General features: G+C 39.7%; 1 protein-coding gene across 1 annotated transcript; it reads right to left on the bottom strand.

The window, feature by feature from the left end:
- Positions 1–1940: 1940 nt before the first annotated feature.
- PAG1 (phosphoprotein membrane anchor with glycosphingolipid microdomains 1) lies at positions 1941–149070 on the bottom strand. The gene is made up of 9 exons (XM_061171837.1): positions 148948–149070; positions 104306–104375; positions 54971–55066; positions 18644–18849; positions 16933–16984; positions 13232–13328; positions 10268–10872; positions 6182–6241; positions 1941–2312 (listed from the first exon to the last, which is right to left on the bottom strand). The coding sequence occupies exons 4-9, from the start codon at positions 18766–18768 to the stop codon at positions 1941–1943; spliced, it is 1311 nt and encodes a 436-aa protein (XP_061027820.1). The 5' UTR covers positions 18769–18849; positions 54971–55066; positions 104306–104375; positions 148948–149070.
- Between the last annotated feature and the right edge of the window lie 139288 nt (positions 149071–288358).

Genomic DNA, 288358 nt, shown 5'->3' on the forward strand with positions numbered 1-288358 from the left:
ACCGAGCTGCTTTACAATTTCAGAAACATATTACAGAGCAGTCACAAAAATCAAGCCATGAATGCAAGGAATGGAAAAAACATGCCCGGGAGCTGGTCCCTACAATTTTCAAGATGCTTCATCCTCCCAATTGCATTCTTTATCATAATGAGTGAAAACAGCAAGATTATTCAATCTGGAAAGTCACAGATGTCACAGCAGTACAGAATAATTGCCTCTTTTTATTTTTCTTTAGCAGTGTAGGAAAAGCTCCTTTTCTGTAGCCCACACTGCATAATAGCACTTCAACCAGGTTCATTTTAAAATGAAAAGTGAACAAGCTTCCCAATGTTGGCCTTATAAAATCTAGAGAGATGATTAAATTCAAACCAGGCTGAGCTCTCAATCTGAGTAATTTCAGCAACTGATTTTTGTAAAATGAAGGGAAAAAAAAGTCCCAATAGGCAATTTACATTTGCAAGCACCAGGCTGCAGAATTCATCACCTTTTTCTTAAAAAAGTAGCTAAAACTTAATGAAATTATAATACCTTCTTGAGGTTAATTGTTCACAGTCATCCCTAGTCATATCTTGTTCCTCCTTCCATTTTTACCATGTCAAATATTTCAGTACTTCCCACCACAAACCATTGAAAATGATCATTTATGTTTATTCCACTTGTTTCTCCAGTGAGCCAGATGATTTGACCAGGAGCTCCAAGTACCATTTGAAAAGTCAAGTCTTTAAAAGCCTTCAGTGTTTTCAACACTTGGTTAGAAAAAAGGTAACAACTACTCATAATTATCCAGTTTATGTGCTTTATGGTGTCTTTTCAAAATGAGAATACAAATCATTGTACATCAAATCAAAATAGTTAATATACATTTTATCTGGCACTTTCTAGAAATTAGGCGTTAAACATAAAATACCTTATAAATTTATATAACAAAAATAAATGTTTATATTTTAATCTCCGATAGATTACCTTAGGGGAGCAGTTCGTGTATGAAATCCCGCATGGCCGGTGTGGCAGCGGGGATCATCAGAAATACACATTCAAGTTCACAGCCCTTGGGAAATGGAAGCCGTGGCTGCCATCCAAACATGTGGTCTGTGTCCCAACATAGAGATTAAGGCTCTCTGTTTTAGAGGAATGAGCTCTGGGCTAAAAGAAGTATGGAAGTACCACGATATTCATTGAAAATACTGAAAAGGCTCTGAAGAGTTTCAAATACTGGGGAAAAAACCATTTTGACTATAAAAATAAAATAAAGCATCTAACAATGACTTCAAGTACTTTGGGAGAGGCTGCTGACATGGACTGCCCAAATCGGAAGGAATAAAGAGCTAAGAAGCTCAAGGGGCATCTCCAATCCTACCCACCGGCCGGGCCCGGTTCCCAGGGGCAGCTGCTGGAAGGGGACTGGGGAGCGGTAGGAAAGCAGCAACCACAATTTCTTACCATAGAAAAACACCCACGTTGAAGGCAAAGGCCAGGCTGGTGGGAGAATATCCTTGGAATGAACCATGATAAATCGGAAGATTTCAAGGGGAAGAAAGCCATTCATTTTACCATTAGTAGCAGGCAGCAGAAAGGGGAGAGAGGGAGAGAAAGCCGGCTTCTGTGAGTGGCAGTGTTTCCGGCAGGTCAGCTGTGATTTTTGATGAGTGCTGTTCTTCCTTGCTGGGTGGCTTTCTTCACAAAGAGGGTGAGACCACTGACAGCTGGGATCCTTCCAGAGGGTGTGGGCATATGAGGGAAGTGTGCTTGGGTGTGCCAGTGCCCTGGCAGTAGGATGTGTACCTCACTGTTCCCCAAACTGAGAAGCAGTTTCGGCATCTCCAGTCATCTTCCATTTCCGAAAGCAGCATATGAAGCGTGGTTGACACCGCTTCTTGTGTTCTGCAGCAGCACTGGCCCTGCCGGCTGGTCCTATGCTGGCTGGGCTGTCTTCCGGGCTGCTAGAGCCTGGTGATGTCTCGGCATTGCTGCAGGTCCCCGATGCTCTCGTAGTCATTCTCCTTTGGGAAAAGGCCGTGGTGGCTGTTGGTCTCCGGGGCAGCCTTCTCTTCCTCTCTGTTTAGAGTCTGTATTGCTTCGTAATCTGGCTCGGGCTCCTCGCCGCTGGGCCTCCCTGCTGCTGGAAGAGTGCTGACACTGTTGGGAATTTTCTCAAAGTCTTTAAGAGTAGCATAGAGATCGTTACAGGAAGAGGGCGACCTCGGAGCGGCTCCTTGGATGGAGGTATAGGTGGACTCTGGCGCTTTAAGTGACTGTCCTGATTTGTTCCCTGGCTGTCCTTTTTTATGTACTGATGAATACATTGCCGAGATCTAGAAAACAAAGGGTGAAATGAATAAACAAGCTTCAAGCTTGATTTCTCCCTCCCCCTTTTTAGTGATAAGCTAGATTTTTAGGACTATGGGTTTGTGTGTGTGTCCCTTTAAGACTTTATTGAGATATTATTGACACACAACACATATAAGTTTAAGGTGCGCAATAGGATGATTTGATACACATATTGTGAAATGATTACCACAATAAGGTTAGTTAACAACTCCATTACCGTAATTGCCGTTTTTTTGGTGTGTAGTGATAACATTTAAGTACTATTCTCTTAACAACTTTCAAGTATATAATACAGTATTGTTAATTCTAGTCACCATGCTGTACATTATGTTCCCAGAACTTATTATAGATGGAAGTTTGACCCTTTGACTAACATCTCCCCATTTCCCCCAGTCCCCAGGCTGTGGCAACCACCATTCTACTCTATGTCTATGAGTTTGGCTTTTTTAGATTCCACATATATGTGAGAACATACAGTATTTGTCTTTCTCTGTCAGACTTATTTGACTTAGCATAATGCCCTCCAAGTCCATCTATGTTGCTGCAAATGGCAGGATTTTCTTCTTCTTTACGGCTGAATACTATTCCATTACGTACGTATATGTGTGTGTATAAAACTACATTTTCTTTATCCATTCATCCATTGATGGACACGTGGGTTGTTTCCATGACTTGGCTATCGTGAATAATGCTGCAATGAGCATGGGTGTACAGATATCTCTTCAAGACAGTGGTTTCACTTCCTTTGACTACATACCCAAAAATGGGTTCTTCATTATCTGTGCTAATCCTGGAGTACGTAACTACAGGACAATTACATGTGTTATCTACAACTTTGTAAGTAGCATAATTCTATGAAAACCAGGTCCTCTCTGGGTCTCCTGAGGGGTTTGAGGAGAGCAGGGGGAGTGGGCAGCTCAAGACCCCCAGGACCTGACCACAGAGACAATCAACTTATGGGATGCTCTTTCCTATGGGAAAAGCGGGCTATTTTCCAAGCACACCTACTCAGTCTCACTAATGTACCTCATGTAGCCACAAATATCAGGAGAGATTTCATTTTCTTTGATAGAAAAATGGATGATAGAGTAAATGGACTGATTAAGGGATTTGGGAGGTATTGTTTTATTGTTAGAAATCATGTTTGGAAATAGGTAAGCATATCCTTCATTACCTGTATTTATCTTTGCCACAGCGATTGATTTATTCAAACACCCAGGAAATAAATGAACATACTTCCTGACAGATGCTTGGCTTTGCAAGTACAGGGAGAGATGTCCTGTTCTCACACATCTCACATACTGTGCAGGAAGCTTCCAGCTGGCCTCCAAAGCTTCTTAAGACACGCCTGCCGCATGTTAACTGGTCATTTGCATGAGGACTTTTCACTACAGGCTGGTGGCTCAGATTTGCCAGGCCTTGACAAGCCAAAGGTTTTGAGTCAGAGAAATAATCTTTGGGAAACTCTTGCCCTGTTGATCTGACCATTTTCAGGACTGTTAAATTAACATTCTCACCTTAGAGGTTTTAGGGAAAATATTACTCTCAAAATGAAGAATTAGAATTTCTTTCCATTTAGGAAGAATTAAAAAAAATCCTCTGCTTTTCATAGGGAGGTGCAAACATATGGAACTTTTTATTTATAAGGTGTTCCAAGCCAAAAATGTGGACAGATTATAAAGGGGTAAGTCATGGATGACAGTGATGAAGGGAACCAGCATCCTAGATATTTATTCCTCACCTTCAGGGGTAACATCAGGAGGACAAACACACCTTTACCTGTGAGAGTAATGAGAGCTGACCCCTCACCACCATTTCTGTTTCTCTTCCCTACTTTCTTCCCCATGGTCCCTGCCATTAATGCCCCCCACTCTTTGTAAGTACTTGGGTCTTCTTGGTCTTTATAGTCTTTTTTTTTTTTTTTTTAATTATAGGCTCTTTCATTAACTTACAACTTAATACTATCTCTGAGCATGAACCAAATGTGCAGAAGATGTCATTTGAAATTTGAACTCTTATCAACGTTTCTCAAGTCTTCTAATATTCCTTTTGAATATCTGTCTCCTATGACTATTATTTTTATTTTGTATAAATAAAAGGTTTCTCTTCAAGCCCCCTTGCTATTTAGCTTTGCAATTTTTCTCTTTAAAATCTTTCATCATTATTATTTGGTCTGTAAATTGTTATTATGTTCTCATAAATTACTCCATTTTCCCCATTTCTCTCCTTTTTATATTCAACCCTTCCCCCATCATTCTGTTAAATTGGGATAATAGTACTTAAAATTCAGGTCTCAGTTTCAGTCTGGACTGTCTAACATTATATTACATGAATATAAAAATAAATGATTTCCATATTTATTTTTTCTAAATCTTCTTCCTAAAATGAATATACAGGAATCATAGTTCTTTATTCTATGTTAAACATTCATCAGTATAACAAGGTCCTATTTTCAAAAGCCACAAACAAATGTAAGATAAGAAGAAAAGTAACTTAAAATTTTACTGTCTTAATTTATTTTAAAGGATTAGTTTCCAGATCTTTTATATTCTATTTTCTCCCCCCCCCCCCTTTTTTCTTGGCTGCACGGCTTGTGGGATCTTAGTTCCCTGATCAGGGATTGAACCTGCGCCTTCGGCAGTGAAAGCACAGAGTCCTAACCACTGGACCACCAGGGAATTCCCATATTTCTTATACCAAATGCGATGGCTCCGGGACAGTGAAAAACGCTGGAGGAGGCAAAGGAGCTGCCACAGGTCCTGGGAGGAGGGTCCTGCCTTAGTCTCATGAGGGGAGGAGGGCCCAGTGGAGATGGAGAGGGGTCGGGGGGTGCATGAAAGTTACTTTGGAGGTGGAACTGAAGGGACTTGCTACTGACTGCATCTGAGGACAGTGAGGAAAATGGGGTGTTAAGGATGACCCCAGGGTTTTGGCTTGTGCAACCAGGTGGATAGATGGCAGGTCCATTCCGTGGAGCAGGAAACATGGAGGGGGTTGGGCAACATCACCTAAGGAAAGCACTTCTGCTCCTTCAACTTTCAATGTGGGATTGTAGTCTAGCTTCATATTTTAATACTCAGAGTCCTATATGGGAAGTGATGTACCAGCATATGTACATTGCTTTTGTACATGTACAAAATTTACTGAGCTAGGCATTCCAGAAAGAGGCTATATGTAGCTAGATAAATTAAGGTGTTCAGCTCTCTCTGAGTCTAGCTTGACATAATAACACAATAAATACTGGCTTTTACAATTTTAATGCTCACTGAAAGTTTAACCAGTGAATCTTTAGCCCTGGTGCTTGGGAGAATATATCATCCTTTCTTGCTGGTGGCCATGTCTGACTCTACTTCCAAGCTGGACGTGTACTTCCTGAAGTTCCCTGCTCTCAGCCTCCCAAATTCCTAAGCCCTTCTCCCTCTGTCTCCCAGCCTGGAGCAAATTCTCTACACCCACCTGCTCCAATTTCCTGTATTTTCCAACCCACTATTAACTTCCTTCTAAAGGGGACTTCCTGACTGATTAAAGCTCCCACACTTAACATTTCTCTCTTCTCATTCCTCTTTTCTCCCCTCCCCTTTCTATTTTTGTCTGCTCCTTCTTCCCTACTGAGTTTTCTTTACTTAGCTGACCTGTTCATCGTGTCCTCTTTCTTGTCTTACCATCTGCCGGTCACTCTCTCTGAGCCATTATAAAGCCAACATCCCCAAACCCTGATCTCCAACCATATGCTTAAGAGTGTCCTTTAGCTTTCTCAGACAAAGGGTAACATGACAGTGCATTTACTCAAGGAAGGAGGTGCTATTCTCTATTACATGAGCTTTCTGGTTATTTAAAAACTAACAAAACTCACCTCTTCTTCTGTGAGAGTTGGGTCTTCTTCCCGGGACTTGTATGACAACGAACTAAATCTCTGTTAGAAGAAACATAAACCAAGAGAAGGGAGTTTGAAGTCAATAATCTAACCTTTCTTGTGCATACGCTTTGATCCATCTATCTACAAAAATGTTTTCAAATGATTTTTAGAGAAGAAATTATTTTCTACCAAGAAATTATATAAAGCACCTGAGGAATAAACACGTAAAAAGTATGTTTTTGCATACCCAGTAGTATTACACTTAGAGAAACTTCTTCTGATTTTTTATTTGAATCTGTAGGTACAAATAAAGCAAACAGTTATGCAGACTACTGTTTCAATTCCTAATTGTCACTGAAGGATTGATCATCAATGAAAGATGGAAAGACTGATTAAGAAAAAAACATGGTTCCTTTATCAAATGCCTGAATTTTATATTTCTACAGTTTGCCTGAGTCATCAGGAAGATTCTTAAGTCATCTGGAAACTTTTCACAGCTAGTGGAGAAATCAGCTCACATTTTGTGGCTTGCTCCCTGCCTCATTTCTCAATGATTTTGGTTCCTGGTTCACTGATTCTGTCTCTAACGCATCTCCTGCCTGAATTCTTGCTGACTGCAACAAACACAGATCCTTCCAAGCCTGCCCCAGCTCCCTGACCTCCCTGCCCCGACCGTGTCCTCCCCCCCCACCTCACTGCTCACTCTCCCAGCTACATCTCAGACTTCTCTTACCCTAAACAGCCACCCCACCATCCCATCTCCTTGCAATCCCCTTCAGACCAGCACGCCTCGATCAAGCTCACTCCTCCCATAACCCAGTTCCTACAATCCTGCAAAACTTTTTTCCGTGTGTCGCTTCTCCTTGGCGTCCTTCCTTTCTGCCCTGTCAAACTCCACTGTCATACTTTAAATACTCCACTCCCTTCCTGGTCACTGGTGAACTCAGCCCTCAAGTGAGTCCTTAATGCTGCTCTGAACCCTTCTGTCACCTGGTCCCTGGTCTCCTAGCTCCCTACTTCACATCTTCCCCTCTCTTCCCAAACTCCCAACACCTCCTCACCCATCCTCATCCTTAGCTGAGGACCTTGAGAAAACTGAACGAAACAAGAGAAATTTCTATAAACTTTTACCTCCCCCACCTGCCCCCAGTCTCTGCATTCATGTATCTTCCTTCCTGTCAGTTGCCACAGATGAACTTTCCATGCTTCTCCTTATAAGGTGATCCCTTCCTCCTGTGCACTAGATTCTGACCCCTCACACCCACTCATGGATGTAAGCTCCAGCATCTCTCCCATTTTGTCTACATCATCAGCTTTCCCCTCTCTGTGGAGTCATCCCCAGCCATGTAAAAACAGGCTATTTATTCTAAAAACAAAACCAATCCACCTTCTTCCAGTTCTATTACTCCTTCCTTTATAGTAAAACCTCTTAAGAGAGCTGTCTAAAAAAGTCACTCAAATAATTTTTCTCTTCCTATTCTCTCTCTAAACCCATTTCAGTCTAGTTTCTGCCTCTTCACTTCAGTGAAGCAGCTCTCGTCAAGGACACTGATGTCTACCGTGTAACTGATCTCTCCTGACCCACCTGCTGCATCTGATGCAGGGGTCACTCCTTCCTCCCTGAAAGTTTGCCCTTGGCTTCTAGGACACTGTACTTTCCTGTTTTTCTCTCCTATTTTGCTCTCTTCTGCTGGTTCCTTTTCTTTCCTGGACCTGTGTCCTTGGAGCTCTTCTAGGTCCCATTCACACGTACTCATGCAGTGATCTCATCTGATGTCAGCTTTGAAAACAAATGTCTGCTGCTGACTTCTAAATGTACAAACCCAGCCCAGGCCCTTCCTCATAAACCTGTCCCTCCATCCAGCTGTTCTCTGACATCTCTACTTTGATGACCAATATCTATCTCAAACCAATATGTCCAGCCCTGAACACCCAAGTTTCCTCCCAAATCTGCTCTGCCTACGGTCCTTCTTACTTCAGTTAATGGCAATTCCATCCTTCCAGTGGCTCAGGCCAAACCCCGGACTCGTTGCTTCCTCTTTCTTTCATCCACATCTGGTCTATCAACAAATCTCCTGGCGCTAGTTTCGTGTCTCTCGTTACTTCTGCTGCGCTTGCCCTGATCCGAGCCACCTTGTCTCTTGTCTTGCTTATTAGAATGGCTACCCAATTGGTCTCCTTGCTTCCATTCTTCATAGGTGAATTTCAGCTCCATCAGAGGGATCCTTTCCAGACCCAGACTAAGCCATTCTTCTGCTCAAGGCTTTCGAGTGACCCCACTGTATTCAGATTATAAGCCGAGGCCATACAGGGTTGGGGCCCTGCTTACCTTTCTTCCTACTCCTCTTAGCGTTGCTCTCCCCTCTCCAGCCACGCCCACCCCTTCCTCTTTCCTGGAGAGGCCGGGCCTGCTCTGGCCTCAGGACCTTCACACTGGCCATTCCCTCTACTTCATTTGCTCTGCCCCCCCCAAAATGTGTACCAACTCACTCTCTCACCTCCTTTAACATTTTGTTCAAATGACCCTTCACAGCCAGGCATACCCTGACCACTCTATTCACAACTGTGCTCCCACCCAACTTTCCCAATGCCCCGGATTCTGTTCTAATTCTTTCCTTTAAACTTTAAAGCCTTCTAAGATACCACATACTTTACTTACATACGTATTTATGTCTCTATCTCCTCACTAAAATGTAAGCTCCATGGGGGCAGAGATTTTTGTTCATTTATATGTTTTGTTCACTAGTGTATTCCCAGCACCTATATCATGTGGCTTATAGTAGGTGCTCATTAAAATCTTTTTGCAAATAAATGCATGAATATTAAACATTTCAAGTTCTCCCAATCACTTAAAATTAGGATGGTTTATATGGAGATGATGGATTATTCATTCCTGTATTACTCTAGAAAGGTAATCTGCTTCCCAGATGGATATTTCCAGTTTCTAATGTGATATCTGGAGAATTGCTTACTTAGCAGTGGTTAGACAGTCAACTCTCTTACCTTTCAAATGCTTGTAAGTAAAGAAGTTTTAACTGCTTTAGGCAGCATAAATGTCACATTGGTTTTATTACCTTTAGTTATACAAAGGGCAAAAAATTAGGCTGCATTTTTGCATTTTACAAATATATTCATAAATACTTTACTGAGGCTCTCAATGGCTGACTTTACAGGTAAAACGAAAAGCTGAAATGCATTCAGAGAACACTACACAGAATGACTCCTTGGTATAAGCTATATAACCCTAGCCAGGCCTCCCCTTTTGATCATGAATGCCACAAGTTTTTCAAGGCTACTATTGACTGACTAGTCCCTACTTGGCCTTCCTACCAAAATTTGAGAAGAGAACGCTACTTTTTTCTCTGCAGAGAATGGAAATTAGATATCAGTTGCCTAAAGAAGGTAGGGCCCAGTTTAAATCCCAAGGAAATGCTGACAGCTGGAGATGTGAATCCCAAGCTATTGTGGCTCAGACATCAGCTTATGAGACACCCACGGAGAAGGCTCGGGGATTGTTAGTACATTTTAGAGCTCCGTTGAATAGCTACACTTAAGAGCTACAGGTTATTATTTAGAAATTGTCACAAAATAAAATCTCTTACTTGATTCATATAAAAGTCTATACATAATCAGATACGCCCAGTGGCACCTGTGAACTGGTCCCCTCTGTCTGTTCCTGTGCTCTGATTTCTGGGACCCGGGGAGCGGGGAGATCACCCCACTGCCTGGGGTGGTAACAAGTGGAAGAGGCTAAATGGGTGGCAAAGAGTCTCGTCTTTCCAGTTTTTGGTCTTCAAGATGAAGAAAATAATACTTGCCCCAATTAGACATGATGCAAAAACTGGAAAATATCCAAGGAAGGTGCCAAGAGAGAAGTAGTTTGTAAACATGAGCTTTCAGTATTTTATTACTTGGAGGGGGAAAAAAAAGTCAAACACAGCTTACACGAAAACAGCATCCACCATTCAACGCACGTGAAGGTGGTAGCATGTATTCCTTAGAACAACGTGCAAGCAAAAGCCCCAAGATCAGCTAGACGCCCAATTGTGACACAAGCTCTGAAACCAATGTGCCGGAGCCCACCTTGTTGGTTTCACTGGTCCCCTCGGCAGCGCCTTCTTCTCCTGCTTTACTCTCTGCCTGCTCCTGAAGGTTTTCATTCTCATCCAGAAGTTTAATGGGGACAGGGGGTGGCGCCTCCTCTTCTGGATCACATGGATTTCCAAGAGTACTCTCTGCATTAGCACTTTGTCGACACTTTTTGTTTCTGTCCACAGAGGCGTATTCGGCAAAGTCTGTTTTGCCACTGGTCTGGGGCCCCAGAAGCTCCTTCACAGTGGAAGTTGACTTCGACCTGCTGCTGTGGCCCCGAGCCGAGTGGGTGGCGGCTGTCACCTCCTTAATTTCTTTCACGGTTTCATACAAGCAGTCCTCCACCATATTTTCTTGTGAGGCACTGTCCTTGAGCACTTCATACGGCCCCTCCATCCCCAGACCCTGGTCCCCGTCCGTGCTTTCTCCATTGAGCGTCGTGTCCACTTCACTCTCAGGAGGAATTCTGGGCAACTCCCGGCTCTGATGACACTTTGGCTTCCCTGTGCTGTCCTGGGAGTCCAGCAGATCTGAAGCTGAGGTCTGGACTTCCTCGTAATGCTGCATGCAGGTCATGGTGCTGTCTTCTGAAAGAACTAAAGCAGTGGGAGTATTAAAAGTGGAGGAAGACAATTTCTGACATAATTATTACAGTGAATCAGATGATGTCAAGTTAGGTGAAATCAAGGTGCTGGCTTTTTATTTGACTTGAGGCTGTAAATTACAGATGTTTTGACTGTTAGTGGATATTCTTATTTCAATCACAGTGTAAACTAAAGCCATCCATTACATCTTTCCAATACAGTATTTAATAAATTGTCTTGGCTATCAATTTGGGTCACAGTTATACAGTATTTGTTGTTACTCCTGATGGGCTTCTTGTAGGCAGTGTCCAAAGTGACCAGAGGATGAAAGTGACACTGCATAGGGCCAAACTGTGGGAGGCTGGGCTCCAAAGGGGTGGCATGTGTGGCAGCCACTCTCCTGGCCCTACTGGCCTCCTCTTGTGTGGAGGGAATACCTGGGAGCCATCCATCCCCCTTCACAGGTCACTTTGTTTGACAGACAATGGAAACAATGGGGCAAAAATGTGCCCAAAGCAGTATCCCAAAGGGTCCGCCTACCCTGTGCCTCTTTCAAGCTCTTCCTTCCATCTTACTGGCTCCCAGCGCCAACATTTTTACCTCAAATTAGACAATTCGTATTTGAAATTCTTAGATTGCTACAGAAATGTTACTGCGTGGAACCATTCAGTCATCCCTTTGTCAAATGTTTTTTGAGTGCCTCCTAGGTGCCAGGGATGGTTGAAGTGCTGGGGATACATCATTCATCAATGAGGTCCAATGAGTACCCTTTGGGTACTTACACTGCAGTGAGCCAGTTATTAAATTACTGTCTCGCCACTGTATGTTCTTTATATACTATATATTCTTTATATATGTAAGTGTATGTAAGTGTAAATATATACTTAAACATGTATTTGTACTGGTATATTCATATATATTTACTTTTTTCCTTATATATCATATATATTCTTTACATCTGTGTGTGTGGGTTTATAACTTACAGTTTTTAACCCACTTGTTTTTACTGACTAGACTGGGATTCTCTAAGACCCATGTCTAATGCATGGTTGACCCCACTATGCTTTTACATGAAAAACTAAATGAGTGAAAGAAGAAATAAAGTGCTCACCTCTTGTCCTGAAAAAAAAAAAAAGACTACTTCCTTTTAGGGGGACTAGAAATAGTGTCCCTGAAGAGTATCTGGGGAAAATGATAATGGATCCCTCGTCGGAAGTTACCATCACTACCCACTGTGTTCTAAATACTTGATCATCAAGGAGGGGGTGAACTTTTGCCCTCTGGACTTAGATGTCTGTGTCACGGCGGACAGAGAACGGGCACTGGAGTCTGAAGCCTCCGGTGTCAATCCTGACTGTCCCACAGTTCCCTTGTCTGTAAATGGAGGTAAGAGGAGGATTTGCTACCCCAGGTGAAAGCGCTCTGTAAACTGGGGAGTGGAAATGTAGCTGTGACTTGTCAGCAAGCACATCCTGGGCGTGAAACAGGCAGCGTGCAGAGTGGTCCTAAGGGTGTACCCAGGAGTCAGATCGAGGGTTCAAATTATAGATCCCCAGAGCACTGACCATAACATCTTAGGCAAGTTATTAACCTCTCTGTGTCAGACAGAATAATGCTCCCCCCTCCCCACCAGGCATCCACGTCCTAATCCCTGGATTCTGTGAGTGTGTTTCATTCCACGGCAAGGGAGGAATTAAGGATACTGATGAACTATTAGCTGATCTTGAGATGGGGAGGAGCCTGGGGCATCCAGGTGGGCCCAGTGTAATTATGAGGGTCCTTATAAGTGAAAGACGGAGGCAGGAGAGTAGGAGAGAGACTTGAAGATGGAGGGAAGTCCAGGACCAAGGAATGCAAGAGGCTTCTAGCAGCGGAAGCAGGCAAGGAACTAGATTCTTCCCTAGAGCCTTGGGGAAGAAGCGCAGCCCTGCTGATACTTTGATTTTAGCCCAGGGAGACCCGGTTCAGACTCTGACCTCCAGAGCTCCAAGTTAATAAACCTGTGTTCTTCTAAGGCACTAAGTTTGTGGTAATTTGTTGCAGCAGCAATGTTTCAGTTGCCTCATCTGTAAATTGTGACGAGTAATAATCCCTACCTTACAGGGTAGTAATATTAGTCATAGTAATCTTATAGTTGTTAGCATAAATGAGTTAGTACACATACAAATCTTAGAGCAATGGCACACAGAAGCCAATTCATAGATATTAACTTTTCATCCAAATGAGATTTTTTTTGGCTAAAACTGGTAGTAATACAAAAGGTGAGCAAGAACAAACACATTTCCTAGTTTTTGAGCTACATTTTCTGAAACCTAGCCCTTTCTCAGGTGATGAGGCCTGCATGGAAAGCTGGTATTTCTGCAGAACTTACTGTCACCATTGGTGAGTGCCCCATTCTGTTCGCTGCTGGCAGGCGCGTCCGTGGCCAGGCTGGTAACTGAACGGCTGAACATCTCCTTGTCGGAAGGCTGCAAAAACAAAGGCACCAAAAGAATCAGACTGCGTGGCAGAGGGGAATATCCACGGCTTTTTTTTGGGGTGGGGGGGTTATTTTTTTAAATTAATTAATTAATTAATTAATTTTTTTTGCCAAACCGCACAGCTTGTGGGATCTTAGTTCCCCAACCAGGGATTGAACCCTGGCCCTCGGCAGTGAGAGTGCAGAGTCCTAACCACTGGACCGCCGGGGAATTCCCTCCATGGCTTCTTCTAAAAATTAAAACAACAACAACAAAACCCAAATCTGCTGCTTAGATTTAAATTGAGCGAAACGAAATAAAATCGAGTTCCTCAGTTGTACTAGTCACATTTCAAGGGCTCAATGGCCACACGTGGATAGTGGTTACCCTATCAGGGCAGTTACAGAACACTTCCATCTTGGTGGAAGGTTCTATTGGACAGGGCCGTCCTGGGAATCTTCCGAGGCCGCCATCCACAGAGCTTCCCATCTGGTAATCACAAATAGGCTATGGTAGGTTGTGGGGTATCAGGTCCCTTAGCTCAAGGTGAGGGGGACCAGAAGCCCCAGGGCTGATCAGAATCAGCTCCAGCAGAGAGAGACCTCATCCTTCTCCCAGGGGTGCCAGAAACGTTACCCTTTTTAAGGGTGTGTCATGCCGAGGAAAACATCACCTTTGTCATCTGAAGGGAAGGGACTTAAATCTGATCAAAGATAATGTCACTGATGTCTGAGACTCATAATCAGCCAAGTCTCTGCTTCAAGGTTCACCAAAACCATCATATGCTAAAAAGTAGGTTTGCAAACCTTTCCTATTCTCACAAACAAATTCAGGACACTTGGAGGGAAGAATGGCATTGATTGTTTTCTACTGGGCTAGCATGGGTGGACAGTACATGGCATGATATGCCAGGCTGAGCTACAGCTATGACTAGTCTGAAGGTAAGTTGGTAGCTCACATATTTCTTGAAATATGCAGCTGGTCCCACGTAGCAGCTGAATCACTGCTGATGTGATCTGTACCCCCATCCCGCTCATGGAATGCACGGCCTACGGGACCCAGGAAGCCACACCGGACCATGTTTCAGGAGTCCACCTGGGAAGTTCTGATGTAAATAGCACCACAACATTGGCTAGCTGGCTTCACAAATTCTCTGACTCGGGAACCAAGTAATAATAACAGAGAGCAAACAGTTCATGCTGCGTCATGATCCAAATGTTTACTGGGAGTCAGCTATTTCAATCCCGTGCAGCCCATGAGATGCGTCGTTGTGTTAGGTTGCAGGGCGGCTGCAGACGCAGGTGCCCATGCACAGAAATGACGTCACCCCTGGGCAGGAGTCAGCTGTGGGGGAGGACGGCTCCCAGGTGGGCCCATAACAGCACAATCAATCTGTCACAGCTGAATTATCATACTCTAAGCTCTCACCACCATTTCTTCTCTTAGCTTCTACGAGAAAACGCCTGCTGGAGCTCCAAACACAGAAGCCAGGAGGGAGCCTCCCTCTCACTGCAGCTTCAGATGCAGCCATGGGACACCCCCCGCCGGCCTTTTTCACCTTAGGATTTAAAGGCAGCTCCTCTGGGGCTGTGGAGCGATCGGTGTGTGTCGGGGTGTGTGTCAGAGCCGGGATCAGGGGTGGGGAAGGCTGGCTGACTACAGGGACTTCTCAGGCCTGGGCTGGAGATTCTGCAAGTTGTAGAAAATTGAGAAGCTAGGATAGAAGCTTGTAAAGAGAGCCATGTGATGTGTGTGTGCAAACGTGCTCTAGCGTGCACTTCCTTGCTCACACATTCATATGAGAGAGGCTATGGGGGGCTATTAATGAAGGACACTGCACATGGAGAGTCAGATCTTCCTTTTATCCACCCGCCACTCTCTTCCCGTCTCACCCAGGGCTGCTGCTGGGCGTTAGCAGGAGAGCAGGAACCGAAGGTCTAGAATAGAGGTTCTGACACCTGAGCAAACATCAGGATCACCCGGAGGGCTTGCTCCCAGCACCCCCCCCCCACCCCCCGAGTCTTCTAACAAACGCCAGGTGGTGCTGTTGGCCCAGGCCATGCTTGAGAACCGCTGCTCTAGAAGGACAACAGGAGGGGAGGATGATGGAGATGGAAGCCTCTCCCCCAGTCCCGCCTCTCCTGCCGACGGGCACCAAGGAGAGTGAGAAGGGGAAGAAAGCTGGGGCCTGGGACCTGCACGTGGGAGAAGCCACAGTGGAGGCACCACCTCCTCTCCCACCTGCCCTCTGGGTGCCTGCACAGCGGCAATCCAACAGAGGCGCTGGGGGCAGGTGAGAAGTGGGGACATAGACAACCAGAGACTGCAGTGTGGGCGGGGGGGGGGTGAGCCGCCTGCATACAGAGATGAAAGGAAGGAACTCCCCAGGGGCTCCCAGGAGAGGAGGGCTGACCACTTCGCTGCCTGGCCTGGAAGAATCCCGCCATCATAGGGCAGGGCGCCGGGGACGCCTCCTGGGTGAGCTTGGAACCTGGCTGCTGGCTGCGTGTTTCATACCAGACCTCACATGACATACTTCACTCATCCATCTTTCCTTTTTGCCCCTTTTCCTCCAACCAGTTTATGCCTGATCTTGAGAAATTATGTCTGGGACAGGAAGCATCTTCACCATTTCAGCCTTGCGAATATGAGGGCGGCCCCAACCCCAGCTGCTGGAATTGTTCAGTCAGTTAAGGGCATGGGCCTGACGGGAGAGAATGAGGTGGGACCAGGATGCCCAGGCTGCTCCCTATCTGGGTGGATACAAGAGGCCCGCGGGGCTCGATCAGGACCCTTTAGGACATAGAGCAAGAAAACCCAGCAAGGCCAGGCCACATCTAGGATGCTGGGGGTCCCAGGCTCCAGTAAGCTTAATGATCAGCTGTTACAGGTTGAATTTTATCCTCTCCAAATTCCTATATTGAAGTCCTAACTCTACCTTAGACTTGACCTCATTTGGAAACAGGATCGCTGCAGATGAAACAGGTTAAGATGAGGTCATTATCAGAGGCCTTAAAAAAGGGGAACTTGGACAGAGACAGACACACATAGAGGGAAGACGGTGTAAAGAGTCACAGGGAGAACACGATGTAAGGGCAGAGATCTTCAAACCAAGCATCACTAAAGGCTGCCAACCGACCACGGGAAGCTAGGAGAGCGGCCTGTGACAGATGCGCTCTCACAGCTCTCGGAAGGAACCAACCCTGCTGCCACCTTAATCTCGAATTTCTAGCCTCTAGAACTGTGAGATGATAAATTTATTATTTAAGCCACTCAGTTTATGGTCCTTTGTTATGACTGTTCTAGCCAACTAATACACCGGCTGGAGCCCAGCAGAGGCAAAACAGAAACATCCCTGCAGTAGGTTGGAACTATCTGAGGATCTTTCCAGCGGTGGCACAATTGCATCCGTTTCAGAAGCTCTCTCAACAACCTGGCTAATTGCACAGGCCTCTAGCCACGGTGAATATAAACCTGCAGCAAGAGGACACAGCCCAGGCAGCCAGTGAACTCTGGCTGAATTGCTTCCCTGGGTTTCCTTCAGGTTGTAAGCTTGTAGGGACCTGCTTTAGATAAGCGGCTGATGCTTTAAAGCTCGTGCACGCGTGCTCACCACGTTCATCAGGTTCTCATGGTCTCCGCTGTGCTGTCTCGGCTTCTTTTCTCTGAAACAGAAAAGGAAACATGGCTGTAACATCCAACGTGCCATCTAAAATCAAACATACACTCCCCTTTCCTATTCAAACTTTGATCAACATTTAAATAATCTCTCTTTTAAAAACCAAGTTTATTTTTCCAAGGAAGCAGAAGCCGGACAATTCACTCTACCCCTCCTCTGCAGGCAGCAGAGTCTGAGGGAGTCAAGTCCTAGCAAGGGGCTGGTCACCTCTCTGGACCTCCCCTTCCTCCGGGAGTAGAAAATACAAGTTAACAAGAGGACTGGGGCAGTTTCCTGAGTAGAAACTGTTTATATCTAGAATATTGGAATGAGTTTTATGTTTTTGTTTTTTTTTAAGGAAATCAACAATTCTCATCTCTTCATCTTTCTTAATTCAGTCTTTGCAAAGTCACACACTGCCATGGGATTGAGAAAATAAAGAAAATACAACTTTTGGCTTGTCGGAGAGGTTACATGCTCTCAGGATGAGTCATATGTACTTGCAGTCTATGGAAAAGTCCATCGAGTAAAAATAGAATTTATTTTTACTCGGGACAGGCTCAAGAAAGCCATCATACTAGAGGCTCCCTTTCCCATAGATGTATAAGGCAACAGTGACACCTAGTGGGAGCATAAATAATTGCAAGGCAGGCCCTCCCAGGCCCAGGAAAACAAACACTCCTCTAAGCTTTTCTTCTATTTCTTCATCTTTCTGGCCATTTAGTCCCTCTCCCAGCCCTGGAGTCCTGGATCCAAACCGGGCAGGGATTTGGAGGCTACTTGTGTTCAGGGAGTCTGGATTTTCCCCTCTTGACAGAGACTTTAGGGCACGAAGCCACATCCAGACTTTTAAGTGACACTTGTCCAGTCTCTTCCAAGGTTATTGAGAAGAGTTTGGAAGAGGGCTGGCTGTCAGCTGGTCTTCACTGGCTCCCAGCAGCAGCCCTCACCAGAGAGCTGCATATGTTGTAATAATGTCTGAACACCTGGAAAATCACTCTTTGTTAGAAAGGACTTTGCTTCTCTCCAAGCAAGGATCTCCTTTTTTTTTTTTGGTGGAGGGGTTACACATTTTATTGTATATGAGAGAGACAAAGAGGGAGGAAGGGGGGAGGGGAAAGAGAGAGAGAGAAGTATAATTCTAAAATAAGACAAGATGGTTATTTCATACACAGAATGTTTCTCTTGTAGAAAAAATGAATCTGTTTCTTAACAAACTGCAGTTCTAGATAACAAATCCTTAATAAAATGACCCCCTGAAAGCTACAGAGCAGCAAAAATTCTCAGTAACTCTCAAATTGCAGCAAAAAAGAGTATCTTTAATGCACATGATACTTAGATTTCCAAATGTCCACAGATGGAAAAAGACAATACACATTTTGACAAGGGTGTGCTCATAAGAATAGCAAAAATTTCTTTCTGGGAAGTTTCATACATAAGGGCTCTTCCAGGTGCTCCCCAGGAAAATCAGATGTGGCTTTTCACTGAACTAATGAAAAGTGTCCTGGGCTCCTTTGCGGCAGAGAAGTCAGTTAATCTAACATACGAGTTTCTGGGAACGTCTATGCAGTGAGATGCCATTCATCCCAGGCTTTTTATATAGAAAGTCTTCTGGGTCCAGGGAACATGTTATTTTAAGGCTCTAGTAGACATGCACTGCTCTCACCTGTCACAACTGGAGCACAGAAAGATGAGGAAGGTGATGAGGAAGAAGGTGGCCACAGCTGCCAGGCTTCCCCACAGGGTGATCTGCATTTGTCCCCCACTCAGCAAGCTTCCCTCGGGTCCCATGGTGGGTGGGAAGTGGCACAGGCTGCTGGATTTGGTCAGTCCTTCCAAGGTGGCGACATGGGGGCAGAGGGCTGCGTGCTCCTGCAGAGAGAACAACGTGTGTTTTGACAACTTCTCGCGTGAAATGCCAGAATCTGGGAGTAAGTTCCTGGTGGGGCGTGGGGTGGAGGGGGCGTTTGAGCAGAGCAGGGAGGGGTGTGCAGAATGCACCGGACTCGACTTGGAACTCCCTCTGGGCAAGTTCCCCTCTGTGGTCCAGGCCTTTGTTTTCTCACCCAAAACGCAAAGCAGGAGCGTGCAGTGCCTAGCGCAGTGTTTGAGGCAACGGATGTCTTGTTATTTGGATATGTTTGGGGATAGATTCTTAATGTCTTCAAATAAATTTAAGACTCCAAGTACTCCACAGCAAATGAATAAGTGCTTATTTGGTTTCTTTTTTTTTTTTTTTTTTTGCCAGAACAGTGTAAAGCATTTATTACAGCTTTCACAAAAATGTAGTTTGCATCTTTCCCACCTGAATCCCCAACTCCCCAAACCTGATTCTCTTCGAGAAGGTTTAAGGTCAATACAATTAATGAAATAGATTGTCTTTACATTCACCTTCATAAACAGTTAACTATTCTGAGTATGTGACTTTATTTTCAGGGCTGGCTTTCACTAAACTTTGTAAGCACTCAATAAGTCCACTTTCAAAGGGATAGCTGAAAGTCTACGCAAAGAATGCATCACCGGCAGCAAATAAGACCTATTTATAAACAACTACAAACTGAGTATAAAAGCTAGGACGTATTAGTACCCTGCATGTGCCTGGGACTCGAGTGCTTTCCTCATTTGATCACTGCCACCAGGCTGTGAAGAAGGCACGGCTAATCCCCATTTTTCAGAGACACTAAGTTCCCCAACGGTGTCACCGCGCTCAGTGGCAGCGGAGGATATGAGACCAGCCAGCTCTGACTCCAGTGCCAGTGGTCTCAGCCCCTAGAGGGCGCTCCTTCTCACTGGGGGCTACCGCTCCCCGGTCCAGCTACAGCGCTTCTAAATGAAAATGGCCAGTGAGTTCTGTGAAATATTTTAAGACTTTTAGATTTTGAAAAACAGAGTGCTATATCAAATTAACGACGATCTCTCGTCAGAGATGCCGTGTTTAAAGAACATTTGCTTTGCTCAATTCTAGAACATTCTCACTTAAACAGCATTTAACTTCATCTCAAGATTCATGAATAAAGTCAGCAAATAAATATTTTTGTCATGATAATTCATCAAAACTCAAAACATTGTTTTTTCTTGAAAAAGACAGTTGATGTTTGCATTTCCATTTGCTTCCCTAACAGACCTGGGACTCTATGTAGCCATTACTGAGCATCTACATCAAGCCAGAACCTGGGGAGCTTACGGAGTCACTGTGGTTCAATGAGGCCAGATTTTCTCCAGGTGAAACATTTCACATTTATTTCAATATTTAAAGGTGACAAATAATAAAAAGCTGGAGAAAAAGAAATTTTATCTGCAGGCATGCAGAGAGATTTCTAGATGAAGTCGATTGCTTTCTATATGGCCTTGAACCAACATGAACACTTCTTAATGCTCTATAAATAAATAAATTACAACTTCCTGGGTAATACAGAACTTCTTTCTTCCTGTGTTGGTTATATATTATACCTATAAACACTACATGCATACAGTAATGGATGGTCAAATTGCCTTTGCCTGTTTGCCCCTGGACAGCTATAACTGAGTGAGAATCACCAGCACTTCTCTTATGATTTGTTGAAACAATGAATAATTCACTTTAAACTTAGACTACAAATTGGCACCACAAGTTATTAAAATACATTCAAGCACATGAATGACGGGGACCTATGAATATATATGAAATAAATTTTTATATCCAGATCCAGGTTCATGCATAACACATTTTAGGAGGTTCAAACAAAAGATGTCTGTTGTGCAGGCGTTTGTGTGTTCCTTCTTTCCTTCGCTCATTCATTCATACAATGATTTAATCAATGTCTATTTATAAAGTTCCCGGTTCTTAGAAAATAGTTTGCTGAGTGAATTATTCAAAAGGCACATATCTATCCAGCAGGCCCCTCTCTCCACCTCTGGTACACGTTTCTCTTTTCTCTTTCTCTCTCTCAACAGGGGTAGGTGATAGAATATAATGAATTATGTGGTGCTCCAACTAGGAGAACAGTGTGGGGAGAAAAAGGGTGAAAGCAGATTATTACCAGCTACTGAATAAAGGATGTAACTCAGAGAAAATGTGTCAAAACTCCTGGATCACTCCCCTTCAACCAGAATTTGCAGAAAAGCTACTGACAGAAATGCTTTTTTACAAAAGTTCTCATCGTGGACAAAAAAAATCTCACAGGGAAAAGCAAGATCATCATCTGGTACTGATTCTGAGTCAGATTATCAATACATTGTACCCCTAAGGACAAGGGCTCCAATTGTGTGGGCAGCTTCCACCTCTCAGAAACCTCTATGTGCAACTCGACGGCAGGGCCGGGAGCCACACAGGTCACAGCTGTGATGGCAGTGCAGCAGGAGCACCTACCCTTGCAGGGGCCAGTGGTGTGCAGGGGTCTACACACACATGACCTCCCTCCCAGTGCGACTGTTCCAGTTTTAGAGAAGGTCTGCACCACCGGTACTCTCCTCTCCTGGTCTTTCTATTTTTGGTCTTCTGTTTCCATAATTCTCCTGCCCATTTCTTCTCTAGTCATCTCCTTCTTAAATTTTAGTGGCTTATCTACTGTTGAGACGTGACTGCCTCCCCCCACAAACCCCGTGTGTGTAGACGGACTGTCCCCACCATGTGTGTAGACAGACTACCCCTCCCGTGTGTGTTGATGAATTGCGCCCCCCAGTGTGTGTAAATGGCCTACTTCCCCCTCTTTCCCCACCATGTGTGTAGATAGACTACCCCCTTCCCCCCCGCCCCATTTGTGTAGATGGACTACTCCCTCCCCCCACCGCGTATGTAGATTACCCCCTCACCGCGTGTAGACGGACTGCCCCTCCCCCGTGTGTGTAGATGTACACGTATGACTTCCACATTCCTCCCTCTTCGTGGGGATGAGAGTGGAAGCCCTGTGTGGATGGTCCAGGACTTTCCAAGAAGTGGAATGGAGTTTCCCCCCAAGGCTGGTTTCACTGAACTTAAATGCAGTGCTCAGGGTTCCTTCGTGGAGTTCATTTTGAGCAGGGCGGGGCATCGGTGTCCTTCCCTGAGACTCAAGGCTTCTCTCAGGATTAGCGACAGAGAGAGAGAATGAGGACAGCGAGGCACAGGGTCCAGGAAGTAAGAAGTCACCCTGAAAAGGAAGGGCCCCCGAAGGAGCGAGGGTTTTCTATATCATACACTGTGCGCCTTTACCAACCAGGTCCACGTGGAAAAGATAATCCAAGGCTGCGGAGTCCCTGATGTTGCTACTGGCCTTGGGGACCAGCTAATTTTCTGCTAATTCCTATATCAAGTAAGATGTTTCCTGAGCATCCAGAATCAATCCACACCAGCAGAAATACATGAACAATTTGGGGCGATCTCTCATGATTTTTTCAAGGAGATATTTAAGCCTATTTCTCTCCATCCTGTTCCTACCTGTCTCAATAAAATTGCATTCAATTATAGAATACTGTTTCTTCAAAGTTAAAAAATATCCCGTTGTCAGACCACATGTGTAAATATCCTATGAGTTATTCAACATAGAGCAAAGGACGACCATTCACCGTGCCTCAACAAACATTTATTACAGCACCTGAATGCCTCACTAAGATGTGTTGCAAAAGATCATAATACTAATGAAATAGCAGATTTAGTTTAATAGTTGTACATCAATTTTTTTGTTTCAGAATAGGTTTCACCATTGGCTGCACTGATGTACAATCATGACCAGTGACTGTAATTTAATGCATGATATTGACAAGAGGCAGTGGCATTTCGCCCACCCCGCAATTTTATATCATTTCAGACTACTGTGGGAAATTGTCATTTGGCCCTGAGAAAGGTCGATGCCTGAGTTTATAGGACTGCTTTTGGGGATTCTTTTAGAAGTAGGGTTGGATAACTACTTTGGACTAAAAGCTCCATAATCACTCATGCTTTTGTATCCATTCCTTTTATGATTTTAATCAATAAGTGATTCAATCTTGAGAAAAACCGAGGGCCTTTTACTTTAAAAGCAGGTGCCATTTTTAACCACAAGGGGACAGTATAATTCTATTCTCAGCCCTAATCAGCAGGCTCCTCCAGGACAGACCTCAGTTATTCTTGCTGTTGGTGCCTCTGCTGAGCCTTTTAATTGTCTTCATTAGCCTGGACTATCCGCCACCACAATCAATTTCAACAAAAAAGAAAGCAAAAACCGGAGGAAATGAATGAAAGTTGCAGCCCAACTACCAGCTATTTATTTCTTTAGCCAAACACATTTAACGGGTAGGTGCTCTGATCGCTGCAAATTCTGTATGATTTGGTAGAGCTGGGACGGCCGGTGAGATTAGCTATAGAAGCAGAAGCTTAGTTGCTCTGAAGCCGGTTGAGGTCAGTAATGATGGTCATTACCATTTTACAGCTGTCCTAGTTGACTCATAATTAAGCATGTTGGAAACCACCTCCACATGACTCCTTACCAACGGCCGAAATAAGGAGGTCAAGGACCCATCGCCATGGGAACGCCTCCTTCCCGGGTCATCACCAGGTGTGGGAACCATGCGGTAAAATGACACTTGACGAGCAACAGATTAACCAAACACCTAAATTCTCTGCTGGGCTTCTGTCCTGTGAAGCACGTGGGCAGATGCACAGGCTATGGAAGCATGAACCTCTCCACTGAAGTCTCCGGTCTCCTGAAAGAGTTTTAAGCTCAAGTATTCAAATTCGGGTCAATTTCTCTTCCGACCAAAGGGGCTCTGCTATAGGTAAGCTTTGTACACTGAACTCTGCGTGAGAGTCAAGCGGGTCTGCTGTAAACACGGAGCCACCTCAGAGAACGCCTACTGTCCACCAGGGCCCTGCTAAGGCCCAAGGGTCTCTGCCATACCAGTTGTTACAAAGATATCCCCGCTTCTCTCTTTCCCTGAGTCGGGGGGAAACACACCCAAAGAGCAGAAGGTGGTAAAGGACTCCAAGGTAAGATTTTCTTTATGGTTTCCCGAATCATTTTACATCACTATGGAGCAGTATCTTGACATGTCTGCCTGCAGCAGCTTGAAGCACGAGAGAAAGGAACCTGGGAAGCCTTGACATCACCAAACTGGCCCTGTTGCCATCAAGGCTTGCTGCTGCTGTGGAAAGAGCCAGGCATTCATCCCAAGAGCGGGTTATAAATCCTTCAGGCCATCTGTCAGCGTAACCTGATTTCTTCTTGTGCATATTAAACCTGTTGATCCCCATGGGAAATGGGAAATCTGACCCTTTGGGAGTGTGTGTGTGGCTGTCACTTGTCTTCAAAAATACATTAAACTTACATTACAGAAGTAATATAGTTTATTGCTTATCAAAGCTCTGCCGCCGTTTTGGTTTTTGCCTTCAGAAAAGCCAAGAGGCGAGTGACTTTGGTGGGTAAGGAATGCCTTCTAAGGTTGTTGTTCCTCCTATCCTGACTTGAAAACCAATTCCCAAGGTTCATTTTTTATTTTTAATGGTAAATCTCATGAGAGAACAGGAGAGGGGTCGGGGAGAGAGAGAGAGAGAGAGGGAGAAAATGATTCTGACAGACATGGGTGAGGAGTCCAGGTAAAGGGTCTTCAATTTGCATAAGCAAGTCTTAATGGGCTGTTTCACAAAGTGTGCAGTTTGAATTTTAGGCTCTGTTTCTTCCTGCCTTGCATGTTTGCTCATCTGATCTGAATTAAAAGTTCCTTGAGGGCAGGGATATATCCATCTTGTATCCCACCACATTCTCAGCATCTCCATGAGCTGGCAAATAGGAACCAGTCAAGAAATTTTTACTGAATACATGTTTCTGCGAAAGGAGGATTCCCAAGCTGACTCTCAAAATGCAAGTTTAATGAATAATTTATTAGGTAAGGGAGAGAAGGAGAATAAAAGAGAAGAGCACATCAGGCAAACAATTAAAAATTAAGCCAAGTATGTCTTAAGGCAAAAACTTAGCTCTGGAACAAACACAGCCACCTGCGTTTTTTGTACTGTCACCAAAGCAGCCTGAGGTCTCTTGAAAAAGGTCCCAGCACTGGAATTACTTGCTTCTCTGTACGTGAATCCTCACCACCCTTACCAGGTCTCCACACTGGCGATCTCAATGTGTCCCCAAGCTTGGCGTTCCTCTGGCCCCTTCTCAGCAATGACACGTCACGCCTTCCTCCTCTCCTAGGAATCTGATACACACCTCTCTCTTCCCTCCCTCACAGTCCTAGGCTTTACATTTCTCAAAGGAAAGGGGAGCCTTAACTATTCTTGGCCGTCTTCGCACATTTTCATCTGATGGAAGCCTAACCATCCCTCAGGTCTCAGCTTAAATGTCACTTCCTTGGAGCAGCTTTTCTGATGCTGTTTCCCCCTCCCCAGTTTAGTTTAAGACCCCTGCCTTTTTTTTTACAAGCTTTTCCCTTCATAGCATCACTCAAGAGTAGAGTGATGAAGCCCTGTGTATGTCTCTTCCACTGGTCCAAGCTCCAAGAGGGAGGCTGTGGAGAGACGTTATCTTGTTCACAGCTGTAGTCCTAGTGTGTGGCACACAGTAGGCACTTAATACATAAGTTGAATGAATTAATAATGAGTAAATAATTCCGAGGATCCAAGAGGAGGTGGATACTGACTTGGACTTCAGAGACGGTAAGAATTAGAAGAAGAAGTTCTTTTTCTCAGTCTTCTCAAACAAGGCTGAAATTTCTCGGGGATGTGAGGGGTTCCAGAAGCTGGCTTGCCTGCTTGACTAGCTGGTGGGGAAATCTCCATGGTGCTGCCTCCATCCTACACATGATCGACTGGCCTCTCCCCACGTTCCCCTCAGGGTCCTGAAGGGGCCCAGTGTATATCAGTTTTGACTCATAGGCTTGAAATAAAAAAAAAACACGGCCATCCCCACCATGTTCATAACCCCCAGGTGTCCGCCCATCTGGGACAAGAGCAGACAGGTGAGGACATGGGAGCCACGCCATCTTTCTGGCAGGCTCAACTTCACGCGGTCGTGACTTGTTTCCGGCACCAGAGAGGAGAAGGCTCACTCTCCTCCGATTCGCTCACTGCTCACTCCCAGCCATGGCATCATGGGTCTCCCATCCAAGGGAACTAGCCCACTTTGCAGCCCTGGCACCATCTTCTTCGCTGGAGTCCGGTGGGGATGCGGTGTTTACACACAGGCCAGTTTACTGAGATGAGACTTTTATTTATTTTTATTTAAAAAATTTATTTTCTTGAAGTATAGTTGATTTACAGTGTTGTGTTAATTTCTACTGGACAGCAAAGTGATTCAGTTATACATATATATACATTCCTTTTCATATTCTTTTCCATTATGGTTTATCACTGGATACTGAATATAGTTCCCTGTGCTATACAGTAGGACCTTGTTGTTTATCCATTCTATATATAATAGTTTGCATCTGCTAACCCCAAACTCCCAACCCCCCCCCAGCCCCCTCCCCCTTGGCAACCACAAGTCTGTTCTCCATGTGAGGTCAGGACTTCTACTGTACATCTCACTCTGTTAAGCACTGCTTTGCCCTGTTTTTATTTGGCTTCTGATGCACGGGTGATTCAGACACTTTTTAAAAAAATAGTAGTAAAAGACTTAAGCAAAAAAAAAAACAAAACAAAAAAACCCCAAAAACCCTTCAGTGTCTTTGCTGAGAGGTTCAGAAATTTACCATGTGACATAAATGCCTCTCAAATCCTCCACTCACGGACCATGATATTTAAAAGATCAGATTCATTTTAACACTTGAACTGTGGTTGGACACTAATTACAAATGCTCCAGTATCTGTCACATCCCAATTAGCTTTTACCAAGCCCTCACCTAACAATGCTACCTCATGGAGATTGTACATCGAAGGATGCTTATTCTGGGAAAAGGAAACCTTCAGGATGGAAGAAGTGGAATTTCAGAGTTAGATAGCAATTTAAGCCACATCCCAGAGGAATCCCAGTTCGTAGGGATTCACTGGTTTCATTGTGAGTTAGATCAGCCACACCTTCTGATGTCCCCGGATGTAAGGACTCTGAGGTAAGAGTTAACATTCTACCCAGGCACTAGCAAGAAGGTAGCGTGACTTATTACCCAGTGCTCAACACTTCAAGGCCATCTTTAATTCTCATCTTTCCTACATTTAAAAAACATTAAGAATTCTTTACATTACAAAACTGGCCGACAAAATGCTTTTCACTGACTTCTAGAAAGCAAAATCTTCAAAAACCATCCCTGCAAGTTACTTGCCGGTGTTCCCAGAAACTACTTAGGGAGACAGTGACAGCTTGATTACAATGAGTCAGAACTTGTGTTTGAAAATGTAGGTACTCGGGGCTCACCCTCAAGGCTTTCTGCCAGGAGGGTGGGGGGAGCAGATGACTCAAGGAGTGTGACTCCCAAGCTCCTTCTAGAGGAAGCGACAGGGCCACGGACCTTGTAGGGCAGAGCTCCACCAGAGGTGGTTCTGGAGCAGAAGCCTCACCATCGTCTGGGAACTTGTTAAAAATGCAGAATTCTGGGCCTTCTCTGAGGCTTATGAATCAGAAAGTCTGGGGTGAGGTCTGGCAATCTCTGTTTTAACAAGCCCTCCAGGTGATTGTGATGCATGCCGAAACTGGAGAAGGCTGTTCTAGAATAGCACCTTACTGCCTCTCCAGATCACCTGGGGATCTTGTTAAGCGGCAGATTCTGAATCCTGCGTTTCTTTTTTTTTTTTTTTTTCAGTTTTAATATTTTTTTTAACTGAAGTATAGTTGATTTACAATGTTGTGTTAATTTCTGCTGTACAGCAAAGTGATTCAGTTATACATATATTTGCATTCTTTTTTTCATATTCTTTTCCATTCTGGTTTATCATAGGATATTGAATATAGTTCTCTGTGCTATACAGTAGGACCTTGTTGTTTATCCATCCTATATATAAAAGCTTACATCTGCTGACCTCAACCTCCCACTCCATCCCTCCCTCAACCCCCTTCCCCTTGGTAACTATCAGTCTGTTCTCTATGCTCCTGTGAATCCTGCATTTCTATTCGGCCCTCAGGGAGGTCTAGGCTGCTGGTCTGAGGGCCATGTATGAATAATACTAGTGTAGATGTTCATCTTCCTTCAACTAGGGTTGAAGGGTCATTGAGCCAGATCCCTGGGGCTGAAACTTGGCCTTCATCTTCCTTAAACTTAGGTGAGATGAGGTCAGAGCTCCTGTGTCCTTGGAGCCTTCTTGATTCCCATAGAAGCACACAAATAAAAGGCTGCCCTTTACAGAGTCTAAAGAGATGGCAGCTAGCGGACAAATCACTGATGTGTGGAGGCACAGACCCAGCTTCTGCTCCATTCCTTCCCACTACATTGCTTCATGGCCTGGAATGAGCCCGAACCTCCTGTGCCTCAGTTCATCCTTCTGAAAAGTGAGGTCATTTATAAAGTTTCTTTCCAGCTCTGAGATTCTATTATAAAAGTAGCTGGTGATTCCTAAGTTCTATGACCCAAATCCAGAACTTTCCACACAAAGGGAAGTATTGACCCAGCAAGAACCGGAAATTCTCAGTGTGATCAATAGTTTCAACTCCCCAGGAAACACAGTCTTAATAATTCATGGGAAAACCTGATAAGGCCACACCAGTCACACAGATGTCAGGAGGGGACACCATGGGCAGTCTTTACGGTCAGGGTCCAGGGCCGGAGGTCAATCCCGACACCCCCAGAAAATCAACAGCACATCTGGCAGCGACACCAGGCACAATGGCTGCAGAGCTGACAATGATTCTCTTTATTTTCTCATTCACGTGTAGTTGATACATTTACACATTTAAAAAAAATTTTTTTTTAAACTTTATTCTATAAATTTATTTATTTATGGCTGCATTGGGTCTTCGTTGCTGTGCACAGGCTTTCTCTAGTTGTGGTGAATGGGGGCTACTCTTCGCTGCAGTGCGTGGGCTTCTCATTGCGGTGGCTTCTCTTGCTGTGGAGCACAGGCTCTAGGCACACGGGCTACAGTAGTTGTGGCACACAGGCTCAGTAGTTGTGGCTCATGGGCTTAGTTGCTCCGCGGCATGTGGGATCTTCCCGGACCAGGGCTCGAACCCGTGTCCCCTGCATTGGCAGGCGGATTCTTAACCACTGCGTCACCAGGGAAGTCCCTATATTTACACATTTACGATTCATATTTATAAAAGCCTTTCAACAAAGTGTGAAGATCAAACCAAAGTATGCAGATGGGTGTGCACAGGTAACTTAGAGAGAAGATGCGGCTGCTGGAAGCTTCTGAGGCTTTTTAAAGGCATATGCCCCAATTTAGGAAAATCTTACAAAGACAGCAAGTCTGAAAGGGATCCATCTAATTTCCAATCTCAATACTTGACAAGCCTGAGGAGATTCCAAATGTGACAGAACATTCTGGAGACTTTCTCTGTCTTTATTATTAAAGATGCTCAGCTCTTTGGGGGTGGCTTCATTCGTTTCTTGACTAATACCTCCAATGTTTCTTACTCTTTGACACTAAGGCACAAATTGTATTTTACTCTTTGACACTCAGTAATTCACTGAACAAATAATTGTTAAATACCTACTCTGTGCCAAGGACTGTTTCATCTTCTAATCACACCTTGAATATGAGATGACACTGGTCTGCTGCAATTCAGTTGCAAAATTCAACTGGCAAGAGGTGAAAAATCTTTAGAATTAAGTTCCTAATACAGAGATATATTTTGATCACAGATGAAAAACAATTTATTGTTGAATTCCAAGCATGGGAAGTCAGGGAAAAAAAACAGCCAGAAGTCCTTTCATTTCCACCATATTGCATGAGAAACAACATCTAGTCACAGTAATTGTAGCGTGATTCCGTTCAGCTTGACAGCAGAGGTGCCGTGGCATTGACGCAGCTGCAGTGCCCTTGGACTGATGTTGTTTCAAGCTGAGAACTGTCCTCATTGTGTCTGGTGGATTCCAAAGGCAGCCTTTGCATGAGTACGGGGTGGACAGGACCACCACCAGGGACCCACGCACCCACCCATCACAGTCAGGGTCAGCCAACTGCTGAGGATGCATCAGATTTCAAGGACCTGGGAGGGTACCTGTAGAGAGTACCCCCTCGTCCCCCCACCCCCGAATGGAAGAAAACTGCTTTCACTTTACAGTTAAAGCAAAGCTTAAAAAAACAAATATTCATGCAAGAAGTGGCACAAGCATTTAAAATCCCATTAAGGCATAAATGATGGAACAGAGCAAGTCACCTAGTGAGGAAAAGGGAGGGAAGGAGAAGGTGAGAGGGCTGAGGCCAGAGCGCAGACACACGGTGCGTGGAGGGAGGCAAGGGGAACAGACTCGGAGGACTTTTCTGGTAATTTTTTTCTGCTGTACCACTTTTTCTACAGCTGGCTTTACTCCATGGGGTACTTTGGGAGTTTAAGAATGACATGTGTATGTACATGTCTACGTACTTCAGCACATTTATTTTCTTCTTCTCCTTTGCCCACTTTAGGGAAGATAACACTCTGTTGACAGAGATGGGGAGATGGGTATAACAGAATGGCAACCCCTGTGGAGATTCTGTTCTTACAAGGTGTGACATGACTAAACATGAAACTCAACAATCAGAACCTCTCACATTCTTTGTAAGAGGTCTGTGTTCATTACAATGGCCATTAATATCATGGACAGCCAAAAACACCTTGAACTAGATACAGAAGGCAATATGGAGTATGTAAGAAGATGTGGTAAGAAGATGTGGTGTATATACATGTATGTATATTATATATACACACACACACTGAAATATTACTTAGTCATAAAAAAGAATGAAATATTGCCACCTGCAGCAACATGGATGGACCCAGAGAATATCATACCAAGTGAAGTAAGTCAGACAGAGAAAGACAAATATTACATAATACCTCTTATATGCAGAATCTAAAAAATGATGCAAATGAATCTATATACAGAACAGAAACGGACTTACAGACCTAGAAAACAAACTTACGGTTACCAAAGGGGAAAGCAGGAGTTGGGGGGAGGGATAAATTAGCAGTTTGGGATTAACAGATACACACCACTATACGTAACATAGATAAGCGGCAAGGATTTACTGTATAGCAGAGAGAAGTGGAAAATAATCTGAAAAAATATATATATAACTGAATCCCTTTGCTGTACACTTGAAACTAACACAATACTGTAAATCAACTATATTTAAATTAAAAAAAGTTGTTTCCAAAAATAAAGGCGGACTATTACTTAGCCATAAAAAGAAACAAAATTGAGTTATTTGTACTGAGGTGGATGGACCTAGAGTCTGTCATACAGAGTGAAGTAAGTCAGAAAGAGAAAAACAAATACTGTATGCTAACACATATATATGGAATCTAAAAAAAAAAAAAAAAGTGGTTCTGACGAACCTAGGGGCAGGACAGGAATAAAGACGCAGACATAGAGAATGGACTTGAGGACACGGGGAGGGGGGAGGGTAAGCTGGGACAAAGTGAGAGAGTAGCATTGACATATATACACTACCAAATGTAAAATAGATAGTTAGTGGGAAGCAGCTGCATCACACAGGGAGATCAGCTCCGTACTTTGTGACCACCTAGAGGGGTGGGATAGGGAGGGTGGGAGGGAGATGCAAGAGGGAGGGGACATGGGGATATATGTATACATATAGCTGATTCACTTTGTTATACAGCAGAAACTAACACAACATTGTAAAGCAATTATACTCCTATAAAGATGTTAAAAAAAATTTAAAAAAAAATAAAGGCAATACGGAATAAACTGTAGGGTCTTGAGTAGAGACATGACAGGATAGAAGAGTATCTCATTTGTGAGCAGAATATTTTCTCAACTTCAGTGGATGAGTGTTTTGACTGTGGCCCTACCGAATAACTAGCCTTGACTGGTATCAAAGGGCACGGCCTCCAGGTCCCTCCATCTATCAGCCCCATTGGTTTCATTTGGCTTCCTTCCCAGGCCACATGAGAACATCAGCCATTGCAGAGATGCCCCCCAAACCCCCTCAGTCCTGCTCACAACCCCTGGGGCACTTGTTACACTGCTGATGCCCAGGCCTGACCCTCAGATATTCTGATATAATAGAGCTGGAGTGGAGTCCAAGAATCTGTATTTTTAACATGTGTCCTAAGTGATCCTAAAGTAAGTAGTTCGCTGAAAACCCCAGGCTCTGAATTTGTTACGAGTCCTACAGGAATCCCAGTGAGGTGGAAGTTACTCATCTTAAAGTCTTTAGAGGATCAGAATTACTCAGAACTGACATATCATTTGGCCAGGGGAATCACTGTAGCAGGAATTAGGAAAGTGTGAGAGGAAACGTCTGTGTAAACGTGGTTCCTACAAGCTGTATCATTTTCATTGGTTCATCCTATGAAAGGAAAAATCTAATCCCATGTTGAGTCCCAGGGGGCAGGGGTAGTGAAACTCTGGGGAAATCCACTGGCAGATCTCTGCAGGGCATTTCTTCCCTTACAATGCCACGTAGCTAATGTGATTATAAGACCTAATGAACTGAGACTAATGCAGTTTTGAAAATCTTCATAGCTAATGAAAAATCACATCTTCTCCCTCAAGATTTCCCATTTTTTTTTCTTTTTCTGTTTGTAAATCATGAATGAAATGAAGTCATGGGTGAAGGCTGTGTTTATGAAGTCTTTATAATTTGGAGAGTTTGATATTTTGAATGTCACAGTGGTTTCCAAGTGGAAGGGTCACATTTGGAATTTACATTATATGCCACAGTATTAAGAACTTTTTGGAGAGACCTAGAATATGGATTTATAACACTGATATTTAAAAGAGAGTCTTTCCCCCCTGCTGAGTTCAAAGCATTTTGTACGTCAGGTCAGGTTGTCAAGGTAGCCACTCTGGCCCAATTTCCTTTTTTTTTTTTGGAAAGTAGAGAGCAAGAAAATGAGAGCTAATATCAGGATATGGCTTTGACACCCCCCCCACTCAGCACTTCTCTATCCTATGTTTTCACACCTTTTGGGGAAGGAACACTCCAAAGGCATTAAATTGAGATAGGAGAATGGCCTATGGTGAAGTAGCATATTGGGGGAGGCACATCTTAGAGGCATGCTGTGGTAAATTCAGGAAGAGGTGCCAGCCACCTCTACCTGACTATCCAAGTTACTCAATTTTTATTTATTTATTTATTTATTTATTTATTTATTTATTTATTTATTTATTTATTTATTTATTTATTTATTTATTTATTTATTTATTTATTTATTTATTTATTTATTTATTTATTTATTTATTTATTTATTTATTTATTTATTTATTTATTTATTTATTTATTTATTTATTTATTTATTTATTTATTTATTTATGGCTGTGTTGGGTCTTCGTTTCTGTGCGAGGGCTTTCTCTAGTTGCGGCAAGCGTGGGCCACTCTTCATCGCGGTGCGCGGGCCTCTCACTATCGCGGCCTCTCCTGTTGCGGAGCACAGGCTCCAGACGCGCAGGCTCAGTAGTTGTGGCTCACGGGCCTAGTTGCTCCGCAGCATGTGGCATCTTCCCAGACCAGGGCTCGAACCCCTGTCCCCTGCACTGGCAGGCAGATTCTCAACAACTGTGCCACCAGGGAAGCCCCAAGTTACCAATTTTAACTTTCACTTGTTAATAAAAGAAACGCAGGTATTTATGGAGTATGATGTAAATCTAGTAAGAACTTAAAAAAAGGAATATGGGAACTCAAAGAAATTTTGCACATGGAATCAAAAATTTGAGTTCACTCTTCTCTGCCACTGAGGCTTTGAGAGGCTCTGGTTGTGCTATGAGCATAAACTAGAGCATATGAGTGATACCTCCTAGAGGTGTGGGGTAGGCACTGCATAGCCATCATAGCAGCTCTGTAGATGCATACTATGGAAGTAGCACAGTGGAATTTGATCCTGAGAAGGTCACTGTTGAATTATTTCTCATGCCTCTCTTACAGGAAAACTTCAAGGAAAATATACTTACAAAATGGAACAAGAAGGTGTGTTTTCAGGACAAAAAAACCCATTTAGAAAAATCAGAGTAGTCACTGACACCTAGTTATTGCTATTCAGTTATTGCTGAATTTAGTTATTTAGTTATTGCTATTATATATTGCTATATTAATCAGTATTATCATTTTAATTTATTGGATTAGATAATCTAAGCCAAGTGGCTTCATTTCAGTTTTTTTTGTAAGCAATTATTTCTAATGCTTATGTGATTTCTCAACACTAATTATAAAACAATACATTATTATATTTTAAATTTAAGAGAAAGAGTCAGTCTTTTTTACATTACTTTTTTTTAAGCCTTTCTCCAAACCCTTTGAAATCCTACTTTATTTTACTTCCTAATGCATTGTCATATTATAATACATCAGGAACAAGCAAATTTTAGGGACAACTGGTCTACCAGCAGTCACTGACGTGCTGTGTTTCATCTTACTGAGAACATGATTAAGAACAATCTTAGATGTCCTGCAACATTCACTAATCTACCACAAGTCTCTGATTCTGTAACACCAAGGGGAAGGATTTCAGCATAGTCCCCAAACTAGTATTGATAATACTCTCCCAGACTGTGTCATAGTACTACCATTGTAAGATCAGACAGGGTAGGGAGAGGCTGAAAAATCAAATTCCAATCTTTCACATTGTTAACCAAGTTGTAATCTGATGCCATTTCCTCTAATTTATTATTGGATATGGCTTTTTGATGAATTGAAGGATACCCTCTTGCCAGTGTTAACTGGAATATGAATATCCTCCATATTGTAGCTGACACTATTCTATTGTCATGAGCTGGGGGGTAGACTGGATAGCAGCTGAACCCACTGACTAATTAATGTCATAAAAAGGTAGCTATTATAAAATATTAACATAAGGAACTGTCATGATTTATTTTTCTGTATTTTTTGGTAAAACTACTAATGACATTGTTCTATTGTGTACTGCATAAAGCTTTGTGTGATAAACTCAGAGATTTTAGTGCTTGGAAGGTGGTTTTGTTTTTATCCTGATAAGTTAGTTTGCTTTTTTTTTTATAGTGACTAAACTATATATACAAAAATCGTACTTCCTTTTCTCTGGCTGGAAGCTGAATGCTGTAATTATCCTTCAATTATAGCAATTACCTTAGTCTAGCTGTTTCTTCCCTCTCTCTACACCAACCCCAATTACAAGTTTTTGATTTCACATATTTTGAAGAGTCTTATGTAAGTGTCTTTATTGTAACAACCTCAATATTTCTTAGAAACAGATCTTAATTTCTAAATATTGTATATATGAAGCTTTAAATTTAACTGCCATTTACTATTCCTTTATAGATTTTAAAAGCTCTCAATGTCCAGATACATTTTTAAAAAGCAGAGGATGAAAGAAGGAAGAAGGAAGGAAGGAAAAGAAGACCTTCCCACTAAACTAGTCTTTGGGATCATAAGTTCTGATCTCTACTCTAAGGAAATAATGAAAGAAGTATTCAGATGATGTATGAGATGCAAAGACTAAGGTAATTAAAATCAAACCAACTTTATCCTAAAGGCTACAGAGAATTATTAAATTCCTTTGAATTAGATTAGAATTTTCAACCCTGGCTATACATAGAATTACTTGGTAAACTTTTTACAATATACCAATGCACAGGCCTAACCCCAGAAATTGGCTTAATTGAGCAGGGATTAGGTATAGACATTTATTGTTGTAAATGTGTCCCCAGAGCATTTGAATGTATAGTTTGGCTGAGAATCACTTAGCTAGACTATTCATTCATATTTCTAAGCTTTCAACTGACAAATGCTACTTCATTTTATTTCTTACATTATTGGAACATAGCATAGTCAGGATATGACAATATAAGACAGATACAGTTCACTGTTCCTCTTCCCATACAAGTCCACACTGGGCACCATGCAAACCAAGCTTTTTGCAGCACATGTATAACCTCAGAGTGCAGACCCAAACAGAGCATGTATAGTCTATTCCAGAAGGTAGTATCTAACCTTGCAACATAAAGACACAGACTCAGAAGATATGGACATTGAGCCATGTTCTTTGACTGTCTGCTAGATTAGGTCTATATATTTATCCCTGCATCCCTCAAAATACTAATCTAAAAGTTGTATGGCTAAATATAATTCATTAGATAAGTTAAAATAGTATTATTTTGAAGTATTTTCTTTTTATTTTCTTTCTTTTTTTATTTTATATTAGAGTATAGTTGATTTACAATGTTGTGTTAGTTTCGGGTGTACAGCAAAGTGATTCAGTTATACATATACATATATCCATTCTTTTTCAGATTCTTTTCCCATATAGGTTATTACAGAATATTGAGTAGAGTTCCCTGTACTATACAGTAGATCCTTGTTGATTACCTATTTTATATATAGTAGTGTGTATTTGTTAATCCCAAACTCCTAATTTATCCCTCCCCTCCAGGTGTCCACTTTGGTAACCATAAGTTTGTTTTCAAAGTCTGTGAGTCTGTTTCTGTTTTGTAAATAAATCCATTTGTATCATTTGTTTAAGATTCCACATATAAGTGATATCATATATTTGTCTTTCTATGTCTGACTTACTTCACTTAGTATGATTAAAGTATTTTCTAAGTAAACATTTCAACAAGAAATACAAAAAATCTCCTGGTCTAATGTCACTAGTTCTCACATACTGTTTTTAGGTTGCATGTCAAAGCTGATGTAAACACTCATCATGTCTCCACTTACAAAATGATCCATAATTCTTAGAGGTAAAGAATGTACTAGAAATCAATACATTATTATGACAATACCTTTCCTTATGCTTTAGGCTACTTGAACTTTTCTCCTGATCTTCATTGCTTCAATGGACACGATACCCTGTTCAGGTCAGTTTGACAAACAATTAACTGAAGGACTACCATGGGCGAGGCGGGCCCAACCCCTTCAGCCTCAGCTGCTTCCTTAGCCTCCTTGGCCATGACCTTCCAAACCCACAGGCTATTTCTTTCTAGCTCTTGGACATATTGAGTTTGTCCTCACCCTTTTGTACTAGCTGTTTACCTACTGGAACGATCATTTTTCAGGTCATCACACAGCTGGTTCCCCTTCCTTTTTTTCATCCTGTTCAAACATCATGTTCTCAGAGAAGCCTTCTCTGCCAACCTTTCTGTAGCCCTCTCGTGCACCCCCAACTCAGCCTTATCCCATTGCCCCCTCTTCCTTTCCTGTTACCCCATCTCAAAGCATCTTATGGATTGGCCTTTGTGTTCATAGTCGGAGGATGCTCTCTAGAACATAACCTCCATGAGCACAGGCCCTTTGTCCGGGCAGCTGTAACTCCAGCACCTACAATGGTGGTGTGCACTAAGTATCTATGGAGTGAATGAACACACGCCTTTGCGGTTTTATCAAGAGTAGTTCCAAAAATAGTCCTGTACTCCTTAAGGTTGAAACTACTGAACAGATAATAAATGAGTGTACAGTTGCAATTTTAACATATAGTTCCCCACACAATATGCATGTGTTGGGATTTTAATTGGACCCACAGTGCCAGCCACTTTCGCACAGAAGGCGATTTGTACCCTGTGCCTTCACTGGCTCTCAGTTTCTGCCAGAGAGAGCTTCTCTTTTTTGCAGTCTTGGCTGTTCCTTTCAATTCCCGGCAGAAAGCAGCTAGACATTAATGTCTGAAACTGCACTTCTAATGGTCTGTGGAGGTTTCTTGAGATCACTTTATTGGGGGTAACACCATGTTTATTTAGTGTAGGGTTCTCAGTCTACCATGGAAAAGTTTTTGGGTCTCTTGCTCTTGCTATTGTTCATTTCCATGCATGTTTGGCTTGGGATGGGAGTTACACTGCAAAAAGCATCCACTTACTGTTAGTGGGTTTCTCACAGCCTGGGATATTTTGTCGGTAGTAATCTTACCCTTCCATTATTACCACGTGATACTAACAGGACTGGCCAGGAAATCAGCTGTAATGTCTTCAGGACAAATCCTCCTGACACATGGAATCGACAGTTGGACACTACCTCTATTTCGAGGCGCTTCTGTTTGGTCTAGGCTAGCACTTCAAGCCATATTAATACTGCACTCTGCCAGCCTTCCAAACATGTGCCTGTGTTTGCATGTCAGCTCTGTTCAGCATCTTTAGCATTTCAGTTTTCCATTCAGTATAGAAAAGTATATCTGATATCATTAACAAAATCAGCTACATTTGTATCTTGTGAAACATGCACAGTTTGGTGCCCTTGCTCAGAAAAGTCACCCAATAAATAAATATTAGTTCCTTCTGCTGCTTTCCTTGCTAACAACTTACTTTATTCAAAAATATAAAGAAGAATCTGCATCTTTTAAAAAGTCAGTGTACCTAAAGTATTCAAATGTACTTCTAGTATCTGTTTATTTCTCTCCGATAGCTAATTAGAGTTATGTTAAATTCAAACAATAAATTGTAATCATTATCAACATCTGAATCAGCTGCTTCAAATGCAGGAGGTCCAATGACAGGATAAAGTTCTAAGAGATGGTGGATCTTGCTTTAACCAAATCGAATATATATAAATTTGTATTCATAAAAGAGTGGCATTATGAAATAATATGAATATTTTCCAAAAATACTAATTTAAATAATGATCAATTCGAAATTCTTTAAAATATAATTCAATTTCAAATAGACTTTCACAGAAATTTACAGGAGCCTATGTAATGCCATACAGTAGGCCATAAACAGACACAAAGCCAACTCAGAACTAATGATTATTTCCCAGCACTGATACAAGGCTGTTCAACTATAGGGCTGAGGCTGATGGAAAACTGTAGTGGGTGAGTCAGGATGACCACACGTGAACACACTGATGAATCAACACAGTGCAAAGAGGCACAACCGGACACTGGGTTGTGTGATGTAAGACGAAGCATGAACTATGAAGCCTTCTTGCCAAAAATGTGAACCCGAGATGATTAAGCCTCCAGATGTCACCACCAGGCTTTTAGTTATTTATTTTCTTTTACTTCTATCACTTAACTAATCAAATAACAATCAAGGGTTTTGTCTACCCCTGTCAGTTAACTCACATTCACAAGATTGTGAGGTTTGTGCATAAGTTTCTGTATGTGACTATCTGTGTTAAAAAAAATCATTACAAATTTTGTACGTGCAGCTTGTGTAACTACCCATAATGACTGTCATCAATGTGTCCATTAAAATGCCAGTGTATCGAATGGCAGGAAATGAGAATGACAAAGTCTGGTGGTAACTACACATTTGAGACGACACTCCCAGAGCTTCCCTCCTCTCCCTGGTTGTGAAATACATGATCCTTGTTCTTTGAGGTTCAGTCTTAGGCCTTTTTCCTTATTTTGCCTCATATTTTCTTCCTGGTGTCTTATCCACATCCATGAGTTCAATTCTCTTCGGGCTGCCTTGATTCCCCATTTGTATCTCCAGACGAAGCCTCTATTCTGAGCCCTAGATCCCATATCCAGCTGCCAAGGGACCTCCCCCCGCCCCAGCACCTGGCTGTCTCCAGGCCCTCGGTCTCAGCACGTGTGCATGCCGGAATGGACTCTCCATCTTCCCTGCACACGGGTCGTCCTCCAGGACGCCCTATCTCTGTGAATGGTGCTACCTTCAGCTCTCTGAGCAAGCTCGCATCCCAGGGTCCTCCCCTTTACCACCCCCTCAGTTTCTCCGCATATCCAATCCAACACACCAAGCCCTCTTGGTCTCATCTCTGAGATGACTTTCAAATCCGTCTCTTCAATTAGTCCTTGTCTCTGCTTCACCAAGGTCAACCCCCTAGTCAAGTTACCAGCATCTTTTGTCTTGGCTACTGCATTCACCCTGCCGCCTTCCAATTTCTTCTTCAAACCCCAGCCAGAGGGATCTTTCCAAAAAGAAAATCTGATCATACCAAGCCCTCTGCTTAAAATCATTTAACGGTTTCCCACTGATCAAAGGATAAAGAAAATAAAATCATATAAAGTAGGCTGCCACTTCCTGCAAATCCAGGCTTTGGCCCCCGTCCCTCCCTCTTCTCATTCTACTCTCTCACTGTCTCCATCCCGCTCACTTGCTCCTTACCTGGAACCTCTTCAACTGCCCCAGCCCCTCCCTTAGTTAAGTTCTACCCCCCATCAGATGCCAGGGAGGCCTTCTCATGCACAAGGCCATTGCTCATTGCTATACGTGTTTCTCTTTCAGAACACCTCTTTTTCCTATGTCCACGTATTTGTGCCATAGGTTTGACTAATGTCTGCCATACCTTCTAGACTGTATGGAAACCCTATTATGAAATCACCCCTGAACTAATAGTCAGTAGACACTGCAGTCTGTCATCTGGTAGTACATGGCAATCTCTCCTCCAGTCATGCTTGAGTAATCTTGCTGAATCTGGTGACTCTGGTTTGTATTGGTTTTTGTTTGTTTTTGTTTCCATAGTTAGTTGTGAAGTATGAGGTCAGATTTAAAAGAGGGCCCATTTGCACAGGGCCTGGGAGGTAATGCAAACACTGAGGCAGGCCAGGTTAACCATGGGGAAATATTTTCTGCTTCTCAAAGAAACATGTTTCTCATTTTTCTTTGAAGATATGATCTGCTCATTCTATCTTTTGTTTTTTCTTTACCTTAAGAAAACCACAGCACAAAAATAATGAGAAATGGTGATTGACCCTCAACTTGATGGTTGGGGAATGACAGAGCAGGGTGGGGACAAGGGCAAATTATTATTTCACACCCTCCAAGTTGGGTATTGGCTGCCATTCTTTTAAAAGACAAAAGGGACAAGTTCTATAGTCTTAAAATTTAGATGTATATAGATGTGTGAAATAGAACTAATATTTAGGTTTTACTAATCATCTTCTAAAATCTGAAGGATGAAATAGATTATGCTTGCTAAATATTTGGATGGTGTTCATTGGAATAGGGTTTCCAACAGCTCTCAAGACATGTGCTTAAGATAAAATGTTTAATATACTGTAAATCCTTTACAGTAACAATATTAAAAACCTTAGACTGTCCAGGGATCTTTGAGATCAAGTTCAACATATTTGCATTTAATTTTTATTTAAAAAAAATAATTGCAGTAATTTAAGATATTTGCAAGGGTAAATTTTTATCATCTTGGATGCAGAAACCTTTATACAACTTCTAGTTTGGCAAACAAATATCAAAAATATGGATTCCCCTTAAAGATATTATGTATAAATAAAGCCATCAAATTTAGAAGAGCAAGCCCCAGATGGTCTAGTAGCATCAACAAAAATCACTTTCCTTGCCAATGTGAATTTCATAAAGCAGAAATCATTCTCAGGCACACAGAGACAGACACATCAAGTCCACGAATACTTATGGCCATACGCTAGGTACCAGGTTAGGTACTTTATTATGTGGCCCATAAAACAGGACTTTAAAAACAAACACTGTGTGTTCAAAATGAACTGTTTACTCTTTATGGAAAGAGTGACCGTACTCTTGTGTTTTAGAGGGAGACAGGGTGGTGAGTACACACGGGACCGGTGGGATTTAAAAGCACAAGCAAGGCCATCAGCAAACCTGTTTGGATTGGGCTGCTTTGAACATCTTAACTTATATTGCCTTTTTCTTTCTGATAATCTATTTAACCTAAATATCTGGGATTCAGTATTTGGGACTACGAATGTGACAGAACTGCTTTGTAAGCATAAGTGTCTTTGTATGATCAGGATTAATGGAATAGGAACTGAGGCTTATAGAGTTTCAGTAGGTACCCATCCCCACTGCCACCCTTGACTCCCCATCACTCAGAGAGGAAGTGAGAGAAATGAGGATGAGAGCCACAGGTCTCAATCACTCCACCATCAGGACTTTCTAAAATCATAAAAGGAACTGCAGTATAATTGAAACTCAGTGCTTGAAAGCTAAGTGTAAGCAGGTGGATGGCCTTTTGAGGGCCTTGGGGCTCCTGGAGTTGGGGCGCTGGGTGATACAGGCTGGAGTCAGGACGCAGGGCCCAGTGATCACATGACATATCTTTAAGGAACTTCAAGTCCCACAGTTATAAAAAGCAGATGCCATCCTCAATGAACATTTGCCATATTTCTATACTGCACATTCCTGAAAAACTTTTGATGCCCTATTTATTTCAAAGAAGATAGATTTTTTTTTTTTTCTTAATTTTGGCTGCACTGGGTCTTAGTTGCGGCATGCATGTGAGATCTAGTTCTCTGACCAGGGATCGAACCCGGGCCCCCTGCATCGGGAGTGCGGAGTCTTACCCACTGGACCACCAGGGAAGTCCCCAAGATAGACTTTTTTTTGACCCAGTTCACATCACTGATTAGAGATATTCTAGCTGCCAGATAAATAAATCTCCATTGGATCCAATGTGTGGGATCCAAGAGCAATTTATGGATCCATCTGGAATTATATGGGGCTTGGCTGGTTTTGTGAAAATAGTTATAAAGCAACAGTGAAAGAAATCAATAAAGATTTATTAAGGTTTTTCGTTCTTTGCATAGGTTTAAAAATGGGTTCTGACCTATTAAAAATGCCTTTAATATTTTTGGAGTTGAAATATTACACTTTACTGTCTCTGGTTCTTTTCTTGAGTTGACCCTTCACATAGATTAAGTATGTCTTTCTCATGCATGGCTGTGAGGATGTCTGGCTGCTGCTGCCAGGCTTTGTCAGCTTCATCAGGTGACGACACCTGAATTCTGGGCCAAGATACACATGCCCTCATAGGCAATCGCTTTCCTCTACTTATATTATCTTTCTGTAGTAGAGAAAAAATGCATAACATTTAAACTTCTTGAACACCATTTGGAGGTTCATCTGATACTCTTTAAAAGTAGGCAATTAAAGAATTTGGTTGAAAATCTGATTTTTAATATATGTAAGAAAAAGTTAATAGGTTTCACTTATTGAACATCCACTATTTGCAAGATACTTTTTAACTTGGAGCCTCACCTAGAAAGATCAAGTTACATTTCACTTACTCTTCATAGGATTGTTGTGAGCTACAGGTAGGTGAAGGAGATTGTATCAGTGGTCACAAGGCTTCCCCTCCCTGTATCCTCACTCCTTGTACTGTGACTTTGTAGGTCCTTCCAGCAAGAAATGGTGTCTATTTCTATACCCTTAATTCTTGGCTGGTTTTGGACTCACTTTGTCCCATGTAATGCAGTGCAAGGAACAGTGTCAGACCTGAACCAAGACCATAGCTTTGCATGTTTCTGCTCTCACTTTTGGGACCCTGCTGGTCCTGTGAATAAGTCCAGACTAGCCTGCTGGATAAGAGACATGTGATCCAGGTGTCCTCATTGTCCCCCAATAGTCAGCCAATTGCCAGAAGCAGAGATACTTAACTGACTGCAAGCTGACTGTAGACATATACATGAGCCCAACTGAAACCAGAAGAATTGAGCCAGCCCAAACTACAAACCCACAGAATCAGGAGCTAAGTAAATGGCTGTTGTTTTAAGCTGTTAAACTGTGGGGTGCTTTGTTATGCAGCCAAAGCTAACTGATACAAAAGGCATATTCTCATCACTGTACTAAAGAGAGGTACAGAAAGGTTAGTAACTTGTCCAAGGTCACTAAACTAGTAAGTGGTAAAGCTATCAGGTATGACCTCTGTCTTATGGGCCCACACTCTTAGTTGCTCCACTGTGCTGACTCTTTTTGATGCAAATGGTAAGTGCCTCCGACCTGCTCTGTGTTGGGCTACACATATTTCCTACATTTAGGAAACTTACAATCTCCATTTTGTTTTTCTCTAAGGAACTTGCAATGCGATAGTTTTGTTCATTCTGTTGCTTTCACCTGAAATACATTTTTAATTTATTTTTCACCTTTGAAACCTGCTCAAATGTAACTACCTCTCAGAAACCTTTCTAGTTTCCCAAGACAGAATTAGAGTTTCCCACCTGTGGTTGACTGCAAAAGTAACCACAGTTACTCCTTCCTTAATCCTCATCCTTTGTAATGTGACTTTTCAGTACCATCCATTAAGAGATGAAAGCTATTTCTCTACCCCTTGAATCTAGACTGGACTTGTGACTTGCTTTGGCCAAGAAATGTGGCAGACATGATGGGGTGCCAGTTCTGAGATTAGGCCTAAGGGGCCTTGCATACTTGCACTCATTCTATAGGTAACCATAACTCCACCATGTGAACAAGACTAGGCTAGCCCTGCTGAAGCGTGAGAAACCATTTGGACCAGTGTTCCATCAGCTAGGTTGTCCCAGCTGAAGCCCCCAGACATGTGAGGACCCAGCCAAGATCAGCAAAGCCAAACCACAGTGAACATTGCTGTATGTGGGTGGCGAGTTGAGACCAGAGGACTTGCTCAGCTGAGTCCAGCCTAAATTGCCAATTGCAGAATCAAAAGCTAAATAAGTGGTCATATTAAGTCACTAAATTTGTTACGAAGCAAAGATAACAGATACAGATCCCTTTGTACTCTTCCGGCATTTTTAAACTTATTTTTGGAAGAGCACATATATTTGATAAATGTTCAATCAGTGAATGAATAAATGATTAAATATGCAATTATACTGAGATAAGATTTTTCTAACAAAACAGAACTCTCTTTATTTTTATTTTGAAGTGAATAATTTCTGTCTTTCTTGGCTGTGAGAAAGAGCCATATTTACAGGGCTTGATACTTAGCAGGGGTGCTCAATAAATGTTAGCTCTCATGGATCCTGTATATGAACTGAAATACCAAATAAAACAAAAGCCGAAGCAAACACTGTAGCACTGAGGCATGCAGGGGATTTTTTCCTAAAACCTTTCAAAATCAGGACGAACTCTCCTGGTATTTGTGAGGTGGAGATCTAGGGCAAGGGACATGATTTTTTCCCCTTAATATTGGCAAGCTTCTTTCTCTTTGAAAGGATACATTCTTTAAATGATCCATCGCTACTCAAGTCACCCAATTTCAAAGAGTGGGAGAATTCTGCTATAGAAAGACCATCACAGGAGGCATTTCCCACTCCTTTAAGGCTAGTGGTTCTTAGCTTTGGCTGCATAGTGGAAATACCAGGGAAGTTTTAAAAAAATGCCTCTAGAGAATAGTTTAATTAGTTTGGGGTACATCTTGCACATAGGGACTTTTAAAAGCCCCTGGATTGACTTTACTGAATTAGTCAAAGTTGAGAACCACTATTCAACCCCTCTGCAGAGTGCTTCCACCGGTCAAGTGATTATTATTGGATTTAACTTTTAAGGCAGACTTAAGTAAGCTTTCTTTTTTATATGCCTCTAATGAAAACCCAGCACTGGAAACCTATAGCTAGAAAATAATAATTTCTTATGATGGACAATGACTGACTCAAAAGGAATTAAGAAATAATTATCAGATGAGAATCTTCCTGATGATTAACTCAACAAGCATAACATGAACACTTGGCAGGGTCTTAAATGTCTTCAAGGCCTTAACTATAATTAGGTATTCAAAATTTTATTGCCTTAAATTAAAGCAGCACATAACACTATAAATTATATTAAACAATAAATTCAAAGTAAATTGCATTGAAGCACATTAATCTAAAATCTTTGTTTGAAAATGTACCTTATATGAAAATAAAAATGTATCACAAATTAAGGTATAATTTAATATTTAATATGATTTTGAGTTCAGATTCAATGTGGGCATTTCAGAAAACTGTGGTCTTATCTTCTGAATGTATAAGTGGGTCTCACATGGCAACAGTATTACTTTTTTTTTTTTTACTTAATTAATTAATTAATTTATTTTTGGCTGTGTTGGGTCTTAGTTTCTGTGCAAGGGCTTTCTCCAGTTGCGGCGAGCGGGCGCCACTCTTCATCGCTGTGCGCGGGCCTCTCACTGTCGCGGCCTCTCTTGTTGCGGAGCACAGGCTCCAGACGCGCAGGCTCAGTAGTTGTGGCTCACGGGCCCAATTGCTCCGCGGCATGTGGGATCTTCCCGGACCAGGGCTCGAACCCGCGTCCCCTGCATCGGCAGGCAGACTCTCAACCACTGCGCCACCAGGGAAGCCCCTTACTTTTAAGGACTATTTTTGGGGGGGGGGATGTAGAGTACAAAAATGTTAGAAAATGATAAATAGTAATCCTATGCTATAAACTATGTAATGCATGCAAATTGCTTTAGTACCAAAATTTCATCATCAGTGAATTCCATTCACAAAGAGACCTCTAGCACATATTCAGAGAGTCAGAATTTTTCTAAGCCACAGTTTTTGGGAGAGAAAAATCTGGTGTGACCCTCTCTGATTTCAGAGAAATGGAAAATGAGGTCCAGAGAGGTTAACACATCAAGCAAAGCCCCCAATACCCAATGACTGGGAATTGAGCCCGGGACGTTTGAGCTTGCACCCTCTCATGTCTCCGGAGATGGGTACAAGGAAGATAGCAGCACAGTGTGTTCAAGCCCCACAGTCACCGTGGCTGGCTGGGATTGGCCTCGGATTTTGCCCATCTCTGCTGCAGGTGGCTATGCCCCTAGAAGACCTTGGCAACGGGAGAACTAGTTATCACTTCCTACTCCATTTCCTCTTATGACAAAACAGGCTGGAGTCAACTCTAGCCCTTTACTACATTAGGTATGAATACAGTTACTTTATTTTTTTCTAGTCTATTATTAACCTTTTACATTAACATGGTACATTTGTTATAATTAATGAACCAATGTTGGTACATTATTATTAACTAAAGTCCATATTTAATTCAGAGTTCTTTAGTTTTTATCTAATGTCCTTTTTTTGTCTGTTTCAGGACCCCATCCAGGATCCCACGTTACATTTAGTTTGCTCTGATTTTTCATTAGTTCAACTGTGTGTGTGTGTGGGGGGGTGGGGAATGACTATCTCTCTTCTTCTATGTAGCCAGTTAAGGGCAAAATCCTACAAATTACTGTTCTCAGGTGCTCTAATGTAAAAGAAAAGGGTATATGTTAATGAAGTAATCTGGAGTTTTAATTATGAGAAAAACACTGTAGATAAGAGGAAGCTTAGGTTAAAAAGAATTTGACATTTGGAGGGACCTAGTATCATGGTCTCTGACTTCAACATGGATTAACGGAATCTAAAAAGCAAGGAATGGGGCAGAGGAGTGTGAGAGTTCAGAGTAATAAAAGGCACTTCACATAGAACTATAGTAATGCAGAAGAAAGAAGTAATATTGTGCAATTTATCATCATTTAATTTAGGGGAGTCTGCATTTTTAAAATCCACAGAAATGCGGTCACAGTTTCCTTGCCAATATTTGTATAAAACATTTTCCAAACAAGACTCATTCATCTTACTCTGAAATGAATTGTTAGATCACAACAGAGAATGTTAAAGACTTTTCATCCCTTATAGAAATGCCAAACATTTTACTCTGCCTGATGCTGTACTATAAATAGGGAAATCCAAGTGCTAAAAATGTTCTTCAAGTTGCCAAACATAGTTCTTTAGCATCAACTTCCTCCTACAAATGACTCATTCTTCCAAAGTTTGAAAATGAAAGCTAGTTACAATTCAGAGAAATGTTGTAGCGTACATCGATTAAATGGCAAAGATATTTCATTTATGTATATTTATTTTTCCTTAGATCATATCCACTGAAATTCTTCTTCAGAATTTTATTGAAGTTTTATTAAAGAATAGTTACTCTAATGAGAAGTGGATTTTTAAATTAACAGAACAGCCAAGCAACATGAATATTGTTGGAGAATAATGATGATTTAAATCATTTTGAAATTCGTTAACTTCATTTGGATATAATAGATGTAAAATGTATTTACTGTAATAAAAATAAGTTAATAGTGAAGTCATAACATGAAAACTAATAAGCTCACCAAATAAGATGGTACAAATAATGCCTCAATGTCCAAGAATACAGGGAAATTAAACTCTAAGAAATTTTACCTGATTAAGAAAAATAGGACTCTTGGGAAGAAAGCATCCTTTGTTGTAAAAAGAATAATAAATAGGGAAAATGCCATTATTTATGGTTAATATTTCAAAATAGTATATGTATCTATATATATCTTGCAATAAGTAAAGAGAACATAAATAGTATAGGGATTTGTACAGCACATTTGAGGTTAGTACTCATTTGAAGAGGTAATTGCTGCTTTTCACTGAGAGCTGGGCAAGAAACTACAGGAGATGCTCATTTGATGTGGATGGAGCAAGGCAGGCGGCCAAGAGTGGATTCACATTTTCTTCTAAACAACTGACGATACCACTGGATTTTCATCTTCTTTCTGCAAATCACTAGATCTCATATTACCCGTCGTTTACTGGAGAATGGCTAGAATCTCTTTAAACTGACTACAAATAATTATTGCAACCTCTTTTCCTGGCTTCATTAAAGGCTTTTTCACCTGTTTTGACTTGAATAGTGACAATTTTGCAAAACTCTATGGGAGATATTTTAATTATTTAAACATTTTATGGTATATAAGAAAGAAGTGACTTAAGTAAAATTAAAAGATTTTTTTTTGAGGTGGACCATTTTTTGTAAAGTCTTTCTTGAATTTGTTACAATATTGCTTCTGTTTTATGTTTTGGTTTTTTGGCAGCGAGGCATGTGGGATCTTAGCTCTCCCACAAGGGATTGAACTCGCACCCCCTGCATTGGAAGGTCAAGTCTTAACCACTGGACTGCCAGGGAAGTCCCAAATTACTTGATTTTAGGTAACTTATTATTAAAGATTATAATATCATAGTCATTTAAATATAAATTTTAATAATCCTATTTTGACTTTTTCCTATTTAATAAGTGATGTGCTATTTAATTAACTTTACATTCATTACCTCATAAAACACATGACTTGCAGACAAATTTTTGAAAAGGCACACTGGTGTATGATTGATTTGGGAACCAAATATATAAGTTTTAAACTATATTGAATATATTCTGATATCAAAATAGAAAATAATTGTTTTCATTAATATATGTCTGGGTATCATACATTTTGAACAAAAATAATCAAGCTATGATAATTTTGTGTTTACTTACAAAACAATAAGACAAAAAGTTTTAGGTGGCAGTTTGTAAGCATTTCTCTGCAATTAATATATATTTGATTTGATTTGACTGTTTTGGTAGCTTATCAGGAGGAGTGTGAGGACATATATATTAAGGGTATGAATGACGTTTATTTCTGATAAATAAAAAGACAAACTGTATATAATTGTCACTACTTTTTCATTTTTTAACATTGAATTTTATACCAGACAGATATCCTAATAGGCTAATATAAAACCTACCAAATATATTAAGATATTTAAGATTTACAGAAAGTATAATTCAATAAACACCCATGTAACCACTACCCAGTTTAGGAAATAAAACATGGCCAACATTATGAAAAGTATATAAGAATTTTGACCAGATGACTGCAGCTTATAACATCATATCAATGCTTCTTAAGCTTATTGTCTCACAAATCAGCTATCCATGATACGTATAAGGTAACAATCTATGACTAATTAAAACTAAAACCTCCACGGGAGCTTGCAGTGTTCACATGTGTCGTAAGCGTGCTTACTCACCTGACTGTCACTGATGGTTTTGTATACTCTTGAGGGGTCCTCAAACAGTATTATGTTCTTTAAAAATATTTATGTAATCACTTTATTTACTAATACTTTCTTTTTTATTTTTTTAATTTTAACTTTTATTGAAATATAGTTGATTTACAGTGTTGTGTCAGTTTCAGGTGTACATCAAAGTGATTTAGTTATACATGTACATATATTTTCTTTTCTCAGATTCTTTTTCATTATAGGTTATTACAAGATATTGAATATAGTTCCCTGTGCCATACAGTAGGTCCTTGCTGGTTATCTATTTTATATATACTAGTGTGTATATGTTAATCCCAAACTCCTAACCCATTCCCCCCTCCGCTTTCCCCTTTGGTAACCATAAGTTTGGTTTCTGTCTGTGATATTTACTAATACTTTAAAAATAGGACTTGGATTTGAACCTTCACCACCCTGGACAATGTGAAACCCCTGGGACACCTTTGACTCCCAGTGATTTTGTCAAGTGGCTATTGGGAAACCCTGATCCAGGCTATGACAAATGGTAAAAAGTTAGAGATGGATGAGGAAGACGGATGAGGATCCTGGAAATGCAGAGTGAATGTGATGACCATGTACAAAGATCACACAAACGAGTCCATCCCAGAAGTGCGACTCAAACCTTGGGCCTCCATCACACAGCTCTCTGGGTTCTGGAAAAGACTCCAGAGTCCAGGGAGTCAGAACTCAGACATCCCCATGTACACCAAAGCAGAGTTGGTCTCTGCAAAGTGTAATGTTTAATAAATGAGGCGAGGTACCCATGGCTACCTCTGAAGCATGTCTATGGAGGTTCCAAATCTCTTTGGTACCAGCCTGTCACAGAGACAAAATTTCTACCTAAAAGACCAAAAGGCCACAGTTTTAAAAAAACATGGGAAAATTTTGATCTCAAAACTGGGAATAGCTGTTTCTCCGGCGAAAATCTGTTTGTTCCTCGCTTAGGACCCTGTTAATCATGAATCTATGATCATAGTTCTTTTAAAACTGTTCATTAGAAAACATAGAACAACGTTCCGTTCTTTGAGATCAACCATGAAGGCTTCCACAGAATTCATTCTGCACACTAATCTCCCTCCTTCCCCCATCTTTCCTACCTTCTATTCCTTGTGCCTCATTTTACCCCTACCTTTTTAAAACGTACTCTGTCTTGATGTGCTGTATATTGTGTCTAACTCTTGAAAACCCTTTTGGAGAATATAAACAAAGTTTCCAGCTGATAAAGATGAAAAGAACTTAGAGATAACCCCATTCTATCCTCCATATTTAAATGTGGGCTAGAATTTAGGAATCCCAAATGTAGCGTATTGGTCTTTCCTTAATACCTGATTACCTCCTGTGACATTGGGTTTTCTTGTCTCTCCTCCACCCAAGGGATGTCACTAGACGTTTCTCCCTACCTGAGAGAAAAAGAAATTTAGGAAATTCTGCCTTCTACATCTTGCTTTGGAGGGACAGAAGAAGATTCTGAGAGACCCGCAGTAAGTAGATCAATTTTTGTTTAAACCACATCTGTCAAATATATCTGATCATAAATAAAAACTTTTCTTTCTTTTCTTTTCTAGAAGCACTGTGGAGAGCTGCACCCATGAACACGCCTCGGAACACGCTTTGGGAAGGTCAGGGTTAAGGCAAGGCAAGGCAGCTATCTAACTCCCCATGGCAGGTGACAGAGAGGAACGGTCAAACGTCCAACTCATTGACACATCAGCCTGAAGAGTGGCTTCTCTCAATGTTGTCAAGTCCAGCAACACTGCTGCCCTCAGAGCCACCATCCGTCAAGGTACAGGACCTAGTGAAAAAGTGCAGAGGAAGAGGGATGGCAACCACCCTTGGCCTTTCTCCCAGTGCTGTTGGGTGATGCTGTGCAGTACAGCTCACCCGACAGCCCCGGGGGGGCGGGGCCTGGAAGCCTGGGTTTCCCACGCAGCATTAATCCGTACCCACTTTGAATTCTGGAAGGACAGTGTTACAAATCCTTCTTCCACTGACATAAACACCAAGAGACAGAGGGTGTACAGTTCCAGAACCAACAATGTCACACATCGTGTGTACCTCTGCAGACTGGCAGGTGTGTTTATAGACCCCCAAAGGGACGTGACAGTTCAGCAAGATCTGCTGTGGCACAGTCACCACCTTGGGGGCGGGCACACGGAGCCCTAAGGCCAAGACTCCGGCACAGGAGGCCCTGCTGCTGTGCTCTCTGCCCTTACCGCCTGTGGGACTTTGGACAAGTTACTCACCCTCTCTGAGCTTCAGCTGCCTTTTCAGTAAAATGGGAATAATCATAATAGTAGTAGTAGTAGAGCAGTCTGGTGGATTAAGTGATTTAATATTTGGAAAGGGCTGAGACCAGTGCTTGCCTCACTGTACATGCAATATGTGTTGGTTAAGTAGAATAGTATCGTTAAGCGTTTACTCCAATTTCCCTCTATTGGTATATGTCTCCTTTCGTAATAGACAAAGATGACACACAACATTGGTGAAAACAAGACCCTCGTGCTCCTCGTTTTGAGACAGCCAGGCCTGACTAATTACAAGGATACAAATGAGGCCAGGCTTGGTGGTGCTGCTTCCAGAGGTGCACAGGCTGACTTTCTGGCGGGCTGAGGTAGCCTGTGATGGAGAGCCTAGCTGTTACTTGCACACACTAATGATTAGGCCTCGTGCACAGTTACCAGAGATTCCAGCAGAATGGGAATAAGGAGGCAGAACAAGAGGCAGGGCTGCCAGAATCACAGGTGGGCCAGCAATTGCCCTGCAAACTGCGTCTCTCAGGGCTCTCCCCTCCTGCTCCACGGGCAGCGCCTCCCAGGAGCCGCTGGTACTGCCTCTGCCTCACCTCCCTTCATAGTCCTTACCTCAGTTGTTAAAAATAATAAAATAAAACTAGTTTTAAAACAGACAAAATACATGTGCCCAAAAGATTGGCACAATAGAGGGAAACAGTTCGGTAACATCTTGATTAATTTTTCTGGATGTCTTTGGTACTTACTTGAAAATAGCATCATATAAATATATTTTATATATTTTTAAAAGGTTAATAAATATATATTTATAAAGATTGTTAAATATGTCTTAAGGAAATGTACATTTCTTTAAAAAAAAAAACAAAGCAGGTAATGTACATGAATGATGCCCTAAGTGGTAGAATAAAAGATCTTCATTAGGTGTGTAAGACTAATCCTTATATAAGTTACATAAAAAGCTGAGACTGGTTTGCTATCATCTAATAGCTGACTGTACACTGATGTCATCATAACTGTAATTTTAGAAATGTCAGAATTTATATCGTATAGTTCTTGTAAAAAAAATATGCAGGGAGATCTTACAGATACCAGCCAAGATTGGGGAATATGACAAATCTCTGTCTGAGCCTAAGGACAAGGGGCTGGTGAACTTGGCTTGGGGTGGCTGGGCACACTTGCTCTCAGGGCTCCCCTGGACCAGCTCACGGGCTGTGTCTGTGAACATGGCAGCCTGCAGCCTGGCAACACCTTTATCTGCTCTGGTGAGAAACACAAATGCACACACACACACACACCACCCCCCCGAGTCCCAGACACCTGGCGCTGTGCTCAGGGAGGTGGCAGAGTGGGGTAAACGCAGAGCTAAACCCCAGGCCTCCGTCTGGGTTTACATTTCCGCCAGCTCAGTTTCCAGTGCAGGGTTTGCATACTGCTTTGAACTTTGGCTTTTACAGTTGTTGCCTTTAAAGTTCTGGAACATTCTGAGCATGGCGTCCTCTCACACTGTCTCTGGCGGGGCACTTCTTACCCCAAGGCACATCTTTTAATGTGTCTTTTTTTCTCTTATCTCAGGCAGCTCCCACTTGCTTCTGTGAATCATCTGATGACATGCACGGGTTATTTTTTGTTGATACCGACACCTGAATGCTAATATGTAGGGAGCAATCTCAAAGCAGGTCTAGTGCGTTTGGAACGTATTTCTCACCTTTCATGATTTTAATTTTTGTTACTACAGTATTGCGATAGGCAGGCTGCTATCTTAACGACTTTTTCCATGTGAGACATGCCTAATGCAATTGTGAAGCAAACGATCACTTCAAGGAAAACTATCTCCCCAAATTATGACTTGCATCTACAGTCATGGAGGCTATTACAATATATTTTTTTAAAAAGCTCTAAGCTGATCCATTGCTTAGGATTTTGAGATTCCCCACTGCTCTGCGATGTTTCCATTCTGTATGCACAGCACAGATTCCTGCCAAGCCAATTACAGTGAATAAACAATGTCTTCTCTGTCAGAACAGAGAATGAATAGTATCACAAAATTCTCCTCTAATGTACCGCCTCCACTTCCCCGACCCAACCCCTTCAGAAGAGAGCAGGCAGGATGAGGACTGGGGAGGAGAACATTCTTCCCCCCCTGCCAATCTGGAATTGCATTCTGGCCAGCTCAGGACTAAGTACTGTCAACGCTATATCAACTGCTAAACAGAGAAAGTTGACAAGTTTATTTTCTTTGAAACTGGATGGTAGATTTTTGCATTTCTGTGTGTGAGTGCACACAAATATCTTTCTCGAAGGAAGGAGGCAGTTCATCCGCTATAATTTCAGGGCCTGGCGAAAACAGCTTTTAGCTACAGACTGAGCAGCAAAGGGGAACTTCATAGAAATGACACAGCAATTTGTGTTAAAATATTGACAGCTAATTCATGAGTGATGGAGTTGACTAGGAATTCAGCTGCTTCTGTGAAGATCTTTACTCTCTCGCTAAGCTCATGATTCATAAAGAAAATGCCTGGAGTTACTTCTCTGAAACATACAGTATGATGCTGACAGATTTCTCTTTGGTGTCTCTGTCTCATATTTATTCTGTCTCTGTCTCTCTGTCTCTGTCTCTCTCTCTCATACACACACACACACACACACACACACACACACACCCCTTCCCCTCCCCCCAAAAGAGGCATTGCGAATATAACGTTCCAAACAAGACCATAATTCATGAAGCATTTATCACCAGCCAATGAAAGATATACTTAGTAGGTATTTTCATAAAAGAAGAACACAGATTTCTTTTAAACTCTCCCATATTCGTAAGTCTTAGTTGGTGTAAAATACTATGATTCAGGTTTTTTCCGCCTTGCGATGTGAATACAACATATATCTTATTTTAACCCCTGAAAGGAATTACCCAACTCTTTCCTCATAAAAGAAGAAATGCTATTTTTACAATTAGACCACACTGCCTTTTGTTTTCATGAATATCTGAGAGACACTGACACGAAGAAAAAAATACAGATTCCCCTTTCTCCCCTTTTTCCCACACATTTTGAGTCCAGCTCAGTGGGCTCCCAGATTCTGACGGCACTCTCCTGGTAACACATTTAGAAGAGACTGCAGGATATCCCAACAGCGCTATTTTCTTCCCTCCGGCTCCCTCTCCTTCTTTCTCTCCTATCATTCTAGGTTTGTACCAGACTAAACAATTAAGCCTTTGTGTGCTACCACTGCAATCTGCAAATTCTAATGATGTGCCCCCATCATCAGTACAATCGTAATATTTACCTTGAAGAAATGTTTGTCCAAATAAGTATTCAAAATGCTGGCAATGTATTCCCTTTGAAACGTTGTGGTGGTGAATGTTCTCCCGTCCTTCTTGGCCTATAACCAAAGAGAAAAAAAGTTAGGGAAAAAGAAAAAAAGACAGATGGATAGAGACTGTGTCAGATACTGGTCCAGTTCAGTGTAAAATGCTGGCACATTTATGCCAAACACTGAGCTTTATATTCCTTCCTGAACAAAGCAAACTACAAAGTAGAGGAAAAACTACACACAGTAGTGAATGAATAAAAAAATTTCTCCAAAATAGCAGCCAAGTCAATGTCTAATCAAATACACATCAATCTACTCGCTCTTTCCCTAGTTTTCCTAGTTTTATGACAAAGAAATCTATGTGTTATTGTAGTGATACTAAAATTCAAATAGGGGGGAGGGGCAAGATGGCGGAAGAGTAAGACGCGGAGATCACCTTCCTCCCCACAGATACATGAGAAATATATCTACACGTGGAACTGCTCCTACAGAACACCTACTGAACGCTGGCAGAAGACGTCAGACCTCCCAAAAGGCAAGAAAATCCCCACGTACTTGGGTAGGGCAAAAGAAAAAAGAAATAACAGAGACAAAAGAATAGGGACGGGACCTGCACCAGTGGGAGGGAGCTGTGAAGGAGGAAAGGTTTCCACACACTAGGAAGCCCCTTCGTGGGCAAAGACTGCGGGTAGCAGAGGGGGGAAGCTTCGGAGCCACGGAGGAGAGCGCAGCCACATTGGTGCGGAGGGCAAAGCGGAGATTCCCGCACAGAGGAGCGGTGCCGACCAGCACTCACCAGCCCGAGAGGCTCGTCTGCTCAGCCGCCGGGGCGGGCGGGGCCTGGGAGCTGGGGCTCGGGCTTCGGTGCTAGCCGGGAGGGAGTCCGGGAAAAAGACTGCAGCTGCCGAAGAGGCAAGAGACTTTTTCTTGCCTCTTTGTTTCGCGGCGCGCAAGGAGAGGGGATTCAGAGCGCCGCCTAAACGAGCTCCAGAGACGGGCGCGAGCCGCGGCTATCAGCGCGGATCCCACAGCAACAGGGACGCAGAGGGAAAAATGGAGAGATTCCCGCACAGAGGCTCGGCGCCGAGCAGCACTCACCAGCCCGAGAGGCTTGTCTGCTCACCCGCCGGGGCGGGCGGGGGCTGGGAGCTGAGGCGCGGGCTTCGGTCGGATCCCAGGGAGAGGACTGGGGTTGGCTGCGTGAACACAGTCTGAAGGGGCTAGCGCACCACAACTAGCCGGGAGGGTGCCCGAGAAAAAGTCTGCAGCTGCCGAAGAGGCAGGAGACTTTTTCTTGCCTCTTTGTTTCGCGGCGTGCAAGGAGAGGGGATTCAGAGCGCCACTTAAACGAACTCCAGAGATGGGCGCGAGCCGCGGCTATCAGCGTGGACCCCAGAGACGGGCATGAGACGCTAAGGCTGCTGCTGCCGCCACCAAAAAGCCTGTGGGTGAGCACAGGTTATCCTCCACGCCGCCCCTCCCGGGAGCCTGTGCAGCCCGCCACGGCTAGGCTCCCGTAACCTGGGGACAACTTCCCCGGGAGAGCGCACGGCGCGCCTCAGGCTGCTGCAACGTCACTCCGGCTTCTGCCGCCGCAGGCTCGCCCCGCCTCCTCCATACCGCTCCCTCCCCCCGGCCTGACTGAGCCAGAGCCCCCGAATCAGCTGCTCCTTTAACCCCGTTTTGTCTGGGCGGGGAACAGACGCCCTCAGGGGACCTACATGCAGAGGCGGGTCCAAATCCAAAGCTGAACCCCGGGAGCTGTACGAACAAAGAAGAGAAAGGGAAATCTCTCCCAGCAGCCTCAGAAGCAGCGGATTAAAGCTCCACAAACAACTTGATGTGCCTGCATCTGTTGAATACCTGAATAGACAACGAATCATCCCAAATTTAGGAGGTGGACTTTGGGAGCAGGATATATTAACTTTTCCCCTTTTCCTTTTTTTGTGAGTGTATATGTGTATGCTTCTGGGTGAGATTTTGTCTGTATAGCTTTGCTCTCACCGTTAGTCCTAGGGTTAGGTCCGTCCGTTTTTGTTTTTTTTTCTTTTTTTCCCTAATAAATGTTTTCTTAATAATTTTTTCCTTATTTTCTATTTTTAAAAAATTAAAAAAAAATTTTTAATAAGTTTTTTCATATTTTTTATTTTAAAAAATTAAAAAAAAATTTTTTCTTAATAAATTTTTTCTTAATAATTTTTTTCTTATTTTTAGTATAAAAAATTAATAAATCTTTTTAAAAATTAAAAAAAATTTTTTTCTTAATAAATTTATTCTTAATAATTTTTTTCTTATTTTTTATTATAATTGCTTTATTTTATTTTATTTTATCCTCTTTTTTTCTTTCTTTCCATTTTTTCTCCCTTTTATTCTGAGCCGTGTGGATGAAAGGCTCTTGGTGCTCCAGCCAGGCATCAGGGCTGTGCCTCTGAGGTGGGAGAGCCAACTTCAGGACACTGGTCCACAAGAGACCTCCCAGCTCCACGTAATACCAAACAGCGAAAATCTCTCAGAGATCTCCATCTCAACATCAAGACCCAGCTTCACTCAACAACCAGCAAGATACAGTGCTGGACACCCTATGCCAAACAACTAGCAAGACAGGAACACAGCCCCATCCATTAACAGAGAGGCTGCCTAAAATCATAATAAGGCCACAGACACCCCAAAACACACCACCAGACGTGGACGAGCCTACCAGAAAGACAACATCCAGCCTCATCCACCAGAACACAGGCACTAGTTCCCTCCACCAGGAAACCTACACAACCCACTGAACCAACCTTAGCCACTGGGGACAGATACCAAAAACAACGGGAACTACGAACATGCAGCCTGTGAAAAGGAGACCCCAAACACAGTAAGATAAGCAAAATGAGAAGACAGTAAAACACACAGCAGATGAAGGAGCAGGGTCAAAACACACCAGACCTAACAAATGAAGAGGAAATAGGTAGTCTACCAGAAAAATAATTCAGAATAATGATAGTAAGGATGATCCAAAATCTTGGAAATAGAATAGACAAAATGCAAGAAACATTTAACAAGGACGTAGAAGAACTAAAGAGGAACCAAGCAACGATGAAAAGCACAATAAATGAAATTAAAAATACTCTAGATGGGATCAATAGCAGAATAACTGAGGCAGAAGAACGGATAAGTGACCTGGAAGATAAAATGGTGGAAATAACTACTGCAGAGCAGAATAAAGAAAAAAGAATGAAAAGAACTGAGGACAGTCTCAGAGACCTCTGGGACAACATTAAACGCACCAACATTCGAATTATAGGGGTCCCAGAAGAAGAAGAGAAAAAGAAAGGGACTGAGAAAATATTTGAAGAGATTATAGTTGAAAACTTCCCTAATATGGGAAAGGAAATAGCTAATCAAGTCCTGGAAGCACAGAGAGTCCCATACAGGATAAATCCAAGGAGAAACACACCAAGACACATATTAATCAAACTATCAAAAATTAAATATAAAGAAAACATATTAAAAGCAGCAAGGGAAAAACAACAAATAACACACAAGGGCATCCCCATAAGGTTAACAGCTGATCTTTCAGCAGAAACTCTGCAAGCCAGAAGGGAGTGGCAGGATATACTTAAAGTGATGAAGGAGAAAAACCTACAACCAAGATTACTCTACCCAGCAAGGATCTCATTCAGATTTGATGGAGAAATTAGAACCTTTACAGACAAGCAAAAGCTGAGAGAGTTCAGCACCACCAAACCAGCTTTACAACAAATGCTAAAGGAACTTCTCTAGGCAAGAAACACAAGAGAAGGAAAACACCTACAATAACAAACCCAAAACATTTAAGAAAATGGGAATAGGAACATACATATCGATAATTACCTTAAATGTAAATGGATTAAATGCTCCCACCAAAAGACACAGACTGGCTGAATGGATACAAAAACAAGACCCATATATATGCTGTCTACAAGAGACCCACTTCAGACCTAGAGACACATACAGACTGAAAGTGAGGGGATGGAAAAAGATATTCCATGCAAATGGAAATCAAAAGAAAGCTGGAGTAGCAATTCTCATATCAGACAAAATAGACTTTAAAATAAAGACTATTACAAGAGACAAAGAAGGACACTATATAATGATCAAGGGATCGATCCAAGAGGAAGGTATAACAATTGTAAATATTTATGCACCCAACATAGGAGCACCTCAATACATAAGGCAAATGCTAACAGCCATAAAAGGGGAAATCGACAGTAACACAATCATAGTAGGGGACTATAATACCCCACTTTCACCAATGGACAGATCATCCAAAATGAAAATAAATAAGGAAACACAAGCTTTAAATGATACATTAAACAAGATGGACTTAATTGATATTTATAGGACATTCCACCCAAAAACAACAGAATACACATTTTTCTCAAGTGTTCATGGAACATTCTCCACGATAGATCATATCTTGGGTCACAAATCAAGCCTTGATAAATTTAAGAAAATTGAAATCATATCAAGTATCTTTTCCGACCACAACACTATGACACTAGATATCAATTACAGGAAAAGATCTGTAAAAAATACAAATACGTGGAGGCTACACAATACACTACTTAATAACGAAGTGATCACTGAAGAAATCAAAGGGAAATCAAAAAATACCTAGAAACAAATGACAATGGAGACACGACGATCCAAAACCTATGGGATGCAGCAAAAGCAGTTCTAAGAGGGAAGTTTATAGCAATACAAGCCTACCTCAAGAAACAGGAAACATCTCGAAGGAACACCCTAACCTTGCACCTTAAGCAATTAGAGAAAGAAGAACAAAAAAACCCCAAAGCTAGCAGAAGGAAAGAAATCATAAAGATCAGATCAGAAATAAATGAAAAAGAAATGAAGGAAACAATAGCAAAAATCATTGAAACTAAAAGCTGGTTCTTTGAGAAGATAAACAAAATTGATAAACCATTAGCCAGACTCATCAAGAGAAAAAGGGAGAAGACTCAAATTAATAGAATTAGAAATGAAAAAGGAGAAGTAACCACTGACACTGCAGAAATACAAACGATCATGAGAGATTACTACAAGCAACTCTATGCCAATAAAATGGACAACCTGGAAGAAATGGACAGATTCTTAGAAATGCACAACCTGCCAAGACTGAACCAGGAAGAAATAGAAAATATGAACAGACCAATCACAAGCACTGAAATTGAAACTGTGATTAAAAATCTTCCAACACACAAAAGCCCAGGACCAGATGGCTTCACAGGCGAATTCTATCAAACATTTAGAGAAGAGCTAACACCTATCCTTCTCAAACTCTTCCAAAATATTGCAGAGGGAGGAACACTCCCCAACTCATTCTACGAGGTCACCATCACCCTGATACCAAAACCAGACAAAGATGTCACAAAGAAAGAAAACTACAGGCCAATATCACTGATGAACATAGCTGCAAAAATCCTCAACAAAATACTAGCAAACAGAATCCAACAACACATTAAAAGGATTATACACCATGATCAAGTGGGGTTTATTCCAGGAATGCAAGGATTCTTCAATATACGCAAATCAATCAACGTGATACATCATATTAACAAATTGAAGGAGAAAAACCATATGATCATCTCAATAGATGCAGAGAAAGCTTTCGACAAAATTCAACACCCATTTATGATAAAAGTCCTGCAGAAAGTAGGCATAGAGGGAACTTTCCTCAACATAATAAAGGCCGTATATGACAAACCCACAGCCAACATTGTCCTCAATGGTGAAAAACTGAAACCATTCCCACTAAGATCAGGAACAAGACAAGGTTGTCCACTCTCACCACTATTATTCAACATAGTTTTGGAAGTGTTAGCCACAGCAATCAGAGAAGAAAAAGAAATAAAAGGAATCCAAATCGGAAAAGAAGAAGTAAAGCTGTCACTGTTTGCAGATGACATGATACTATACATAGAGAATCCTAAAGATGCTACCAGAAAACTACTAGAGCTAATCAATGAATTTGGTAAAGTAGCAGGATACAAAATTAATGCACAGAAATCTCTTGCATTCCTGTATACTAATGATGAAAAATCTGAAAGTGAAATTAAGAAAACACTCCCATTTACCATTGCAACAAAAAGAATAAAATATCTAGGAATAAACCTACCTAGGGAGACAAAAGACCTGTATGCAGAAAATTATAGGACACTGATGAAAGAAATTAAAGATGATACAAATGGATGGAGAGATATACCATGTTCTTGGATTGGAAGAATCAACATTGTGAAAATGACTCTGCTACCCAAAGCAATCTACAGATTCAATGCAATCCCTATCAAACTACCACTGGCATTTTTCACAGAACTAGAACAAAAAATTTCACAATTTGTATGGAAACACAAAAGACCCCGAATAGCCAAAGCAATCTTGAGAACGAAAAATGGAGCTGGAGGAATCAGGCTCCCCTGACTTCAGACTATATTACAAAGCTACAGTAATCAAGACAGTTTGGTACTGGCACAAAAACAGAAATATAAATCAATGGAACAGGATAGAAAGCCCAGAGATAAGCCCACGCACATATGGTCACCTTATCTTTGATAAAGGAGGCAAGCATATACAGTGGAGAAAAGACAGCCTCTTCAATAAGTGGTGCTGGGAAAATTGGACAGGTACATGTAAAAGTATGAAATTAGAACACTCCCTGACACCATACACAAAAATAAACTCAAAATGGATTAAAGACCTAAGTGTAAGCCCAGACACTATCAAACTCTTAGAGGAAAACATAGGCAGAACACTCTATGACATAAATCACAGCAAGATCCTTTTTGACCCAGCTCCTAGAGAAATGGAAATAAAAACACAAATAAACAAATGGGACCTAATGAAACTGAAAAGCTTTTGCACAGCAAAGGAAACCATAATCAAGACCAAAAGACAACCCTCAGAATGGGAGAAAATATTTGCAAATGAAGCAACTGACAAAGGATTAATCTCCAAGATTTACAAGCAGCTCATGCAGCTCAATAACAAAAAAACAAACAACCCAATCCAAAAATGGGCAGAAGACCTAAATAGACATTTCTCCAAAGAAGATACACAGATTGGCAACAGACACATGAAAGAATGCTCAACATCATTAATCGTTAGAGAAATGCAAATCAAAACTACAATGAGGTATCATCTCACACCGGTCAGAATGGCCATCATCAAAAAATCTAGAAACAATAAATGCTGGAGAGGGTGTGGAGAAAAGGGAACACTCTTGCACTGTTGGTGGGAATGTAAATTGATACAGCCACTATGGAGAACAGTATGGAGGTTCCTTAAAAAACTGAAAATACAACTACCATACGACCCAGCAATCCCACTACTGGGCATATACCCTGAGAAAACCATAATTCAGAAAGAGTCATGTACCAAAATATTCATTGCAGCTCTGTTTACGATAGCCAGGACATGGAAGCAACCTAGGTGTCCATCATCGGATGAATGGATAAAGAAGATGTGGCACATATATACAATGGAATATTACTCAGCCATAAAAAGAAATGAAATGGAGGTGTTTGTAATGAGGTGGATGGAGTTAGAGTCTGTCATACAGAGTGAAGTAAGTCAGAAAGAGAAAAACAAATACAGTATGCTAACACATATATATGGAATCTAAGGAAAAAAAAAAAAAAGGTCATGAAGAACCTAGTGGCAAGATGGGAATAAAGACACAGACCTACTAGAGAATGGACTTGAGGATATGGGGAGGGGGAAGGGTGAGATGTGACAGGGTGAGAGAGTGTCATGGACATATATACACTACCAAATGTAAAATAGATAGCTAGTGGGAAGCAGCCGCATAGCACAGGGAGATAGCTCGGTGCTTTGTGACCACCTAGAGGGGTGGGATGGGGAGGGTGGGAGGGAGGGAGATGCAAGAGGGAAGAGATATGGGAACATATGTATATGTATAACTGATTCACTTTGTTATAAAGCAGAAGCTAACACACCATTGTAAAGCAATTATACTTCAATAAAGATGTTTAAAAAAAAATTCAAATAACTGTTGTCTGAATTTGAGATAAAACAAGTGATTTATTTGAAAAGAGTATGCTTCGAGGTAAGGTAAGCTGTGATTTAATTGTGAAAATGTCTTACGAACAACAGTATCTTTGATGCAGTATGAACAGTGTGGCCCAAATGGCACACCGATCTAATCCTGAGCGGTTCCTTCATCCGTTCCACTGTGGAAATGGGGAAGATGTGCGGGAATGGAGGAGACCACAGGAATGACTTCAGTTGATCTCCCATCTGTTTTTCTGCTCTGTGTCTGGTGCCCTGCCTTTTCTCCATCCCGCTTTCCTCTCCAATTCTCTTCCCATCCTCTAATAAACATCTCCTGTACTGAACCTCTCTTGTACATAAGATACCATGAAAAGTACAGTGACAAAGGGAGGAGGGCAGAAGGATGAAATGAATAAATAAATGAATCTCCAAGGAGAATATCCTGGATGTTGTCTAAGACTCAGAACCACGCATTGTTTTACAGACTGAGATATAATTCCTGATTTACAATATAAAAAACTGAATAGAACACCAGCCTTCTAGATTTTCATCTAGTGATGTTCTTTTATTAGGACCACGTATGATCTCTTAGACTGAGTGTTGCTTTCTTCCATAGCAGAATCAGCAGATTATTTATATTGTCTTTAGGTACATCAATTGTTTCCCTGACAGTTACCAAGTGAGACATGGCCACCTTTTGTTTCCCACTGCATTCAGCTACATTATTATTTTCTTTTTTAAAAATAAGTCTAAAAAGATTAGAACAAGACACATAGTCACGGGCGGTCTTTCTCCAACTCGACTCCAGGTCTTTGTCAATCATGCAAACTAAGAGGGCAGGGCTTCTCTGGGTGAAGGGCTTGACAGACAAGAGCCTTTCTCAAGCCATCTTTCTGTCTTTCATTAGATTTCAAATCAAACCTCCTCCTGAACTCCTGCCATACAGATATATTTAGATGTGGATTCCAAACCTCTCCACTTCCCCATGTTGTCACTGTCAATCCCAGAGAACTCTCTTGAATTCGTTAGAGATATGAGAAAGATTGACTATCTAAAGCAAATTTCTACAGGAAAAAAATAAAATGAAAAGAATAAACATTTTTCTTAAAATGCCAAATCTTATTAATAGGTATGGGAAATAATATGTTTGCATATACTATCTGTATTACTAGACAGGAGTAAAGAGTCTGATTTTAAAACTGAACATATTATTTGACAGCTAAGTTAATAACATAAAAATGGTGCATAATTTTGCATTTTCAGAACATGAATTTCACGAGTTATGTTTTTATTCCAAGGAAACAAAGTAATCAAGACAGTGTGGTACCAGCATAGGGTAGACATCTAGATCAGTGGAACAGAATTCAGCACCCAAAAATAAACCCATATATCTATGGCCAATTGATTTTTTGACAAAGGTGCCAAGACTATTCAATGGGGAAAGAACAGTCTCTTCAGCAAAAGATTATGGGGCAACTGATAGCCCCATGCCAAAGAATGGAGTTGGATCCTCAACTCAGACTGTATAAAAAAGTTAACTCAAAATGAATCAAATGCCTAAATTTAAGAACTAAAACTACAAAACTCTTAGAAGAAGACATAGGGGTAAATCTTCATAAGTTCAGATTTGGCACTGGTATTTTAGATGTAATACCAAAAGCACAAGTAACAAAAGAAAAATAGGTAATTTAAGTTTCATCAAAATTAAAAACATTTTTATGTTTTAAAGGATACTATCAAGAACGTGAAAAGACAACCCAAGGAATGAAAAAATGTATGTGTAAATCATATCTGATACAGGACTTTTATCTAGAATATGCAAAGAACTCTTATAACTCAATAATGAAAAGACAACCCAACCAACCAAAAACAGGCAAAAGATTTGAATAGACATTTCGTCAAATAAATATGGCCAAATAAGCACATGAAAAGATGCCTCATCAAGGAAATGCAAATCAAAACCACAATGAGATATCACTTCATACCCACTAGGATGACTATAATTGAAAAATCTAAGATAGTAGCAAGTGTTGGCGAGGATGCGGAGAAATCAGAACACTCATACCTGGCTGATGGGGATGTAAAATGGTACAGCCACTTTGAAAACAGCCTGTTTGTTCCTCAAAAAGTGAAACATTGAGTGATTTTACCCAGTAATTCCACTCCTAGGTATATACCAAGAGAAATGAAAACGTTAAGTCCACACAAAACTTGTATGTGGATGTTCATAGCAGCATTATCCATAATAGCCCCAGAATAGAAACAGTAGAAATGTCCATCAACTGGTGAATGAATAAACACAATATAGTATATCCATATGAAAGAATATTGTTTGACCATAAAATGAAATGAAGTACCGATACATGCTAAAACACGGACGAACCTTGAAAACATGCTAAATGAAATGTCAGTCACAAAAAACCCCACATATTATCTGATTCCATTTACATGAAATGTCCAAAATGAGCAAATATATAGGTTGCTTAGGGCTGGGGGATGATCATCATGCAGATGATAGCTAAGAGTTGTGTGGTTCCTCTTTGAGGTAACTCGAATGTTCTAAAATTGATTGTGGTGATAGCTGCACAGCTCTTTGAATATACTAAAAACAATTAAATTGCACACTTTAAATGGGATGTGAATTATATCCCAATAAAGGTGTTACCAAAACAACATTCTAAGGAATGTGGACATTACACATTACAATGTCAGTCATTTTCTAGATCAATCTGAAATAAATATGGCAAACCCAAGTATAATTGTAGCTGGAATCACTGGAGTTGCTGTACTGAGGAAGGGTCTCCTGGCTCCACTGAAAACTATCATAGTCTGACTGAGACAACCTGAGTATAATTCTGCATGGACCAAATATTCCTTCAGGTCCTCTCTCATCCTGAGTGTGGACAGCAGTTAATTACTGCAAACAATGATTGATCCAATCAAACAGCAATCCTATGCTTTCAATGCTGATTTCTTTTCCCACTGAATGGAATTTTGGACTTCTGAAACCAGGTATCTAATCAAATATGAGTGGCCCCCTGCCCTGCATACACTAAGTCAGTAGAAGGCCAATCTTAGCACTGCTTCTTCTATACCGATTTCACTGACAGTTCTCATGAGGACTCTTACCAGCTTCTTAACATGGATGATGTCATTCATAAGAGGCTCCAACAAACGGACTCCAGTAATTCATGATGCTTCTTGCCTACTAACCTGAAGGCTTGTTCTGGCTAAAGCCTCTCAGAGGATCTGAAATAGAATTCTATTTCTGGGCCACTGGGACTATGCACCTGACAGATGGCCTGGCCCAAGCCCCAGCTGCCATTGCTGAGGAGAAGTTTAGGGAGAGGAGCATTTCTTCAAAACTATGCCCTACAGTCCCTCCTAAGGAAGTAGTGATGACACTGACAGCAAACCTCCCTGCTACCTGTGTAGATAAATACTGGGATCTGGTAGCACAGACTTAAGAATCATGAATCCAAATTCAAGTTTGAGAGGCTAGACATCTACTCAGTATGGGACTAGACTCAAGGAGCTCAATGAGTAATTCTTAAATTTAAAAGAAATTTAAAGGTGAGCTATAAATCAACATCACTTGATACTTGAACCCTTTCTACAATGTCTGTAACATCCAGTTCATGAGTGCAATGTCAAAAATACTTGGCTAAATGTAGCAGTTAAAAGTACTGAGCACTGAATGAATCACAGTGCCTAAGATATAATAATCACTCAATATTTATTCGCTGATTGAGTAAATTTTAAAAAATCAGAGCAGGCTCGAGGATATTGCTATAATAAAGCCACCCTCAGTTGCAGCCCCTGAAGACAGAGAAGGCAGAAGGATTGCAGGTCGCTCATGATGGACATATTACCATGGCAATATATCATGCGTGCAAATGCCAGCCAAGTAAATACTATCCTTATCCATGCTGTAGTGGAAATAAACCAATAAACGAAACTTAGACCTGCTATTCCAGCCTATGTCAGATTCCCTCCCATAAGGAAAGGCTTCCAGAAGGAATCCCTTTCTACCTCTTGGAAGCACTGCTAGGTTTGAGCTAGCCGTAAGGAAGGCTTAGTGGCTGCAACCCAGTTGGAGTCCTGGTTCTGATATCCAGGGCTATGAAGAACAAGTCCAGTAGTTTCCCTACATGGCAACCTTTGAAATACTTGAAGATACGTGTTTAAAGAGGTCTCTCCTCTGCTGCCTTTTAGTGTCCCCTTCTCCATTTCAAAGAGTATAGTTCTGAGTACCACCTACTATGACTCAAAAGAGCACAAAGGCTATATGGAGAAGGGAGCTGAGTCCTGGCCAGGCCTGCTCATGAGAGCAGAGCATGCTGAGAGCCCAATCCAGCTACAAAGCCCAATCTAGGAGCCAAACACAACATCCAATGGACAAGGTAACCTTGATCTGATTTAGGAAATAGTCCTTATCTGGGTTTTGGTGACGGTTGGTAGGGGAATTCTCAGGGCCCAGCTATCATAGGGAGGGCAGAGCTATCAGCAGGGAGCAATAAGCTGGTCAAGTCAGGAAGGTGGTCCACTACTGTCCTGGAGGTCCAGTCACAGCTACAGAATCTGGCCACTGGGCAGGATCCCTGGGTAAGAGGCACACTTCTCTAGAAGACCTCCTGGCGAGACCAAGATAGACCATGGTACCCAAAGTAGACACTGAGTGCCAGACACTTAATACACAGGAAGATAAAGAGCTGAAACTTGGAAGGTCAAGGAGTGAGTCTCAGGGGAAGTGACTCAGGAAGTCATCCCTGGGATACCAGATCCTACATCCAAGGATGGCCACTTGGAATGCAGTGATGATCATCCCAATGGTCAGCACTGAGGCAATACCATTCTCAGCATGGGAGATCAAAATTCAACAAACACACTCAGCCAGCATTGAGCAAGATGACTATGGGCGAGGCACAGAGAGAACAAGATGAGTGGTATGCCCTGCTGCACTGCGGGTTTAAGGATTAAACATCTTAGTATTTCCTGCTTTAGTGAGAACGAATTCAGATCTGGGGAGGGCGAGACAGTGCATGCAAGCGGACCAAGTGGGGAGGAAACAGGGAAGGTAGAAGGAGACATGCTGGGGGCTGACACTTTCATTTGCTGGTGTTCTCTTCTAAATGACTAAGCTCGAAGGCAGTTCTCCAGATGAAGTAACACTGCATCCGGGAAGAGGAGCTCAGGACTCTTACTTGAGTCAGTTCAGATGCTACACTTTTATTTAGAAAGCCTAAGATCACTAGAGCTTTTCTCACCAGCTACATTATACTGTGGGCATCTATGAATCTTTTACTGGATTAACACAAAATCTAAATTTGTTTCATCTATGATGCTGCTAAGCCACATCTCTCTTTACTGCCTTTTTGCAATTTAATTGGTGTTGGTGGTGGTGGTGAGGTGCTCTCGTCATCCCTGTTCCACGTCTGCGTCTTAGATGTGGGTCACTGCATTAAATGTCAAGTTGTTATCGAATTCTGTTTCCTTCATTTGTTATTACATTAGCCATTTCTCCCAGTTTGCGGCCACGCATTTATAGTGTTTTACCCAAATGAGTCCTCATGTTGACTAGAATAGGATTAGGTTCAAATACCAGAAACCTTTTTCCAGGAAGAAAGCAATTTATTAATCAGTTCCCTCTGGATATACTTACCAAACCAGTTATTAATCGAGCTCATTACACACACACCCTATTTGTCCAAATGTTAAATGTTAGCAATGTGATAACCTCTGGTTAAAAAAAATCAAATATATCTCTAAACAAGTATATGCTATTTGTTATTAATCCTTCTGAATTCTATGATGGGTTTCATAAATTGTCAGTATAACAGAGATCAACCTCAAAGCAAAGACATATACTTCCATTAAAATTTCAATATTCAGCCTTTGACAGTAATCATCCAAGAAAACTACAACCTAAATATGCATAATGGTACAGTAATGAAAGGAGTAGCTAAGGACAATGTATATGGGCTAAGGTATACTGTGCAGCATTGGAAAACATAACTTATGACGCTTCCTTCTCCTGCATTCTTATTTCCCTTGGGCTGCACTTCTCCTCTTGCTAAGCTCCCCCATGTTTTCTGGCCATTTTTTCTTGCTGGTTCTCCCAGCTGTGTCTCTCATCTTTTCCACCCATCCCCCCACCCCCCAGCTGCTTTAGCTCACACTTCCAGCCTTCCTGGTATTTACTGTGTTAACAGTTTTAGTCGTCACACCATCTGATGTCTCCTGCTTCATTTTTCACACAATCTAACAGCTGAAATCCCTGATGTATGCAAAGCAACAGTCCATTAAGAAAAGAGTTTTCCTTATTGAGAACAAAAAAAATGGAAAAGGCAGGAAAGGGTAGTTCACAGAGGTGCCAAAGAGAGGCCACTATGTAGATAAGATGAAGGAAGAAAAAGACTTTTTTAAGCCTCAAAAAGATTATGACACTGGGAAATCTAAAAATCCCCTTCAACGGTGTGGTTTAATGAAAATAATCCCCTTTCCAAGAAGAATATATTCTAGGGAACGGATGATAAAAATCCTTAAACACGTATCCTTATACTATCTACAATATACAGAACCCAGGTAAGCATTGATACAGTTATAATACATATACTAAGTTATTAAATGACATTTTCTTAGCAAAGCCTTCTTTTTGTTAGTCTGTTACATGGAAAGAGGCTTAAAATGACACCTTCTACTCTAAGCCTTATCTGTAAGCCTGCATCCCAAGTGGACAAGGCTTGGGCATGAATTCCTTGCAGTTTCAATATTCACAGAGAAAAAATCAAAATGACCAAAGCGCTCAACAGGAAAAAAATCCTTTCTTAATGGCAAAAAATAGAATAGCTTACAGTATGCAAATGTAATGTATTTAAGGAAAATTGCATGCTTTTCGGGTATCTGAACAAAAAGCAAGGTAGCATAAACACTAACATTAAAAAGATTAGCTTCGGAACTTAAATGTTGCTGTAATGAACGGAAAATAAAATGACTCCTCTAATTACTAGTTTATGAATTGGAAGTAAAAAAAAGTATTTAAAACATCCTCCTTTAGGCAAGGTAAATAAACAGGGAATAATAACCAGGGCAACCAAAGAGGTCACTCATTCATTCATTCATTTCCTTATTCACCTTTCAATGATATTTCCTTGCTTAAAAAAACCAAAAAGTAAATATTACTCCATTCCCTTCCACTCTGTGTATCTGAAAAGCTGTCTTTTGGACTGGGACTTAGGCTGCCACATATATATATATATATATATATATATATATATATATATATATATATATATATATATATATATATATATATTTTTAAAAGGGATTCCTTTTTTAAATTTTTATTATTTATTTATTTATTTATCTTTAGCTGTGTTGGGTCTTTTTTTCTGTTCAAGGGCTTTCTCTAGTTGCGGCAAGCGGGGGTCACTCTTCATCGCGGTGTGCGGGCCTCTCACTATCGCGGCCTCTCTTGTTGCGGAGCACAGGCTCCAGACGCGCAGGCTCAGTAGTTGTGGCTCACGGGCCCAGTTGCTCCGCGGCATGTGGGATCGTCCCAGACCAGGGCTCGAACCCGCGTCCCCTGCATTGGCAGGCAGACTCTCAACAACTGCGCCACCAGGGAAGCCCAAGGCTGGCATATATTGAGTCTACAGCTTTGGCTTGTTTCTGCGTAAAGACAGATACTTAACTGGGTAGCCACCAGGCCCACTGCCTTTGTTTATCACAGAGCCTCAGATTAGCCTTCAGGCATTTCCCGGTGAGCAGTAACTACTAGTTTCGGGACCACCCAAGGGGTAGTGAAGTTAGAGGGTTGCTGATCACTGATCTTTTCCAGAAGAAGTTGTGCAAATGGGTATATATGTGTGTGATGGTGGGCAGACAAGGGGATGCAAGGAAACTTCCTCTTGCATAGGAGGCTGAGGAAGGAAACTTGAAGTTTGTCCATGTACACTTTCAAGATCCAAAATTCATAGAAAGATACTTACTGTTAGGAGTCCCAGCCACAGAGTAATTCAAGACAGAAAGGGCCCTTCCCTCTGTTCTTAAGATTCTGGAGAACTGGCTGTGTTGCTTGTGTTGACCTGAGGCAATGGCTCTGCTGGTGAGTTAAGAGAACGGGTTGCACTTCGGCTCTGGTTATTTTCCCCATTATTTAAAAATTGTCTATAAAGTCTCTGAGTTTCAGAGGGATGTGTAAGGATGTGGTGGGGTAGGTTGGCATTTTGTAGATGGACCATATGGGACAAAGTAACTTTATGGTGACCCCTTCCTTTCCATATATGTATATATAGAGATTATATGTCTATATCCATCTCTTTCTCTCTCTCTGCATATACATGTGTGTGCATACAGAGAATATATATTTAATATGTAAGTAGTGAGAGAATACACACACACACACATACACACACACATTTGACTACTTCAATCTTAGACTTTCAACACTGCCTGCAGACACCACACCAGAACTGTACCATTGATAGGATACCTATGTGGCCATTCTCTTATGACCCAGGGTTAGTTTTACGAGATGCTATCATATGTGTGACATTTCAATCGTTTATTTGATGGAAAATAACTATTAGATGACCTAAGTTGAGCTTTAGAGAAATTCTGAGCCACTTAGTGAAATGTAATGCTCAGTATCCCAGAGAAAGTCAAGGAGATTCAATGGAATGGAAATAATGCATAAACTAATGTATGCACGCTAGCAAGAGCCTCGAGATAGTCAATGCTCCGCAAATGTCAGCTCTATTATGACCTGTAAGCAATGGTATATTCAACAGAACTGAAGGTATCGTGATGGACTCTAGTCTACTAAGCTCATCTCTGCAGGGAGGCTACACTTAGATACTGTACTATAGGTGTGTGTATAAGTTGCCTGTATGTGACCATTTCGTGTCTGTTATAGGTTGAATTGTATCCTCCCCAAATTCATATGTTAAAGTTCTAATCCCCAGTACCTCAGAATGTGACCTTCTTTGGAAACAGGGTCATTACAGATATGATTAGTTGAGATGAAGTCTTACTGGAGTAGGGTGGGCCCCTGATCTAATATGATTGGGTTCTTATAAAAAGGGGAAATTTGAGAGGTGCACCCAGGAAGAATGCCCTGGGAAGATAGGAGTTACACTGCCACAAGCCAAGGATGTACCAACAGCTAGGAGAGAGGTCTGCAACAGGTCCTGTCCTAGTACCTTCAGAAGGGGAAATGGCCCTACTGACACCTTGATCGTGGACTTCTAGCTTGTGGCACTTAAATTTCTGATGTTTAACCTACCCAGTCTGTGGTACTTTATTACGGCAATCCTAGGAAATTAATACAGAGCCAGTATGTGAAAAAATGGTCGTTTCCTAATATTGCAGTCCTGAGTTAAAGGAATAGAGGTGATATAAAATAGATAATCAACAAGAACCTACCGTATAGCACAGGGAACTACATTCAGTATTTTATAGTAACCTATAAGGGAAAAGAATCTGAAAAAGAATATATATATATATATACATATATGTGAAACTGAATCACTTTGCTGTGATTACACTTTGCTGCGTTTACACAACGTTGTAAATCAATTATACTTCAATAAAAATTTTAAAAAAATTTTAAAAAAGGAATAGAGATGAGGGTGAGCAAGGTAGCACTCATCACTTTACACATCTCATATCAAGAAAGTTTACATATCAACCCAGCTGTTACAATGGAGTTATTTCTTAATTATATGAATTCAAGTAAACATTGAAATAACAGGTTCACATAATTCATAATACAACTTCAAAGAAGGAATTTGTATTTTTAAACATTCTTGTCAATAAGACTGAGGGACTAATTACCTAAACATCATGAAGCAGAATTAAAGAGAAAACCTTCAATCATTTCTTTAATCTTGAGGAAAGTTTTGAGAGGATTCCCTAAGAATTTGACCAAAATTTCTAGGGAATTTTTTTTTGCTTTATTGGGACAACTATTTAGATTGAATTATTTATATATTTATATAATTATTTATATATTTATTTTCTTTGACTGCTCCTCTTGGATAATTCATGTTTTTCCTTGAATTCATCCTTAAAAGTCTGCTCTGCTCTACTGTTTAGCACTTGCGCATATTTCAGAGTTGGATTAATGTAATTTTAGAGTTAAAAGAAACTCCGCAATATTTCAGCTCATTAATTTTAGCAACAAGGAAGCCAATGCCCAGCTGTGATCACACAGCTCGTCAAGGTAGAGGCTGGAACAGAACGTGGCCACTTTTCATTACTTCCAGATCTATGGCCCTGGCTTCACCATGTTTCACGGATGCTACCTGTGTGTGCTTCCCTAATCAGATAATCTGGCTTCAGGGTTGGTGCCTTTTATTTTTTTTTAATCTCATCCAAAGATTCTCCTGCAATGCCACATCCAGAGCAGGCATACCAAAATGCCTGTTTAAATATGGATTATTGATGATATAGCTAAGTTTCTGTACGAAGATACTAGCAACTGATCATACATGACTGCTCTTCAGTATACTGTTATTATTTAAGAAGTCTCTTCAATTTATTTACTATCTAGAATATATTATCTTTAACCTGACCATAGAACTAATCGGCATTATATATAACCCAGGTTTTATCTTCTTAGCTGTTTTGATATCCAGGCCAATGGCATTTTAAGTGAGATGTGAAATCTGGCCTTTATTACTGTGGCCCTTTGTCTGGGTGTCTGGTCAAAGAAGTCAGTCCATCTACTTGGTTAAGTAAGGTGGGAAGAGGAAAGAGAAGAAGGAAAGAAAAGAAAAGCAGAAATGACAAACAAGCTTTAAAGATTCTGAACTCCCTTAGACAAAAACATGATTTCTAATATGACAGTTGGTAAAAATCACCAGACAACAAAGGCTTCAGGAGGTAACATGGCTGTATCGTCACATACAAAATGGAAACAGCTGAGAGCAGTTTCCATATCAGTCTGCCCAAATGGAGATAACTGGTTTCATCCACAAGCCTAGATAAAAGAAGAAACAAAAACACCCCCTAAATCTAACTGTGAGAGAGAAACGAGAACTATAGTAGCAGCTTCCTCACTGCAGAAGTACATTTTTTTAGTCTGCCATCAACAGGTGTTGCCATGGTAACTATCCTGTAGTTAAGAAGTAGTAGAGGTATAAAAAACCACAATAAAGGGGAAAATAAGAAAAGTGTGCTGTAGTAAAACTAACCTCAGACCTCACAGAATGAGGAGAGACTCACTCTCCCATTCGCCAGGTCTCTGTGTCGCTGGAAAAGGGCTCAGCCCAAGAGCATGGTCCTTGGAAGACCCAGGGAGCTCTCAGGGGAGCTGCTGTGGCCCTCAATGTATCTTAGGTGCTAATTTACATCCCCACTCCCACGGGTACATTTTAGCTTTTTGATGTCTTTGTGGGAAAGGTTACAGTTTGGTAACGTTGTGTCTGGAAACCTCTGGAAAGGGAACATATATCAGTGAACAACTTCCTTATTGTCATTCTACTTCTCACAGGTAGTGTGTTTAGTAACGATTTCTCTGTGTTCTCTCTCCATATGGAGAAGCCAGGGTTTGCATGCAATGAATTAGTGCGATAATAACAGCTATTTCTTGCTTTGAACAATTATAGCCAGTATTTGTAGCCCTGGTACCAGGAAATACCTCAGAGCCTGGCTAGGATTAGGAGACCATTTCCATGGTCCTTCCTTCATTATTCACAGCTAGTGACAGTATCCCATACTTTTTTCATCCCGAATATATTAGCATCACGAATGATGAAATAATAATCATTCTGCATTTTTATTTTGTAAGCTATTGTTGATGACCCCATGAAAAGGCACAACCTATCCCCTTTATTTACCCAGCTTTTTGTTGTTGCTCAAATGACCACTCCATTTTATAAACAAATAACATGGATACATACAGTTTGCTAACTTCTGTGATGCTTTAAAGTTAGGACAGCTGATGAAACAAGTTTTTGAAGGCTAACATCTGAAAGGTTTAGCCTGAGAGACACATCTGTGTGGTACCAAGGATACTCTGTTGAGACCAAGCAGGCGTCAGAGTGCTGTGGAAAGTAAAACAGCTGAGGTGTGAGCAGAGATGGCTCTGGGACCTGACTTTACTTCCCTTGTCCATTTCTGGAACTCAGGGTCCCATTCCCTAAAGAGATGGAAGCTCCACCTCCTTCAAAGGGTTCATGTGAGACTCAAATGAAATAATGCCTATGAAAGCATTACTTTGTTCATAAACATTAAACACCAGGCCAATGAAAGCTGATGTTGGAAATATGACTGTCACTTGTTTTTCAAACTTTCTGCTATGTTGGTGTTACCTGATTCACATTTTTGAGGATAAGTAGGCCACGAAATTTTCACACGATGTTTCTGGCAGAAAATCTTTTGCCTTGTTATCAGTTGGAGGCACTTATCTGATCTGGATGTCATTGCACTCTATTAGTTCCTGTTCTTTCGACTTTTTGTTCTCAGGCTGGCAGATTTGTATCAGGGGGTGCATGTGTGTGTGTGTGTGTGTGAATGTGCGTGTGTAAATGAGGACAAGGAGTAAGGGAGGGAGGAGAGAAAGGAAGGGAAAACGAGAGGAATAAATGAGTTAACAAAGTGGGAAAGAGCTTTCTTTCCCATTCCGCAGATATGTAGCCATCCCTGATGGTGTTTGTTATTGTATTTGCAATCTGTAGATCACTAGGCATACGTTCTTGGTGGCCTTACACACTCTTCAGTAGAAGCAGTTCTGGGGACGTCACTGATGTCTGCCACCGACTCTCCTCTCACGATGCTCTGTTTCTCCATTTTCAGGCCAAAGGGCTTTGCCAATTGTAGTTCAAGATGCATAAATCCTTCTGTTTCTCAAACTAAAACCCCTCGATCTCTTTTACAATAAGATACACACCTTCTGTCTTCCTTGTGTGCTTGTTTTATTAAAGAACAGCTCCCGCTTTAAAATGTTGTCCTCTTACTTCTGAGTATTTTGAATTCATGGTCCCCACTTTACCCCTTCCATTCTGTCTCCCACTTTCCCCCTTAAAGCCTGCTGTTCATCACATTCAACTGCTGGCCAAGTCCCATGGATTCTACCTCCTTACATTTTTTTGTTATAGTAAGTCTCCAGCCCATTGTAACACATGCTTATTGAAAAGGTTCACAGAATACAGAAAAATACATCATACAAAATGAAAGTTCCTTTTCACCTTACCGCCCCAACCCCACTTCCTTCCCTATAGGTTAGCACTGTTCGAGGTGAGTAAAAAACGCTTCAAAAAGGTCTCAAAAAAAGATACAAAAATCTAAAGGTATTTTTTTCTTTCTTTGTTACATATATGGTATTCTACACAAGGCATTGTTCAACTGTTTCCTTGTGTTCATTTACTGTATTTTAGAGAACTTTCCATGAGAGTAAATATTGAGTTAGCTCATTTCTCTTAATTATAGAGCATTCAATGGTATTATAAATATACTATATTTAGACATTTCCATGCCAATGTATATTTAGGTTGTTTTTGGCTTTCCTCAGTTAGAAGCAATGTTACAAAGACTACTGTTGCATATATATCTCACTACAAGAGTGAGTACATCGATGGGACAGATTCCCAGACATGGAATTGATGGGTCACAGAGCATGTGCACTTTTTGTTTCATTCTCTCTCTCCTTATCGACCTAAAACCAAAGTTGTATTAATACACAGTCTGTGTAACTGTAAAAGAGAGTATACTTCTCAGTTCTGTTGGGTTTCACCACCACTTAAGATTCATTTCTCTTAACACCTTCTGGGATTCTTGGATATCCTTGTCTGTTGATGGCATTTCTTCCTGGCTTTTCAGTGCTGCTGTGGATTTGTGAATTTCTTCATTTCTTCTTCTTTTGTTTACTTTGGTGAGTGAAGGATAAAGCAGCACCCCACATTCTTGGTCAGCTATCTAAGAGCCATAAGACCTCTTGCCCGACTACTCTTGTCTCCTTTGTATTCCTCCTCCACAGCTGTCCAACTAACCTTCTGAAATGCAAAAATAATCACTTGACTCCCCTTAAACTCTTTCAATAACACCCTGATGCTTGGTGGATGTTATGGGTTGGATTTTGTCCCCTAAAAACATATATGTTGAAATCCTGGCCCCAGTATCTCAGAATGTGACCTCATGTGGAAACAGGATCGTTACAGAGGTAATCTACTTAAGATGAGGTCATGAGGGTGGACCTTAATCCAATATGACTGATGTCCTTATAAAAAGGGGGAAGTTGGACCCAGAGACAGACATGCACGGAGGGAAGGTGATGGGAAGAAACACAGGGAGAATACCATGCAAAGATGGAGGCAGAGGTTGGAATCATGCTGCCTCAAGCCAAGGAACATCTGGGGCTACCAGAAGCTGGAGGAGGCAAGGAACAATCCGACCCCACAGGTTTCAGAGGAAGCATGGCCCTGCAGACACTTTGATTTGGAATTCTAGCCTCCAGAACTGTGAGACAATGAATCTCAGTTGTTCAAGGTCACCCTGTGCTTTTCAGTACTTTGTTACAGCAGCCACGGAAAACTAATGCAGTGGGTAAAGTCCAACCTCTTAAGCATCTCACATAGTACCTTTCATGCAGTGGCTTGCTGCCCTCAGCATCCTCCCTCACTACCTTTCCTACCAATACCCTACTTCCTTATCTGCTCATGTCCACAAGTTCTAGGATGCTTCCTATAGCCATGCTTTTGAACACCCTGCTCCCTCTACCTAAATTCCCTTCTCCACTCCCCAAGCATTACTAATGTGTCTTAGCTAATTTCCAGGGTCATCTCCGTTACGAGCTGTTTCTGACATCCCTTTCTCTACCAGTGTCCCAGACACAACTACCTGTCCTCGTGAGTCCCCTCTGTGCTGGCCCTAGAGTATTTTGACATTATTTTGCGCTTACTTGTTTATGCACATCCATCCCCCTCTGCCATGCTGCGAGCTCCTTGATGGAAGAGCCATTTGACGTATTCTAGCAAAATCCCTGCATATAGCATGTCTAAATGGGATTTTGCTCAGTGAACAATGTTATGAAAATATAAAAACTGTAAGCAATTTAATGTTTGTTTTAAAAAAATTTTTATTTTATATTGGAGTATAGTTGACTTACAATGTTGTGTTAGTTTCAGGTGTAAGGCAAAGTGATTCAATTATACATATACATTTGTCTATTCTTTTTTTCAGATTCTTTTCCCACATAGGTTATTACAGAGTATTGAGTAGAGTTCCCTGTGCTATACAGTAGGTCCTTGTTGATTATCTATTTTATATATAGTAGTGTGTATATGTTGACTTTATTCTGTTAAACGTCTCTCATGTAAAGAGTTGGAGGATAGTAGGTCAGGGCTGACTACAAATGGTTGATGTGCACAGGTGACATTGGCTGAAAAGTACTTTTCCACACACTGAATTTGTGGCTATTTTCAGCTTGTTTTTATTTTTGATGAGACTCATTCTTCTAACCAGTCAGACTTTTCCTTCAGATACTGTAAACTCTAACAGCTCCAATCATCAAAGATAAGTCCATCATCTGGACCTTGATGTCCACTGACTGCTTCCTTCATTAGAGTGGTTTATTAGAGGCTGAAAGTAGACCAGTGGTTGCCTAGGGCTCGGGGCAGTGCAGGAGATGGGGAAATTGAAGGGGGTGATGACAGCTAAGGGGTGAGGGATTTCCTTTTAGATTTGTAAGAATGTTCTAAAACTGATTGTGATGATGGTTGCAAAACTCTGTGAATATACTGAAACTGTACACTTTAAATGAGTGAATTGTATCATATGAGAATTATAATTTGATAAAGCTGTTTTAAAAATAAAAGGCATGATTCATTTAATCCAATCTAGTCCACAAGAATCGCTGCTAAAACAAGTCAACTCTTTAGTAGCCAAACAGCCACACAGATAAAATAAAATAAACCCACTGCAGTAACAAAAAAGATAACAAACAAACAAACATAAAACCACAGCCTGGAATGTATACGGCATCCTACAGAAAACATGATGGACCCCGGGGCATTTCCCGTCAGGCCCATTCACTCGGATCATCCTATTGCATAGTTGTAGCAGCATAACTAAGCCTCAGAACTTTCCTTTTGTCATAAAGTGTTCAATTCTCTCTTCTTTCTATGTCACTAGAGATACACGTAGTTCAATAAACATGACAGGTAGGAGGGAAGTAAGATAAAAGGATAAGTGATAGCCAAAAAACAAACTCTTAAAAACTACCAAGCTTTAGCTAGTGGAAGGAATATTAGTCATATGGTGAACCAATGACCTCTGTGCTAAGTCAAGACAGTAGCATTTGTCAGGGTGTCAGGCAAAGGAACACAACATCTTTAACATTTGTCCAACTGTTCAGTAAGTCTTCTGAATAGACCAGGCAATGAATGACTAAAAGCAGACATCCTGGTGCTTATTCATACACTGTTTTGTATTTATCACCTGTCATACAAATGCTTGTCACATGTCCCCAGTGAAATTCCAAACTCCTTGAAGACAGGGTAAGTATCTAATGGGTTTTCTCTCCTCCCACCATTCCATACCCAAAGCAATCAGCAAAGAGTTAAAACTGCTTTACGGGGTACAGGATACACCCATCTTAGAGTCTTACAGCACTAAAGAGATTTTTTTCCTTTTTAGTAATGTTGTTTTGGAGCATACATAATTTAATGCACGGAATAACAAAATCTATGTAATAAACAATTTTGTAATTGATTGTTACTTTTCTTTGAAGCCCCATTTCTAAGGACGTTATTTTGGAGAAATGTATACTACAATCACGTAAACAACAGAAAAAGCCTTCAAAAATCAATGGGCTGCTGGCTCCTGAATGTATCAGAGCATGGCTCCGTGAGCCAGGATTCCACTGGGTCCACCCAGATTCACAAACTTTGGTTTTGAAAACTATTTCAGAACTAAGTCATTTTTTTAAATAAATTTTATTTATTTATTTATTTATTTTTACTTTTGGCTGTGTTGGGTCTTCGTTGAGGTGCACAGGCTTCTCACTGCAGTGGCTTCTCTTGTTGTGGAGCACAGGCTCTAGGCGCGTGGGCTTCAGCAGTTGCAGCACGCGGGCTCAGTAGTTGTGGCGCACGGGCTTAGTTGCTCCGCAGCATGTGGGATCTTCCTGGACCAGGGCTCGAACCCGTGTCCCCTGCCTTGGCAGGCGGATTCTTAACCACTGCGCCACCAGGGAAGCCCCTAAATCTTTTTTAAAGGTAGCTTTTTAAAAAAAAAAATTTTATTGGAGTATAGTTGATTTACAATGTTGTGTTAGTTTCAGGTGTACAGCACAGTGATTCAATTATATAGATATATTCATTCTTTTTCAGATTCTTTTCCTATATAGGTTATTACAGAATATTGAGTAGGGTTCCCTGTGCTACAAAGTAAATCTTTGTTGGTTATTATTTTAACTATATTAGTATGTGTTAAAGGCAGCTTTTACTGTAACCAGAGATAAGATTTTTATCACGGAAAGGGAGGGAATAATTTCTCTCTGCATCATGTCCTTACATAGGTCACACAACTGCAAAAAATTACAGACTCTGTGCTATTGAAATCTAATGATTAGTCACCAAGTTCAATATATTCTTAAAAACCTATAGTTAAATGTAATCAGCCAAGGTAAATTATAGAGAGAACCATGCAAATACATGGAAACATTCTCAGAGTTCAATGCGCTAGGATGCAATAAAGAAAAAAAACACCTCTTTTCCACACATTCAGAAAGAAATACTCAAGCATCCCACTTCTGAAAGCTCCTTGGGTAAGCAGGGAGCTCCCTAGTTCCTGGGGTTGGAACTTCCCAGACCTCTGTAATCTGACCAGCCAGCCTAGTTCCTTTCCAAAACAAACTCACCTTCCCCTGCCTTTGCGGATACTATTCTTGCCTGGAATGTTCCACCCTCTTCTCCCCTTATCTCTAAGTCCTGCCCATCCTTCTTAGTAAGACTTGCTCTTTTCCTTCTGTCTTTTCTGCCCAGTTCATTTGACATCAAATATTACCTTACCTGTCCTGTATTGGGGGTTAAATCCCTTTTTCTCTGATCAAGCAATTCAAGCAGATAACACTTCTGGCTCTTTCTACCTGTTCATTTAAGGGGAGGGAGGTGGAGTGACTCACTTAATGAGTGATTTGGGGAAGGGTAAACTAGGTACCCTGGGTGTAGTTCCTCCCTTCTTCCTTTAGGGACGGAGCAGCCCTCTGGGAATTTTCCTCTGACCCTCCATGCCATAATCTGATCCTTTTGGCCCACAGGTCTGTCCCAGCTACTGTGGCTCGTGCTTAACTCTGGGGTTCTGCATCAGTACAGCAAATAAACCCCACCCTCCAACCTGGCTTATACTAGTAATAATGATGATAGTTGAACCTTATCTGCCAATTATTTTATCCTCTCTCTTAATTTTTTTCAGAACTTGGTAGGGTCAGAGGGGTGTCGTGATTGCAGTTTTCATCAAAGATTCCAGCATCATTCATGTATGTAAGTTTACATATATTGATTCGATGGCTTTCAAAATTGATGTGAGATTGTGTCCCATCTCCCTGCCTGGACATAATTTTGGGTCATGTCACATAAATCTTTGCTACCCAGTGCTTCACCACAATGCCCAATGTATAGCAGAAATAAACTCAGAAAGGTTCAATTATGAATACATCATCTAATTAAAGATATATAGAGAGAAGATTATAGAACAAAACTCAGGACTACAATACTTGTGATTCCAGCTAATAGTTATGACGTTATTAACGCATTTTTGTTGTCACTTATCAGCAGTGTTAGCATAAAGTTAATATAGGCAGGCTGAGTATAAAATTGATATATGTGACACACTGTGATCCTGCAGAGTCAATTTAATTGCACATTGAGCAGCAAGAAGAGAGAATAAAAGATAAGGCATATACTGATTGATTTTCTTCATCAAAACCCACAAGATCTCATTTCAACAAAACCCTGTCATTAAATGTCCAGCATATCTAACAGTGAATTTTATGTGATATATATCTGAATCTAATTTGCAAAGCAGTGATGGCAATCTACCATAAGCCAAGTTTTCATTTACCCACACCTTAAACCTTCATCTTATAGGTTCCATTATCCTTTGCTCACTCTTATATAAAAAGCTTCACATGTATTTAAAAAGCTGTTGGGGAGAGAAGAAGATGGCGGAAGAGTAAGACGCGGAGATCACCTTCCTTCCCACAGATACATTAGAAATACATCTACACGTGGAACTGCTCCTACAGAACACCCACTGAACGCTGGCAGAAAACGTCAGACCTCCCAAAAGGCAAGAAACTCCCCACGTACTTGGGTAGGGCAAAAGAAAAAAGAAATAACAGAGACAAAAGAATAGGGACGGGACCTGCACCAGTGGGAGGGAGCTGTGAAGGAGGAAAGGTTTCCACACACTAGAAGCTCCTTCACGGGCAGAGACTGTGGGTGGCAGAGGGGGGAAGCTTCGTAGCCACGGAGGAGAGCGCAGCCACAGGGGTGCGGAGGGCAAAGCGGAGAGATTCCCGCACAGAGGCTCGGCGCCGACCAGCACTCACCAGCCCGAGAGGCTTGTCTGCTCACCCGCCGGGGCGGGCGGGGGCTGGGAGCTGAGGCTCGGGCTTCGGTCGGATCGCAGGGAGAGGACTGGGGTTGGCTGCGTGAACACAGCCTGAAGGGGGCTAGTGCACCACGGATAGCCGGGAGGGAATCCGGGAAAAAGTCTGCAGCTGCCGAAGAGGCAAGAGACTTTTTCTTGCCTCTTTGTTTCGCGGCGCGCAAGGAGAGGGGATTCAGAGCGCCGCCTAAACGAGCTCCAGAGACGGGCGCGAGCCGCGGTGATCAGCGCAGACCCCAGAGACGGGCAGGAGACGCTAAGGCTGCTGCTGCTGCCACCAAGAAGCCTGTGTGCGAGCACAGGTCACTCTCCACACCTCCCCTCCCGGGAGCCGGTGCAGCCCGCCACGGCCAGGCTCCCGTGATCCGGGGACAACTTCCCCGGGAGAGCACATGGAGCGCCTCGGGCTGGTGCAACGTCACGCCGGCCTCTGCCGCCGCAGGCTCACCCCGCATCCGTATCCTTCCCTCCTCCCTGCCTGAGTGAGCCAGAGCCCCCGAAGCAGCTGCTCCTTTAACCCCGTTCTGTCTGGGCGGGGAACAGACGCCCTCAGGCGACCTACACGCAGAGGCGGGTCCAAATCCAAAGCTGAACCCCGGGAGCTGTGTGAACAAAGAAGAGAAAGGGAAATCTCTCCCAGCAGCCTCAGAAGCAGCGGATTAAAACTCCACAAACAACTTGATGTGCCTGTATCTGTTGAATACCTGAATAGACAACGAATCATCCCAAATTCAGGAGGTGGACTTTGGGAGCAGGATATATTAATTTTTCCCCTTTTCCTTTTTTTGTAAGTGTATATATATATATATATATATATATATATATATATATATATATGCGCTTCTGGGTGAGATTTTGTCTGTATAGCTTTGCTTTATAATAGCTTTATTTTACTTCACTATATTTTATCCTCTTTCTTTCTTTCTTTCTATTTTTTCTCCCTTTTACTCTGAGCCGTGTGGATGAAAGGCGCTTGGTGCTCCAGCCAGGCATCAGGGCTGTGCCTCTGAGGTGGGAGAGCCAACTTCAGGACACTGGTCCACAAGAGACCTCCCAGCTCCACGTAATACCAAACAGCAAAAATCTCTCAGAGATCTCCATCTCAACATCAAGACCCAGCTTCACGCAACAACCAGCAAGCTACAGTGCTGGACACCCTATGCCAAACAACTAGCAAGACAGGAACACAGCCCCATCCATTAGCAGAGAGGCTGCCTAAAATCATAATAAGGCCACAGACACCCCAAAATACACCACCAGACGTGGACATGCCCACCAGAAAGACAAGATCCAGCCTCATCCACCAGAACACAGGCACTAGTTCCCTCCAACAGGAAGCCTACACAACCCTCTGAACCAACCTTAGCCACTGGGGACAGATACCAAAAACAACGGGAACTACGAAACTGCAGCCTGTGAAAAGGAGACCCCAAACACAGTAAGATAAGCAAAATGAGAAGACAGTAAAACACACAGCAGATGAAGGAGCAGGGTCAAAACACACCAGACCTAACAAATGAAGAGGAAATAGGTAGTCTACCTGAAAAAGAATTCAGAATAATGATAGTAAAGATGATCCAAAATCTTGGAAATAGAATAGACAAAATGCAAGAAACATTTAACAAGGACGTAGAAGAACTAAAGAGGAACCAAGCAACGATGAAAAGCACAATAAATGAAATTAAAAATACTCTAGATGGGATCAATAGCAGAATAACTGAGGCAGAAGAACGGATAAGTGACCTGGAAGATAAAATGGTGGAAATAACTACTGCAGAGCAGGATAAAGAAAAAATAATGAAAAGAACTGAGGACAGTCTCAGAGACCTCTGGGACAACATTAAACGCACCAACATTCGAACTATAGGGGTCCCAGAAGAAGAAGAGAAAAAGAAAGGGACTGAGAAAATATTTGAAGAGATTATAGTTGAAAACTTCCCTAATATGGGAAAGGAAATAGTTAATCAAGTCCTGGAAGCACAGAGAGTCCCATACAGGGTAAATCCAAGGAGAAACACGCCAAGACACATATTAATCAAACTGTCAAAAATTAAATATAAAGAAAACATATTAAAAGCAGCAAGGGAAAAACAACAAATAACACACAAGGGAATGCCCATAAGGTTAACAGCTGATCTTTCAGCAGAAACTCTGCAAGCCAGAAGGGAGTGGCAGGATATACTTAAAGTGATGAAGGAGAAAAACCTACAACCAAGATTAATCTACCCAGCAAGGAACTCATTCAGATTTGATGGAGAAATTAAAACCTTTACAAGCAAAAGCTGAGAGAGTTCAGCACCACCAAACCAGCTTTACAACAAATGCTAAAGGAACTTCTCTAGGCAAGAAACACAAGAGAAGGAAAACACCTACAATAACAAACCCAAAACATTTAAGAAAATGGGAATAGGAACATACATATCGATAATTACCTTAAATGTAAATGGATTAAATGCTCCCACCAAAAGACACAGACTGGCTGAATGGATACAAAAACAAGACCTATATATATGCTGTCTACAAGAGACCCACTTCAGACTTAGGGACACATACAGACTGAAAGTGAGGGGATGGAAAAAGATATTCCATGCAAATGGAAATCAAAAGAAAACTGGAGTAGCAATTCTCATATCAGACAAAATAGACTTTAAAATAAAGACTATTACAAGAGACAAAGAAGGACACTATATAATGATCAAGGGATTGATCCAAGAGGAAGGTATAACAATTGTAAATATTTATGCACCCAACATAGGAGCACCTCAATACATAAGGCAAATACTAACAGCCATAAAAGGGGAAATCGACAGTAACACAATCATAGTAGGGGACTTTAACAGCCCACTTTCACCAATGGACAGATCATCCAAAATGAAAATAAATAAGGAAACACAAGCTTTAAATGATACATTAAACAATATGGACTTAATTGATATTTATAGGACATTCCACCCAAAAACAACAGAATACACATTTTTCTCAAGTGCTCATGGAACATTCTCCAGGATAGATCATATCTTGGGTCACAAATCAAGCCTTGGTAAATTTAAGAAAATTGAAATCGTATCAAGTATCTTTTCCGACCACAATGCTATGAGACTAGATATCAATTACAGGAAAAGATCTGTAAAAAATACAAACACATGGAGGCTACACAATACACTACTTAATAACGAAGTGATCACTGAAGAAATCAAAGGGAAATCAAAAAATACCTAGAAACAAATGACAATGGAGACACGACGACCCAAAACCTATGGGACGCAGCAAAAGCAGTGCTAAGAGGGAAGTTTATAGCAATACAAGCCTACCTCAAGAAACAGGAAACATCTCGAATAAACAACCTAACCTTGCACATGAAGCAATTAGAGAAAGAAGAACAAAAAAACCCCAAAGCTAGCAGAAGGAAAGAAATCATAAAGATCAGATCAGAAATAAATGAAAAAGAAATGAATGAAACAATAGCAAAAATCAATGAAACTAAAAGCTGGTTCTTTGAGAAGATAAACAAAATTGATAAACCATTAGCCAGACTCATCAAGAGAAAAAGGGAGAAGACTCAAATCAATAGAATTAGAAATGAAAAAGGAGAAGTAACCACTGACACTGCAGAAATACAAACGATCATGAGAGATTACTACAAGCAACTCTATGCCAATAAAATGGACAACCTGGAAGAAATGGACAGATTCTTAGAAATGCACAACGTGCCGAGACTGAACCAGGAAGAAATAGAAAATATGAACAGACCAATCACAAGCACTGAAATTGAAACCGTGATTAAAAATCTTCCAACAAACAAAAACCCAGGACCAGATGGCTTCACAGGCGAATTCTATCAAACATTTAGAGAAGAGCTAACACCTATCCTTCTCAAACTCTTCCAAAATATTGCAGAGGGAGGAACACTCCCAAACTCATTCTACGAGGCCACCATCACCCTGATACCAAAACCAGACAAAGATGTCACAAAGAAAGAAAACTACAGGCCAATATCACTGATGAACATAGATGCAAAAATCCTCAACAAAATACTAGCAAACAGAATCCAACAGCACATTAAAAGGATCATACACCATGATCAAGTAGGGTTTATCCCAGGAATGCAAGGATTCTTCAATATACGCAAATCAATCAACGTGATACACCATATTAACAAATTGAAGGAGAAAAACCATATGATCATCTCAATAGATGCAGAGAAAGCTTTCGACAAAATTCAACACCCATTTATGATAAAAGCCCTGCAGAAAGTAGGCATAGAGGGAACTTTCCTCAACATAATAAAGGCCATATATGACAAACCCACAGCCAACATTGTCCTTAATGGTGAAAAACTGAAACCATTTCCACTAAGATCAGGAACAAGACAAGGTTGTCCACTCTCACCACTATTATTCAACATAGTTTTGGAAGTGTTAGCCACAGCAATCAGAGAAGAAAAAGAAATAAAAGGAATCCAAATCGGAAAAGAAGAAGTAAAGCTGTCACTGTTTGCAGATGACATGATACTATACATAGAGAATCCTAAAGATGCTACCAGAAAACTACTAGAGCTAATCAATGAATTTGGTAAAGTAGCAGGTACAAAATTAATGCACACAAATCTCTTGCATTTCTATACACTAATGATGAAAAATCTGAAAGTGAAATTAAGAAAACACTCCCGTTTACCATTGCAACAAAAAGAATAAAATATCTAGGAATAAACCTACCTAAGGAGACAAAAGACCTGTATGCAGAAAATTATAAGACACTGATGAAAGAAATTAAAGATGATACAAACAGATGGAGAGATATACCATGTTCTTGGATTGGAAATATCAACATTGTGAAAATGACTCTACTACGCAAAGCAATCTACAGATTCAATGCAATCCCTATCAAACTACCACTGGCATTTTTCACAGAACTAGAACAAAAAATTTCACAATTTGTATGGAAACACAAAAGACCCCGAATAGCCAAAGCAATCTTGAGAACGAAAAATGGAGCTGGAGGAATCAGGCTCCCTGACTTCAGACTTTATTACAAAGCTACAGTAATCAAGACAGTTTGGTACTGGCACAAAAACAGAAATATAGATCAATGGAACAGGATAGAAAGCCCAGAGATAAACCCACGCACATATGGTCACCTTATCTTTGATAAAGGAGGCAAGCATATACAGTGGAGAAAAGACAGCCTCTTCAATAAGTGGTGCTGGGAAAATTGGACAGGTACATGTAAAAGTATGAAATTAGAACACTCCCTGACACCATACACAAAAATAAACTCAAAATGGATTAAAGACCTAAGTGTAAGGCCAGACACTATCAAACTCTTAGAGGAAAACATAGGCAGAACACTCTATGACATAAATCACAGCAAGATTCTTTTTGACCCAGCTCCTAGAGAAATGGAAATAAAAACACAAATAAACAAATGGGACCTAATGAAACTGAAAAGCTTTTGCACAGCAAAGGAAACCATAAACAAGACCAAAAGACAACCCTCAGAATGGGAGAAAATATTTGCAAATGAAGCAACTGATAAAGGATTAATCTCCAAGATTTACAAGCAGCTCATGCAGCTCAATAACAAAAAAACAAACAACCCAATCCAAAAATGGGCAGAAGACCTAAATAGACATTTCTCCAAAGAAGATACACAGATTGCCAACAGACACATGAAAGAATGCTCAACATCATTGATCATTAGAGAAATGCAAATCAAAACTACAATGAGGTATCATCTCACACCGGTCAGAATGGCCATCATCAAAAAATCTAGACACAATAAATGCTGGAGAGGGTGTGGAGGAAAGGGAACCCTCTTGCACTGTTGGTGGGAATGTAAATTGATACAGCCACTATGGAGAACAGTATGGAGGTTCCTTAAAAAACTAAAAATTGAACTACCATATGACCCAGCAATCCCACTACTGGGCATATACCCTGAGAAAACCATAGTTCAAAAAGAGTCATGTACCAAAATGTTCATTGCAGCTCTATTTACAATAGCCAGGACATGGAAGCAACCTAAGTGTCCATCATCGGATGAATGGATAAAGAAGATGTGGCACATATATACAATGGAATATTACTCAGCCATAAAAAGAAATGAAATGGAGGTGTTTGTAATGAGGTGGATGGAGTTAGAGTCTGTCATACAGAGTGAAGTAAGTCAGAAAGAGAAAAACAAATACAGTATGCTAACACATATATATGGAATCTAAGGAAGAAAAGAAAAAAGGCCATGAAGAACCTAGTGGCAAGACGGGAATAAAGGCACAGACCTACTAGAGAATGGACTTGAGGATATGGGGAGGGGGAGGGGTGAGATGTGACAGGGTGAGAGAGTGTCATGGACATATATACACTACCAAATGTAAAATAGATAGCTAGTGGGAAGCAGCCGCATAGCACAGGGAGATCAGCTCGGTGCTTTGTGACCACCTAGAGGGGTGGGATGGGGAGGGTGGGAGGGAGGGAGATGCAAGAAGGAAGAGATATGGGAACATATGTATATGTATAACTGATTCACTTTGTTATAAAGCAGAAACTAACACACCATTGTAAAGCAATTATACTTCAATAAAGATGTTTAAAAAAAAAAAAAAGCTGTTAATGTGCAATGTTGCTGAGAAATAGTGGTTCAGTTGTCTAGTGTATGGTTTTGAGTGTCCCCCCCGCCAAGAAACAACAAAAGTAGATTAAATACATAAAGGATTTACAATTATGTCAAAATAAAGACAGTGTTTCACAAAACTTTAGAGGTCAACTAATGTGATTAAACCACTAATTTCAATTTTAGTTTTAGCACTTTTTTTGAGTTTCCAAGTCTTTTTATTTATTTATTTTTAATTGAGTACAGTCGACAATATTATAATAGTTTTAGATGTACAACAGTGATTCGATATTTTTATAGATTATACTCCAACAGTATTATAAAATATTGGCTATATTTGCTGTGCTGTACATTACATCCTTGTATCTTATTTATTTTATACCTAGTAGTTTAAACACAATCTTTTTTTTTTTTTTACTTAAGTATGAATTTATCGAATGCTAACTGGACGCAAGTACTAACTAGTGTATGGTATCAATAAGCAGTACGTAGCCAGACGATAATAATTCTAGAAATGATTACTTATATAGAGCCCTTTCCAGTTTTCAAAGATGTCACACATTTTTCCTTTGACTCTCACAGTCTCCTGTTAAAACAGCAGAGCAAACATTGTCATGCCCATTTTACAAATGGGGAAACTAAGGCTTAGAGAGGTCTTGAGCACTGGCAGGGCTGGTACTACCGTCCAGACTGCTGACTCCCAGGAATTAATCAGTCATTTGGAGATTCAATAAATGGTTATTCAGCACCTACTATGAAGCAAACCCCATGTTGCTGCTGGGGATGGAGATGGTCCCTGCCCTCCTGGTCTCTCCCTACGTTATCCTATTTGACATAGGACCAGCCATCAACATGCACATGATACGTTCAACACAGGATTTTTATTTTATACCTCGATAAAAGCAAAAATAAATTTGCGAATATTCTTCCTGTAAAAACAAAACTATGGAAGACTTCCTTAAAATTAATATAGCTTAATCATTTACTTTAGAAATTAAGAACGTGTTTCGTTGTTACTCCTCAAAGCTCCAACTAGAATGATAGTGTTTCCATTCAAATTGAGACTCCAAATAAAAAATACCCTTTGGCATTTTTCAATGAAGCATTTAATCTTCTATCAAATGAATGAGAATTTAATCACATAAATTAGTCTACCTCATTCCTCTACCAAAATGTTAGAATTTATCTAAGGAGACAAACTTAGATGTAAACATTCACAGGAACAGTGATGAGAATATTGCTGGAGAAGAAGACCCTTTTTGAAATTCAGTTTTGGGATTCACATATCCCAAATCACAGGCATCTGAGTTCCCAGTACCACCTTGCAGTTCTCAAGACACGATTTTAATATGAGGTGGCCCTTTCATAAGTGCAGTTGTCATAAAATGTCATAAAACGTGAGAGAGAAGATCCATGTTGAGTCCTGAAATGAAAAGGCATGGCACCAACATGGCTTTTTCTCATCTTTGCCCATAAATTAATTAATCAGTAGTAAAGACATTTGCATTTAAGGCAGGCTACCTTCCAGGCAGGAAGACAGATAGACAAGACAGATAGACAGATATGACACAGAGAAACCAGCAATCCTCACGTAGAGAAACCCAATGAGGAAATGAAAGGAGAAAAGTAGGTGACTGAGTCAATCAGCCAGTGAGTTAATTTCACAATCGTGGCCTCACACTCTTGTTGATAAGCGGGTGAAACACAGTAGAACATGGGCTCACTACAAACGAAACACAAACCCACCCTTTCACGCCTCCAAGAGTTATCAGTCTTTGGAATTCAGCAAATAGAGAAGAGTGTCAAAGTGCATTTTAGTTGTCCGCCTCCTTCCTCCACTCTTTCTTTCTCTAAAGGATTGTAACTTATTTGTCTCACATTTTTCTTTTTTTTTTTTTTTAAAAAACATAGTATTAACTGTAGTACTTTATTTTTTTATTTCTTTTTTTTTTTTTAATTTATTTTTATATTTATTTTTGGCTGTGTTGGGTCTTCGTTTCTGTGCGAGGGCTTTCTCTAGTTGCGGCAAGCGGGGGCCACTCTTCATCGCGGTGCGCGGGCCTCTCACTATCGCGGCCTCTCTTGTTGCGGAGCACAGGCTCCAGACGTGCAGGCTCAGTAGTTGTGGCTCACGGGCCCAGTTGCTCCGCGGCATGTGGGATCCTCCCAGACCAGGGCTCGAACCCGTGTCCCCTGCATTGGCAGGCAGACTCTCAACCACTGCGCCACCAGGGAAGCCCTCACATTTTTCTTTTTTTGAGATAAAGTCTATATACTTTTTAAAGTATATAGACTTAATGCAGCATTATTTCTTATGTAGCACATATTTCTGTGTCGATCCGTCAGCTGTCTCTGGGTAAAGAACTGTGATGCCAACTGTATCACATGCCCAAGTTCAGTATCATCCACAGCGCCTGGAGGCACCGCTCTCATGTAAAACGAGCCCTGCCTTATTAGAGTCCTGTTAGATGCGATAAGAGGAAATAGAAAAATGAGACACAGAGAGGCCCTAATTTATATAAATCACTGCCAGATGCTCTTTAAAAATGACTTAAGCTTTTTTAAAACATCAGGTCCCAAAGTGCCACATAAATTTCTATAGAATGATACACTGACTTATACATTTCTCTATTGGCGTGGGATTAATTAAAAATCTAAATCTTTTGTTCAAACTTCCCACCTTCTCTGGCTTATCATACATACAGAAGATTTTGGCAACCTCGGAAGAAAATAAAAACAGCTCAAGAGGCCAAATTTACAAAAAGAATTAAATTCCAAAAGCTCACCTTCAAGCTTGTCATTAGGAAGACTGAATGCACTGTCACATTAGAATGAGTAAATGAAAGTTATTACATTTTTAAGACAAATAGGTCATAACATTTTTTATCAAGTTAAACAATTTTGTGGAAAGCAAAGAAACCAATGAACATTAAAACCCTATTTATTATATTCTGAAGTTTCCTTGATCTTTAATTTTATAGAAACATTTACCAAGTTGCCACCAGTGAAGAAATACTGTTATGTACCATTTTCAGTTATTATGTCAAATATGCATTTCCATGTTCCAAAACAGCCTGCATGTGTCATTTAAAAATTATAAAATATTGTATACTTTTATATCCTTAGTCACTTCCTCATTGTTAAAGGCAAGTAGCTTCCAAATTTTCATTGTTTAAAAAACATGCCGTTATGAATGGCTGCACAGTGACTTTTGCACATTATTCTCCATGACACAAAGTCATGATCTCATATGCTAGACACATAGTATCGGAGAAGAGCCATTTACTTATCAAGATTGAGATTACACTTCTTTCACTCGGCTAACTGGAGCACCTGTGAGTGACAAGGACGACATCAGAAAACTGAATGGAGACGTTGAATAATGACGAGCATAATGCCTCAAATACGGCGCTGATTATTATTATTATTATAACATCAACAACAACCACGCACGACACCACAGTTTCCTAAGCATCTACCACCTGCCAGGTGCTTTGCAAGCATCATTCTTAACCTTTACAACTTTTACAAAGTAGGGATTATTATTCCCAGTTTAAATATGGAGAGGGGTTAATGGACTCATCTAAGGTTACAGAACCTCCATTAGAGCTACACTTCTAACAGAAGTCTCTCTTTGTTCTGCCCCAAACTGTCTAGTTCTTAGAAAAAGGTCACTGGATGGGACAATCAACCTGCTAAAACCTATTCACTAAAGACTTGAAAGTGATTTTTATGTGAGGCTGTGTAGTGAGACTTTATGTGCCAGCCTCCAGCTTAGGTGGGAGGGCACCAGTGCTGAGGGCACCAGTACCACCAACAGATGGACCAGTGACATAGTAACAGTAGCAGCAGCAGCTATCTCCGTTGCAAGAGGTGACATGGCCAACAGGGCACTGGGACAATATTTTAGCTTGACGTCCTTAACCACTTACTTTTTTTCTCTAAGTATTTCAGCTACTTTGAAGTCTGATGTGGATGGCATTTTTTTCCAGATGATAATGTAAAATCATCCTTAATTTGGCAGTAATTGAGCTACATCATTTCTTTACATGTCTGATCAAAATACAGCTTTGAAAGTCTACAGACAATTAAAATTTTAGGAAGCATTTAGAGAAGCTTATTAATGTATTCCATAATCATTAACCAAAGAAAAATATTAATCTTTAAGATCCCTGTTGAGCATGGGGAACTAATATTCTTGGGATTATTTTGTATAAACAAGCCCAAATCCTTATGCTACACAAAGGCTAATGTCTTTGCTCAGAAGATCTGAATTAATTTATGACCTCTGTTTTTGACTTAAATGCTATAAACATCTCTGTTGACCTTGAAAACAAAGGCTGCTCCTGCATAATTTTTCAAAGAGAGAAACTTACATTAAAGTACTATGAAAATATTTACTGGATAAAACAAATGCCAAGATCAAAAATGTTAAGACACTGAGTGGATATTTATTATCCCCACTAATCCTTTTGTATTTCAAGGTTTATTTACTTTTACTCTGCTTTTCGTCAGTTATTATAGCATAACTTTAAATTCATAAAAGATGATGCAGAGTTAATAATATCATGAGCTTTACAATAATATTCACGTAATACTGAAAAAGATGGAAATCCATTTGTTATCTGAACATGTTCTTTGGCTGAACCAGAAGAAATGATAATCTAATGTTGGTGTTTTAGCACCTCGTGCCCTGGCCAATGAGGCCCTGCATACAGAACAGAGATTTAATTTTAAAACATCGATGATGAATAGTTTTAAAATGACAACTCAATAAATCAAATAGTCATGCTCTTTCAGTGTATTTTAATAAAAAAGCACAAATTTTACAGTATTCTGACTTCCTAGCATTCCTAAGTTCTTACTTGTGAGGCAGTATCTGAAGTTAAGACGTGGACCAATGTCTCCATGGCTTATTTGATGAAGACATACTAATAGTTATTTCTCATTGAATATACGTTATGGCAACTTCTAAGGGACTGTTAAAAGGAATTTCTGATCGGATGCAGTTGGGGCTTGAGGATACAAGAAATGATAAAGTACTGGTTACTTAAAAGCCTACCTAGATCACTGTCTTCAAGGCATTCATGTATTTTTGGATGGTTGATGGACGGGCCTTGGTGATAGATCAGGCATGAGAAATATAAAGGAGGGAAGCACCTTGGGCATATGGTGGTGCCATTAACTGGGATAGGAAACTAGAAGGAGGAATTGATGAGGGTGGAAAATAAACACAGAAAGAACTTAGTTTGGTAAATGTCAATTTTAAGGTGGATGTGGGGCATGGAGGTAAGGAAATCTGGTGGGCAGTTACACTTAGGAATTAAGATCTTAGGAGAAAGGCTGAAAGTAGTGAGCAAGATCAGGATATGCAAACATTTTCTGTAATGGGCCAGAGAATAAATATTTTAGGCTTTGCAGGCCTGACAATCTATCCCAGCTACTCACTTCTGCCATTGCAGCAGAAAAGCAGCCACAAGATAGCATAGAATGAGTGTGCCTATGTTCCAATAAAACTATTCATAAAAACAGGTGCCAGAATGTATTTGGCTGCAGGTCATAGTTTGCCAAGCCCTGGGTTCGACGACAAAGTCCTCGGAATGGATGAGCTCACCCAGGAAGAACATATGTAAGGCAAAGTAGTATGACATGAAATTTGAAAACATGGAACTCTGAAAAAAATAGAAATTCAGAATTCCATGGACTTTATCTTCAAAATAATCTGTAGAGCTAACTCTATTTAATAGGTCAAAGGACACAGCAGTATCAGAATGTTTTTCTTACAGGTTGATTTTTTTTTTTTTTTAGGTAAATCACAGCAAGTTGATGGCAAAATTAAAGTAAGAATTGAGAATTCCCACTATTCCATTCATAGGCTATAATCCATCTCTTATAAATGAATGTTCTTTTAGCATCTCTTGGGAGAGAAACCTATTCTTTCCAGAACAAAAAAAATTTCTCTCAAGGATTAGATTTTGAGAGACTCTATAGCATTACAAAAGGCTTTTTGCTATATCCTCCTGCTAATTTAATTTTCTGCCTTTTTCCTTGTTGATAGCCAGAACCAATTTGGAATACTTTTTCCATATTATTGAAAATCAGTGGTCAGTAATGTCATTAATGCTTTCAGGCCACTAATGTACAAGAGGTTATTACTTCAAGGTATAAAAGACAGTCGAAAATGAGTTGACCTTCCTAAATTAGGAAGTAAGTAGCAAAGGCCTGGAATTCAAAAGCTGTTTTCTGTTTCCCTGAAACTGTCCAATAAACTTATCTTTGATGACCACAGAACCAACATTTCTTTGGTTAACTTGACATGAGGGCCCATAAAATTGTATTCAGGCTCTACAGCAGCTTCTCTGCTCCCTGAAAGAATAGTATGATTCATACCCGTTTCAATTTATATCTGTTTTGCATAAATGAAGCAGACTTGTAGAAAAGACTGATTCATTATCATGTAAAATATAGCCATTAGTAGAAAATCTAGTAACCATATTCCCAGACATAACAAGATCAGACTCTCAGGCCTCTGGGCTGGAGTTGGGAAATGAGAGGTGCAGTGTTTCTGAAAAAAGAAAGTCTTCCTTCTGAAAGAGGTATTCACAGTGGTAAATTGAAGGAATTTTATAGCTCCTTAAAAAACGGAAGCCACAACAGGACATTCCTTGAGTCTACCATCAAAGCAGAACATTCTATCCAATTGACCCTTAGTGTTAATACCAGTGTATAGGTAAGTCTTAAAACTTGTATCTGTTTCTCTTTCAGAATCTTTTTTTTTTAATATTTACTAATTTATTAAAAGATATGTTAAAGGATATGATAAAGGATACATATTAACAGCCAGATGAAAAGATATGTTAGGTGAGGTCTTCGAGAATCCTGCATCCAGGAGCTTTTCAGCTCAACCTGGAAGCTCCCCGTCCCCTCCACCATTGGAATTTTTTACTTAATTGGAGTATAGTTTATTTACAGTGTTGTGTTAGGTTCAGGTGTACAGCAAAGTGATTCAGTTATACATATATATATATATATTCTTTTTCAGATTCTTTTCTGCTATAGGTTATTATGAGATACTGAATATAGTTCCCTGTGCTATACAGTAAGTCCTTGCTGTTTATCTATTTTATATATAGCTATCTTGTGGTTGGAAAATTTGATAGGAGCCACTTGCCTCAAATGCCTATCATGGTAACAGTCGATGTGTTATCGTCGTGCCTGCCAATCAGGTGCCACCACCAGGAAGGAACCGCTGGTTAATGACAGAAATGCAGAGTGTAAAGTGCCATGGACCCCATAGCAAGGGGAGGAGACAGGAGGGCCTGATTCCAGGCAGTGATGATGAAACAGCCTCAGAGATGGGAAGAGGGGAAGATCCACGGAAGAAAGCAGGTGAGTGGGAAGAAACTTCGAGTGCTTCTTCAAGGCTGGGCACTGCTCTAGGCACTGAGGATACAAGGTGAATGAAACAGATGAAGTCTCAGCTGACCTCCCTGTTGGTGAAGACTGATGAAAGACCAATTCACACTAGGGTATCAGATAGGGAAAGTAAATTAAAAAGGTAAAGGAGAAAGGAGTGACAGAGTGTTGTGAGGGATTCCTGAGCCATGGCTGCCTGGGGAAGCCCTTTTTGAGGAGGGAACACTTAAGTTCAGGTGGGAATGACAAGAAGGAACCATCCTCTATTCTTTCAACCTATAAAAACCGTCTTTGATGGGAAAAGGGTGTTAGATGGCAAATCGGAGAGCCGTGATCCAGTCTCATAATTCAGGGCCTTTCACCACTTTTCTATGTGTGTTTGAGGCACATCTTCAAATATCAGAATATTTATTAGATTATATAAAGGGATAATAAAACAAAGCAATTCAAAATCAGTCAACAGTAATTCAATTCTGTCGCTCACAACAGTTCAGCTAACAGCGCCTCAGGTGTCTATAAAAGCATGCCTCATCCCATGGTCACCAGTTTGCTGCGATTCTGAGTTACTATTTGCAGTCCACACCACACTCTTATACACCCGGGAGGCAAACTTGTCTCCAGTAAAAGTAAACAGAAGATCTTTCTTTAGCAGACGCTCAAGAATACACTCAACTAAAAAGTAAACTTCCCTTATCCTCTGCAAATGTACCTGTATTGCCTAACAATACCCGTAAATGTATATACACATTTTGTAAACTACATGTATTCAAATGTGGAAAAATAAATTTTAGACACTAATATTGGACAGCACACCTTTGTGCTTTGGGGCATTTGCCGGGCAATGGCAGATGATCATGGTCATGAAATGGCAAACCTTGGTTTGCCACTTCTGAGTTTCTACATTTTCTGGCTGTCCCATGGGAAATAGTACTCATTTTCACAGAATCCTCAACTTGTTGGTTCTTCCCCTACATGATGTTATAGGAAAAGTCTTATTTATTTATTTTTCCCCACCATTTTGTGATTCTTCATAGTTAAAACCATCAGAGGCAGCCATCAGAAGAGCTTGCCCCAAGCCTGCAGAGATGAGTGAGGCACACCCAGAGAAGGAAGGGCCCCAACACAATCCAGTGACATAGCAAAATTAGGAAAAACTATGGTTGATCTCAGAAGTTCACCATTCAAAATTATCAAGTGGTAACTATTTGGATGTAGGGCCGTCTAGTTGTGACACAGGTCACCTCAATGATGACCAGGGTTGATTTGGTGAGCCAAGGGGGGCCTCTAAAGGAACCAAACGCAGGGTCAAGGAACATTCTCCTTTCCTAATCAGCTTCCTAGAGCGGTGCATAATTAAATCATTTAAAAAGATAGAACAAAAAGGTAGTATTAAAGAATATAAAGCCAAGCATATGGGAGGAATGTTAAGAAGACTTTGAAGGATGCAGCTAAAGCTGTTTAGGAAACATAACAGATAACCTTAATATAATGGTTAGATTCTAAACAGACAAGTCCCCTTCAGACAGCTCCTCTGGTGTGCCTCGCACGCCAGGCAACCCAGGTTTCTGCTGAAGCCGAAATCTCAGCCCACGGCTCCAAGAAGCGCACTTGGAATCTTCTCATTTTTGCCAAGTAAGACATCCATTCATGAAATGAACAGCAGTGTTCCTGGGGCTTAACGGGAGACCCCTGAAACACTGACATGCCACCAGCTTGCTGCAATGTCTGCAGCTGTGAGGAAGAGGGAGGCAAGTGCGACCAGCAGTGAACAGCTGCCTCGGGGAACGGTGCTTATCCTTCCCTTCTAGTTCCTACAGCCCTCCTCTGACGAGGCTCTCATCGCTGCTGCCCCGAGAGGGGAAACAGCTGCGACCCAAAGGGACAGTATCGTAGTGTCTCCTCCCAAACCTCTGGTGAGGGACTGGGGTCCCCAGGGAGCCACAGGCCTGGCCGGAACCCCCAGCTGCTCTCTGTAGCAGGTGCTGGAGATCCCGGACGCTAAACTCAAGGTGTGTCCTCGATGGCTCCGAAGTTTCTAAGTAAATTGTGACTCCTGGTAGCTGAGCTAATCGTCTGAAATCGTTTCTTTTCACAGAAAATCGTGGATCTTTAAAACTGGAAGAGGGACTTCCCTGGTGGCACAGTGGTTAAGACTCTGCGCTCCCAGTGCAGGGGGCCCGGGTTCGATTCCTGGTCAGGGAACTAGATCCCACATGCATGCCACAACTAAGAGATCGTGGGCCACGGCTGAGGAGCCCGAGTGCCGCAACTAAGGAGCCCACCTGCCGCAACTAAGACCCAGCACAACCAAACAAATAAATAAATATAAAAAAAAAAAACTGGAAGAAACTTTGTTCTTCGTGAAGAAATAATCCTCACTTCATCTGCCCCCTTTTTTGCTCTTTCATTTCCTCCTTCCCTCTTTTTTGTTTTTTTTTTATTTAACTAGTTACTTTCAAAAGGAAAAAAAAGAGTCCTGATATACAGAAAACTATGGAAGTCAGGTGAATGCCTGCCAATTTCACAAACCCTCACTCACCTTTATTTAAATGAAAAAATCAAAATGATATAAACAAAAACAGGAGTTTTTGTGAGTTCAGGAACCCATCTTGGGTCACACAGAAGCTAGGAGTAAATAATGAAACTAGTGTCTAGATCATCTGACTCCCCAGCCAAATTCTACCTTGCTAAGATCATATAGCTAATAGAAAACTGATATTTAAAATTCCAGATGGTGACATTCTAGCCATTAGATGCATTTTTAACCACTAGAAAAATCAGTTATGGTTGGGGAAACTATCTGAGACATATTTTCTTTAAGTTAAAAAATTCTAATAGTAATTTTCATATGTTAAACACTTTTAAAAGAAAATAGAAAACACACACACATATATTGACGAAAAGTGAATACTTTTAGAATGTATATATTCTGCACCATGAGGCAAAATTACAGTGTTATGATCAACAGCGCCAGCATAGCTTTTGAGAGTAAGTTGACAGATTCGGTGTCAAGAAGGGATCATTGCTGAAGCTTGGTTCTATCCAGTCTGATGCTATACAATTGACCCTTGAACAATGTGGGCCAGGGCTACCAACCCTCCATGCAGTCAAAAATCTGCGTATAATTTACAGTGGGCCCTCTGTAACCATGGTTGCTCTGTACCCACAGTTCTGCTTCCATGGATTCAACCAACCACGGATCATTTAGTACTATATATAGAATTTACTATTGGAAAAAAAACATGTATAAGTGAACCTGCACAGTTCAAACCTGTGTTATTCAAGGGTCAACTGTACTTCATTTAGGTCCATTTGAAAGGTGGCCTAGAAAACAGAGGAATGAAACTTAACTACAGGCTGAAATTCTCCCTTTACATTTGGAAGCACAACAAATGCACTTTCTCAAGCTTATGAAGTAACCCTCTAGCATCACTGATTTTTGAGTCTTACAAAAGCTCTTTGTATTATGCCTGCATCACAGATTTACACTGCCATAACTCCTGTCAGACATCATCTTGGCTTTATGAATAAATAAAACTATGCTCTAGGGAAACATTGATTTAAGAGGAAAAATCAATACCCATCTAGCATGTGATAGACCTCAGCTTTAAGGCTACTTATTCCCCCAAGTACAATATAATACTAAATGTAAAACCATACTTTTTGCTTCCTAAGTAAAAGGTGGGTGAAGGTGTATGAAACTGGCAGGCAAATATTTGCCTTCCACAGCCCTCACTATATCAGGATTCCCCTTTCCCTTACAAAGTAGTTAGCTGATACTTCCAAAAGAAAAGAGGAAGGGAAAGAGAAAAAAGAGATGGACAAACCAATGATGGCAAAATCTTGGTAATTTGTGAATTTACGTAGTGAGTATATGAGAACTCACTGTATTATTCATTCTCTCGTGTATGAAAAATTTTTCATAATAAGAATTTGAAAAGTATGTACGCTTGCTTGGAGGAAACTCTCTAAGGCTAATATCAACCAAGAAGCTGACAATGGTTCTTTTGGGGTAATGGCCTCATAGGGAAGCTCTTTTTCTTCCTTGGGAGTTCTGTATTTTCCAGCGTACTGTAGTGAATATGTATATTGCTTTTGTAATTCAGAAAATACACACAGTAAATGCAAGGCAGGATAGCAAAAAAGAAAAATAAAGGATTAATTAGGTTGATTGCAAAGTATTTTGTTGACTACCGGCCTAGAGATAGCTAAGATATACACTGTTACACATATTTATATCAACTCTTTCTTACTGCTCTTGGACATTTTTTCAGGGCACAGGCAGATTGCTATTAAAATTGACTTACAAAATAAAGCGAACAGCGTATGTGGAAATTAACCTCATCTTTGCGAGCCAAAGTTCATATGAGAGATAAAAGCTGGCTAAAGTCATCATTTCCACAGTTCTGCAATCACCTTACAACCTAAGTCTGTTTTCACAGCGGAGACAGCTGTTAAAAGTTCTGACAGGCCTGCGGTAACCTTTGATGACAAAGCCACTCCAGAGAGCCAAGGCTTTTGCTTTCTTGCTCAGAATTGGTTGGAATTAAAAATGAATCCCATTATGTTTCCCTAGCTCTTCAAAATGCAGTTCATTGCTAATTGTGTTAACTGTAGCCTTGTTGCTCCTATCCCAGCAGACGGTTATTGATGCTGTTCTCATTGTTTGTCTTTCTGATAAGTGGAAAGAACAACTCTGGAAATCTGAATCACCCTTCCAAGACACGAGCACATGAGAAGCCTGAAAATGGGTTGGGGTAATTTAAATTTTGAATCCCAAATTCAAACATCATACAAGTAACTACTATCATCACCCAAACTGATGAGGATATTGACTAAATCTACTTCCTAGATGGAAATGATACACAGTTATAAGTTCCAAAAATATGTAGCCACCATTTTAGTACTGACAGCAGTAGAAGAGGGAAAGGGGCTGTAAATTGGTTTTGGCAGCTCTTCCTTAATGCATGGATACTAAAAGCAAAATAGAAATGCAAAACATTATTGTTGAGAAAAATGCTTGTACTTAGGGAATAAGCACACCATGAGATTACTTTTTACAAATACCATCTTCCTTTTTATTACAGTGTCAGAGATCCACTCACTTAAAGAAATTAGAGCATCCACTGTGTGTTACTATGTGCAAGGCATCTATTAGATGTTGTAGATACAAAAATAATAAGATCTGAATCTTACCCTCAAGCTTAGTGTCCACAGGAGGGAGGGTCAGATGTATAAGTGGAAAGTTAAATATAGCATGATCAGAGATACAACTGAAGAACCGTGGGAGCCCAGTACACATGGGGGAATCAGGGAGGGTTTCTCAGAGGAGATGGAAATTGAGGTGGACCTTGAAGGATGTACTGGAATATATCAAGAAAAATTAAGCAAGGGCATTCTCGGAAGTCAGAACAGCACGTGCAGAGGCATGGGTGCTTGAAAAAACACGATGTGTTAGAACATCCCAAGAAATTCAGTCCTAATGAAGCATAAATGGCGAAGCAGGGGAAGGGAGGCAGTGCGCTGGAAGGGCGCACAGGGCTGATCATGGAGGTCCACAGCAAAATGTTTGGGTCTATTCTCAAGGTTACAGGGCCCATAGAAGTCACTGAGTGGGAAATCACATTATAAACTGGGGAGCAGGGTACCTAGAATGGAGACAGTCTGTTGGAAGAGAGCTATACTAGTTAGCTCCAGCAACAGACTGGCACAGAGCTGATGAGGATCAGAACTAAGGTAGTGACATGGGAGACAGAGGAGAGGAAGATGGGAAAGATATTTACAATTAACATCTGTGACAGCTGGCAATTAATATTTGACCTCACCAAGCGCCAGTCACTGTTTGGGGAATTTCCTACGTTATCTTAAATCCAGAATCCAGTGTGAACTGAATGCAAAGGGTGAAACAATGTCAGGATGGAGATTTCTGGCTTGAGTTATGATGTCAACAGTGGATGTCTTTAATTAAAATATTGATTCCAGGAGAAGGAATCAGTTTTGAGTAGAAGACAAGAGAGGGGGCTGGGGAAGAAGGTTTCACTGAAAACAGATTAATTTTGAGAGCTGCTTGGGGTATACAAATGAAGATAACTGAATGCTGGGGTCAAGGATTTGGCAGAGAGCAGACTGCAAATCCCAGGTGAAATTTCTTTTTAAAGGCAGAAAAAGATCCTCATAGTAAGATTGAAGCAATCTGCCACATACCAAAAAAGCACATAATGCAATGCTTTCTAGAAACTTGAGAAGACTGTGTGATTCCACTACAGAAACATCTGAGCCCTATTCTGAAATACTGGGTTGGCCCAAAAGTTCGTTCGGGTTTTCCCATAATTTTCCGGAAGATGGTACAGAAAACCCGAATGAAATTTTGGGCCAAGCCAATATATAGATTCTTGAGTTAAATCTTAATGCCCCTTAACTAGAAAATGCTCTATGTTTCAGGCCCACAAATAAAATGTGTAAGGCGAGCAGCTCCCATGGAAATGGAAGCCCGTTAGAGAAAACAATGTTTAATCCCTGAGATTCGACAAGAATCGAGATTCTTGTCACATGATGGGAGATCAGAGGAAGGCATTTTTGGAGCGTGGATAATCAAAGCTCTTAATGCACTGGCTCTTAAGTTGAAGTTAACTAACAAAAAGCAGGCTGTTTTCTAGGATCTGCAGTTATATTTAGAAAGACCTCTGAGGGGAACCCAAATGACCCTGAAATAGCTCCTTGCTCTCCTAAGAGGAAAGGCTTTCTCTGGCAAGAGAAAGAACTTCTCAACAAGTTAAAGGAAAGATTTGATTGAAAGACAGTGGCCTATTTTACAAGATTCCTTCTGTGAAGAGATTAGGGACATTCAGGCCGGATGTACTCCTTCCTTTCCGGCCCATAAGAGAAACTGGATAATGATGTATAAGGGACAGGGGTCAGTCAGGTCACAGTGCTTGAGGTTGGCAAATCTTTTAAATGGGTGGGCACAGCACTTCAAATTGTCCAGGATTTATTAGAAAAATGGATAACCATGTAGCAAATTAATTGCTAACATCAAATAAAGAATGTCTTTGTGTTAATTTGTCATTTGTTTAGGTTGGCTGATTTGTTTTTCTGGCTTCGGCTCTGTTCAAAGATGACCTAAAGTCATTAAAGAATTTTTATATAACTTTATTATCAGCACTAAACGAGATTACTAATACCACTAATAACAATGATGGTAGAATGCAGCCTCATATATTTTTTGGTGGTGGTGGCGGTGACGGTGAACACTGTTTGGAACTGGAAACCCATCAGGCTATCCAATTAGAGTCTCCATTTCGAAGATGAGGAAAGAGCTTGAGGGAGGGTAGGCATTTTGCCTAACTTCACATAGGCATTACAAGGTAGAGGCAGGCTCACCGCCTGTCACTGACCAAAGGGAAACACCATCTTGTAGGAAGCGTGGCCAGTGGCATCTCGGTGGCTATGGCAGAAGCCCCATGGTGCTAAATTCAAAACTGGATTAGCTAATACCCTTGAGAATTTTCAGCTTCAAAGCTGTGTGTCCGCAGTCCCACAGCTCAGAGTCACCAGATATACCCTTGACGACTGTAGAAAGTTAAACTGAAAGCAAGCATGGATGGACAATGTAGAATAAACCAGATAATTGAATACCTTGCAATCACTCTCTCCCAGCTCTGAAGTTGCACTCACGGGCTGAAACAAGAGAATGACCTCGTGCTTTCTGGAAAGGAAACACAAGAGGAAACAATTTCACAACTCTGAACTGGATTAAAACTGCAGTAACTGAGGGTAAAATGATGATCTTTTAAATTACTTATAAAAGTTCTGAGCAATAAAGAAACTGAGAAATAATTATTTAATTAACCTTTAGTACGATAAAAAATAATGTTGAAAAACAAAAGTTAAAACTTGCTCTTCCAATATCCACAGACCTATATATTATTGCAAATTTTTTATCGATAGGAAAGTAAAAATGATGGCATTAATCACATGCGCTCTCAGTGATTAATAATTATGCCCATGCTTTGTTTTTTACTCATTGCTTCATTCCACCTCTTCTCACAGACACTGACGGTAACTATGGGTTAGCACCACACACCACAAACATGGACTCTTCCTGTATGCGAGGTACTTACAGATCAAAACAAAAACAAAAACGGTTTCATGCCTTAAGAAGATGACAGCCTTATCAGAACAAAGATGGCTGGAACAAAATTGCACAGAATTGTTTGATACTTGTTATAATAGATTTTGCCATATTACTTTATGTCTTCATCTTGAAACATGCTATATTTTTGTTAGCACGGTTTCCTATGGTTAAGATAAAACTATATCACTTACAAAGATCACTTCCTCCAAGAGGATGTGTGATTCAAGTTTGAGGAATGTAACCTCAGATCGAATATTCTGTTTTTGTAGACTGTAGAATCTAAGAAGTCATCTTAAAGTATCCTAAGTGGAAGTAGAAAGCATTGGGAGTGAAAGAATGACCCAACAACTAGACTGAATATTCTCAGAAAAAATATCCACTGAGGTAAACCAATGCAAATTTTTTCCTTTTTGGTAAGAGTTTAAAAGAGAAAAGAAAGAGCTATTTCTTAGAAAGAAATGAAATGCAAAGCAATCCTAGAAAGACCAAAGGGAAATAATAAGTTGACAACAAGCAAGGTGGTGGTCCCTCCATGACCTGCCATGTCAGACTCTCCAGAGGCCAGTAAGACAAGAGCTCCCCAGCCCCCAACCCATCTCATGGGGCCCCTGACCACATGGTCTTCTTAGTGCCTCCTGGCTGGCAGCTGCAAGAGAAACGTGCAGTAGAAGGTGAGGGAGAGTTACACATCAGGTTAGGAGGAAAAGGGTAAAGATCACATTTGCCAAGAGTCCTCTTTCAACGAAGAAAGGCAATGGAAATTCTCTCCTCTTTGCCCTTTTGTGGGAATTCCCCGTTCTGAACTACTAAGCATGACAGCTCAGGAACACTGTGAGTTCTGGAAGGTTTCCACACCAGCCTGAAAACCCATTGTTTATGAAACGGGGACAATGCATTTCAAGCTCTAAATGACTGCAACTGAAACAAGTGTTTGGGAAAACTACCTGTTCCAAAGTGGAGAAATAACTATTTTGAGATAAATACTTGCTGATAAACCTCTGTGCTATACAAAAGCAAGATGAAGAGGCCCAGTTCAGGAAACCAAGTTACCAATACATATGATACAGAGAGACACAAGTAATAATAAAAGTATGTACAGGCTGTGAATAGTGTACAGAAAAGAGCATGAGGGCCCGTACGTACAGCTCTCCACAGCTCTTGGGATAAAACTCAAGCCACTTGGCGTGGTTTGACGAGCTCCCACCCTGGTGTCTGCCAGCCTGCCAGAGTCATGTCTCATCATCCTTCCCTCCCATCCGGAGTTGGACTTCTCCATGACTCTGCCACATTGTTTGTTATGTTTTTTAAGAGGCTAAACTACAAACATAGAAATGAGTATCTAATAAAGCACTTGTTTGTAAGTTGGAAACCATCCATAGTGTGCTTCTACCATAGGTGGGTCCACAAACTTCTCCCAACCTGGGTCCTCAGCCTGTCACATCCTTCTCAATCTTCTTTTATTTAGAGTCCAGTGAAGAAGCAAACTGTAAACGCCAGTGTAAAGTACAGATCGCTGGCATGTGGGGCTGTAGAGCTCTTTGTTTTGAGGAGTTAGCATTCCTCCACTCTGTGATTGTGATCATCAAAAATGTCTCCAGACTTTGACAAATGTCCCATGAAGGGCAAAATCATTCCCCAGTTGAGAATCACTGGTCTTAAATAAATGATGACTTATTAAAACATAATAATATTTATATCCTAACTTCCACATTATGCAGAAACAACAGTTTGGATGGGGACCATCAGAAACAGCACAGATAGGGGAGGAGAGAGGGAGGAAAGCACATGTATTAAGCACCTGCTGTATTCTTGGCTTTGTGTGGCGTTAGTCATCTTTTTTTTTTTTAATTTTTATTTATTTATTTTTGGCTGCTTTGGGTCTTCGTTGCTGCGCGTGGGCTTTCTCTAGTTGCGGTGAGCAGGGGCTACTCTTTGTTGCGGTGAGCAGGGGCTACTCTTTGTTGCGGTGTGCAGGCTTCTCATTTCAGTGGCTTCTTGTTGTGGAGCATGGGCTCTAGGTGCCCGGGCTTCAGTAGTTGTGGCTCATGGGCTCTAGAGTGCAGGCTCAGTAGTTGTGGCGCACGGGCTCAGTTGCTCCGCGGCATGTGGGATCTTCCCGGACCACGGATCGAACCCATGTCCCCTGCATTGGCAGACGGATTCTTAACCACTGTGCCACCAGGGAAGCCCTAGTCATCTTATTTAATACTCACAGAACACCCTGTGCTTTCTCTTCCTAAATCAGAGCTTGCTTAAAACCCTGTGAGGCAATGATTTATGCTGATGATGTTATTAAAAGCAAAACTTTTCAGAATAAAATAAAAATATTTCTAGAACTTTACATAGACATTGAGATGCTTTCCTTTCACTTTCAGTGGACCGACCGCCTAACTTCCCAACCTCAGGAATGAGAAGCACTATTCATTCTTAAGGTGGTACCTCCATTTGAGAGTTCATAGGCTATTTCTTCTACCAACCGAAAGCCATGTGGTTGTCCATAAGTGTAGACCCAAACGGAGTCACATGCGTGGTCAAAATAGCACCTTTCCTAAACTCCCAGGGAAGCAGGCATTTGGCCTGAGGAATTGTTGTTAAGTGCTAACAGGCAGGTTACGGCTCTTTGTCCATGTCCCACATGAAGATAACAAGCACCGAAGAAGTCCAGAGCAGGTGGGTGGGTTAAATCCTGACTTAACTACTGACCTCCCTGAGAGCAATTAAAGAGGGAAGGAAGGGACAGGAATTCCTGGACAGAATTTGGTGTTAGTCATTTTCCCTCCTGATCCCCCAAGGGCCTGACAGGCTCAATGATTTCTATTACATTCAGCACAGCCGGGTCCAAAAGGATCCCAAAACAGGTAGCTGTGTCAATTCAAATGGACCAGCGTGGCTTTATGAATACATATGTTGGTATGTAATTTTTACTAATTGGCTTCTTCTGATTCTGTTCTAATTTAATCACATCTTCCACTCCAATATCTGTTCAAATATTTTATTTAAGGGGAGTCTTCATGTGCTGGCCACTAATCTAGGTGGTGTTTCAATACTGACAGAGACACACACAATTCCCAGCCCTCTGGTGCTTTCTGGTGCAGGTGGGAGACAAACCAGCCATCTGGCAAAACAGTTACAATAATCACTGAAGAAAACAACTGAAGCCAGTTTGGGGCTGGGTACTGCCCTGGGGTAGGCACTACTTTAAGCAGGGAGTTGGGAAAGACCTCAGGGGGTAAAACACGGTTGAGCAGAGCCCTGAAGGTGGTGGGGCTGGGTGGGGAGGTGGGAGGGGCCGGGAGGGGAGATGGGAGGGGCCTGGAGGGGAGATGGGAGGGGCCGGGAGGGGAGGTGGGAGGGGCCGGGAGGGGAGGTGGGAGGGGCAGGTGAGGTTTGGGGGGGTACCGTAAGCCGCCAAATGTGGGCACTGGCACCCCTTGGAGAGCGGTGGGAAGGCAAGTCAGAGAGGGGCTGGTCACCCCGGGTCCCCATGTGACCATCTGGGCTCCCTCGAACCTTGATCTTAAGCCGCAGCTGGGGCCGGGGCCCCTCCCCTGGCCTCTCCACGGGGGGCTGCCCACCCAGGGGGCGCCAGAGGAAGAGGGAGGGGCTGGACAGGCGCCTGTCAGCCGTCGTGAGGGTCCAGTGCTCCCGTGGCCGCTGCAGGGAAGGCCCGCGCCGTGGGCCCACACACAGACAATGTAAATCCAGTAGAAGAAACAGGAGAAAGTTCTTTTCTAAGTCATGATGCAAAGAAGAAACGTGGAAGCAAAGTTATTAGCGGAGATTCAGGGTGGGGAAGGAGGTAGTGGAGGTTTGATAGGAGAGCAGGGAGGAGGAAGTCCTTCAGGAGAGGGAAAGAGTAAATGGACGAGGAAGGAGCAGCCTGAGGGGCCCACGGAGATGAAAGTGAGACCTACTAGCTCAGCAGTGTATGTTCCTTCAGCCACAGCACAGCACAGCTGAAGACATGGGGGGGGGGGCGGGTAGAGCGATGAGTTATGCCCGTGAGTATAACAAGGAAAGAGAGAAAGAAGCAAAGAACCTGAAGGTGTGTGCAAAGGAGTGTTACACAGAGAGATCATGGGATCTAAGCTGAGTAACTAGGAAAGGAGAAGCGGAGGGAGTGACAGATGGTGGAAATTAGCAGGATCAATGGATTGAAGGTGCTGGTGAAGTGCAAGAATGGCTGGAGTTGGGACTTCCCTGGTGGCGCAGTGGTTAAGAATCTGCCCGCCAATGCAGGGGCCACGGGTTCGAGCCCTGGTCCGGGAAGATCCCACATGCTGCGGAGCAGCTAAGCCCGGGCGCCACAGCTACTGAGCCTGCGCTCTAGGGCCCGCGAGCCACAACTACTGAAGCCCGTGTGCCACAACTACTGAAACCCGCACGCCTAGATCCCCTGCTCCGCAACAAGAGAAGCCACCGCAATGAGGAGCCAGCGCACCGCAGCGAAGAGTAGCCCCCGCTCGCCGCAGCTAGAGAAAAGCCCGCGCGCAGCAACGGAGACCCAACGCAGCCAAAAATAAATAAATAAATACATAAAATTAAAAAAAAAAAAAAAAAAGAATGGCTGGAGTTAAGGTACAGGGGAGGGTTGAATAGAAAGAGGTGGTGACCAGAGAATGGGGTACTTAGAGAGGGAGTGGGTTAAACCCTTTGCCACTGGAAGTGTCGTCCCCGGCCCAGCAGTATCAGCAACACCTGGCGACCTGCGTGAAACGCAGATTCTCAGACCTATTGAATCAGAGTCTACATTGTAACAGGTGACCCATGTGCACACTAAATTTGGGGAAGAACTGGCTTCCGTTTGAGCCACACTGGCTCAACCTCCACTTGCCCAGAAGCCACAGGCACTCTATAAAAAGGTGTTATTGAACAGGTTTCTGAGGTTAGGGACTTCCCTGGGGCTCTGCTTCCCGTCCTCCACTTTAAACGGCTCATTTTGGCTTCTTGGGTTTCCATTCAGCTGCCTCCTGCTCTCGCTCAGTCCTGCCTTGCAGCCTTACAATATATAGTTGGCAGTCTTTGGATTCCATTTACCGATGGGGCCCCTTCGAGCGCCTCGCCCACATTCCCACCCTGCCTGTAGCGAATGGCCTCCCCCTCACTTCTTGAGACCAAGTCCCAGATACCCTGTCCCCTCTGTTCTCATTTGCCATTGAGGGGGCAACCAGATTACTCAGTGCCCTCGATCTGACCTGCATAGTTCCCTGTGCCCACAGAGATCTATTACTAGGCACTAATGCAAAATATATAGTATTGCCATTGTAGCTTTTTAAAGGTTTAGCTTCCTGCTCTAGTAATTACTCAGGGTTTTATGTCTTCTTTAATATGAGAAGACTGCCTTCCCTCTTTACGGTTAATTTTACAAAACAAGGGAAACAGCAGCTGTATATGACATTACAGAATGAAAGATGAAGTTGAGCAGGCTTTGCTTTAATAACAGCTTTATTCCTAATAAACAGAGTGTGACATTTTCATTAACCTAGATACAAACGCCCACACAAATACTCACTCATGAAATAATATGAAAATACTGAATTTAGAAACTCTTGCTCTTCTCTTTCAAGACCCAAATGATTTTAGATGCTGTCACTTGTCATAGTTTTATTATGACTACTAAAAATTACTAGTTAAAAGTCTTACTATTTGCAGGCCCCATGCTACACATTCCATACATCCTCATCTCAAGGGATGCTTGTGGGACTTCTATGGGATCTGTACTATTGTTATGCTCGTTCTACAGGTGGGGAAACGGAGGCTTGGAAAGGTTAAGGGACACAGCCAGTGAGTGGCGGAGCCAAGTTTCAAACTCAAGGGTACCTGACTCCAAAGCAACGCCTCACTCACATCATTTTGGATAACACATAGCTGTCACCTAAGAGTGTGGCCAGATATAGTTTCTTTGCACCTCTGCATCCCTAAGCATATACATAGTCACTACTAAGTATTATGTAAGTCGAATCAAGAAACTATAAACCAGTGGTCTCTAATCCCATTATTGCTAAATATTTGACACAGACATCCTTGGTTAGATGTGACCATTTTCCAGCTGTGTGGTAATTCTTTCAGCTGTTTCTCAGCTAGAAGAAATCAATGAACAGAGTCAATCTGGCATCACTCTGCTAAACTGTGATGTTATAAGAAACCTGCTTATCACCGTGGGGAGCTGAATGCAATCTCCAATGGGTGGGTGGCCCACCAGGAACAGAATTTGTTCTGCTGTCAGGAGAAAATGCTGGCAATGGCCACTTGTCAGATCGCTTCCTCCACCAAGGCAGCTGAGACCTCGGGTGAGTTTAGCAAGTGTACAGAAGAAATGGAATGGAGTCCAGACCTTCCTATGTGAGTTAATTACCATGAGACTTTGGACACACTATCTTCCTTCCCTGTATCACTTAACCTTATCCACGATTCAGGGATAACAATGTCTGGCCCTGCCTCCTCTGCTTCCCAAGGACGGTGTTAAGATGACGTGACGGGCTCAAGACCCTTGGGTAGAAAGAGCTGAGGTTAATGAACCTGTGTCCACACACTCAGCGCTGAGCAACACAAAATCAGGCCAAGACACGTGCACATGGTAATCAGGGTTAGGCATGTGGGGTTCATAAAATATTTCTTTTGACGTTAGTGAAGCCAAAATAAGCAAAACAACAACAACAACAAAAGAAGCCTCAGAAACGGACCCTCCCCTTCTCCAGTCCCCATCTGTAAAACAGAAACAGAAACTCCTTGTCTTTAAGTAAAAATTACAGGGCAACCTTTTTAGTTTCCCAGATTTTAAAAAGCAACAAAAGCTTTAAGAAAATAAATATCCTAAGACCCATGCTACCTAACCTTTTTATTTTAATGTGTTTTATATATGGATGAATATTTATCACTCCAGATTTATTACTGCCTCAATATTTATTACTGTCTCTATGCATATTTCTCCAGCTGTCTTAGGTTGTCAAGTCTGATAAGGCAGGGGCCAAACTGAGTTGGTTCTTTTTGTAAAGCATGTGAAATTGTCATGCATAATTAGGCACTTAAAGGATTTTTGATGAAGCTGATTATGAAGAATGAGAACAGTTGATACCGCAGTAGGCATGTTTCCTGAAACCTTCCTGTCTTTCTGCAATGTCAGAAGATCACACGCTCACAGACGTGCAGAGCTCATGGAAGCCTGGGCTGAGAGATCACGCAGAGCAAGCTGAACACCATGTGGTCTGTGGCCAAGCAGCAGCCACAGCAGGAGCACCGCCCAGAAGCTCGTCCGAAAGGCAAACCTCGGGCCCCACCCCAGACCTAGTAAATCAGAAGGTGAAACTTCACAGGAGGCCCCGGCAATCTGCATGCACATTCACATCTGAGAAGCAGAGGCTAGAGAACCATCTAGTTCAACGGCTTCCTTTTACAGACGAGGAAAGGCTGAAGGATGTTTCTGCAGTTACAGAGCAAGGGCTCGTACCTTCCGACCCCTCTTGCTCCTTCAGGACTCTTCCTCTTTAAATTACTTTTCTGTGGCTCTACAGCTTGCCGAGAACACTGCTAGTTTTTGTTTGCCACCGAGTCCTTTAATGTTTCAACATTTTGAATACACTCAGAGATGCTGGAAACAGAAATCAAGAAAACCTTCTTACAGTCGTGGGCTCACTCGCTACACGCTGCCCACATCATGATGGTGTGTGGAACTGGCGACCACGCTTCTTGGTTGAGATCTGGATCCCACATCTGTGGTACCTTTCAGGTCCAGTGATGCAGCCCAGGCTGCCATTCACCTTCGACCTCTGGTCCCTACTTCATTAACAGCTCCTAAGTCCTGGCTGACACATGGCTCTGCCTTGGAGTTCTGGAGTCCCGCCAAATGAATATTATTCAAACCCTCAAGGATATGCATTCCAAGAAAAGCAAAACAAAGCCAGAACCATTTGAAAACTTGTAAAAACTGTGAGTTGCTCTTGATCTGCTGGTCTGTCACTGCATCTTTTAAACCAGTTCCCTCCACAACTTCTCTATCCAGCTGTATTTCATCCTTCCTATATCAGATTAGGAGCCATTCATTTCTATGTAGGAGAATTTTACTATGAGTTTTCCCTCTGGAATCCAGCCACAAAAAGTAGTTAGTGAAGAATATTCAATAATATTTAAATCCCATCCCTTCTGGACCACTAATATTTTCCAAAAGGCTAAAAAAAGGACTGACGTGCACTTTCATCAGATCTGTACGTGGCAAGCATCTGTCTTGACTCACATTTGAATACCAACTGGCACCCTCCCAACATATGGTGACTTTTCTGGAAAAAATATTAATTTCTCCAGGTATTGAAAAGATTGGCTGTACTTTTTTCCACAAATCTAAGTTCTTTTCTACACATTTAGAAATCAGAAAAGAATACGTTGGATATAAAAGAAAAGCACTTCATTGAAGAAGGCATGTTATAAAAACACGAAAGATTAATTGAATCAGAATTCAAAGTTTGGAGTTAAGGTGTGGAGAGAATGTGAACATTTTGCTGAAAGCAAAACGTTTAGATTAGTTGGAGACCAGGACGGACTGACTTTGTTATGGGTAGCACTTCCTAAATAAACCTTGAGAGGGAGTGCCAGTCAAAAAGAGCCAGAAGGACACAGGCCTATCTTGGAAGCATCTTCCTCTCTCTCAAGGCAACATCCTTCATAAGAGAACATCATTCTGTCATTTGGGGTACAAAGTACCCCAGAAAATACCAGTTAAGATGAAGGAAAAAAAGTACAAAGAGAAGATACTGCTGATGCTCACATCCCAGGAAGTCTATCCTGAACTGGTTGAGGTAACTGGTTTGAGGAAACCTTCACCGCATCTTTGGGTAGGTGTTAAGAGAGTATACTAAGCACTCAGAACAGGGCCTAGCATATATTAAGTGGAATATAAAATCAATCAGCATTGGACTCCTATTCCCAAATTCTCCCCAAAACAGCAACTGAGTGAAACTATGTAACTGCTGCCCTTTAGATGAGGCATGTGCTCCCTGTTTGCCACAGTCCTTACCACTCCCTGTTGTCTCCCAGGTACTGCATCCAAGCATCAGCTGCTTTTGATCATTGCCTGGCACTGTTGTTCTTAAAGTAGATTAAGAGGAAAGGGATGTAGTTTTACCCATCTCTTTACCAAATCGCTGACCTCCTGAGAGGGCTTTGAGATCCTCTGGCTCACTCATTTCTGGTACCCACCTGAGTTTCTTGCCCTTGCTAATGCTATTACCTGGATAAAGCTGCTACCTCTGCTGGGAACATGCTCCCCCCACCCCCGCCTTCCCAGCTGCCCAATTAGAATTCACTTTTTAAGGCTTATGCAGTCTTTCTGACCTAGTCAGTTGGAATCTTCTGCTTAATTGTTGGGTACTAAAATTTAGAACTAGTTCTCTGGACTCCAGAACATTTTAGGCCAATGGATGAATCTTCTGATCTTCCTCCTAACAGTTTTAAGGCCTTCTATTGCTCACAACATCCAGCTACAGCTTCTCCAACTCCTTTCTATTGGAGCCCTAATTACTTCCATGCTGCACACACATGCAAACCTCAGCACGGAACTACAGTGTGAGTGTGTATGTCGGGGGGTGGGTAACTCTGGGAGCGAGGCAGGGAGGAAGGGGGCGCTAAAAAGGACAGAGAAGGCGTTCCTGTGCCTTCCACATTTGGCGCTCCCATCCCCGCAGGACCTGGAAAGAAATGAAGTAGTAAGGGAGCCCAGAAGAGACGAAGGAAACAAAGTTGCTTCATTTTCTTCTGGGACTTCTGCAACTCCCCTCCCTGGCTTCTGCTCTGCAACCCAGTGGGGAAGTCAGGTCTATATGACAAGGTGGGATCAAGAGTGAAGGGGAGGAGGAGGCAAGAGGCAGGAGAAAGAAACATCCCCACTTCCTTGTGACTTCCTAACCCGCTCTCCGTAATCCCCCACTTCAGAGAGAAAGTCTGCAGCTGCTGAAAGAATAGGAAAGAGAGAAGATATTGGAGAATAAAGGGCAGTTGAAGCTCACATCACCCTTCTCCACCATCTCAAAAGCCTTTCAACCTCCTTCACTCCTATGCCCGCTTCTTAGTCCCAAATGTCTCCATGGCAACATGAATGCCTCTTCCCACAATTCACTCTACTCCTTCCCCTCCATCCCTAAGTCCACTCAAAGAAGCCATACCAGGGGCTAGAAGAGAAGCTCCTTGAAGACAGGACTCCCCCCTTGTTCAACTGGTGATAACCATGTCTACTACTGTCTGGCCCACAGGAATCAAGCCCAATGAATGGAATTGGATTAATGAAAACTCCTGAACTCAGTAACAGTTTTCCGTATAGGATCATTGTTATAAAAGTACTCAGCAAACCTCTTGACACAAAGAAGGAGAAAAAATACAGGAAGTGTCTGCTATTTCAGTTCTTTCAATGCCAGCGTTTCTGGGTTCGAATTATGCACTCAGTTGCATGTTATTTCTCATGCACTTGTTTCTTGAGATAAGGTGACAAATTTTTTTTTTAAATTAATTAATTTATTTATTTATTTTTGGCTATGTTGGGTCTTCCTTTCTGTGCGAGGGCTTTCTCTAGTTGCGGCAAGCGGGGGCCACTCTTCATCGCGGTGCGCGGGCCTCTCACTATCGTGGCCTCTCTTGTTGCGGAGCACAGGCTCCAGACACGCAGGCTCAGTAGTTGTGGCTCACGGGCCCAGTTGCTCCGCGGCATGTGGGATCTTCCCAGACCAGGGCTCGAGCCCGTGTCCCCTGCATTAGCAGGCAGATTCTCAACCACTGCGCCACCAGGGAAGCCCAAGGTGACAAATTTTTAGTCTTTTTAATAAAATCAACTGCAAAAAGATTTAAATCTATTACTTTAAAAGTAATACTTTTAAAGATACTTTAAAAACAAATATCTTGAAAAAAATTGAAGACAATTAATTCCACTGGAATATGAAGGTTTTTCTTCTTTAGTCCTTCAGAAAGTGGAGATAAGAACTAAGGCCTTTTCCAACAGGGCCGAAGATCTCCCTAACATTTTATGTCATGAATGAACATAGTTTGGAAATGAGAAGATATCTGGGTTTAGTGCAAAGACTAAGCCTACAAAAACATCTAAGGCTGGAAATAGATTATCCGAAGAGACGTCTGAAAACACACATTGATAAGTGTCCCAAAAGCATGTGGAGCTTTGACTTGCCATTCTTTATCCTTGCTTATTTTATCTAAGTTACTTCGCAGGCTCCTGACTCATTACATTAAAAGACAGGCTGTTTCAGATGACCTTGTAGGTAGAGAATAATCAGAGCAATTGACAAAGAAGGGAAAAAAATTGTACAGTGCAGAGATGTTGCTATTTATGAAAGGAAACATTGACTGTTTGGTGCAGGAGAGAGCAAGCCTGTCTTCTGGCCCTGTAAACCTTCCCTCCTATAACAGAAACACTGACAGCAGGCTGACAGCATACACCAGGCGCTGTTCTACGCACTTTTCATGTGACAACAACCCTATGAGGGAAATACGATTATTATCCCCATTTTACTGATGGGGAAACTGAAGTATAGAGTATAGGTTAATTATTTGCTCAAGGTCATAGAGTTGGTAGGGGGAGGGGCAGGGAGGCAGACACACGACAACAGTCTGGCTTTTAACCTCTCAAGCTTTATTCTGCACCCTTTCACTCACTTCTCTATCACCTTCCTTCTCTCCTACAAATGCTCGAGTTTCACCCACAGCGGCATTATAAGTTAAAAGTTGCTGATGTCCGGATCTGGTGAAACCCTAGCCAGGTCTCAGCCTTCTCAGACCTTTCCCTTCAAATAAACATAACATGGATTGGCGGCGAGATCGGTGAAAAGAGTCCACAGATTAGATCCCAAGCAGCCTTTCCATTCCTGGAATCCCCCCAGCCCATCCCCATCTTCCGTCAGCACTAGTCACACACCCAGCCTGAAAGGTTATCATCTTCATGGAATTTTCCATCATCCCTCAATCCTAACACAATGTGTACAAACAAGGCAGCCTCTTGTCATCTACAGTTTGGTCAGTAAAAAAAAAACAACACACAAACCAAATTCTAATCGTAATAGAGCATGCAATACCATTATCCTCAGACAATACTGAATTACTTAGGAGTTCAATATGGAATATTATCAGTTCCTTCTGAATGTCTGTTCTGTAACAAAAATGTGTTAAGTACTACAAAGTATGCCAATAGGAATAACATTACTCCTTCCCTCGTGGTTAAATTCCCCTTCTTTACTTCCATTTCCTACTAGGTCAACTATTTCAGATTGAGTATCTGAGGATCAGTGGAGATACTCAGAATTTGGCTCCTTCGGAGAGAGACGGGGCCTTTGAGTTGTAAAATTGAAAGCACCTTGAATACTTTGTTAGAAAGCCAGATGCAGAAGAAATATTATCGCTTATTATGCATATTACGTCATGAAATTAAATCAATTTATGAGCACCTCACTGCAACTCTGAGAGAACTACCAGAAAGTCTTTATCAAGGAATGTTAAAGTAACTGTTAGCAATGAAGAAACTGTACAAGACTCATTATTACTAATTTAAGAAATGCCAAAGAAGACGTTCTATTTCGTGTATGCCTATTTCATTTCAGTGAACAGTTTTCCTAGATGGACTAATGATTTCAGCTCCTCCAATTCTATGGGAGTCTTAAGTTCGACAACTGTAAACTCTCTAATAATGGAGGTTTTTAGAAATATAACTTTAAATAATTCATAATTAGGGAAGATACATCTATACAAATTGCTAAGATAAAAGTTAGAACATTAAAGCCATGAGAAAGAAATGTGACTTGTATGTAAAAAAAATAAAATAAAATGAAGCAATAGATTCTTACTGGAGAGATGGAAAGGTTGCATAAACTTTGAAGAATGAGGCCTCTGTGGGCAGGTGAGGAAGGGAAGGAGAATATGGTGCCAGCAGCAGTAACAGCTTTGGCTCTATCGCGAAGGGCGAGTCATAAATTCAAGTGCTGACCAGGGTCAGGCAGGTACCGTCTATGAGTGTAGTATGCCAGAGGAACTCAAAGCCTTCTTAAAAGGTCTATGGGGGCTTCCCTGGTGGTGCAGTGGTTGAGAATCTGCCTGCCAATGCAGGGGACACGGGTTCGAGCCCTGGTCTGGGAAGATCCCACATGCCGCGGAGCAACTAGGCCCGTGAGCCACAACTACTGAGCCTGCGCGTCTGGAGCCTGTGCTCCGCAACGAGAGAGGCCGCGATAGTGAGAGGCCCGCGCACTGCGATGAAGAGTGGCCCCCGCTTGCTGCAACTAGAGAAAGCCCTCGCACAGAAACGAAGACCCAACACAGCCATAAATAAATTAATTATTAAAAAAAAAAAAAAAAGGTCTATGATGCAGTAGAAAGGTGGGTAAAAATAGTACTTTTCTTTATTCTAAGGAAAACAACAGTGTCATGCAATGATAAAAAGGCAGCAGATGGTTGGCTGCATTATCTGGCAGACAATAAAGAGTGGTGAGGACTGTGGCAAACATGCCTCATCTAAATGGACAACCACTAAGCATACATATCTAACTCCTTTGGGGCAACTTGGGAATGTGAAATCCAGTGCTGGCAGATTTTTTTCTGTTTTTTTTTTTTTTTAAGAGAAGCTAGAAACCTGGATTTTCACATGGTATCTCACAGTGTTTAGGCGTATGCTACTAATATAAATTAAAAAATACTACTCTACCTCCCAACATTAAGTGGGCCAACAAATTAGGCTTGAGGAATTTCAATCTCAGATGTACTACTTTGTGGCCTTGGAAAAGTGCTTCAACTTCCTGAGGTCAGCACTTTGTGCCAGAAAGATGCTTGGAGACTAAATCAGCAGCCTATGTGAACAGGCAGAAGAGTTTAGTCATTAAGAAAGAATGCGGGCTTTGGAACCAGTTCAGATGCAGTAATCTGCCCTCACTACTCATCAGGGCAAATTATTTCACCTCTCTGTGTCATAGTGTCCTCTTCTTTAAAAAGCCACTGACCTCATAGGGTGTTGAAGATTTAACAAGTATTAACTGTTTTTTGACACATGTGATCAATATAACAGGATCCCTTGCCTTCCTTCCTAACCCCCACCAAACAAAGAATAACTTAAGAGGCAATTTCATCCTAACATCTTTCTGAATTTGGACATGGAAAGTTCTGTACAGTATGACACTGAATCAAGTTGTCAAATTGAAATGATCTACAGGAAATGTTAAAAGTTCTTCACTTTATTTTTTAATTAAATTTTAATTTTTAGATAATTGTAGATTCATATGCAGTTGCTTATAATACAGAGAGATCCCAAGTATCCACTGCTCAGTTCCCTGCAATGGTAATTTCTGGAAACACTAGAGTACAATATTACAACCAGGATATTGACAACTATACAGTGAAGATACAAAACGTTTTCATCACCATGCAGGATTACATACATTGCCCTTCTATAGCCACACCCACTTCCCTGCTGCCCCTACCACATCCTTAACCCCTGTCAACTACTAATCTGGTCTCTATTTCTATAATTTTGTCATTTTAAAAGAATGTTACATAAATGGTACCATACAGTATGTTACCATTTATGACTGCCTTTATTCAATTAGCATAATTCCCTGGAGATTCATTCAAGTTGTTGCATGTATCAGTAGCTGGTTCCTTTTTATTGCTGCGTAGTATTCCATGGTATGGATGTACCACATTTGTTTAACCATTCATCTGCTGAAAGGCATCTGAGTTGTTTCCAGTTTTGGCTGTTACAAATAAACCTACTACAAATATCTGTGTAAAGATTTTTGTGAGAACATACTTATTAATATCTTTGGGATAAATGCCCATGTTTAGCTTTTGAAGAAACTGCCAAACTCATTTCCAGAGTGGCTACAACATTTTATATTTCTACAGTAATATGTGAGTGATCCGGTTTTCCCACATCCTCACCAGCATTTGGTGCTGTCACTGTTTTATATTTTAGCCATTCTGATAAGTGTGTAGAGCTATTTCGATTTTGTTTTAATTTGCATTTTCCTAATGGCCAATGATGTTGAACATCTTTTCATGTGTTTATTTGCCATCTGTGTACCCTCTTCAGTGAAATGTCTATTTCTTTTGTCCATTTTATAATTGTATTATTTGTTTCTTTTTATTGTTGAGTTTTACTAATCTTCTGTTAGACACATGGTTTGCAAATATTTTTTTTCCCACTCGGTACCTTGCCTTTTCATCCTCTTAGCGGAGTCTTTTGCCAAGGAAAACTTTTAAATTTTGGTTATGTCCAATTTATCAAATTTTCCATTTATAGATTGTGCTTTTGGTGTCAAGTCTAAAAACTTCTTACCTAGATCTTAAAGATTTGTTTCTACATTTTTCCCAAGGGTTTTATGTTTTACATTTAAGTCCATGATCCATTTTGAGTTAATTTTTGTAGAAGATGTGAGACAGGTCACAATTCATTCCTTTTTACCATATGGATGCCCAATTGTTCCAGTGCTATTTACTGAAAAGGCTAACTTTCCTTCACTGCATTGCTTTTGCATCTTTGTCAAAAGTCAGAATCCCTTTATGTTGTTTATAAGCCAAACAGTCCCTGGTACTCTGCTAGACCAGCTCAAATGGACTAAGGCAGTAGTTTAAAATATCTCAAATTTATAACCTCACAGATTTGGAAGTCAGAAGACCTACTGCATTCCCTCTCATGGTGCTAAGGGAGAATTGGTTGTCTTGCCTTTTCCAGATTCTAGAGGCTGTCTGTAAATCTATTCTTGTGACCCTGCATCACATTGCCTTTTCTCCTTCTGCTTCCATCCTTATATCTCTTTGCCTGGCCCTCCTACCTGCCTCTTTCTCTTTTTTTTAAATTTTATTTATTTTTTTGGCTGTGTTGGGTCTTCGTTGCTGTGCACGGGCTTTCTCCAGTTGTGGCGAGCAGGGACTACTCTTTGTTGCGGTGTGTGGGCTTCTCCTTGCTGTGGCTTCTCTTGTTGCGGAGCACGGGCTCTAGGCGTGTGGGCTTCAGTAGTTGTGGCTCCAGGCTCTAGAGCGCAGGCTCAGTAGTTGTGGCGCACGGGCTTAGTTGCTCCGCGGCATGTGGGATCTTCCCGGACCAGGGATCGAACCCGTGTCCCCTGCATTGGCAGGTGGATTCTTATCCACTGCATCACCAGGGAAGTCCCTACCTGCCTCTTAAAAGAACTCTTATGAATACACTGGACCCACCCAGATAATCCAGGAGATTTTCTCCATCTCACAATCCTTAGTCGCCTCTGCAAAATCCCTTGACCATGTAAAGTGACAGATTTACAGGTCCTTGGAATTATGATGTGGATATCTTTAGGGGACCATTATTCAGCTTACCACACTTAGCTTCTTGTAACTGTACACTTATATCTTTTGCCAAATTTGGCAAGTTTGCAGCCTTTATTTCTTCAAGTACTTTTTTAGCCCTTCTCTCTTCTGCCTCTTCTCCTGGGACTTCACGCCACAAATGTTAGACCTTTAGTTAGAGTCCCACAGGTCCCTGAGACTCTGTTTTTGTATTTTCCTCAGTCTGTTTCTCTCTCTGTTCAGATTTGGGTAATTTGCATTGTTCTATCTTCCAGGGCACTGATTCCTTCCTCTGTCCCCTCCATTCTGCTGTTCGGGCCATCCAATGAGATTTTTGTTTTGGTTGTTATATTTTTCCAGCCTAAAGCTGAGACTTTCTGTTTTCTCATTTGTATCCAGCCTGTTCATAATTGTTCAGTGAAGCATGTTTATGATGGCTGCTTTAAATTCTTTGTCAGATAATTCTACCATCTCTGTCATCTCAGTATTGCCCGCTATCGATTGTCTTTTTTTTCACTCAGTTTGAAATCTTCCCGGTTCTTGGTATGACATGTGATTTTTTTTTATTGAAAGCTGGTCATTTGGGGTATTATGTTATGAGACTCTGGATTTTATTTAAACTTTCTGTTTTAGCTGCCTTCCTCTGATACCACTCCAGCAAGGGAAGGGAAAGACTATGTCATTATTGCCACATCAGGGGAGAATTAGGTTCCCCACTACGCCTCCACTAACATCTGAGAGAGGGACAGATAGGGATGCTGGGCAGGGGGAGTTCTGGCTCTCCACTAGGTCCCTACCCCATGCCTTCCTGGCTGGGAGGAGCAGCGTTACTGCTTCCTATGTGGTCTCCACTGACACCACCCTAGTGGGTTGGGAGGTGTGCAAATCCAGGCTCCTCCTGTGGTTTCCACTTACACAGGGGTGGAGGTGGCAGGTTTTGTTACCAGCAGAAATCAAAGTCTTGGCTCCCTACTGCTCAGCCTTCTGTGACACCACCCAGTGGGGGAGAGGGCTGGGTGCTTCCTTAGAGCCTGGCAAGGATGGAAGTCCAGGCTTCCCAATCAGCCTTTGCTGACAGGGTGGGACCACAGTTTTTTCTGTGATGTTTGGCTGGAGGACAGCGGCTGGTGTCGAAAAGTTTTCTGTCTTGCTAGGGTGTCCCTTTTCTGGTCTTTTGGCTAAAGAGAACAGGCTTTGGTTGTTGTCATTGTTGTTTTGTCTGTTCCTGTTGTTTCCTGATTGCCAGCTTCTCTGACTCTAAATTTGATATATTTTGCCAAATATATGAGGCAAAAAGAAAACCCATGTAACTAATCATCATGTCACTCCTTGGGTCTTGAGGTTCTTTTTCTCCACCTTTCACAGTCTTCTTACGTTTGTTTTACAGAGTGTCTAGGGGTTTTAGTTATACTTTGTCAGGATAACAGGGAAAAGTATGTCTAACTCCACCTTTCCAGAAGCATAAGTAGTCCTTCCTTCCATTTTGAGGTTAAAATTAGAAACCTTATCAAGCAAGGAAATTGCACTTACTGTGCTGAGGACACCACATCAAGTAGCTGCAAAGTTTACAGGAAATCAATTTCAAATACTTATCAAATAATTTAAGGAAAACTTTAAAATTTTTGTCATGGCATTTAACCTGTAAAAAAACCAAATTGACAAAGAGTATATTTTAACTGTTCTCAAAAACTACCCAATGATTTTAGTTAACTTTGTATTTGAGGATATTTTAAGAAAAAGAAAGGGACTTTTTCTCTGTGGGCAATGTTTTGCAATTAGTTACCTATAATACTGAGGTTTTTTTAGTTTTTTTTCCTACTTCAGTCATTATCTGAAGGCTTCTTTCTTTCCTAAGCTGTCTGTAAGAATTAGCTGCATGGATATTATGTGTGATTATACTTACATTATCTGAAAGATCTTCTCTCACATCACCTCTTTATAGAATTTAAGAGAACTAGATGCGTGCTGCAGGATGGCAGACAGAACCCCAATATTACATATATTTTCCTTTAATCAGCCCTTTATTTTTAGATAAAATGGACAGAGTGGCAAAAGCACAGCTAAAAGTAAATAAAAGTCTGTCGAAAACACATTGAAATGAAGTCTGTTCTCAACAGAAATTCCTTTTTGCAGATCAATGCGAAGGATTACTCTTTAAATATTGTTTTAAAAAGTGTCCAAATTAAATAAGATATAGTAAGTACCAAGAAATGTGCAAATTAGAATAAGCTTCAAATAGATAAAGGCACTTGAAAACAGCCTAAGAGGAGCTCTGAGTTAGGACATTTGGGCATTTACTTGGAACAGTTGTGGGAAAATCAGGGTTCGGATTTTGTGTTCCACTTGCCAATTAGAAGCAAATGGCAACTCCTCAGGGTAGATTCTAAATTCACCACATTATTTCTTCACATAGCCATTTTCCCTTCCTTGGGTGAACAGAAGGAAAGTGCATGGTACGGTACTCAGTGAGATGTAAAATAAGGATTAACAAGCCATTCTGGAGATTTAGCAAAAATTAAGATTCATCAACCAGCTTGATTCATAGCCAATCTGGCAAGAAAGCATCCTAGAAAGCAAACTAACAGTGAAGTGACAAGCAGCACAAAAAAATGAAATAACTCACAGAAGCATTAAAATAATGAAAAGGTGTATTGTGTTCTGTGATCAACCAAGTCCATTGCTAGAATAACAAGAGTCCATTCTGTACTCAATAAGCTACTCCAAAACAGCCCACTGTAAAATCTGCTTAAGGAAACAAACAGTACATTCCACTACCTATCTCCACAGAAGAGAATTTATCAGTGGAGAGGAACACAAAGGATGGTGTGGAGACTTATTTTCCCTTTATGTGAAAAGGACACGTGAGATATCTTGATAGAGCTGAGGTGTGGCAGCATGAGAAAGAACCCTCAGCCTGGAGCCCAGCACTGCAGGCGGTCACTTGGATGTGCCAGGCAGTAGGCAATGCTGAAGACACAGAAGGGAGATTCTGTGTGCTGCCCACCAGGGTTTTAAGACTTTAGACAGTTATAGGAAGGGAGGCGTTTTAATGCCATTGGACTCATCCCAAGATACATCAAGGATCAGTTAAAAAACACTGATTTAAAACTTAAGGTTCTTGGGAATTCCCTGGCAGTCCAGTGGTTAGGATACGGGCTTTCACTGCCGTGGACCCAGATTCAATCCCTGGTCGGGGAATTAAGATCCCACAAGCCACGTGGAGCAGCCAAAAAAACCCACAAAAAAACAAACAAAAAAAACTTAAGGTTCTTCAGCACTACACATTTACTCTAAGTTTAAGATATTTTAACGTTGCCTAATTACCTCATGTTTTATCAAAAATAGCTCTTCAATATCTATTATCTTAAGAGAGCTTCAGATTTGGGTGCATGTCTTTGACTATGTATTATCTACATGCCAACTCCTTCCTAAAAGGATTTGAAACAGTCTCAGTGATTCATCAATTTATGAAAAAAATGTACTAAACTCAAGGGCATGTGTTGTAATAGTGACTCACTAAAATTACAACTGGATATCAATGCTACATTTATGATCTTTAATCACCCAAAGTCCATTTTTCTCCAAAAGAAGAGCTCTTGGAACTAAAATTAACATTCTATAATCATTATTAATTGGGGATTTTTTTAACCTATTTTTTCCTCTAGTACATATAACCCTAATGTGTTTATCCTTGTTATGGGTCAATAGCAAAACGATTATGATATCTTTAGGTGTAATAAGAGTAAACTGGGTAAGGAGACCTGGAAAAATAGTTGGAAAGTGCTAAGCCTTTAAAAAGAAGCCAAATAAATCTGCCTTGCCAAACAAACATTTAAACCAAACCACTACGCACACATTCAGAAAAAAAGCTAGCTTAACATGCCAGTAGAAAGATCCAGAGATGCTAAGCTCTAACAAGGGCAAGGGAAAATTATTATCAAAAATGTCCAAATGAAAGGCTTTGGACAAAATGAAGAAGTTCATTTACCATCCTTAGGGGAAAAAAGTTAAATCAGTAAAGAACTCTTTCTTTCTTGGCAATAAAGGCTGGTCTATTTGTTTTTCGCTTTCTTGGAAATCACTGTACCAAATTTTTACTGTTCCCTCTTGAAATTCAATATGCTAAAGTATTTTACAAGTGGAGATTTATCACAACTATGTCAAGAACTGTGAAGGCTCTGAGATTTTATCTTGTAAGCTAACAAATTGGCCTGCCACATTTCATGGATGCTGTAAGAAGACACAAGACTCTTGGGTCAGAGACAAAGGGTTGTATTACTTGCAGCCTGGCAAGCAAACAGCATAAGTTTCCTGTTTAGTCACTTCTGCTTGGTGCTCAGGTCCCAGGGGTGCTATGGAGGGGCTCAGGTGGGTGTTGTGCTTATAGTGGGTTTGCATTACACCTAAAGAACCCTGAGTTTGGGGAACATTATGGAGCCTTGCCCTAGATGGAAACATTTTTATATTGGACAGTAAATAAACCTACCCTTTTCTCTGAATGTAGACACTATCTCTGTCTTCTAAGGCTATTTACATCACAAACATCCTTGAAAAAATAGTGTTTCTACTTGCAAGACATGCGGAAACGTGAGAGACCTGTCCCAACACTCTCATTGAAAACAAACAAACAAAAACAAACAACAAAACCTGTGAAGATTGACTGAAATTGCACTACATTTACACGTTAATCTGGGTAAGGACCGCATCTTTCCTATACTGAGTTTCCCAATCTATGAACACTGTATGTCTTTCCATTTACTTAGGTCTTTTATGTGTTTCAAATAAAGTTTTATAATTCTCTTCATAAAGGTAAGATCTTTCTTGAGTCTTTGTAGGTTTCTATTGCTAACGTAAATGATATTTTTATATTATTTAAAACAATCTAAAACAACTGTCTAATTCTCCCTGGTATATAGGAACACAATGATGATATAGCCCACAATCTTTCTAAACTGTCTCCCAGGTAACTTCTGGAACGCCTTCTTTGCTTTATCAATCAGTCAACAGCATTCCGCAAATATTCAGTGAGTACTTTACTACATGTCCTTGGAGTGGATTATAAACACAGCTAAGCATTTATGGAGCTCTTACTGTGTCCCAGGTACTATACTTATGCTTTCTATGTAGTAGCTCTTTTATTTCTCAAAACACTGTATAAGATAAATTCTGTTATTTAGATAAGGACAACAAAATAGAATATGTAACTCGTCCAAGATCACACGTTGGTAAGTGGAAGAATATGCTAAATGTCCTCAAAGAATTTCCAGTGAGTCCAGCCTTAAGATTTATGTATGTGTGAAAATTTCAAGTCCTGAATAATAGTGATTTTCCTCTCCAGTCGGGAGTTTCCGGGATTGGTTGAAATGGGGTTCTGGACCTCAAGTCAGGAAACTTACACTGAAGTTCTGCCCCACACCGCCTAGCTTTTTGATGAGTGCAGGCAAGTAATGTACCTGCTTAAGTCTTCGTTTTCAACACCACAATGAAAATACTGCTTGCTCTATCAATTTCACAGGCTTTGAAGGGAAAGTGAGAAAATAATAGCAAATTGTGTAAAATGCCATAAAATGTAGATGAAGTGCAAATTGTTCTAAAAATGCAGGTATCGATCCTTACTCTCTGACTTAGGCAGTGTCTCTATAACAGTCATCCTGTTTTTATCTTCATTTCAGAATCAATTCAGCAAATATTTGATTGGTTACTATAGAACAGATTCAATACTAGACACTGGGGAAATAAACATTAATATGTTGTGAGTTCTGCCTTCAAGGAACTCACAGTCTAGCGGGAGAAAGAGAGACCACTAACGGGGTGATTACAATAAAGTGTGAGCTGCTTTGGATAAGGGATACTCTAAACAAAGCATTACGGGAATGCAAATAAAGGACATCTAAACCAGATTGACTTGGAGTGCTGGACAAGTAGGGACAGCTGCTCAGAGCAAGGGGCACCTGAAGAGGGAAGCAGGAGTTAGTTAAGGGATTCAGGGAATAGTTTATGCAAAGTCTCGGGCCACATTTAAGGAACTTTGCGTTGATGTATAACTAGAACACAGAACACACAGGAAAGTGTAACAAATGAGGCTGGATTTGAAACAGAGCAGGACCCCATGGTCCTTCCCCCCACGTCCTCTGTCTGCCTTTTGTCTGTAGAAAAACCTTAGCCAAAGAAGAAGTTTAATCAGAGAAGGAAGAAAATGCAGAAACAAAGGAAAGCAGTCAAACGGGACAAAACAAAAATAGTTTAGTCAGTAAGCAGAGTTAAGGACATTTAGCTTCTTCTCAAGGGCTAAAGATAATATTCTGAGCCATATCCTGTGCGCTGTCTTATAGATACTGAGACCTCCACCAGGTGAAAGAAGTTAACTACATCATGACCAGACTATAGCCATGATATAAGCTGCCACAATTCCAAGAATTGGACTGAAGAAAACGGGAACAAACCGACCCTGGAACTGAAGATTAACTGTACTTAAAACAATCATGATGACGCTGGTCAGACCACCGATGACCAATTTCAAGATGACTGTCAGAGCTGACTGTGCTGTTTTGCATGTAGCCCCCTCCCTTCACCTATAAAAGCTCTTCTTGCCTATTGACTGTCAGTTGGGGGGAGTCGGCCTTTGGACAGGCGTCCGCCGTCCCACCCCCTGCAGGTTACCAGCATCCAAAGTAAAGCAAACTTTCCTTTCCACCAACCTTGCCTCTTTACTGGCTTTTGAGCGATGAGCTGCCAGACCCCACTTTCAGTTACAGATTGACAATCGGGGACCAGATCACTAAAGACTTTGTATGCCATGCTAAGGAGTTAGCACTCTTTCCTGGAGACCACTTTCAGAAAAATCAATGAAGAATTTTAAAGAATGGCATGAACAAGTCGGCATGTTAGGTAATTCTCCCTGGCACCAGTGTAGAAAACAATATATTTCTGGCTAAGTATGGCAGAATGGAGACCAGTTAGAAAACTTTAAAAATCATATTGGGCCATATGTCATCCAGATGATAAGACTCTAAACTAAGAGAATGGCAAAGGGGTTTGAAATTCAAAGGCAGATTCAGTATTTAATAGGCATAGTGTATAAAACTTGGTGGCCAAGGGCTATGAAGAGTGAAGGATTATAGAGGCCTCAGAGTGACTTCCTGTTTTATTTGCCAGATCTACTGAACGGGTGATGGTAAGTAAGGCAAAGACTACAGGAAAAGATAAACTGTGGCAGAAGACAGTATACGGGGGCAGACTGATCAGCTGGGTGTTTGAACATGTTAAGTTAGAATATCATACAGCGAACATTCATTTTGTGTCAAGCACCAAGGGGAACTCTGAAAGAAGCACTAAACGCAATTCTTTTCCTCTATGGTCTGGTTAAGAATAAACATGTATGAATAAACTATTCACAGCAATACTTGATAAATGCTAGGGTCAATGAAACGTGCAACAGTGAGTGGTCAATTTTATCAATGAGTGGTACCACAGTAGTTGTATCCTAGATCATAGGGTGAAGCAATAAACACTGACAATATTAGTTTGGACACCTGTCTGAATAAAGATAAATCCATTTATGAATATTAAAATGACATCACTTTCTACAATGAGGCTTCAGAGAAAAACATTTATTCTGAATATGATTTCATCTTTGTCAGATATGACAAATCCATAGAATCTTTGCATCTCAGAGCAAAGAGGTTTCTAAATGTCAATCAACTAACCATCGAATGTTGATGTCCCTCCACAGATTCAGCAATATTAGCTTGGTCCAAAATTTTATACCTCGTCACGGAACTGATCTGGCAACTGCCTTGTAAATTAAGTTCACCATTAGGAGCGTGTGTTTGCCAAGATCATACAGAAAAAAGAACTAAGAAAATTATTTCTCAAGTCAATGGCATATGTAAATACCTCAATTAGAAGGGTGTGTAATCTGATTTAACAATTCATTCTTTAATCCCTAACTGATCCCAAAACTAGTTTCAGTTTCTTGTGGTAGTGAGCTCCAATAGAGACATCACAGGAAAATAGAGGGAGTGAAGCATAGAACACGAGCTCTATCAGATCTCCCTTAAACCCCAACTCAGACTTCCTCGATTCCTGACACAGGCAAGTCACGCCACGACTTCAACTAGATTTCCTCTCCTACAAAGTGGGAATTGTGAGGCCTTAATGATACACTGTACATTAATGTGCTTGAACAATACTTGGTTTTCAATTAATGTTTAATGAATTAAGTCTCCAAGACACATACTGAACAAAACAAACTATAAAACGAAGAAAATGATATGCTAACAATACATGACCTTTTTTGGCGTCATCAAAACCAGCTGCACAAAAACAGAACTATGTACCTGACACGAGGCTGCCCCAGGTAAGTCATCCTACCTCCAGTGGCTGAGCCAGGAAGCCAGGGCACAGCTGGCACTTGGGCCGATAACCTAGCACAATTAATTTTAACCTGAGGGTGGTCATAAAGTCTATAAATCAGTGAATGCACATAACATATGGTATATTAATGTTACTTTACAATATACCATATCTTCTAGGACATGTATGTCTGTTTCCACGCTTTACAGACAATCTACATAATCAGCACAAAATGCTTTCACTATAATCACAGAGCCGAAGTCTCTTCCCACTTTACAAATCCACTGTTCTTTAAACTGCAGTGAAAGCTTTGCTTTTCTTTTCGTCTCAAGATTGTCACTGAGGTTCCTCTTTTGCTTACAGACAAATGCGGGCAGGTGGGGGGGACATTTTGCTTTCACAATACGATGCCTTATCTTGTACGTTAGACCCCCAGAGGTGGCCCTAAGCCCGCCTCCCGCCATTAATGATGGAAATGAGGCTAACCCCCAACAACAAGCAACAAAATGTCCCTCTGGGAAAACCTGTGACAATCATGCTGGGGCCTGTAAAGGCCAGCCTTTCCTCTGCCAATTCTGCAGGACACAAGAGTCAGGCTTCAAGGGAGACAGAGCCCCTTCCTCGCTTCCAGGAAGCTCATTCAAGCTGGGTTCATGCCCGAGGCAGGCAATTCACAACTGGGGTCCAGCGTGGGTGGTGGCTGACATCCTAGTAGATGTTAGTCTACAGCTCACAGCCGTCCTGCCCTTGCCTGCTGCAGGGGCCCAATGGAGGGGGCGCGGCAGTGCGGAGGGGGGCACCCTGCTCTGGAAAAATTTTTTCTTGCTCTCTTTTCATGCTCCTCCTTCTCTCCATACTCCTGGGGGGCAAGGGTGTGTTATGAGCTGAGTTGTGTTTCCCCAAAATTCATAGGTTGATAGTCCTAATTCCCAGTACCCCACAGTGTGACTGTATTTGGAAATACGGCCTTTGAAGAGGTAATTAAGTTAAAATGAGGTCATCAGGGTGGGCCCTAATCTAATCTGGTGAGTGTCCTTATACAAAGAGGCGATGAGGACACACAGACAGACATCACAGCCGCACGTGCCCAGAGGAACAATGATGTGAGGCATCGAGGGGACAACCATGTGCAAGCAGAGAAGAGGCCTCAGAGGAAACCAACCCGGCTTCCAGCCTCCAGAACTGTGAGGATATAAATTTCTGCTGTTCAAGCCATCCAGTCTGTGGTATTTTGTTATGGGAACCCTAACAAACTAAAGATGCCTTCCTTCCCCAAAGTCAGGTCAACCTAAACTTTATTATGAGATTAAATCTCCAGATGAATAACGTTCAGTACCCTATCAACAGAAGAAAATAAAGCTGGAAGCTTCTTCACACTATCACACTAGATGGGGGCAGGCGGATAATTTATTTAAGTCAATGTGTTTTCAAGCCAGCTTTTACACATGATTTCTAATTATCAGTGTGCTTTTCACGCAGCAACCCTCCTCCATCTCTTCAGTATCATTTTCACAACTCTTGGTTCAAGAGCCACTTAAGAAATAAATGATTCATGGCAACTGAAAGCATGATAATTTTCTGTGAGGCATGATGGTTGGGTTTCTAGGTCTATGGGGTGATTAAAAAATGCTACCCCTTAACCCTCTTAACTTCTTTTATGGAAAAAAGGCAAAAAGAGACCCAGAAAGACCGATGAAGATCAAATCTCTCCTTTGTAATATACATTCCCCCACCCCCACCCCACCCCAGGACTTAAAATTCTACCCTTAAGAAAGAAAATTAAACTTTTCCTTCAGAAAAGCCAGACATTTCTGGTTCTGTTCCAAGATGAGATGTATCGAGTTCTAGGTTTGAGAGAAGGCCATGTTCATTCATGAGACGGATTAACCCACAAAGGATTTCTGAATTCTGCAGAGTTGTTCTTCCCATCTTCACGCAGGCAGCACTGGCTACAAAAAGGGGCAGATCACTTTGCCAGTCAAAACATGCACCAGCGGTGTGATCTTGGGCCAGATGCTTAATCACACAGCCTGTTTCCTAATCTGTAACCCAGGGAGCATACATCCCACTTACAGGGTTGTTGTGAGAGTTACATGGGATATTCAGGTAAGCACCATCCTTAGACACAATATTTCTCAAAAATCGGTCCATGGACTTCGTGCTTAAAAGCTGGAGGCTTAATGAAGTCTTGGGTCCCACTTCACGTCACTAGACCAGGTTGCGGTCTGGAAATCAGCACTTTGAACACGCATTTTAACAAGTGAATTAAGGCCGTGAGGCCCAATCTGAGTCAGGACAGAGGGCAGAAAAGGAGCCCAAGATCAGCGTTTTAGCATCAAGTCGGCATGCTGCCTGCTCTGTTCTCAGCAGGTACCCTGGTTCCAGGATCCGGGCTCCAGCCTGAGGCACCAGCATCCCTGTCCTGGTCCTGGTTCACCTTTTGTCCTGCTCTGAAGTCATCTTCCTAAAATACAAACCTGGCTAGGCTGCTCCTTGCTCCGGAGCAGACCCACTGCAACTCTCTGCCCTTCTGGTCTCCTCCGACTGCCTGAGTCTGCTCTGGCCAGGCTGGTCTCTGAATTCCGGCCAGCTCTGTTTGTTTTGCTCACATTTCAGCCTAAATGGCACCTCTTCCGGGGCGCCCTCCCTAACTGCCCGGTCACTCCCAGGAACATTAATACATTCTACTTTTCTGCCTAGAACCTAATACCTGCTGATATTCCCTTGTTTATGTGGTTGTCCCCTCCCACTAGAAAGTCAGAGTAGATACAGCTTGTTTGTTGCTCTATCCACTGCCTATCACGGTGCGTGGAACACAGAAAGAACTCAATAAACACGTGCAGAATGGATGGACATGTTAATTAATCACTGGCCTGCACTGCCAGCCTTGGCAAGGCTCTCACACTGTATGCAGGAGGCTGACAGAAAAGTTGCATTTTTACATGGAAGCAGACAACTGCGGTACAGTTTGCATTATACAGTATCCGCGCTCAGGGGAAAGTGTTACAGAAATACAATTTCTATAAACTGATCCCGTTAAAGAAAGCTGGCATTTAAATCATTCCTATATCTTCATAGTGGTTTGTAAAGTGAAGCATTTCTTCTTTTTTTTTTCTCACAGCTGAATTTTCCAAAAATTTCACGAGAAGCCCTTAAAACAGTTAGCTGTGCGTACTTGTTATCAATGCCAAAATCACCTCACTTACATTTTCCTACTTACTGATACAAATAAAAGTATTGTCATTGTCTTTGGAACAAAATATCCCTTAACAAGAAAGCAGTAGGGTCCAGAGAGTATTGTAAACCCACTCATGTTATAACTGTTCTCAGCTCCTTTAGAAACTGTGGGACAATGGAGCACATCCAAAGGCTCTTGTGCGCTGTTCTCGGGAAAATGGACGTGCATTGGGACCACAGAACGTCTAGAAAAGAGGGATTATAAAGAGAGCTTTTATAAAGAAAGCTATTCAAATGCATTTCTGTCCAACTCCTGGACTCATTATGGTGTAAGGAAAGATTTCAGAGACCCATAGGTACATTAAGAATAAAAGAAAACTATGAATAGATGACAGTTCCATTTTAGTACTGGCTTCCCGTCTCCCACTAATTCAGAAAAATTATATTCTATACAATCATTTCCCAGCAAAGACCCTGCCACCCATCTTTCTCGTAAAGGAAAGGCAAAGTGAAAATCTCCACTTGGGAACTTTAATTGGTTCTCCTGTGTGTGTCATTGTGGGGAGTGAGATGCAAGGGAACTAGCCGCAGACGAGGGGGGAGGGCGCCTGGCTTCGGGTTACAGAGAGTTACAAAAAGGAAAAAGGAAAATAGTTGGTTGCAAGGCTGGAAGTGAAATTATGAAAGGAAAATCAGACCCCTGGGTGCAGCCTCATGAGGAGATAAGTACAGGCTTCACCCGAAATGGTTTCTGGCCTGCTGGGGACACATGGCCACCCGGGATTTACTGATGAGAACACAGTCCAAGAGGGAGAAGTTGTCACACCAGCCGGGTGGGTGTAGGTGCCACTTACAGAAACCCACGCCCCTGAGCTGAAACTGAACGTAAAGCAAGGGACGAGGGAGTCTTGCTGTTGTTTAATCTCTTCCTGTCTTTTTTTTAAAATCAATATATTTCTTTAAATTGACACATAGTTGATTTACAATGTTGGGTTAATTTCTGCTGTACAGCAAAGTGATTCGGTTATACATATATATACATTCATTTTCATATTCTTTTCCATTCTGGTTTATCACAGGATATTGAATACAGTTCTCTGTGCTATACAGTAGGACCTTGTTGTTTATCCATTCTATCTATTGATACAAAAGCTTACATCTGCTAACCCCAACCTCCCCCTCCATCCCTCCCCCAACTCCCTCCCCCTTGGCAACCAAACTTCCCTCCCGGTCCTTCTACAATGGTTAATTACCCTTAACAACAGACAGGTGTCTGCCTCGACACTGGTGGTTCTAAGTGATGGCTGCATCCCCTGGGGGAGCTTTCAAGCACCACCAAGGCAGAGCCGCCGCCCCCCACCCCCAAGGGTAAGTTAATCAGAATCACTGGGGGCGGCCCTGGGCATCAGGAAGCAGTAAACCTCCCCAGGCGATGCTTTTTGCAGCCAGTGTGGAGAACCGTTGCTCTAAAGGCAACAGGAGAGAAAGAAGGAGAGAGACAAGATAAGAGGGATCGGAGGGTCTACCCCAACAGAGGGGGGCAGCATCCCTGCAGCACGAAGAGGGTGAGGGCCTATTTAAAGGAGGAAGAAAGTGCAGCAGTAAGAAGGTGGGGCCCCTGTGAGCTGTCAGCCCTTTGACAACAGGAAATGTGGTAACAACTAGAAATGTTTGAGAACTCAAGGAAGGTGGCTGGCGAGAGAAAACAGACTTGTCCTGGCAAAACCAAGCCAGGACAAGTTGAGCTATTTAAAGTTGGGAGATACGAGAGAAGATGAATCTTGGGAAGAGGTTGTAAAACCTGGGAGGAAACTGTCTGCTGAAGCTGGAGTAGGAGGTGGGTGTCAACCAAGACACCCCAGAATGAAGTCTACACTAGAAAAAGCGGGGTGTGTACTTCCATTACCAAACGGCAATGATTCAACACCTTTGCACATTGATGTCCCCCTTTAGATAGAAACTTTGGCGTCACACTGGAAACAATTAAGAACTTAAAAAAAAAAAAAAGAGGTAGCAAATAATAGCATGTCCCTGAGTGCCTACTACCTTTGCCTCACGTTGCTCCTTACGAATTTAGTACTGCCTTGACGAGGTTTTGAGTCTTCAAAAGGCAAAATTCTTGGATGTCCCTATAAATTTTTTTTCTGATGCCGGTGCAATACTGCACTCTCTTTTTTCTTATTTGCAGAAATTGGGTCCCCTTGCTCGTAAATGGGCCCTACAGTCTGTAGTACGTTCTGCCTAAGTAACGCTGCCATAAGGACATGCACACTCACGTGCCACAAAAGGAAATTTACAAGTTGATTGAAATACTCAATACTCATTCTACAGCTCCCTAGGAGTGCCACGGAAGATCAGCTAAAACCCACTGCCACACAGTTACAGCTGCACCACTGGAATCTGGAAATTAACATGGACGTGAAATTTATGATTAAAAGACTAACAAGGTTAGCTAAATGCCATTAGGCAAATTATATAAGATTATGTAAGATTTTTTAACAATTTGGAACAAGTCTGAAATGTCTTGCTTTGGACGGGTGTCTTCCTTCTAAGTTGTGAGCCCAGTAAATACCCTCTTGTCATTTTCTTCATGTCTATCTTTCTTGAATCCTAAATATCTTTATCTCAAGAGAATTGACTCTAGTGGATTCCCTACCCTGGTTTTTCTCTCTTCCTATAGCTGTTCAGTCTCACTGCCCACAATTTTGTGATGGGTGTGAAGGTTACCAAGCATGAGTCTGGGGCTACCTGGAATGATAGCTACCATTGTTACCTTTGGATTTGTCTTTGAGGACATCTTTTTGACCCCCAAAAGCTATCTTCATCTCCAGAGTCCTGGGCCGGTGGGGTGGCTAGACTAGATGGACATGGCTATACTCCAGCAGGGAGGTGAAACCACAAACCATAAGAGAATGAGGATCTGGCTGGCGATAACACATCCATACCTGACCTTCATCCACAAAAACTGAACAGCTAACTTGGCATTTTGTCAAGTCTGATGGGAAGTTAATGATGTGAAAGAAAGACAAGTATACCCATGGCTAAGCTGTATGAAGCGCGTATGTGGCACAGGAGATTGGGTGGGGAGGTGCTGAAAAGAGGATGGGACAATTACTTGAAATGTAATATCCTGGGATACACTGGGACAGGTTCATAAACCTTTATCCACAATTTTGAAACGCAAAATTCTGTGGGAACAGTTTCTTTGTTACTTTGCTACCAAACGAACTTGTTCCAAACCCTGACCTGAGCTGACAGTTTTTCTGTCCAACTAAATGTGAATATTCATCTACTTTGCTCCAGAAATGACTGTGTTTCCTGAGTCCCATGGGAGTATTACATAACCTACAGTATACAATCTGCATTCCCTTTCTAAAAGCTGGATTCTAAAAGACATTTGGCCCCAAAGGGTTTGGCTACATACAACTGTTGTTGACCTGCATACAACTGTTGACCTGCATACAACTCCCAAACAGGTGAGTTCTCCAGATTTAATCCTTCTACCGTTTTCCCACATCATGCAGGTATTTACCTGACCTCAGCTTTTCAATGATTTCTACAACATTATTTTAGTAGACAGATTCACAGGGAACAAAACAGGACAAAGCTGAAAAACAGGCATACCACATACGATTTCACATATGCTGCCTTAAACACACGTGCTTATCTTTTCCTTTGTCACACTTTTCACTGTATCAGTCTGAGAGTTCTGATACTGAGTGTACCCAATCCTGTGCGATAGCATGTGTGTGGTATAGGTAATATGAAAAACAGAAACGTGATGCTGACCTTCAAAAAGAAGATATCAAACTACATTTTAACTGTAAAAGTTAATATTCCAAATGATATGCCCATAGATTTGCCTTTTAGCAAATGGAGACAGAAAGTGAGGCAGAAAAGAGAAAAAGATGGAAAGATTAGTGCTTGCCTGGGGCTGGCAATGAAAACACAGAATGACCACAAACGGGCACAAGGGATCTTTCTGGGGTGATGGAAAAGCCCTAAAATTGAATTGTGATGGTAGTCCCATTAACTCTGTAAGTTTACTACAAATCTGTGACTTGTACACTTAAAATAGGAGACTTTCATGGCATGTAAGTTATACCTCAATGAAGATGTGAAAAAACTAATATCCTAAATTTCTAAAGTAACACTTTTTATGTCCACACCTCATCTTTCTTCCTGATGTTTCAAATTAATACCAGTTCAAATAGGGGGAGAAGGGTGCAATAAATTGGACCCATTCCTGATTATTAAGGGAAAAGGAAAAATCTTGCTCCCAAATGACTAATTTTACATCTAGACAGAGAAGATGAGTTCTTCCAGATATTCCCCTGTATTTAGCAAATGAAATAGAAATTATTTCTATTTTAACATGCCACACATGCCTCTCTAATTACAGCATGCATCACATCAAACAGTAGTATTTTGTTTACCACTCATCTTGCAAAGACAGTGGAAACTCCTGAGGACGATGCCAGTCTTCACAGTATTTTCAGGACCTAGGAGGTGTTCAATATATGATTATATTGAATGCACGGATCTCTTCGCCAGAACCATTGAACACATTTCCATTTGCTTGAACAATATAAAGCAAATTAAAAAGACATTCCCTACTTTCCAGATCAGGGCTTCTCAACCAAAGCGCTACTGACATTTTGGCCCTGATAATTCTTCCCTGTGGAGGGCTGTTTTGTGCATTGTAGGATGTATAACAGCATCCCTGGCCTCTACTCATTCACTAGATGTCAGTAGTAGCCCTCACGTCCCTACCCCCTACCCTTGCCCAACAGCTGTGACAACCAAAAATGTCTTGAGACACTGCCACATGTCCTCTGGGTAGCAAAGTCACCCTTCGTGGAGAACCGTAGCTTTAAATAGAAAGAGTATATGACAGATCAGATCAAACTGTTGTGTTCATGTTTCAACAGTGCTTTTCATGTTATCACTTCCTAAAGCTAGTGAGAACATCAAGACTGAAAAAGCATAAACCTAGCAAATGATGATTCTCTGACCACAGGCCTTGGCCTATAATGGGGAGAAGAAAAGAAGTTCTTTCTACTCTCCTTGTAACTGTGGAGATGCAAAAGACTTGTTTTGCTCCAAGGCTGACAGTTTTCAGGATATGCGGAGCTGCGAAAATCCATAAGAGATGGGTCCAAATGTCAAATGGCCTATGGCTGTAAAACAGTAATAAAAGCAGCATGTTCATTGCCAGCACTGGGCTGTTTATTATGAACTGTATCTAGAACAATTTTGAAAATGCTACTGAATATTTATTAAAAGAAAAGATCTATAATAATTCAGGTCCTGACCAGCTGCTATTAGTAAATCACTAAGCCAGTTGGAACCTAAAGGTTAAGAACTGTGGTAACAGAAACTATTAAATTAAGTGTAAGTTTAATACTTCAGGGTTTTATTTTTCTCAGCAACCGCAGTGTTTAGCAATCCTCTTCGATACACCCTGGCACAAAATCTGAAAAGCTATTATCCATACTGTATGCTTTTAATGAGTCTCCGGACTTTTTAGCGTCAATTCTTACTTTGGAGATATTGGGAATTTCACGCTGATGTTAAAAGTTCAAGATGTACATTTTGGGCAAAATGACTGTTATATATTACAGCAAAGAAAAAAATATTCTTAACATTACCTGAATATGCTTACATATTTATCAAGATTCATAATACTTTCCTGCAAAGCATCATTATTTTTTATTCAGGAAAACAAAGGAGTACGCGCCTAACCTCAACACTAACAATTTAGGCGCTACAAATGACATCATCGTAGGTTTCAGCCACTTCTGTGTTTATCAATCTATTGCATATAAGAAAAAGCTACGGTGGACAGTTACCTGTCAATTCCTAACATTTGAAAAGGAAGCATATCTTTTAAAATTACGTTTGTAAAAATATTTATATTTTTCTCTGCATGCCTATTGCTAAACATAAGCAGGTTTAGGACTCTGAAATATTAAGCATATAATTCCTAAATCCACTAAGAGAAAGAACGTACACAATATGCAAAAGCCCTCTATTCAGTCAAGCCAAACTGTACATATAATTATGGTATTCAAATTAGATTACTAATTTAGGCGTGTTCTATCATGTCAAGTGTACACTAACATAAGAAAAGTCAGAATAAAATTGAATGGGAAGAAAAAAGAGGTAAAGAAAATTTAATTACTCTTTTTAGAAAATGAAAACTCCTAGCACATAATATTAAAATATATACTTACGGAAAGATTAGTGGGAAATGCAGCTTAATTATTCCTCTTGGTGGAGAGTAGTAAATACAGTATTGTCAAATCGCCCCAATAGGATGCTAACGCTGTGTCCTGGATTATCATATTTGCATTTGGATGAAACTGGGACACATGAGGCATGAAATGGCCAAATTAACTTTCATTTTACTTCATTTGAATTTCCTCACATATTTTTATAAATATAAAATACAATAAAATCAGATATAAAACACCATACTATTTTATATTGTTATTTAAATTCTCATATGCTTATATTGTAATTTCTCAACTACAATGGACTATGCTACTACAGTACACCATGTGTAATGATAATTACTAAAGCTAAGATAGTTGCCTAACATTTTTATAAAACTTTAAAAACTTTATAAGCCTATGGTTATTTTAAAAAATCAGCACTAATAACAAAAGATCAACCAACTGAATGTCACAAATGCATAAGCCCTTTTGGATTCAGTTTTTTTCCACTGAAGCTAAAATGTAAAATTGGCACCATGAAGCTTGAAATTGAGATTTAAAGATAAGCACTGGTACCAGCATTTTGCTACTTGCTAGAAATTGCTTTCATCTGGAATTGCCATTTAGCAAAGCTCATAGATATTTTTTATGAAATAAAAAAATGTAGGGGCTTCCCTCGTGGCGCAGGGGTTGAGAATCTGCCTGCCAATGCAGGGGAAACGGGTTCGAGCCCTGGTCTGGGAAGATCCCACATGCCGCGGTGCAACTAGGCCCGTGAGCCACAATCGCTGAGCCTGCGCGTCTGGAGCCTGTGCTCCGCAACAAGAGAGGCCGCGTTAGTGAGAGGCCCGCGCACCGCGATGAAGAGCGGCCCCCACTTGCCGCAACTAGAGAAAGCCCTCGCGCAGAAACGAAGACCCAACACAGCCATAAATAAATAAATAAATAAAATTTAAAAAAAAAAAATGTAGCATCATAAACTTTTCAAACAGCCATAAAATTCCATGTATATTTCATGATTCTAACACTTCTGTATATTAATAGTTAATATCTGCTTTAACAGTAGTAAAATTAGGTAAATCATAATTTTAGAATATCAGAAGCCAAAATACAAGTTGTAAAACTAAAATAAGCTCTTTTGATTTATCCTGCATCATTTTACACTGCTTAAGAAAAAGACAAATGCTTTAATACTTTGGCATTAAATAGGGAACATAATAGCTGCTTTGGCAAGATAAAGCAAGCTACATCACTTAATGTATTTGGAGAATTCAGGAATGATATTATAAAAGGAAAACCAATAGTTTAAACTTAATCTAGCTGACTTATTTCACATACACGCACACATACATGTACACACAGAACGCTTCTCACCTACAACAGCCATTGCAACAACTGAAAATAAATTTCCTTTGTATCACAGACAGCAAGTTTGACTACAATAATTTTATAGTTTAAAATGTTGAATCCTTTTATAACTTAGATGCTTTTTTAAAGCTTTTAAGATAATGAAAGAACAAGATGTTCATCTGTGAAAAAAGCTTTCCCCCAGTCTGACTTAATCGCATACATTTGCATGAAGAACCTGTGGCCCACCAAATATAAAGACTGCGGCCAATGCAGTTTCCACTATTAGTGTTTTGAGCAGACTAATTAAAAATCTCTTAAATATTCCACACCCTAATTTTTCTTTAGTAGCTATTCATGAAGACACAGGCAACATGATGGCATGGCAAGAAGCCAGAATTTGAAATCAGAACGCCTTATTTGGGGTCCTAGGAGCTCTACCATTTACTAGCTGTGTTATTTCCATGCAGTCGTCCTAACCCTGCATCTCAGTTCCCTCATCTCTGCAATGGGAGTTAATTCCACCTTTAGGTCAAAATTAAAGGATAAAACAAGTGAAGACTGAAATGCATGATATTAACTAAAACACATGGTAATTATTTCCACCATCCCCCCAAATACTCCAGCTTGTCTATAACTTAATGATGCCTGTTTTTATAAGACAAGTGAAAATTACAGGAAACTGTACTTAATATATCTCAAATAAACCAACGAGCCAAAAGGCTCATTAGTAACTCTAACAAGATTGGTTCACAGGTCCAAACCCTCCACAGATGCTGTGGCCATGCTAAAAGCTTCGTTTCTGTAAACTGTCAAATAATGTGTCATTATCACTGTTCCTTTCGGTGTGCTCATTCATGAATACAACGAGACATGCCTGTTATGGAGAACCAAGTCCTTTATGTGCCAAGAAAGTGATTCTTTCATTCTTCCCACTTTCCCAAGTGGCCCTGTCCTGCTGTCAACGAAGGAGAAAAATGAAAGGAAAAGGAAAACAAGAAACGACAATGCTATCCTATAAGCAGCTTGATGTTGAGGATCATGCTTTATTCGTGATTTTATTGATTTCTTTCCTTTACCCCACTCCCCGTCCACTTTCCACATAGTAGGTCTTCATACTTACTGACAGGAACTAAAAGCTATATGAGAAATAGCCACTGTCATCTGTGTAGATGCAAGCGAGGAAACAGTCAGACCTGTCCCTTTGCTCTCTGCCTTTTCTTTCTATTTCATTCCTTTTGTCACCCGGCTCCCGTTCCCTCATGCACCTCATCCTGCTTTGCCTCTGGCTTCTGCCACTTTGTGTCCAAGCACTTGTCGAAAACTTCCCTCACTTAATGTTACTATCCCATCTCCCTTTCTTCTGCCTGCCACCTTGGCCTTCATCTTTTTTTCATTCTACGCACCCTCCCAGGCAGATCACAACCTCAACAACTTCAAATACATCGAAGACTTGCAAACTTTTATCTCCAGCTCAGCCTCTGTCTTGAATTCCAGAACCACAGGCTTGTGCAACTGTCAACTGAATCTCAAGCCCTGGGTGCCCCTCTTGTGCCTCACATCACACTAATCCACCCGTGAATTCATCACCTTCCCCTGCATACTGCACCATTCTCTGTATTCACTATCATGACCAATGGCACATCTGTCCTTTCAATCACCCAAGCCAGAGCCCTGGGAGCCATCCATCCCAAAACTCACCATCCCCTCCCTGCTTCTCTTCTCCTTCTCCGATCCCCCCACCTTGATCAGTCTGTTCAGACCTTAAAATCCACACAAGGATTCAACAGCTTTTTTACACAACTGCTTTTTTCCACACCACCATCCTCACATCCCAACCATTCTTTACAACACACCCAGAGTGATCCCTCTAAAAGAACGACCTGAATTCATCTGAACCAAATATGGCCCACAAGACCCTTCCCGAAGTGGCTCCAGCCTCTACTCTCCATTTCCAGCTTCACCTACTGCCCCTGATGAGGACCAGTCTCGGGGAAATACCAGCTATTCCACAGACGTACCACCCTCTTCAGCTCCTTCATTGTGTTCCCCCTGGTCGCTCTGCTCAGAATGATTTTTGCCAGCCCATTCCCATCCTCAGCTGCCTGGTCCCCTCCAACTCACCCGTCCAGACTCAGATCCTGCCCTGCTTCTTAAGGGAAAGTCATCTCTTTGGAGTCCGGCACCCCTGAGCGAGCCCAGCATCTTTTAGGCACTGGTTCCAACTGCTGTTAAGCATCTTTTCCCTCCCAAGACTGAGATTATCGAGGGAAGTGAAAGGAATCCTCTTATGTCTGAGGTTTCATCATCCAACACTATGCCTGGTATATTGATATATATCTGGTGAATGTATAAATGAGTAAACATCACTCCAACTAAATTTGGCTCAAACATTGCCAAGCTTCTAGTGACTGATTATGTGTAAATGAGAGGTGCAGAGCTCTCTTTAGAAGGTGTCATGGAAAATATCACAAGCCCACTTGCAATTCCCAAGTGCTGAATACAGAAGTTGTGGTGTTCTTGTGTGTAGCCACGTTACAGATTGGCTTTTTTATAGTTTAAGAAAATTTGTCTTGTGTGGTTTTATTGCCTCTGACCTATAGCATGAGCTGCTTCAACTTTAAAGTTTCCCAGGAGCTTCAGCAGGTTCAGCCACATGGGGGTGATGGAGGAAGGAGTACGGGTGGAGGTGAAAGGCCAGAGTGAGTGGAAGCAACATTAACAGCAATGACTGAGTCACAAATACAGTGAGACCTGAACCCCAAGGATCTATCTGAACACCCTTCATTCCTTAGAGAACAAATTCACAGAAAGGTTTCCATATGCAACCTTGGGGCTCCCTGAAGACTGAAATGACAGATGCAGCAATGCTGACTAGTCACACCTTCTGGTACTTTCAGAAAATCAACTGAAATTGATTACTTACAAATGAATACAAGATATGATATGCGGGGACTGGGTCCTATGAAATTGAAGAGGAAAGTACAAGGCTGCTATTGATCAATTAAAACACTTTTTTAGAAAAACCTGCCTACTCCATAAGGTTCATAGGGTTTCAAGTGCTCTGTAGTTTAAGTAAAGGCCCCCCAATCAGGCCAAATTTCCCTGTCCTCTGCCATAAAATCCACACTTAGAAAATTGAATTTTTCTTAAGTTTTTAGTCACTCACAGGCTTGAAAATTATACAGTCCTATAAAACCAAGAAGGGGGAGTGGGTGAGACATTAACATGATATACCAAAATATTATAACAACGACAACAACAAAAATAAAACTCAAAACCCAAGGGATATGAAGAACTTTTTTTAATGGGTTTTTAAAATTGTTTTATTTTGGAAAAGCGTTTCTTACAAAAGGGCAGCTGCACAATACCGAGACCTCTGCGACAAATGTTGGTGCCAGTGTGAAATCAGGAAAAAATAGAGGAGGTGGGGCTCAGGGAAACGGTTTTGGAAATATTACACGTTGGTTTTAAATTCTGCCCTTTCCCTCTGCATTTAGAGTGGCGTTAGACTAGGATGCAGACCCAGAAGATGTGACAGTATGTTCCTTTTCTGAGACAACACGCTTGCACTTTACTTGTGACACATACTTGTTCATTTACTTTAAAAACCATCAGTTCATCGTGAACAACACATGACACTGCTGTAGTAATACTCGCTGCCGATTAAATCATTTTTGATTTAATTTTTTAGAAATCACCTAAGAACATCTCAGGTTGCTACACTTCTCTCTTCGATGAGAATGACGCAAGTATGTGACATCAAACACAAAGTTTGCACACCTCTCCACTGTGTCCCATGATCAGTGGAAGGCTTTATGCTTCCTATTTCACAATGCTGACATAGGGGTTTCTTTTCTGAGCTCATTGCATGAACTAAGCTTTCAGCTCTTCCTCCATAGAGATCTGGAAGACGGTGGGCACGGACCTTTCCACCATCCCTTTAGCTCTATCCTAGGGTCACTGTGGGAAGAGCATGAGATAGTACAGGATTATTTTGAGAAGCACAATATAGGATATCTATATGACATAAGTGAACCATAAGAAGGCCCCCAAATTGGATGCAGTAGAATGCTAGGCCTCATCAGACTCCTGGCCTCCACTCTTGGCTCAAAAACACACTAGTGTTATCTTGGACAAGTGCTCTGACCTTTCTAGGCCTCAGTTTCCCCTTGGGCAATAAAGGATAACAAAGTAACCACACAAGGTCACTGATTAAAGTAAATATTGTATGTACAGTTCTTAGCATGGCAGCCAGCCCACAGTAAGGGCTCTGTGTTAGCTATTCATTCCATCCAGTAAGGATGTGGCAGATAAATCATACTCGGAGCTGTCTTTCCCCACACCCACCCCTCGCCCTCAAATTCAGCAGTGTCCCAGCCTTGTGGGACTGTCTCTGCCATGCTGCACATGAACAGCTTGCTTGTAGAACCAAGACTAGTATAACCTCCAACAAGTTTCTCCCGGATGTATGAGGCAAGAGCTCTAGAAATACAATCAGCCCCAGACTCCCCAAGCCCAAAGGGAAGATAATTCAAAACAGTAGAGATGACTGGGGAGAGTAAATGGTCTTCATTCACTTTATCCATATTAAAATTAGCTTGCATTTCTTGTACGTAGGTCTTCTGACAGCAAGGATAGCTAGATGTCGGAGGCAAGTTATTTGGCGATTTAGAGGTAAGCCAATAAATAGTTAACATAGACAAAAAATAAAACTGAACTATGTAAATTCTAAAGAATGAGTTAAAAGTAAATTATGGACCCAGGTCGAGTCACAAAAGTGATTGAGGAAAATTTTTACTATAGAATGACCCAGAGCAGAGGAGCATTTGAAATGTAAGGAAAAGCACTTGAAAGAGTAAAAAAGGAGAATTTGTACTCTGACAAGGAGGGCTAAAACTGCAGAAAGACTCAGTTGATGGCAAGGACTCTATCTGGCACCCTCCTGGAAGCTCACACCCAGAGACTTTTGATTTGATTTGATTTTTTTTAAATTGAGATATAATTGACATATAACACTATTCATTTCAGGTGTACAACATAATGAATCAACATTTGTATATATTGCAAAATGATCACCATGATGAGTAGTTAACATGTCACCTCACATAGTTACAATTTTTTTTTCTAGCGATGAAAACTTTTAAGATCTACTCTCTTAGCAACTTTCAAATATGCAATCCAGTATTATTAACTGTAATCAACATGTTGTACAGAGAGTTTTGACTTTAAAAAAAAGCCCACTTGAACATCTGTATTGAAGTACCTTTCAGTGGTAGGATACCAGTTTTCTTTAAATATTAAATCAGTCTGTAAGCCGTCTGTGGCCTACGTGCCCTTTACAGAAATTAGATTTTTGTATCTAGAAAACAGAGTAAATATTTACCAAGGGCCAGAATACTATGTAGATCTGGATGATAATCTAAGAAAGCCACAGGAAAAAAGCCTTTCAATCATTCCCAACTTTTGGAAGTCAAGTGAAAAGTTTGACAGGCTGTGGACCAGACTTTTAACAAAGTAGAGTCCATGGGGGATTGGTTCCAGGACCCGTGAGGATACCAGAATCAGTGGATGCTCAAGTTCCTCATATAAAATAGCATTATATTTGCATAGAACCTTAAAGTATATTCTCCCACATACTTTAAATCATCTCTAGACTACTTATAATACCTAATACAGTGTAAATGCCATGTAAACAGTAAATATGTAAATGCTACAATATGTAAATAGCTGCTGGAGCAAAGCAAATCAAATTTTGCTTTTTGGAACTTTCTGGAATTAAAAAAAATATATATTTTCAACCCGAGGTTAGTTGAATCCACAGATGTGGAACCCGAGGATACGGAAGGCCAACTGGACTGCTCACACAGGACCCCTGAAACTGCTTCCCACCACACTGGTGCTAAGGCCCAGAGGAAGCATGCTTATTTAATATGAAATGTAAATTATCTCCATTTCTGAACATACAGTACACTATGCTGCAAAGTGCAAGGCCTCTCTCTCTGCCCCAGGGGTGCTCTCCAGCTGGGACTGAATTCATGCCCACAGATGATGCTGATTGTGGATCGATGGATGACCTGCTTGCGGTTGTTCACTAGGCTGTGTGGATCCTGCAGCTACATCTGCAGGCGGGAAACAAACCCGGGAGTGCTGTCCTCCAGCTGGAAGCGTGGGAACGGTAACATACCATTTTCTTTTTCTTGATTCTCTGAATATGTGAATAGGGAAGTGAAAAGCAATGGAATCCACTTCAAACCGAAGGAGAAAACTCATTTCACCTGCTGGCATCTCTACCATGTGCTAATGTAGGCAAGCTTTTAAACAATAATTATGATAATAATAATAGCTCCCAGTCATGGAGAACTATCTCGTGAGTTAAGCACTTTGCATACTTTACTGCTTAAAGGAGATTTCCTCATCTGTAAATTAAAGATAATAACGCACCCATTTTATTATGTTATTATGAGGATTCAAGGAGAAGAGATGGAAAAAGCAGTTTGCAAATTGAGGCAGCAGGGCCAAAAAGGACAGGGTTTGAAAGAGACAGACATGGGTTAAAATCCTAACTGCGATTTCTACTATTTGATCTTGTTGAGTCCCAGTTTCCTTTTCTCCAAAGTGGAAATGAAGCTACCCATCTTGGAGAGGAATTGAAAGAGACATTTGGTCAAACACCAGCTGGTGTCTGCATTACCAGGAGGTATTCAATAAACGCTCATACCCTCTCTCCTATTATACACGTGAACTGCTTCTGTTAACCTCCATCAGCAGCCATTCAATGTCCACAGAATCCAAAGATGCATTTCCTTTCCTAACGATAATTTTACTCAGTTTAATAAGCCAGACACTGGTTCAGTAGCTTTAAATCTATGAACTCACTTAATCCTCACCACAATCCAGGGAGGTAGGTACTGTTATCCCCATTTTACAGACAAAGACACTGAGGCACAGAGTTTAGGTAACTTGCCCAGATTCAAACAGATGGTACCCGAGCTGCCAGCATGGCTCCCTAGTCTGTCCTCCTAACCATGATGTGACAGTGCATCATGTTAGGAGGGGGTCAACCTGTTTGTGCTTCCATGCTTCCATGCTTCTAGAGATGAGCAATGGCTGCTCTCACCAAGTACAAAGCGTTGACTATCTTTTCAACTTTTGAAATTACATTTTGTGTATTTTCTTAGAATTCCTGAAAAAAAACTACGATATGTTTTTAAATGAGGTGCCTATAACTAGTTCATCTTGTTCCATGTGCTAGAATGCTATAAATAAATGTGCTTCTTTTTCTAAAGAGTACCTAAATAAATCCTACATCAAAACACAACCCTGAGTTTTGGTTTAAATGTTTATTACAAGTCCAAATTAAAAAAGATATATTAGGGCAGTCAATGTTATCTGTTTTTTTAAACTAATGACTTCTACACCAAAAAATTGGAATATTCTCCTTATTTCTAATGTTCACTGTCTTAACAGTCATAGCAGTACTGTATGGTATTTCAAAGTACTCCTTTTACAAATTTAATCAACTCAAATATTAAACATCAATGATGATAATCTATTGCTCTGCTTAAAAGGAATCTCTAGGGGACAGATGAGAGAAAGGTTAAAGAATTCTAGAATTCTATCCTTCAAAGTAGGGCAGGGCAGCTACCTATAAATCATGCTCTTTGTTTATTAAGATAATTAAGCCTATCAGTACACTTAACTTTCAGACTCAACAATTGTCTGGCATGAACAATTTCCACTTTTTCTAAAACAAAGGGGATGTGTTCAAAGGGGTCCTCTGCAAGCTCTCTGTACAATGCATGCTATTTTAAAACATGATTTATGTGTCTAATTCCTGGAGCTGCCTTGAAAAATATACTGGGGTTTTCCTTGCACACTCCCTATTAGGAGAAGACACTCCAATTTGAAGAGTGCACTCTGTTTCAGACTGCAGGGTGCTATATCATGTCAACATTTTCATTAAATACGTTCAAGCTAGACCTTAAACAAATGGAATGGAGAGCCACAGCTGCAGCCACTGCAGAGAGAGTTATCCTGCCGGGAGGCTTACATAAGAGGTGCAGGACAGTGAGGGTGAAACCCAAGTGTCATCATCTGAACACTATTGCTTTGAGACTTGCTCACATTCTTAAAGTGTATGAAATCACACACGCTGAGCCGGTTTCTCATTTTATTTGCCTTATAGCACAAAACTCTAGGTTGACATATAAGTTGTCTTTCCCTAAAGGACTGGGCTCCAATTACAACTTCTGCCTAGGGGAAGAGAAAAGTGGGATGCGCGGGAAGCCTGGAGGCCTGAGAGGGAATGACTTAGCCCCCATCCCCAAAGATCTATCGCATCCAGGAATATTACTAGAGTCATTCCCTTGAGGACTTGGGATGGAGGTGACAGGACCCCCCTACCACCCCCCAGTCCCCCCCGCGCGCGCGCGCGCGCACACACACACACACACACACACATAGTCAAAGGGCTCGGAATGTGCAATCAGCAGCAGGCAAAATGCCCTCAGAGCACCTGTCCTCTCACAGCACATTTCCAACTGGCACGTTCAGCAGAGGCTGGAGCCAGTTCTCCCGGGACTGCTTCCTCTCCCCGCGTGCCCTGTCCGCGGCTTCGCACCCTCAACTCCCCAAGCTGGAGCCCTGCTAACAAGAGGTGCCACCCCCAGCTTCCCACGACGTGAAGATAACAAAAACGAACCTCCCTTTCCCGTGGCGCCCTCCAACTTCAAAAACTACAGTCAACTTACTGGGACGCAGGCGACAGGGAGCCTTCGGGGGGGACCGGCTCCCGCTGCGCACAGAGCGCCGCGGCCCCGCACTGCCCGGGCGGCGGCGGGTGCGGGGCGAGGTGCTGCCGCTCTGCACCAGCCGCCTTGGCTCCGCGGTGCCAAGCGCGACGGCGGCGGCGGCGACGACGACAGAGGTTGCACCCGGCCGCGCGGTCCCGAGCGCTGCAGCTGCCGCCAGCCCCGGAGTGCGGCGCTTCGAGCCCCTGGTGCGTGTCTCCGGTTCCGAGGGAATCGGGGCTCAACAAGGAAGGCGGCCAGGGAAAAGCCGAGGCGCTGTAGCGGGGAGAGCTGCCAGCCCGCTCCCAGGCGGTCGATCACATCGCGGGCGCGCCGACAAGCGAGCGGGAAGGCAGGCACGCACCGCAATCAGCACTCGCCACCGCGCCGCGGAGAATGACAAGCGCCGAGGCGGTGCAGCCGTGCGGGGCGCGGGGCGCGAGTGCGCATGAGCCCGGCCCTCTGCGGCACGTCACGGGGGAGGGCGGGGCGGGGAGGGGGCGAGGCGGGCGGGGCCGGGTCGGGGCGCTGGGCGGATCCGGGTGCGATGCCCCGCTCCCTCGTGGGAAGGTACCGGAAGTCTCCCGCCTGGGGTTCGGTGAACCTTAAGCTGTGTGGTTGAACTTGTTTGTCTCCAGAGTCCATTGTCTCTGAAAAACCACTGTTTAATCTAAGCGATCCTTAGGGCCCCTGGCAAGCCTGCAAAAGCCAATTTAACTCAGGTTATAGTTTAACCTTAAAAAGCTGGGATTTAGGGGACAATGTACCTTGGCTGTACATTAAAGTAACTTACGGAACTAGTAAGAGCCCTTTTGCCCCGTCCGCACCCCAGAATCCAGAATAGTAAGTACATGAGAATCTCTAGATGGGGCCCAGGTATCATTAGGTTGTAAAGCTTCCCAGGTGACACCAAGGTACAGTAGAGCTTCTCAAAGGTGTGACAGAATCTTCTGGGCATTTTGTCAAAATGCTGGTTCTGATTCAGTAGGTTTGGGCACTATGGGGAGATTCTTCATTTCTAACAAGCTCTCAGATGATGTCAGCGCTGCAGGTCCAGACCACCCTATCTTGGCTACTGGAAGTGTGGTCTAGAATCCAGAGTAGAGCTTCTGGTCTGCGTGAGAATCACCCGAGTAGCTTTCTGAAAATGCAGAGCATATTCACGGGCCCTATCGACAGTGGTTATGGTTCAGCCGCTGGGCAAAGGTGGGTCTCTGGAATTCCATTCCTAAGGAGCACGCTCGATGAGTCTGATATAGGTGTTGTTTGAACCAAACTTCAGGATATTAGACCAGCAACTAGGAGTTGGGAATAGACCTTTGCAGTGAGAAGCACCAAGCCGGGTATTGAACTCAAGACATCTGACTGCAAGTCCAACTCCAATTGGTGCTTTATCTCACTAGTCCAAATTTTCTACAATTATTATGCATTACTTTACTTCGTAGGAAAAATATATAAATCATGTTAAACACACACACAACACACACACTGTATTCCTTACACATATCATTAAAGGAGGCTTAAATCTGGCCTGGGAAGAAGGCTGGTCAGGAGGGGAGGTATGGGAGTGGGGAGCAAAGTGATGGAGGAAGAGATGTTAGATGGCCTGTTCCATAGTGCATTGCAGAGGGAAGGCTGTGTAGCAGGAAACAAACCTAGGTCCTGGAAAGGTGCCTTGGAGAAGAAGACCCAGGGACTAGACGTGGTCTCCTGTCCGGTAGCACAGGGTGAAACTCAGGTATTCCAGAACTTATTAATGTATGATACGTCAAATACATTACCTCACTGAAATCTCACAATGGTCTCATAAATTGGATAAAAGAGATTTATGCTCATTTTACAGATTTTAAAATGTTGACTTGCTCAAACAGTGGGACTTGAATGAGAGTACAGATCTGAGTGTTAGACACAGCTTCTATAACTCTAAGGAAAACGATTCAGATCTTACAAGGAAAATGGTTTCTGTTTATTATTCACATCCTTTAAAGGCTGTGCCTAAATTTTGAGTTAGAAAAGCTTTCCTTTTTGGAGGGAAGAAATCCATTTTGCATCTTCACAGCAGTTTTGCAGCTCCACAAGTTGGGATACATTACAGTTACACAGGGCAGGCTTCACTGAGAGGTTCAAAGAGCGACATTCACATTTTCTGGTGACAAGTGTGATTACCATCCTCATTTTATCCAGGCCCAAAGAAGCTAAGTGATTTAGGCAAAATCCAGGCAAGAGCCAGTCTCAGGCCTCTGTCCTTCTCCCCTGCTCTCCTGTCACCAAATGACCTCCTGAAGATTGTTTTACATTTCCAAATTTTTACTGATTTGCCATCAGTAAATTAGAACCCAAAGGTATTCCAAAGTCACTCCTTGGTATAGAACCAGAAGTGTCAGGAACAATTCTTGTGCTTGCGGTAAATGCTCTGGACTATATTCCCAGTGTGAATAAAGTTTTGGAAGAAAGTGTGTGATGTTTATATGCAGTCTCCCAATCCAGAGGTTTGCTTTGGAATGCTATACTGTAAACTATGTCCGACCCACCTTTGTCTTTACTTCCAGTATAACTCTTCCATTAGAGTTATTCCTCTGTGTGATTATGAAAAAATGAATGCCTAATTCAAAGAGAATTCTCTATAAATGAGGGAGATGGTTGTGGAAATTTGTTAGTTCCGTTTTTAATAAGAAAATATTTTAAATTACAAAAAACACAAAGTTAACATAACAGTCATGTTGGAACTTTTAGGGGAGGTGTCCAAAGTTGTCGTCCTGTTTTCTTAGGTGTTTTAGAAACTCCAATCAAAGTGTTTATCTGTATAGTGTATGAATTCACTTGAATATTGACTTTAAGAGAGCCAGGATTTGATTTTATAAAAAGTTAATTAGTATGACCCACTGCCACTGTATTTTGAGCTACTATCATTGGCATTAAACACACGAAATATGTAATTGCCTTAATATTGACTGTGTATTAATACTGATTGTGTCTGATCTATAATTTGTTTCTCATTAGCTGCTGTTGTTGTCTGGCAGGGATAGCAGCTACGTTATTTTTCTCTGAGGTATGTATTCCTTAATGGGTCAGCAAAGCCTGCTCTTTGGCCGAGAATTTCTTCATTCAATGCCTCTAAAAGTCCCAATAGTGAGGATTTCAATTATACAGATGCTAGCGACTCCATTGAACCTATTCTCTGCTCATTCAAGAAACTGTACCTAGAATAGATTTTTATTAAACTCTTTCTGCTGAGAATCATGGGCTTATCACTGAGCTGAGAGGTTTTGGCCCCCAAATTCTCTGTACCTGTTAATTACATTTCTTCATCCATTTCACTCAAAGAGATTCTTTGACATGAAAATCTTCCACCCCCTGCCTAATTCATAGTGATAGCCCAGGTCAGAGAACTGGGGAGTCCAGGGGACTGGCAAAGCTGAGACAAAAGTGGGCACATAGAGTTAGATTTCACTAGGGGAAAATGAGGTTGCCATAAAAATGAACACGAGTTGTTCTTGATTTTTTGCACATGGTTTATTACCAGGTTTGCCTTGTTTGAGCACGTGCAGCTGCTAGTAACTTCACTGGAAACCAAAACTGAATCCCTGGTGGGATGTAGGGGTGGAGGAGGTGGGAGTGGAGAGAGGTAGGTTAGCATTCTGTCTTTCTTATCCTGGGCCACTTTTGAAAACTATTGAAAAGCCCAATTCCTCTTTCCCTGACACAGGAAAGTTAAGAAGCACCTGAATTTCAAATGCTTACTTCTCAACTGTTTGTTCTAAAGAGTTTGTTTAGAACTTAGGACAGCCTGATCTGGATTTTTCAGGCTAGCTCCAAAATGTTTTTTAAACCTACAAATAAATGAATATAGTGTTTATTGCCAACTCCAAGCTTGAAAGGAAATAGGTGCTGGATGAGGATTCTGGCCCAGTGGTAAGAGAGGGGTCTGGGGCAGGGGAGAATGGAATTTAGGGACCAAAGAGAAGACTGCCTATGGTCTTGGTGGCTGAGAAGCAGAGGCTGACGAAGACTGTTTATCAGTAGCCTCTGAGATGAACTTTGGAGAAGTATGAGCCTGTGACCAAGAAGAGAAACAGCAGTTGAAACTGTACCTGCAGCTTAGCACTTGCATTTCCTTAAAGTGTTAAGGGTGCCACGTTTGACTTAATCTATAGGAATGAATGATCAGCGATTACGAAATAGGTTATAAATCCCTTATAAATAGATACATGCTTAAAGAACTACTACAGAAATGTACATTCAATTTTAATCTCTAAGAATTACCTACCCCTCCCTCCCAAGCAAGTGGTCCACTAATAGAAGGAGAAGGCGGCCAGTTGAGAGACCATGTGCACAGTTGGAACCACACAGAATTGTCTGGCTCTGGCTTCCAGCATCCCCATCTGTCAGCTGTAATCACATGGCTACCATCTTTGATTACCTAACATGGAATAACAATAGTTTTAAGCACATAGTAGGTTCCTAATGAATGCCAGATATTAGGGTTAGCTTTTTTTTTTTCCTAGAGTTAAAGGCTGTAGCTAGATGTCTCCTAATGCCCATTTTATCATTTTAATGTAAGCAATGATTAACCATAGTTCGTAAGGGAGTGCTTTCCCTTTTTGACAGAAGACTTAAGAATGACTTTAGGGCTCCTCTGAGAACAGGGAAACCATGAAGAAAAGGCTTTCAGGGGAGATCAAGGCAAAGCCTGCCTCACACTGTTACTCTCTGGCCTCACACTGTACTGCAAAGGAAAAGGCAGGGCTTAGGACTTGACACTTCCAGATCTTTCTATTGGGAGAAAGAAATTATGATGGGAAAGAGACAGTACTTAAAAAAGTGAGAACAGAGAGTGTCTTAAGGAAATGTCTTTACATTGCAGATTAAAGAATGGATACCCATTATCCTTTGTCATCCTGACCTTACATATTCCTTAAATTTCTATCCTGACATTGCTGCTCAAGATTCGTGGCTGTAAAAGTGATGTGAGGATGTGTTACTCATCATGTTGACCGAGATTCCTTAGGTTCACTTTTTCCCTCTTCTGCCTTTATCACTTCCATAGAATACAATTCTCACAAGCTCAAGTTTGAAGTAAGTGTCAGAGAAAACCGAGTGTTTCATTATCAGCCAACAAACAAAAATTCAGGATTGAAAAAGGAAGGTGTATACAGTTATGGAGAGTTTTACTTCCAGGAGGAGCTAGTTGCTTGCTCTCCAAAGTCAGAAAGGTATGAAAAGCTTTCAGGGGCTAAAGCATTGCTGTCATTTCTTTCTCCATTCCTACCCTCTCAACGTTTTTTCAGCAAATAGACTTTTCTTCTCTCAGTCCTGTATCCTCCCTGGAGTGGAGCCATATCTCGTTATGGAGGCACGCAAGATGACAGGGAGGGGAAATTCAGTATACTGTGGCTTTTTCTTTGAACCAGAAGCCCATTTAGGACTGGAGGAATATGCACTGTTTGCTTGACTTTCTTCCTCAGTCTGCCTAAGGTTACTTATCTGGAAAATGCGGATATTAAAAGTAGCTCTTATTATTCTCTGAAAGACTCAGCTATTTACCTATTCCTACTTCACCAGGAAGAAGGAGCATTTAGTTTCTGCTGAACTCTTTTCCCTTCCTTACTCCCAAAGAGAACACCTTCTAGAGAGGGGTGCTAGGGAGGACTAGGGAGAGTGAGGGCTCCCCGAAGTTTCCGTACACTTGGCAGTGATCAACCCTACTATTCTGAACAGGCAATAAAACTCCTGGAATTTGAGATGTTGCTTGTGTGGTTGGTGGTCACACTCTCAGTGGAGACTCAAACATATTGGTTGGCGGATGAAAAAAAGTACAAGCATGTAGCCTGAAGGAAAGGCAGACCTTGGAGATTTCACAGCAATTCACATAGAAGAATTCCCAGAGGCTAAAGCCATAAAATAAACCATCACTCCAAGAGGTCTTGTAAAAACAGCAGTTGGTTTTAGAAATATTTAATCCCAAATTCCACCAAAGTGCACATGGTATTTCCTGTTTCTGGAGACGCAGAAGAAAATTAAGCCCTGTTTGAAAGAAAGCAAGCAGAGCCAGATGTTGGTGTTGGTAATGATCTGCAGAGCCTAACACTCATGTGGCAGCAGTCGGGGGAAATGTGCGACAGCTGTCTGAAGCCATGGGAGCTTAATTTCTCTTGGCTAGAAAAGAAACAAAGTGTAGAGGCTGTTTTGTTTATAAATACAATGGACAGCTGAGCCCAAGAGACATTATTTTGGTTTGTAGAGCCAGTAACAGCAATTTTACATATTATTTATATTCCTTTGACATACTTTGTCCAAATCACTTATTCAAGAATGTTCAGTATCCAACCAACTATAATGCCATTCTAAAGTGATTTTTTTTTCCAGAAAATACTAGACTATTAGATTTTAAAACCAATTATAGGCAATTTGATAGTAGTTTGCTTTGTCTATATTAGTAATTAGAATTTGGTTCTGAAAATACATGATTGGGCTTCTTGATAAAAAGAGCCTTGGGTATATAGGAGTGATTACAGTCTACTTTATCTTTTGCTATACCCCACCTTGATTCGTCTACTTTGGTCAAACTGGTTTGCTCTTCATTGCTTCACATCCTTTGTACTTTCTTGTTTTAGTGTTTCACTGTTTTGTTTTGTTTTGTTTTTTATTCCCTGTGTTATTTAATTATATTCAATTGACTTTTATGCTGATAACATTTTCCCACTTTAACAATTTATTTATTTATTTCCCCTCTTTTAAAAAATTGAAGTATAATTGACCTAGAACACTATGTTAATTCCAGGTACATAACATAGTGATTCAATATTTCTATACATTACAAAATAATCACCAGGATATGTCTAGTTACCATCCGTCACCATACAAAGTTGTTACAATACCATTGACTATATTCCCCATGCTCAACATTTTATCCCCATGACTCATTTATTTGTAACTGGCTGTACCTCTTAATCTCCCTCACCTATTTCACTTATCTCCCCACCCCTACTCCTCTGGTGACCACCTGTTTGTTCTCTGTATCTGTGAGTTCATTTCTGTTTTGTTATGCTTATTCATTTGTTGTGTTTTTTAGATTCCACATATAAGTGAAATAATATGGTATTTGTCTTTCTCTATGTGATTTATTTCACTTAGCATAATACCTTCTAGGTCCATTCATGTTGCTGCAAATGGCAACATTTCATTCTTCTCTATGGCTAATATTTTACTGTATGTGTGTGTGTGTATATATATATACATATATACATATCTCACATCTTTTGCATTCATCTATCAATGGACATTTAGGTTGCTTCCTTATCTCAGCTGTTGTAAATAGTGCTGCAATAAACAAAGGGATGCATATATCTTTTTGAATTAATGTTTTTGTTTTCTTTGGAAAAACACTCAGAAGTGGAATTGCTGGATCATATGATAGTTCTATTTTTTATTTTTTCTGGAACCTCCATATTGTTTTCCATAGTGGTCATACCAATTTGCATTCCCACAAACAGTGCACAAGGATTCCCTTTTCTCTACATCCTTGCCAACACTTTTTATTTGTTGTCCTTTTAATAATTGTCTATTCACATCCTCTGCTCATTCATTCATTTATTTATTTATTTATTTATTTATTTATTTATGGCTGCGTTGGATCTTCGTTTCTGTGCGAGGGCTTTCTCTAGTTGTGGCAAGCGGGGGCCACTCTTCATCGCGGTGTGCGGGCCTCTCACTGTCGCGGCCTCTCTTGTTGCGGAGCACAGGCTCCAGACGCGCAGGCTCAGTAGTTGTGGCTCACGGGCCCAGTTGCTCCGCGGCATGTGGGATCCTCCCAGACCAGGGCTCGAACCCGTGTCCCCTGCATTGGCAGGCGGATTCCCAACCACTGCGCCACCAGGGAAGCCCTGCTCATTTTTTAATCAGTTTTTTTTTAATGTTGATTTGTATGGGTTCTTTGTTTATTTTGGATATTAACCCCTTATCAGATATGTCACTTGCAAATATCTCTCCTATTCATTAGGCTGCCTCTTCGTTTTGTTGAGAGTTTCCTTTGCTGTGCAAAAGCTTTTTACTTTGATATAGTTCCATTTGTCTATTTTTGCTTTTGTTTCCCTTGCCTGAGGAGAAATATCCAAAAAAATATTGCTAAGACCGATAGCGTACTGCTTATGTTTTTTTCTAGGTATTTTATGGGTTCAGGTCTTACATTTAAATCTTTAATCCATTTTGAGTTTATTTTTCCACATGGTATGAGAAAGTAGTCCAGTTTGATTCTTTTGCATGTAGCTGCCCAGTTTTCCCAGTATTATTATTGAAAAGTCAGTCTCTTCCCCGTTGTATATTCTTACCTCCTTTGTCATAGATGAATTGTCCACAGAGTGTGGGTTCATTTCTGGGCTCTCTATCCGGTTCTATTGAACTATGTATCTGTTTTTGTACCAGTACCATATTGTTTTGACTACTGTAACTTTGTAGTATGATTTGAAATCAGGGAGCTTGATACCTCTAGCTGTGTTCTTCTTTCTCAAGATCGCTTTGGCTATTTGAAGTCTTTTGAGTTTCCACACAAATTTTAGAATTATTTGTTCTCGTTCTGTGAGAAATGCCACTAGTTTTTAAATAAGGATTGCATTGAATCTGTAGATTGCCTTGGGAAGTATGACATTTTAACTATTAATTCTTCCAATCCATGAGCATGGTATATCTTTCCATTTGTTGTCTTGTCTTCAACTTCTTTCATCAATGTCTTGTAATTTCTGAGTACAGGTCTTTTATCTCCTTGGTTAGATTTATTCCTAGGTATTTTATTCTTTTGGATGCAGTTGTAAATGGGATTGTTTTCTTAATTTCTCTTTTTGATAGTTAGTCATTAGTGTATGGAAATGCAACAGATTTCTGTAGATTACTTTAGTATCCTGCAACTTTACTGAATTCATTTATTCTAATAGTTTTTTGGTGGTGTCCTTAGGATTTTCTTTATATAATATCATGTCATCTGAAAATAGTGACGGTTTTACTTGTTCCTTTCCAGTTTGGACTCTTTTTATTTCTTTTTCTTGTCTTATTTCTGTTGAATAAAAGTGGAAAGAGTGGGCATACTTGTTTTGTTCCTGATCTTAGAGGAAATGCTTTCAGCTTTTCACCATTGAGTATAATGTTGGCTGTGGGTTTGTCATATATGGCCTTTATTGCGTTGAGGTATATTCCCTCAATACCCACTTTGTTGAAAGTTTTTATCATAAATGAATGTTGAATTTTATCAAAAGCTTTTTCTGCATTTATTGAGATGATCATATGATTTTTTTTTCTTCAGTTTGTTAATGGATATACCATATTGATTAATTTGCAGGAATTGAACCCTCCTTGTATCCCTGGGATAAGTCCCACTTAATCATGATGTATGATCCTTTTAAGGTATTCTTGAATTTGGTTTGTTAATATCTTGTTGAGAGCTTTTGCCTCTGTGTTCATCTGTGATATTGTCCCGTAATTTTCCTTTGTTTTTTTTGTGGTATCTTAACTAGCTTTGGTACCAAGGTGACACTGGCCTCAGAATAAGTTCAAGAGTGTTCTTTCGTCCACAATTTTTTGGAATGGTTTGAGAAGGATGGTATTAGCTCTATAAATGTTTGGTGGAATTCACCTTTGAAGCCATCTGGTCCTGGACTTTTGTTTTTTGGAACTTTTTAAAAATTATTGATTCAATTTAATCAGTCTCTTTATATTTTCTATTTTTTCTGATTCAGCCTTAGGTGATTGTACATTTTTAAGAATTTATCCATTTCTTCTAAGTTGCCCATTTTATTGGCATATACTTGTTTATAGTAATCTCTTATGATCCTTTGTATTTCTGTGGTGTCGGTTGTAACTTCTCTTTCATTTCTGATTTTACTTATTTGAGCCTTCTCTCTTTTTTTCTTGGTGAGTCTGGCTAAAGGTTTATCAATTTTGTTTATCTTTTCAAAGAACCAGCTCTTAATTTCCTTGATCTTTTCTACTACTTAAAAAAATCTCTATTTCATTGTTTCTGCTCTGATCTTTATGGTTTCTTTGCTTCTACTAAGTTTGAGTTTTGTTTGTTCTTCTTTTTCTAGTTCCTTTAGGTGTAAGGTTAAGCTATTTTTGAGATTTTCTTCTTTTCTGAGGTAGGTTTTTATTGCTATAAACTTCCCTCTTAGAACTGCTTTTGCTGTTTACCATGGATTTTCAGTCATTGTGTTTCCATTTTCGTTTGTGTCCATGTATTTTTTAAATTTCTTCTTTGATTCCTTCAGTGACCCATTGGTTATTTACCAGCATAATGCTTAACCTCCGCATGTTTTTTGAGGGTTTTTTTTTTTTTGTACTTTATTTCTTCACTATTGTTTTTTACTCAAGTCCTCCTTTCCCACTTCTGTCCTTCAAATACCAGCCATACTTTAATGCCTAATGCATATCTCGCCATGTCCATGTAGTTGACCTTGATCATCATAGCTCTCCTGCTGGAGAGATCTCTACTCCTGTTGGGAATCTATAACACCTACTGTCTATATCATCCACATGGCACTTATCCCAAACTGTTCCTGTTTCCTAGCACAGACCTTCAAAAAACCTTGGAGTTTCTTGGGTGATAAGAGTGTCTTATGATATACATAATGAACTTCTTTGGACCATACCTGAGTTTATGCTAGTGAGATATGGAGGAAAACCAGCCGTGTGCTTAGAAGGTTGGAAATTTCAGCCCCACTGCCTGACCCTGGGGAGGGGAGAGGAGCTGGAGATTGAGTTCAGTTAAATGTCCAATGATTTATTCAGGCACCCCTATGCAGTGAAACCTCAATATAAAAACTCAAGACACTGAGGCTTGGGGAGCTTCCTGGTTGATGAACATATCAATGACTCAGAGGGTTATGCACTCTGACTGCACACAGACAGAAGCTCCTACATGCCACAGTCTTCCATACCTTGCCCTATGTACTCCCTCATCCGGCTGTTCTGTCCTATATTACACTTAGTTTGGGTTTCAACCCAAATACAATGAGAATAATCTGGGAACCTTAAAAAGAATATAATAAACTGGTAATCTTAAATATAATATTTTCCTAAGTTCTATGAGTCATTCTAGCCAATTATTGAATCTGAAGGAGCATTGTAGGAACCTCTGAATTTGTAGCCAAGTCAGACAGAAGTGTGGGTAGCCTGGAGACCCCACTTGCAGCTGGCATCTGATGCAAGGGAAGTCTGTTGGGGACCTTGCACTTTAGCTTGTGGTATCTGATGCTAACTCCAGTTAGTATTAGAATTGAATTGAATTGTAGGACTACCAGTTGGTTTCAGGGAATTGGCATCAGAACACAAAATTACACTGTGTGATTAAAAAGACTCACAATGTTTTTGTGTTGTCTTATTTATAGTGTTGATTAATATAGAGCAGAAATGACATCACCATCTCCAGATGAAGAAGAGAGCAATTATATCAGGAGATTATGTCTATATCAGTCAATCAACTCAAGGTGATTGGTGGTCAGTGAAGTAATCAACACATTTTAGCATGTGCATCCCATCTCTCCAGCTGGACTGTGTGCTTGTGGAGGAAGTCAAGTCCACATTTCCTATGTCTTTATATTTCAAACCATGCCTTGTGAATTCTCTTAAAAAATCCTAAGTACTAATGACATGCTTTATGGTTGATATGATGATGTACAAATAAGTACTTATTAATTATAATACTCATCTTTCATTTCATGCCTATTTAACAGTCTTGTCTCTATGGACATTACTTTAATACTTTTTTTCTCTCCTTATTTCACAAATAGGAAAGGATAAGCCATAGATAAGCCTCTTTCCTAAAATCTCAGAGTAAGTCAGGACCAGACCTGAAATTAAAAGTCCATCTCACTTAGCCTATGACTTAGCTTATCACACCCTCCTTAAGTATTAAGAGCTACTGGTCTTTTTCAGTTCCAATCATTCTGTGAATGATGATAGACAGTGATATAGCCATTGAAGTTCAGAAGCAGGTTCTATTATGCATAGTAAGCTTGTCGTTCATTTAGCCTTATGTTTATGCTAGTAATTAAACTCAATGTCATTTTGCCAAATTAAGTTAGTGAGTCATTTATACTGATAGGAAATGTTAGGAATCTAACTTAAGACATACACTCTTAAAGAGCAAAAGAAATAGACTTCAAGCATTGACAAAAACAGAAACATTTTAAAAAAGGAATCTCAAGTATATAAAAATAACTGTATTGCCTATCTAGCAGGTTAAAATTTAATTAGCTCTATTGAATTGTAGCTGGACTCACTCTTTGAGTCTTCTTCATGTTATATATCAGAACTGCAACAATAACTTTGCAGCCAGAGGAGTTTCTAATGACTTTGAGGGATACCAGCTAACGATTTATTTCAGGAGGGAGAACAGAAGAGAAATATTGTTTTATTTTATCTGATTTAATCTTGCTTTTCAGAAGTAAACACTTGCTTTTCTAACACACCAAACTTTTACTTTATTACTAACAAAATCTCTGAAAATGACAGCAACTGGCATTAGGGAACAGTCATTACTGGAACACTCTATTTGACAACATGAGATCATGTCCATTAGGAGCTTTAAATTCCCCTCAAATATGTGGTAGGAAACATCAAAGTTTATTTAACCCAGTGCTGAGTACTAACAAGCGCAATAATAAACTTGCATTGATATCCTGATTCTCAACACATTTCCCTAAGAGCTTTATCTAAATGGCAAACATGACAGAAAGGATTGCTTCCCAGAGTCTTAAGTTTAGACATACTTCTGACACTTTTTCTGAGTCAAAGCAGATGATTTTAGTAAAAATTTTGCAGTTAAGAGAAAGGTCCATGGTCTTTCCCTTCTAGAAAACTCCTGGATAAATAGGGATGTCTGTTCCATACAAGCTTTTGTATGTATATGCTCTCAAATGGGAGACACCTGGGGGATTCGACTTTTCAAGGGAAGGCCTCGGAGATTGGCCCGATTTTGATTATGTCAACAGTATTTAATCCAGGGGAGTCTAGATTTGTTCTCTTTTGAGATTCACTTAGAGCAATCCCAAAATTCTGGAATTCAATGTCCAGGCTAATCTAGACTCTTCTGAATTAGGAATGATATGGCCTGCTGTAAGCCCAACCTCCTGGGGCCACAGGAGAATTGATGGAGGCTTAGTTAGAAAAAGGTGGCCTTTGCTAGAGAATTCTGTGCCTGCTACAATAGCAGGGGTCCCTTTGGGGTACAGTAGGGATCCCAAAGCAGTTTTTCTTTTTTGTGGGAGAGAAAGTTGATGATTCAGCCCCCCACACAGTGGTTAGCAGCGTGGGCTCTGGGGGAAGGTAACCCAGGTTTATACGCCTCCACTGGCAGGTACTAGAATCTTAATCAAGTGCTTTTTCTCTCTCCGTCTCAAGATTCTGCGCTTGTAAAGTATAGCAATGGCTTTTCTTATTCAATATTTAATTATATGATCAATATAACTAATGGTTTTTAAACTTTTTGCACAGTCTCTGGAACCTAGCAAGTGCTCAAATAACAACCAATAGTGCTTGGTGTGCTGGGTGAAGTCTGTACATTTTATATATGTAACTCATTTAATTTTCACAGACTGTATGAATTACTGCATTCCCATCTTATAGATGAAGAAACTGAGGCACATACAGACTAAGTAACTCGTCCAAGATCACACAGCTAGCTAACAGCAGATTACCTCTACTCATTTTAACCCAGGTCCTATGGCTCCAGAGTCCATGCATTTAGCCATGATTTTCTGCTGCTTCTCAAAGAAATGTGATGTTTTATTATTGTTATTTTCCTTCCTGTAAGGCTTTCCAACTCCATGACACCGATGTGACCTCTGTTGCCTCAGGTCTTTTGTTCCGGGAGAAGTAGCAGTTGGCTCCTCCTATTGCTAAACGAGGGTAATCCATGACAAGCCACTTGTCACTTGAGTGATTCCCATGGTGAAGGGGAAATGGTAGCTGGAAGAGCTGAAAGGCCGTATATGAGGAGTTAAACTCTGGTTTGGATTCTAACACTCTCCTGGCTACATAAACAGATTCAAGTTGGAATATTTCTATGCATCTTTCATATCTAGAATTTCACGATAGTCTATTTACCTAAACTTAAATACTTCCTGAATACCTACTAAGTGAGAGCATTGTATACTTTGCTGTGGATAGGAAAAAAAAATGAATCAGTAGAAGCCATGATCCCAACCGCAAGTAATTTGCATCTAGGATGATAGATGCCTATACAGGTAACCAGGGTGGAGCACCTGTGAGAGTTGGCAAGACCTGGGTTCGAACACAAGTTTCCTTTCCTGTCTGTGTATCATCTGAAACAAATTATCTATCCGATCCTTCATTTTCTCATTTGTAAAATGGGCTTGATAATACTTTCCTTGTAAGATTTGAATCACTGCTGGTACTCATAAATGTTATTAAAAGTATTCAACAAATGCTTTGAATAAATATATTATTTAAAAGCAAGAGTATAAGGATGTCAGCAGGAAAAATATGTAATACTGTGAAAACTTTAAGAGTGTATGGACTCATGGACAAAATTAATTTCCATGTTCTATTTTCAAGGTAAACTAAATAAGAGGTTATATTCTAGAATGCATTTTAAACTGGTTGAGAATTTAAAGTCTAGACACCAAACAAAATTTAACAGGTAAGCCCTCTTCTAGCTCGTGATCTCCAGGAATGCCCTGACCACGTGCTTTTGCAGAGGGTGTGTTTGTGCTCACCTGTGCGACGTGTGGGGTGTCTTTTGTGGAGGAGGCCAGAAGATGCCTAGGTTGTCTGCTATCTCAAAACCCAGATCCCTGTAAAAGGCAGCAACATGTGTTCAAGAAAAACACTGTGCTTTTCAATAGTGAGCAGCGAGAGGGAAGCTCTTCTTTCCCATACTTGATACTTTCTTCCACGTAAAAGGGGTTCCACTAGCATAAACTGTCTGGGCTCTCTTCTATCCCTTGCTGATTCCCATCCAGGGAGAGAGAGTGACTTTCTGACTGGTGAGGTTGGAAGAAGAAACAGGGCGTGTACAGCCTACCCCTTCCTCTTTTCTTCTGGTGGGAGATGCCAGTAGGAAGTGAGCCCTCGTCCCTTCTCCTGGCCGAGACAGATCTGCTCTGGAAGCCCAGTACCCCTGCAGCAGAGAGGGGGAGCCTCTAATTCTGGAGAAGGCGAGCCTGCTGTAACAGGATGCCTCTGGCCTATAGATGTGTTGTCACTTCCTCTGTTAACATCCTTATTGGTAATAAATGCTATTTTGTGGTCTCCATCTACCTAACTTCTCTATCTATGTCTTAATTTATTTGGAATTCAACTGAGGAAAAAAAAAAGACATTAATTATTGAGTACTTTTGATTTCTGACATTCAAGAAGAAGTTGTTGACCCTTCCTCAGGGGGCCTCTGGTTTTCCTGCTCAGATAGATAGGTTTATACTGACTCATTCGCATTGCCTTCTCTCACCACCTTCTGATGGTCCATGTAATTTTCAGGGTGGCAGTAGACTAATGGAGCTAATTCTCACATAGACTTTGAATACATTAAAGCTGAGTCAGGGACTTCCCTGGTGGCGCAGTGGTTAAGAATCTGCCTGCCAATGCTGGGGACACGGGTTCGAGCCCTGGTCTGGGAAGATCCCACATGCCGCGGAGCAAATAAGCCTGTGCGCCACAGCTGCTGAGCCTGCACTCTAGAGCCCAAGAGCCACAACTACTGAGCCCACGTGCCACAACTACTGAAACCCTTGCGCCTAGAGCCCAAGCTCCACAACAAGAGAAGCCACCGCAATGAGAAGCCCGCACACCGCAACGAAGAGCAGCCCCCGCTCACCGCAGCTAGAGAAAGCCTGCACGCAGCAACGAAGACCCAATGCGCCCAAAAATAAATAATAAATAAATTAATTAATTTTAAAAAGATTAAAAAAAAAGAAAAGCTGAGTCAATGAGTGGGAACAATTTAATCATTTCATCCTCTGCATGTGAAATGTGCTGTAAAGAGATGTCAGTGTATGCTGACATCAGAGCATCAGACATCAGATGTCAGAGTATGCTCATAATTACAAACGTACTATTTTAACTTACTACTTTAATGCTAAAGGAACTTGTTATATTACACTGTCATCAGACATTTGATAAGAATAAAATGCATATTAAAGTAGGACATGTCTATGCAACATGAGACTCATGCCATTTAACCAATTTATAAAGAAAAGATGAAGTGGAAGGAAACCAAGTTCAAAGAAATACTGCCCATTGATGGCCAAGCTGGATGCAGATGGGGGGTTTTGAACGTCCTGGGTAAGCCCTGACTCTGATGTCCTACCTAAACATCATACAGCATAGCTCGCACATTGACCACTTTTAAATTCAGTAACATCACTTGTTCAGTTCAATTCGGCAAATATGTAATTGACTCAAACTTTCTATATGCCGTGTTCTGTGTTCTGTTTGGGCAAAAGAGCAATGGACCAGAGAAATATGGACCACACCCTCAGGGAAAACAAAGGAAAGAACCCGTTTGTATTTGTTAAATTTGTAATTGTTAGCAAAGAAATATTTTCTAAAATTAAAAGTGCCATTATTTAAACATATGTTACTATGATTTTTATTGCTTTGTTTCTTATAATAGGAAAAAATAAGAAAAAATCATGAGCCTTCATCAATACGAGGTGGTTTCATAAATTATTATACTTCTACTCTATGGAATATTATGCAGTTATTTGGTAGAATGAGATAGATTTATATGAAGGAATTGGGAAAATGTAATGATATATTAAGAAAAAACTAGTTATGTGTACAATTCCATTTTTGTAAAAAGAAAAACAACAATGGTAGTAATGGTATTTATATGTATACTGTACATGTTAGTTTAGCAAAGGAATAAGTAAAGAAGGTGAATACCAAATTTTTAACAGTGGTTACATCAGTTGGGCAAACTTTTGAATTGTAACTCAGAGAAGTAGTATTAATACTTTTAATTAAAAGCATTGCTTTACTGGTGAAAAAATACATAATGTTAAGTAGAAAAGAATGGACTACATCTAAACTAAGAAAAATAAACAGGAGTATGGTGGAGATGAAAGTGTCAAGATGTTAATATTTGCCTCGAGATAGAATAATGATCATTATAAGGAAATTTTTCTCTCCCTCTGGACAGTTTAATGTATTTTCTGTATTTTTTACAGAAGCATGCATTAATGTAACAATCAGAAAGAAATAAAATTATAAGGAAGATGTTTGTGCCCTTTGACTTAACTCCATTCTTAAGTTTCTTGTTGAAAATAGAATATACCAGAAGAATCCAAATGAGAAAAATTTCTTTAAAAAATTAATTATAAGGTGAAACTATGCCCTCATTCCAGAAATAATTACTTAAAACTGTTTTTTGGAACTTCTTTTGGATGTTCCAGTGCATTCAGCAGAATCATTGGACTATTATATCTACCCAATTAAACAGAAGTTTATCTTTGAGCTCATCTCTATGTGCTAACCACATTCCATTCTGGGTAAGGCCCACTCCACACTAATCATTCTCGGTAAGGCCCACTCCACACTAATCTGTGGTATCATCACGTAAATTCATAGAAAAAAAACACATTCCTCAGAAATTACACCAGAAATTTCCCTCCAGTTATAACTATTTAAGAAGAAGCATGTTCTAAAGTCCCAAAATAATCAATAATAAAGAAAACGCTTCTTGTGTAAAAATTTATATTCGCTGAGGAGCTTAAAATTTGAATAACTGCTTACCATGTGTGTGTGAAGTGTGAGGGTAAAGCAGACAATCCATTTGGTAAACACTATTGGTTGCCCACCGTGGTTCCTTTTCTCATCGCTGGGAAGTGCAGGGGCAGATGTAAATAGAAATTACACCAGGTATGGTTGATGGTTGTCCAGACAACTTCTGAGACACTCAGGCTGGGCACCAGGGAGTAGGGATGGAGAGAAAAGTAATACACGGGGAAATGCAAGGCTTTAGTTCCTACCTGGAAAATCTATGCTGTTAAAACGTGGCCATGGAGCAGGAAGACCTGTGATGGAGTTCTGTAATTTGAAGTTTTACTGAAATTGAGCATGTCAGTTAACCTCTGAGCAGTCAATTTCTGATTGATCTGTGCTGAATTGAAAAAAACCCATACCCCCCCAAAACCAAGCACTTTACAGAGTTATTGTGAGGATTAAAGGAGATGATATTTGCAAAATTATATTTTATAAAGTGTGAAGTTCAATACATAAGTTGGATATATCAATAATCAAGGGCATGTTATATTACTTGGGACACATACAGTGTCTTCCACTTGGTCATTCCCCATTAAGTATTTATTAAATTTATTTGGTGAGTCAGGACATGTATTGGTGATAAAGTGATGTTTTGGCAGCTATTTTCATTAGAAAAACCAAGTTTCCCTGGGTGAGGTAAAATTAAAAGGCAGTTACACTTTGCACGGCCACAAAATACCTAACATCATCGTGCAATCTTAGAACCAGTAGGATAACATGCAGTCACTTGATTCAACCTTCTACTGGTGGCTGGTATTTATCTTCTCATCTATTCTATCCTAGAGCACTAATTCATTGATTCATTGTGACTCATTGATTCAATTATTCAGCCAGGAAACATCATTTGAGACCTGATTGTGTTTCAGACACTCTGCTAAGAGCTGTTGATGCAACGGTGAAGAAAGACAAACACTCCCTGTCCTTACGGAGGTTACAGCATGGTATTTGAGACAGATAATTGTCACGTAATCACACAAACTATTGTAACCATGACAATTGCTTGGAAGGATAGGTATGTAATTCCACAGGAGCCTGTAATTTCTATGTTTGATTTAGTCAGAGAGGTCAGGAGAGACTTCTCTGAGCTGGAGGTGTGTGGACTTAAATCCAAAGGATAAAAGGTAGTGGCCAGAAGATGAACAGAAGAGAGAAAAACATTCTAGGCAGAAGGAACAGCTTGTGTAAAGGTCGTGCACGCAAAGGAGCATCTCAGTCTGAGTAAATGAAAGAAGGCCAGAGTAGCTGAATCTCAGAGTTAGGGGCTGGTAGACGAAGATGATGCTGGAGAGGTTCGTGGTAGCTGGAAACCACGCAAGACTTGAAGGCTGTGTTAACGGTTAGGGTTAGGGTTCACAATGTTTCTGAAGAGCAGTAGAAAGCAAATGAAGGTTGTAAACGAGTGTGTCATAACCAGATCTGTACTTTGGGGAAAAAAAAAAAATCACTCTCATTGTGTTTGGAAAAATAGACCAGAGATCGGCCAGGGTTGATGTATTATTTTTCTATTGCAGCTGAAAGAAATTATCACAAGTTAGGCATTTAAAACAATATCACAGGGACTTCCCTGGTGGTGCAGTGGTTAAGAATCTGCCTGCCAATGAGGGGTACATGGGTTCGATCCCTGGTCCAGGAAGATCCCACATGCCACTGAGCAACTGGGCCCGTGCACCATAACTACTGAGCCTGCGCTCTAGAGCCCGCGAGCCACAACTACTGAGCCAGTGTGCCACAACTACTGAAGGCTGCGTGCCTAGAGCCTGTGCTCCGCAACAAGAGAAGCCACCGCAATGAGAAGCACGTGCACCGCAACGAAGAGTAGCCCCCGCTCACTACAACTAGAGAAAAGCCCACGTTCAGCAAAGAAGACCCAACTCAGCCAATAATAAATAAAAAAAACAAAAAAAAACCCACAAAAAACAATATCACAGTTTTCACAGAGGGTCACAGAGGGTCTCGGGCACGGCAAGGCTCAGAGGGGTTCTCTGTCCCGGATGTCACCAGGTAGGAATCAAGGTATCACCTGGGGCTGAGGTTCTCATCCTGAGCTCACAGGTTGCTGGAATTCATTTCCCTCTCCTGCTCTCCGTGCAGTCCCTCCTCTCTGAGCCAGTAACTCCTCCAGGTCAAGTCCAGTCTCTTCAACTTCCCCGTCTGCTGCCCCTCTTATTTTCTCTTCTTGGGCTGGCCAGCAGCTCCACTTGGAAGGATTCATGTGATGATATTGAGTTTACCTAGATAATCCAGGATAATCTCCCTATTTTAAAGCCAAGCTCATTAATAACCATTACATCTGCAGAGGCCCTTTTGCCATGTAGTATGTTATTCACAGTCATGACATCGGGAACAAAGATCGTGGCCAAAATTCTGCCTACTATATTTGATTTAGGGATACCAATTAGAAAGTTATTCTAATAGTTCAAGCAGGAGAGGTTGATTATCTGGACTAGAGGGGTGTTGGAAGAGATGGAGAGAAGTGTCTGTGTTAAAGGAATTGAGGAATAAGGGAGAGAAGGTATAAAGGAACATTCCAAGGTCTTTCTTGCTTGCACAGTTGGATGAGTGGGGAGCTCACTACCTACAATGCAACTTGCTCCATTTTTGGACAGTTCTTATCATGTATTCTTCTTCCCCAGACTTCCAGTCTTACTGCCCATTTCCAGCCCTTCTCTATCCTGCATTTCAGACTGACCCTGCTTATTCTTTTCTGCATAGAGGCAGTACCCCTGCAGGCGCTCCTGGCTTCCAACCATTACTGGGGACAAATACCAGAGAAGATTTGTTTCTTTAGTAATGTGTTTCTGATTATAAATATTATATATGCATGGCTTATAGAAATCCATTCAATACTAAGATAGTAAATGTCCCAACTTCAGAACTAACCACAGTTTATAAGTTAAAGTTTATTCATCTTGATTATTTCAATGTATGTAAGTATTTTTTACAGAAAAGGGAAAAAAATATACTCTTCTACAACTGGATTATTTTTCTTAGTGATATATGTTGGCAATCCTTACATGTCACCATATATAGATTTTCTGGTTCTTTTAAACAGCGGCACAGTATTCTCTTTTTAAATGAATGTTCCATAATTTATTTAACCTGTCATTTATTAGTGGCCATATAGCTTGTTTTCAGTTTTTGCTGTTATAAACAATGCTCTAATCCATAACTAAGTGAAGATGTCTTAGGCCAGTTGTACCATATGTCTCTGGGATAACTGTATAGAATTGGAACTGCTGGATCAAAAATTATATGCATTTAAATTTTTAATTGTTGTTATAAACTGTCCTTCAAAAAGACACTTGTGGTATTTTTTAACTTAATCTGGGACTGTCAGGTGGAGGAAGAATGTAACTTCAGTTAGAACTAAAGGAAATCCTCTCAATGAAAAATTCTAAGATGAGACCAAAGTTATCTCCTAAAGTAGTCTGGAAAATGTAAGATTTAACAAATATAAAACATTTGTCCCAGTGTTTCCTATGCTGTGTTAGGTATTGGGAATAGTGTAATGATATTGGGATAATTTGAAGAATAGGAATTGAGTCCTTTCCTCAAGGATCCCTTGGCCTGGCTGGTAAACGTGAGGCTAGTGCAAAGAATTAAGGGAGCGTGGTGGGCCTGATGAGTTTGGGGAAAGTTTCTCATTTGGGCTGAGTCATTTTGATGAGCAGAATTTTGGAGGGAAAGAGTTTTTGTGGAATATTACCCAGCTATAAAAAGGAATGGAATTCTGCCATTTGCAGCAATGCGGATGGACCTAGAGAATATTATGTTTAGTGAAATGTAAGACAGAGATAAATGCTGTATGATATCACTTATATGTGGAATCTAAAAAATAAAACCAGCAAATGTATATAGCAAAACAGACGCAGACTCACATATATAGAAAACAAACTAGTGGTTACCAATGGGAAACGGAAGAGGGGAGGGGAAGATAGCAGTGTGGGATTAAGAGATACTACTACTCTTATTTATTTTATACTGCTATGTATAAAATAAATAAGCTACAAGAATATATTGTACAACATAGGGAACATAGCCAATATTTTATATTAACTATAAATGGAGTATAATCCTTGTGGGTTAGATTTTGAAGGTTAGATTTTTGTCACTCTACTGGAACATGAACTTCTTCATATGCCAAAGGCAATCAACCACTCAGTTATCCCTGTGGTTTATAAAGGTTGCTAGGAGTGACTGTTCTTTCCTGAATAATTCCAAGACTCTGGACTTTGTGGAAAATTATTTCAAAGTGACAGCTACTGATCAAGTGAACAACTCCCCTTATTTATTTTATGATATGAAAGTAGGAGTAGCACAAGAGAGTGTTCTATCTCTTTCATCTGCAAAGCTTTCCTTGACTTCAAAAAAATATTATAAACAAAAGCACTTCACAGGATGTGGAGATGAAAACCAGTTATGAAACCAGTTTACATGCGACAGTTTAAGAAGAATCATAAAGGATGAACAAACAATCCCTTTTTAGTTAAAAAATTCCATATTTACACACAAGTGTATAATTACTATCAAGTTATTTTGGATTTAGAAACATCTTTAATTAGGTGGTCATATGGTCAGCTCAGATTTTCCATAGTTTTTATGGTTCCAAATAGTTTTTCTTAAATGTAAAGTAATTTTTGTTCTCATCAAATCACAGTTGAGAACTAGTTCTCCATTTAGTTTTTCTCTAAGTTCATATTCTTTCACTCTGAATGTTGATATGTTTATATTTAGTAGAGAAACAAATGGGAACATAGAAAATAAGAATAGAAAGTCCACTATGAATTCTACATAAATTAAATATTAAAAGTAACCTGATAAAAACTTAAAGAGAATATTTGGAAATTACTGAACTGGTCTTCTGTATTATAATTACTATTCTCTTGTTAAACATTAAAAGAATTTTGGGATAAGAGTGGAGAATTATTTTCTTAAATAGACTTGCTTTTTTTTTTTTACTAAACACTTTTATAAAGCTATGATTTCTTTTGTGAAATACTAGTAGAAAGATTGCAAGTCTAACTGTATTCTCTATAAACCCTCTTCAGGGTTATTCCTCATAGCATATGAATAAGTGGTAGTAGTATTCTTTAATTAGGAAAATTTGATTATATGAAATGCTATTTCATGTGTTGTTATTGACATCAATAAAAGGTCATAAATATTAAAACTTTCAATAGCAAACATTTTCTTACTTACCTTTGATCTGAGTTACTGAGTCAATCCCCACTAAGGGCACAACTACAGGGACATAAAGGGGGACAAACAGGCAATGACTCAGCAGTGACAAAAACACCAATATTTATCCATCCCCATCAGAGATGAAAAATACATTGATGACTGAGTGATTTCAAAGTAGCAAGCACAATCCCCCCTCCCACAAGGCTACTGGAGATCATCAAGCAAACGTGTTCTTTTTTTGTCATAAAAAGCGTTCCCTTTACTTTCACTTCCCTCATACTTCCCCTTTCTGTTCTGTCAGTACTGACCAGTCTGTGGTCCTTTAGATATCACCCCTAAAATGGGTCAGGGCTGCTCATCCTTCTTGCATTACCAGCTGTGTCAGTCTGGTCCTCTGGGAAGCCGACGGCAAGTGTGCAAGAAGTTTATTTGGGGCATTGTCTATGGAGAAAACTAGGAGAGGGAGAAGGAGCAGGTGGGGGTGGGGGGAGCTTCAGACTGCCCTGCAGACCTGACACCTGTGAAAGCAGAAAGAGGAGGAAGGATTGGTACCCAGAGCCACAGAGCACAGCACAGTGTGGAGACAGTCTCAGCCAGAATGATGGGAAATAGCTAAGACAAAGTTTCCCAGTGAAGAGCTTCCCTGTTGGTCAGGATGGGCGGCTTTGGGGTGTTCACCATTAGGATGAACCCAAAAGAGTGACAGGTGGAGACCGGAGACTGTCAGTCATCTCTGCTCCCCAGGAGATTTACTTTTTCTTTCTTTTTTTAAATCGAAGTATAGTTGATTTACAATATTGTGTTAGTTTCAGGTGTACAGCAGTGATTCGGTTACATATATATATATATTTTCAATTCTTTTCCATTATAGTTTATTACCGGATATTAAATATAGTTCCCTGTGCTATACAGTAAATCCTTTTTATTTATTTAATATATGGTAGTGTGCATCTGTTAATCCCATACTCTCAGTTTATCCCTCTCTCCCTTTCCCTTTGGTAAGTATAAATTTGTTTTCTATGCCTAAGAGATTTTCTTAAAGGGGCATCTGAGAGGGGCATGCCTATGGCCACCACACCAGAATACTTCCTTATTCTGGACCAGCTCATGGCGTTCCCCTATCTAAAAGTCTGTGGTAGCTCCCTGTTGGCTACAAAGTAATGTCCAACATGCATTGAAGGATTCTGCAACCCTGACATGGAATTCATTTACCTTGTCTACTTTTAGTGTACCTCCTCTTGGTTCCTATTCTCCAGCAAGGCAACTCTACACCATTCCACGGGGCTCCAATGCGGTGTAATGCCTCTGAGATTTGCTCCAGCTGGTCCTGCACCTGCATACTCTCCTTCTCAACAGCTCAAAATACTACTCACCTTTCCACATCCACGCAGACTCCTTCTCCTCTGAAGCATCTTTCTTGAACCATCCATTCAGGATGCATTACCTTTCCTTTGTGTTCAAACATCACATGCAGATGTCTACTTGCCATGGATTTCATTTTACTTTGTTTTATGCATTTTCTTCAAAGATCTAGAGGACAAGGGCAAGGACTATATTTCTAGGACCCTTCCAGGGTCTTGTGTATAGTAGTCGTAATTTGATAAATATTTATTGAGAAGAAATTAACCCAAATACAAGAAAGAACATTTGTTTTTCAGGAGAGGATGGGGGATGAAAGATGGAGTTACCTAAGCAACCTCAAAGACATTTCTGCACACATGTTCACTGTTTCCTCTTTGTCTCTTGTGGAGAGATTAAAGATTCCCTTTCCTGGAACCGGAATCATGTAGTGTTTACAAAGGTTAAGAGATAAGGGATGGGAAGCAATTGGAGCTTCCTTTTTATACAGCCCTTAGAGAGACGCACATTTGTGTTTTATAATTCTTCCCTTTCTTTCTTACGTGTATCCATGTGGTCCAGGATTCTCCCACCTAGTTCTTAGTGAAGACTATATGGCAAGTTTTCTCATGCCTCCTCTTGTTTATCTTTGGGTCCCCATCACCTGCAGAGGGCCTGGCAGAGATTGAGTGCAGAGTTAATGGCTGCAGTGAGCTGCATCAGGGCAGTGTGCAGTAAGCAAGGAAGTGGGCACCCTTACAGAAGCAGAGATCTCATCAGCAGAGGGTGGGTTCGAAGATATCACAGAGAGAATTACAGACACCAAAAAAGTAGCAGGACGTGAAGGCACAGATTGCAGCATGCAAAAAAAAAAAAATAGAGGGGAGACACTTTGCTTTGCAATGGTCAGTCGGATTGGATTATTTTTGATCCCACAACAGAGGTAAAAATATTCATTGGATACAACTTAAGTCTTTCTTGTGTGCTCATTTTTGCAAAGAGCCATCCTCATTTCTGTGGTTGACACAAAAAGTAGGATATAAGTAATTTCTGGTTGCAAAGTAATTATAATCTTGTTGGGAAGACATGTACAAACACATTAAATAGCTTAATTAGGACACAGTAGAATATGAATTTGAGTTTCTCTTGCCTTCTGCATTTAATTTATCCATAAATCCTGATGACTTAACCTGCAAAACATATTTCGAATCTGTCAACTTTTCTCCATCTTCACACACAACCTTAGTCCTAACCTCACTTGTACCCCCTGGACCTGCAACAGTCTCCTTACTGGTCACACTCACTCGAATTTTGTACCCTCATGGTCCACTCTCTGCCCAGTAGCCAGAGAAAGCTTTCAAAAAATACAAATCCTATCTTGTCATCTCCTGCCTAAAACCCTCTCATGGCTTCTGGATGCACTCAGTTTAAAAACTAAGTCCCTATGTGACCTAACACTAGCCTACCTCTCAGCTCCATCTCTACCAAGCTTCCCTTCATTTACTACCCTCTGGCCATACCTCCCTTCTTTCTCTTCCTGGAAACTTCCATGCTTGGTCCCTCCTTGGGACCTTAGAAGATGTCCATTCTGCCTGGGATGCTTTGCACCCCAACTTTGAAGGGCTGGCTCCTTCTTTTCATTCAGGTCTCAGCTTAGATGTCATCTCCTCACTGGAGCCCTCCCTGGTCCCCCAATCTTGGCTATCAATCCTCCCTTCAGCCACTTTCTCATACCACCCCTTTATAGATCTTCAGAGCACTTAGCAGCATCTAAAATAATCTTTTATTGTGTATGTGTTTATTGTCTGTTCTTCCCCTAGAGAATGTCAGCTGCCCGAGAGCAAAGATCTTGTTTGTCTTTTTCATTATTCCATTTCCAGTGCCTAGTTGATGCCTTGTGCATAGTTGATTCTCTTTAAATAGTTGTTGAATGAGTGAATGAAAAATATGAACTACTGGAAGACAAAGAAAGGAGATTGCAGCTCAGAGTAGTTGGGGAACATTCTTGGAGAAAGATAGATGGTTTTAGCTGTGAAGAATGGTACAGGGAACAAAGACTTAGGGGCAGGAATGTGCACATTTTTGTCAAAGGGAGCATCCTGGCCTGGCTGGAGCAGAAGGTACACAGAGGTAAAGATGGGGCAGGTATCACGTCAAGGAGTGGAATTTGGATGGAATCGGAGGGCAAAGGAAAGTCATTATACCACCAAATAATATATATGCATTTTGCCGCAGGTGGCAAAGCATTAAAATTCCACAGGGCACCTGAGATCTAGGAGGTCTATTTATTATATTCTTCCCACTTTCAACAAATCTGGAACAAATTACAGTCCTCAAATCATGAACATAATGAAAAAAATTTAGCAAGGCCCATATATTTCATAGTTATACTTGTGATGATGATTTTATTTTATTTTTTGGCTCCTCTGTTTCTCATGAAGTGGTTCACTGTTTTGACAGAGCAGCTTCCTGGGTTATTCAATCTAAGAATAGTTTTCATTTACTTGACATTTTATTTTCTTTCAGAAATGGCCTTTATAGAATATGCATTTCTTTTCCTTGAATGAAATAATATATGTGAAAGTACTTTGCAAACCATCAGGCACTACGGAAATGGAAGGTGAAATGAATATTACCTCCAGAGGTCTTCAGGGACATAAACTACAGAAAGCATCAAGTCTCACTGCCCTGGTTTTCTTGCTTTTTATTGCAATAAGATGGACTATTTCATTATACCTGGAGATTATTTTTTTGCTACAGTTGAGAGGCAATCATGTTTGTCTGTATATCACCCAGTTACTAACTCTAAGAAATTAACAAAACCACGTTGTTTCTGAGAGTAATCTTGGCTGAACAATCAATCATATAACATACTGTTTGTTCAGAAGAAAAAAGAATTAAAATTCTGCCAATTTAAAAAGGCACTTATTCTACTTGAATAGGGAAATGCAAATCAAAACCACAATGAGTTAATACCACACACCGGTCAGAATGGCTATCATCAAAAAGTCTACAAATAACAAATTTTGGAGAGGATGTGGTGAAAAGGGAACCCTTGTACACTGTTGGTGGGAATGTAAATTAGTACAGCCGCTATGGTAAACAGTACAGAGGTTTCTCAAAAAACTAAAAATAGAACTACCATATGATCCAGCAATTCCACACCTGGATATATATCCAGAAAAAACAAAAACACTAACTGAAAAAGATATATGCACCCCAATGTTTATAACAGCACTATTTACGGTAACCAAGACTTGGAAGCAACCCAAGTGCTCATCAACAGATGATTGACTTAAGAAGATGTCACACACACACACACACACACACACACAAACACACTGGAATATTTCTCAGCCATAAAAAAGAATGAAATACAGTAAGTCCCCTATATACAAATGAGTTCTGTTCTGAGAGCACATTCATAAGTCCTATTTGTTCGTAAGTTTAACAAAGTTAGCCTAGGTACCCAACTAACACAATCGGCTATATAGTACTGTACTGTAATAGGTTTATAGTACTTTTCACACAAATAATACATAAAAAAACAAACACAAAAAATAAAGAAAACATTTTTAATCTTACAATACAGTACCTTGAAAAGTACAGTAGTACAGTACAACAGCTGGCATACAGGGGCTGGCATCGAGTGAACAGGCAAGAAGAGTTACTGACTGGAGGAGGGAGAGGAGATGGGAGATGGTAGAGCTGAAGGATTGTCAGCAATAGGAGATGGAGGGCAAGCTGCAATTTCACTCATGCCTGATGTTGATGGAACGCACATTTGTATCTTTGAAAGTTCGCGACTTGAAGGTTCGTATATATGGGACTTACTGCTCTGCCATTTACAGCAACATGGGTGTACTTAGAGAATATTATGCTTAGTAAAATAAGTCAGACAAAGAAAGACATACTATATGATGTTACTTATATGTGGAATCTAAAAAATAATACAAATGAATGTATATACAAAACAGAAACAGACTCACAGACATAGAAAACAAATGTATGGTTACCAAAGAGGAAAGGGACAAATTAGAGGTATGGGATTAATAGATACAAACTATTCAATACTATACATAAAATAGATAAGCAACAAGATTTACTATACAGCACAGGGAATTATACCCAGTATCTTGTAATAATCTATAATGGAGTATAATCTACAAAAATACTGAGTCACTATGCTGTGCACCTGAAACTAATGCAATATTGTAAATCAACTATACTTCATTAAAAATAATAAAAATTAAAAAATTAAAAAGCACTTATTCCTCATATTCCCCGCTCGACTCTTCTCTCCTTAGCATGGAACTCTACATGCAGCGTCAAGAAGAACAGTGATTTCTATTAGTCCCTAATGCTGCAATGTTGGGTTGCCCCGACTGGGAGACTTTAGTTTTGTGTTCGAATAGTGAAACTGTTGCATTAAAATTTTTAAGGAACATACTCAAAAGTAAAAGTATTTTCCAAAATGGGATCCATCACTCTCTTTATCCTCCATAAATTAGCTCAATCATTCTTCCTGAACATAATATTTAAAAAGAAAGACATGAAAATATGATTACTCCACAGAATGATCATTGCTTTTGTTTATTTATTTTTGTTTTATCAGTGACATCCTCTCAATCTGATCTAACCCATTTCAAATCCACTCACATACTCTTTTCCTATCTCTCTTATAAAAATTTATTTTTTTTAAATAGTGAAAATAACATATCTTTGCCATTCTCCTGGATTGCCATTCAATTGCCTTTAGGCTAAGAGAAGGACGTCTTATTCTAAAGTCAAAATTGAGAATTGACTGAGTTGTCTTTTAGTTAAAGACTGAGAATAGGAGCGTTTTATAAAGAAACGTAAGGCTCTGGAATTTTGCTTTCTTTTGACTCAGAAAAATCTAAACCTGTTGTCCTTCAGGGCATTACACAAAGCACATCTGTTAAATCAGGATTTTCCTGACAAAAATGGACAGGGATTCTCTTGACAATTTGACCTATCTGAATTCTGCTGGGCTGCCATACATATGCCTGGAGTGTCCGTCAAAGAGCGGATATTATAAACCAAAATTTAAAAATCCACTTGGCTTTATTAGAACCATTATCCACGATCCATTAGAAATGATCTCCCAAATTTTCATCTAATCAAATGCAGTTTTATTAACTACTCTACATGTTTAATAGCCAACTTGCTTATTCATTGTGATTCAAGGTTGTATCTCTGCTGCCATCGTAAATCACTTGTTATGCTCTCCTGCTTTATAATACCAGCATAACCTTTTGCTGTCTCTTGCTGTCAAAACATTCCAATCTAATTTGATGCAGTCTTATTCTACATGTGTGCATCTCTCTCTGACCTACAGAGTAGCAGAAATAATTTACCACATCTGAGAAGTTTTTTCACCAAACACCTGTAATAATTGAAACTCTAAATATATGGAAAATTCTTGACAATAGTGCTCATCATTCAGAACTTCTTTTCACAGGCCTAGCAAACAAGATGTGAACTGTGTACAATGGCTAGTCAAAGATGGATGAATAATGGAAGCTTTATTTGCTGAGCATTCCTGAGGATCCCATTTATGAGCCATCTAAAACATGATTCATTGGCTCCATTAGTGGTTCCCACACCAGTGGCAGACAGGCATGAAAGACCCACATTTCCAGCCCTTATGAAATGGTAGTTCTTATAGTACCTGAAACAAAAATGATTCCATACTACTACTTTCCATATAGATTGCATGTGTACTTGCATTGAGTTTTCCCTGGCTGTTTTGCAAGGCATAGATCTTCTCCAGATGCTTGGATCACATTTGCCAAATAGGTGGTCAATCCAAAGGGTCTCTGGCATTTCATACCAATCACTGTTAGGAAAATACTCTGAAGGGCATAAAAGCTCAATGTGTAGTAGAGATTTAACTAACAGTGTAGTCTTTTTATCTCTTACCTGACTCTTGAAACAAAATATGATATATTTTGGCTGAGAAGTGTTTTTTTCTCATTTTCTATTTTTAGATACATACCACCAGAGAGGGGCACAGGAAATCTGTGACAGCCCAACCTATACTATTTGGAGACGAGGCTAGAAATTAAGTTCCTAGCAGGAAACCACATGTATTTCGAAATCCAGTATAATGTGCATCAAAATCATCTCTTCCTCTTCTCTAACACAGCATTAGTCACTATATTCTTTTACTAGAGAAAAAGGCTGTTTTTTCTCTTGTTCATAGGGGTACATGAGGTGTCTTTATAATGCAATGAATTGCTTGGCTGGCAATGAAGCATTCGCTCTCCTGATGTGCTTTCCCACAACTCAGATTCTTTGAGAAAAACTTAATTTTCCTTTTACTATCCCTCATATGGATAGAGAGTCAGATTTCATTATTTTTTATCTATAGTTTCCTTAGCCATATCACAGATGCATCCCGGGAACCAATTCCTGAAAAATAAAAAAAGGGCTTAAAACCTTTTATTGCTTTTAATATTGAAATACACTAGAAGCACAGAAAAAGAAAGACGTTTGCTTTTGCTTGTCTAGGAAAGCAGTGTAATGTCATTGCAGAAAGGACCTCACATGTATCACAGCATTTCTGCAGGAAAATTGGACTCATCCTTGATGCCTGGCTGGGTGCCAAGGACCCGATTAGAAGTACAAAGTACACAATTTCTGCTCTGTAACTGTTTTCTCTGCAACAAAGGAAGCCAAATGAGTGCATAATATGTATTATGTATCTCCTTTATGGGCACACATTTAGTGTGTGTGTCATATAAAGGATAAATGAGCATAAGCCCTAGCACTGTAGCCTGAAGGAAAGGAGGACAGACCTTCGTCCAACCATGGTCAGAGAATGCTTTAACAAATTAAAAATATACATGAGGCTTTCCTTCTATGCGTTGATGCCCAGAGACAGCAAATGCAGCACTGAGACAGTAAATGAAACACAGAGACAGCAAATGTGGCACTGTCTGTATATTTGAACATAATAAATATTTTCTCCAGGTCTCCTAGGGATGCTGTTTCATGAAGTCATACGTGGAAGACATTCTAGAGGGTAAGAGTAGAAAACATAAACATTAATTCTTTTATTTACTTGCATTTATTGAGTCTTCCTATACGCCAGGCACAAAGAATGATAAGTGCAACATCTTCACTAACTTCCAGCTCAGAGTCAGATGAGTTCACATGAAGAAAGTCATGTGAACATGTAAGTAGGATGAATGTGATAAGTGTGGGGAAAAAAGTATATCTAAAGTGCTGTGGAAACAAAGGCAGGAGTAATTCACTCTGCTTATTTTTTAGGGGGGGGGTTATTGCCTAAGATACCTCCTATTTCCCTTTCCCGCTAATTTTTCTAGAGCACTTACTATCACGTGATATAGTATATATTGTTTATTAACCAGTTTTTCTTTTACAGTGTGCACCAGCCCCACCTCAAATGTTATGTAGACCCTCTGAGAATAGGCACTTTTCAATTTTATTCACAGTTACATCTTAGTGCCTGGGACAGTGGTTGACATAAAGCCATTGCCAAATAAGCCTCTGTTGAGTGAATGAAAGGCATGCCAGCTGTGTGTCAGATTCTGTATTGGATGCTAGACATACAATGGTGAATAATACTCACAGTCAGCCTGACCATAGACAGCTTACATTCTAAGAGGGGAGAGGTAGACAATACACAAAGAAGTATGATGACTTCATACACAGATGGGTGCTAACGACACAACAAAAGTGGAGACGTCATAGAGGTAGAAGAAGGATATTGCTTAACTAGAGATGACAGAGAAGGCCTCTCTGGGAAGACGACATTAGAATTGATATGAGATCATGAGGAGCAGGAAGCCATGTGCAGGTACAGGGAAAGAGGATGCCAGGGGGAAGAAACAACAAGTCCAGGCCCTGAAAAGGGGACAGTCAAGAATCGGACAGGCCAGTGTGCCCAGAATGAATTTACAGAGCGAGAGGTGAAGGGCTGGCAAGTCCCAGGATCCTGGGATTTTATCCTGGATGCAAAGGGAAGCCACCAGAAATATTTATAGCAGGGGAATGACATAATCTGATTTATGTTTTAGAATTTGCAGAGTTGTTTGCAGTTACTATGGTTGTGAAGGAGGGTCAGGAAGACCTGGTCTAGGTGTAGGAGAGACGTGATGGCAGCTCGTGAACTAAGGCTGTAGCAGTGAGGATGGTGAGGAGTGCTTGGTGTTGGGATAAATTATGGGAGTGGAACTGACAGGACTTGAAGAAGGATTTAATGAGGAGATTGAACCTCTGAGTGAGTGGACAGCAGAGGATAACAAACAGGTTGGTTTTAGGTAAGCAGAAAATATAGCCAGAACATTATGGGAAGTGAGGACGAACCGTGAGCTTCCTAAGGTCTGTTCATTGGAAGTTTGAATCAATGAGCAAGTGAAGAGGAGTAATCTGGAAGTTACATGTATAAAGGATACTGGAATTTCATCACTGTGGCTGAGATAAGCAGGGCAGGAAGGAGGAGGAGAAACTAGGATGAGAAGGCAGTTCAAGCAGTCTGCAGCTGAGACTGATAAAAAAATAGCACTGAAAAGCAAAAAACTGAGAAATGTTACAGAAAATTGGTAGCCCACCAATTGTGCCGAGACACTGCCAAAACAACTGCTCCATTAATCTAATGCAGAGAAAAATCATTTAACCCTGGGTAGAGCGTCACATAGACAAAATAGCCAACAGATCGACTACATTTTCCACATTTTAGCTACTTGTTTTTATACTACAGACAGAAAACTTTCTTCAATGAATGGTTGTAATGGATGGAGCAAAGGAAAAAAATCTGGATTTGATTTCAAACTTGGTTTCAAATTAGTGGGGACACAAATACAGTGCCACCATGTATGACCTGAGAAGCCTGGGGAGATACAAGAGAAAGAGACTAATGTAGATATTTGAACCAATGAAAGAATGTCATTTCATATGAAAGCTAGTGAAAAACTACTGTTGACTTGGAAATGTTTTCAAGTTTACATTTAAATATAAAAGGGTGTGGTTTTTCAGGAAGTTCATTTAAATATAATGAATTAAAAGGGTGCAAAGAGGACTTAGAAGATTCTGGGGAGCTACTTCATTTCCCAGCACTGATTCTTTACTGCGAATAGATCACTTCCTCAATTTTTCTGGAAAGATGATCTTTCTTGAGGCTTCCCAGGAAGATTCCGGGAAGAAGCTATGTGTTTGTGTTCAGTATCATGAAAAATGAGTTAAGAGCTCAGCAAAGCTATAATTAAGCTCATTTACTTATTCATTTGACACATATGAGTTACACTGAAGTCCAAAAGTATGTGATAAATATTTAAATCTCTTTGAGGTCAGGAATAATATCTGATGCATCTTTCTATCTCTTACAGCACTGAGCACCAGTTTGTGAATTAAATGAATGAATCTGGCAAAGGGAAAAGTGACAGTGGCTGGAGTCATTTAGCAAAGCCTCAGGGACAAAGTAGAATTTTAACTTGTCCTTTAGTAGAGGAATAGTCTATCTAGAAATTAAAAGAAGTAAGGAGTTAAAAGTATTAATAAATTTGGAAGAAAGATTTGCCTCCTAATCCAAAAATGGACAGACGGATTTAAGATTATTCATTCATTCATTCAACAATTGACTTAGTACCCACTCTGATCTTGGCATTGTGCTATATTTTAAGCATGCATTATAAACTATTCACACTCTCTGCCCTAGTAAAACTTAGAGTCTAGTGGGGGAGATAGTTAAGAAACAAACAAACAAACAAATAAGCAATTGAATTGAAAAACAAAAGAAATCCAGTTTTTTTTCTTGTGATGAGAACTTTTAAGACCTATTCTTCTAGGGACTTTCAAATATCCAAAACAGTATTATTAACTGTAATCACCATGCTGTACATTACATCCCCAGGATTTATTTTATAACTGGAAGTTTGTACTTTTTGTTACAAAAAATTTGTAACTGTGTGGTGATGATTGTTAACTAGGCCTATAATTTCACAATATATACATATATCAAATCATTATGTTGTACACTTGAAACTAATATGAAAAAAGAAAAAACAATCCAGATTGTTCTGACAGAAAATAATGACAGATTGGTTGATCAGGGTGATCTGGGAAGATCTTTCTGAGGAATGACATTGGATTTAGATGAGAAGAAGACACCCATCCTAAGAGCAGAGCATTTTCTGTGGGAAGGAAGGAACTGAGGAGGCTGAGGCTCCAGGCAGAGGACACAGCATGCAGCAGGAAATATCTTGGCTCTTTGGGGAACAAAAAGGAGGATTTGTAGCTCAATTTTAAGGCTTGGTTTTGAATAAAAATGGGATATCCGAGTGGAGATCTCCTAGAATAAAGGAAATTAACAGCCTAAAAGGGGGTGAAATGTCACTGGTAATATTCATTCTTTTCATATATATGCACTGAGTCATTCCAGGCATTGGGGAGAGAGTAGTAAGAAGCTTGAACTCTAGAAGGGGAAGGAAAATCAGAAAACAAGTAACTCAATAAACACTTTTTTTTAAACATCTTTATTGGAGTATAATTGCTTTACAATGGTGTGTTAGTTTCTGCTTTATAACAAAGTGAATCAGCTATTCATATACCTATATCCCCATATCGCCTCCTTCTTGGGTCTCCCTCCCACCCTCCCTATCCCACCTCTTTATGTGGTCACAAAGAACCGAGCTGATCTCCCTGTGCTATGCGGCTGCTTCCCACTAGCTATCTATTTTACATTTGGGAGTGTATATATGTCCAGGTCACTCTCTCACTTCATCCCAGCTTACCGTTCCCACTCCCCTTGTCCGCAAGTCCATTCTCTACGTCTGCGTCTTTATTCCTGTCCTGCCCTTAGGTTGTTCAGGACCATTTTTTTTAAGATTCTATATATATGTGTTAGCATATGGTATTTGTTTTTCTCTTTCTGACTACTTCACTCTGTATGACAGTCTCTAGATCCATCCACCTCACTACAAATAACTCAATTTCGTTTCTTTTTATGGCTGAGTAATATTCCATTGTATATATGTACCACATCTTCTTTATCCATTAATCTGTCGATGGGCACTTAGGTTGCTTCCATGTCCTGGCTATTGTAAACAGAGCTGCAGTGAACATTGTGGTACATGACTCTTTTTGAATTATGGTTTTCTCAGGGTATATGCCCAGTAGTGGGATTGCTGGGTCATATGGTAGTTCTATTTTTAGTTTTTTTAAGGAACCTCCATACTGTTCTCCATAGTGGCTGTATCAGTTTACATTCCCACCAACAGTGGAAGAGGGTTCCCTTTTCTCCACACCCTCTCCATCATTTATTGTTTGTAGATTTTTTGATGATGGCCATTCTGACCAGTGTGAGGTGATACCTCATTGTAGTTTTGATTTACATTTCTCTAATGATTAGTGATGTTGAGCATCCTTTCATGTGTTTGTTGGCAATCTGTATATCTTCTTTGGAGAAATGTTGATTTAGGTCTTCTACCCATTTTTAGATTGGGTTGTTTGTTTTTTTTGATATTGAGCTGCATGAGCTGCTTGTAAATTTTGGAGATTAATCCTTTGTCAGTTGCTTCATTTGCAAATATTTTCTCCCATTCTGAGGGTTGTCGTTTCATCTTGCTTATGCTTTCCTTCGCTGTGCAAAAGCTTTTAAGTTCATTAGGTCCCATTTGTTTATTTTTGTTTTTATTTCCATTTCCTTAGGAGGTGGGTCAAAAAGGATCGTGCTGTGATTTATGTCATAGAGTGTTCTGCCTATGTTTTCCTCTAAGAGTTTTATAGTGTCTGGCCTTATATTTAGGTCTTTAATCCATTTTGAGTTTATTTTTGTGTATGGTGTTAGGGAGGGTTCTAATTTCATTCTTTTAAATTTAGCTGTCCAGTTTTCCCAGCACCACTTATTGAAGAGGCTGTCTTTTCTCCATTGTATATTCTTGCCTCCCTTATCAAAAATAAGGTGACCATAGGTGCGTGGGTTTATCTCTGGGCTTTCTATCCTGTTCCATTGATCTATATTTCTGTTTTTGTGCCAGTACCAAACTGTCTTGATTACTGTAGCTTTGTAGTGTAGTCTGAGGTCCAGGAGCCTGATTCCTCCAGCTCTGTTTTTCTTTCTCAAGATTGCTTTGGCTATTTGGGGTCTTTTGTGTTTCCTTACAAATTGTGAAATTTTTTGTTCTAGTTCTGTGAAAAATGTCATTGGTAGTTTGATAAGGATTGCATTGAATCTGTAGATTGCTTTGGGTAGTAGAGTCATTTTCACAATGTTGATTCTTCCAATCCAAGAACATGGTATATCTCTCCATCTGTTTGTATCATCTTTAATTTCTTTCATCAGTGTCTTATACTTTTCTGCATACAGGTCTTTTGTCTGCTTAGGTAGGTTTATTCTTAGGTATTTTATTCTTTTTGTTGCAGTCATAAATGGGAGTGTTTCCTTAATTTCTCTTTCAGATTTTTCATCATTAGTGTATAAGAATGCAAGAGATTTGTGTGCATTAATTTTGTATCCTGCTACTTTAGCAAATTCATTGATTAGCTCTCGTAGTTTTCTAGTAGCATCTTCAGGATTCTCTATGTATAGTAACATGTCATCTGCAAACAGTGACAGCTTTACTTCTTCTTTTCCAATTTGGATTCCTTTTATTTCTTTTTCTTCTCTGATTGCTGTGGCTAACACTTCCAAAACTATGTTGAATAACAGTGGTGAGAGTGGACAACCTTGTCTTGTTCCTGATCTTAGAGGAAATGGTTTCAGTTTTTCACCATTGAGAACGATGTTGGCTGTGGGTTTGTTATATATAGCCTTTATTATGTTCAGGTAAGTTCCCTCTATGCCTACTTTCTGGAGGGTTTTTATCATAAATGGGTGTTGAATTTTGTCAAAAGCTTTTTCTGCATCTATTGAGATGATAATATGGTTTTTCTTCTTCAATTTGTTAATATGGTGTATCACATTGTTTGATTTGCATATATTGAAGAATCCTTGCATTTCTGGGATAAACCCCACTTGATCATGGTGTATGATCCTTTTAATGTGCTGTTGGATTCTGTTTGCTAGTATTTTGTTGAGGATTTTTGCATCTATGTTCATCAGTGATATTGGCCTGTAGTTTTCTTTCTTTGTGACATCTTTTTCTGGTTTTGGTATCAGGGTGATGGTGGCCTCGCAGAATGAGTTTGGGAGTGTTCCTCTCTCTGCTGTATTTTGCAAGAGTTTGAGAAGGACATATGTTAGCTCTTCTCTAAATGTTTGATAGAATTCTCCTGTGAAGCCATCTGGTCCTGGGCTTTTGTTTGTTCGAAGATTTTTAATCACAGTCTCGGTTTCAGTGTTTGTGATTGGTCTGTTTATATTTTCTATTTCTTCCCGGTTCAGTCTCGGATGGTTGTGCTTTTCTAAGAATTTGTCCGTTTTTTCCATGTTGTCCATTTTATTGGCATATAGTTGCTTGTAGTAATCTCTCATGATCCTTTGTATTTCTGCAGTGTCAGTTGTTACTTCTCCTTTTTCATTTCTAATTCTATTCATTTGAGTCTTCTCCCTTTTTTTCTTGATGAGTCTGGTTAATGGTTTATCAATTTTTTATCTTCTCAAAGAACAAGCTTTTAGCTTTATTGATCTTTGCTATTAATAAACACTTTAATTTCAGATCATCATAAGGTGCTATGAAGATGACACAGTATCATGGGAGTGACAATGACTGCTTTTAATAGGGAAGTCAGAGAAGGCTCTTGAGGAGGACACCAGCTGCATAGCCTCTAGTGAGAGCATCGCCACAGAGCGTGTGCAAAAGTCCTGAGATCTGTGGTTCTGTGCAGATCTTTCCAGTGTCACAAAGGCTGGGAATATTCTCATGGTCCCTCTGTCCCACAGCACGCCAGCACCCCTCACTCCATTGTGTCCATAGTCAGCCCATCATCATCTCTAGAATGCCAAAGTCATCCATGTATGCTGTACCTCCTCTAGCTCCTTGACTCTTGTCTCTCTTCCTGTCACCCTGTGCAACTTATCCTCCCACTCCAGCTACACTGCCAGCAACACCTTCTCCGTCTTGAGGTGGGGTCAGTGAAGAAGTTTTGTGGTCTGTAAGCTGGGAGGAGGCTCAAAGAGCCTAGAGCAGGAACCCTGCCTGGCCAAGGAAGCTGCATCAGGAAATGGGTGTGTGTAAATATCAGCTCGGGCAGAGTTCACTGACAAGCCTGAGATTCAGTTCAACAACATGTCACTGAGTTCCTATTGTGGGGCTCTGAGCCAAGTGCTTGCATCTTCCTGACATATGTGTGAACGTTTTGCTGAGAATGTGAGCTCTAAATGTGGAAGCAAATGCACGGTTACTCACGTACAGGATAAGAATAAAGTGGAGAATTATGTTCTCAAAGATAAACTGAGACTTTATCAAGTTACAATGAAAGATGAACTGAGATGTTATCAAGTTGCTATGTAATGAGAAACTATATAAAATATACAAATATATTTTTCTTTATAGAATTGAAGAATCAGACTCAATAACCATTAACTTAGCCCCTATTATATACCAAAGACTCTACTTGGAAAATGAATTCAATTCTTACAGTGGTCCTTTGCAATAAGTCAAACTTTCCCCATTTTACTGGCAAAGGACAGGGAACAGCCTGACACCCTGGTCACGCCCTAGAAAGAGTCAGAGCAGGGGTTCGAATGCAGGTCATCTGACAACAGACCTCTGGGATCATCTTGCAAAACATCAACTTCTGCTCAGCACAATGGCAACACGTTGGGAGGCAGGCTGGGGAAGAATCCAGAGCAGTGATGGTTACACCTGGTGAAGAGCATGAGTTAGAATCTCATTGTTACCTCTTTCTAGCCCTGCTAGCTTGGGTCAGTAACTTTACCTTCCTAAGCCTCAGGCTCCTGATCTCTAAAATGGGACTAATAATAAAACCTACCTCTCAGGGTTGTTTAAGGATGCAATTAGCGTCTTATATCAAGTATCTGACGTTATGCCTGGCACACTTGGCACTCAGTAATGGGAGCTACATATTATCATCTCAGAGGAGAGAATTTAGCACTTAGGGTGCTCTTTTTAAGCTCAGTCACATCCGATGGAGGGCCGGGCTCTGTATGATGCTGTCCCCAAGACAGGTGCTCCTTGCTCTCGGGCTCTCTCCATGGACAGTAAGCTACCCAGCCACCCCCATTAAAGCGTACACTTCCTGTGTCTGCAACCAGGACAGAAATGCCAAGGGGGCATGAGTGGCAGTCAGCAGTGACACTCATGGCCTCATACACATCCACAACCCAAAATCTCTTGTTGGAGAGCACTGAGGTTTCCAGCAGTAGAGCCTCACTTTTTTTTTTTAACATCTCTATTGGAGTATGATTGCTTTACAATGGTGTATTAATTTCTGCTTTATAACAAAGTGAATCAGCTATACATATACATATATCCCCATATCTCCTCCCTCTTGTGTCTCCCTCCCACCCTCCCTATCCCACCCCTCTAGGTGGTCACAAAGCACAGAGCCGCACATTTGAGTCAAAGTGCTGCATTTTTAACATAATCACTGCCCCCCTGTACCTTCTAGATGTCTGAGTAGGATGATTTACATAAATATCCCGCACACTGTGTCAGAACATTTAAATGTGGACCTTTGAATCGGGCTCTTATTAAGAAGAAATTCATTTCTAATTCAATTAAAAATTTTTTTGCATGCTTACCCCATCAAACGTCCTGCCTAATAAATTATGTAAAAAAAGTTAAAAATAAGTGAGTCACGTGACCTCTGAAGTTAGAAAATACATCAGAAAAAAGAAAAAGGGAAGTGAATTGTTCTAAGTATACCAGAAAGGCCTTAAGTATTCAGAAACTCATTCCTTTTTCTCCAAATCAATATGCAGTGCTCAGCACAGAGAACTATTGAATATAAAGCACAGAAGATAACAGCAGTGATTACAACATGCAATTGTGCAGCTGTGATATCATCTCCTCCCTCTCAGCCTGGTCCCCTCCATCAGATTGGTTGCTATGTTAATATTTTAGGCTTAAAGGACTAGAATTAATGCCTTCAGTTTTGTCTCTGATGTGTTGGTTTTCTGTCAAAAATTCCTGACAGAATTAACAGCCAATGAATCAGGATAATTAGAGATGGAGCGATGCAGCCTTGGAATCACTGGGCACACCGTCATCTCCTGCTTGGATGCAGGGCCTTGGCACGAGACGACCTCCCTCCTCATTCTTCTACAGGGCAACTATTGTCAGCTATGAATAGGCCACCAATTATTTTTTTCTTTGAATAATGAATATGGAGGATGATCTTCCTCTGGTTTGATGAACAACCACCACTACGAAAAATCAGATGAAATCTGGAGAGGCAACTGGAGAAGGTGTTAGAAAGCCCCTAAAAACTGAAAAAAATTAAATTAAGAAGAATATACCGTCTGATCATTTTACCACCTCGTTTTTTTTGATGATGATGAAGTAAGTTTCTGTTAATAGAGAGAACCTGTGAAATAGGCAAAGATCCTCCAGAGAATGTTCCAGTTCATTCAGCCTTACAGAAAATAGGGAAGTGTTTGGAGGAAGACGAAAGAAACACAGGAAGTTGACTGCTGGAGATGAGAAAGTGACACCATAGCATTTTCATGTTGAGTCCCAGACTCTGCCCCTCCCCTACTCCATCTCTTCCTTTTCCTCTGAAGTCTTCACTCCTGAAGAGGAATGTGGAGGAAGGGAGAAGGGGAACGCATGATATAAGCGTCTGTCTGCCAATACAGAGAGCACCTACTTTATGGTCAGAAATCATTAATCTTGATGACCTTTCTTTTTTCATCATTTCCTTAAGAACAGTTGAGAATTCAGAGTTTGGCTGCTGTCAGTGGCTAAAACCTTCCTAATCCAAACCTACTTCTGGTTTCTAACAGCCAGTTGTTTACCCTCATGCCAATTTCTTTACTTGTCCCTGAGAAATTTACTTAAATTCTGAAAAGACTTTCAGAAGGATAAAATGCTACCATGGATCCTCCTGGGATCTAAGCTGTGACCACGGTGTATATGAGGGTTTTCTGAAGCTTAGTATGTAAAGGTCACATTCTAGGTGCTCCAACCTGTACCTCGGCTGGCTTTCTGAAACTCAGTAGGTAAGGGTCACATTCTAGGCACTCCGACCTGTACCTTGGGTGGTTTTCTGAGGCTGGCTGAGGATGCCAGCAGTTAGGTGTCAGAAGTAAGTGGTCTTCAAAAAGGAGGTGAGTTGGGGAAGCAGGAAGGTGAGGAGCAGATGAAATCGAAGAAGGGACATATCTCCCTTGATTATGTCTTTTTCAATCAGTGGGGGCTGGTTAGCAAGGAGTGTGGGAAATATTTGGTATGTTAGGAACAAAGCTGATGCAATAAATTATGAAACTGGCTGTAGCAAAAGTCCTGTGAAATACCCCACCCACCCTTAAAAAAATAGTTTGCCTTTGCCCTGGGAAATTGCTTACCATAAAGATGTTAAGTAATACCTATGCTTTACAGCACCCAATTACAGATTTCCAAATGGCTCCTCCTCACTATCGCAAAGCACTAAGCCCTCTCTACGCTGATTTAACAGCTCTGGAAGCATCGAGAGACATAAATAATTAAATACCCATATAAATCTTTTCTTCAATCTTCCATGTAAAATTTTCACTTTTCTACAGAGTGGAGAAGATTAATTTTTAATGTTACTAAATTAGTTAGAATAAAACTTAAGAATAGGGAGCGCTGGGCAAGATGGCGGAAGAGTAAGACGTGGAGATCACCTTCCTTCCCACAGATACATTAGAAATACATCTACACATGGAACTGCTCCTACAGAACACCCACTGAACGCTGGCAGAAAACGTCAGACCTCCCAAAAGGCAAGAAACTCCCCACGTACCTGGTAGGGCAAAAGAAAAAAGAAATAACAGAGACAAAAGAATAGGGACGGGACCTGCACCAGTGGGAGGGAGCCGTGAAGGAGGAAAGGTTTCCACACACTAGAAGCCCCTTCGTGGGCAAAGACTGCGGGTGGCAGAGGGGGGAAGCTTCGGAGCCACGGAGGAGAGCGCAGCCACAGGGGTGCGGAGGGCAAAGCGGAGAGATTCCCGCACAGAGGCTCGGCGCCGAGCAGCACTCACCAGCCCGAGAGGCTTGTCTGCTCACCCGCCGGGGCGGGCGGGGGCTGGGAGCTGAGGCTCGGGCTTCGGTCTGATTGGATAGCAGGGAGAGGACTGGGGTTGGCAGCGTGAACACAGCCTGAAGGGGTTAGCGCACCACAGCTAGCCGGGAGGGAGTCCGGGAAAAAGTCTGCAGCTGCCGAAGAGGCAAGAGACTTTTTCTTGCCTCTTTGTTTCGTGGTGCGCGAGGAGAGGGGATTCAGAGCGCCGCCTAAACGAGCTCCAGAGACGGGCGCGAGCCGCGGCTATCAGCGCGGACCCCAGAGACGGGCATGAGATGCTAAGGCTGCTGCTGCCGCCACCAAAAAGCCTGTGTGTCAGCACAGGTCACTCTCCACACCGCCCCTCCTGGGGGCCGGTGCAGCCCGCCACGGCCAGGCTCCCGTGATCCGGGGACAACTTCCCCGGGAGAACGCACGGCGCGCCTCAGGCTAGTGCAGTGTAATGCTGGCCTCTGCCGCCGCAGGCTCGCCCCACATCTGTATCCCTCCCTCCCCCCGGCCTGAGTGAGCCAGAGCCCCTGAAGCAGCTGCTCCTTTAACCCCGTCCTGTCTGAGCGAAGAACAGACACCCTCAGGCGACCTACACGCAGAGGCGGGTCCAAATCCAACGCTAAACCCTGGGAGCTGTACAAACAAAGAAGAGAAAGGGAAATCTCTCCCAGCAGCCTCAGAAGCAGTGGATTAAAGCTCCACAAACAACTTGATGTGCCTGCATCTGTTGAATACCTGAATAGACAACGAATCATCCCAAATTCAGGAGGTGGACTTTGGGAGCAGGATATATTAATTTTTCCCCTTTTCCTTTTTTTCTGAGTGTATATGTGTATGTTTCTGGGTGAGATTTTGTCTGTATAGCTTTGCTTTCACCATTTGTCCTAGGGTTCGGTCCGTCCGTTTTTTTTTTTTAATTAAGATTTTTTTTCTTAATAAATTTTTTCTTAATAATTTTTTTCTTAGTTTTTATTATAATAGCTTTATTTTATTTTATTTTATTCTATTTTATCCTCTTTCTTTCTTTCTTTCTATTTTTTCTCCCTTTTATTCTGAGCCGTGTGGATGAAAGGCTCTTGGTGCTCCAGCCAAGCATCAGGGCTGTGCCTCTGAGGTGGGAGAGCCAACTTCAGGACATTGGTCCACAAGAGACCTCCCAGCTCCATGTAATACCAAACAGCGAAAATCTCTCAGAGATCTCCATCTCAACACCAAGACCCAGCTTCACTCAACGACCAGCAAGCTATATGCTGGACACCCTATGCCAAACAACTAGCAAGACAGGAACACAGCCCCATCCATTAGCAGAGAGGCTGCCTAAAATCATAATAAGGCCACAGACACCCCAAAACACACCACCAGATGTGGACGTGTCCACCAGAAAGACAAGATCCAGCCTCATCCACCAGAACACAGGCACTAGTCCCCTCCACCAGGAAACCTACACAACCCACTGAATCAACCTTAGCCACTGGGGACAGATACCAAAAACAACGGGAACTATGAACCTGCAGCCTGTGAAAAGGAGACCCCAAACACAGTAAGATAAGCAAAATGAGAAGACAGAAAAACACACAGCAGATGAAGGAGCAGGGTCAAAACACACCAGACCTAACAAATGAAGAGGAAATAGGCAGTCTACCTGAAAAAGAATTCAGAATAATGATAGTAAAGATGATCCAAAATCTTGGAAATAGAATAGACAAAATGCAAGAAACATTTAACAAGGACGTAGAAGAACTAAAGAGGAACCAAGCAACGATGAAAAACACAATAAATGAGATTAAAAATACTCTAGAAGGGATCAATAGCAGAATAACTGAGGCAGAAGAACGGATAAGTGACCTGGAAGATAAAATGGTGGAAATAACTACTGCAGAGCAGAATAAAGAAAAAAGAATGAAAAGAACTGAGGACAGTCTCAGAGACCTCTGGGACAACATTAAACACACCAACATTCGAATTATAGGGGTCCCAGAAGAAGAAGAGAAAAAGAAAGGGACTGAGAAAATATTTGAAGAGATTATAGTTGAAAACTTCCCTAATATGGGAAAGGAAATAGTTAATCAAGTCCTGGAAGCACAGAGAGTCCCATACAGGATAAATCCAAGGATAAACATGCCAAGACACACATTAATCAAACTCTCAAAAATTAAATATAAAGAAAACATATTAAAAGCAGCAAGGGAAAAACAACAAATAACACACAAGGGAATGCCCATAAGGTTAACAGCTGATCTTTCAGCAGAAACTCTGCAAGCCAGAAGGGAGTGGCAGGATATACTTAAAGTGATGAAGGAGAAAAACCTACAACCAAGATTACTCTACCCAGCAAGGATCTCATTCAGATTTGATGGAGAAATTAAAACCTTTACAGACAAGCAAAAGCTGAGAGAGTTCAGCACCACCAAACCAGCTTTACAACAAATGCTAAAGGAACTTCTCTAGGCAAGAAACACAAGAGAAGGAAAACACGTACAATAACAAACCCAAAACATTTAAGAAAATGGGAATAGGAACATACATATTGATAATTACCTTAAATGTAAATGGATTAAATGCTCCCACCAAAAGACACAGACTGGCTGAATGGATACAAAAACAAGACCCATATATATGCTGTCTACAAGAGACCCACTTCAGACCTAGGGAAACATACAGACTGAAAGTGAGGGGATGGAAAAAGATATTCCATGCAAATGGAAACCACAAGAAAACTGGAGTAGCAATTCTCATATCAGACAAAATAGACTTTAAAATAAAGACTATTACAAGAGACAAAGAAGGACACTATATAATGATCAAGGGATCGATCCAAGAAGAAGGTATAACAATTGTAAATATTTATGCACCCAACATAGGAGCACCTCAATACACAAGGCAAATACTAACAGCCATAAAAGAGGAAATCAACAATAACACAAGCATAGTAGGGGACTTTAACACCCCACTTTCACCAATGGACAGATCACCCAAAAGGAAAATAAATAAGGAAACACAAGCTTTAAATGATACATTAAACAAGATGGACTTAATTGATATTTATAGGACATTCCACCCCAAAACAACAGAATACACATTTTTCTCAAGTGCTCATGGAACATTCTCCAGGATAGATCATATCTTGGGTCACACATCAAGCCTTGATAAATTTAAGAAAATTGAAATCGTATCAAGTATCTTTTCCGACCACAACGCTATGACACTAGATATCAATTACAGGAAAAGATCTGTAAAAAATACAAACACATGGAGGCTACACAATACACTACTTAATAACGAAGTGATCACTGAAGAAATCAAAAGGGAAATCAAAAAATACCTAGAAACAAATGACAATGGAGACACGACGACCCAAAACCTATGGGATGCAGCAAAAGCAGTTCTAAGAGGGAAGTTTATAGCAATACAAGCCTACATCAAGAAACAGGAAACATCTCGAATAAACAACTTAACCTTGCACCTAAAGCAATTAGAGAAAGAAGAACAAAAAAACCCCAAAGCTAGCAGAAGGAAAGAAATCATAAAGATCAGATCAGAAATAAATGAAAAAGAAATGAAGGAAACAATAGCAAAGATCAATAAAACTAAAAGCTGGTTCTTTGAGAAGATAAACAAAATTGATAAACCATTAGCCAGACTCATCAAGAGAAAAAGGGAGAAGACTCAAATCAATAGAATTAGAAATGAAAAAGGAGAAGTAAGCACTGACACTGCAGAAATGCAAACGATCATGAGAGATTACTACAAGCAACTCTATGCCAATAAAATGGACAACCTGGAAGAAATGGACAGATTCTTAGAAATGCACAACCTGCCGAGACTGAACCAGGAAGAAATAGAAAATATGAACAGACCAATCACAAGCACTGAAATTGAAACTGTGATTAAAAATCTTCCAACACACAAAAGCCCAGGACCAGATGGCTTCACAGGCGAATTCTATCAAACATTTAGAGAAGAGCTAACACCTATCCTTCTCAAACTCTTCCAAAATATTGCAGAGGGAGGAACACTCCCAAACTCATTCTACGAGGCCACCATCACCCTGATACCAAAACCAGAAAAAGATGTCACAAAGAAAGAAAACTACAGGCCAATATCACTGATGAACATAGATGCAAAAATCCTCAACAAAATACTAGCAAACAGAATCCAACAGCACATTAAAAGGATCATACACCATGATCAAGTGGGATTTATTCCAGGAATGCAAGGATTCTTCAATATATGCAAATCAATCAACGTGATACATCATATTAACAAATTGAAGGAGAAAAACCATATGATCATCTCAATAGATGCAGAGAAAGCTTTTGAGAAAATTCAACACCCATTTATAATAAAAGCCCTGCAGAAAGTAGGCATAGAGGGAACTTTCCTCAACATAATAAAGGCCGTATATGACAAACCGACAGCCAACATTGTCCTCAATGGTGAAAAACTGAAACCATTTCCACTAAGATCAGGAACAAGACAAGGTTGCCCACTCTCACCACTATTATTCAACATAGTTTTGGAAGTGTTAGCCACAGCAATCAGAGAAGAAAACGAAATAAAAGGAATCCAAATCGGAAAAGAAGAAGTAAAGCTGTCACTGTTTGCAGACGACATGATACTATACATAGAGAATCCTAAAGATGCTACCAGAAAACTACTAGAGCTAATCAATGAATTTGGTAAAGTAGCAGGATACAAAATTAATGCACAGAAATCTCTTGCATTCCTATACACTAATGATGAAAAATCTGAAAGTGAAATTAAGAAAACACTCCCGTTTACCATTTCAACAAAAAGAATAAAATATCTAGGAATAAACCTACCTAAGGAGGCAAAAGACCTGTATGCAGAAAATTATAAGACCCTGATGAAAGAAATTAAAGATGATACAAATAGATAGAGAGATATACCATGTTCTTGGATTGGAAGAATCAACATTGTGAAAATGACTCTACTACCCAAAGCAATCTACAGATTCAATGCAATCCCTATCAAACTACCACTGGCATTTTTCACAGAACTAGAACAAAAAATTTCACAATTTGTATGGAAACACAAAAGACCCCGAATAGCCAAAGCAATCTTGAGAACGAAAAATGGAGCTGGAGGAATCAGACTCCCTGACTTCAGACTATATTACAAAGCTACAGTAATCAAGACAGTTTGGTACTGGCACAAAAACAGAAACATAGATCAATGCAACAGGATAGAAAGCCCAGAGATAAACCCACGCACATATGGTCACCTTATCTTTGATAAAGGAGGCAAGCATATGCAGTGGAGAAAAGACAGCCTCTTCAATAAGTGGTGCTGGGAAAACTAGACAGCTACATGTAAAAGAATGAAATTAGAACACTCCTTAACACCGTACACAAAAATAAACTCAAAATGGATTAAAGACCTAAATGTAAGGCCAGACACTATAAAACTCTTAGAGGAAAACATAGGCAGAACACTCTATGACATAAATCACAGCAAGATCCTTTTTGACCCACCTCCTAGAGAAATGGAAATAAAAACACAAATAAACAAATTGGACCTAATGAAACTTAAAAGCTTTTGCACAGCCAAGGAAACCATAAACAAGACCAAAAGACAACCCTCAGAATGGGAGAAAATATTTGCAAATGAAGCAACTGACAAAGGATTAATCTCCAAGATTTACAAGCAGCCCATGCAGATGAATAACAAAAAAACAAATAACCCAATCCAAAAATGGGCAGAAGACCTAAATAGACATTTCTCCAAAGAAGATATACAGATTGCCAACAGACACATGAAAGAATGCTCAACATCATTAATCATTAGAGAAATGCAAATCAAAACTACAATGAGATATCATCTCACACTGGTCAGAATGGCCATCATCAAAAAATCTAGACACAATAAATGCTGGAGAGGGTGTGGAGAAAAGGGAACCCTCTTGCACTGTTGGTGGGAATGTAAATTGATACAGCCACTATGGAGAACAGTATGGAGGTTCCTTAAAAAACTACAAATAGAACTACCATACGACCCAGCAATCCCACTACTGGGCATATACCCTGAGAAAACCATAATTCAAAAAGAGTCATGTACCAAAATGTTCATTGCAGCTCTATTTACAATAGCCAGGACATGGAAGCAACCTAAGTGTCCATCATCGGATGAATGGATAAAGAAGATGTGGCACATATATATAATGGAATATTACTCAGCCATAAAAAGAAATGAAATGGAGTTATTTGTAGTGAGGTGGATGGAGTTAGAGTCTGTCATGCAGAGTGAATTAAGTCAGAAAGAGAAAAACAAATACAGTATGCTAACACATATATATGGAATCTAGGGAAAGAAAAAGGGGGGTCGTGAGGAACTTAGTGGCAAGATGGGAGTGGAGACGCAGACCTACTAGAGAATGGACTTGAGGATATGGGGAGGGGGAGGGGTGGGATGTGACATGGTGAGAGAGTGGCATGGACATATATACACTACCAAATGTAGGATGGATAGCTGGTGGGAAGCAGCTGCGTAGCACAGGGAGATCAGCTCGGTGCTTTGTGACCACCTAGAGGGGTGAGATGGGGAAGGTGGGAGGGAGGGAGACGCAGGAGGGAAGAGATATGGGAACGTGTGTATATGTATAACTGATTCACTTTGTTGTAGAGCAGAAGCAAACACACCATTGTAAAGCAATTATACTCCAATAAAGATGTTAAAAAAAAAAAAAGAAAACAAATAATGAAGTAATGGTTGACTAGTATGTGTTATTCTTAAGTGTATCAAAGGTAATTATAAAAAATATCCTAGATATAAGTTTGATTATCTCTTCTTAGAATGAAATATTTTTATTAAAACATCTTTAAAATATCTAGGTTTATCAATGTTTTAACATAGGTCAATTGGGGACATTTTTTTTTTAAAGTGGTGATGAGAGAGATTCTTTTTCAAAAGAATTTCACTTTAAAATTATTTGATCTGATGAGACATTTAAAAGCACACTTTTTCCTCTCAGAGTAGCAAACTTTGAAGAGAAAAAAATGTCCTAAAGAATGAAAAACAAAGTTAAAATAAAGAAAATCATTGACCATTTGGTTTATAATGTTATTCACAAAGGTCTTATGACTCCTGGAAGCCTATTTTTTACGTGCATGAGCATTTTGTTTTAAAATTTATGTCAACTTCACAAATTATTTTTTTAAACTATTAGGTCTGGAAAAGAAAAGACTGAGTCTTCGAGAAAAAAATATTTTGCAGGTCATTTAGTGGACTATAACAAAGTCATTTCATTTTATGCCCCAAATCTGACTCAAAGTATGTCTGTGAATTCTTTTCAAGGCCCAGGAATAGAATCCCAAGTAAGCAAGGGGATCGATCCTAGCTATAATTTTAACTACCTGGGTTCAAGAGTCCACCGTAACGTAACCTTGATTTACTTTTCTCTCACTCAGTTTTTTTCCTGGTCTGTGGTTTCCATGGTGAATTACTTTAATGCAGGTAGACTAATCCCATATTCTTTTGACTCAGACAGTTCCAGAGGTGATGTATCTCAGTGGTCTCTGTGAAATGCAGTCACAGCAGGGAGAGGTCTCTTTTCAGAAAAGAAATCTGCTCGCCGAAAATAGATAAGCTTCCAATAATTAAAAAGGAAAATCAGGTTAAAAGATTTAATGAGGTTTTGTCCTCGTAATTAGTCACATCATTTTATTAAAAGAAAAAAAAAATACTCCAGTGAGCCTTCTGTGCCGTAACAACTCAGATTTGCATGGTGTGCTGCGGTTTACAAAGCTTTCTCACAGATAATCTCATTTTAATTCATACAGTGCCTGCTTATATTTCTGTCAGATTTTAGAACTCTGCTGTGATCAGTCATAATCTGAAGTTCATGGCTGGCTATAAACACAACCAGGGCAATAGAGGGTGAATTGTTTTGTATGAAATATAACAGAGACCAATAATTGAAGCCCCAGAACTCAAGTTCAAATACTATTCCATCTCTAGCACGATCTCAGAGCCAAGACTTCCCAGATGACATCAGTGTGAGACTCTACTGTCCTTAATTTGATTTTTTATTATTCAAAATCATTTCCTGGGAGATAGTCTTCTTATTTAAGTTTAGTTTTTCAAACCATCTTATCTTCACCACCGTTTGTTTGAAGATTTCCTAATTGAATTCTTAACAGAAAAGCCTCCTTGCTGTCAACATCCACAGAAATGAAATAGAAACAATGGATACAGGGATTTGCTTTTGAAATATTGATAAGTTCAGGTAAAATCAAATGCTTCACAGTGTGAAAATAGCTCTTATTCTTATCGTAAAATTCAAAGAAGCATTTCTTAATCATTTGTGTAGATCCAGTTTCGCTTCATAATTTCCAAACTACCACCTGGATGTACTCAGGCTCTTCTGTGACACAGTTGAGCTAGTTTTGAAAGTTCCTCCTTTGTCTCTGGGTTCCTTCACTTTTATTCCCCTAGGACTCGCCTCCTCAAATTATTTTATCCGAGCTGTGACTGAACATGAATAAACAAATGGAGAATTGAGGCAATTATACTATTAATATGAGCAGGAAAAAAAAAAAAAAAAAACCACATTGCTTGAGTTATCTGGCGATTCCTGGCAAACATCTTTTTCTGTTTCAATGATGTGGAAGATTGCCTGACTTCTTTTCTTGGGGAGTGTAGATCTGGTCCGTGTCACATGGCTCTGAGCATTCAGTGTCTACACATGATTGCCTCATTTCCTGCTGCCTCAGACTGTTATCTATTCTAGGAAGGCTAAGCCGTGATAGGAAGGTTCAGTGGTTCTGAGGTATAGTACTTACAAAGATATCCTTGTGAACACTTTGATATTTTAAGTTCTTAACTGATGTTAGGGCCTGTTCCACTGGTCATGGTGAGCTGGACCAACTGACATTTTCATTCATTCATTCACTCATTCATTATTTATTGAGTGCTCTGTGCCAGGTCTCCAGGATACAAAAATGACAATCTCTTGGTGCTAGCACTTGAAGAGTTCAAAGACATTAAAAAAGTAGTTACAAATTACTACTAGAAAACTACTACTACAAAAAACTAAAAATAGAGCTATCCCGCAATCCCACTCCTGGGCATATATTCAGAGGAAACCATAATTTGAAAAGATACATGCACCCCAGTGTTCATTGAAGCACTATATGCAATAGCCAAGACATGGAAGCAACCTAAATGTCTGTTGACAGAGAAATGGATAAAAAAGATGTAGTATAGGGCTTCCCTGGTGGCGCAGTGGTTGAGAATCTGCCTGCCAATTCAGGGGACACGGGTTTGAGCCCTGGTCTGGGAAGATCCCACATGCCGCGGAGCAACTAGGCCCGTGAGCCACAATTACTGAGCCTGCGCGTCTGGAGCCTGTGCTCCGCAACAAGAGAGGCCGCGACAGTGAGAGGCCCGTGCACTGCGATGAAGAGTGGCCCCCGCTCGCCGCAACTGGAGAAAGCCCTCGCACAGAAACGAAGACCCAACACAGCCATAAATAAATAAATAAATTAAATTAAAAAAGAAAAAGATGTAGTATATATACACAATGGAATACTACTCAGCCATAAAAAAGAATAAAATAATGCCATTTGCAGCAACATGGATGGACCTAGAGATTATCATACTATGTGAAGTAAGTCAGAGAAAGACAAATATCATATGATATCACTTATATGTGGAATCTTAAAAAAATGATACAAAGGAACTTATATACAAAACAGAAATAGACCCACAGACGTAGAAAACGAACTTATGGTTACCAAAGGGGAAAGGGAGAAGGAGGGATAAATTAGGAGTTTGGGATTAACAAATAGACACTACTATATATAAAAAAGGACCTACTGTATAGCACAGGGAACTATACTCAATATTTTGTAATAACCTATAAGGGAAAAGAAAAAAAAGTAGTTACAATACAATGCAATAAGTTTGAACAATGAGTCTACTGTGGGTAAAAGCACACACCCTCTAAAAGTTTCAGGGAGACAGAATCAGAAACCACAAGCAATTTCCCATGAATATACTTTTCATTCTTATCTTGTTTTATTTTTCTCCTACAATCCTTTAGGAATGAGATAAGCCAGTCTCACTAGGTATTCATTTGCTACTTCTCAAAGATCTTCAGCTTCTGAGAGTTTGGGGATAGACATTTTCAACAGAGGAGGGTTTGGCAGAGGTTGGTCAAATATCTCTGCTAAGGGCTCTCCTGGCAGATGGCAACAGCTGTTTGGGATTGAGTCAAAGTACAGGATGAGCCCCTGCAAAATGTCCTTTTTATTACACTAATGGCTTTTTCCCTCGGAGTGGTTATTCATTGTATCAGTGCAAAATTGTTTTTGTTAATGCATTTGCTCAGATTATACAAAAATCTAATTATTCTATGTAATGAATCATTAACAATTTCCATAAATTCATTTCAGTGTTTGCATGCTGGTATTCAGGTTATGCTAATAAACGTAAAATATTAATGCCGTTAAGTCTGAGATTGCCCACTATGTTCGAAAAATTTGTTTTAGTAAATGTACATTTTAAATCTGCATTTTGTAAAATACTGAAGTGTAAACTCTGCAAGATTATTCTTGAATAGAATATTCTAATTTTCTATTTGCTTCTTAAACTGAGTTCTTTTATTTCCTTCACACCCTACGTTCACTTAGCTACAACAAATGACACATGGTCATGTTTAACTTAAGAGCATTAATTGGTGTTTGGTAATGAAAGAAGATCAAAAGTGATTGATGTTGACCTTTTTCACTTTGATTTTTTCACGTTGAAACTCAGCCTTTGATCCATTTTCTGAAACAGATATTAGGAATATGCACCTTATTATCATTATTTTTAATCAGAGAAGGGGAAAACAAACCTTGAATTCTAGCCATAAAAATTCATCACTATAAAGTACAGAGGTTTTCTACATTATTATTATTGTTGTTGTTATTAACATGTACTGTGTGGCAGGTACTCTGCTCAGTGCTTAATATTCTCCATCTCATTTAATCCTCCCCCAAAGCCCCTTAGGTTGGTCCTCTATTTTCCTCATTTTCCAGATGGGAAACTGAGACTTAGAGAAGTGAAGACACTTGCCCAAGTTATCAGTGTTGCATAGTGGTTCTCCACTGAAGGAGATTTTGCCTCCCTGGGGACATTTGGCAATGTCTAGAGACATTTTTCATTGTCACAACTGGGCAGGGTGCAACTGGTATCTGAGGAGGAAAGGCCAGGGATGCTGCTAAACATCCTACAATGCACAGGGCAGCCTCCATAACAAAGAATTATCTGGTCCAAAACGTCACTAGTGCTGCGGGTGAGAAACCCTGGTGTAGCAGCTGTGTGTTGCCCATGTCACAGCTCCTTCAGTGACCGATTTCAGAGCAGCTGTGGTGGACAGTGGTGCCAGCATCTTACCAGCATGTGAGGTTGTGGATCTTTGCTTTTCTGCCTCAGGGCTATCTCTGAAACACCAGTGTAGGGGCATCCTGGGATTGTGCAGGAGTTAACACCTGGGGGCAACCCTCCACCAGTATGCAACCTGATGGGACAATTGAGGGCCTTCTACACAGTTTCTCCTCATGTCCCCAGATGGATGGAGTCTCAGTTGCTTACAATGGTAACCAACTGGTACAACAGACACTGACTGACTCAGTGCCACCTCTTAGTGGCTGAGGGTTGCCCCAGGCTTGTCAACACCTCTTAGATTCTAAGCTGTATCTGTTGCTTGGCTTCAGAGAAAGATTTGGGGCAGAAAATCAGAGATAGCACCACCTGAGCAGTGTATTTAACTACACTGAACTGTCTGCTAAAGCTGGTTGAAATCAGTAACATATATGTTATGGGTTTTTAATCACTTCCCTGTCTCACTCCCTGGACTCTTTCTTCTTCCTAGACTCGTCTCTGAAATAAACTACCTGGACCCAAGTCCTTATTCAAGCTCTGCTTTCAAGGTAACCCAAACTAAAACAGAAAGCTAGCAAGTCTACTCTGTTATATTGCAAATCCAATTAAACAGAACCCAATGCTGGCTGTGTCACCTGGTAAACAAGGGAAATCTGTCCGTCGGCACCCTTTGGTTTACAATGCCCTTTCCACTTTAAGTTCCATGGTCAACTATTTAATCCTGCTTTATCAAGACTCTAAATTCTCTCACTACTTTATTTTTTCCCAAACCCAATAACACATCCCCAGTGATGGAATCAACCTTTTGCTGTTGTTGTTGTTTTCTGTGCAGAAGTGATGTTGGCTTGAGGGAGGAACCCAACTTACCTGACCTATTGTAGATTTATGCTGAGAACTTGAACTTAGCCTTTGCTAATGTTTGGAAATCTTTCAGGAATATTTGAATGACTTCCTCATATAGTTCTTATTCCTTTCTAGCCCCAAGCCTGGCTTTATCAGCCCTCTCCTCCATATCTCTTTGGACCATTTGACACTTTCTTCCTGAATTTTTTCTTTTTTTTTAACTTTCATGATTATACTATATTTACTACTCCCTTGATCTGACAGCTCTTTTTTTTTTTTTTTTAATCCACTAGTATCTCTTTTTCTTTCTTCCAATCTGAAAACAAGAATTGTCATATCTCCTTTTCTATACTCACTTTATGGGCGAGCTCATTCTCTTCTATAGGAGTGTCAGCTAAATTTCTGTTTCCAGCTCTGATATTTCCCCTAGGTCCCAGGGTCATTGCTGACTGTCCACTTGATTAACCCATCAGCTAATCTTCTCCTAAGCAGCCTTCTCCTAAGCAGGCTCCTAAGAAGTTGAATTCCCTCTTCCAGCCTTCTCCTAAGCAGGCTCAGAAGAAGTTGAATTCCCTCTCAAGTCCAGGAATGCACCAGAATGGTCTAAGGAGAATCTCCTCCTCTTGCCCAATTGATTCAGCAATTTTCATATAAACCAGTTCAGTTTCCTGAGATTCAAGGAAAGATTTGTTGGGGATTCTGGGGAAATTCTTCCTTACTCTTCTGGGAGAACTTTCGGAAGCAATTATCTTTTTTCTTCTCCTGCTTTTTCTCAGTATATATTCATGTGTGGATGTGACATCTGGAAGGGAGGTCATTATGTTAATATCACTTTGGGGATGAATCCACCGTGCTGAGTCAAATGACTCTCAAGGAAATGGAGCTAAGGAAACTGGATTAATTCCCTCTGAATGGGTGCACTTCTTTTGGACAGCCAGCAATGAGAGTTAATATTTTTCCTTGTTTAAGCCAGTTTCAGTTACTTGCAGCCAAAGGCTCTTAGTGAGAAAATGTTCTGCCATGGTCTCTTTGGAAGAACCTCGGTCTCCCCATTTTTTCCCATTACAATTGTCATCTCTTGAATGCACATCCATTACTGGCAGTCTTCCCGTGAAACTACATACTTGCATTCTCTCCTCTTTCTGATTCATCTTTTATACTGTTGCCAGGCCAATTTTCCTAAAAGACAATTTTCATTATGTTACTCTGTAAATTTCCATAATGGTTTCTTTCTTTTCACTTTCAGCTTTTAGTCCAAACTCCCAAGATTTGTTTTTAAGACTTTTCATAATCAGACGTCTTTTTGTATACTCAGTATGGTTTCTCTGTGTTCCCCAACATACAATTGAAATCGTTCCTCTTAATATTTTCTCAACGGAGAAATGTTTCCCCTGTGACAATTCCATGTACACTTTCAGTCTTTCTTTAATTTCTAGATTCTCCTAAATTTTTTCTGAATAGATACAGCCTTTATTCATTTAAACAGTCTTTATTAAGTGCAGACTATATGTTCCAGGTATGCAACAAGCAGTGGATTTATAAAGACAAATGTCTGAAAAAGTCTTCTTAGGAATAATGAAATAAAACTTGAGAAACACTGTTCTAGATACTGAGTAAACCTTTTTGCAATGCATGAAACAGTCCTGCACAATTGGAGAACTGTTCTGCCACAAATCCCAGCACTGTCATTAATCCCAGCACTGGTGGAGTTGCTTTTATGTATTTATTTTCTTTTTAAATCTGTAATTGCAATTTGAGACAACAGAAAGCAGAGTATTTTACTGCCCATTATTTCAGGTTCATTCCTCCTCCCCCACTCAGCTAAATTATCACTGCCTTGAGAACAGATGTCATCTCATATATTTCTTTCATACCTTCCTTGAGAGAATAGCATGAAATGCCTTTATGTTGGTCTCTCTCTCTCTCATTCTCTGCATGTCCATTTTATCCATTTCTTATTGGATTGCAAGGAATGATATTTGCAAAGCTGATACTAACCATGGTTAAGAACTGATTTTTGCTTTACCGACTTAGCATACAGGAGATGATAAAAAATCATTAGCTCTTATTAATGATAATAAAAGGAAGCATATAAAATGTCTTGATGGATGCAAATGCCTGCCTTAGTCTTGTTGCTATCACTTTGCCCATTCTCTTAAATTCATATCTTAGTAATAGAGTTTAAAAATTATTGTCAAACCAATGAAAAGTTTATTTTCTTAATCTAAACATAATCCTAACTAATATTTATTTCTTCATATTCTCTTACAAATTTTGTCCATATGTAGTTGATTTTTTATTAAAAATAACAATACTGAATAGGTAGTCAGTGCCACGTATTTTATTCATTTAGAATCATTTTATAAAGATGTTTCAGTGTTTCTACCTAATTATCAGAATTGTCATTTTAACAGCTGTGTAATGGCCCATCACACTTATTGATTGTTCTTACTTTTTTTTTTTAAATTAATTAATTAATTTATTTATGGCTGTGTTGGGTCTTCGTTTCTGTGCGAGGGCTTTCTCTAGTTGTGGCAAGCGGGGGCCACTCTTCATCGCGGTGCGCGGGCCTCTCACTATCGCGGCCTCTCTTGTTGCGAAGCACAGGCTCCAGACGCGCAGGCTCAGTAATTGTGGCTCACGGGCCCAGTTGCTCCGCGGCATGTGGGATCTTCCCAGACCAGGGCTCGAACCCGTGTCCCCTGCATTGGCAGGCAGATTCTCAACCACTGCGCCACCAGGGAAACCTGATTGTTCTTACTTTTTGTTGGACCATTTGTTTCTCCTCTTTCATGATTATACGTGATGCTTCTGCCTAGTCTTTCTGCCACTGATTTTTGTCATCCTCTATTAAATACTGCCCCTTCCCCCTGGATTATTGTCTATTTGCTTGGTTTCTGACTATTGTGATTTATACATGCATCAATTCACCTACCTGTGCTTAGCTCCGATCAATGATAGTTGCTTGATCCTTTACATTCCTGGTTCCAAAGAGTTGGTGCTTCTGATCACTGCTGCTCAAGAAGGACTTGGTATAGCTTGAGGCACGTGTGGGAAGTCAGCTGGATGTTTCATGGTAAGAGAGAAGACATATCCCAGAATAACTGAAACTCTTTAAAGATAAAATCCACATATTTCCCCTTTTGATATAGTTCTAAATTATAGTAAATATGCTCCCAGGATACCCATGGATTACTTGATGATAATTAAAAAAAAACAGCTGAATATTGTTTTCAATTTTGAAAGAGCAAACAAATCAACAGCAATCATAGCATTACTTTATATGCCTAAACTAGGATGGAATAATGCTTTCATAGAAGATGTGATCTGGGTTCAAATAACATCATTTACCAAATGCAAAGGACTGCTGTAGCTCTTGACTTCAAGATACATTAAATCTATCAAAGTTGAGTCAATATAGACGCAGGTCAGATTCTATGACAAAAACTCAGAGACCAATCAAAATAAGATTACTTAGTAAGGTTGTGAATAAACAGTCTACAGAAATCAATTATATATATTTGATGAAAGGGAGGAAAAAACTCTATTCAATAAGAAAAATAAAACATTTAGGAATAAGAGTGAGATTTATACAAAGATCTACTTAAGATTTTAAAATGCTACTGAAACATACATATGGAAAGGTGTATCATTTCTTGGATGAAGAAAATCAACATTATAAAGATGTGATTCAATAAAAATAGCAACAGCATTTTTATTTTGGAATCAGACAGGCTGGTACCAAAGTTCAAATGGAAAAATAAAAGACAAGAATAGTCAAGAAAAATCTAGAGGAGTAGTGAGGAGGACTAGTTCTTCTGCAGATTCAAATGCATATTTTAAATCTTCAATAACAAAAAACAATATGGTACCAGTACCTGAATCGAATGACAGATCAATGGAATTGAATAGAAAAACCAGAAATAGGTCTAAAATAAAAGGATTTAGCATATAAAAAAGGTGACACCCCAAATCAGTAGGGTAAAGGTAGAGTTTTCAATGAACGATGTTAGGTCAGTTGGCGTTGTCTGGAACAATATATAACTCCATAACACATTTCTGTATTGACCCTCCCTCCTTTTGTTCCTCTTCTATCCCTTGCCTTTTTCTCTAGATCACACTCTCCAACAAAATATTTGCACAAAGCCTTTGCTGCAGGCTCTGCTTTCTAGGGAACCCAGGCTAAGGTACTTATTGTATATCTAACCTCTTCTCCCCTCTACTCCTCTTAACTTTTTTCCATTATACTTTTTATAATTTGTTAGAGCTTAGAATGTTTCCAGCTGTCACTCTATTTCCTATTTTATTTTAGTCTTAGTTTTATAGTTATTTGGTTGCAATTCTCACTGCCAGTGGTTGGCTAGAGTCTTTCCTCTGGTTGATTCCTTAATAAGGATTTATGGGAACAATATTCCCTGAATGCTTGAATATTTGAGACAATTTGTCTGTTGTCCTTACAACTGAAAAGCAGTTAGATTGGCTATAAAATGCGAAAGTCACAATTTTTCCTTGAAGATTTTGTAGGTGTTCCTCCATTGTGTTCTGATGTTGAAAGGTATAGAAAAGTCTGAAACCAATCTAAAATCTTTTTCTCTGTGTGCCCAAAATGTTTTCTTCCTTTTGAAAGATTATTAACTTTATAAGTGCAATTCTCAGCACGGATCTTTCTGAGTAAATTTACTCTGGGAAATGGTCAGTTTTCAATATGTGTAAAGTCATGTATTTCAGAAAAGTTTTCTTGAATAACTATTTCTGTTTCATTTGCTTATTCATTAAATTTGTATTTCTGCGTCCATCATGGGACTTTTAGCAGTGTTCACTTCCCTTAAATCCCCTCAAATTTTACATTTATTTCTGATTATATTCTGATTATGATTATCTTTTTTCTTCTAATTTATTCCTAAACTCCTCTAGCTCATAATTCATCCCTTCCTGTTATCTTACCATCTCTCCTCCGAGTTCCTGCATTTCTGTCTTATGTACTTGTTTCATAGTGGTGATTGCTTCATTAGGCTTTTCCCCTCCCTCTTCAATGCACTGTTAAATATTTGGTCACAGTTTTTTCTGCTCCATGGCAACTTCTTTCTGGTGAGTTTTTCATTTTCCCCTTGTTCTTCTGTTCCTTTCCTCATGAACATTAATTGGTCAGTTTATATAAAGCTTCCCTATAGGAAGGAAGAGAGACTTTGGAGTCATTTTACTTGTATTTGAAATCTAGCTCCACGACTTACTGCATGTGTGAGTTTTCTCATCTACAAAATGGGAAAAACGAAAGTACCTACCTCTTCGTGTTGTTGGGAGAATAGAATAAAATAATACAATTAAGGCTGAGAGTGGTGTCATACACATAGTTTAACAGTCACTAAGTGTTAGCTACTGTCAGTATAATCGCTACCTTTTTTAAGACACATTTTTCAGACAAGAAAAATGAGACACAAAGTGAGTAATTTCCAAGGACTGTAAATTCCATAAAGATAGTGTCTTAGTCTGTTCTGGCTGCTATAACAAAATACTACAGACTGGTAGCTCATAAACTACAAAAATCTATTTCTCACAGTTCTGGATGCTGGAAGTCCAAGATCAGGGTGCCAGCATGGTGGGGTTCTGGTGAAGACCCCCTCCTGGGTTGCAGACTGTTGATTTCTCTCTGTGTCTTCCCATGGTGGAAGGGGCTAGGGAGCTCTGTGGGGTGCCTTTCATAAGAGTACTAATCCCATTCATGAGCGCTCCACCCTCATGACCTAAGAATCTCCCAAAGGCCGCACCTCCTAATGCCATCACGTTGGGCATTAGGATTTCACATGGGGCAGTGAATTTGGAGGGGACATAAACATTCAGACCATAGCAGGTAGTGATTCTATTGCTACCTTTTTCTCTTTCACTGCTATATATCTAATACTTTGCATACTACCTGGCACATATGAGAGTCTGTGATCCAACAAACAGGTGCTGAATAAACGAACAAATACACTTCCCATTGGTCACACAACTAAAAAGTTGGCAGAGCCAGCATTTGAACCCAGCTCTCTTAGACTTGCCAGTCACATTTATCTCAGCCACATTCTATTGGTCAAAACAAGTCCCAAGACTAACTGGATTTCAATGGTTGGGGAAACAGACTCCAGCTCTTGCTAAGAACTGCCAAGAGGGACTTCCCTGGTGACGCAGTGGTTAAGACTCTAAGCTCCCAATGCAGGGGACCTGGATTCGATCCCTGGTGAGGGAACTAGATCCCACACGCGTACCACAACTAAGAGTTCACATGCCACAACTAAGGAGCCTGAGAGCTGCAACTAAGGAGCCTGCCTGCCGCAACTAAAACCTGGTGCAACCAACCAAATAAATAAATAAAAAAAAAAAAAAAAAAAAAAGAACTGCCAAGAATTTATGGCCACATTTAAATTACCATAGACACTGTCTCCCATTCTTTATTCAAATCTTTGCCACTCTCCTTGGGTCTTTTAGCACTTCATGTATCCCCACTTTTGGAAGGTACATGATCCCTAACTTTACAGAGAAAATGGAGGACCTTAGGCAGAAATTACTTCTCTTTCTTGCTGTCACCTGGCACTGAATTTACAGTAGATTGTGTCTCCTATCCCCCTCCCCCCAGACCCTGGCACCATTCCAGGAATCAGCCGTTCTGATACCTGTCTTTCTATTCTTCATTCAGGGTTAGAGGATATTCAGCTATTCTTCCTGAAAAAAGCTGGTCTCTTCACCCTTGTTCCTATTCCCTTCCCCTACTTTCTCCTTAGGGACCTTACAGCTCAATGAAATCGTTGAATAATTTAAATATTTTTAAAAAATTTCATGCCATTTTATAAACATGCATGTATCTTTTTTTATCTTTGGGAGAAAACACTCCAACATCTACCCTATCTTTTAGCCATAAGAAGATATTTGCAAAAAGATATCTCCATTTAGTGTCTCTTCTTTTTTACTTTCTATTGATGTCTCAGCCCATCTCCACTTGGTTTTTATACCAACTCAAAAACACGAATTTTTTCCACCAAGGTCACTTCCTAGTTGTGGAATCTAATGGATTTGCTTGAATCAGCACTGGCTGCTCCTTTATAATTTCCTTCACTAATTTCTTTTCTCTACTCGTATCTTAAATGTTGGTTTATATTATCACCTTTGCCCATAACTAAAACCATATGACCTCATGCTGGATAATCTTATGCAGTCCTTGGCATTGACCATCATGATCATGGTCATATTATCTCTCTTATGTGCTCTAGATTCATATCCAACTCCCAAATGGACACTTCGCTCTGGATAGTCTATGGACAATATATCAGTTCTCTATTGCTGTATAATAAAGCATCATAAAATGTAGTGACTTTAACTAACAATAATTTACATGCTCATGATTCTGCAGTTTGGGCGGGTTTCAACTGAATGGTATTTCCCGTCTTGCCTGGGGTCACTTAGGTGGCTGCAGTGAGATGATGAGTTGGCTGGTCCTGAATGGGCTCATTCACATACCTGAAGTCTCAGCTCAGAACACTGTAATGGCTGGACCTCTCTTTCTCCTTGTGATCTCTTGTCCTCAGGAGGTTAGCTTGAGCTTCTTCACAAGGTGATGACAATGTTCTAAGAGGGTGAAAACAGAAACTACAAGATCACTTGTGACTGAGACTTGCCAGTCATGTTACTTCTGCCACATTCTATTGGTCAAACTGAATCATAAGACCAGGTATATTTCAAGGGGGTGGGGAAATAGACTCCACACCTTGCTAAGAAAATTTATGGCCATATTTTTTTTCCAACTGCCATATAATAGATGTCTCATCTAGTTTAATTCTCACAACAATCCTGAGTACTGTAATTATCATTCCTTTTTTGCAGGTGAGAAAACGGAGGCTCAGAAATATTCTCTAACTTATCCAAGGCTCCACGATTTATAGATGGCATGGCAGGGTGGGCACCCTGGTCCATGTCATGTGTATTTCATGTGCCTCACTGAGCAGAAACTCAGCTTTCTAGATTGCCCATGCATGAACAGAAGGACATTCCTCAGGCTGGCCTCCAGGCTAACAGACACAAGAAAACAAGGTAAATGAAAGTATATTTCATTATATGATGTAGCTATATATTCGGAAATCATTGTATTAGTCCAGGATAGGGCCGGATCTGCTACAATAATAAATCCCAAAATGTTAGTGGTATAGCACAGCAAAGTTTCATTTCTTGCTAATATAAAATCTATTGTGAAAGACCAAGCTGGATGGAGACACAGTGTGTGTGTAGATGCTTCAGTTGACAGTTCTAGCTCAGTCCAGCCTCTGAGCCAAACTGCCACATACACCTTATACCTGACATGCCCCCAACCGATATTTATTATCTTCCCTAAATTTGCTGATATTCCTGAATTTTCTGTTTTAATTCACATGGTCCCCAGGCCAGAAATTATCAACAACTCTCCTTTGCTTATCAGGTTCAGTCTCCAGGTTCTGTCAAATTAATCACTTTATTTTCTCTCAAATCCATTGTTTCCTCCCTCTCCCCTTAGTTTCATAATGTTTTGCACGCAACTTCAAATTGAAACTCTAATTTTGCTTCTGTAATCTATTCTCAACATTCCTGTTAGGGTGATCTTTCTAACGTGCAAATGATCAAAATATATGGTAGTGGATGCATATCCTTTTTGAAAAAAGTAACTTTTGTTGTCTGGCATTTGGATCGCATTCTTACATTTGGTTTGTTTTGCCTCTTGCTATTGAAGCTGAAAAGAATTGTCACTGTTTTGCCAGCCTCTTGCCCTGGGTGCACACTCATAACCCAGGCTAGCACAATCAGACATGCCTGCTACAGAATTTGAATCCAAAGCAACAAGTGGCAGCAACATCCAGTCTCCCAGGCAAGTGTGAGGAGTGGCCTCCAGAGTCCAGAATTTCAGTGTCCCGTGGTCAGATGTAGGGCATCAGTGTTCTTGCTCAGTCAATTTTATGCCTTTTCTTCCTGCCTATTCTCTGTGCCTTGTTCACCAGTCTTCCACATGATTGTGTGTGTCACCCAATGGCTTTTCAATATATTGTTTTTCTTTCCTCCTGAAATAGGCCAGGGTTGGTTTCTGTTGCTTACAACTCAGAACTTTGAACACTTCATACATTTTAGCTTCACATCTTCCAATGAATCCTCATGAACGCATGTTGAGTAAACATTTATTGAATGAATGATTGAACCTGGTTTCTGACTGCCAGGGGCAAGCAAACTAAGGAGGGAGAAGAGACTCATAAACATGAAAAATTGCCATGATATTATTGTCAGTCTTTTGGGGTTGGACAAATCATAAGCAACTTTATGAGGTGCTCCTTGAACTTTGGTAGATGTTCTGTGTTGGTGCAATTAGAGAAGTACCATTATGTGGGCTTGGCCGTTAGGGCTAGCATTTAAGAGATTTCGGGGACATATAAAAATATTTTAATTTTAAGTGAAAGATAGCCGTGCTTGCTCTTACTAGTAAAGTGTTGTATAGAAAATATAACTTAATCAATTAAGCGTTACAATATTGAACAATGGCAAGAAAAACAAACAACTGCAGGCAGTGTAGTCTTTCTATTTTAAATTACAACAATTTACTCTGGCCCACTTATCTTGGCATGATCTGGTTAGAGCTGGTTTATTAATGACCCACCTTCATTCATAATTCCAGATGGAATTATGGAATTTCCAGAGGTTTCTAGTAATGTCATTGTATTTCAGCTGATTCTTATTGAGCTACATTCTCATTGGTGGAAAATACGAAGATATATGTTATTTATTTCTAGATGAAGGCAACAAGTAACAAGTGTAACAGTAGTTCAGAGATCTTTTATAGATTCATTTCCTTTTAATTCCAGACTAATATTGCCTTTTTATTCACTGTGCAATGTTTTGTGAACATTTTAAGCTGACAACATTTTGTGAAACAGAGACATCAGGAAAATCTATTAGAAATGTAGTCTTGAGCTGGGTTGGGATGCATGACAAGGATTTAGATGTTATGAATATGCAGAGACTCAGGAGGGCATTAGTGAGTGAGGAATGGACTGGGCAAGGTGTATGGAGGAGGAACTGTGTTTGGCATGTTAGGATGGTAATAAAATTTCAGCTCATTTGAGAAGTATTAAAGTAATGCAGTAATTAGAGAAGGGGTTGGAAAGTAAATTAAAGATAAGGAATTGCCGTCCACAGTTTGTGCATGGAAGAGGAACGGATGTGGTGTCTAGAAAGATTAATGTGACAGTCACATGCATGGTGGATGGAAGTGAAGAAATGCTGGAGTCAAGAAGAGTAGATTGGTTGGTTACTTCAATTATTACCTCATGGGGTTATTATAATGATCAGCTCACAAGGATCTGGCAGTGAGTCAGGTAATAGGAATGAAAAGAGTCAGACAATTTTAAAGATATTGTGAAACATAAATTCACAGAATTTAAGATAGGACATGGAAGTCAAGAGAAAAATAAATGAAGAGGTAGAGAATTAGTAGTTTGATGGTTGGTCAAAAGAGAGATGACTAGCCCTACTAACAGATGTGAAGGCAGAAGGAGACAATCAATTTTAAAGACAAGAAGACAAATTCCAGTTGCAGATATGTTGACTTTGAACATCTAAGTGGAAATGTCTGAGAACCATTTGTATATGTAACCTAAAAGGGGCACTGAGGGCTACAGAAAAAAGATTTGAAAACCATCCTCATAGAGAAGATGATATGTTATGGGTTGAATGAACCAATGAGAATGAAAAGTAGATCTCTGGGAAATGGTCATGCATAAGAGATAGGAAGATAAAGAAGAAAGCAAAGTGAACTGAGTAGGAGCTATCTGAAAAAAATGGTGGAAAAGTGAACATGGAACCTGGTTTTAGAGGGCTAAGCAAGGATAGATAAATAGTGTCAAATGTTATTCCAGAATTTTCCAAACATCCTTGGGAATATTGCATTTATAACTATATTAATTATCTATTGTGATATAATAAAATATCCTAAAAAATAAACATTTGCTATTATCACACAACTTCTGTGGGTTAAGAATTCAGGAGTAGCTTAGCTGAAATATTCTGGTTTGGAGGGGTCTCACATGAGGTTGCAAACAAGATGGCAGCTGAGGTTGCAGTTATCTGAAAGCTCGACTGGGGCTGAGTGTTTTGCTTCCAAGAGAGCTCACTCACATGAGTTGAAAGTTGGTGCTGGCTGTTGGCAGGAGGCCTCAGTTCTTCTCCACATGGGTCTTTCCATGAAGTACTTAAGCATCCCTACAGCATGTCAACAGGCCTCCTCCAGAGTAGGTGATCCATGAAAGAAAACAGGAAAAAAACAGAATCCTTTATGATCTAGCCTCAGATGTGCCAATCCCTCATTTTTTGCAAGATTTTATTGGTTAGACATGTCAGCCTGATTCAGTATCAGAAGGGACTAGGCAAAGGTATGAATGCCAGGAGGTGAGGATCACTGGGGGCATCTTAAAAAGTTGGCTACCACAACATGCCTCTTCCTGTTACCAATCCAACCAGGAACTTGGCAATATTTAGGCTTTCCTATAAAACTACTGACTTCTAGGAAATTAAGTTGATGGAAATTTTTCTGAAATAATGAGAATAACATATCTTTTATAATGAATTCTTTTCTTCGTTCTGGTCCATTAGATTTCACTGTCAATACATGCTCTGAACTTGTAACTTGGATTGCAGTATTACAAAATAATTGGTAAAGTCCACAGGGTCAGTAACTGTATGCCAGAATTACCCTCCTTAATGAGACATTTAATGTAAAGCAGATGGATTAGTGATGTCTTCAGGCTCATTTGTTGAGTATTAATGCTTACTTTCCTTGTCTATCTAACAGTGTGCATGTAATCTGCTTTAAAGCTACATTGATTTTAAAATTTTTATTGTAATTTTATGTTTATTCTTTTATCATTTTAAAAGGCTCTTCCAGAATGATAACTATGCAAGGTCTCTATGAATTCATCAATTAATTAAATTAATTATTAAATTAATATTTATGAAAACACAGATGACATTTTCAAAATAGGCCACAGTTCTCAAATCAGAATGTGTATTACCCACAAAATTTGTTCACAAAGGCAGTTTTCAGGGTCTTATATATAGAAACTAATTTATTAGATCTGGACTAGAGTCTGGAATTTAAAACCAGAATTTTAAATGATAGTTAAGGCGATTCCAAAATAGGTGATCCACAGAACAATGTAGAGTTGCATTCTCATGAAAAACTTCTATTAACTTATAATGTTAATATCCAGCATTTTGCAGAATATATTTTATAAGAGAGAATGAAAGTCTTCTGAGAAAACTAGCTACTAAACATTAGTTCTTGAAAAAATACAATTTAGGCAAATACAAAAGGGAAGACTAGAACTTTCCATAGTTATTAGGAAAGGCCTGGCTGTACACAGCAACGAGGTATGAAGTTAATAGCAGCCTTTCTCTCCTAGTATAATTGCCAGGATTAAATGATTTAACATGAGGTGCTTAGAACTGTACTAGGCACAGAGTCAAACCTCAATGAAATGTCATTATTGATGATGATGATACTACAAGTTGTATCCCTCATACTGGACCAGAACACATATTATTCTCTTATAAACACTGGTTAAAAATTACCACCCATTAATCAGTGAGTAGGAACTAAATATTGATATTGTACCCTACTGTGTATATTTTCTCAATAGTTTGCTATATATAAATACAAAGAGTGAAATGTGTACAATATTTACCTCAATGAGTTCAGGCATTCTCCAAAAATACCTAGCTTCTGCAAGTTTAAAAACCCAAACATAAAAACCCTTCTGTATTAGTTTGCTAAGGCTGCTGTAACAAAGTAGCACAAATGGGGTGGCTTAAATGGAAATGTATCTCTCACGGTTCTGGAGGCTAAAAGCCAGAGATCAAGGTGTCTGCAGTGTTTGTTCTTTCTGAGGACCATCATGGAGGAATCCATTCCAGGCTTCTCCCCTTGGCTTGTAGATGGCTGTCTTCTCCCTGTGTCTTCACATTGTCTTGTCTCTGTGTGTCTGTGTCCAAATTTCCTCTTCTTATCAGGACCTCAGTCATTTTGGATTAGCGCCCACTTAAATGACCTTATTTTAACTTTAATTACCTCTATAAACACCCTAATTCTAAATAAGGTCTGAGGAATTGGGGGGTTAAGACTTCAACATATGACTTTTGGGAAGGACACAATTCAATCCATAACAACCTCTTTGGATTTTCCTTGCAAGTTTTTAAAAATATATTTATAGGCTTGGGGGTTGGAATTGAGGGTCCCTAATGAGTAAGCTTAGAATAGGGGACACACACATACACACACACACACACACGACAAAGATGGGCAAAGACTGCTCTTCCCACAGACTGCTTCTGTAGCAAAGTTTTTTGTTTTTGTTTTTGTTTTTTTGGGGTGGGTGCGGGTAGTGGAATTGGCATTGTGAACAATATAAAAATGTAAAATATCTTGTCCTTGCTTTCGAAGGACTTACACTCCTCACAGGGCACACAAGAAATAAATGTGTGGGAGAAAGATAAAATGACAGTGCACAAATGTCTACTAGTTGAACTGAATTCAGCTTCGACTGTGACCAAATTTAATGAGTGATATTTGGGGTTTAACACAGAGAAAGTGCTCAACAAACAGTACCCATGATTGTTTTACTGTTACTAGTCTAGCATCCTTCCAGAAAGACTTTCTATGAAATAGGTAAGAGTGGGCCATAAGAAGAGAGAAATGGCCTGGTAGAGTAAAACCAGTAAGGCACATGCATCTGGAATTGGTTCTTTTGTTTATAATCTTAAATAATAGAGACTCAGTGGTCAATCACTTTCACTTTTAGGTAAATCACATTATAAAGTTTTCCCTCTTGCTATTCTTATTTTCTTTGGCTCTGACTTTTTATCTCTTTTAATATTGTCATATTACTACCATCATTTTGTAAGTCCTCTCAAATACCTTTTGGAACAAGATGACATATAAATATAATAAAGTGCTCTGTGGGAATCGTCTTGCTTTATTTTGTTTGCCATAAGGAAAATATTTTTATAAATCAAGCCAGCTTTCAAAGCTTGACACTATAAACAAGAAATGTGAGATAAGAAAAGGTCAAATAATGGATAAAACTAAATCATGTAATCTGGAGAGGATGGCTTTTTTTTTTTTTTAAATGAGAGTGTGGAATTGTGTCAATTTAGTCGATTGTTGGTTTAATAGGAGAAAAGGTCTCAGAGCCATAGCTGCATGCATTTCATGTAATAAAATAAGAAACAGGAGTGAATAATAGTGATTTATGGGATTCCTTTTGATCCTGACATTTCATTATTTTTATACAGAAATAGCATTCCTAGTGCATGGTTTTAACATTATATTTCCTCATCTTGCTCTGAAATAATATATATACTGCAATGAATTATCTCATTTTATAGTCTTCTGACTTCCATCAGGAAAATAGTTGTACCATAAACAAGGTTCTTGATCTATTTTCAGTTGTGTTTCTTTACAAATCTTTGTACAGATGTGGAAAGGAATGGCATAAACATGAAACCTAAGACTCAAAACTTACTTCTTAAAAATTACACACACACACACACAAATTAATTTATTTTTCGAAATTTAATTTTATTTATTCTTGGCTGCGTTGGGTCTTTGTTGCTGCGTGCAGATTTTCTCTAGTTGCGGAGAGAGGGGGCTATTCTTCCGTGCGGTGCGCCGTCTTCTCATCGCGGTGGCTTCTCTTGTTGCAGAGCACGGGCTCTAGGCACGCGGGCTTCAGTAGTTGTGGCATGCAGGCTGAGTAGTTGTGGCTTGCGGGCTCTAGAGCGCAGACTCGGTAGTTGTGGCGCATAGGCTTTGTTGCTCCGTGGCATGTGGGATCTTCCAGGACCAGGGATAGAACGCGTGTCCCCTGCATTGGCAGGCGGATTCTCAACCACTGCACGACCAGGAAAGTCCCCCCCCCAACCCCCCCACCCACCCCACCCCACACACACACAAAAGTTATACACAAAAATCATTTCACTAATTTGGTATATGCCGTTTTAAAGGAAATAAAATTGAAATGATAAGGCTTTATTCTTCCCTTTTAACTGAGTTTTTGAGTAGAAAATGTAATTATATTTTTGAACCAATATGATTACTTAAAAACTAGAGAATGAAGCTTTATTTGCCACAAGACACTCTTATCAACACTTTTCATTTTCTAGTCAGTTTTTATTTAATATAGAACCTTATCATAAGTGATACAAGGCATAGGATTTTAAGAAGGATGGAGAAAGAGTTTGTTGTGTGTGGCAAAAATCTGTGGCTTATATACTATGGTTTGGCTACAAACTCATCATATGATCATGACTCTGACCTCTGGTCTACTACTTCAGGGTAGTGGTGGTATAGTCAGATCGGACCTGGGCTTAAATCTCTGCTTTGATACTGAGTTGGAAGGAGGTACTTAATCTTTTTAAGCCTCAATTTTTCCATCTGTAAAAATGGAGACAATGATGCCCATGTTATCAGACTTTGTGGAAAATAAAATGAGATAATGTATGTGATATATGTTAGGCATTACCTCTCATAGCACTTAGTTTCCAAAAATAGTTTAATGGTTTATTGAATGAAATCAGAGTATTTAAAAATAAGAATAATATAATATTAGACTCAGAATGAATGGTTGAGATTAGATTGGCCAATGCCCTCTCCAAGTAAACATCCTTGACTATATAGCCTCTGCCTAAAGACTGTTGGTGAAGAGGCATTCACCATCTGCCAGTGTAGCTGGCTCTCCACTGAACTGTTTTAATTGCTCCCATATTTGCTATGTCACTCTATGCATAAAATATTGACATGTTGCCTCAAAACTAACATTGGAAAAGGAGATAACCTTATTGCAATACAAGGCTTGTGGACTTTACACTTGCAGTAGCTATGATTCACGTGGCAAGGAAAAATACAGCAACACCATAATATCTAAATGAAATATTGCATGGCTGGGAGTGCATCTTTTAGAAAACAGATGGTTTTTTATTGAAAACAAAATATGATTATGGTGTTTGCATGCAAAAATCTTATACTGTCGAATTATAAGAATCAGACTAGTTGTAGCTGTTTTGGAGTGCAAAGCTTCAAACCAGTAGAGAAATTTCCTACCCTTGACTCTATACAATTGAGAACAATGAGATCCAGGTAAAATGTCACTTTAATGAATATCATTATGATGCCCAGATCTCTATAATAAGACTATGTGCAGGTTCGGACACATGACCCATGGTTACTGTATTCTGTTGATATGGTTTCAATATATACTATTGAACCAAAAACTTAGCATAATTGATGCTACGTTCACCAGGCCTTGCCTATTTATGAATTTACCTCCATGAATGTTGCTTCGACATTTATCATTGCATTGCAACTGGACTTCAATGCTATGGAACATTTCTTTAAACTTTGACAGATATGAGGAAAGAATGACTGCCTTTAGGTTTGGGGAGAGTAATAGAGATCAGTCAGATTAGCACAGTCATTGGGGATAAAAGGTAAATTGGAGTAATTTCTGAGTTAGGTATCTTTAGTTTATAAATGAAACTACAGTATCCTCTAATTCAGTGGCTCTCAACTGGGATAATTTTGTCCAGGGGCATTTGGAAATATCTAGAGTTATTTCTGGTTGATACAGCTGGGGAGGGGGTCCTGCTGGCATCTGGTGCGTAGAGAAAAAGGAAGCTGCTAACCAATACACAAGACAGCCCCTCCTAATACAGATTGTCTGGCCTGAATGCCAATAGTGCTGAGATTTAGAACCCTGTAATTTGAAAGTCTGAATTACATGCCCTTATGTATTTCAATAGTTATATCTACATAAGCTGGATTTATAACATGATAAAGTAATTTTTATATCCTATTAGCTTTAATCTTGAGACTCTATTCAGATTCTATAATTTAATAAATAGCTACTTTTTAAATGTTACGTGAAATAAGATTTTCACAGTGATAAAACCTATCCTGTACAAATAGCGACCTTAGAACTGTCTTTTTCTGAATATAGCAGAAGATAAAAAAATATGCAGATACCAAATCTGTAAATACCTTCAACCCATGTACATTCCTGGGGATTCTGTGGATTGCTCTGGGCAAGAGCAGAAAAAGCCAGTCAACGTGGGACCCAGAGGTTATGGTCATTGAAGCTGTAAATATTGGAGCAGTAGTATAGACAACAAAACTGAGGGCAAATTAGAGAAATAGCTGGGAGCTGGAGCAAATCAACCTAGCCTGGGAAAATTAAAACTCGTGAGTTAAAAATAGGAAAAGTAGCTCAGGAAACAGAGTTAAAAAGAAATCAACCCTCTTCAGACCCTAGACTATAGACCATACAATTCTCACGTTTGGTCAGTTTTTACTGTGCAACCATAATATCTCAGTGCCATTCAACAATAGTGCTTATTTTTTATGGGTCTGCTTGTTGGTGGTAGTTGGCAGATCTAGGCTCAGCTGGATGGCTCTGCTTTGAGCTGTAAGCTTGGCTTTGGTTGGCTCCACTTGTCTTTATTCTGGGACAAAGAGATACACAGAGAAATCTCTTTTTATGGGAATCGCAGAGGCACAGGAAGATAATTGCAGAAACACATTTCAAGCTCTTGCTGACATCAGATCTGCCAACAGCTCATTGGTCAAAGCAAGTTGCATGGCAAGCCCTAAGTCTAAAGACAGGGAAGAATACTCCTCCTACAGAGGTAGTGAGGAGGATGAATATTTTTAAACAATAATGTAACCTACTATACCATCTCCAACTAAACCCAGATTTTCTGAAGAAATATAACTTTTTTTGTATTCAACTGCAATACAATATTTTTAATTCTCAGAGAGAAAGGATAGTCCACGTAATGAGTCATGCAGTTGGATTTCCAGGTTCTGAATATTATTCCCCCTTCTACTACTGATGTGAGAAGCTGAGCATATCAACTTCTCTGCAGATTCTCATCTCTACCATCTGCTAAATGTAGATAACATTTGGTGTTGACTTACTATTCTGTGCCTTCCAAGAAACAAGATAAAATCTAGAATTTGCTAGGAAATCCTCAGTGGAAGACAGTAACAAAGGATTCATCATTATTTGGTTGTTCAGCCTTGATAATTTTTTATGTAGTTCCTTTGACGTTATTTAGAATATTTTCAAAATGGAGAAAAAATTGTCCAGACAAGCATTTGATGTTTTTCCTCATCTCTCTCTCTCTCTAAGGGATACTACTTTGAATTTGTTTAACATTTTAGTAAATCCATTAACCTTTCGCCCTGGACTTAGAAACTGGGTTTGACGGTTTAATTCTGTTCCCTGAAGAATCTATAACCACATCATAAGCTGCATCATGTTAGACGATAATTGCAATGTATTTTCAGACCAAATTCAGAGTTAAGATAATGGAAGTATAGAAAATAGGTACTGGAGAAAGCCAGAGAAATTTGTCAATCTTGGCTCTTGCTAATTTTGACACAGTTGGGTTAATTCCTGTTAATGGGAATGGTGTGTATTAACAAAGGGACTAAAACAACTACTGAATTTTAAAAAATATCCACTTAAAATAAGCTTGTTCTCTTTCCTGTATGAGATCATCACATATATCCTATATTTAATCTCTGACAATCTTTTAAGTACTCTTGATTTCTTCAGTTGCTGTGATGTTCACGGTATGGAATTAAGAGGAATATCTCAGAAGGAAGGATCTCAGTTTCTGAAAAGAAGAGCTAGTTGTGAAAGTCAGTCTTTGCTTTTCAGTGGCCTCATTTCACTTCCTAAATCAATCCTGAAAAGCAGGAAATACATTAATAGCTTCAGCAGGTTTCTTTAAGAGGGAAGAAAAGAGTTAGACCTTGTTTCCTTTACTCTCCACACAGGTGTGATTATTGCTAGGAAAGGGACATCACAGGAGAGCAGTAGCTACCTCATGCCTGACCTGCAATCTACCACCTGGATAGCGTGCCCCCCTCCACACTTCCCAGCACACATTGCATGCAAGGATAATGCCTACCTTGTACCTGATCTCATGTTCTACCTGCTGTCTAGCACATGGACATCAGGTCCCTCTCAAGGGATTCGATCATTGTGAATGTCTACGTCTCATCTGGGATCTCCAGTCCCTTTACTCTGTTTCCTAGCTGACCTTAAAAAGGTTAATCTTGTAACCAGGTTGTTTCTTCCATCTTTCTTGTATTTGTTCAAGGATTTCTCTCCAGTCCAGTTTCTAATATTGTTGAGGTACCAGGGAACCTTATCTGGTTAAGACATTAAAATTTCAGAGGAGCAATAACTTCAAGGAAAGGAAAAATGTGGATGCAAATTCCAATAATTCCTATAGTAATTAGTTTATGAAAACAGCATTTCATTAGAAGGCTTAAACAAATCATTGGCTAAGTAAGGCTTTCTTATTTTGTGAGCTGGAAGTGAATGAGTAGGGGATAGATAATGGCTAATGATAATATAGAGTGTGTTCTGTCAAATCACAGTGGCCTTTCATCAAAAGATATTACTAGGTATTTTTTGTCTACTGGGTAGCAGACAAGAAAAAGTATGGAAAGAAATTATTATTTTAAAAATTCTGAACTACTGGTTTTCTATTTCAATTGGAGTAATATTTTGTCATTTTCTAAATGATATTCACCTTTTTCCATATGTTGTACATGGTACTCTCTTGCTTTTCTAATTGTTTTGAGTATCTGTGGTTTTATTTTATTTCTTATTTATAGTGTTATTTACTTCTGTTGACCTCCACTCTTTCTTCACTTGACTTAATGAGGGTTTATCTTTTCATTTGCTTCATTCCATAAAAATTTTGAGTGTATACTTTAAGAGATTGATTCTAAATTTTGTCTGTTTTTTTAATTGATGTGTTTTGTTTTATATTGCTTTGTTTGATTGTGAATCTTTTTACCTATTTAATGAAAATGTTAATGCATATATTTCCTCTTTTAAAAACAATGCTAGTGGTGAATGTTATAACTTTCTGTCTGAATCCAGCTCCATCCTACATGTTTAGAGATATGATTGACGTACTGGTCACTTGGTCTGTCCTGCATATTCCTCTTTTCTGATCGTGTGCCTGCACAGCCTCTAATGAGCAGGAACGTGGGACCCTACAGTCCCATGACTGGTCACATGGGACTCAACCAGTCCCAGATGATTGGACAGTGGTGGGTATCTGATCCAACTGGACCAATCAGATTTTCCTGTCCTTGAAGATCAGATTTGAAAAAGTCACTTCAGTCAGTGTCTGTTAGACTCCAACGGGGACATAAGAAAAAGTCAAAATTCGGTGGCCATGATCACCTGGCATGAGAAAAGGTAGGTTGCAGGTAAGCCTGTGCACAAAAAAAGGAAGAACCAAAAGACTATGCAGGATTAGACAGAAAGATAAAGTGGTCACCATGATTCTTGCAAGATTCCTTGTTCCTTCTATAGTTTGGCTTCCCTACCAGCCTCTAGTTTCAATTTTATTTAAGCTAGCCAGAGTTAGTTTTCTTGCAAACGAATGATTTCCAACAGAGTAGTTCTTTCATTTTATTTTAAAATCCTTTTATCATATTTTGGAAATTGTTTTAAACTTTGTTGTTGTTGTTTTTTAATTTAAAATAGTGAGTTTAGTTCATATGTTAGCCTGTGGGAAACTAGCAAGTTGGTCCATCTAACTGCATCACAGTTTCAGTTTACTGAAACTTGAATTTTCAGTAAAGTTCCTGGATTTCTCTGTTCCTTTCAGTAACACTCATGATTATTTTAAAGAAGGGAAGTAAGCTGTTTAAATGGAAAGATCATTAGTTTCCTATTATTAGTTTCCTATTGCTGCTATAGCGAATTCACATGACCCTGGTGGCTGGAAACAACACAAGTTTATTATCTTACATTTCTAGAGGTCAGAAATCGAAATGGGTTTTATGGACTAAAATCAAGGTGTTGGCAGGGCTTCATTCCTGCTGGAAGCTCTACAGAGTTACTCATCTTTTCCAGCTTCTCAAGGCCGCTTGTATTCCTTGGCTGTGGCCCCTTCCTCCATTTTCAAAGCACATCACTCTGAGCTTGGCTTGCATAGTCACATCTCTTTTCTGCTTCTGACCCATCTGTTTTTCTCTTATAAGGACCCTTGTGATTACATTGGATCTACCCAGATAAACCAGGGTAATCTTCCCATCTCATAATCTTTAACTTAATCACCTCTGTAAAGTCTTTTTTTTTTTTTAACATTTAAGGTGACATATTCATAGGTTCTGGGGATTATGATGTGGACATCTTTGGGTGGCCATTATTCAGCCTATCACTGAGCATTAGATTAGGAGCTATTTATTTATTCACATGTCAATTCTATTACTGTTTGATCTTAAGCAAGTTATTTAAATTCTCTGTGCTTCAGTTTCTACATTTGTAAAGCAAGGGACTTACGTTAATTACTTTTTAAAGAGTCCCTTCCTAGGCCAAAATTCTTTTTCTAGCATACCACGAATAACGCATAAAATAACACTAAATTGCCAGCATAATTTCAGAGGTGGTTATTTTTTCTCAAGAATATTTTACTAATTTTAACTACTAGGTCTCTTAATTTCAGGCAAGCATGTATATATTCCTTTTCATTTGACAAGAACAGCATTCTGCTTCCACTATATATAATTATTTTGTCCTTTCCTAATGACAGTGTTCCTCGTTCTTATTCAATACTTCTTTTCTAATGCTTCTTTTCACTCCTTCCCACTTTTACTACTCCACCTCCTAATTCTCTTGCTTAAAAAAAAGTGGAAGTACAACACATATATCGTGGCTTCTGAAAAAGGTTGTTTTGAATGAATACCCCATGGTTTTTTAGATTTACTTTTCCAAAAATATAGACGTAAAATATGAGCCCTTCATATTATCACTAGTCATTACCCATTCCCTCCTCACCCATGTCACCAAAGGGATATGAGTAAGACTTTTTCACTTTTTATTTTTTAAGTAATTAAAAAAGCAGTGGGTTAAGGTATGGATAGCAGTTGTTAAAATGTAACATTAAGGAGATAGCATATTATGTTATTATTAACAATTAATAGATTTTTTCATAGTGAGTCTATTAGATTAGCCAGTCTACTATCTAGTAGTGAGGGAAAGGGGAGCTAAAGCAGGCACATTTCAGGGGAGGCAGGTTGTAAAATATTCAGATAAGCACAATCTGGGAAAGGATGTCACAGTGGAAAACTCTAAGAGAGAGCCTTAGAATTGGAAGAGGGCCTGACCACTGAGAGGCTGATTATGATCTCCGAACAAATCTTCACTGCCCCATTTTGCTTAGAGTTGTCAGGAATATACACTGTCCTATTTTCCTCTTCATGGTTTCCCAGGGAATATCTATGAGGAAAGGCAGTCATATAAATCTGTTATTTTCCTATTTTAAACTTCAAGTATGAACTAAGTAATCTCTAAGACCCCTTCCAGCTCTGAACTTAAATGTTTTTTTAAAACAAATTATTGAGTTCGGGTCCAAGACGGTAATGTAGGAGACTCCTGGACTCACCTCCTCCCATGGATGTACCCAATCTATCACTACACATGGAGCAACCGCTTCTGAAAGAAATCCGGAAACTAGCCGAGTGACTTTTAAACATCAGGTTAATGAGGAGATATCCATATCAAAATGCATAGGAAAGTCTGAGACACAATCTCACCATAATCCCCACCACTGGCACAATGACATACAATTGGGAGGGAATTAATGACTCCCAGCTTCTCCCTTAGGAGCAAAGGGTTTGGACCCAACATCTAGCGCCCAAGAAAGAAAATTACAGGTCAATATCCCTGATAAACATAGATGTAAAACTTTTCAACAACATATTAGCAAACCAAATTTAACAGTACGTTAAAAGAATCACACACCATGATCGAGAAGGATTTATTCCAGGAATGCAAGGATGATGTAGATGTAACACCCACAACCAATGTGATACACCACATCCAAAATAAAGGATAGGGACTTCCCTGGTGGTCCAGTGGTAAAGAATCCACCTTCCAATGCAGGGGACATGGGTTTGATCCCTGGTCAGGTAACTAAGATCCCACATGCTGTGGGGCAACTAAGCCCATGCGCCACAACTAATGAGCTCATGTGCCTCAACGAGAGAGCCCACGTGCCACAAACTACAGAGCCCACACATCCTAGATCCCATGCCCCACAACTAGAGAGAAGCCCGCGTGCCACAACAAAAGATCCCACGTGCCTCAACCAAGATCCCTCGTGCTGCAACTAAGAACTGACACAGCCAAAAAAATAAATAAAATAAATATTAAAAAAAAGAAAAGAAAGGATAAAAATCATCTGATTTTCTCAATATGTGCAGAAAAAGCATTTAATAAAATTCAACATCCAATCATGATAAAAACTCTCAACAAAATATGAACAGAGGGAACATACCTCAACATAAGTCTATATATGACATGCCCACAGCTAACATCATACTTAATGTTGCAATCTAAGATCAGAAAGAAGATAAGGATACCCACTTTCATAACTTTTATTTAACATACTACTGGAATTAGACAATTAATTAGAGCAATTAAGCAAGATAAAGAAAATAAAATTCGTCCAAATCGGAAAAGAAGGAAAACTATCTCTATAAGAAGTAAAACTATCTCTATTTGTAGATGATGTACTAATATATGTAAAACCCCTAAGACTCCACCAGAAAACTGTTAGAACCAATAAACAAATAAACTAATACTAATAAATTCAGCAAAGTTGCAGAATACAAAGTCAATATATAAAAATAAGTTGCATTTCTATGCACTAGCAACAAACTATCAGAAAGAGAAATTGAGAAAGAAATCCCATTTGCAACTGTATCAGAAAAAATAAAATACCAGGGAATAAATTTGCCTAAGAAGATAAAAGATTTGTACACTGAAAACTATAAGAAAATAATTAAAGAAATTAAAGAAGACACAAATAAATAGAAAGATATTCCATACTCATGGACTGGAGGAATTGATATTGTGAAAAAGTCCATACTATCCAAAGCAATCTATATTTTCAATGCAATTCCTATGAAAATTCCAATGGCATTTTTCACAGAACAATCTTAAAATTTATATGGAACCACAAAAGACTCTGAATAGCCAAAGCAATCTTGTGAAAGAAGAACAAAGCTGGAGGTATCACACTTTCTGATTTCAAACTATATTAAAAAGTTATAGGAATCAAAACAGTATGATACTGGCACAAAAACAGACACATAGATCAATGGAACAGAATAGAGAGTCCAGAAATAAACCTATTCATATATGGTCAATTAGTGTATGACAGAGAAGCAAGAATATACAATGGGGAAAGGTAGTATCTTCAGGAAATGGTGTTGGGAAAACTGTACAGCCACATGTAAAAGAACGGAACTGGACCCCTATCCTATACCATCTACAAAAATCAACTCAAAATGGATAAAGGCTTGAACATAGGACCTGAAACCATAAAACTCTTAGAAGAAAATACAAAGGATAAGCTCCTTGATATTGGTCTTGGCGATATTTTGGGGATTTGACACCAGAAGCAAAGGCAAAACAAAAAAACAAAATAAATAAGTGGAACTACATCAAACTAAAAGGCTTCTGCATAGCAAAGGAAACCATCAACAAAATGAAAAGGCAACCATGGAATGGGAAAAATGTATTTGCAAACTACATATCTGATAAGGGGTTAACATCCAAAATACACAAAGGACTCATACAACTTAATAGCAAAAAACCAAACAACCTAATTAAAAAATGGCCAGAGGAACTGAACAAACATTTTTCCAAGGAAGATATACAAATGGTCAATAGGTACATAAAAAGATGCTCCATATCTCTAATCATCAGAGAAATGAAAATCAAAAGCATATCACTTCACACCTGTTAGAATGGCTATTGTCAAAAAGATAAGAGATAACAAGAGTTAGCAAGGATGTGGAGAAAAGGGAACACTTGTGCACTGTTAGTGGTAATGTGTAGCGACTATGGAAAACAGTATGATGGTTTCCCCAAAATTAAAAATAATACTATTATATGATCCAACCATCCCAGTTCTGGGTACCTACCCAAAGGAAATGAAAACAGGATATTGAAGAGATAGCTGCATTCCCATGTTCACTGCAAGATGTGGAAACAACCTTACTTACTTATAATAGGCAAGATTTGGAAACAACCTAAATGTCCATGAATACATGAATGGATAAAGAATACATACACACTCACACACAAACACAATGGAATACTATTCAGCCTTTAAAAAGAAGGAAATCCTTGCTGTTTGTGAAAACTTGGATGAACCTTGAGGGCATTACACTAAGTGAATAAGCCAGACAGACAAAGACAAGTATGATATCACCTCTATGTGGAATACAAAAAAAAAAAAAGGGGAAGTTAAACTCATAGAAACAGAGAGTAGAAAACTGATTTCCAGGGACTGGGGCTGGGAAAATAGGGAGAGGTTGGTGAAAGTGTACAAACTTTCAGCTATAAGATGAATAAGGTCTAGGGATCAAATATCTAATGTAAAACACTGTGACAATGGTTGATAGCACTGTATTGTGTAATTGAAATTTGTTAAGAGAGTAGAACTTAAATGGTTCCACCAAAAAACAAAAAAGATAAATATGTGAGGGAATGGGTATGTTAAATAACTTGATGGGGGGAATCTTTTCACAATGTGTATGCACATCAAATCACCAAACTGTACACTTTAAATATTTTACAATTTTGTATGTCAGTTATTCCTCAGTAGAGCTGAAATTTGTTAAAAAATTATTGAGCTTATAAGAGTAGTTTTAATATTTATACATTTACTATTTTGACTTCTAAGTGGCCTCTTAATTTAGCAGCTTCCCAGCTGTGTCAAATTCTAGTGGCCTTTCATCAAAAAATATTCCTTAGTAGGACCAATATGTCTGGATCAGTTACACCCCCTCACCCTTCCTTTAGGTTAATCTATTTCAACAGAAATATTTGTTGAAAGTAATTTTCTTCAGCTGCTTGAAAATTTTACCATCGTGAACATGTTAGCCTAGGATGTATCATCTGGACAGTGAACCAGGAAGAAATCCAGGCTGTATTTACTGTTGTTACTCAACATGACTGCCTTGTTCATCCTTTATGTAGGAAGAGTGGAGAGACTATTGGTCCTAAACATCAAGAATTTATGGTTCAATAAAGGGAAGGTACAATTATGAAACTTAAGCATCAACATTCTGAAAATAAGTGAAAAAGGTTACAGTAAAAAGGCATAAATATTTCAGCTACTGTTTCTTCAAATATGTACCTTTCCCCGAAGAGAAGGGTTTCTGTAGCCTCATTGCCCAACTGCAAACAACTCACACATGACCATCTTTTTTGGGGGGAAACTCAAGCAATTCTCTGGCATGAGAAAACTATTCCCACAACACTGTCAAGATGCTACTTCACAGCTGTCATGTCCACAGTAATTTTTATTAGGAAATTATAATCTTATGGTTAAATTAAGCAAAAAATTCTCTACAGCAAATCCTGAAGAACTTGACAGAACTTATGTAGTCAATTAATTCTGAAATGTAGTTAAACCCAAGTTCGTTGTTTCCTCTTGACTACTTTTACCACCAATATTTTCTACTGAGTCTAATTTTTAAGCCATGCAAATTACAGAAGTCTTCAGAACGCCAATAATAGCATGCTGGGGTTAATTATTGACTCAGAAGGGAGAATGTCAACTACTGAATCATCAACATATCTCCTGCCACACCTGGGGTGTTCTCTGGGTGACTTCCATGCAAGTGTTTACGAAACTTGATCTTGGATAGTTGCAAAGATTTGTTGGGACTATGGCCAAAGGTGCTTATGTGCCAGAAGAACAGGCTCCATGTTCCTTAACTAGGTTATTCTGCTCCACATATGGCAAGAAGTGTACTTTTTGAGTTTTCCACATTAATGCTGATTGAAAGCTTCCAGACAGAAGGTTCTTATTCTAGTAATTTCACGCAGTGCCCTGGAATCAATCCTGATGTAAACCTTAGTAGCTAAGTTGAAAGACCAAGGCCCAGTGATTGGTCACCTAAAATGGATAAGCATGCCTATTTGATAGGGATAGAGTAGGATAATTAAAAAGTTAGTTTAGAAATCCCACTAGGGAATTAAAGATAGAAAGGGAATTTTAAGGGAGTTTGGGAGACTGTTGTAGGCTAATGACCACTCAAGAAAAGAATCCAGTAACCTAGCAACAATCTACACTACCTTGAAGGAAGACCAGGTACATTCAAGCACTAGGCACACTCAAGCCACAAACCCTGATAGTTAAAACACAAGACAATAGATATGGGGTCTGAATCTTGTTACATGAAGTCAGGGAGTTAATGGTCTTTGAAGAGTAACATTTCTGCATGTAGCCAAGACAGAAATATAGGTGAAAGGGGAAAGAAACTAGGTGAAAAGGGACATTATACCAAAACCTGAGATGAATTACCATATTTTAGTATATGTTAACACCCTTTTGTTAATATACATATGATTTAAATAGCACCATGACAGTCCCAGTTAGACCATACAGGGCCAAAGGAGGAACTAATGATGTAAGCCTTGACATCTAACCAAAAATGAGGAAGAAGGTGGTCTTCTCCTCTCCCCAATTTTTCTTTGATTATAAAAATGTAGCCCTCTTTGTTCTCAGGGCTATGTTCCCTTGCTGGCCTGCTTTATCTCTCACAAGCATCCTATGCTAATAAACTCATTCTTTGCTTCCCACTTTGCCTCATGCTGAATTCTTTCTGCACTGAGACAAAAGAACCTGAGCTTCAGTAAGTCCTGATACCAGGTGAGCGGTTTCAATTAAAAGACTGTGGGTTTGAGTCCCCTCTTAAGTCAGGGATTGTGGGTTCAAGTCCCAATCTGTGGTGTATCTAGGTTCAAGTCCTATTGGAGCGGAGTGGTTTAATATTTATTATAGTTAAAATACAGGCCCACAATCAGAACACTATATTATACCTTCTGAGTTGTCCTGGTAGCAATCCCAGCCAGAGGGATGCATTGTTTTCCAGTTGAATTAGCTGGGAGCCCAAAGAACAAGAGTTCTGACCACAGCTGTTCTCCTGATTTGGCTGGGGAAGGCCATTTAACCTAGAGTCTCCCCTTTCTCTTTGCAACATTAAAATTATTAAGTAACTGACCCTGAAGTTTATTGTGAGGAATGATGACATTTTAAGAAGGCTTGTCTTTGAGGGAAAAGGGGCTTCATAGCAGTCTCACTAAACCTCAGTGTTTCAACAAGGGGTGGTAAATAGAATAAAGAGAGTGAAATAACAGTAATAAAAAGGGCATTGTAGAAAAAGACTAAATAATGCTGTCTTGCCTGTTAAAACCTTTTCTTGCTTCTATTATCTATAATTTCTAGGTCAATTATGCTAATGTCAGCCCAGGGCCTAACTGAGTTAAGGAAAGAATACAGGAAGATTTGTATTGACGTGATGTCAAGAGAAGAGTGGTGTGGGGTATGGAAATGCCCCATTAAGCCTCCATTTGGATATAATAGTCTAATTTGGTACAAGCTCCTAATAGAACTTGATGGTTAGTCATATCCCTGTGGAGCGAAACTTGAGTTTTGCGGATCACAAATCCCACAGATTCTCAGTTTCACAAAATGCAAGGTTGACATCAAACTTTTAACAATTAATTCTCCAGAAAGTAGCCTTTGAGAGAGTCTAGAAAATCAGTCAACAATATTTATTGAGGGCTTTCTGTATGCCAGGTCTGGGTTAGGCTCCTTAGGCTTAATCATAAATTATTGTCAGATCATAAAACAAATTCAGTAAGAGAAACAGAAAATTTCTAATATAAAACATTGTGTATTAATTTAAAAATTAATGTGAATAAATTATCTTGCCCTATTTTTTCCCCTAGGAAGTCTTCACAAACTGGGAAAGAAAATTTACTCCCAACTTTCCCCCCATGAGCTATGATGACATATAGTCTTAAACCTAAGTACGGTGGGTCTCTGTCTTGGGGCAGGCTCCCCAGCACGTCTCCCTCTACGTAGAAAACTATCTGGATATAGCAAAGAATCTTTGCCCAAGAACTGGAAACATCAGCCTGGGAAGAGGACAATTTGGTCATTCCTTTTGGAATAGCTCTGTCCTCCTCTCTATGGGGCCCAGCATTGGTGGAACTTTATCTGAGAATGCATAATTTCTTGTTGAATCTTGTGTAACCTGGGAAAAAGCAAGGGGTGAGCGGCTTACCTTGAAATGACAGCAGTTTGTTGATTGAGTTTCAGCGTGTAATGTAGTATCCATAGTATGCATTCCTAACTGGAATTTCTAAGCGTGGCCTCTATGTTCAGAGTAAATACCCATTGACAAGTCTTTGCGTGCTGTGGATGGGGAGATAACCCTTTGCTCACACTTCACTTTAAGAGGTAAAGCCAAGTGACATTTAAGTGGTCTATCCCTACACCCCCTCGGTCACAACCATTGGCTGTTCCAGCCTCTTCCTCATCTCATTCCCTAGTACTAACTGTCTGGCAACTGAGTAGAGGTATTTTGACAGAGTCTAACCTCCATTCTCTGATATCTCTCTGGATTCCCCAAACTTTCACAAGTGTGATTTAGCTTCTTTATTATTGGCTGTAGATTTTCTTCCTGGGAGCAATTTAGAGTAAAATGTTCATTTCTCATCCAAGCAAGCAAAAAGATATGCGCAAGTACAAAATAGTAAAAATTATTGAAGTAGAAGATGAATAATATAGAACAATTAATTGTAAAAAGAAATCGGTCTAGAATCACATATTACAACTTCAAATATAGGGAGGGAGGAGTGGAATAGATGGGAAAATTTTATTCATAGAGTTGATAATAACTCCCAGTGAAGAACTTCGTTAAGTATGTTCTTAAAAGTAGCCAATGGCACAGAATTAGACTAAAAATGTAGTATGAAAGCTATTAGTTGTAATAATCAACTTAAAATTAAATGACCTTATTAAAAGACCTGAGGCTAGAATTTCCCAAACTGGTGTCCTGCACACCACCATGTCACAAAATGTTAGTAGTATACTATAGAAAGTATACTGTACTGCAGAAACTATACTAAACTATGGAAAGTATATATACCATACTATACAATACTATACTATACTATTATGTTCTATACTATACTATAGAAAGTGTTTCTGGGGTAAAACGTGTTTGGAAAATGCTGTTTTAAAAATGCTATACAATTCTTAACTTGAGAATTCCTCAGTGTCTTTAACATGATAATGAGCATTGTAAAGCTCTAAGAGGAAATATAGTGTTCATTGTTTCCCATACTATTTCATCAGAGAAAATTGTTTTCATAGTATACTTATTAACGTCTCAGTGTAATGCTTTTCTGAGCAGTTTAGGAAAAACTAAATTCAGCATTCAATTGAATTTAAGAATTTAAATTTAAGAAGCATTGAGAAAGAATTAAGTAATAATAAAAATTAATAAATTAAAACAGTAAACTGTCCAAATTAATAAATAATTTTATAATTTGGTTCTCTAAAAAAAGTAAAATGGACTCTATTTGACTAACCTGGATGTAGAAAAATAATTAAACTATTTGATAATAATAAAATTGAAATATTAATTTTGAGTAAACTATATACTGCTTAAATTGACTCAAAAGGAATGTAGAAAGTTAAGAAAATAAATATTGTGATAGAACTGGGAAAAAAGTCACCTAAGTGCTTTTTTTTGTTCTTTCTGGCATGTTATTTTTTATTGAAATACAGTTGAAGTACAATATTATGTTAGTTTCAGGTGTACTACATAATAGTATTACATTTGCATATATTATGAAATAATCACCACAATAAATCTAGTAACCATCTGTCCCTAAATAAATTTATTACAATATTATAGACCATATTCTCTATCTTGCATATTACATCCTTGAGACTTATTTATTATGTAAATGTAGGTTTATATCTTTTAATCTCCTTCACGTATTTCACCTATCTCTGCAACCCCATGTCTTCTGGCAATCACCCCTTTTTTATCTGTATCTATGAGTCTGTTTTTGTTTTGTTTGTCTGGTTAGGTTTTTAGATTCCACATATAAGTGAGATTATGTGGTATATGTCTTTCTATGTCTGATTTATTTCACTTAGCATAATGCCTTCTAGATCCATCCATGTTGTCACAAATGGAAAGATTTCATTTTGCTTAATGGCTGAGTACTATTCTACTGTATATATGTACCACGTCTTCTTTATCCACTCCTCTATCAATGGACACTTAGGTTTCTTCCATATCTTGGCTGTTGTAAAGAATGCTGCAATGAACATTGGAGTGCATACAGTTTTTTGACTTAGTGTTTTTGTTTTCTTTGTATAAATATCCAGAAGTGAAATTGCTGGAACATATGGCAGTTCTTTATTAATTTTTTGAGGAACATCCATACTGTTTTCTGTAACAGCTACACCAATTTACAAGTCCACAAACAGTGCATGAGGGTTCTCTTTTCTCCACAACCCTTGCCTTGTTATTTGATGTCTTTTTGATGGTAGTCATTCAGACCTGGGTGAAATGGTATCTCTGTGGTTTTGATTTGCATTTCTCTGATGACCAGTGATGTTGAGCATCCTTTCACTTGCCTGTTGGTCATTTCTATGTATTCTTTGGAAAAATGTCTATTCAGGTTCTCTGCCCATTTTTTTATTGTGTTGTTTGGTTTTTGATGTTGGGTTGTATGAATTATTTGTATATTTTAGATATTAACTCCTTATCAGATATATCATTTGCAAGTATCTTCTCCCATTCAGTAGGCTGCCTTTTCATTTTACTGATAGTTTCATCTGCTGTACAAAAGCTTTTCAGTTTGATGTAGTCCCATTTGTTTATTTATTTATTTATTTATTTTTTCCCTTGCTTGAGGAGACATATCCAAAGAAACATTGCTAAAATTGATGTCAAAGAGTGTACTGCCTATGTTTCCTTCTAGGAGTTTTATGGTTTCAGGTTTTACATTTCGGTCTTTAATTCATTTTGAGTGTATTCTTGTATATAATGTGAGAAAAGTAGTCCAGTCTGATTCTTCTGTGTGTGGCTGTCCAGTTTTCCCCACACCATTTATTGACAAGACTGTTTTTTTCCCCATTGTATTTCTTGCCTCCATTGTCATAGATTAATTGACCTTATAAGTGTGGGTTCATTTTTGGACTGTATATTCTCTTCCATTGAACTATATATCTGGTTTTGTGTCAGTTCCATACTGCTTTGATTATTGTAGCTTTGTAGTGTAGTTTGAAATCAAGGAGCATAATACCCCTAGCTTTCTTCTTTCTAAGATTGCTTTGGCTATTCAAAGTCATTAGTGTTTCTGAACAAATTTTAGAATTATTTGTTCTTTTTTTTAAAAATGCATTGGTATTTTGATAGGGATTGCATTTAATCTGTGGATTGTTTTGGGGAGTATGGTCATTTTAATTAATATTATTAAATATTAATAATATTAATATTTAATATGTAATATTCTTACAATCCATAAGCAAGGTGTATCTTTCCATCTGTTTGTGTTGCCTTCAATTTCTTTCATCAATGTTTATAGTTTTCTGAGTACAAATCTTTTACCTCCTTGGTTAGATTTATCCCTAGGTATTTAATTTTTTTGGATGCAATTATAAGTGGGATAGTTTTCTTAATTTCTCTTTCTGATAGTCCATTTTTAGTGTACAGAAATGCAACAGATTTTTGCATATTAATTTTGTATTCTGCAACTTTACTGAATTCATTTACTAGTTCTAATAGTTTTTTGGTGGCATCTTTAGGATTTTCTATATACAGTATCATGTCATCCGCAAACAGTAACAGTTTTACCTCTTTCTTTCCAATTTGGATTCCTTTTATCCCCTTTTCTTGTCTGATTGCTGTGGCTAGGATTTTCAGCACTCTGTTGAATAAAAGTGGTGAGAGTGAGCCTGCTAGTTTTGCTCCTGATCTCACAGGAAATGCTTTCCGTTTTTCACCATTGAGTATAATGTTGGCTGTGGGTTTATCATATATGGCCTTTATTATGTTGAGTTATATTCCCTCAATACCCACTTTGTTGAAAGTTCTTATCATAAATCAATGTTGAATTTTATCAAAAGCTTTTCCTGCATCTAGTGAGATAATCATATTATTTTTATTCTTCAATTTGTTAATGTGGTGTATCTCACTGATTGATTTTTATATATTGAACCATACTTTCATCTCTGGGATAAATCCCACTAGATCATGATGTATGATCCTCTTAATGTATTCTTGAATTTGGTTTGAAAATGTTGAGGATTTTTGCATCTATGTTCTTCAGTGGTATTGGCCTGTAATTTTCCTTTTTTCTTTTGGTGCTTTTGTCTGGTTTTGGTATCAGGGTAATGCTGGCCTCATAGGATGAGTTGGAACATTCCTTCCTATTCAATTTTTTGCAATTTTTTGAGATGGATAGGTGTTAACTCTTCTTTAAATATTTGTTGGAATTCACTCGTGAAGCCATCTGTTCCTGGAGTTTTGTTTGCTGGGAATTTTTATTACTGATTCAATTCTGTTACTGGTAATTTATCTGTTATATTTTTTGTTTCTTTCTAGTTCAGTCTTGGGAGATTGTTCATTTCCAGGAATTTAACCATTTCCTCTAGGTGGTCCATTTTATTGGCATATAATTGTTTATAGCAATCTCTTATGATCCTTTGTATTTCTTTGGTGTCAGTTGTAACTTCTCTTCCATTTCTGATTTTATTTATTTGAGTTTTCTCCCCTTTTCTCTTGATGAGTCTGACTAAAGTTTTATCAATTTTGTTTATTTTTTTCAAAGAACTGGCTCTTAGTGTCCCTAATCTTTTCTACTATTTTTTTAGTGTCTATTTTGTTTTTTTCTGTTCTTATCTTTATGATTTCTTTGCTTCTTCTAAGTTTGGATTTTCTTTGTTCTTCTTTTCCTAGTGCCTTTAGGTGTAAGATTAAGTTGTTCATTTGAGATTTTTCTTGTTTCCTGAGGTAGGTTTGTATTGCTATAAACTTCCCTCTTAGAACTGCTTTGCTGCATCTTATAGATTTTGGACCATTGCGTTTCCATTTTCATTTGTCTTCATGTATGTTTTTATTTCCTCTTTGATTTCTTCAGTGAGCAATTTGTTGTTTAGTAACATATTGTTTAGCCTCCACACATTTGTGTTTTTTGCAGCTTTTTTATTCTTGTAGTTGATTTCTAGTCTCATATGGTTGTGGTAGGAAATGATTTCAATTTTCTTAAATTTACTGAGACTTGTTTTGTGGCCTAGCATGTGATCTATCCTAGAGAATGTTCCATGTGCAACTGAAAATAATCTGTATTCTGCTTCATTTGGATGGAGTGTTCCACATATATCTATTAAGTTCATGTTGTCTAATATGTTATTTAAGGCCAGTGCTTCTGTATTGATCTTCGGTCTAGATGATCACTCCATTGATGTACGTGTGGTGTTAAATCCCCTACTATTATTGTGTTACTGTCAAATTATCCTTTATATCTGTTAATATTTGCTTTATGTATTTAGGTGTTCCTATGTCAGGTTCATATGCATTTACAATTGTTATATCTTCTTGTTGGATTGATCCCTTTATCACTAGGTAATGTCCTTTTTTGTCTCCTGTTACAATCTTTATTTTTAAGTCTTTTTCACTGATATATTAAGTATTGGTACCCTAGCTTTCTTTTGATTTCCATTTGCACAGAGTACCTTTTCCCATCCCCTCACTTTCAGTCTATGTGTGTCTTTAAATCTGAAGTGAATCTCTTGTAGGCAACATATATATGATCTTGTTTTTGTATTGATTCAGTCACTCTATGTCTTTTGATAAGAGCATTTAGTCCATTTACATTTAAAGTAATTATTGATAGGTATATACTTTTGTCATTTTGTTGATATTTTTCTGGTTGTTTTGTCTTTTTTGTTCCTTTCTTCTTCTCTCTTCTTTGTGATTTGATGACTATCTTTAGTGTCATGTTCAGTATTAAATTCCTTTATCTCTTTTTTGTGTGTATCTATAATAGGTTTTTGATTTGTGTTTACTATGAGGGGTGTGTGTATGTGTGTGTGTGTGTGTGTGATTTAAGCTGATGTTTTCTTCGATTTGAATGCATTCTAACAACCCTGCATTTTTACTCCCCTGGCCCCCACCAGCAACATTTAATATTTTGACATCCTATTTTACATTTTTCCCTTTGTGTATCCCTTAATTACTTATTGTGGATATAGATGATTTTGCCACTATTATCTTTTAACTTTTCTACTAGGTTTATAAGTGGTTGATCTACTACATTTATTGTATGTTTGCCTTGATCAATGAGATTTTTCCTTTTGTAATTTTCATATTTCTAGTCATGGTCTTTTCTTTTTTGATTGGAGAAGTCCCTTTAACATTTCCTATAAAGCTGGTTTTGTGGTACTGAACTCTTAGTTTTTCCTCATCTGTAAAATTCTTTATCTCTCTTTCAAATCGAATGATAGCCTTGTTAGGTAGAGTATTCTTGGGTGTAGCTTTTGTTCTTTCATCACTTTGAATATATCTTGCCACTGTCTTCTGGCCTGAAAAGTTTCTGCAGAAAAGTCAGCTGATAGCCTTATAGGAGTTCACTTGTATGTAACTTGATGCTTTTTCCTTGCTGGTTTTAATATTCTCTCTTTATCTTTAATTTTTGCCATTTTAATTATAATCTCTTGGTTTGGATTTCTTTGGTTTCACTTTGTTTGGGTGTCTCTGTGCTTCCTGGATCTGGATGTCTGTTTTGTTCCCCAGGTTAGGGAAGTTTCCAGCTATTATTTCTTCAAATATGTTTTCTACCCCTTTCTTTCTCTCCTGTCCTTCTGGGACTCCTTTAATGCAAATGTTAGTATGCTTGACACTGCCCTACAAGTCTCTTAAACTAACTTCATTTTTTAAGAATTCTTTTTTTTCTGTTTAGTTTAGGTGGTTTCCACTACTCTGTCTCCAGTTCACTGATTTGTTACTCTTCATCATGTAAAATACTGTTGATTTTTTCTAGTGTACTTTTTATTTTAGTTATTGTATTCTTCAGCTCTGTTTGGCTCTACTTTATATTTTCTAACTCTTTGTTAGATTTTCATTGTGTTTATCCATTCTTCTCCCAGGTTCATTGAGTATCTTTATGATCATTACCTTGAACTCTGTACCAGGTAGATTCTTTTCTCCACTTCATTTAGTTTCTGAGGTTTTGTCTTGTTCCTTTGTTTGGAACATATCCAATGGTTTCCTCATTTTACCTAATTCTTTGTGTTTATTTTTATATATTAGGCAGGTCAGTTACATTTTCCAACCTTGGAGGAGTGGCCTTAGGTAGGAGATGTACTATGGGGCCCAGCAGCACACTCCCTTCTGGTCATCAGAGCTATACGCTCTTGGTGTGCCCCCTATGTGGTCTTTGTGGACCCTTCTGTTGTGGTGGGACTGAGTATTGTAGGTGTGCTGGTGAGTGGGGCTTGTCCATAGCCTGGTTGGCTTCCAGGCCCTGTCTCAAGCAATGGCTCCTGGCCCACTGGTGGGTGGGACTGTGTACCAAGGCAACTGGCTGTGGGGACTGAGGGGGACCAGGGCTGGTGCCAGTACACTGGTGGGTGAGTCCAGGTCCCCATGCAGGTGGCTGTGGGGCCCTGAGGGTCCCAGGGCTGGTGCCAGTTTGCTGGTTGGCAGGTAAGCCCCCAGTGCTTATAAGCTAGAGGGAGGACTCCAAAATGGTTCTTGCCAGCACCAGTATCCTTGTGTTAGAATGAGCTTCCAAAAATGGCTGCTGACAGGGTCTATGTCCCCAGAGGGAGTCCCAATTGCCTCCTGTCTTTCCAGGAGGCTCTCCAAGATCAGCAAGTAGGTTTGACTCAGGGTCCTTTGTAATAGCTGTCTCTGCATTGAGACTCAGAGCATGTGAAATTTTGTGATAGGCTGATAACATGTCTTCAAAATAACTATTGATCCTCTAATTTATTACAGTAAAGTCTTCTCATAAATAAAGCAATATCTCTCAAATGTATCTTCTTTCTAGAATTTACTGAATGCTTTTACATATTTCATGTTTTATAATATGCAGCTATATCTTACACCTAAATTTTATGCGTTCCAAGCTTTATACTCTTCATAAATATTTTAATTCAAATAAATTTCAGAGTGTAACTTTTTTCCAAGACAAAAAATATAACTATTAATCATTTCTGATTTCATTAGTGTTCTCTAAATATCATAAAATTAATATTATAAATCTTCATTTAGGTTATTAATTCTTAAAATGGCTCTAGTTTATATTTGAGGAAGTTTTAAAATTTTCTAAAAATATTTGGTAAAATAGCTCATTTTATCTGAAAATTGCATTTCCAATTGTGTATCTCTAAGTATTGTTTTATCTTCCTGATATTTTTTTCTACATCCTAACTGCCTAAATTATCATCTGTGGCTTGTCACAACTGATTACTTCAAATATCACTCTTTTGTTTCACCAATTAGAAAAGCTGGTTTTGATTCTGAAGCCAACTATCCCCTGTAAGGAAAGGTCCAAATAAGAGAATCACAAAATGAAAAAAAAGATGTTTTGTTTTCCACTTTGGCTGGGAGATATGTACATTTAATTAGGCTTATAAATTTTTGTTTGTCTCAGAAGGATCAAATCTATTAGAAGGGAACTTGAACACTAATACAATAACTCTACGTGAAATACTAAAAATTTTGTAAGATCATCCTAAATTTATTCCCATTAGCAGGAAAATGAATAAGAAAACCCACCTACAGAAAATGTTAATTTCCCTGAAGAGAGAGAGAGAGAGAGAGAGAGAGAGAGAGTGTGTGTGTGTGTGTGTGTGTGTGTGTGTGTGTGTGTGATGAAGCAATTGAAAAGACTCTTCAGTAAAACTACAGAGGTACTGCTGATCTAACCCTGCTCTGGTTCATTCACTCAGAGCTTTCAGAAACTGAATGTAGGTTTTCTATTTCTTCTTCTTTCTCCCAGTCATTTGGAATTTTCTTTTGAAAGGAAATATTAAGAGACTGGGCTGAATGATAAAGTTACAATTATTTTCTGAGTCCCACCCTATAATTTTTCTAATCAAAAACCTATACTAGACAATTGTTATGGTTTAGGAAACTGTAACAAATAAATCAAACCCAGTTGGATTAATTCTCAGGTGTTAGTTCATTAGGAAATATATTTACTAATGAAACTAACATCTTCACAAATCTGAATACTGTTGGACACCAAGCTATGAAATGCTTCAGTGTATAAAACATTGTTGCATCCATTGGTATCTTAAGGAGACTAATTGACATTCTTTTTTTTTTTTAACATCTTTATTGGAGTATAATTGCTTTACAATGGTGTGTTAGTTTCTACTTTATAACAAAGTGAATCAGTTATACATATACATATGTTCCCATATCTCTTCCCTCTTGCGTCTCCCTCCCTCCCACCTCTCTAGGTGGTCACAAACCACCAAGCTGATTTCCCTGTGCTATGCGACTGCTTCCCACTAGCTATCTATTTTACGTTTGGTAGTGTATATATGTCCATGCCACTCTCTCACTTTGTCACAGCTTACCCTTCCCCCTCCCCATATCCTCAAGTCCATTCTCTAGTAGGTCTGTGTCTTTATTTCCATCTTACCCCTAGGTTCTTCATGACCTATTTTTTTTTCTTAGATTCCATATATATGTGTTAGCATACGGTATTTGTTTTTCTCTTTCTGACTTACTTCACTCTGTATGACAGACTCTATTCTTAACTAGATGTCTTATTTCTGCCCCAAAGAGCTAGTTTAGTTTAGAAGCAGTTGTCTCAAGCCTATCTGCCTCTCAATATTACTAGCTCTTGGTTTCATAAGCTTATTTTGTCTGCAGGTGACAATAATTCCTTTTTCTATTTCTCCAACATTTCCTGAAAATAAGATCTTAGTGAGAATGGAGGGCACCTCAGTGACTCAATACATCCACCTTCTCTTCGTGTTTGAGTTACTATCTTTTCTTCAAAGTATTACTTGGGCACCCACTATTGGGTACTACTGTGTAGGGCATTCAAGATAGTTTTAACTCTTCCAAGGTAATTTCTTCATGAATCTCTTACCTAAACATCTGCAATGGTCACTTCATTGCTACTGCAGGCTCAAATCTTGCATCCTTCCTGTCTATCCTTCACTTCACCTCCAAAGTGATATGTTTATAATGTAAAACCAACCACACCACTCTCCTGTTTAGTCAGTGGCCCCCATTGTCTTCTGTATAATGTCCACATTTCTCCAGCCTCATCTGAAGTGCACAGGTCAGACATTCAGATGTGCTTTCCATCCTCCAAGTACATTAGGCAATTTCATATCTTCCTGCTTTTGATCATGATGCTTTCTGCCTAGAATATTCTTTCATCCCACTTCCTTGCTACTTGAGGATGCCTATTCACTTTTCAACTCCTAGTTCAGTCAGTAACCCTCTGTGAAACCTTTCCTGGCTCATTTCATCCTGTTCTTTATTTATGTTCTTTCTTTATAACCCAACATACTGCTATCTTTATATCTATAATTCTTAATTGTACTTTTTGAACCCATGACTATCTGTCCTACTATTTTTATTCTCCTGGAAGGCAGAAATTATGTCTGATTTATTCCTGAGGAGCATGGAAGAAAGCACATTAATTAATGATGAATGAAAGGATTGTTAAATAGAGGGGAGGCGCCAGTTGCTAACAGACAGGATGAATCTGAAAAACAAAAACAAAACAAACGAGTTTGGTTTTGTGACTTTCTTCAGTTATGCCTAACAGCCTCATGATAAGGAAGGGAAGAGATAATACCCAGGATGAAGAACTGAAAAGTTGGTTTCATTGGAAGGACATGGTGTACAAGAGATCAAGGCTTCCAGTGAGAGCTTTACTGCAATGGCTACCCATAGGGAATGTCTGTGTCGGAGACAAATGAGCCTGCAGTCTGGTAGATGGGTTGTAAGAACAGAAGTCGTCCAGGAACTGGAGGACCAAAGGCAGAATCAGTAATAGTGAGGCAGTGGGAAGGGAAGGAGGAAAGGAAAATTTTGGAGTTCAAAATTTTGGAAATGAAATAGTTTGGGGTGATGACAAGGCCCAAGGCCCAAAGCCCAGTTTTAAATTTAGGCAGCTTAATGGGAGGGTAATGAAGATAAATGTTGTTACCAGTAAAGAAACTGAAAATCTTTGAGGTCGGGGGCTAGGGGGGTTATTATTAGAGTGACCATATATCCTGGTTTCCTTGGGCCCAACCTGGTTTATACTTCTTTTTCCAGCATAATTATTAATAGTATTTCTTTCAATCTCAAAAGTTTCTTTGTTTGGATGATAAATTATATAGTCACTCTAGTTTTTATTAACTTTCCCCCAAAAAGCATGATACTACTTACTGTAGCTAAGATAGCTTTGTGGACTTTGGGTGAAAAATGAGGCTTTCAAAACTAGAACTGTAAAAATTAGAGTTAAAAAAGAGTATTCAGAGAACAGTTACTGCAATTTATGATGGAAAGATAATAATAATGAATGAATTTTTAATTATATCTCATAATAGAATTTTTAAATTTCACATTTATACACAAAATCTTAGGTTTTCTGTAGTATGGGTCCTACCTTTTAATGTTTTTCAGAATAGAGTGAGCTAAAACAAATTAGCAAAGCTTAACATGTGGCTAAATAATTTACACCTAAAGGCGAGTCTGTCAACTGAGAGATGTTTCAAATATAATTGCTGCGTTGCATCAAGGAAAGAACACAGGATGAAAAATCAGAGGACGTAGCTCGGCTTCTTACCAGCTAACATGAAAATAACCAAGTCAATTATCCTCCCTAAGCCCATTTCCTCACCGGTAAAAGGTGATAATAACAGTCATCTGACCTCTCAAAGGGGCTGTGGTGAAGACCAAATGAAATAATGGAAAATTATTTTAAAAACTGTACAAATGGAAGTAGACCAAATGTCCTTCTAAAAACAAAACAAAACAAAAACAAAAACGAGAAAAGGGAAAAAGGATTCCCCGTGAGTTATTAGAATTTTTGTTCTGAATTAACTTGAATATTTTCCCATAAGTATAGAGTTAAATGAATTTGTCACTGTTAATATATAAATAGATGAACTGTTCATGGTCGAAAAACACATTTCATAAAATAGAATGTTGGAAGAATACTGGGAATAACCGAAAACCACAGTTATCTTGTTAGAAATCTGTCTTCTCATTTTATGTGGAAGACAGACAAAATCATTAGGGAACCAAAGGCCTGATGAGAAAATGAGGTAATTTTTGGAGACAGAAATATCTGATTCATTCTTTTATAAGTATTTTACCTATTAAAAACCCTCAACCTAGCCATCAGAATGTCAACCATTTTATAGATTAACTCACTTAGCCCATGTCAGAGGTTAGGAACTCTCTGGTGAGAACAGCTGTTGATCATTTGTCTTTCCACATCAAAGAACTAGGAAGATTCTTTAGTAAATTAGAGAGGTATTAAAGAGATTAAATTAGTTCAAATTAGTTCCTGGTATAAAGAGAATGCATACCACAACATTAGTTTCCCTATAATGAAGGTAGGAAATAATAAAAACTAATTGGAGCAGGGAAGCTTCCTAGAAAATCTGTTATTGATGGTAAAGCATATAAGACTATTTGATTTTTTTTCGATTCACCTAGAATACTTTATTCAAAGTTTGCAAATATGTCAAAAATAATATGTAAAACACCACATGGAATTCCATGTAAATTTACAGGGAAAAGTTCCTTATTTTTCATGCAAAATATAGATTTTTCAGGGAGCAAACTCAGCTTTAATTATTAAAAGGAGGCAAGTTTATTCTTGCACAGATTTTTCAATAACTTCCTGGAGTAATAGAAAAATAATGTAGACATTTGTGAAAATGAATATACTTTTGTAAGAAAATGAATATATATATTTTCTTCTGGTTTTATTGAGATAAAATTGACGTACCGCATTGTATAAGTTTAAGGGCTACAGCATAATGATTTGACTTACATACATCATGAAATGATTACAAGTCTAGTGAACGTCCCTCATCTCATATAGAGGCAAAATAAAAGAAAAAGAAAATACGTTTTCCTTGTGATGAGAACTCAGGGTTTACTCTCTTAACTTTCATATATAACGTACAGCAGTGCTAATGGTAATAATCCTGTTGTACATTACAAAATGAATATATTTTAAATTTCAACTGCGGTCTAGGATCTGTGCTAGGCATATTACATGGATTATGGTATTTAAATTCCTATAGCAATAAAAGAGTTAGGGATAATTCCCACCCTCACTTTTTATAAAAGGGAAGGAAGATACAGGTTGGTTAATTTAGAAGCCAGGGTAGACAGAAATCTTTAGATTCTCCCCACCTTGCCCCACCACATCTCATGATTCCAGTCCCCTGGTTATTTAATCAGACACTAATCTAGGTAGTGCTGTGAAGGGATTTCTCAGCTGTAATTAAAGTCCCAAGTCAGTTGACCTTAAGACATGGAGATTATCCAGATGGGCCTGATCTAATCACATGAGCCTTTAAAGGGCAGATTCCAAAGTCCAGAGAGAATTGAAGGGTGAGGACTCAGACTCGATTCTGCAGCTTTAACGGTGGAGGGGCCCCATGTGTGTGGGCAGCCCTTATAAGCAGAGAGTGGACTCTGGAGGAAAGCCAGCAACAGGGACCTCAATCCAACAGCCATGAGGAAATGAATTCTCCCTTGCCTCCTCAGATGAGAGCCTGGCCAATACCTGGGTTTTGGCCTTGTGAGACCCAAAGCAGAGGACTCCACTGAGCCACACCAAACTTCTGAACTATAGAACTGTGAGATGATAAGTGGGTGTTCTTTTAAGTTGCTAAATTTGTGATAATTTGTTACAGCTGCAATAAAAATCGAATCCAGAAACTCAAAGTCATGGAGCAAATAAGCAAAAGATCTAAGGTTTAACCCACTCAGCATAAAGTATCTTGATGAAAATAGGTGGGAGCAAGACCAGCAGGTTGATTTGAAGAAATTTCATTCATTCATTCATCCATCCATTCATTCATTCATCCATCCATTCACTTATTCATGAGCTATCAAATATTTTTTGACTACCTTTTATATGGCAGCCCTATCTCTGTTAGGGTTACAGAGATTAAAAAAAATCCAGTCTCTTTCCTCAAAGAGCTCACAATTTAAGGATTGAAGGCAGACAAACAAATGGATTGGGGCAGTGCAGTATGTCTCTTAAGTACTGTAAAAAGATAGGCCAGAGGTTATGGTAGTACAGATGCTTTTAGTCTGATTTCTTAGCAACTTGCCCATGATAGGCAGGATAATGGCCCCCAAAGATGTCTTGTTCTAACCCCCAGAACCTGTGAATATGTTACACCGGCAAGAAGAAATTAAGGATGTAAATAGAACTAAGGTTGTTAATCAGCTGACCTTAAGATAGGGAGATAATTCAGTATTATTCAGGTGGGACCAGTGTAATCACAAGAGTCCTTACAAGTGGGAAAGAGTGGCAGAAGAGAAGGTCAGAGCGATTTGATGTGAAAAGCAGTAGACAGGTCATTGCTGGCTTTGAAGATGGAGGAAGGGGCCACAAACCAAGGCACGTGGGGAGCCTCTAGAAGCCGTAAAAGGCAACGAAATGGATTACTCCTTAGTGTCTCCAGAAAGGAATGTAGCCCTGCTGACACCTTAATTTTAGCCAAGTAAAAATCATTTTGGATTTCTGACCTTAAGAATTATAAGATATTAAATGAGTGTCATAAGCCAAAAAATTCTTGGGTATATGTTACAGCAGCAATAGGAAGCTAATACATGCCTGACATGAGATGACTTAAACTAAAAATAGAAAGGAAAATGTCTAATGGTTGTTTTATTTTAGCTAATATTCAAGAGACAGCCTTTAAATATGGAGAGCATATGAAAATGAAAATGAGTGCAAAAAGCATAAATCATTAGAGAAAACATTTATAAATTAAATCTCATCAAATTAAAAATTTCTGTTCCTCTAAAGAAATTCTCAGGAAAATTGAAAAAAAAAGCCTCGGACTGGGAGCAAATATTTACAAACCTACATCTGATAAAGGACTTGTACTCAGACTACATATAATTTTTACAAATCAATAGTAAACAATGCACTTTAAAATGGAAAAATATTTCAAGAGACATTTCAGCAAAGAAGATATACAAATGGCCAATAAACACATGAAAATATGCTTAATATCATTAGTCATTAGGGAAATGTGCAGTGAGATACTAATACATACCTAGAATGGCTTCAATGAAAAATTGATAATGTTAAGTGTGAACAAGGTTGGGAGCAACTGATTCTCAATCACTGCTGGTGCAAATGCAAAATGGCATAACCACTCTGGGCGACAGGTTGTCAGTTTATTATAAGTTAAACATTTGCTTACCACCTGGCCCAGAAATTCCACCCCTATGTATTTATCGAAGAGAAATAAATATATGTGTCAAAACTAAGATCTGGATGTGAATGTTTATAGCAATTTTATTCATAATCGCTCAAACTGGAAAACAACCCATCAACTCTTGCATGGATAAACATAGAGTGTGGTACGTATATACAGTGGAATACCAGTCAGTAATAAAAAGGAATGAACTGATACCTGCAACAATGTGGGCAAATCTGAAAAACATGCTAAGCGGAAGAAGCTAGATTCAAATGACCACATATTGTATGATTTCATATATTTTAGAAAAGACGAAACTATAATGATGGAAAAAGATCAGTGTTGCCAGGGGCTTGGGGTGGGGCTGAGACAGCGAAGGGACATGAGGAAACATTTTGGAATATTAAAAACATTACATATCTTGTTTGTGGTGGTGATGACTTAATCAAATATACATTTATAAAAATTCATTGATCTGTACACTTAAAAGGAAAAATTTCAATGTGTATAAAATATACCTCAGTGAACCTGATTAAACTCCTTCCTCCCCCCAAAAGAAAATAAGTACATAGTACATAATTTAAACAAGGGACTGACCAACTTCATAAATGTAATCTTTCTCAAGAAAATTTGGCTTCTTAAATATAGAAGGACAAAAAACCCACATAGGTGCAAAACGTTACATGCGTTAAAATTCAACTGTAGCATATATTTCCTTGTCTGGTCTATTTAATCAATGTAAAACTTAAAAAAGAATATTTTAATTAAATATAAGAAGACTGAGATGGATTAAGATAGCCTGAAAAAAAAACCAGGAAGTGTTATTACATCATCTACATAAAAAATGCACTCGGATGAACAGTTTAATACACTGTAAATATTGAGAACTGCACAATAGCTTCCTGAAATGAGTGTAATTTATCTCACTCAACACTCAGGAATAGCCTTTAAAGGACTGTTTTACTAAAAAGAGAAACATTTCCAGGCTTGTAAAGTGTGCAAAGCTACTTGGAGAAAAATACAAAGCGTAAGGTATTATTATTTCATGAGCTTTGGGCTTACTTTGACAGTCATTATAGTTGTTCCATTTATAATTGCTGGGGTTGCCTTCATAGAACACATCTTTGGTACCTGCATTTGTAATTCATTAAAAGCACACACCCATTTTGGGAAATGCCATTTTAGAGATACGGACATTGAACTTGTGAGAAGGCAACTATTTTGCCCATTTTACTTTGTGCCGTCAGAGACATGGAGAGGATCGGTACCCACGGGGGCTCTTTGGGGATCTGCAAGTCTCCATGTATTATTTACATGAGAGAGATTTTTAAGAATTTTATTTTGCGAACAGTTATTTTGAGGATGTAATTTGGCAAGGAACTATGATCCTTGCCTCTTTTTCCACAAAGGGGCTTGAAGATTGTAATAGGAAAACCATTAGATTAGAAAAATATAATTTTATTTTACTTATAAATCTATAATCTAAGGGTAAAACCAGCCTAATCCAATTCTTTGTTAATATCCGTCAATTGCAGCATATTTCATTTGTAAATGCAGCATGCTTCTCACTATTTTAATAAGCATTTCTGCCCCTTCCCATGGGGGTTTGTAGCCACAGTCAATAGCCATAGACTATAAAGATGTGACAGGATGTTTCATCTCATTAAGATGCCACGCTACCAGGATTCCTTCCTCCTCCTTCTTACATCTGCTTTGTGCTCCTCAAATGTGACCTTTAAGGCCTTTGTTGCTTTGCAAACGCATTGCATGTCCCAAGGGCACATAATTAAGTAGGTCACATGCTTCACACTGCCTATTAGTAGTTGCCTTTCAGCATGCATTTCCTCTTTTCTACTGTGGGAAAATTCTCTTTTTCATAAGATGTTCTTGGATAAGTTCTTGGCACTTTCCACAAAAGAAATGTTCTTGATATATTGTGGGAATATTTAAGGTCATTCGGGATTTCGTCAGTCATGAGAATAATTGGTCTCACATTTCTTAAAGAGTCGAGTCCACTCATACTAATTGTAGTATGGCCTTAGGCTTGTACTTCTAGAGGTAGAAAAGAGCTCTCAATGATAATAGTTGCGGTTGTAACCTTTGCCAGTTAAAGTATGTCAATAATTTTTGAATAATGCTATCCATAAAATGTCACAACAAAATATTTTTAAAAATTTCAGATGTATTTTGATAATCTTTGACACTTGTAAATTCGTTTGCATAAATGCATATGTACCTGGTAGAGTTTCTATTAATTCCTCTTGGAAATGGTATGTACTCTGCATGCTGTAGGATTTCCCAATCAAATAAATAAATATGCATGCTGTAATTGTTTATAATTTTGCTTTCATACCTTTAATAACTGAGTGTGAATTTTTAGCAACAAGATAAAATTTCATTTTGTTGACTATAATTATTGAGTGGTAAAAGATTTTAAAATATTTAGTACAAATAGATTTTGAAGAAAGTCAGGATTTCTGGCTCTGCCCCTCCACCCCATCACAATTCCTTTATCCTTTGTAAATCAAGTAAGTTTCTCCACCAAAGAAATCAACTAGATTAATCCTAGATGAAGCATTTGTGTCCTAATTAAGAGGCCTATTTCATTAAGTTGGATTGTGTAACTAGTGATGTTTCTCCTCTTAGTGATGTTTATAAAGAGATATCAACAAAACACAATTGAGTTTTCACATGATAATCATGTTAAGAAATTAATAGGAGATGAAATGGTGGCAAAGAGGACACAGAACCCTGTAGGACAGTGATTCTCATATTTTACGTGCATGCAAATCACCTGGCAAACATGTTAAAACACAGATTTTTGATCCAGTCACTCTTGGGTGGGGACTGAGATTTTTCATTTCTAACAAGCTCTCAGGAGATGCCAGTGTTATTTGGTGTGAGGGACCATATTTTGAATAGTATGTTAAGTACTATGGGTTGGCACATAGGTCCATGGCACCACCTCAAGGCTGAGATACCTTGTACCCACAGGAATTGTAGCAACGCCCTGGGATACAAAACACACTTTCCAGACTAAAACATACCAGTTTGCCTTTTATTCCTCTGCTAGAACTGTCCTGAGCTGAGGCTGTTGACTTAAAGAAGAATGACTGGTGCCAATTTTACTTTGAAATATACTGTTGGGTGATGGTGACAGTGGAATGTTTGGGCCTCCATGTGCTGTGGACATAGTCCAAAAGGGTGATTTACTTGGGGGTAAGGGTGGGGGGATGTGTGCCAGACTCTGTTTATGTTTGTGTGCATGCTTATGTGTGCCCATGTGTGGACTTCCACCCTTAATTGAGTGGAATCATACTGCAGTGGGCTTCTTACTTTCCTTTTTGCCCCTAGAACGTGGAGTAAAGCTTTCATTTCCAATCATATTGAATACAATGACCTCCTTTTTAATACAAGAGGAATTGAAGAATTTTATTATTCAATTGAAAATGTATAATCAAACCTTTGAATTGAGTTTGTCCTTAACGAATCTTAAGATTATCTATATAAATTTGGAAAAAATCCAACAAAATGAAGCCAGCACACCTATGAGAGGCTTATTATTCGTTCAAGCTCCAGGCAATAGTTTCTCTCTGCAGCCGCGGTTTTGGAGACAATTAAGATGATCTGGCTGATGAACCTCCTAGTGCATTATAACACATTTAGATTTCCTTCTGCTTTGTTCTCCAGGATGACTGATTTCCTATGAAGAGTAGAGAGCCAGGAAAGACTAGAGATGATGAACTTACACAAAATCCAGAAGAACTAACTGGAGAGCCCTGGAAAATTAATATTTAAAAATAGGATATAAGGGACGCTTAACTTTTCCTTAACATAATAAATAATGAGAAACTGACAAAAGAATTCAAAGATTCCATTTCAAACATTCTTATGACTGCCTCAAGATATTTTTCTGTTTCTTTTTATTATCTTTGGCTGGGTGATGTTTCCTTATAAATAAATCAACAAAGCCATACAGTAATATGTAAAGGCTTATCGCCAAGATTCTGCCAACAATAGGGGCAATTTCCATGTTTTGAAATAACATATCAATCTGTGATGTGTTCTCCATAACCCATTTCCTTTCCCTCCTAGGCACGTGACTACCTTGCGTACCCTCCACTGCTAATTGTGTCCATGTGACTGAGTTTTAACTAATGAAATGTGAGGAGAAATGTGTTCCTTCTCTAAGACTGTCATGAAAACTCGCCCACAGCTTTACCTGTGCTCTTTCCCCTCTTGGGACTGACTGGAGAAGACAAGAGCATTGAGAGAAGGAGGGAGCCACAAGAAGGAAGAGTCTTGGTCCATGATTGGCCCACCACGTACAGAAGGTGATCTGGAAAAGAAACTCAACATTGGACTGACTGTAGAGAAAACAAAACCTCTGTTGTTTGGAGGCATTACACATTTTGGATTTGTTTGTAATGCAATAAGCCTACCCTATATAACACAGGTGGAAAATAGGAAATTAAAGTCTAGTTTTGATGTCTGCTCTCTCCATTGAGGAGAGGGTCTGGGTCTTTGAATATTAGGCAGATTGCCTTGTATTATTAGGTACTCCATAAACATTTGCTGGAAAGAGTTGGTACTACTCTCCAGATTCTTCTCCTTTTCTTGATTCAGTGACCCAGAGGATGATAGTCCAAGAGCCCATATACCACTTAGACCTGTATCCAAAAACGATTGGGGCTGTTCCATTTTTAAAAATTCTTTCCAGCTGCACTTGGCTATGCCTGTTTCAAAGGAACTTTTGCATAAATGAATTCACCTGTCAATATTTCTTTTCTGAATCATTTTCTTCTGTTGCAATCTAAAAGATACTTTTATTTAGTGGTAAGAAAAGGTTAACATCACTTATTTGGAAATGTCTGTTTATTGGCTAGGAAGCAGGAGAAAAGGATTCCTGTATTGTGAAATATATATTGAGCTTAGTTTTTATCTCCAAGGAATTTTCACTTTCTGGGAATAGAGGGGAAATTATCTTCTATGATTATTTCTAGAATCTTCTGTTCATACTAAAGAAGTCATGATAACCTGCTGAATCCTTTTGTTCCTTAGGGGACCACTCTGTGGGCTGGGTGGGCTATCTATAACAGGATTTTTTCTATGAGGACATTTTTTTAATATATCAAAATGGTGATGTGCTCAGTTTGCAAAAAATATTTAAGTTCCTCATTTATTGTATTAGGTACCTAAGTAGACAATACATAAATACTCAAATGGAAATGGTTCCTACGTTTTGTAAACCTGTTCTTTAGGCAGACAGAAGCTGCTGATGTGAACTTGAAAATAACACAGTAAACCACACAAGTGTCAAAGATAGAATAGATGGCACATTTAAAAGGAAAAAAAATCTTTTGTGTGGGAGGATGGTCGCACACTCAGACAGCATTCCAAAGAAGAGAGGATACATACCTTGTTTAGCCCTATTATTGTTCTTCAAGGATCCTTAAGTCAGATGCTTCTTTGCCTCTGTGAAGCCTGCATCATTATTACTGTCAGTGTACATGAGATATTGACATCAGGGCTGCCTTTATTGAACAGAGTACATGCCAAGCTCCATCCTTCCAGTTGATCAGGCCAAATGCCTTACCGTCATCCTCGTGTTCTCTCATCCTTTCACACCCTATGCCCAATCTCTCAGGAAATCCTGATGACTCACCCCTTCAAACACATCTATCACTCCTCTACTCCTCTCACCTGGACTGCTGCAAGCCCAGACCAAGTCACCGTCAGCTCGTGTTTGATTCCTGCCTAAGCGTCCTACCTGGACTCGCTGCTTCAACACATGCTCCTCTACACTCTCCTTTCTTTTAAAGCAGCCACCCGCATCCTTGAGATCATGTCACTCCTCAGTTAAGTTCTGCAATGGCTTCCAAATTTACAAAGATCTCTTGTGGGCTGTTGCGGTACACGATGTGGTCCCCCGGCCTCTCTGACTTCATCTTCCTACCCTTTCCTCATTGCCCATTCTTCCTGCCACAATGGCTGCCCTACTTCCCTTTGAACATACAGAGCATGTCCTTGCCTTGGGGCTTTTTACCTGCTTCCTTTAATGCTCTTCCCCCTGAGTATTTATTTATTTATTTATTTATTTATTTATTTTTGGTTGTGTTGGGTCTTCGTTTCTGTGCGAGGGCTTTCTCTAGTTGTGGCAAGCGGGGGCCACTCTTCATCGCGGTGCGTGGGCCTCTCACTATCGTGGCCTCTCCTGTTGCGGAGCACAGGCTCCAGACGCGCAGGCTCAGTAGTTGTGGCTCACGGGCCTAGTTGCTCTGTGGCATGTGGAATCTTCCCAGACCAGGGCTCGAACCCGTGTCCCCTGCATTAGCAGGCAGATTCTCAACCACTGCACCACCAGGGAAGCACCCCTCCCCCCCCCCCCCCTCCACCACTGAGTATTTTTTAAGGAATAACTGCTGTAATGGACAGATCCAAAATTCTATTGTGGCTCAAACATAGTGGACATTTTCTTCCTCATTTAATGTTCTTCCCTGTTGTCACTCTGGAACCCAGGCTAAAGGAGGTTATGCCACGTTCATCGTGAGGCTTCCAGGGTTCTGGAGGGTGCGCCTTTACAGCAAGCCGGAAGGGGAAAAGAGCATGGAGGAGTTCGTGCGGGAGCTTTTGTTGGTCAGGCTGAATGTGGCAGTCATAGCCTCCACTCATACTGTATTGACTAGAACTCAGTCCCACAGCCAGGCCTAACAGAAGGGGGCTGGGAAATGTTGTTCAGTGTGGGCCAGGAGGGGAGAAAGATTCTGGTGAGTAGCTGACTACCTCTGCCATACCCTAGTAGACATCTGGATTTCTGTCACTTTCTCTAGGTCTCTTCTTAAATGTTACCTTCTCAGTGAGACCTTCCAGTCATTATCAATACAACACCCCTCCCTATACTCACCGTTCCTCTTCCTTGTTTTATTTTTATCTATAGGACTTATTGTCACTATGTATTTGTTATTTGTTTTTAAAAATTGTTTATCTGTAGTGGGTTGAACTGTAGTCCCCTCCTCCCCCACTGCCATGTTCTAATTCCTAGAATGTGTGAATGTGACCTTATTTGGATAAAGGATCTGTGCAGATGTAATTAAGTTAAGGATTTTTTTTTTTGCCAGAAAGCTAATCTTTATTCACACCAAAAAACTCACATGAAGGAAAAACTCTATGTTTGCAATCAATGTGAAAAAGGTGTCATTGATAATTCTTTTTAGTGTGTGATTGGCATTTACTTATTCTTATTTTTTTATTTTATTTATTGAGGTATAGTTGATTTATAATATTATACAATATTATATTATGTATTATATTTCAGGTGTACATCATAGTGATTCAAAACTTTTATAGATTATACTCCTTTTAAAGTTATTATAAAATATTGGCTATATTCCCTGTGCTGTACAATATATCCTTGAGGCTTATTTATTTTATACATAGTAGTTTTTACCTTTTTATCCCCTTCTTCTATCTTGTCCTTTCCCCCTTCCCTCTCCCTACTGGTAACCGCTCGTTTGTTTCTATATCTGTGAGTCTTTTCCTGTTTTATTATATTCATTCATTGGTTTTATTTTTTAGATTCCACATATAAATGATAACATACAGTATTTGTCTTTCTCTGTCTGACTTATTTCACTGAGCATAATATATTCCAAGTCCATCCATATTGTTGCAAATGGCAAAATCTCATTCTCGTTTATGGCTGAATAATATCCTTTTGTGTATATATATATACCACATCTTCTTTATTCATTCACCTGTTGATGGACACTTAGGTTGTTTCCATATCTTGGCTATTGTAAATAATGCTGTTATGAATATTGGGGTGCACGTATCTTTTTGAATTAATGTTTTCATTTCCTTCAGATATACTCGCACCATATACAAAAATAAACTCAAAATGGATTAGAGACATGAATGGAAACCATAGAACTCCTAGAAGAAAACATAGGCAGAACACTCTTTGAGCATAAAGTATAGAAATATTTTTTGGGGTCTGTCTCCTAAGGCAAAGGAAACAAAAGCAAAAATAAACAAATGGGACCTAATTAAACTTAAAACCTTTTGCACAGGAAAGGAAACCATCAACCTACTGAATGGGAGAAAATATTTGCAAATTATATGACTGACAAGGGGTTAATATCCAAAGTATATAAACAGCTCATACAACTCAATATCAAAAAAACAACCAATCAAAAAATGGGCAGAAGATCTGAATAACCATTTTTCCAAAGAAGATATAAAGCTGGCCAACAGGTGCATTAAAAGATGCTCAACATCACTAATCATCAGGGAAATGCAAATCAAAACCACAATGAGATATCACCTCACACCTTTCAGAATGGCTATCATCAAAAAAACCACAAATAACAAATGTTGGTGAGGATGTGGAGAAAAGGGAACCCCAGCACACTGCTGGTGGAAAGTTAAGGATTTCGAGATGAGATCATCCTGGGTTAACGGGGTGGTTTCTAACTCAATTACAAGTGTCCTCATAAGAGAGGGAAGGGAGAAGACACACAGGGAAAGGCCATGTGAAGAAGGAGGCAGAGATTGGGGTTATGCAGCCACAGCCAAGAATTCTCCCCAAGAGCCTTTAGAGGGAGCATGGCTCTGCCAACACCTTGATTTCCAGTCTCCAGAACTATGAGAAAATAAATTTCTGTTGGTTTAAGACACCCGTTTTGTGTTAATTTGTTATGACAGACCTAGGAAAATAACACATCTTCCCTTTTGCAATGTAAACTCCTGGAGAGTAGTGATTGTGTTTTGTTCATTGCTGTAGCTTTCCATACATAGAACAGTGCCTGGCCCGTACCGGCCCAGAGCAAGTACTCAACAAATACTTGTTGTACGAATGAGTGAATAGAAATAGGGAAATGTATCTCCAGCCTACTCAAAAGAAGTAATTTATTAAAAAAATTTTTTTAACATCTTTATTGGAGTATAATTGCTTTACAATGGTGTGTTTGTTAGTTTCTGCTTTATAATAAAGTGAATCAGCTATACATATACATATATCACCATATCTCCTCCCTCTTGCATCTCCCTCCCACTCTTTTGCATAGTCTTTATGAAATTGTCTACCCCAGCGAATGATTTTCTCGTTCTTCCTCATTCTGGGACAGTAGTGTGTAGAGGTTAAGAGCTGAGACTCTGAACTTTGACAGACTTGCATTAAAACTCTGGCCATGGAATCACTGGCAAGTGTGATATTGGACAAGTTAATTAAGATTTCTAAGCCTCAATTTCTGCCTAAGATTGTTGGGAGAATTAAATGAGGTTATAAGTAAACAAACAAATTTCTAGTATAGTGCTTGACCAAATAAGTTGATAGTAAATTACTATTATAATTAGTTGGGATTAATTGTGAATAAACTGAAATCTTACAGACTCAATTATCTTTTAGTTTTAAAATCCTTTGAAATGACATCCTTCTATTATAACATTTCTTTACTAAGAATTTCAATCAAGTAAGTCCTTTCTAACCAGAAAATCCCCTGCTATAGTATTTTAATATTTGCAGATTTACTTCTGTGTACCACATATAAACCATAACAATTTTGTATTAAATATGTGCAAGTTGCTGGGAGTTCCAAATTGTAAACTAAAATCAGCCCCATCTGAGCAGCCTGCCTCACTCACAGTTTCAGGGAGACTGACAAGCAGTTGGCCTCTCAACTTCTCTACTCCTTGGCTATGCTGTATGTAATCTGTCACAGTTTTGCTATCTTGTGAAAATAAATGATCTTCATGCTGCTTATGTCATGATTTAGTGCTTAAATATCACATATTGTTTTTGTGTGTCACTCAGGGATACAACTTTTCAAAAACATAATCATTTATTTGCATAAATTTGCATAACATTGGAGCACAGACAAAAATTCTTGAGCTACTCCATCACAACTGCAAATAAAATAAAATAAAATAATAAAGTAAACCCAAGGGAAAATCTTTAAGACTATGAGGAAGTGGTTGGATAATACAATTGAGGAGTAGTGCCAAAGAAGAGGGAAAGAAAGGTGATGTCTTTAGAAGGCAAGATAGATGTTCTTGATCTGTTTTATTATTTTGTTCATTGAACTGAAAAATATATATTAGACTTTTATAAATTCATTCTCAACCTCAATTCCTTTAACTTTAATTTTCTTCTAAGGTCTCTTATTTCTCAACTGTGAGGTAAAATAATCCTTGGGTTTGGAGACAGAATATAGACTATGTATTATGTAAACTCTCGACTCCTTACCCTGCCTGCTCTCCCTCATGCACTCCCTCCCCTCCCACCCCAGGCTCTGCCACAGCAAATTTCTTTCTGTTCCTCAGGGTTGTTCTACCCAGAACCTTTGCACTAGCTGCTTTTTGGGCCTAGGAATGCACTTTCCCTGATCTACATATGCTTGGCTTCTTCAGAGAGGCTTCCCTAAATCCCTTTTAGTACACCATCCTGATTTTATTCTTTACCCAGCATTGATATTTTTCTTGGTGTGTGTGTGTGTGTGTGTGTGTTTGCCCATTCATTGAACTGGTCATCTTCCTATTCCATTAAAAAATAAGCTCCATGAAAACAAGATCTTGTCTTTCTTGCTTGTTGCTGTATACCCAGTGCCCAGAACAGTTCTTAGTATAACCTACTAGACACTAGTAAATACATATTAAATATAATCAAGTCAATAGCCTCCTATACACCTATACATTTATTTTATTGTTAATTTCTCTTCTCAGTCCTTCTCCAATATTCCAAATTTTGATTTCCAAATTCTAAATTCAGTCTGAGCTATTATAAATCCCGACTTCTGGAACTACAGAATGATGTTCAACATTAGCATTTGTGCTCCAGATACTAATACATACAGATGCTGGCTATTAAGGTCTGTCAGGGGTGCAATTGGAGAGCGTTTGTCTGGAGGATTCAGTATACTAGCATTTCTTCTACCTTGGCATTCCCTTGGGAGAAGTACACGCAGAGAAACACTGACAAAGAAAAGCCAAGGACAGCTTTATTATGAGTGGTTCAGATCCCGATGCAGGGTTGCTGGTAAAATGCACCAGAGCAAGCAGTGTCGACCCGCACCTGAGATGTGTGAGGGAGACGCAGCACCACCTGACAGCTCTATCTCCTCAGGCTCGGATAAAAATCTTGGTGTTTTTCACTCTCTGGCCAAGAACAAGATACAAACGATAGCAAATGTCTGCAACTCCAGAGACAGGCGTTGGCTCAGCCCCTTTCCTGTGGGAGAGGCCCTTTGCTCTCTTACTATTCCAGACACAGGGATGTAGAAAGAAGAACTACACACAGTAGATAAATTCCCATCCAGACTGTGGTGCAGAGTCTTAAAAAGTTAAACATACATTTACCAGATGACCTAGTAATCCCACTCCCAGAAATACCTGTGAAGGAAGAAATGAGAAGACTCACATCCTCTTTAGTTGTACTTTGTGGATTATAAATTTCCCAATATATGGGAAATTATTTCGATTGTTTGTGATTCTCCATTTTGAAAAAAAAAATTTCCTTTTGCAGCTTAACAACGTAGGGATGCATATTATTCTTGTCGCAATCTGCTTAATTTGAAGAGAAACAGTTATATCTAACCACTGCTAAATCACATAAGGGCTTCCAAGATTCGACAGCGCCCAGTCCAAACTCTATCCAAGCTGGGCCGGTTCTGCCATCTAGCGACCATCCTGCTGAACTACATCGGTAGGGCATGACCTAGTCTGGTCTACTCAAGCCCCAAGAATTAATTTTAATTTAATGTCATGTGATTTGTCTGAGCCTTCATGTCTTTTCATTCCTACCTACTACCTGTGTGACCTTGGGAAAATTAATTAATATTTCTGTGACTCAGTTTATTCATCTTTAGAATGGGGATAAGGACCTACCTCCTGTGATTTTCAGGAACCTCATGTGAGATAATATATGGAAAATTCTTAGCAGAGTGCCTAGGCACAGGTAAATCCTGAAGAAAGATTTGCTGCTGTTATTATATTTCTTATTATAATTAAAATTATGCAAGTCCAGAACTGAAAACAAAAATAGGCCAAAACATGGGAAATCAAGTTATAGGTATATGAGTACTTCAGAATACATTGTCTATAATATTTAAAATTTGGAAGAGGATCAAGTTTATTTAGGCTTTTCGTGTACACTGCCAACAAATGCATTACTGCAATTATATTTGCCTCCTTCTAAGTCTTCCCCCACCTCATATTGAATGTTCCCATCACAGAGACAACTCAGTACTCTGCATGCATTTTAATGCCTTTCTTCCTGTTTCTGGAATAGTCTCCCTCACATCTTTACACTTCACAATCCCTAACTCCTAACTCAAATGTCAGCTTCCTGTACATACTCCTCTAGTGCTGCTGAGTGGAGTTAAATCCCACGTAGCCCTTTACTCTCATCTCTATTAGAGCATTTGACACAGACAGGCTGTGCTGGAGACAGCTGGGAATCAGGTGTATGTAGCCCCTTAACTAGACTGTGAAGTGCTTGCTGTGATGTATTATGTGTTATCTTTGTATCTTCTCTCCCCCAACCCAATGCCTAATACAAAGACTTCACATAATAGGTACTCCATAGAAGGCTGCTGAATTGAAATCAAAACTTGGCAAGAGGATACTTAGAGCAACTTTTTAAGACGGCTGAATGACTCTTAGATACTTCTAATGTGTATTGGACTAAATTGGCCTAATGGTTTAAGTTGGCAGGGTTAGTCCATCAAAATATGCTTTTGGATTAAAAATTAAGTAATATTTATATTAAAATAATTAAAGAACATTTTGAAATTACCAAAAAATAAAAAAAAAATCATGGCTCTACTACCCAAATATTACTAATATTTGATTAATATTTTTCAATAGTTTGTACAATGTTTTTATTACATGCTTGTGATCCTTGTCTATTTGCAGTGATATACCCTGATTTTTAAATTAAATATATTTAAAATATTTTCCGATTATACTGTTTGCACATTAAAAGCATCATTTTAAAAAGCAGAAATCCTCTGAATAAGTGTGCCATAGTGTACTTAACATCATTATGTTTCAGGCATTTAGCTTGTTTATAATTTTTCGGCTATTAAGTTGTAGTAACACAAAGTACATCTTCGGGCATAAAGGTATTCTTTTGTCTAGGATTATTTGCTTTTCTGAGTCCCAGAAGTATAATCTCCATTGTCTTTCTTATCATAGTAAGCCCTGATGGACGAAGAATTGGCATCTTGTAATACACAGAATGTCTTGTTAATAGAAAGGTAACCAGGAAATGGGTTTAGACTTATGATGGCTCCAGGTCCTCATTACAAACTTTGATCGCTCAGAATTTATTGAAGATGTGAAGAAAGGCTTTAGAAGGTTAGGCTGAGTAAGCACAAAAGGCTGTTTTCTAAAACCATTCCCTGATATTAGATTGTGTCATTTATTTATTTTTTTAATTTTTAATTTTTTTATTGAAGTATAGTTGATTTACAATATTGTGTTAGTTTCAGGTGTACAGCAAAGTGATTCAGTTATATATATATATTTTCAGATTATTTTCCATTATAGGTTATTTCGAGATATTAAATATAGTTCACTGTTGCTTGTTTATTTTATGTATAGCAGTTTATTGTTTATTTCTTTGCACATTTGTGTGTGTGTGTGTATTTTGTTGTTTCATTTTATAAGTGAAATACTCAGGCCCAACCTGTGTTAGCTGAATTCACATCTTCCTTCCACAAAGAATGATTCCTTTGGTTCCTGAATTTATTTATTTATACATTTATTAATTCATTTAAAAAATACTGATAGACATTTACTCTATGCCAGGCACTTCTGTTAGGTGTTATCTAACCAGACATTAATAAAACATTTCTTAAAAGGATTTTTATAGCTTAAAGAGAAAAAGACAAATAAATGGTGACAGTGCCATATGAAACTTACTTTATAGAAGTAAGAATAGCATGGCTTTAGGAGCAAAATGGGGAATTAGTTCTGTTTGGGGTAACAAGAAGACTTCACCAAGGAGCTTATATTTGGGTCTTGAATGATGTAGGAGTTTAACAAGTGGGCTCAGAAGAATTCCAGTCAGAGACCAACATATTCATGTGTGTGAAGAAGAATGACATGCAGAAATTGAAAAATTCTTTGTGGCTGAAGAGAGAGCGTCCATGGAAAGAAGGAGCAGGAAATCATGCTGTAAAGATAGAATGAGGTTAGATTATGAAGTGTTTTATGTTTTAAAATTCCAAGCCAAGAAGTGTGTGTTTTATATTGTAACCTATTAGAAACCATTTAAAGTTTTCTTCTTTTTCTTCCTCTTCTTCTCCTCCTTCCCTTCCTCCTCCCCCTCCCCTCTTCCCCTTCCAACCTCTCCCCCTTCCTCCTCCCTCTTCCCCTTCTTCTTCTTGTTCTTATTCTTCTCCTTCTCCTTCTTCTTCTTCTTCTAAAGCAAAGAAATGACATGAAAATGACAGCACTCAGTAATTGAGACTTTATGCCAGGCATGTTACTTGAGTATTTTACATGAGAAGTTTTCACAACAATGCTATGAGACAGTACTGTTGTTTACTTGAATAATATGGAAGAGGACAAAAATGACACTTATAAGATAAGTAATTTGTCCAAAGTCACACAGCTCATAAGAGCTAACACCCATCCTTCTGAAACTCTTCCAAAGAATTGTGGAAGAAGGAACACTCCCAAACTCATTCTATGAGGCCACCATCACCCTGATACCAAAACCAGACAAAGATACTACAAAAAAAGAAAATTACAGACCAATATCACTGATGAACATAGATGCAAAAATCCTCAACAAAATACTAGCAAACAGAATCCAACAACACATTAAAAGGATCATACACCATGATCAAGTGGGATTTATCCCAGGGATGCAAGGATTCTTCAATATACGCAAATCAATCAATGTGATACACCATATTAACAAACTGAAGAATAAAAACCATATGATCATCTCAATAGATGCAGAAAAAGCTTTTGACAAAATTCAACATCCATTTCTGATAAAAACTCTCCAGAAAGTGGGCATAGAGGGAACCTACCTTAACATAATAAAGACCATATATGACAAACCCACAGCAAACATCATTCTCAATGGTGAAAAACTGAAAGCGTTTCCTCTAAGATCAGGAACAAGACAAGGATGTCCACTCTCACCGCTATTATTCAACATAGTTTTGGAAGTCCTAGCCATGGCAATCAGAAAAAGAAATAAAAGGAATACAAATTGGAAAAGAAGAAGTAAAGCTGTCACTGTTTGCAGATGACATGATACTATACATAGCGAATCCTAAAGATGCCACCAGAAAACTGCTAGAGCTAATCAATGAATTTGGTAAAGTTGCAGGATACAAAATTAATGCACAGAAATCTCTTGTATTCCTATATGCTAATGATGAAAAATCTGAAAGAGAAATTAAGGAAACACTCCCATTTACCATTACAAGAAAAAGAATAAAATACCTCAGAATAAACCTTCCTAGGGAGACAAAAGACCTGTATGCAGAAAACTATAAAACACTGATGAAAGAAATTAAAGATGATACCAACAGATGGAGAGATATACCATGTACTTGGATTGGAAGAATCAATATTGTGAAAATGACTATACTACGCAAAGCAATCTACAGATTCAATGCAATCCCTATCAAATTACCAATGGCATCTTTTATGGAACTGGAACAAAAAAATCTTAAAATTTGTATGGAGACACAAAAGACCCCAGATAACCAAAGCAGTCTTGAGGGAAAAAAGTGGAGCTAGAGGAATCAGACTCCCTGACTTCAGACTATACTATAAAGCTACAGTAATCAACACAATATGGTACTGGCACAAAAACAGAAACATAGATCAATGGAACAAGATAGAAAGCCCAGAGATAAACCCACGCACCTATGGTCAACTAATCTAGGACAAAGGAGGCAAGGATATACAATGGAGAAAAGACCATCTCTTCAATAAGTGGTGCTGGGAAAACTGGACAGCTACATGTAAAAGAATGAAATTAGAACACTCCCTGACACCATACACAAAAATAAACTCAAAATGGATTAGAGACCTAAATGTAAGACCGGCCACTACAAAACTCTTAGAGGAAAACATAGGAAGAACACTTTGACATAAATCACAGCAAGATCTTTTTTGATCCACCTCCTAGAGTAATGGAAATAAAAACAAAAATAAACAAGTGGGACCTAATGAAACTTCAAAGCTTTTACACAGCAAAGGAAACCATAAACAAGACGAAAAGACAACCCTCAGAATGGGAGAAAATATTTGCAAATGAATCAACGGACAAAAGATTAATCTCCAAAATATATAAACAGCTCTTGCAGCTCAATGTTAAAAAAACAAACAACTCAATCCAAAAATTGGCAGAAGACCTAAAAAGACATTTCTCCAAAGAAGACATACAGATGGCCAAGAAGCACGTGAAAAGCTGCTCAACATCACTAACTATTAGAGAAATGCAAATCAAAACTGCAATGAGGTATCACCCTACACCAGTTAGAATGGGCTTCATCAGAAAATCTACAAACAACAAATGCTGGAGAGGGTGTGGAGAAAAGGGAACCCTCTTGCACTGTTGGTAGGAATGTAAACTGATACAGCCTCTATGGAGAACAGTATGGAGGGTCCTTAAAACACTAAAAATAGAATTATCATATGATCCAGCAATCCCGCTACTGGGCATATACCCAGAGAAAACCACAATTCAAAACGACACATGCACCCCAATGTTCATTGTAGCACTATTTACAATAGCCAGGTCATGGAAGCAACCTAAATGCCCATCGACAGACGAATGGATAAAGAAGATGTGGTACATATATACAATGGAATATTACTCAGCCATAAAAAGGAACGAAATTGGGTCATTTGTTGAGACGGGGATGGAGCTAGAGACTGTCATACGGAGTGAAGTAAGTCAGAAAGAGAAAAACAAATATTGTATATTAATGCATATATGTGGAACCTAGAAAAATGGTACAGAAGAACCAGTTTGCAGGGCAGAAATTGAGACACAGGTGTAGAGAACAAACGTATGGACACCAAGGGGGGAAAGCGGCTGGGGGTTGGGGGTGGTGGTGTGATGAATTGGGCAATTGGGATTGACATGGATACACTGATGTGTATAAAATTGATGACTAATAAGAACCTGCTGTATAAAAAATAAAATTCAAAAATTAAAAAAAAAAGAATATTTGTAAGAGACTGTGGCAGGAGGGAAGCTCTTATTTCACATTTATGAAAAAAAAAAAGAGTCACTGAAGTAGCTGAAGAAGGCAAGCTTTGGGCTGTTGGGCTTGCTGGGGGAGAGCGGGGTGTGATCCCGTTTGGGGGACTCAGAAGGTGTGCGTCGGTGAGCGAGGGTAGGGGGTGGGGAGATGGGGAGGTAAGGCTGAAGAGGTGCTGGGGCAGCAGAATGGCAAAGCCAGCCTTTGCAAGTTACAGAGCAGGGCAAAGTGACAGGCAGTCTTTAGAAGGAGCGTGAAAGTAAATTCTCTATATAAGGGAAATTTTTTTTTACTGAGAATCACTGAGTTATAGATACATCTGGGTCCTGACACTTTCAATATCCACACAGTGTTGATGGCATCTGGCACATTGTAGATGTGCAGTATTTGTCGAATGAATGAATGAGTGACTTCTGTCCTTCCCTCTATATGTATGATAGAGGAGGAGGCCTGCTTTTAACCAGGTACACATCTTCCAGAGAAGTAGCCTAAAGTAGCAGCTATGAGTCAGCTCTGGAGTCAGAAACAGCTTTACGACTCACTGAGGATGAATTATCAACTTATCTCTTTTGGGACCCCATTTCCTCCTTTTAAATTAGGAACAAAATTCAAACCTACCTAGAAAGATTGTGACATTTTAAAAGCCTGGCATAAAAAGCACCGCCCAAAAGTGAGCTGTTATTCGGGAGATTTTAGGATTCTGCCTTAGCACCCAGAGCTGTTTTCTTCGGCTTCTGGCACCAGTAGACCTATTAAGAGATTATTCTACCCTATCCACACATCTGTCCTCCTGACATTTTATTTGCCGAGAAAAGCATAAAGCAAAGGATCATAAACATAAAAATCATCACTTTTCCTTGCCCTAACTGATTGAAACCCTGTTCATATGGCAGGCTTCACGAGCTGCCTGCTGGTTCCGTCAGCTCTTCCAGCACTCCCACCCAGGCCATCTGTTCTGCACCATGCCAAGCCATATGGAACGGGAGCCCCCATGTCTTTGGAAATGCCTGGCTTTTTTCTTCTGTGTGTTCTTTACTTGGCTGTACTTCCCAGGTCTATGGAATGCAATGGTTGCAGTAACAGTTCCTTTACCGTCCATTCTTGAAAGGAAAGTTAATGACTTAAATTTTATTAGGAGAGCCTTGAGATTGTGCGTTTGAACACTCCTGTTAAGTAATGACCAAAAACTTCACTAAAAGCCCTGTGACATTTGTGACACAAGATAAATAATTCAGAAATCATAGTTATATAATTCTTTCCTACCACCCTCCCTGTTCACTACAAAGGGAATGATATTACATTTCTTTCCTTCTTTCCTCTGATACTTTAAGCTGCAATTATCTTCTACCAAGCTTAGAACAGCAGATACAGCCCTGCTGAGATGATTAGTTCTTAACTGTGCAGGTTATTAGCTGCGTAGAAAATGATATGCAAACCAAGGTATGGTTTGGCTCCTACTGTGATGATCTCAATGAGATTTACAAATATCAAGGAGATTGCTAAGCTCTCCTTGAAACTCATAGCAAAATGCTTGTCTCTTAAAAGTAGGAGCTTAAATTAAACCTTAATCAGGTTTCAAAAATAACTTTTGAGGATTTTGTCTAAATCAATAAAAGTGTAAGGTGGCTTATTTTTTTAAAAATTTTAATGGAACAGAAAAAAATTTTTTTAATAGAATAGAGGTAAGAAGATGCAATCTTAGCTGATTTTCAGCCAAATCATGAAGTGAGACGAGTTAGTTTTCTGCTGTCCTAACATTCTTGCCACCCTCCTCAGTTTTTGTTCCCACTATGGCCTCAAGCCACTTATAAAGCATATTTTTTTCTAGCATAAGAAAAATATATTAAAACACTGGGACATTAGTGAAAATTAATTAAAATATGTCAGGCCCCTGAAGATAAAAAAATACTTGCTTTACAAAGGTTTCCCAGAGGAAAAAATAAGGAATTAAACTTCATTCTTACCATGGGATAATGTCCTTCTTCTGTTCCTTTTCTCTTAGGCAGTGATTCTACTTCCATAAAAAACAAAAGCTCTTTTCCTTACAGTCCTTTCCAGAACAGACTTGACATACTAACATTCCTGTAGGCCTCGTTTTTCCCAAAGCTCTTAACGTTTATTGCCACTTGTTCTTTGCCCAGTTGCAGGCACAATGCCTGGGCCCACTAGGTGTGTGACAAACGAATTTGAGTTGAATGATTTTGTAAAATTCATCATTTACTACAGAACAGAGCACTTTGCATGAACTGAAAGCATCTCTGCAGTTAATTGCGCCAAAGAAAGTGAGATCTTACATTTGAACACAAAAGAGTTTCCTTACAGTTTTGTGGTTCTCAAACATTTGTGTTCATACACACTTTAGAGTTCTTACATTTTTGGTGGCACATTTTAAGGGGTTAACAAAACAAAACAAGCTAAGTAATTCAGCAGCAAGTACAACTTATAGCTAATATTTTGTAGCCAGGGGTCGGGGCAGGCTCCTTGGGATGGCATGGGCAAGGAGGTCCTTTACCCCTCCCCTTACCTCTCAGAGTCTTCATCAGCCGCCCCCTTGATCAAGCCACCCCAAATAACATACAGTTTAAATCAAGGATAGATCTAGCTAAGCAAACTCAGTTCATATGTCTCCCACCTTCACCTTTCAAGAAGATCACCAGCTTATTTAGAAATTCAGGAGTCACCACTGGTCAATTTAAAATCCATTACTGCTGTCGACTAAAAAATTATTCACAACCTAAAAGTTGAGAGTTATGTTTTATTTGGTGGGAATTTTTAAGATTCAAGACTGGGAGGCAGCATCTCAAGTAACCCCGAGACAAGTGCTCCGAGGAGGTGAGGTGGGGAGCCAGGATATATAGGAGTTTTGCAACAAAGGACAGGTAGTCTGAAAGTCAAAAGAATATTGTTAATTAAAGAAAGCCAGATATGTCAACTTAAGGAATTTAGCGCTTTTCTATGTATGAAAAGATGCAAGAGTCTGGGCTCACTGAAATCACTTCTTTGATATGTACCTCAGCTATCTGGGGCCAATATCCTGTGTTTTCATATTCTAAGTTTCCTCAGGGCTCACTGTGGGGAGTGGCTGTGGTCTGATGGCTGCTAGATGGCAGGTATTATTTCCTTCCTGAGTTCCCTCAGGGCTCACCAGCTCACCATAGGCCATGGCTGCAATCGCTGATGACTGTGACATCCTTTGTTTACTGATACGGCAGGCAGTATTTCATTTATCACTGCCCATTTCATATTATCTCATCTGCCCTACCCAAGCTCTTTTATACATTCAAGAGGCAAAGTCCTCGTACATTCCACTAAACACTCTTTTTCTTTGGCACTGATCATTATGCTTACCTTTTACCTGCAGCCAAAGGTACCCTTTTTTTAAAAAAATTATTTATTTATTTATTTATTGATGGCTGTGTTGGGTCTTCGTTTCTGTGCGAGGGCTTTCTCTAGTTGCGGCAAGTGGAGGCCACTCTTCATCGCGGTGCGCGGGCCTCTCACTATCACGGCCTCTCTTGTTGCGGAGCACAGGCTCCACACACGCAGGCTCAGTAGCTGTGGCTCATGGGCTTAGTTGCTCCGCGGCATGTGGGATCTTCCCAGACCAGGGCTCGAACCCGTGTCCCCTGCATTGGCAGGCAGATTCTCAACCACTGCGCCACCAGGGAAACCCCCAAAGGTACTCTTATTCCACATCACACTGCACACACAATTCAGTGTCTGGCAGACATTCATTGATGTAACAGCAGTAACAGTTGTAGCAAATATAGAAGAAAAAGTGGGGAGCTTGTGAAAGGCCCACAACACTTCACTGACCTAACAGCCATGGAAGCTGCATCAGCAGCAGTGAAGAGGACTCAGCTGGCATCTGAGACTCCCCTCAGAATCCAGGCCCCTCAGTTTCCTTCCTTGATCCTTCATGTCTCCCCTACCCAGGGACAGATCCAGCTTTTGTGGGCTTGAACCTTATATGATTCAGAAGTTCTTCTTTATGAAAAATAACAAAAATTACAAGTATAGAATTAGCTACAAAAATGAATATTTATTTCAACTGAGAAAAAAAACACAACAAATTACACATTCAAAAAATCTGACATACACCCCAAACATCACAAAATCCACAAAAATAATATAATTTTTCAAATTAATTAGCTACCTCATACAACTCTATAATAATACATTCCTGCTATTTTTGGTTGCATACTCTTTGGTTACTTCTTTTTATAACAAATGGTAAAATTTCTGGGCATTTCCATTTTACTCAAGCAATGACCAATTTCAAATACTCTTGCACTGACAACACTCAATACCCCCTTTGTTGTAACATATTATGAATTTTATGTTATCTTAATCAATGTTGGTATTTCCTATCAAGTCAGCAAGAAATTTATATCTTTTTTCAATGTGTTGATATAATTTACTCCTCTTAGCTAATTTGATTATCAAACATTCCAAAAGCTTATTTATTACTTCTTTTCAAAAAGTCTCTTTGTTTTAATTAATTGTGACTCTTGGTATGATCTGAAAGTTTAAAAAATTATAATTAGCTTCTAGATGTCAGAATAATGTCTCATCTTTATTACCTTTGTTTCATATTCCTTTCTCTTTCTTTCTTTCTTTCTTTCTTTCTTTCTTTCTTTCTTTCTTTCTTTCTTTCTTTCTTTCTTTCTTTCTTTCTTTCATCTCTCTCCCTCTCTCTGTCTTTCTTTCTTTCTTCCTTTCTGGCTGCATTGGGTCTTTGTTGCTGCGTATGGACTTTCTCTAGTTGCGGTGAGCGGGAGCTACTCTTCGTTGGGGTGTGTGGGCTTCTCATTGCAGTGGCTTCTCTTGTTGCGACATGGGCTCTAGGCATGTGGGTTTCAGTAGTTGTGGCACACAGGCTCAGTAGTTGTGGCTCGTGGGCTCTAGAGCACGCAGGCTCAGTAGTTGTGGTGCACGGGCTTAGTTTCTCTGTGGCATGTGGGATCTTCCTGGAACAGGGCTTGAACCCATGTCCCCTGCATTGGCAGGTGGATTCTTAACCACTGCACCACCAGGGAAGTCCTCATATGCCATTAATTCTTATCTGACTTTTCTCTATATTAATAAATAAATGTTAAGATAATATTCTTCATATCTCTAATTCAGGAGTCTGTAATTTCTTACCATTTTATTGAAACATCTTTCCAAATTACAGTTAAAATGGCATATATAAACTTTATCAACTTTTTAATAAATGTATTATTGAAGGTTTTTTCTGTCTTCAAACATGTACTTTAGATTCTTAAAGTATTATTGTTCCCAGGTACTGAGTCTTGAAAACATTATAATGGGTGTATTATAATGCCAGAGTTGTTAAGAAACTCACATGTTGTTAAAGAAAAATCCAAGTCACATGTGTCTTTAAAATGCTCCATCTGCAAGGAGTATAAACAAAACAAAAATGTGTTGAAAAATTGGAAGTAGTCAATTTTCCCCTACCAATGAGATTAGGTGAATGAGCTGCATACTGCACACCTTCTGCAATTTTTAAAATATTTTAAAGAGCCCTTACAGCCATTTGTCTTCACTATTGTCATATGCTAATTGCTATATTAAGTACTTTACATGCATTACTTCTTTTTTATTTCCACAACTATCTTATTAGTTGTGGATATAATGACTATTATTGTCTCCATTTTATAGGTGAAACAGTTGCTTGAAAGTGTATGTAGCTAGCAAAAGACTGAGTCAGAGTCAAGCTCAGAATCTCTGAATCTAGGACTCAGGCTCTTAATTACTACAAGGTACTGCTTTCTTTAATTTCTGTATTTATATAAGTGGGAAAAAATATTTAGAAGAAGGAAGTATTCATCCTGAAGGACCTGAAATGTCTGTATAGCCTTAGCTTGGGGCTGTGTGTGGCAAGAAAAACACATTTAGCAAGGCTGAAATGGTCCATATTTTTTCCCACTACTTGTTCCAATGATTGACTGGATTGTGGCAGACATTTTTAGCCTCTGAGACCTGCAGAGGGAGCATGTAGGCTTGAAGCTCTTTCACTGTTTTGTTGGCTATACAAACCACAACTTTAGTGTGTTGGAAGCATGATGGTATCTTGAATCTGCCCCAGACTGACTGTGACCTCTGTTAACCTCTATCACCAGACTAAGCTACAGCTTCCTCATCTATAAAGCTAAGGAGAACTATAATAAATGGTCTCTGAGGGTTTTTTTCCAGCTCTAAAATTCTATAAACTTCACTTGCAGTGCCAGTTTAAGTAGGAACATGGGCTTCCTAGTACCAAAGACATTTATTCATCTTGCTGAAGTCACACTGTTTAAATATAGAGTCATAGTTCCAGGCAGCATGTATAGTAAAAGACAAACCAAACTATTGCCTCTTCTCAAATATTCTGATTTATTGACTATGCACAAAATTAAAATGAAGGGGCTTTGAGATTAATATGCTGTATTGTATATAAGTAAAGGTATTATGGAAGATAATACCACTGATAAAACAATAATCATAATAATGTTCTTACTTGCATTAATATTGGTTTATGGTAACCAGATGTATAACTTCTATAAATCCAACTTAGAAAATCAGTCATTATTGAGGCATGTTTACAAATAAATATTCCTGACAAAGAATTATAAATGACCAAGAAGCTCATGAAAAAAGTATCGCTATTACCAAGAATCAAAGAAGTGAAAATTAAGGCAAAGAAATACAATTTTCTACACCTCAAGCTGATAAAGATTGAATGAAAGTGTGATTTGGCGAAAGTTTCTACGGAAAAGTTTGGTGATATATTTGGGATTTTGTATACTCTTCAAGCCAATATAGTTTATCTCCAGAAATTTATCCTAAACAGATAACCACACTAAAAACTACCAAAAAAAAATTCTATTTTTTAAAAAAAGACCTAAATAAATGGAGAGACAACTTGTGTTCATAGATTAGAAATCTTTATATTGTTAAGATAGCCATACTACACAAAGAAATTTACAGATTCAGTGCAATATCTATCAAAATTCCAATGCTATTTTTTCCAGAAATGGAAAAGCAGATCCTTAAAATCATGTAGAATTGCAAGGGTCTCCAAGTAGCCAAAATAATCCTTAAAAAGAACAAAGTTGAAAGACTCACGCTTCCCAGATTCAAAACTCACTACAAAGCTACAACAATAAAAACAGGGAGGTACTGACATATAGACCAGTGGAATAGAATTGATAGCTCAGAAATAAACCCATTCATTTATGGCCAATTTCTTTTCAACAAGGATTCCAAGATCATTCAATGTGGGAAAAAAATAGTCTCTTCAACAAACGGTGCTGGGACAACTGGACATCCACATACAAATGAATGAGTTTGGATCTCCACCTCACACCATATACAAAAGTCAACTCAAAATGGATCAACAGCCTAAATATGAGCTAAAAACCTTAAAACTCTTAGAAAAAATGTAAGGGTAAATTTTTCATGAACTTGGATTGGGCAATGGATTCTTAGATATGACCCCCTAAAGTATGAGCAACAAAAGAAAAAAAAAATAGACACATTAGTCTTCATCAAAAGTAAAAACTTTTGTGCATCAGAGAACTTTATCAAGAAAGTAAAAAAGACAATCTATAGAATGTGAGAATATATTTGCAAATTATGTATCTGATAAGGGTCTAGCATCCAGAATATATAAAGAAATCTTACAACTCAACAGCAAAAAAGACAAACCAAATTAAAAAAAATGAACAAAGGACATGAATAAACATTTCTTCAACAAAGGTATACAAATGGCTAACAAACACATGAAGAGATGCTCAACATCATGGTGACTAGAGAAATACAAATCAAAATCACAATTAAGTACCATTTTACACCAACAAGGATGGCTATAATTTAAGAAAATGCACAAAAATAAATGTTAGCAAGGATGTGAAGAAATTGGAACACTTATATGCTGCTGGTGGGAATGTAAAATGGTACAGCCACTATGGAAAACAGTTTTGTGGTTCCTCAAAAAGTTAAGCATGGAATTACCATATGACACAGCAATTCCACTGCTAGATATATACCCAGAAGAATTGAAAACCGTTACTCAAACAAGTATGTGTATACAATATTCATTGCAGCATTATTTCACAGTAGCCAAAGATGGAAACATCCAATCCATGGATGAATGGATGAACATATGGGGTATATCTCTGCAATGGAATATTATGCAGTCATAAAAAGGAATTAATTAGTGATACATGCTGTAAGGTGTATGAATTTTAGAAAGATGATAAATGAAGGAAGCCAGACACACAGGGTCACATATTGTATGATTCCATTTATATGAATTATTCAGAATAGATAAGCCCATAGAGATAGAACATGAATTGGTGGTTGTCAGGGGCTGTGGGATAGGGGAATGGGGATAATTTTATAACTATATTTGGAGTATAACCTTTAAAAATTGTGAATCACTATAGTGTACACCTGTAATGTAATATTGTACATCAACTATACTTCAATAAAATTTTTTAAAAAAATATTTAATTTTATGTTATGTGAATTTTACCTCAAATTATTTTTTTAAAGTTAGTAGAGATTATCTTTGACTAGGGGTGTTATGCCTGATTTCTTTCATCATTTATCTGTATTTAAAAAATTTTAACAATGAACAGTATTGTTTAAATAGTTCAGAAAAAATTTTGAAAAAATATTAGCCCCCAAGAACATGACAATTTAAAGCTACGCTTTAAGGCAGCTGGAAAAAATGGCTAAGAAAATTCTAAACATCTTTTTACACACTTTGAGAAAAACATGTCTTTGAAAAAACTGTTAAAAACATAATGTTTAGAATGTTCATCTTTGTTCATTAGCAATTAAGGTTTTTTCATGTATTGCTTCCTAGAACTCTTTTAAGCAAAATAAGAAGAATGGCAGCAGAAAAGTTCACAGACTTACTTTAGAGGTAGTGTCTTTGGGAGAAAGGAGAGTTGGTGAGAGGGATGGGATAATTGTGATGAAAAGGTAAATTCAAATCTACTTTTATGAAAGAAACAACTAACCATTTAGAGAATGAGAGTAAAGTCCATTTCACAGCTGGCTTTGTTTTCCCTCCCTTTCTCTGCTTGATATAGAATTGAGAGAAAATAAATGCACAGTACACTTTTTTTTTTTTTTTTTTTTTGGCCTTAATCATAAAACTACTCCCTGAAGAGTTTAGCTAGAGCAGTTGAGTTTTGGTTTGAAAAAATTAGAGAAGCAATAAAGGAGAAGGATGCGCACTTCTCATGGCTTCTAATTTCCTTCTGTAATGAGTTTCCTGCTTAAATGTGCATGCAGTTTGTCCTCCTTCCTGATGGGAAAATATGTGCAGTAGCAATTTTTCCAAGAGCCAAGTTTCCTTCTAGTGCTCAGTTTGCTCCGTTGGGGAAAAATACATACTATTAGTACCAGCCCATCCCTGTGTGGGACACATTTGGAAAAACATGGAGGGTGTTGCTGAAAGGAATAATGGATCAGAGCTTTTAATTTCTCTTGTTGTGAGCGATTTACAAGAAAACCATATATATCTAATAAAATAATTAGATACTACAAGAAAAAAATGATGGCAGAATGTGTTTCTCAAAGTGTGGTATGCTGACCACATGAATCAAAAATTTCCAGGTGCTTGTTAAAAATACAAATAGCAGGTCCAACCCTAGAGCCACAGAAACAGAGAATGTGGGAGATAAAACTACTTAAAAAAACAAACAAACAAACAAAAAAACCCCACAAAAACACACCTATGTACGAAGCTAGAGGTCAGTGAGCTATGACCGGTGGACGAAATCCAGCCCACAGCCTGTTTTTGGAGGTGAAGTTTTATTGACACAAAGCCAGTCTTAGTCTGTGGCTGTATTTGTGTTAAGATGGCAGAGTTGAGTAGTTGTCCCACAAACTCTACAGCCTGGAAAGCTTAAAATGTTTACTATCCAGTCCTTCACTGAAAAAATTTGCCACCCCTGTTCTAATGCCTCTCAAATTCACATGTGCATACAAATCACTTAGGAATCGTTTGAGAAAGAAGATTCTGATTCAGTAGGTCTGGGATAGGCCTGAAAGTCTCTCAGATCTCCCAGGTGATGCTGATGCTGCCGACTTGTAGATCACAGTTAGTAGCATGACCCAGAGAAGTGGTTCTCCGAATATGATAAATGCAAATTCTCAGCTCCAAGGCAGACCTACTAGATCAGAAATGCTGCAGGTCGGACCCAACAATCCATGTTTTATCAAGCCCTCCGGGGGATTTCTGATGCTTACCAAAGCTTGCAAACCACTTGTCCAGATTTTCCTTATGCAGACAAAAACTTGATAACCACTATCTTCAAAGAGCCTAAAATCGTATGTTTATGCTAGACTCCATTATCATTGATCTCCTAAACATAGTATATACTTGTTGATCATTATAATCAACAGGGAAGGAGGCACTGTATGAAACTGCCACTTAAAACCATATTATAGGGCTTCCCTGGTGGCGCAGTGGTTGAGAATCTGCCTGCTAATGCAGGGGACACGGGTTCGAGCCCTGGTCTGGGAAGACTCCACATGCCGTGGAGCAACTAGGCCCGTGAGCCACAAATACTGAGCCTGCATGTCTGGAGCCTGTGCTCCGCAACAAGAGAGGTCACGATAGTGAGAGGCCCGCGCACCGCGATGAAGAGTGGCCCCCACTCGCCGCAACTAGAGAAAGCCCTCTCACAGAAACGAAGACCCAACACAGCCAAAATAAATAAATAATAATTAAAGGTGCTAATAATTTAAAAAAAAAAAACCATATTATATATTTCTTCCTTATATATTCAGAATGGCATGGTTGGATAAATAATATTTCAAATGTGTCTTACTTTGGAGGGAGGGTGTCTTCTATTTTTGTGGCTGCTCAAAATAGTTTCAAATGCCACATCTTTTCTAAAAGGACCAATAGAGGGAGCTGGTGTTATAATCCTCATCCTTAAAGACCAGGGGAATATTTCCTCATTGGCTGAATCAAAGAAAGAACGACCTCTTGACTCTTCCTTGAGTAAAATGTTATTGTTTGGATGTATAGTTCCTACTGTCCACATTATATGCAGCTCTTTCTAATGCCAAAACAGCTGTATGATATATTCAAACTGAGTGCGACCTGTAAGCAACTCTATTCAATTACTTTCAACATTCACAAACCCCCTAATATATTCAAACAATGTAGACGGTACAAGAGACTCTTAAAACACAGATCCTGTTCTCATTATACATACGGTTCTGGGGAGAGCAGGTGTTAACAAAAGCACATAAATAAATCTAATTATATAGAATATGATCCCTTTCCAAGATCAGAGAGGAACTGAGGTAGATGTTTTGGTGCATTTCCTAGAAGTGGCCTTTTGGGTAGATGATATGAGTGGTCACAGGAGGAACTGAGCCATGTAGCCCTGAGCTGAATGATATCCCTTACCATAGCACTAGAAGTAGGAACTGTTAATCTAATTGTCCAGTTTGTCAGCAGGAGAGACGGTGTTTACAAAATGCAAAAGAAGATATTCCTAGGGGTGAGAACCAGCACACAGATGGCAAGTGGACCATATTTGTCCCTTGCCTTTATCTCCTGGAAAATTCAAAACGCATGACTGACATGGGTTTTGACTCCATGATTTGACTCCATGATTCAGGAGTTGGCTTTGCTTAACCAGTTAATAATACAGTTAAAGGATTGAAACAAATGATATTGTATCAATTTGTCCTACCCAGTGACTTTTTTCTGATCAAGGACACCATTTGATGGCACATTTTGTACAATATGGGCCAAGGACTTAGTGCAGTGGGGACTAAATAAATGTTTGCTGATGTATGAAGAGGTGGATGAAGGACTGAATGGCTGACTGGATTGACGGAATAAAGAGATAGTCAAAGTCTGGTGAGGGTGTTATCAGTGAGAATGAAAGGAAAAGACAAACTAGAGAAATGTTGTATATATAGCTAGACTCAGGGTTTGATAATTATTTGGATACAAGGATATAGAAGTCAGTGGATACAAAATGACTGTTGACTGAGGGCTGATAAGGTCTTGAGCGCTAATAAAAAAAATTAGAAAGCTAACTGAGCTTGGGCAGTGAGTATCCAGAGATGTGTTTAACTTTAGACTGAATTTGGAGGATCTATACCATCTAGGATGAGGTAAACAAGAGGCTGTTGGTACTGCAAGTTTCAGGTTTGGAAGAGAGATTTAGAATAGAACTAGAGATTGGAGTTGCCTTCAGAGCGATCTTAGGATAGCTTAGATATATGATAAAAAGAAAATATATTCGGTCACAAATGAACTGATCCATTCCGTAACATTTATCAAAGACCTAATGTGTTCTCTACTCTGGGCTACAGGCTGAGGAGTATAATAGACAACATTTTTAGAGTCTTTATTATATGATAGGCACTGCCTGGCACTGAGGTTAGAAGAGTGAATTTTGATGAAACTTAGATTCTGGTGGAGAGAGATAGAAAATAACTTAATAGGTAAAATATATCCTCTTAGGTGGTGATATGGAGGAAAGTAAGGCTGGAAAGCAAGATAGAGAATATTAGGATTAGGGACTATCAATTTTAAATAGTGTGATCAGGGAAGACCCCACTGAGAAAGTAACATTTGCACAAAGGCCAGATGCAGATCAAGCAGCAACGGTATATGGGAAACACATGTTCCAGGCAGAGCAGCGAGTAGCAGCAGGAACACTGAGTGCAAAGGCCCTGGGGTGGAAATATGCCTGGAGCACTGGAAGAAAGGCAAGAAGACCAGTATTTCAAGCAGGGCTAGAGTAGGAGGAGGTGAGGTCAGGGAGGGAACAGAGACTAATGAAAGTGACTTTGGCTTTCACTAAGAGTGAGATGAGAACCTGCTGGAATGATTTTAGTGGAGGAGTGACATGATCTGACTTACATTCTCATAGTATCACTTAGGCTTCCATTGGGAAAAATAACTAAAAGGGCAAGAACAGAAGCAGTTAGGAGGCTAATTCAGGTGAGAAGTGATCGTGGCTCAGGCCAAGTTAATAGCAGTGGAAGCAGAGACCAGTGGTTGTATTCTGGATCTATTTCGAAAGTAGAGCCAATCAGACTTGGTGATTGATTGATTGTAGGGCATGAGGGAGAAAGGGGAATAAAAGCTGACGCCAGCATTTTTGGCCCTGAGTGATGGGAAGCATGTTGTTATTCCTGGCCGGATGGAGAAGACTGAGATGGGGTTTGAGGGAGGGAGCAAGGGTCAGGAGTTTTGTTTGGACAAGTTAACTGTGAAATCCCGCTGGACGACCAAGTGAAGTCATAGAGGATACTGTTTTATATATGGGTCTGGAGTTCAGGACAGAATTCTAAGCAGGAACTATAGATGTGGGAGTTGTCCTGTACAGATGGTGTTTGCAGTCTGAAGTGGATGAAATCACCAAGAGAATGGGTGTAAGTAGAGAGCAAAAGCTCGAAGGCTTTAACCTTGGTACATTCAGTATTTAGAGTCAGAGAAAACCATAGGAAATGGTAAAAGAGAGGGCGTCAAGGAGGTTATATGAAAGGGAAACGCAGGTGGAAATAAGTATAAGTATGTTTGTACTTATTATAGAGGGCGTTCTAAAGAGATAGAGGTTGAATTTATCAAAGTAGTGAGCGAACAAGAAAGATCTGATAGAGAAGGAACCACTGGAAGGGGGGTCATGGTGTTTCAGACAGAGAGGGATGAGATTAACACATCCAACTCAACTTTGGACCCAAATTGCCTGGATTTGAATCCTGGCTCTGCCACTAACTAGCTGTGTGACATTGGTCAATCACTTAACTTCCCTGGGCCTCAATTTCCTCATTTATATAAAATAAGGATAATAATAGTACATGAATTTGACTGTTTTTAGACTACAAATGTGGCAATTTAATATGATTTAACCCAATATCCCCAAATATCATAAGTTAGGTTTCTTACTGACTAGAAGTCAGATCCTCAAGTCCTTTGTGTCAACTATCAAGTCTAAGTCTAGAGAGAATATCTGAAGCATAAAACTGCCAAGAACACTTTGTGGTTCATGAGACTCATGGATAAAGGATAATGAAAATTGACCAACTATTAATTTCATTTTTAGTGTTTGTCAATAGCTTAAGCTTTATGTAAAGAATAATAATTTCTATAATACAGTATTAGAAATAAGCAGATATCTTTTTTTGCTAGATTTCCACACATACTCTGAAAATAAAAATCTTGCTCTAGATTCCTCAGTTTTTAAACTAAGTATTTTTGAGAGTGAAATAGCTACAGTAGAATGAAACTATGGTAATTCATCTGCTAGAGACATCATTGAGTGAAAGCAACTTTAGTGAACTTGATTATTTTGGACCTTACTCTTTGCTTCAGTAATTTTTTTCTCAAATTTAATTACTTTGAGGCCAATGATGTGAAGGGCATGTAAAATGCAATTAACAGATGAAAAATATCTCTTGTGATTTGATATTAAGCAGAAGTGATGTAGTGTGACATTAAAAAACGGTATCAGAGGTTCACAGTTTGCATTTCACTTTAATTATATCAATTTCAGACTCTGGAACACTGCAGTTTCACACATGCTTAATTAAATTATGTCAGAACCAATACTTTTAGGTCAAAAAAATTTTTTGGAGGAAGTTTCAGAGACAGATAAAATGGAAACAGCAATTCTTTGTCTTTCTGGCTACTGGACCAGAATAAGCTCTTAAAGTTTCTTTTATCTGTAAAGATCTGTGGTCATGATAAGGAGTGATTTGAATGGAATTCAAAGCCCCTAAGACAAATGACATCATTTCCAGTATACTTGGGGCTAATGGAGGGAAAGCGGTCTGTATTAATTCTACAACTCTCCACTCCCCATATGGAGATTCAGACCTAAATATTTTTTTGAAGATGTAAAAAACAAACAGACAACAAACAGAGAGACTAATATAATTTTTTCACAATTAAAGAATTAAAACATTTCTTTTTTTTCCAAAGAAAAATTGTAAAGCTCTAATTATATTTGTTTTATAGATATGAAACTAAAACTTTAAAATATTAATGATTAGGCTGTTTATTGCTGTTGTACAGTGGATGTCCAAGCTTAACTATAACATACCATGCACTAAATCCTATTCTACACATTCCTTTCAACGGATTAGATCAATACGCAGGAATTACACATTTTCTTCCCTGTCCCTCCTTATGTTAATAGTAATGCTCTTTTGCCCCTCTAGTGCTCATGTCCTGCCCTCTTCTCCACTTAACCCTTTTCCTGGACGCATTCTGTGATAAAAGTTCAAGTGCAAGTCATTGCAGGGGTCTGAAGTCCTCATCTGGGAGACATTAGTTATACTGTAGTACTAGTTATACTGTAGTACCAAGTAAACCTCAGGGGCATATTGGTTACTTAGATTCTGAAGAAAGCATTTGAGACTACAGAGGATACCAGCTTCAGACATTTTGAAATAGACCAGTTGTTTGCTGGGGCCCAGGACTGTGCTTTTGGAACATTTTAACATGTGGTAAAAACCTTGAGAACAAAATAAAACTTACATTTTATATTGGTTCCATTTATTTTCTTTGTTGACAAAGAGGTTAGGTAATTCTATTCGTAATAATAGTTCCCATTCACTGGATAATATATGTTATCTTTACACATACAGTAAACATACATACATACATAATATAGCCCTCATTTAAATGGGTATTATGATCCTTCTTTTTTTTAAAATTAATTTATTTATCTATTTTTGGCTGCGTTGGGTCTTCTTTGCTGCACATGGGTTTTTCTCTAGTTGCAGTGAGCAGGGGCTGCTCTTTGTTGCGGTGCACGGGCTTCTCACTGCGGTGGCTTCTCTTGTTGTGGAGCACGGGCTCTAGGTGTGCGGGCTTCAGTAGTTGTGGCGTGCGGGCTCAGTAGTTGTGGCTCGCAGGCTCAGTTGCTCTGTGGCATGTTGGATCTTCCTGGACCAGAGCTCGAACCCTTGTCCCCTGCCCTGGCAGGCAGGTTCTTAACCACTGCACTACCAGGGAAGTCCTATGATCCTTCTTTAAAGATGAGGAAACAGAGAAAGTAAGTGACTTGCTCAAGATCATACAACTCGTATGTAATAGAGCTAAAATTCAAACTCTGTTCCCTCTGGCTCCAAATTCCACCCTTTTCCACCCTGTCACGCAGTCTCCAAAAGTAGCCCTAAGATATTTCTTAGTCACATATCACCCTCATGGTTGTTAGTGTAACCTTGTAAAGTGGAAAATCAAGTTATTGTATGGTCCCCTCAAAATCCACTTCCTTAACTGCTGAACTCAACCAACTCTAGCTGCACTCAGCCGACAGGTTAAAACTGACAAAGTAAAAAGTTAGATAGCCCCTAACTATTAAAATAATAAGAAGACTCTTATAAGCAAGGATTAGTAATAGACATAGAATTTCATTGACCACTTACTTTTTCCAGAGACACTTAAGATATTTCATAGTTCTTTCACTAATGCTTATATTTTCTTTCTAAAAATAAACTTTCCCAATTAAAGCCTAACATGAGAAAGAGAAGAACACACAGATCCTATGTGTACAGCTTGGTGAAATATCACAACATGAAACCATTCTTGTAATCATCTTCCAGATAGAAAACTTTGCCAGCACTCTGAAGCCCCCTCATTCCCTTCCCAATGGCTCCTCCTTCTCTCCTTCTGAAAGGAAACCATTGTCTTGGCTTCTAACATCATAGATGAGTTTTACCTATTTTTTTTTTTTTTTTTTTTTAGCCGTGCAGAGCAGCTTGCAGGATCTTAGTTCCCTGACCAGGGACTGAAGCCAGCAGTGAAAATGCAGAGTCCTAACCACTGGACCGCCAGAGAATTCCCTTGAATTTTTAATAAGTAGAATATTCACGTTTTTAATCTCTGTGTGGATTCTTTCGCTCAACACGTTTATGAAATTCATCCAAGTGGTTGCAAGTAACCATAGTTCTTTCATATTCACTGCTGAATACTATTCCACTGTATGAATATATCACACTAAAAAATTCATTCTACTGTTGTGAACCTTTGAGTTCTTCCCATTTGTGGGGGGGGACTATTACAAATAACACCACCATGAGCATTTTTGTATGTCTCTTGGTGTAAAGGTTCAGCTGTAGTGGATAATTCCAAACAGATTTATGAATTGGTTGTCCTAATGTACAGTCTTACCAGCCATGTGAGGGTTCCTACCCTACCTTTTCGTCCTGATTTTTGATACTTGTTAATAAGGTTGGGTGCTCAGAGGAAGCATCACCTCTGTCCTAGTGCAGATTTTATTTATTCCACCCATGGTGATTCAGCTGTCTTCTTGGACTCTAGTCATTGTGACCTACTCCCTAGCTGCAAGTGTTAGCTCTCTAGCTGGAACTGTTTTCTAGAGTATGCTGTAAACTGAGACAATTTAATAATCTATGGCAGGGCCCCAGTGTGATGATCTCATGTGTGAGTAACCACTTTAAAATCATCTTTGTATTGTTGTTGGTTAATTGGTCTGAAAAGAACAATGCCCCAGTAAGCCATTCAGAAGGTAGAGGCACATTAAGCCCGGATGCTATGCTGTGGTCACAGCAAAAATGAATCCTGAGGTCTTCCTGATGCATCTTATGGTTATCATAGTGTTTGGATGGAAGTTCTAAGGATGCCAGAACTTCTGCAATGCACCACTCTAGAAGGTAGTGTTAATTGAACTGACAACAGGTGCCTAAAACTTCTGACCCATTTCTTTTAAGTAGGTCAAATCCTTTTATGAAAGTTTCTTATAAATCTTATTTCAGAAATTCTTATAGACTATACCTGCTTTTTACTTCCTTAAGAGTAAAGCTGTGAGAGATGGTCATTTACCTTAGATAATCCTAGGTGCCAGGGACAATTCCAGAAGTACATTTGCAAAATGAAATAGATCTATTACTTTAACTTGTCTCTGAAAAGTTTAGTGAGAGTGTGGAGATGGTGTGGAGCGTAAAAGAGAATGACATCTTTTTTATGAGTAATATGTATGTATCCATAATTTTTCATCTTGCCGATGTGAAGAGAAACTGAACAAGCAAGTTAAACTTGTAGTCTTCAAAGAGAACCTCTCCTCCCTGCCTCCCGTACCTTAAGTGGTAAAGAAGAAAAGGCAGGGTAATCCCTAATAAACAGAAGATTAACAGAGGCTTAATCTCCATGGTATTTCTAGCACCCAAAGTTTCTTAGATCACAGAATCCATTCTCAACCTCTTGGTTGTCTCTTTTTTTTTTCTAATTACATGAATGATCAATTCTAATTCACCAATTTCTAATAGAGGATCAATATTCTTAATTATCTTTCTTCAGCACATGGAGTCATATGAAGGATGGTGCTGTCATCATCAAGTGTCTGGTGATGGAAAACAACAACAACAAACAACAACAAACCCAGTAACCTAAAAGTGAGGCTTTCATGCTCAAATCTACTGATACTGTCTTCTTACCATTAGCTTTCAGTGGCATCAGTTGACTTAATTGATTTCTATAATACGTTCGGCACAACCCTGGCAATTATTTCAAGAAATGGTAGAAATCCCCTAGTACATGGGAAAAAAGAAGGAAAGAGAGAGTGGGGTTAAGCAAGGAGGAGGAACCGGGAGTAACTTGCACATTTCACAGACGTTAAGTCAATACACGTGTAACTGGCAGGTTTAAAGAGTGGAACTTCTCATTGCGCAAGAAGCAAGCAGTTTCCTGCCCTCCCCCAGCCTCTTCACAGGTTGGAGAACCTCTGTAGGGAAAGGTGGAGACCTCTCCTCAACGGTCTTCCTGCCTCCACAAGGCTACCTCTGGCTGCTCTTGTGGCGGGGGGGAAAAGAGGAAAAAGAAAGGGTAGAAAAAAATCTTATTTGACTGGAATGGTTTGAGCTGCAACTTATTTACATCTGAATAATAATTAAAGTTCATTAGAAATTTGTTTTGCTCTTAGTGAATATTTAGAGCTGCCTACTTTTTTTTTTTTCATGAGATGTTACTACGGATTCTTTGGAGAACCTGCCCCCCACTCTCACCCGAATCATTGAGAATTTCTCACTTGCCGTTTTCTTGACTCAGGGGACTCCTGCATCTCTCTGCTTATAATGCCCCCTTCAGCAAGATCTTGCTGGGCAGAAGGGGGCTGGTCAACAATAGTAAGGATCATATTATGAAATTTTCCCAGGAGTCTGAATCTGAAGAGTCAGTGGCATATATTTTAATTTTCAACCATTATATTGCACCCTTAAATTAGAGGACAAATAATTAAAGTACACAATTAGGGTTTTTTGTTGTTTTTTTGTCAATGCAGCTTTCTTTTTAGGTTGTTAAAGAAATGCTCTGTGAAATTAATATATACATCCTTGAAACTTTGATTTACTCTGTTCTCATTTTTCAGATGAGGAAACAAAAATCTAAGTTTACACAGTTATTTAGTAGCAGAATAAAAAGTCTAGAACTAGGGTTTCCTACATCTTAGGATACTATTCTTTCAACTATACCATGGTGACTTTAGAGTGGATAACTAATAAGATTATTGTTTTATGAGTGATGCCAGTGTTTCTTTGACTGGCGTATCTTAAAATATTGAAGCACAGGGTTTATGAAATAGACAAAAGTTGCTGTAACTCAATTCTCAAACGATCTTTTTGAGATAAGCTTATCCAATTGAAGTGAAGGCAAAGGAGAATTGAGATCACAACGATTATGACACTTAAAAAAAAGCTTCTCTAAGGAACCTAAAAGGCCCTGTGACAGTTTAAATAGGGAGCAAATTGTGTGTGTGTGTGTGTGTGTGTGTGTGTGTTTATGACACATATTGTTATTATGATATATGGTTTTCCTGAGGAATAACGGTGGAGGCCAAACAACCACATAATTAATTTTAGTGTTCAATTTCCCAAAGCTATTTAAAATCCATACACGAGTATTGCTCTAATCATCAATTGTTAATTATTATTTTCATAGGCCAAATATGAATTGACAGAAATAATTTTAGGCTAATCTCCTTCTCTTATTTTTCACTTTAATATTTCTCTCTATGAAGTGTTTTTAATACTTAATCACTGAATATATTTGATATTCTTGGTAAACCTGTAATTTGGGATTATGTTGTTGCTTACTCTGGAAAAACTGCATTCAGGCAATAGCTGCAGTTGGATTATGAAATATTCTAATTATGCTGAGTAGAGTGGAAATGATTTTTCTTCTGAAAGTTTTGTAATAGTCATGTTAAACAAGTTTTTGGAGTCATTATTACTTGGTCCTTCCTAGCCTCTAGCTTACTCTAAATTAAAAATGTAATTGGAATTACTGTTCTTTTTCACTCTTCCTTTTGCTATAATTAATACCTCTCTCTCTATGTATGTATATATATACAGAGAGAGAGAGAATATATATACACGTACACATATACATATATGTACATGCACATGTATACACGCACATACACACATAACGTATATTTTATAGAATTTTATTTATAGTTCTCTCTTTCTCCAAAGTGTTTTATGTATAATATATTAGGATCTCTAAGCAATTTTTTATGTGGATGAAGTATCATAATCAGATACATACAGGCCTTATAGGCCCACCATGAGAGAATAAGTGAGCAGACATTTTATGTTATTCCAGAGGGTAAAACTAAGACCAATAGCTAGAAATTATTGAAAGCAGATTTCAGCACGATAGTGATCATTGCTTTCTCCCAGTTAAACACACAAAGGGCTTCTTGGTAGGGAAGCGAGGTCTCTATCACCAGAAGGATTTAAATAAGAGGCTGGATTTATTTGTATTAAGGGAATCTTTTTTTTTTTTGGAGGTAATGGGTATGTTCATTACCTTGATTGTGGTGGTGCTTTCAAGGGTGTATGCATAGGTCCAAACTCATCAAATAATATACATTAAATATGTGACTTTTTTTTTTGTATATCAATTATACCTCAATAAAGTTGTTAAAAAAGATTGAATAGGAAGGGTGCATTCCAGAGGTGAACAATGTCCTAGAGACATTTCCTAGAGGGAAATCAGAAGCTGCTCCTGGGTATCTAGAGTGGTCGGTCCTATTAGGGCAGAGTGAAGGGTACAATAGGCAAGTGCTGTGGGAGAAGGTTCTTTTGGGTCACCTTGACAGCAAGCTTAACTTCTCCCTAACTGGATGCACGATACTGTGAAAGTGCTATTTGGAAGAATTTAATGATTGCCCATGTACAACCTAAACCTTTGGTCTATAGTTACTATTTTACGATTCACCCAGCCTCTTGTATGCTATAGATTGCTCTGCGCAACTGGAAATCTGGCTTCTTCTCAAATAATAAATGATATTGAAATTTCTGATAAATGAGGGCTCATAAAGATCTATCGCAATGGCTTTTCTGACCACTACTTTGGTTGGGCTTTGGTGTGAATACCACAAATACTTTGCTTGCTTTTGGCAAAATGGCTCTAGAAATTCAATAACCATAATAGGTCATTAGTTTTATTTTGATAAATAATATTTTGGCTTGGATGAGACAAAAAAAAAAGAAAATTCTCCTACTTTCATTTTTTTTTTTTAACATTTATTGGAGTATAATTGCTTTACAATGGTGTGTTAGTTTCTGCTTTATAACAAAGTGAATGAGTTATACATATACATATGTTCCCATATCTCTTCCCTCTTGCATCTCCCTCCCTCCCACCCTCCTTATCCCACCCCTCTAGGTGGTCACAAAGCACCGAGCTGATCTCCCTGTGCTATGCGGCTGCTTAACGGACTTACATTGAAGTAGAAGGCATCTATAATTCCTGCAAACTTGAAGATTTTAAGATTTTCCTTTAGTTCTGAATTCAAGTCACACATCCCTATTCAGAAGTGAAACTATATAACTTTAAAGGATTTACTTATAATACGTCTGCTCAACTAATAACAGCTAATTGGGCAGAGATCAGGTCCAACCAGAAATTACTGCCAAAATATGCAAATAAAAATACTGTGACTTGGGTGTGGGCACCAGAGATCAAGTTTTACTTCTGAATATGCATAACTGACTTGAACTAGTTCAATTCCCTCAGAGCACCCAGGCCTTAAGGCTTGGGGTTGTGAAAGTCAGTGTGCGAAAGAACTGGAGCCTTGCTCTATGAAATGTGGAGCTGCTGCCACTTGCTCAGGAAAGATGAAAACAAAAGGAAACTTGTTACATTCTTCACAAGATTCGTGTCTACTGGAAAGTGATTCATAAAAGGTTTGTTGAATTCTTAAGCGATTTTTATCTTGTTTCCAATTCTGACTTATATCCCCACTTGCTTTCAAACGAGATACTAGGCAGTTATGATGTTCTGTTCTGTAAAGGAGCCCAACTTCTGTTTCTATAAATATATCTCAGAAATGATCATGTCAACCAAAATGCAAAAATACAATACAATGGAGAGATATTCAATTTGAAAAAAACCCTTTTTTTTTGTATAGTAAGTGGCATAAGGTGACTTTCATATAGTAAGTAACGTTCAAAGAGACACTGGTAAGTGACATTCTTTCCTGTTTCCAGAAGCTGGCCCTATTCTAGAATAGTAGATGAGAAGGGAGTTCCAAGATCTATTTCAGTTTAAGGCTGCAAGACAAGTTTAAGGCTTCAGTTGCAAGACTGGTTTGGGTCTGTGGCTTCTCAGAGGATTTGTTATGGTACCTTTATCTGTCTTTCTTGACTGACTAGAGTTTTTATTACTTTGTATGATGTGCTGCTAATATAGCTGCAGAAGTGATACTATTTTATATTGTGCGATAAATGCAATAAAACTTGTCATAACAGAGCCATATTCTCCCCCTAGGATCCACCTATAATTTCTATGGAAAGACAGAGGTATCAGAGGATGTGTGGGAAAATCATTACGCTTTGCTTCTGAGTCTCTTCTCGCAAAAGAGGATGTCGATGACACGAGAAAGGGAACACAGCAGGATTTTCTGATCCTTACCCAGCCTGGCCGGGGTGGTGGAGAATCCCTGTCGTGAGTCGTACAGTGGCAGATTTTACCATGCAGGTTGTGTATCTCACCACATGCGACAACCTTAGGGACAGCCAAGTGTCTGTTTATGGTTCACTTGGTGATGCACTAACTCTAAAAC

This window comes from Eubalaena glacialis, chromosome 17, assembly GCF_028564815.1.
Source record: "Eubalaena glacialis isolate mEubGla1 chromosome 17, mEubGla1.1.hap2.+ XY, whole genome shotgun sequence".
In the NCBI taxonomy this organism is placed as follows: Eukaryota; Metazoa; Chordata; class Mammalia; order Artiodactyla; family Balaenidae; genus Eubalaena; species Eubalaena glacialis.

What these genes read in the sequence shown, in the direction of transcription:
- PAG1 (XM_061171837.1), bottom strand. Translation starts at nt 18,768, where the DNA reads ATGGGACCCGAGGGAAGCTTGCTGAGTGGGGGACAAATGCAGATCACC. An exon ending in ATGAGAACCTGATGAACGTG is followed by an intron (nt 13,329 to 16,932) that starts GTGAGCACGCGT and finishes TTGTTTTTGCAG; the next exon opens with CCTTCCGACAAGGAGATGTT. An exon ending in GGCACTCACCAATGGTGACA is followed by an intron (nt 10,873 to 13,231) that starts GTAAGTTCTGCA and finishes CCACTGCTTTAG; the next exon opens with TTCTTTCAGAAGACAGCACC.